We start from the raw sequence: 269,872 nt of genomic DNA on the forward strand, positions 1-269,872 counted from the left end.
TTTGGGAGTTCCCGTTGTGGCTCAGTGGTTAACAAACCTGACTAGGATCCATGAGGACGTGGGTTTGATCCCTGGCCTCACTCCGTGGGTTAAGAATCCGGCATTGCCATGAGCTGTGGTGTAGGTCGCAGACTCAGTTTGGATCCCAAGTTGCTGTGGCTGTGGCGTAGGCTGGCAGCTATAGCTCCGATTCAGCCCCTACCCTGGGAACTTCCATATGCTGCTGGTGCGGCCCTAAAAAGACAAAAAAAAAAACAAAAAACAAAAAAAACAATCAAGCAAAGGCTGACTTCCCAAAAAAAAAAAAGTTTTGATGTTCAACTAGATGGTTTGTTTTTGTAAAACTCCTATATATTCTGGCTCCTTCTTTTTACTTTTTTTTTTTTTTTTGTCTTTTTGCCATTTCTTGGGCCACTCTTGCGGCATATGGAGGATCCCGGGCTAGGGGTCTAATCGGAGCCGTAGCCACCAGCCTACGCCAGAGCCACAGCAACGTGGGATCCGAGCTGCGTCTTCGACCTACACCACAGCTCACGACCTACACCACAGCTCACGGCAACGCCGGATCGTTAACCCACTGAGCAAGGGCAGGGATCGAACCCGCAACCTCATGGTTCCTAGTCGGATTCGTTAACCACTGTGCCACGACGGGAACTCCCTTTTTACTTCTTTAGAATAGTCCCTCAGAGCTTTCTGAGAGCCTGTCTCCCAGGCTTAAGTCCTCAATATGTCTGCTGAATAAAAACATAATTCTCAATTTTTAGCTTGTGCTTTTTTTTTTTTCAGTCGACAGTTTAATATCAGTTTAGAGCAATCATCTTATGGGGCCTCTAGTCATGAAATGGCGAGCATACACCTAGACACTAAGAGATCACCAAAATTCAACACTAGTGGATCTCTGGTTACACATGGTGGATTGAACCCACATGTTAACCCTTCCCTAAATCCCACTAATCATGAGAAAAGCACATACAAAAGTCTAATCACACAAAGACCAAGAGACAACCGTAGATGAGGACGGCCAACAACCTTTTAGAAAGCTGAAATCAACGAGATTAACATCAGAGTAAAATCCAAGTGCCCACAAGAGAGGAAGTGAAGAGATGGCAGCTGAACTGCCCTTTAAAACCCTGGGTGGGCTCAAGAATTGGAGGAAGCAGATTCCATGGAAGGTACAAGTCCAGTGTGTGGATGGGATATAAGGGACTGTTAAGGCTCCCAGATTCCTATCCCCATCTGTGCACAAAATGACTGTCCCATCTCCAGCTTCACTGACTATAGGGAGTTTATCCTTTGGGGAAATGCAGTCAGGATGCAAACACAGTGGTGAGAGGTACTGGCTAAAGACCAGGGCATAAGAGAATGTCTGCATATGGAGAACCCCCTTCCTGAGGCAATTCCCAGAAATTGGGCATCCAGGCATATATTCCCAGCTAGAAACATGGAGGCTCCTCCTCTGGAGACCGAATGTCCTCAGAGAAAACTCCGTAAATACTGACATTTGAGAGTCCCCGGTGGCAAAGCAGCTTCCTCCCAGCCATCTCCATGGAAGTCCTCTACTTGACAGACCCACCTAAGCACACTGAGCTTCTAACCCACTTCAAAGCAATTTGGTCAAATCTAAAGACTAGCTGAGGCCCTTAGCATATATAGGAGAGAAAAAGTGAGACAGGGCCCTCCCTGTGGGACTATGGATGGGCTGTGTCCTTTTAACTCCTGTCAGGGTCTCTTCTCTCCTGGTGACCCCTTCTTTCCATGCCTCAGCAGGCCTTGGCCTGATAACTAGGAGAGTCCATTTTAAGTACATGGTTTCTCTATACTCTACCCATGTCCTGGTAAATTATCCCTTTATTAATCTCCCCAAATTACCCAATTTTAAGGTGCCATTTATTTCCTATCAGGACCCTGACTGAAGCACTAAATAACATTTAATTATCAGAATGTGACAAAAAAAAAAAAAAAAAAAAAAAAAGGAGTTCCTGTCATGGTGCAGCAAAAATGAATCCAACTAGGAACCATAAGGTTGCGGGTTCAATCCCCGGCCTCGCTAAGTGGGTTGAGGATCCACCATTGCCGTGAGCTGTGGTGTAGGTCACAGATGCAGCTCGGATCCCACATTGCTGTGGCTGTGGTGTAGGGTGGCAGCTGTGGCTCCAATTAGACCCCTAGCCCGGGAACCTCCATATGCTGTGGGTTCAGCCCTAAAAAGACAAAAGAGAAAATAAAAAAAACCCAGAATGTGAACACTGCTGATTAAAAAAACCTGTGAAATAACTATATTGGGAGGTTGCAGAGAGGGAAATGGGGATAATGATATAAGAACACTAAATAACATAATAGTAGAGAAAAACAAAATTGGAGTTTCCATCATGGCTCAGCAGAAACGACTCTGACTAGTATCCATGAGGACACAGGTTCACTTCCTGGCCTCACTCAAGGGGGTTAGATATCTAGTGTTGCCGTGAGCTGTGGTGTAGGTCACAGACACAACTTGGATCTAGCGTGGCTGTGGCTGTTGTGTAGGCCAACAGCTACAGCTCTGATTCGACCCCTAGCCTGGGAACCTCCATATGCCACAAGTGCAGCCCTAAAAAGACAAAAAAAACCCCAACAAAATTGATAAAGAAAGAATGGTATAAACTAAAAAAGTTGAAGGTGTGCTTTTTAGGGCCACACCTGTGGCATATGGAGGTTCCCAAGTTAGGGGTCCAATCGGAGCTACAGCTGCCGGCTGCACCACAGCCACAGCAATGTGGGATCTAAGCCATGTGTTCGGCCTGCACCACAGTCCACGGCAACACTGGATCACCGATCCATTGAGTAGAGGCCAGGGGAACGAAACACGTCCTCATGGATACTAGTTGGATTGTTTCTGCTGAGCCATGAAGGGAATTCCGATAATTACTTTTGTAGAGGGAAGGAGTTGGGAGCAGTGGATTGGAGGATATGATATTTTGGTATGCACATTTTAGTCCTTTTTTCTTTTTACAACTGCGTCTGCATTAGTTCTTGGGCCAGAGGTCAAATCAGAGCTGTAGCTGAGGCCTACACCACACTTTGCAGCAACATAGGATCCTTAACCAACTCAGCGAGGCCAGGGATGGAACCTGCATTCTCATGAACACTATGCTGGGTTCTTAACCTGCTGAGCCAAATGGGAACTCCTTGATTAAAAAAAAAGTTTATTTGTTTATGCTCATGCCTGTGTCATATGGAAGTTCCTGGGCCAGGGACTGAACCCGTACCACAGCAGCGATTGGAGCTACCACAGTGACAACGCTGGATCTTTAACACATTGTGCCACAAGGGAACTACCCCAAATTAATTTTACAAAATAAAAAATCTGGAGAAAACAGGACAGCGAAAGTTCTTTTAATTCTTCTGAGGACCTAGCACATAATGAATGCTTAGGTACCAACAGCAGAGCTGGAGTCTGGCTGGTCCTCCTTTGGGACTTGAGATCTGAGACTATGTCTCTGTCACTGCACTTGAGAATGAGGCTGTCTCCCAGCCTTCGAGCTATCTGTGCTTGTCAGTGTGTGGCCTGATAGCATAGCTCTCCCTCTCTGCATACTCACGTAGAAGAGAAATTCCAGCCTGCCTGAGTAGGGTGGGGAAGTAGGAAGGCAATTAGGGAGAAAGAGTTCAATAGTTCATAGCTGCACAGACTTGCTTTGAAGAGCTGAGTTTGATTGTTGGCTCTCTACTGCCAAGATGGAGTCAGGGTCTTCAGGAAAGTTATTTCACCCCTCTAAGCCACAGTTTATTAAGTACCATGAGGGCACAATCTATTCTACCATCATCTAGGACAGTGCCTTTTCCTGCCCAGAGACTTTATACAGGGTAGGCTGTAGACTGATGCATAGTAGAAGCTTGATAAATAGTGGTTGAGTGAATTCTAAGGATTAAAAAAGAATGTACATATAGCAAAGAATGGCAATTTGATCTAATAAGTTCTAGTTTTTCCCCCTTATTTCCTGCCTCAGTTCCCTATCAATCTTGATATTTTATGCCAGCCAGTAAGCTTTGAGCTGAAGTCTGGTAATGTTAAGTAATAAATGGTAGGAGGAAACACTATTGAGTGCTTAATTTGTGGAATGAACTATTCTAAGGACTTACATTAGCTTATTTAACCTTCACAGTATATCTGTAAATACAATTATTATGCCCATTTTACCAGTGAGGAAATTGAGGCACAGAACAATGATATAATCCCACAACTAATAAGTGGTAGGGGCTGGGATCTGAACCCAGGCAGCTCAGCTGTAGAGTACTTACATACTAATTTTTACTAACCTATTCATGTGACAGAAAATGGACTACTATCATGTTTTTAAAGAAATTCCTCTAACTAAGCTATCCTTGTATATGCAACTGTTGAGATGACAAATTACCATATTTCAGTCAGAAAGTGCTCACTGAAGCCTGTTAGTAAACCATGTTTTGAAGAGAAACCCTTTCACCTATTTTATCAAGTTTCAGGGTTGCTCTCCTGCTAACTCAGCATATTTTCAATGACTTTTTTTTTTATCCTAACCTCTATTTCTAAGAAAAAAATTTAGCAAGTATTTAAAAGATAATAGGATGTACCTCCCTTCCCACTTCCACCAAAACAAAACAAAACAAAAGAGCTTTTTCAGAGTTCCCATTGTGGTGCAGTGGAAAAGAATCCGACTAGTAACAATGAGGTTGCGGGTGTGATCCCTGGCCTCACTCAGTGGGTTAAGGATCCGTCACTGCCATGAGCTGTGGTGTAGGTCCTAGACGAGGCTCAGATCCCATGCTGCTGTGGCTGTGGCATAGGCCGGCAGCTACAGCTCTGATTCGACCACTAGCCTGGAAATCTCGATATGCCGCAGGTGCAGCCCTAAAAAGTTAAAAAAAAGGCAGCTTTTCCCCCCTAAATATGAATATGAAATGAAACATTACTTTCAAATGGATTTTGATTTTTAATTTATAGTGTCTTTTCATGGAGTTCCTGTCATGGCTCAGTGGTTCTCGAATCTGATTAGGAACCATGGAGTTGTCGGTTCGATCCCTGGCCTTGCTCAGTGGGTTAAGGATCCGGTGTTGCCGTGAGCTGTGGTGTGGGTTGCAGACATGGCTCTGGACTAGGCCGGCAGCAACAGCTCCAATTAGACCCCTAGCCTGGGAACCTCCATATGCTGCAGGTACGGCCCCAGAAAAGACAAAAACAAACAAACAAACATATATATATACACACATGTACATATACACACACATATATATACACACACACATATATATAGTGTCTTTTCACAAAGTTGTCCTTTGATCTGTATATTACATTTTACATCCCAAGAAAGAACAGAGAAACATCCTCTTCACATTCTCAAAGGAGTGAAGAGAATTTATTTTATAAATACTGCAACTAAAGTGTGAAATCAGTTATAAGCAATTATATAAATATATACATATAAAGTAACTGATTTGGAGAATGCAGGGCACCACAAAAAAGTGACTATTAATAAATCTATTAAAGATAAGCCATGAAAATTGGATTTGGGCATTTTTTGGGGGGGGTGTAAAAGTACAGAAACAAGCACCTTTACTGCTGAGGGAATTTCCTTCTGTTTAGGTTTCTAAACAATGAAATCAAGAACATGCTACCATCCCATTTCACTGCATTGAAAAGAATAAAATACCAAAGAATAGACTGACCTAAGGTGGAAAAAGACCTGTACTCTGAAAACAAGATGCTAATGAAAGAAATTGAAGATAGCACAGATAGTTATACCATGTTCTCGGATTGGAAGAATCAATATTGTTAAAATGCAAGGCAATCTACAGATTCAATGCAATCCCTATCAAATTACCAATGGCACTTTTCACAGAATTAGAACAAAAAATTATAAAATTTATATGGGAACACAAAAGATCCTGAATAGTCAAAACATTCTTGAGAAGGAAGAATGAAGCTGGAAAAATCGGGTTCCCTGACTTGACAGCATAGTACAAAGCTATGGTAATAAAAACAGTATATTACTGGCACACACACAAAAAAAATACAGCTCAATGGAACAGCAAAGAAAGCCCAGAAATAAACCCACACATTTATGTTCAATTAATCTACAACAAAGGAGGCAAGAATATACAGTGGAGAAAAGACAGTCTCTTCAATAAGTGGTGCTGGGAAAATTAAAACATTGTCTAATACTATATATAAAAATAAACTCAAAATAGACTAGAGACCTAAATATAAGACTAAATACTATAAAACTTCTAGAAGAAAACATAGGCAGAACACTATGACATAAATCACAGCAATCTTTTTTGGGATCTGTCTCTTAGAATAAAGGAAATAAAAATAAACAAATAGGACCTCATTAAAGTTAAGCTTCTGCACAGCAGAGGAAACCATAAACCAAATGAAAAGACAACCTAAGAACTAGGAGAAAATATTTGCAAATAATGTGACCAACAAGGGATTAATTTCCAAAACATACAAACAGCTCATACAGTTCAATAAAACTGGGCAGAAGACCTAAACAGACATTTCTTCAAAGAAGACATACAGATGGCCAATAAACACATTTGAAAAGATGGTCAATATTGCTAACTATTAGAGAAATGCAAATCAAAACTACAATGAGGTACCACCTTACACTGCCAGAACGGCCATCATTAAAAAGTCTATGAATAATAAACACAAGAGGGTGTGGAGAAAGAGAATCCTTGTACATTGTTAGTGGGAATGTAAACTGGTATAGCCACTACGGAAAACAGTATGTATGGAGGTTCCTCAAAAAATTAAAAAAAGAACTACCATATGATCCAGAAATCCCACTTCTGGCCATGTATCTGGAGAAAATGCCAATTCAAAAAGATACATGCACCCCAAAATTCACAGCAGCAAAATTTACAAGAGCCAAGACATGAGAGCAACCTAAATGTTCATCAACAGAGGAATGGATAAAGATGATGATGTGGTGTGTACATACACAATGGAGTATTACTCAGCCATAAAAAAGAAAAGGCATATATCATATAATACCATTTATATGTGGAATCTAAAAAAAAAAATGATACAACTGAACTTATTTACAAAATAGAAAGAGACTCACATAGACTACAAACTTATGGTTACCAAAGGAGATATTGGGGCTGGTGTGGGGTGGGGGATAAATTAAAGAGTTTGAGGCTAAAATATACACATTACTACACATATATAAAACAAGTGAACAACAAGGATCTACTCTATAGCACAGGAAACTATACTCAATCTTGTAATAACCTATAATAGAACCTGAAAAAAATACATTTTATATATGTATAACTGAATCACTTTGCTGTACACTTGAAACGAACACCTATCGTAAATTAACTATACCTCGATTTAAAAAAAAAAAAAGAAGGAGTTCCCGTCGTGGTGCAGTGGTTAACGAATCCGACTAGGAACCATGAGGTTGCGGGTTCGGTCCCTGCCCTTGCTCAGTGGGTTAACGATCCGGCGTTGCCGTGAGCTGTGGTGTAGGTCGCAGATGCGGCTCGGATCCCGCGTTGCTGTGGCTCTGGCGTAGACCGGTGGCTACAGCTCCAATTCAACCCCTAGCCTGGGAACCTCCATATGCCGCAGGAGCGGCCCAAGAAATAGCAACAACAACAACAACAACAAAAAGACAAAAAAAAAAAAAAAAAAAAAAAAAAAAAGAAGATGCTGCCTTTCACTGCCTGGCTCAGTGAAAACCTGTATCAGCATTATGACAGCAAACACTCACACTGCACTCATCAGGTGCTGGACTCTGCTCCAAGTGCCTTATCTATTTGGCTATCCTCAAATAACCCTACCAGTTAAGGTATTACTATTAAACACTCACTTTATAGATGAAGAAGAAACCAAGGCACAGATTAATTGTTCCATTGCAAAGCTCACCAGCTATGCAGCTGGGATTTGAACCCACCCAGTGTAGGTCCAGTCTGTTTGGCTATATACCATGCCTCTACCATGGCTGAGGCTGCAATCAATCCTGGGAGGGTCTGTTATAACACTGCTTTTTCTCTACTTCTTATGTCTGTGGGTCTAAATGTTCTTAGGTGATAAGAATCTGCTTGTACATGTAAAATTTCAGGGAATTTTTGTATTAAGGCCATGCACAGCCTGTTCTTATGGACAACTGGGTGAAAGAAGTAGTACACTAATAGACAAGGGCAAAATACACAAAAAATTAGCTTACAGAAATGATACCATGATGGATTCTCTAAGGAGATTAGCTCCATCGTCAACATTTATCTTAAAAGGGCATAAATGTGTGCACAGGTGTTTCTTTGCTAGAAAGATCTCAGGTTGTAGGTTAGAAAAGTAATTTTAAGTGTATAGAAAAACATCCAGGAAAAAATGTACTAAGCACTACTTTGAGAATGAGATTTAGGCGTAAGGATACAAAAATATTTTCTACTTTATGTGTCAGCACTATTTAAATCTTAAAAATTATCTTTTTTTTTTTTTTGTCTTTTTCGTCTTGTTGTTGTTGTTGCTATTTCTTGGGCCGCTCCTGCGGCATATGGAGGTTCCCAGGCTAGGGGTCGAATCAGAGCTATAGCCACCGGCCTACGCCAGAGCCACAGCAACGCGGGATCCGAGCCGCGTCTGCAACCTACACCACAGCTCACAGCAACGCCAGATTGTTAACCCACTGAGCAAGGGCAGGGACCGAACCCGCAACCTCATGATTCCTAGTCGGATTCGTTAACCACTGCACCATGACGGGAACTCCAAAATTATCTTTTTTATAATAATTTTAAGTGGACATTAATGGTCAGCGATCTTGTATCTGTCATTCCTTTTTCATTGCTAAATGTTCACCAGACATTTAGCTACTAGAACCAGAGAGATGTAAATTTGTGCAATAAAGGACTTTTAATTCTAACATGGAGTGAATCTGAATTTGACATCTGATAGGAGGGCAAGTTCCATGAGGTAAGTACAGTCATTTCTGTGATTTTGACTGGCACATAGTTTGAGTTTTATTTTATTTTCCTTTTTTGGCTGCACCTGTGGGATATGGAAGTTCCTAGGCCAGGGATCAAGTCTAAGCTGCATCTATGACCTACACCACAGCTGTGACAACACTGGATCCTTAATCCACTGTGCTAGGCCGGGGATTGAAACAGCAATGCCACAGAGACGAGCTGGGTCATTAACCCACTGTACCACAGCAGGAACTCTAAATACTGCGTGCCATTTTTATTTTTTTTTTGGGCCGCACCTGCGGCATGTGAAATTCCTGGGCCAGGGATTGAACCAGCAATGCAGCTGTGGCAACACTGGATCCCTAACCTGTTGTGCTACAAGGGAACTTCCAAGTTTTCTTCATTTTTTCATTTTTAGGGCCATACCCGTGGCACATGAAGTTCCCAGGCTAGGGGTCGAATTGGAACTAAAGAAGTCGGACTATGTCACAGCCACAGCAGCAATAGATCTGAGCCATGTTTGAGACGTATATGTACCACAGCTCACAGCAATGCTGGATCCCCGACCCATTCAGTGAGGCCAGGGATCAAACCTGCATCCTCGTGGATACCAGTCAGATTTGTTTCTGCTGCACCACAACAGGAACTCCACCAAGTTTTATTTTTCAATCTGACCTGACAATCTTTATCTTTTAGAGTGTTCAGTCTATTTTAATTGCTAGTAAATTGCGTTTAAGACTACCATCTTGCTATTTATTTCTAAGACTACAGGTGAGTAGTCTATAGTTTAAACCAGAGTTTTATCTTATGCTTCAACTTCAGCCTACTTCTGTTATCATCCATCCCAACAAACACAGCAGGTTGCCAGGTGGTCAAAGAGGATATTGGTTTTTCATGCTGTGTTATTTGGGAAAGTGGGAAGAACTGGATCTCTGGCTCCACCTCAACAGGCACAATTCCTTGCCGTCATAAATATTTGGGATTCTCTCAAAGACTATGAAAACAGGGTTCTGTGCTTCTAAAATTTGAATCCCAAAGTATTTTCTGTGACATTAATACACACCCAATCGAGGATACAGATTACAAACTAAGGCTGATCATTCCCTAATCAGGTTCTAGGCAATGCTCCAGAGCTCTGGACAATTTAAGAGCTGAAAATAACTAAGACTCCCCTGGCCTTAAGAACTGGGAGAACAGCTGAGTCTTGAAGAAGCTAAACTGGGAAAGGGCAAAGGTAATGCACTGAGGAATCTCATGCAAGTCCTGACACTGGAAACAGCAAATCTAAGTTTAAAACAGGCAGCTTTCCATCTCAGGGCCACTGATGGCTTCAGATGATATATGCACCAATAAGAAATCACTTTCTGGATTTAAACCCTCAGCTTGCATAAGCATGTTACCTTTCTCAGTAGAGATGTTTAGGCAAAGCAGGTATCACAAGGTATCCCCCTGCTTCTGCAGTATAAGTCCAGAGTACTGGACTTTGTTTTTCTAGGAGAATCTTACTCTCCTTAAGGCAGGACATGCTTTTAATAAACTATTATATTTTGTAGCCCTTTAGGCTAGGAGGACCCATTAAGCAGATTAATGCCATAATGTGATCTGACATAAAAGCAGCACAGAATAGAAGGTAAGAATGACTGACAGGGCAGTCAAAGGAAAAATGCCAACAGCAGCCTGGGCTGGGGAATAAAAGCTTCCAACTTCATAAGCATCTGATCTAAGTGACTGCAGAAGCTTAGCAGGTGAGGGTAAACTATCACTTACTAGGGTAAATTACTTAATGTCAAAAACCATTTTGAGAATTCCCGTTATAGCTCAGTGGTAACGAATCCAACTAGTATCCATGAAGACGCTGGTTTGATCCCTGGCCTTGCTCAGTGGATTAAAGATCCTGTGTTGATGTGAGCTTGCAGACTTGGTTTGGATTTGGTGTGGCTGTGGTGTACGCTGGCAGCTACAGCTCTGATTCAACCCCTAGCCTGGGTACTTCCACATGCTGCAGGTATGGCACTTAAAAAAAAAAAAAAAAAAAAAAAGACCAGAAACTCCCTTCCCATAACAACAAAAAAACATATTGAAAGGTGTTTGGCATCATGCTAGTTTATCCCAGCTCTCAATCACCAGCAGCTATCATTTTCCACAATGGGAAGGTGGGGCCATAAGCTGCCAAAGGTCATTTTGAAAGGACTCCAAGGATCAAATATTTCAAATGCAAGCTAGACTTGAAATTGATAGCTATCTCTGGTGAAACCTCCCGTAAGTCCTTCATTCCCAATGAGACTCAAATACCTTACAAAAGTCTTAAATTCAGTCCCCTCCTTTCTATTTACCAAATTTCCACTTTAATTTGGACCTAGTTTCCGTTCTAGGCTTTGGCATCTGTAACCACTAGACTTTTAAAAAATTTTTTGCTTCTTTAGGGTTACACCTGCGGCCTATGGAATTTCCCCTGCTAGGGGTACGCCACAGCCACAGCAACTCAGGATCCGAGTGTCATCTGTGATCTACACCCCAGCTTATGGCAATGCCGGATCCTTAACCCACTGAGCGAGGCCAGGGATTGAACCCACATCCTCATGGACACCAGATGGGTTTGTAACCTGCTGAGCCACAATGGCAACGCCATAACCACTGGACTTCTTACCTAACAAACCAAACCAAACAACCAACCTCACAGAAACAACTTATTTGATTAAAATTTCTACACGATCCTCCATGGATAAGGTCTGAATTTCTTACCTTGGAAAATAAAGCCATTCACAACCTGAACTTAAACGGATTTATTTTCTCAGCCTCTTGTTACTTCCAATCCTTCAATCCAACAAACACTGTCCCCCACAACACTGTGGTCTTTCAGAGCCTTCTTATCCTCCTCATACCCTTTCCTATCAACATTTGCGGCTAGCTGAGACCTCTTTATTTTTTATTTTCTATTTTTTTTGCTATTTCTTGGGCCGTGCCCTTGGCATATGGAGGTTCCCAGGCTAGGGGTCGAATCGGAGCTGTAGCCACCGGCCTATGCCAGAGCCACAGCAACGCGGGATCCGAGCCGTGTCTGCAACCTACACCACAGCTCAGGACAACGCCGGATCGTTAACCCACTGAGCAAGGCCAGGGATCGAACCCGCCACCTCATGGTTCCTAGTCGGATTCGTTAACCACTGCGCCACGACAGGAACTCCTGAGACCTCTTTAAAGTGAAGCCTACCCCATTCGTCCAAGAGTTTCTTCCTTGAGGTTCCATGACATTGACCACTTAATCTTTAAACAAGCACTCAACAGAGCATTTTATTTATGTCTGCCTTTCCCAACAGACATACTCTTCTGTTTCAAACATTTTCCTATCTGCTCCATTGATACTACTTAGAGAGTAGTTGGGGCAATGATATATTTGAAAAGCACTTTGTAAAACTGTGAAGTGTAATATATCATTACTATACTGATCTAAAGGAGAAATGGGAGGACTAAAGCAGAAGAACGATGTTGCCTCTTTACTTTTACTGGTTCAAGGTCTGAACAGGTTTTTGACCTGCTGTAGCCATTTTATAAAAGATAATCAGCTAGTCTAATAGCTTTAAAAAATGAATAGCCTTCAAGCAGCCCACCCAAGTAAGCACTACACACAAGGACAATCACAAAATATGTTACAGTTAAAGGAGTATCTATAAAAAATTTTACTTTTTCTGTAATTTTTAATACATCTAAAGTCTTAAACAGTGAGTTGATCCTATTAGAAACAAAATATGGCACGGATTTCAGAAATAAGAACATAACTTCTTTTTCCCCTTTGCATTTTGGCTTTTCCGTCACTATGCAATGATTATCGATTTGCCAAGGACAGTAACAGATACTGGAAAAAAGGAGGTATGAGAAACATCTTTTATTTTTTCCTAAAGAGGTGAAAATAAGTAAGATTTCTTGTATTTCTCACTCATAAGATTTTTAAACTCTTAAAAATGCAATTTCCTCATTTCAAAGCACATGCCATCTTAAAAAAAATCTTAGCAATGTACATTTGCACTCAAAGAAAAACATGCAGCGCCATTGTCTTCTGACAAAATTCTGCATTAAAACCTCACACAATTTGCTGCAAATATATTGCCCCTTTATCATGTAGGGACTCCAAACCACAAACATTCAGTGCAATATTTATTGTTTCTTATTTCCGTAGGAAACACAGGACCAATGATGTCTTCTGACTACAACTGTTTCCTGATGGTTGAGCAACAGTCTCCCTCTGCTTTACTTTAAAGTACTGTCTTTAACGTGCTGATATAAGGTACAACTAGAATTCAGCAAAACTTGAGGATCCAAGTGGAAGATGGAGAAATACTTAAGGTGTACCCTGTGCCATAAACTTAGGAAAAAAAATTTACACAGAAAACAAAACAAAACAAAACAAAGCCAAAAACCAAAATCAAAAACCTCAGATTTTATCAATGCACCCTTTTAAAAAGTGTTGTTTTCTTTTTTTAATTTCTGAAAGCAGCTTAATGTGAATCAAAAGCAGTTCCTGAGTAACTGCAGTAAACAGTGTCTTTTTTAAAATATATATATATATATATGTATATATATATGCAACTTAGCTCATTTTGGTTCTGCCTTAATTTACCTCTCCAGCTTTTAGTTTAATCACAATTCCTTCCTTTCAGTTCTCAATGTGCAAGTACAATAGCATCAGCTCTGAGGGTCGGCATCGTGCAGATGTTTCTTGTCACTTCTGTGTGATCACCTGCATGGTCTGTCAGGCCAGGCTTCCAGAGTCATTGTAGGTCACAGTTCACTCAATCTCACAAAACCTGTGAGAGCCATAGACACTTCACGTTTTCTTCATTAGACGCCGTGACTGCCATGTATGGAGCTTGTTGTAGGCTGTCTGGAGCATCTCTTCTATATGACTTACCAACTGAAAAACACAGCAAGACACTTAAGCAACAACAGGGTAAAGGTTGGGGAAGTTAATGCTTCTGATCCAGATCTAATATATACTTTTATAGAGTGTAGTTTCCAAGCTCTTTTTTATTTCCTTAAAAAAGCAATTTCAAGCCCTCTGTGAAGGTGCTATATACACATTTTGTACAAAGGTAAGAGAGATTGTGGGGGGCGGGTACAATAGAATCTGAAAATTTACTTGCTGTGCCTGGGTTGTATGTCTGCCCTGTCATTACCCAGTCATAGGATGACATGAAAGCCTGTGTCCCAGATCTCAGTTTCTTCTGTCAAATGAGAGAGGTGAACTAAACTGGTGATTTCTAGATTTAAACATTAGTTTCTTAACTAAGGTCAAGAGGGTGGCATCAACATTATCTTAGAAAAAATTTGAAAAATGTCTTACTCCCCTGAAAATTCTAAGATGGCAGGTCTGGGATGAGATTCAGGAATCTGCCAATTTTGAAAAGCTCCTGCACTTAATTCTGCTGCCCAGTCTATCTTCTGAAGCAGCTTTCTGTGTTCTCCAGGGTCTTTTTCAGCTCTAACATTTCAGGATTTCAATATAACTCAGTAGCTTATGGAAGAATCCAAATGATTTCAAAGCTTCACATAAGCACTGTCACACCTTAGATCAGGACTATATATTCTCATTTGATAATTTTTCTCTCAGAAGGACCACAGTGATCTAAACTGATAAAGATTCCTGAGGTAGAATGTCTCTGGATTATTTCTCCTTGGAAGTGGACAGTGTAATTTACATGGCTGGAAGACTGGTGAAGTCAATTCTGGCACCATGGGGACAGAGACCAGAAGTCCTAAGTTCTTTTAGAATGCCAGTAACTTAAGAGTCAGAGTTCAAAAGCAAAATAAAACAACCCTGTATTTACCATATCTGTTATCATTCTGTGTGTGTGTTTGTGTCTGGGGGGAGAGGGGGCAGGTTCTGTCTGGAAACTGTATAAAAATCACTTATTCTGCTTGCTAAGTAGCAGTGGTTCCACAGTACCACACAGAAGGGATGAACACCGTATTATCCTGTAATTTTGTATATGACCTCAGAATCCTTTTTACCACTTGCTCTAGACAGTTAAAATCAACTGAGAAGGCACAAGCTGAAACCTGTCATTCAAGTGCTGTGGGAAGACACTCAAGCTTCTTTTCTGACTATAATATTGTAATATTTTGAGAAAAACCACTTAGAACATTTAGGGAATAAAAATTTACTAAAAATAATACTGATGAAAGTTTTTTCAGCTTTCAATGTAAAATTCCCTGTTTTGATTATCCTAATTGTTGTAATATTGAACTCTAAGTTTGGATATACTTTTTCCCCCCAAGTCATCACTAAGAAGACTTGCATTATATACACACAATCCTGTGTCACTGTTCAAGCCTAGCATTTAAAAACAATGCTAAAAACCGTGGGCACAAGGTGACATTTCTCACTTGCTACCTTGCCCACTGTCCTGCCCTGCTGTTAACAACCAGGCAAGCTGAAGGCAGGACATAACCCAGGAACTGTTAGTTTACTTTCATAAATAAATTCATGAATTTTTGTAAATTCTGCCTTTCTTTGCATTTCTAGATTTGTACTTGCTACTCACATTTTCAAAATAAATATTTTTATCTATTTTATTTTCCCTTTTTTTGGCTGCCCTGTGGCATATGGAGTTCCTGGGCCAGGGATCGGATCTGAGCTGCAACTGCGACCTAGGCTGCAGCTGTGCAACACCAGATCCTTAACCCACCATGCTGGGCCGGAGACTGAATCTTGTGTCCCAGCATTCCTAAGATGCCACCAATCTCATCGTGCCACAGTGGAAACTCCCCAAACAATTATTTTTAGGAACATACATGTAGGCTGTAAAGCTATAAAGAAAAGCATGGAGGAGTTCCCATTGTGGCTCAGTGGAAATGAACCCAACTAGTATCCATGAAGACTTGGGTTTGATCCCTGGACTCGCTCAGTGGTTAAGGATCTGGTGTTACCATGAACTGTGGTGTAGGTCACAGACGCAGCTCAGATCTCAAGTTGCCATGGCTGTAGTTGTGGCTGGCAGCTGCAGTTCCAATTCGATCGCTAACCTAGGAATCTCCATATGCCGCAGATGCGGCCCTAAGACAGTTTTAAAAAAAGAAAGAAAAGCATAGAGATGATTATTACATGTGTTTGGTTAGTCTCAGCCTTGGGAGAATGTGAAGGAGGTTAGGAACAGGGGCACTCAGGGAACACCTCTGAGTACTGGTAATATTCCATTTCTTACCATGATTGGTAGGTACACAGATACTTATTTAAAAAAACATGACATATTTTATACACCTCAGAATGTATGACACATTTTACAATTAAAACAGTACTCCCTGGAGTACCTGCTGCAACACATTGGGATTGGCAGTGTCTCTGCAGTATCAGGATGCCGGTTTGATCCTCAGTCCAGCACAGTAAGGATCTGGTGTTGCCACAGCTGCTGCTTAAGTCGAAACTGTAGCTCAGATCTGATCTTTGGGCCTAGGAACTCCATATGTCATGGGGTGGCCAAAAAAGAAAACAAAAACAACAAAATAGCCCAACCAGAAACAGTACTCCCTTGGAGTTTTCTGGTAGCTCAGAGAATTGGGGGTTTGGCACTGTCACTGCTGTGGTGTGGGTTTGATCCCTGGCCTGGAAACTTTTGCATGCTGAGGGCATGGCCAAAACTAAAAATCAGTACTCTCAGCAACAGAAAAAACAATACATACTCTCAATTATTATAAGAAAACAAAGTCAATTTCAATATTTTAATACATAGGAAAAAAAAAAATCAAGCTAGAATTAGATCGTTGCCTTACATTTGTGCTTAAATACTGTCTCCGGATTTTTTCTTGGAATGGGCAGAGCTTTGTAACTTGGAATCGTTCCAAATTACTTTTCATTTTCACTACCTAAAAAAGATGAGAGGAATAATGAATTACAGAGAACTCTCAAAGAACCTACAGGGAAGCTAAGAGAAAAACACACATAAGGTTACTTCTTTTTTTTTTAAAGATTGGCTCCACCAGGCACAGAAGCAATTTCTAATATATTTAATTTTTTTGATTCATAACTCATCCTTCCTGATATTTTTCACGCATGTATACAAATGTAAATGTAGAAAATGTGTATTATTTACTGTTTTAAAATTCCACTTGAGATGATCCCACCGTGGTTCAGTGGAAACGAATCTGACTAGTATCCATGAGGACGCAGGTTCGATCCCTGGTCTCACTCAGTGGGTTAAAGATCCAGTGTTGCTGCAAGCTGTGGTACAGGTCCAAGACTCGGCTCAGATCCCACGTTGCTGTGGCTATGGTGTAGGCCAGCAGCTGTAGCTCCGATGTGACCCCCTAGCCTGGAAACTTCTATATGCTGCAGGTGCGGCCCTAAAAATACAAAAAAACCCCCCAAAAACCAAAAAACAAATCCACTTGGTTTAATGTGAACATCTCTAAATAGTAAGTCTCTAAGTTATCATTTAAAATAGATGTATAGTATTTCAATGTCTGAGCATACTGACACTGCTTCTTTAACCAATCCCCTTCTGGTAGATATTCAGACCATTTCTACATAGACAGTGGTAGAGAAATATCTCCATGGCTAGATATTTACACACATTCATTCTTATTTATTTCTTTATGTTAAATTTCTAAATGTTGAATTTCTGCATCAAAGAATTTTTAAAAAATGTAGTACCTGTAGCGGAGGAAAGGACTCTTTTCTTAGCAACCTGGCCAACAATGATCATTTTAAGTTTTTCTATTCTTTTGCAAATTGTAGATGAAAAATGTTCCTTCACTGTAGCTTTAAAGATAATTTATTTGAATACTAGTATGAAAATTTCTTTAGGTTTATTGGGCTACTTGCATTCTTTAGAGTGTTGCTTGTTAAAAAATATTTAGCTTATTATTTTTAATGGGGTATTTTTCTTTCTCTTAAAGAATGTTTACAAGAGCAATCTATATACAAGCTATTACATTTCCTTAAAGTATAGTTGATTTACAGTGTTGTGTTAGTTTCTGGTATACAGCAAAATGACTCAAATATATCTATTCTTTTTTTTTTTTTTTTTTTTTGGTCTTTTTGGGGCTGTACCTGAGGCATATGGAGGTTCCCAGGCTAGAGGTCATATCAGAGCTACAGCTAGGGGCCACAGCCACAGCCACTTAGGATCCAAGCTAAGTCTGCGACCTGCACCACACACAGCTCAAGGTAACGGTGGATCCTTAATCCACTGAGTGAGGCCAGGGATCAAACCCGCATCCTCATGGATACTAGTCAGACTGGTTAACTGCTGAGCCACAACCGGAGCTCCTATGTATGTATTCTTTTACCTATTCTTTTCCATTATGGTTTATCACAGGATATTGAATAGTAGGATCTTGCTATTTATATATTTTATACATAGTAGTTTGTATATGCTTATCCCAAACTCCTAATTTATCCCTCCATATCCCTTCCCCTTTGGTAACCGTAAGTGTGTTCTCTGTGAGTCTGTTTCTGTTTTGTAATTAAGTTCATTTTTGCCATATTCTGGATTCCACAGATAAGTGATATCACATGATATTTGTCTTTTTCTTTCTGACTGACTTCACTTAGTATGATAATCTCTAGGTCCATCCATGTTGCTGCAAGTGGCATTATTATTATTATTTTTTTTTTTTTTGTCTTTTTGCTATTTCTTTGGGCCGCTTCCGCGGCATATGGAGGTTCCCAGGCTAGGGGTCGAATCGGAGCTGTAGCCACCGGCCTACGCCACAGCCACAGCAACTCTGGATCCAAGCCGCATCTGCAACCTACACCACAGCTCACGGCAACACCGGATCCTTAACCCACTGAGCAAGGGCAGGGACCGAACCCGCAACCTCATGGTTCCTAGTCAGATTCGTTAACCACTGCGCCACAACGGGAACTCCGGCATTATTATTTTTTTTTATGGCCAAGCCGTATTCCATTGTGTATATACAAATTTTATTTATCCATTCATCTGTCCATGGACATTTAGGTTGCTTCCATGTCTTGGCTATTGTAAATAATGCTAAAAAGCTACTACTATTAACACCGAAAACATTTTTCTACTTGTCAACTGTTCTTTAATTGGTTAAAAGGATTTTAGTGTTAAATAGCTAGTGCTACATTTGTTGTAAATCTTTGAATTCCATTACCCTAAAAATGTACCAAATAAATAATTTCAGTGATGTGACTTGTTTGGGTCTCTGTTCTTCACTCTCAGTGGCTTGTATCTAACCAGAAGTAGATAAAAGTTTTAAGATGTATGGTTATAATGGTTCTTGTCTGGATCTCAAGTGCCTTAATTTACAAAAATGGGCACCAATACTCATTCCATCAGGATGTGTGAAGCTTAAATGAAACAATGTAAGCAGAAAGTTTTTGGCACATGGTAAACATTCAACACAATCTTCCAATTTCAAAATAACACCTCACTAAATCACAGTACCACAATAGCTGGCTGTGTCTGGAACTGGTTCTGACCTTTTCTTCTAGGAATGGCGTATTAACAGGAAAGCAGGACCAGAAGTGCCGGAGAAGCTCTCCAACAGCCACATACAGGTGTTTCAATTCGGACTGAATATCATTCGGCACCATCTCTGGGAAAAAAAAAGTCCATGGGGTAAAAGCTATTTTCCCATTTGTATAGTCTCTCAAAGAATGACTATTCAGAGAATAAACATGAATGTGTGCTCTTTGTCAATGCCAAACCAGGAGGTGCTCTTCTGAGATAAGTTGCTGATTTTGTGGTTGACAGATCATAGAATTTAAATTCTCTTGGGGTTTTGGAGGAGTTCTTAGGTTTTGCTTTATTTCAACAGGTGTGGGAGGAAAAAAAACCTTTTAGTATGACACAGAAATATGAGCTGTTTACAGTATATTTTTTAAAATTTTATTTATTACTATTTTTTTCTCTCTAGTCTTTTGAGGGCCGCACCCTCGGCATGTGGAGTTTCCCAGGCTAGGGGTCTAATCGGAGCTGCAGCTGCCAGCCTACACCACAGCTCATGGCAACGCTAGATCCTTAACCCACTGAGTGAAGCCAAGGATCGAACCCACAACCTCATGGTTCCTAGTAGGATTCGTTTCCAGTGCACCACGATGAGAACTCCCAGCTATCTGTAATTAAAACTATTCTGAAACGTAAATGCTTCAGAATCTGGATGCGTAAAACAGAAAATCCCAGAAATGTTTCAAAGAAAAACCAACAAAATTTTAGCACTCTTCTCAACTAGCTCTTTAGAGCTCATTTAAGTAAAGGGACAGCAGCAGGAGGTCCAGTACATACGGTTTATGGCTTGCTGTGTCCCCCCCTGCATAAGTGCTCCTCCAGGTGACAGTGCTGTGATGGTACTACTGGCAGCGCTACTTGAGAGAACCTGAAAGAAATTAACACAAAAAGTGGTTTTCTTTTTTTTCGGGGGGGGGGGGGGCATCTTTCTCTTACCATTTCAGTTCTATAGCAAAATGCCCAATAAATATTTATTCCTGCATAAACACATAATTTTATAGTAATGAGATGTAAACTACTTCCCATGAGGCTAAAAACACAGTATGTGTAAAAACAGAATACTGAACAATCTTACGGGAATATCAGGCAAGTCTACGTACCAGGTATCTCAAAATACACATGCTTTTGTCTAGTTAGGGCCTGCTCCTGCCCTTATAGGTGATTTACAAAATTGTGTTAATTTCAGGCACACAGCAAAGTAATTCAGTTAAACATACATATGTATCTTTTTTTCCCCTGATTCTTTTCCAATATAGTTTATTACAAGACACTGAATATGGTTCCCTGGGCTATATAGTAAATCCTTGTTGTTGGTCTACCGGTAGTATGCATCTGTTGATCCCATGCTCTGTATTTATCCAACGCTGCCATCCCCTTTGGTAACCGTTAAGTTTGTTTTCTATGTCTAAGAATCTGTTTCTGTTTTATAAGCAAGTTCATCTGTACTATCTTTTAGATCCCACATAACTGGGATCATAAAATATTTGTCTTTCTCTTAGTCAAGCCCACTTTTAAGTACTAATTTATGAACTCTTAGCACTCAAGGTGAAACTGAGTTTACGGAAAACCAGGTCAATAAAATAAATGTTAACATGTATCCTCAAATAAGAAAACCCTGCAGAGCAGAAACATATTATTTGTCATTTTTCAAGGAAGTAAATATACCTAGCTAAAAGGGGAAAAAAACCAGGATTCCTTTGAGTGGCTCAGTGATTAATGAACCCGACTAGGATCCATGAGGATACAGGTTTGATCCCTGGCCTTGCTCAGTGGGTTAAGGATCTGATGTTGCCGTGAGCTGTGTGGTAGGTCGCAGACACAGCTCAGATCCCTTGTTGCTATGGCTGTGGCATAGGCTGGCAGCTGTAGCTCTCATTCGACCCCTACCCTGGGAACCTCCATATGCCTTGGGTATGGCCCTAAAAAGCAAAACAATAAACATAAAAAGATGAATAAATACAGCCATTACTAAAATGTATATAAACTTATATCTAAATTCTCTTTAAAAAATAAAATAAAGGGGAAAAATACAAAACACACTCCCCAATGTTATCGGTATCAACATTTAGGAACATAATTGAATTATTTCTTCAATGACTGCCTAACCAGTACCGGGCACTGTCTATAGAGGGAAACATATCATCTGCTGAACAGCTCAAGTGCAGGGTTAGTCTGTCTAAGGGTTTTCAAGGGAGTTTTTAATAAGCAGAAATCCATGTGTATGTGGGCTGGATGAAAACAAATTTAATTGGTGTTAAGAGTACACTACATGCCAACCATGAGTGGAGGGATAATGAAAGTTCACTTTATTCCTATTTCCTTCTGTCAGAAATGTTAGGAAGTTTCCATTGTGGTACAGGAGAAATGAATCCGACTAGTATCCATGAGGATGCTGGTTCGATCCCTGGCCTTGCTCAGTGGGTTAAAGGATCTGGTGTTGCCGTGAGCTGCGGTGTAGGTCACAGATGTGCCTTGGATCCCACGTTGCTGTGGCTGTGGCTGGCAGCTGTAGCCCTGTTTTGACCACTAGCCTGGGAACTTCCATATGCCACAAGCAAGGCCCTAAAAAGCAAAAAAAAAAAAAAAAAAAAAGAAGAAGAAGAAGAAAAAATGTCACAGTACATTGTAACCACAAGTTTCAGTGACTCCTGAGCTTATCAACTAGCCACTGGCTACACTCATGTATACATACCTGAGAGCAGGTAATCTCTGCATGTGTCTCAGACAATTAAATCACTTTTTGGGGGTGTGGACAGGAATCTAATTATTTAAGAATAAGCACAGCTTGAAAGTCAGGTAGACCTACTTTGCTCCAAGGGCCGGATGTTGGACAATTACAGTCTAGAAAGGAAGATGTAGTCAAATAACCCCAAATTTGATATGTGTACATACATATGTACAACATATATTTCCTTGCCCTGTCTCCTGAAAGGACAAGAAGACCAGCAGCAAATGACATCCCAAGCAATGAGTGCATCTTGTACTCAGATCTTGGTTTCTAAATCTACTCAGCACTTAAAGGAAGATTCTGTGGCTTGGCAGGGAAAGGGTAAGATGGATATGGAACATCTATCTCATTGTGCCATAAAGTAGAGAGGAGCTCAAAAACTACTGTCAGAAAGAAAAAGGACTCAGTGTAAAGGGAATAGAAAGGATCTGACCACAAAGGCATAAGAGCACATTTTTGGGGATGACTTTTTCATCTTGTGTTTGTGACTACACAACTGTATATGCAACTTGCAGCATAGACTGAAAAAGGTAAATTTTACTATATGCAAGTTATACCTTAGTTTAAAAAAAGAAAAAAATTGTAGCAACAATTTATAACCCACAGAACCATATAAGAATCCATGCTGATATAAATAAAAAAATACAGAGGATAGGAAGTGAAGGTCTTTCCTTTAGTAGTAGGTCAATTGATTGGATGACAGAACTAGAAAATTATCCGTTTAATCACCGCCATGGTAATAATGATTTTCAGCAAGAATCAGCAATAGATTCTAAAATACTAGTGGGTAAAAGTTTGAGGGTAAACAATATTTACATAGCATCTCCTCACAAGATATTTATTAATGACAAAGGGAAAACCTGTTAACTTTTTGGTGGAGAAACCAAGGTAGACAGTGCCTTAACCAAGGTATCAAAGTTTATTGCAAGTTAGGGGAAATAATTATGTGTTTCCTGATATGATGCATGAAGGATGACACATCACTGAGACATCTGTCGGATGGTATTCTTGTTAAAAATGCATAACATGAAATCCAATCATGAAGAAGTATTAGAGAAAAGGAAAACTGGGGGCATTCTACAAAAATTGGCCTTTACCCTTTAAACATTAAAGTCATAAAACACTAAGATTAAAAAACTATTCCATTTTAAAGGAGACTAAAGAGACACGAGAAATGCATGCAATTCATGAACCTAATTTGGATGCTGAAACAAGAAAAAAAGTTTTCTTTTGCTATGAGGACATTAGTAAAATTGGTGAAATTTTTGTTAAGACCTATAGGCTATTTATTTATTTATTTATTTTTGGTCTTTTTACCTTTTCTAGGGCCACTCCCGTGGCATATGGAGGTTTCCAGGCTAGGGGTCTAATCGCAGCTGTAGCCACCAGCCTACACCAGAGCCACAGCAACACGGGATCCGACCCTGAGTCTGCAACCTACACCACAGCTCACGGCAACACCAGATCCTTAACCCACAGAGCAAGGCCAGGGATCGAACCTGTAACCTAGTCAGATTCGTTAACCACTGCGCCACGACGGGAACTCCAAGACCTATAGGTTAAATAATAACACTTTATCAATGTTAACTTACAGTTTCTACAATTGTACTGTTATTTTATGAGAATGTCTTGTTTTAGGAAACATGGGCTGAAATATTTAGGGGTAAAGGTATCTACACTCAAAATGGGCCAGAAAACTTTTTTTTTGCAACTTTCTGTAAATCCCAGATTTCTTCAAAATAAGAAGTTAAAAAACAAGTCCCAATATGTAGTAAACATAACAATATAGATATGACTTCAGCATCTCAGTGCTTATGAAAACAGAGAAAAGGGGAAAAAAAAACCTCATTACTGGGCATGCTGAGGATTGCTTTACAGAGGCAATGGAATCTGAGCTGTCTTGAATAATTATCATTAGTTCCCTGGAGATAAAAATAGGCTAAGGGCATTCTAAGAGAGAAAGTATGAGCAAATGTACAGGAAGCATGTAGATAATAATTTACAGTGTGCTGGCTGGAGTACAAGACTCTTGGTTATGGGGGAAGGGGAATGGAGGAGACATAGCTGGAGCAAGGACTGGAGATGTAGGGTTAGGGCCAGATTTTAAAGAGGATGGTATGTCAAAGGCATTCAGACAATTACTGTGGAATCAAAGAGGGGGGGCAGTGTAGAAAACTGGCCAGGTTTGCCTAAATCAAGGTAATCGAATCAGGAAATACTCAACTGACAGAACTTGCTGATCAACTCAAGTATGAATAAAGGCAGGGAAGAGTAAAGACTATCTAGAGTGATGAACAGAAATTTTATGGAAATTTGGGAGATCTTTCTCTCCTTCTCTCTTTCTTGTCTTTTTAGGGTCACACCTGTGGCATATGGAGGTTCCAAAGCTAGGAGTCTAATTGAAACTGCAGCTGCTGGCCTACACCACAGTCACAGCAATACCAGATCCGAGCTGCGTCTTTGCCCTATACCACAGCTCATGGCAATGCTGGGTCCTTAAACCACTGAGTGAGGCCACAGACTGAACCTGAGTCCTCATGAATAGTCAGGTTTGTTACGGCTGAGCCACCAGAGGAACTCCTCTGGAAAATTTTTCTAGTAAAACTAGTGTAAGGAAGAAAAAAATCAGCAATCACAAAACTCACCTTCTTTTTCATTATCACCTTCAGATGCTTCTTAAATATACCAAATACCTCTCCTCTCTCTTCACTTTTTTTTTGTCTTTTCCCCCTTTTTAGGGCCACTACCTCAGCAAATGGAGGTTCCCAGGCTAGGGGTCTAATTGGAGCTGTAGCCACCGGCCTATGCCAGAGCCACAGCAACTCGGGCTCCAAGCCAGGTCTGCAACCTACACCACAGCTCATGGCAAAGCTGGATCGTTAACCCATTGAGCAAGGTCAGGGATCGAACCTGCAACCTCATGGTTCCTAGTCAGATTCGTTAACCACTGCGCCACAACGAGAACTCCCATCTCTTCACTTTTTGATTTATTAAGCAGAAATATGACTTTAAACTCAATTAAAATATTAGTTTTATGGTTCAATCTGAATATGCCCCTAAGCTGATAAGTATGGGAATTCTGGTTTTCGAAGAGTATAAGTCACTTACCTGAGTTAATCTGGGTGTATATGCTTCCATTTCTTGTCTAATACTTTGAAAAGAATTAATAATATCCTGACTTGTTGCATACTGTAGCGACTGGATTGGAGTTGGACCATGATAATACCTGAAGGTTAGCAAAAAAGAAATTACCAATCATATAGAATAAAGGTGTTCAACATTGTCTTTCAAATATCTTAGAGGTCTCAATACGACATTATACCCAAAGTAAAGAGTTAGAGTTTAATAAAATAATTTAATTCCTATAAGGGCAGTAAGAAGTAAACAGCACAGATAGCCAAAATTTATTTCCTTGATTTTAATCATTTAGGATCTTTTCCTGAGATATGCAAAGTAAATTTTTAAGGAAATAAGATATTGTATTTTATGGTACAAATTGATCTTTTTTTTTTTTTGTCTTTTTGCTATTTCTTGGGCCGCTCCCACGGCATATGGAGATTCCCAGGCTAGGGGTCCAATCAGAGCTGTAGCCACCAGCCTACACCAGAGCCACAGCAACACGGGATCCGAGCCGTGTCTGCAACCTACACCACAGCTCACGGCAACACCGGATCGTTAACCCACTAAGCAAGGGCAGGGACCGAACCCGCAACCTCATGGTTCCTAGTCAGATTCGTTAACCACTGCGCCACGACGGGAACTCCCAAATTGATCAAATCTTAATCGCTAAACTTGAAGAATATTTTCTGCAATGACTTGTGATATAAAATCATTTGGCTTCAAGTTAATTTAATATTCACCAAACTTACCTATCTGACTTCTTGAGGTTTAGTGCAATTGTTTTCATGGAATTATTTTTCCCCAAGTCTTCGTATTCAATAGACTCCTGTAACTTCGCCTATAATTAACACAGCACTTTTTATTGTAAAGTACAATGACTGAAAACATAAAACTGTACGAGGGTAAAATATGAAGTCTTCCCACCATGAGCCTTACTTCTGAGATATGTCTCCTCTAAAAACGGCTGAACCCATTTTCTCACCAAGACCTTCCACAGACCACCTGTCTTCCTACAATATGATCATACTAAGCATGACTGAACCATTAATATTTGAAAATCTGGCAAGTGAAAATGTGATTTTACTATTTCACCCTAAGGTAAAACATTAATTACATGTGTTGCAAATACTTTTATTCCCATTTGGTGTTTTTCAGTTTTAAATATGCCCTTTATGCGTATTTTCTGTGGATTAATTTGTGCTTAAATCTTTGATTCACTTAGAATTTATTTTGAAGTAAGGAAGCAAATCTGAGTTTTTTAAAATACTAAATTATTAATAGTCCCCCTAACACCATTTGTAGAATAGTGTTGTTTCTTACTGATTCTTGAAGTACTATGTTTATCACGTATGTATTTGGATTTACTTCTGGATTCTTTACTTTGGGTTTTACTAATCTGTTTTTTCTGGAATTAGTAACAAACTGCTATATTTCTACAGCCCTATAATAAAAACACATTAAACGACACAAAGACAATCACACAAACATTTGTGAAAACAATTTTACAATTCATCTAGTCAGCTCTCACTGGTAGCTTCCAAAACTAGGATCAAAATGTTTAGGATATTAAATGTATCTAAAGAATATGAATTTGAAAACTTAATATTTTAAATTACCCTCATTTAATTAATTAATTATTTATTTATTTATTTATTTTTTGTCTTTTTGCTATTTCTTTGGGCCACTCCCACGGCATATGGAGGTTCCCAGGCTAGGGGTCGAATCGGAGCTGTAGCCACTGGCCCACGCCAGAGCCACGGCAACGCGGGGTCCGAGCCGCGTCTGTAACCTACACCACAGCTCACTGCAACGCTGGATCGTTAACCCACTGAGCAAGGGCAGGGACCGAACCCGCAACCTCATGGTTTAGTTGGATTCGTTAACCACTGTGCCACGACGGGAACTCCCCCTCATTTTTAGAGTCTGATTACTCCCCTTGTAGTATAGGAACAAATCTGACCTCAGCACGATATTGAGAGTAATACATCAATTAGTCCCACCTCAGCTAGACTCAGCCTAAGCTTTTACTACTTTCTCAGCTCTACACCTTTCAGCCAACTTCAAAGCACAATGATGTCTTCATTACCTTCTCCACATGTCAAACTCCTTTCTACCCCTGTTATTGCCTTACCTAAGTCATGTCTCTATCCAGTGTCTCATATAAATCCAAAACTAAACCTCTGCTAAGGCCTAGTTATGTAACCTGGCTTTCATATTTAACTGAAAGCTCCATGAATATAAGAATTCTATATTACTTCTGGAGCTCTCATTCTATAAAAACCCTTGTAGAACACACAGCGGACAACCATTGACTTGAAAGAATATTTGGATTCAGTTTATTTCTGAATATCGTAAAAATTTACACAATAATTTCTGACAACTTTTCCACTACCAAGAATCAAGGGTACCCAATGTTATTGTAAAGAGAAGCATCACTTCCCAGCACCTCTAACCTAGTGGCAATTTTCTTAGTTCAGAAAAGAAATACCTTACTAGCTTTGAGAATTTTAAAGGTGTATATCCCTACAGAAACATGTTAAGTGACAGAAACACAAAAGACTCACCCACAATGCCTTTTTTGGGGGGCTGTGGTGAGTAGCAGCTTAATGTGAGATCTTAGTTCCCAGACCAGACATTGAACCCGGGAAGCAGCAGTTGAAAAAATAAGTCCTAACTACTAGCCCACCAGGGAACCCGTCATCACACCTTTTTAAAGTTCATAAACTTAATTGTACCGTACAATCTGTTCTGTGAACTAACTTACTCATTGGTTTCTATAAATCACACTATTACTACACTTTAAATTTGGTTTTGTAATTATTCTTTTGGTTTGCTCTTACCTATAGAACACTAAATTCTTTGAGGACAAGAATAAGTCTTATTCATTTTTGTTTCCCACGACCTAATATGGTATGTCACGCAACTCAAAAATGGTTTCTTGATTTAGTTTTAATGAATTGAACTACTGTTATGGTTACATGTGAACTTTTTAACATATTAATTCTTTTAAGGTCATTAACTGCTGCATGCATCAATCTCCACTGTATGGATGTACCAGTGATATTAGGATGCCTGTTATTTTCTTAATTATAATACTGTAATGAGTGTTTGTATCTAAATCTTTGTCAGGAGTTCTGGTCCTGGCTCAGTGGTGAGGAACCTGACTAGGATTCATGAGGATGTGGGTTTGAGCCCTGGTCTCACTCAGTGGGTTAAGGATCCAGCGTTGCCGTGAGCTGTGGTGTGGGTCACAGATGTGACTCGGAGCCCAATTTGCTGTGGTTGTGGTGTAGGACAGCAGCTGCAGCTGTGATTCGACCCCTACCCTGGGAACTTCCATATGCTGCAGGCACGGCCCTAAAAAGACAAAAAAAAAAAAAAAAAAAAAAAAAAAAAGACAAAAGTATGTCCAAAGTGAAATACTGTCCAGAAGTGGAATTAAGGGCATAAATCTTTAAAATTTTAATATATTGTCTGACTGCCCTCTAAGAAAGCGTACCATAATTTATTTATTTATTTATTTACAATTAGAGAGAGAGGAACTTAAAAAAACTGAGGGATTGAGAAGCTTGGCAAAGTTGCAGGGAGAGAAGAAATACACACGTAGGTAACTATTCATACTCCCCCACAACCCAAAGTGATTTCTTCAGTATTTAATGAAAGATGCTTCCAGTTCTGAAATGCTATGTTTACATAATGGCCAAATCTTATCTTTTAAGATTACACAAACCTTCAGTTCTTTCCTTCGGTCATACTGCCTTTGTTGAATACTCTTTCCCATTAAATAAAATATATGTCAATATGTGTGTATGTCTGTGTGTGAAGGAAAAAAAAACCAAAACAGTAAAAACAGTTAATACACCTGAACCCATGGAAAGTAGGCTGGCAAGTCAAAACCGAGGAAGTACCCTTTAAAATATTCTACAGGAATTCCTGTTGTGGCTCAGCAGAAACAAATCTGAATAGGATCCACGAGGATGCAGGTTCCATCTCTGGCCTCGCTCAGTGGGTCAAGGATCCGGCATTGCCGTGAGCTGTGGTGTAGGTCACAGGCAAGGCTCAGATCACACACTGCTTTGACTGTGGCGTAGGCCAGCGGCTATAGCTCCGATTCGACTCCTGGGAACCTCCACATGTTGCGAGTGTGGCCCTAAAAAAGCAATAAATAAATAAATAAATATTCTATAATTTAAGCCAAATGCTTCTGGTCAGAAGAACAGAGTCATCTGAACTGATCAAGGATCAACATAAGGTTATATAAGGTATCTGGAGGAATCTGTGCCACAAATGTTTCAGGCTTTTTACCCATACCCTTTTGACTGCTGGCTGAAAGCAGTCTACATCTCCAGAATTTCCATCAATGCTGCTGGGCTCACCATTGTGTTCATTTTGTGCTTCTCTGAAAACAAAGGAAAAAAAATTAATGTTAAAAACCACAGGCAGAACAACAACAAACTCCATTTGGTGATTATGGGAAGCCAGATACTGTACCTCTGCATGTATACTTAACTGTTTCCTGAGACCTGCTGCCAGGACCATGGCACTGTGATGGTTAAATCTCTTGATGATCGCAGCATTGCTATTTTCCCTTATGGATTTAGAATTAGAGGTAGATGGCACAGAGGAAATGCCATAGCCCTGTGAGAAACAATTTAGTAGGTTAAAATTTTTTTAAATGTTCTAGATGACAGGACTTTATTAAATATTACAAAATATTACCAAATATTTACAGGTAAACACTTAAAAATAAATGACATTGTACACACACACACACACACATACAAAAGAAATCACTAACTGTAAGCGCTGCATTTTTTTTCCCTCAAGAGCAACTCTGGATCTAGTTATTAGCAGAATATTAAATGAAGGAATATAGTGGAAAAAAGCATGGATGTAGGAGTCAGGTAAAGATCCAAACTGAAGCTTTACCACTTTTCTAATATTAGTCTAGGCAAGTCAGGCAACTTTTCCAAGCTCTAAAAAAAGGATATTGGAGAATTAATTGAGATAGTATTTTGAAACATGTATTGAGTGTATGCCATGTGTTAGGCCCTGTAGATAGAAAGCGCCTCTGTGCCAAAGTAGCCAAAATACTAGTCAGTGAGATGCTGGGCTATAAGCCAATACATATAGTTAAAACTTCTAAGTGCTACAAGAGACAATGGTCAATCCCACTGGTGGGGAGAAGGTTCAAAACAGCTTCATGGAACACCATAAGGTGAACAGATGCTTGCATGGCAGACATGGAGACATTTCAGGAAGAGAATGCTTAAACAAAGGTATAGAAGTAATACACTGTGTCACGGGTTTATGTAGTTCAGTATACCTGGAATGAGGGTGGGCTGTGGAATGGTGAGGTTAAAGAGGCAAAATAATAAGGTTAAAGAGGTAAAAGAAAGATCAGAGAAAGACTCATATGCCATTCATTCATTTATCAAATAATTACTGAGTGACAAATACATGCCATATGACGGGGACAGGCCAGTAAATAAGAACAATCCACCTTATGGAATTTATGGTCTACTGAGAGGTGACTGACAACTGACAAGTCAAACAAGGTAAAAATAAGATACTTTTGTTTTTGGGCCACACCTGTGGCATATGGAAGTTTCCAGGCCAGGGACTGAACCTGCATTGCAGCAGGGACTGGCAACATTGGATCTTTAACTCACTGCACCACAAGGGAACTTCCTAAGATCACTTTTGAAAGTGACAGGTGCCATGAAGAAAATAAAGAGAAGAAATGGAGAAAATAAAGACATAGGGTAGCAAATGGAATGGGAGGAGATACTTTAGATAGGGAGATTAGGAAAGGTCTTTCCGAAGAAGTGACATTAGAACAGATGTCTAAAAAAATGGGGAGAAACTAGTTAGCCAGAAGCATGAATTGAATGGAATAGCCCCCAACTGAGAAGTAGGCAGAGACCAAATCAAGAAAAGCATGACAATGGAATTCCCATTGTGGTGCAATGGAAATGAATCCAACTAGTACCCATGAGGATGTGCAGGTTTGATCCCCAGCCTTGCTCAGCGGGTTAAGGACCTGGCGTTGCCATGAACTGCGGTGTAGGTCGAAGATGAGGCTTGGATCCTTTGTTGCCATAGTTCCAATTTGACCCCCTAGTCTGGGAACATCCATATACTGCGGGTGTGGCCCAAGAAGCAAAAGCAAAAAAAAAAAAGGGGAGGGGGGAGCATGGATGACAGGAGTTATATTCTAAGGAGTTTTAGTCTAAGTTCAACAAAATGCCACCAAAGAGTTTTGTTTTACATGGGAGGCATTATGATATAATTTGATTTATAACTCTTAATGCCAGGGAAAAATAAACTATAGGAAATAAGTAGAAATAAGAAGATTAGAAGGTTAATGCAAGCAACTAAACCAAAGATGGTGGTAGCCTAAAAACAAGAGGGTGTTAAGTGTACACGAATGTAGAGATGTAGACAGACCAGAGATATACTACAGAGCACTTGTTGCTGATGAAATGAATGGTGGAGGTAAAGAAAGGGGAGAAATCAAGGAGACTCCTAGGTTTTGAGCAACTGACTCCATGGCATTTTTTTTTTTTTTCTTTAACTGACATAGGGACAACCCAGGAAGAACAGGTCTTTGAGGACGGGAATTAAAAGTTCCATTTAGGTATGTTATGTTGAGGGGTGTCCATGTACTACTTAAGTGAAGATATAAAGTAGGGAGTTGGATATATGATTTTGGAGTTCTGGGGTTAGACAGACCAGGACCAAATGGGAGTCATCATCACACAATTAATATTTATAGAATGGAAAGAATATATTTACAAGGAGGCCTAAGCCCACATCCTGGGATAGTTATAACAACTAGAGGATGATAGTGGAAGAGGCAACAAAGGACAAAATCAACTAACATTCTTTTTTTTTTTTTTTTTTTGTCTTTTTTGCCATTTCTTGGGCCGCTCCCGTGGCATATGGGAGGTTCCCAGGCTAGGGGTCTAATTGGAACTGTAGCTGCCAGCCTACGCCAGAGCCATAGCAACGCGGGATCCGAGCTGCGTCTGCGACCTACACCACTGCTCACGGCAACGCCAGATCATTAACCCACTGAGCAAGGGCAGGGATCGAACCCGCAACCTCATGGTTCCTAGTCAGATTCGTTAACCACTGCGCCACGACGGGAACTCCCTAACATTCTTATTAAAAGGACTGGTTATATAAATTTTTATACATCCACACAATGGAATACTATACAAGTATTAAAAATGTAAATAGCAACATTTACTATATATCGGTCTTTTTTAACTCTTGCAGCACTTATTTATTTTCATTTTAAAGCTGAGATATAACTGACATGTAACAAACACTGTATAAAGTGTACAATGGGTTGATATGAGGCTGCAACATGATTACCACTATAGCTAACAGCCAATTACTTACAGATACACAATTATCATCCCCCCCCCGGAACAATTAAGATCTAATCTCTTAGTAACTTTGAGATTTTATAATATGGTACTGCTGACCATGCTGTGCATTAGAATTCCAGAAGTTATTTATCTACTAGTTATGAGTTTGTATTCTTAAACAACTCCCCAATTTTTTTACCCCCTCTCTAAGATCAGAACTATTAACCTCATTTTACAAGAAAACTGAGCTTAAAAATGTTAAAGAACTACAGCTTAAGCCAGGTAGTTTGGTTTTAAAGTTTATGTATTTAACATTTGTCTGGTTTATTTAGCTTGCATTGATATTGATAATACATTAAGAAACGGAAGAAACCCCCCCCACCCCCCAAAAAAACCTCCTAAAACCAAAACAAAAAAACCCACCCAGAGTTCCCAATGTGGTGTTAACAGGATCTGGAGTGTCTTGGGAGTGCTGGACTCAGGTTCAATCCCTGGCCCAGCACAGTGTGTTAAGGATCTGATGTTGTCACAGCTGTGCTCAGATCTCATCCCTGGCCTGGGAACTTCGTACTGTGGGGCAGCCAAAAATGAAAACACCTCAAAAAAACCCAAAACTAAGCCAACCAACCAAAGAAACAGGAACTTCTGGTGTGGGGGTAGTGGGTTAAGAATCCAGTGTTGTGGCAGCTGAGGTGCAGGTTGCAACTGCAGCGTGGGTTTGATCCCTGCCCCAGGAATTTCCACACGCTGCAGATGCTGCCAAAAAACCCCACACAAACAAGAAAAAAATTAAAACCCCTAAATTTTCCCCTCCATCATATTAAGCTGTATCTTTAAGCTTCGTTTCCTCACAGTGATTAAAGAGAGTGATGTTTGTAATGTGTTGAGATTCATCGAGGGCTAAGGATTATCGAAAAAAGCCTTGAATTTCATCAGGGAAACAATTCACTTGGGCATTAAACATTATTTTCCATTAGTTTAGTTACTTAAGACTATAGGACAAAATTTTAACATTGTTTTTCTCATCTGGTGCATACATACACTACAATTAAAAGGAAAAAAAGGGGAAAAAAAAAAAAACCAGAAAGCAAGGTATGAGCACATGTATATGGCCAGCAGAAAAGGAGCCAAAGGGCTGGCAAGAAAATTAAAATGCAAGAATGTCAAGAGAACAACTGAGGAAGGCAGTTTCCTTGCTAGCCTAGAAGAATAAAGGCAGGGATAGAATTAGCCTTGATCAGAAGGGATCACTTATTTCTCTGTGATCAGATCAATTTTTAAGTTTGCTATCAGGATGCTGAGGTAGATAGCTTATACCTGACAGTCTAGCTGGTGAAGTATATTAGGGCTACTGTGGGATAAGGGTGATGACTGTGCTGAGGATCTGGCAAAAAGTGGGCAATCAACATTATCTTTTCCTTGTCTACTATACATTTATCTAGAGTAATGTTAGGTACAGCATAAAACATCAACATGTTAAACCTTCATTAATATCTAGACAACTGCTGATAGGGGAGCTAGAAAATTATTTTAAAAAATGTTTTACCAACTCATACAGGAATTTCAGTTCTCCAAAGAATTTTTTTTTTTTTTTTTTTTTTTTTGCTTTTTAGGGCCGAACTTGCAGCATATGGAGGTTCCTAGGCTAGGGGGCTGAATGGGAGCTGCAGCCTACACCACAGCCACAGTAATGCAGGATCCAACCCTTGTCTGTGACCTACACTGCAGCTCACGGCAATGCTGGATCCTTGACCCACTGAGCAAGGCCAGGGACCCGATACCTCATGGTTCCTAGTCGGATTCGTTTCCGCTGTGCCACGACAGGAACTCCAGTTCTCCAAAGAAATTTTAGTAACAATGCTACTGAAAAGCACTTCTGATAAACCACGCCAAATAACAGTATTTTGTTTGTTTTACTTTCTCACAAGCATCTACACTTACAGCAATTTTATTTTATTATTTTTTTTTCCAATTTAGGGCTGCACCCAAAGCATATGGAAGTTCCCAGGCTAGGGGTCAAACTGGAGCCACAGTCGCTAGCCAATGCCACAGCCACAGCAATGCCAGATCCTTAACCCACTGAGGGATGCCAGGGATTAAACCCATATCCTCATGGATACTAATCAGGTTCTTAATCCGCTGAGCCACAATGGGAACTCCTAAGGTAATTTTAAAACTATACAAACATTAAATACTAGAAAAAGACTGTTTTCTCTCATAAATCCTTTCACTGCTACTTACCTCATCTAATGGTTTATCTTCCAAAGCTGTCAAATCAAGAAGTGGGTTTTTCACGCCTAAAGAAACCATTGTTTTTAACCCTAGAAAATCAAGGAAATAAAAAGCCTTAACTTTCTCAGAAATAAAAAAAATTTACTATTAACACTAGTAACGAGAACGACAAATTAAATGCTAGGTTGTGTCAGGGATAAAGGGTTACCTTTTTCATCTATTTTGGCACATTCTGCAAAGAGGTCCTTTGATCCTGTATTCAGCCGGTCCCTATGAAAATAATGGGACTGAAAAAAACGCGTCCAGAATTCCTTTTCTGTCATGTTGTGGGGAACATTTTCTGCATATTTCATTTTCACTGTGGAAAAAACACATAATAGTTACACATTGAATTTTCAATTCTTAAAATCTCTCAAATTAGTTTAAATACAGACTAACAGCAAAACTAGATTAACTATTCAACTTCACAAATAATAATAAATACAAAACATAACAAGATTAGGTGAGACACCATTTTTATGAATCTTAAATTCCAAATGAAACCTTATTTATTTATTTTTTTTGTCTTTTTGTTGTTGTTGTTGTTGTTGTTGTTGCTACTTCTTGGGCCGCTCCCTCCTACGCCAGAGCCACAGCAACGCGGGATCCGAGCCGCGTCTGCAACCTACACCACAGCTCACGGCAACGCCAGATCGTTAACCCACCGAGCAAGGGCAGGGACTGAACCCGCAACCTCATGGTTCCTAGTTGGATTCGTTACCCACTGCGCCACGACAGGAACTCCTGAAACCTTATTTTGAACCAAGAAAATTAACAAGTTTCAGAGTTTCAGTGCAAACACCAAGATTCTTAGAGTGGGACCCGCATTTGCTTGATCATTTATACATATACATTTTTTTTTTTTTTTTTTTTGATCTTTTTAGGGCTACACCTGTGGTATAGGTATATGGAAGTTCCTAGGCTGGGGTCAAATTGGAGCTGCAGCTGCCAGCCACAGCCACAGGATCCAAGCTGTGTCTTTAACCTATACCACAGCTCACAGCAATACCAGATCCTTAACCTGCTGAGTGAGGCCAGGGATTGAACCCATATCCTCATGGATACCAGTCAGGTTCGTTACTGATGAGCCATGATAAGAACTTCTACATGTACACCTTCAATCAACGCACCATGTTAGATGCTAGGGAAATAAAGATCCCCATGATCCACTGGACTAGCAGTGCAGCAGCCCAGAAGCTTACACTGTCCAATAAACAAAGAGGTTAGGAGGTTAAGGTCTCTTAAGTCAGAAAGCCTGAGTTTAAAATTCTAGGTCTGCCACTTACTATCTGTGTGGTGTTGGACCAACTATTTAAAATCTTTGTCTTGGTATCCTCATCTGTAATATGGGGATAATGACAATACCTAATTCACAGGTACTACTTATGATGAATAAATGAGTTTATATATGGCCTTCGAATGGTATCTGGCACATAGTAAACACTATATAACTATGATACTATCAGAAAGATAAAAAATAATTAATTGTAATGTGATAAGACACAAGCCTTATGGAAAGACAGGGGAGGGGGCTTATATTTGCCTAAGTAACTCAGAATTTTACAGAACTGGCAAAGAAATGATGCTTGAGCTGAGCCCTGAGGGAAAGAGAGATTTTCCAAGGATTAAAGAGGCAAAAGTAAGGAAGTAGGAACAGAGAACAGTGCATGGTTTGAAAACTTTCTTTAGTCAGAAGACTGAAGCAGTGGCTTTCAAATCTTGGCTGCACATCAAAAATCACTAGAGCTGAGATCAAGACATATGTACTTTCAGGATGATTTGTGGTTTAGAAAGGTCATTCTGGAGGCAGTATGAAGGATGACCTGAATTAGTGCTATAAAGACTCATATATTGCTGCCTCTGGAGCACGTCATTTTTCTTTTTTTTTTTTTTAATAGCCACATCCGCAGTATATGGAAGTTCCTGGGCCAGGGACTGAATCTGAGATGTATCCTTTAACCCACTACACTGGGCCAGAGGTGCTACAGTCAGATTCCTAACCTACTGTGCCACAGCGGGAACTCCAAGGAGCATGTCATCTTACTCAGGTATGTTAAAGGGTAAATAAAGTTTAAGAATTACTGATGGAAAGAATGGGAAAGTCATCATACCAATGGGTTGATGATGGCACATTATATGCTAAGTTCTTAACATCTACCATATGTCAGGCACTGGATAAAGTCCTTTACATATTTTATTGCTCTTGATCAGAAGTAAAGATAAAATTTTTTTTGTTTTGTTTTTTTTTTGGCTGTGCCCATGGCATGAAGAAGTTCCCAGGCCAGGGATCAAACCTGCACCATAGCAGTGACCACAGCCACAGATCCTTAAGTGCTAAGCCACAAGCAAACTCCATGTTTGCTTTTCATTGATACATAATTGAATTCATCCAAACAAATATTTTGACCATCTGGAAGAAATGATTCTCCTTACCTGCTGGATAGGTCCTAAATATGGACTCAATGATATCAGATGTTAAATTGTACCTCAGACCATTACATCCATCTGTTTGGGGCCGGACATCAGCCTAAAATAAAGACCACACATATAAATATCTGTATTTGTTAGACTACTGGGAGAAGATGTCCAAACACCCAATGGACACCTCCCAATACTCCACAAAGTTGGAAAAACAGACTTTCTGAATGAAACAGAGAGACAGAGATAAGTCCCTCATCTTTACTTTTGTTACAAAGACAGGGGTAACAGAAGCCTAATCTGGTTTCATGTAATTTTAGTGACCTGTAAAATTTGCTTTTTAAAAATCCAACATGGGAGTTCCTGTTGTGGCGCAGTGGTTAACAAATCTGACTAGGAACCATGAGGTTGTGGGTTTGATCCCTGGCCTTGCTCAGTGGGTCAACAATCCGGCATTGCCGCGAGCTGTGGTGTAGGTTGCAGACGCGGCTCGGATCCCGCGTTGCTGTGGCTCTGGCATAGGCCGGTGGCTACAGCAGCCCAAGAAATAGCAACAACAACAACAAAATCCAACATGGTCAAAGAGGCACATTTAAGTGTAGCCAAAAGCAGTTAGTATCTAGTGAAGTTTTTTTTTTTTTTTTCTTTTTAGGCCGTACCTGCAACACATGGAAATTCCCAGGCTAGGGGTCAAACTGGAACCACAGCAACTGGCTACGCCACAGCTGCAAGCCACGTTGGATCTGAGCCATGTCTGTGACCTACACCACAGCTCACAGAAATCCCAGATTCCCGACCCACTGAGAAGGCCAGGAATTGAACCTGCATCCTTATGGATACTAGTTGGATTTGCTTCTACCGTGCCACAACACGAACTTCTCTAGTGGAGTTTTAACATAAAACTTACAGTTACCAAAACCACTATAAACATTGGTTACTAAATAGTTAAATATTATCTGACTGATTTAAGGAAGACCTTATTAATTCAATTCACTGCTAAGCATCCAGAAAGATGCCAAACATATAACTAATATTCACATTTTTGGTAAATAAATAGCTTTGGTTTTACCAGAGTACAGGCTGAATCTCACCTTCTAATTCCGCACATAAGGTATTTCAATTACCCTCTTAAGATACATTTTACAAATCTTACTTTTTTATAATATGATAGTCATTATACATCCAACTTTGTATCATAAGTAAAATACTGCAATAATTAAAAAAGACATCAGAAAGCTCTAAATTTAAAAGTATTTGAGGAAAAAAGCATTAGCCAAATTGCTAAAAGATTCTCTTTCAAAAGTCCATTTGATTTCCAGCATGCTAGGGTAAAGTTCAAATAAGAAAACATAACTGGTATGTGGAAGTTCCCTGGCCAGGGATCGAACCTATGCTACAGCAACAACAGGAGCCGCTGCAATGAAAAAGGCAGATACTTAACCCACTGCACCACAAGCAAACTCTTATTGTATGTATTAAAAAAAAAATTTTAGAATACCATGGGAGTTCCTGTTGTGGTGCAGCGGAAATGAATCTGACTAGTAACCATGAGGTTTTGGGTTCACATTCCTAGCCTCCCTCAGCAGGTTAAGGATCTGGCATTGCTGTGAGCTGTGGTGTAGGTCGAAGAGGCAGCTCGGATCCTGTGTTGCTGTGGCTGAGGCATAGGCTGGCAGCTGTAGCTCTGATTTGACCCCTAACCTGGGAACTTTCATATGCTTTGGTTGCGGCCTTAAAAAGACCAAAAAATAAAATAAAATAAAATAAAATACAGAAGATTAAGAATACCATGGATACTGAAGTATCCATTAATTTGCCTTAAGGAAATGCTAAATTTCATAAAAGAAATGGTGTCATTAACATATATACTAAGGATTTTTGTTTTTTTTTTTTTTTCTCTTTTGAAATCTGGAAGGGTCACATACCAGAAATGCTGCAGAAATGCCAACATCCTGCTTATGATTAGATGTAGAAGAACTCTCTGTTGCATTCACATTTAAACGATTGGCCCAGAATTCCTCAGCACTGATCACTTGACTCACAACAAGGTCTTTATAAAGCTGAAACAAAACAGGATCTTCTTGCAGCATTCTGGTGATAGAATATATTGAATACATTGAACTTTTAGAATAAAATACTATTTAAGTAACATTGAAAAAAGTCTTTAGCAACACGAAATATCCAACTTTCACTCTGTGAGGACTGGGTGGCAGGTCAATTAGTTCATCTGTTAGTAATTAAAAGCAAAAAACCATTTTTAGAGGACAAATGTAAGTGCAGATAAATGGTGATCAGACTGAAGAAACAAAGGCTAAACTCTTTGAGGGCATGAATTTGCTCTTATGCATCCCTATATCCCAGTGACACAAGGGTTACTTAATTTGTACTGTATTCTTTCACAAAAAAGGTGAATGGATAAGAGGTATGCTTGAGATTTTCTAGCAACTAGTTTTTCACAGTGATAAGCACCTGGGAGCCATAAACACAGAAATAAAATTCATCTTATCAGAAATTCTATATTTTACGTACTTTCCCAACTTTTTTACAGTATGATTTTTTTCTCAGGTTTCTTACTCATAAATACACTTCTAATGGTTTAGTATCTTCTCTGTAACAGAGAACTGACAGAAATTAAGGAGATTAGGGACCTTAACATCTGCGAAATCTCAGTTCTGTTCCTAATCAGACACTTGGCTTGTGATAAACTTCTGAGTTTACACATCTCATCCACCCAAAGCCAAAGCCAGAAAGATGCTGAAGTTAAGAACCAACCACAGAGGTAAAGATTCCAAAGCCCATATTTCCTATACTACACTATGAAAGCGCAAGGGGTGAAGGGGGGTGGGGGATGCACTGGGGTTTGGGATGGAAATGCTATAAACTGGGTGATGATGATCGTTGTACCACTATAAATGTAATAAAATTGAGTGATTGAAAAAAAAGCACAAGGGGTAAGAAATAAACTATTGACTAGAGAGAACCCAGTGTCTCTTTAAAAGGCTGTTCTTTTCCTCTTTCACCTGTTTTTCTCTTCTAGTTCTTTATTTGCTTTCCTCTTGAATTTCGGCAGCAACTGCTGAAGAAGGTCTTTCACTGCATCTCGCTCTTTCACTGCTGTGCTTTCATTGGAAAAATGGAAGTTAGTTGTGTCCCCTGCATGCAGGACCAGCTGAAGCTGAATTTTGGCTTTTCCTTCTGGACTGATTTTCTGGCCTAAAAAGAAGCATGAGGCTAATTAGATGAGGACACTCACTGTGGAAACAGCCATACAGTGGGTTACTTCTTTTCCCAAGGAAGACTCAGGATTCCTTTGGGCTTTGGCTGCCCTATTCCAATCTTAATGCTGTTGCAGAAATGCACTCTTCTCAAATAATCCCATATAACCAGAGCATGGTTCAACAAATTTACTGCTAACACTCTGCTTCCTTCTTCAGTACCCTTTTTGTGTGGCATATCTCACCCACTACTTCTTCTCTAGATACTAAAGGGCTTTTGTTTTCTTTCAACTGGGGCAGATTTTTTTTTCTTTTTTTTTTTGGTCTTTTTTGTCATTTCAGGGCCACACCCATGGCATATGGAGGTTCCCAGGTCAGGGGTCCAATCAGAGCTACGGTTGCCCACCTGCACCAGAGCCACAGCAACACAAGATCTGAGCCACGTCTGCGACCTACACCACAGCTCAGGGCAACGCCGGGTCCTTAACCCACTGATTGAGGCCAGGGGTTGAACCCGCAACTTCATGGTTCCCAGTCAGATTTGTTTCCGCTGCACCATGACGGGAACTCCTGGGGCAGACTTCTTTAAAGCTCTCTAAACAGCCAACTCAAGAGTCCTGAACCACCCTGAACGGCTGCTCCCAACTGACATTATCATTAAGAAAAATTATTTGTAATGATTCAAAGAACTCCAAAACACAGCCCATGGCTTATTTACTAACTGCAAAGGAAAATATGTAATCCTACGTTTTGAGAGATCAGGTGTTAGTACTTTAATCAAGTGATCAAACTCAACCTCATTAAAGTGGAAAAACCTGATACTATGGGCACTCTGAGGTGACAGAATAAGAAGTAAGCACCACCACCTATGTTGTTCTTGCTAAAAATATTTTAACTCGAGCATTTAATAAATCTGCAGACCTGACTTTTAGTTGACTATAAATATAAGTATACAGGAACAAATTAAACAAAACCTGGAGGAGACAATCAGACATAATCAGAATATGGGATATTTTATAAGCCTATACTCAAAGACAAGACTAAAGAAACTACAACTACATACATGAACCTAGATTGGATGTTGATTAAAAAAAAAAATTACAAATGCAACAATGGTCTGGATATTAAAATTTTCTTGGTGTGATGTAAATGTACACACACATATAAAGCAAGTATGGCAAGATAATAATATTTAGATGAGTTATATAGGTATACACTGTACCATTCTTTAAATTTTTCTATAACTGTAAAGATTTTTGTAAGTTGGGGCTGCAAACATCTAAATATACCTACATAATGGACAACTCGTATTCTTAAAAAGTGGGTTTTATGGCTTGTCTTCCTCATAAGGGAAACTGATTGAGAGGCTTTGTCTCATGAAATGGGTGACTCATGGTGGCATGAACAGAATACCTAGAGCTCTCTGTTTCAACCAACCTACTTATATATTTAAATAAACAGAAACTTTTTCAATGAAGAAGCTGCTTCCAAACCAACAGTTTAGATGAAATACCTTACTGCCAAAAACAGCAATATGAAGCAATTTACATTGTCATCCAGTCTGTTCCATTATTCCATTCCTCCAAAACTATCACTCCTTTCTAGGTGTCTTTTCTCAGTCATTGCTTTATTCTTGCCCTATCTTAACTCTTGCCTCCGAGAGGCCTACTTTTGAAGTCCCCCTACCCCCACCCCCAGTCTGAGGCATGTGGAAGATTCCAGGCCAGGGATCAAACCTGAGCCACAGCAATGACAATGCTGGATCTGTTTTCCTTTTTTATGGCCGCACTTGTGGCATATGAAAGTTCCCTGACCAGGGGTCGAAAAGTAGCTGCAGCTGGGGCCTATGCCACAGCCATGACAACATCAGATCCAAGTTACATCTGTGACCTTCGCCACAGTTTGCAGCAACATCGGATCCTTACCCCATTGAGCCACAATGGGAACTCACAATGCTGGATCTTCAATTCACTGAATCATCAAGGAACTCCTGAGGTTTTTTAACTACCTAACCTAATTGCTAATTTTCACTTTAGTAACTTATTATTGATAACATTCAATGGCTTTTTCTCCAGAAATAGAGTATTCTTTTAAAACATTCAATTTAAAATGAAAACTGATGTGGTGCAGATCTAGACTTGGGGTATATGCTCTCGTCCCCAATAACTGGGAAGAGCTCTTGAGATATAGGAGACAAGCACATTCTTTATTGTATCCTGTGGGTACCACAGTTTTTCAAAGCCATAGGACTAGCTTCCTGTTTAAGAGAAATGCTAATACAGATAGTTCCTAGTTTATGAGTCTATTGTAGTACAAATGTTAGTTTGTAAGACTATTATTAGAAATATGGTGAGGCACTTTGCCACAGAAACAAAGTTTAAAAAAGGAAGTGGTATCACTAAGAGAGTCGACAAAAGACGAGATAGCTAGGAAGTACTGAATTACAATGCATTTTAAACAGTATTTCCTTTTGAAAATTAAGATTCTAAGTTATTTCAGTGGAGAAAGCTGAGGATCTTGGTCATTTCCAGCAGTAAAGTAGAGGTAAGTCCTTAGGGCAACTGTTCACAAAGGACATTTGTACACTGACCACTTGCAAGTTGAGAGTTGTCTATTTTTTGAGGTGTCATGTTCCTTGAAACCCATATAGGATTTTAGCTAGGAAAAGAATCACATCCAAGAAAATAAATGAATCTGTATTAATGGTCAGTTACCATAATTTGGAGCTCCTGATGTGGCACAGTAGGTTACGGATCTGGGACTGCCCCAGCTGTGGTACAGGTCGCAACTGCAGCTCAAATTTGATCCCTGGTCCTAGAGCTGCCATATGTCATGAGTGTGGCAAAACAAAACAAACCAAACCAAAAAACCCCACCACCATTTGTCAAGAGCTTTGTTGCCCAGACTTCCCTGGGGTCTCTCCTATTCAAGATCTTTTGCTGAGGTAAAATGCAGAAATCTCAGAAATCTCTTTTAGAAAGCAAAGATTCTAAATCTCAGGATTCACTTGGTGCCTTTACACCTAAATATTATTGAACCAAAAGATACTATACCCTTTGGGTAATAAATTCAGAGTTAATCTTGCAAATCTGAAAAGAGAAGAGGTTTTATATGATATCACTTATATGTAGAATCTAAAATATGGCACAAATGAGTCTATTTACAAAACAGAAACAGACTCACAGACATGGAGAACAGACTTGTGGCTGCCAAATGGGAAGGGGGAGGAAGTGGAATGGATGAGGAATTTGGGGTTGGTAAATGCAAACTATTACATTTAGAATCAATAAGCAATGAGACCCTACTGTACAGCACAGGGAACTATATCCAATCTCTTGGGGCAGAATATGCTGGAAGACAGTATGAAAAAGTAAATGTATATATAGGAGTTCCTGTTGTGGCTCTGTGGTTAATGAATCCAACTAGGAACCATGAGGTTGTGGGTTTAATTCCTGGCCTCGCTCAGTGGGTTAAGGATCCGGTGTTGCCATGAGCTGTGGTGTAGGTTGCAGAGGTAGCTCGGATCTGACACTGCTGTGGCTGTGGTGAATGCCGGCAGCTACAGCTCCAATTAGACCCCTAGCCTGGGAACCTCCATATGCTGTGAGTGCAGCCCTAGAAAAGGCAAAAAAAAAAAAAGAAAAGAAAAAAAAAGAAAAAAAAAAGAAAGAAATGTATATATACTTATGTGACTTGGTCACTATGCTGAACAGCAGAAATTGACACAACACTGTAAATCAACTATACTCTAATAAAAATAAAATTAAAAAAAAGAAGGGGTTTGATTTCTAGCCTTTATACTTAAAAATCATAAAGGATAATAAAAACATTATGCTCTGTATTTCTCTCATCTACATTTCTTATAAAATTGAATCTTAATATTTGATGGCCACATAACCAAAGATTAGACAATTTACTTAAATGATACAATTTAATTAAGGGCAATCTGGCATCATCTATCAAGATTTTATTTTTTTTATTTTTATCTATTTTTTAATTTTTAAAAAATTTTTGTCTTTTTGCCTTTTCTGGGGCCACTTCTGCGGCATATGGAGGTTCCCAGGCTAGGGGTCTAATTGGAGCTGTAGCTGCCGGCCTACACCAGGGCCACAGCAACTCGGGATCCTTAACCCACTGAGCAAGGTCAGGGATCGAACCCACAACCTCATGGTTCCTAGTCGGATTCGTTAACCACTGAGCCACGACAGGAACTCCTATCAAGATTTTAAATGCATGGGGGAGTTCCCGTTGTGGTGCAGTGGTTAACAAATCTGACTAGGAACCATGAGGCTGTGGGTCTGATCCCTGGCCTTGCTCAAGTGGGTTAAGGATCCGGTATTGCCGTGAGCTGTGGTGTAGGTCGCAGGTGCAGCTCGGATCTCACATTGCTGTGGCTCTGGTGTAGGTCGGCAGCAACAGCTCCAATTCGACCCCTAGCCTGGGAACATCCATATGCCATGGGAGTGGCCCCAGAAAAGACAAAAAAAAAAAAAAAAGATTTTAAATGCACCAATCGTTTGAACCAGTGTAAGTTCACTGTAGGGATACAGCCCACATAAACAACTTCACAAAGATATTAGTGCATAGATTTATATTGCAACTTTGTTTTCAGTAACAAAATTCTGGAAACTTCCTCAATGTCTTTCACAGAGGATTGGTTAAATACATGATTGTGCATCCATTCAGTGGACCATATACAACTCTCAAAACAAAGTCTGCATGGAGATCTTTACATGAAGGAGATTTACACATGTAAAGCATATATGCTTTATTAGTGCAAAAAAGGCAGGATATAGAATAATATATTTAGTGATCCCACTTTGTAATTATTTCTATACAGTTGATTTTTTTGGATATTCTAATAAAAAACCCACAAAGATCTTACAAGACCTTAGTATAGCTGACTTACATTTAATGTCCGCATACATATGGCTGATGGTAAATCTATCTTTGCCTTCAGGTGCCCAAGCAATTCTTTCTGCCATGAGGTATAGAGCTCCATCTTGCTTCTTTTGTCGCACCTTCTTTACAATCAGCAAAACTTCTTCAGATGAAGTTGCCATGATGGCTAGAAGACGCTAAAAAAGACAAAAAGATTTCATATCTCAATTAGGATTTGTTGACATCTAGAGTCCCTTCCAAATCTAAAGTGAGTAATGAGGAGTAAAAAGTCTTCCCCTCATTCAAAGTTGAAGATATAGCTGTATGGCATTATTCCTTTAAAATTTCACTTTGCTCATACCACAGGTGTGAATTTATGTAACACAGTTTATAACATTTGGCAATTTTCAAGCCCTTTCCAAATATGCTAATCAGAGTATATTCAATTCATTTTCCCCAGTTATATTCTTAAATCTTACATGTATCATTTGACCATAAATATGTGGTCTTTGATATTTAGAATCATAGAACTTTAGAATCACACAGCTTTCTCTCTCGCTACACACACACACACACAGAGGCCATGGCGTGCAGTAGCCGAATCCTCATTCCGTTTCCAGAGGGAATGAGCCTGGGATGCAGCAGTGAAAGTGCAGAGTCCTAACCACTGGATCACCAGAGAATTCCTTTGATATTAGTTCAAATTTCTTTTAACTGCAAAAACTAAAGGTGACAAGGTTTATGTGACCTTCCTAAAACTACTCCAGAGATGAAACCTGATCTAAGTTTCCTCCTGTATACTTAAAAATAAAATTGAAAGAATTTAAGGCTTAACACTTCAGATACTATGTCCCTCATCTTTTAACAATCAAATGTTTCTCCATATGTTGGCTGAAGATTCAGTTGTATATGGCTAATTTTTTACCTAGGAAACAGCCTGGAGCTCTCCTCAACTTCTCCCCAATCCTGGGAATCTTACTGCCCAATCCAAGTCCTAGAGTTTTGTGTGTGGCTATCTGGAATATGAGGCTGAAACGGACCTGGAGACTGTCCAGGCTCAAAAGGAAAGATGCCATGATTGATAAAGTTGGCATTGGGCTGACGGGGGGAAGTGATAGCACAGATGCCATACATCTCCCATTTCTGATAAAGTTATAACTTGAGTTTTCATTCCCAAAGGAATGATTTAAAATATAATTTAAGGAAGGAAGTTCTCTTATGGTGCAGTGGGTTAAGGGTCTGACATAGCTGCAGCACAGGCCTCAGCTGTGCCTTGGGTTTGATCCCTGGCCCAGGAACTTCTACATGCCTGGGAAAAAAAAAAAAAAAAAAAAAAAGCCTGGCAATAAAATGTAATTTAAAAATATTTTCTTTAGGTATGAAATATAATTTCAGAGAAGTTATAGGTGACCTAAGAATTAAATATGACCAAAAAAGTGAAGCTTACTGTAATACTCCTCCTTTTTATGGCTGCACCTGTGCCACATGGAAGTTCCTGAGGCAGATTATACCTGAGCTGCAGCTTCGGTAACACCTGATCCTTTAACCCAGTGTGCCACAGTAGGAACTCATGTTGTAGTATTTCTTTTTTCTTTTTCTCTCTCTCTCTCTTTTTTTTTTTTTTTTTTGTCTTTTTGCCTTTTCTTGAGCCGCTCCTGCGGCATATGGAGGTTCCCAGGCTAGGTCCAATTGGAGCTGTAGCCACCGGCCTCCACCAGAGCCACAGCAACGCAGGGTCCGAGCTGCGTCTGGGACCTACACCACAGCTCATGGCATCGCCGGATCTTTAACCCACTGAGCAAGGGCAGGGATTGAACCCGCCACCTCATGGTTCCCAGTCGGATTCATTAACCATTGCGCCATGACGGGAACTCCACTGTTGTAGTATTTCTTACTCACTGAGGCAGTGATTTAGAAATCAAAAGTACAAGTTAAAAAAAAAAAAAAAAGGTGGGGCATTCCTATTGCGGCTCAGTGGTTAACAAATCAGACTAGTCTCCACGAGGATGCAGATTAGATCCCTGGCCCCACTCAATGGGTTAAGGATCCAGCATTCCCTGAGCTATGTTGTAGGTTGCAGATGTGGTTCAGATCTAGTGTTGCTGTGGATGTGGTATAGGCTGGCAGCTATAGCTCCGATTAGACCCCTAGCCTGGGAACTTCCATATGCTGCGGGTGAGGCCCTAAAAAGCAAAACCAAAACCCAAAACAAAACAAAACCAAAAAAAACTTTTTTTAAGCACTGTACATGTGGCATATGGAAGTTCCCAGGTTGGGGTCGAACTGGAGATAGAGCCTTGCCAGATCCAAGCCACATCGGGATCCAGATCCTTAACTCACTGAATGGGGCCAGAGATCAAACCCACATCCTCATGGATACTAGCTGGGTTAATTATCACTGAACTACAATGGGAACTCCAAATTTTTAATTTCCCTAGAGTTGATTACTTGAATTTCAAGTAGCCAGATCTTCCCTTTTGTAAGTTTCCTTACAAGCTACTCCATCTCAAGAATGGACAGGAAATGGATCAGTGTGAACACATTTATTCAATAATTCTGTACCGAGCCAAGGAGTCCAGTGTTTATTCGAAAACAAATGTGTGCTAGCAGTGATTCGCACTTTCAGAAAGCTTCCAGTCTAGAGAGCAAGATGTGTGTATATACAAATTAGAACGTGCTAAGTCCCAAAAAGGTGACAAAAAATTGTTCTGAATTAGGGGCAATAATCTCTTCACATGAAAGGCTTTGACAAAGGTTTGTCAGATATACTTTAGAGGAATTTTTAAAAGTGCAGTTATAATTAACAAACCAACAACACACAGGTGTCTCAGACGTTCTGTTTGATCCATTTTGACAACCGCATACACCCATGTACCACCACCCCAAAATAAGACAGAACATTTCCATCACCCCTCTAAATTCTCTCATGTCCCTTTCTTTTTAGGAGCACAACCCCTGCACATGGAGGTTCCCAGGCTAGGGGTCGAATCAGAGCTACAGTTGCCGGCCTACACTACAGCCACAGCAACACCAGATCCTTAACCTACAGAGCAAGGCCAGGGAGGTCAGGGATTGAACCCACATCCTCATGGATACTAGTTGGGTTTGTTAACTGCTGAGGCACGACAGGAACTCATGTCCCTTTCTAGTCAATCCTCTTCCTCTTGCCCTCCAGCACCTGTTTTCTGATTTTTATCACCAAGGATTAGTTTCTGCCTGTTCTAGGATTCCATATACATATACATGGAATCATGCAGTATGTATTCTTCTGTCTCCGGCTTTTTGTTCAACATATTTTTTGAAATTCATTATATTACTGCATTTATCAGTAGCTTATTCTTTTTTTCCCATAATTTATGAACTAGATATGGAATGAAGGTTTTGATAAAGAAAAGGAAATAGGCATTAAGGCAAAGGGAATGGCTTGGGGCAAAGGCTCAAGACGATTGAAAAGGTAGTTGTCTGCTCTGGATGTAACACAAAGTTCATGATGGGGATTAGTGGGATATGAAGTTGCATGATGGTTAAGACGGAGGTAGATAGTGGGGAATATCCTTCCATGGTAGACAAGAGAAGACTTATAAAGACTTTTGAACCGGGGAGTGATTTGTATTGTAAGAAACTAATCTGCAGCAATATGACAGAGACTGAAGAAAGGGACCAGGAAGGGTGTGAAGCAGGCTGGTGGCAGTGAGAATGCAAAGCAAGGGACAAGGAAGAGTACTGAGGAAGCAGGATGAATAGACATTTGTTAAGTGCTGAAGGAGATGTCATAGCTGCTTGCTCACACCCCACTTCAAAGTCTTACTGACATGAGTACAGTGATGTTACAGAAACAGTAAGAAAGAAAAAGATTTGACAGCAAATACAAGGAATTCAGTTCTGAATATGATGAATGTGAGGTGCTGTTGAGTCATGCAGGAAGAGAGAGTCTATATTGTGTGGGCATTTATAAATGTTGGGGCAGAGCTTAGAAAGTTCAATAAAAAAAGAAACCCAGAAGATCCATAATTCCACAACCATTTAACATCAACTTTCTTAATTTTAAATTGTGCTTATTTTATCTGTACCCACCTTACAAATGTAATCATGAAGTACAACCAAGCTGTATATATCTTATTTTTCACTTGCCATTGAAAACATTTTCCCACGTTATTTTACAATCTCCATAGTATTGATAGTCATATATCGTATATGACAAAGGCTCAAAATCCTTAATATATAATACCATCTTTTAACTGATTTACTTGCTCTTCCTCCCAAGATTTTGATTAGAGGATTACTGCCGCCTAAAAAGTCTGAAAACCACTGGTTTTTTTGTTTTTCCGTATGCACCTGTGGCATATGGAATTTCCTAGGCCAGTGATCCAATGGAAGCTGCAGCTGCCAGCCTCAGCGATGCCAGATCTGAGCCACACTCGCAGCTTGCAGCAACACCAGATCCTTAACCCAGTGAGAGAGGCCAGGGATTGAACATGCATCCTCAGGGACACCATACTGGGTTCTTAACCCACTGAGCCACAATGGGAACTTCTGAAAACCACTGTTTTAAAAGACTATTTAATGACATAAAAAGATATACTGTTACGTGATCAAAGCAAGCAAAAAAAGCATGTAGTCTGATTCCATTTTCTTAAATTGAAAAAAAACACAAAAAACAAAACCTATCCAAAATTTACTGAATGCTTGTAATACGTGCCAAGCTTTGGGCTAAGTTCTTTACAAGCATTATCTCATTCAGTCCCCAGTTAACATTCCTGAAGTAGGTTCTATTATTAGCCTCATTTTCATTTTGCAGATAAAGGAATCTGGGTCTGAGTTATCAAGATGCTTTCCCAAAGTATCAAGAAGTAGAACTGGTTTGAATCTGGGTCAGTCTGACCCTGGAGTTCCTTTATGCTATTTTACAAATATACATGACAACAGAGACATATACCCAATTTAATAGTGGTTACCTATGGTGATAGGACTACAGTTGATTTGAATATTCTTTTTCTGGACTATCTGCAATAAACATGTATTTTGCAATAAGAAAAGTAGTTATTAAAAACATTTTCCCAAGAGTTTACTCTCTTTCAAATCGTGTTTATAAAAATGGGAAAGTGGGGAGTTACCGTCGTGGCTCAGTGGTTAACGAATCTGACTAGGAACCATGAGGTTGTGGGTTTGATCCCAGGCCTTACTCAGTGGGTTAAGGATCCAATATTGCCGTGAGCTGTGGTATAGGTTGCAGGCTCGGCTCGGATCCCGTGTTGCTGTGGCTCTGGCGTAGGCTGGTGGCTACAGCTCTGATCCAACCCCTAGCCTGGGAAGCTCCATATGCCGTGGGAGCGGCCCAAGAAATGGCGAAAAGACAAAAAAAAAAAAAAAAAAAAAAAAAAAAAAAAAAAAGGAAAGTGTTAGTATGAGTAAGAATTTAAAGAATGATTTATTTTAAATTTCTGTAATATGTGTATTTTTTAATTTAGTACTAAGGTTTTAATTTATAAAAAATTTAATCTATGGAACCATTAAATACTTCAAATTTTTTGTTCTTTAGGGCCGCACCAGCGACACACGGAAATTCCCAGGCTAGGAGTTGAGTTAGGCCTGTGCCACAGCCAGGGCGTGGGACCCAAGCTACATCTTCAATCTACACCATGGTCCACCGCAACACCGGATCCTTAAGCCGAGCGAGGCCAGGGATCAAACCCACATCTTCACGAATACTAGTCGGGTTCCTAACCCATTGAGCCACAATGGGAACTCCAATATTAATTTTTAAATATTCATTATAGTAAGTACATAACCATTAATTTTTAAAAACTTGTCTATACAATGGAAATTAAACTGCATAACATACAAACCGTATTTTAGGAAACATGAATTAAAATTTGAGAGAAGAGTGAGTGGAGGGGGATAAACAGATAATTGCAGGATAATTTTCAGTATGTCACATATGGAGACAAAGCAGTGAGCAAAGACAGCTAACAGAGCAAGTTCCCAACTAATTGGGCTTATAGGCACAAACAGGTGTTTGTTTTGGAAAGAGCAGGAAAACATTTCTGAGCTGGGAAGGTAAGGAAGAAAGATGAATGAAGAAAGAGAAACTGTTAAGTGAAGAATAAATTAGAACTATGAGAGTTGGCTACTTTAAAGCAAATGGGAAAAACATTTTCTAAAAATGTAAAACCACTCATATTAAAATCCCCTTAAGAGGAGCTTTAAAAATAAATCAGAGAAGTTATTGAATTCTAGGAATAACTTGTCAATTGTCTCACAGCTAACTTGCTTGGCAAATTTCACCGGTTATCTGTAGCACCTCCGTAATTATACAAGTAACAGCTTTAGGAAATTTAATAGAACCAGTGGGGCTATCCTACATTGGCTCCCGTGATTTCTAGATTTTTCTTCATGGTGGCTCCTTAGATGGCAAAAACTTCTTTCTAGTTGAACTCTGTAGAAGCCACAAAATGTTTTGTTTATAAAAAATATTGGTGCAGTTGCATTTAAACAAAGTGGCTTGAAGATCTAGCTTTACTTAAAAGATTATTTACTTTATGAAATAATCTGCTGCAAGACCTCTTTAAATAGCAAGATCCTCCAGTAAAGGCATTAATTCATTCTCAGTTAAATATTTACTTGCCCAAAGCTAAATGTATATGCCTTGCTCTGACTCCTTGCAAATTCTCCTCCCTTCCAATCAACTGGCTTTTACTCATTTTTTCAGTCTACTTTAAGCTTCGAAGTTACTAGTACAGGTCTGCTTCCATTCTTCTCTTTACAGCACTTATCACTGTGGTAATTAATTTTTTTATTACTCAGTGAATTTATTACATTTACAGTTGTACAATGACCATCACAATCCAATTTCATAGGATTTCCATCCCACAATCCCAGCGCATCCCCCCATCCCTGGATGTGGTAATTAATTTTTAAAGTAATTCTATTTAAGTCTGTCTCCCCCTCAAAACTATAAGCTTCAGGAAGAAGAGCAGAGGCTTCATGTGTTGTATTCACTGCAATACAGCACCCAGCAGCATATTTTAGCCCATAAGAATTCAAGAAATACCATGACATCCATTTAAAAATCTCTGTCATTAAAAGAACAATCTTAATCTTGCTAAGACACAACAAGAAACTGTTGTACACCGTCTTCAGCTAAACTCCAGGAAGCACTATAGTGCTCTCTACTCACAGATCAGAATACCATTCCTCACAGATTCCCAAAACTGGCTTATCAGTAAACAGAGAGGAAAAAATTGAGAAAGAAATCAGAAATCTTTAAATTTCCATTTCCACCATTCTGTATCTCTACATTTCCATTACTTACACCCTCCTTTCTATGTGCAGAGATAAATGGGGCAGGGGGGGGAAAAAAAAGGCAACAAGTGAACGATAAACTCCTTATCACACTCTAAAAGGAGGATTATTGTTAGACAGAGAGTGGCTTCTGTGTCTGCCAGCATACAAAATGGAGATTTGGAATGCTGCTTGCCATCAAACAATCCTAAAAAATTTTAACAATTCAGCACTACAGGGAACAAGACGTTGGAAGTATGTAAAGAGTGACCAAAATGTACTGTTTTAAGGATAGTTACATACACGAGGAAGATATTAAAGGAAATAACTGAGGTAGCAATTTCAAGACCAAGCACTTTTTCATTTTACAGCAGTGCAGGGAGAGGCAATGGGAAAAATGCGACACAGATGCAACGTGAAGGGAAGTGTATGCTCATATTCAATAAGTACAGCATGCTGACAAGAGTACAATACCAAACTGAGAGAGAAGCAATCAGCTGGTAATCAAAGTGGAGAGAGGAGGAATTATTAAATGGATGCCTGACACCGCCACACTGAAGGCAGGAACGAGAGGAAGGGACAAAGACACCTCTAGCAGCATTGTCCATGAAGTGGAAAGAGTCATCAAAAACGCTAGGAAAGCTCAATGTTCTGACAGTTAAGGGAAAAAATCTGCAGCACATAAAAACGGGGCCAAAAGGTGTAAAGATAGACTAGGAGGGAGAAGACATAAGCCTCGAGGGCAGTACATGCAGGGAATGCAGTCACAACTGAACTGGAGCTGATTGCTGGATTCATTATTTTTAACTGATTTCTCTCTTTGCACCAAGCTTCCTAGTATTTTTAAAGAGCTCTCTCTGTATTTGCATGGATTTTTTTTTTTTTTTAACATTAGCACTACCATATGTGTTTAATATCATCTAGGGGAGACTCAAACCTATCAATCTGCTGCCCTGCTAATGTTGGCTAAGAGTAGCAGAACAGGTTTAATGGCTCCAAATCATCTCTCCCTCCTTTCCAAAGGAGAGATTTAAGTCTGCTACACCAGGTACAAAGTTCTTTCCAGAGCCTAGTCCTTTTGTAAGCCATTACCCGGATACTAGAGGTTACCTTCACCTCTGCTATGCCCTTCCCTTTTCATTTATCCTAGTTTTGACTTTTAAAAATCCACCTTAGGGTTGGCAACTTTGGCTTAGTGATTAAAGCCTAGTTCTGTGGCTTTCAAACTGTGTTTGTTCCACGAGGGGAGGCTGAGTGGGGTATGCTGCTTTCCATACTGGGGTTTCTGGTAAGAATCAACGTAAAGAAATTGTTCCAATCCTTCATGGAGTGAATACTTACTGCAAGGTATACTTGAAAGCACTTGGTTTCTGTACGTTTTCAAACTTGGGTCTTCTAGTGGGCAAAAGGTTAAGTTTCTATCTCTCTCACTCCGCCCTTCATTTTACAGATCCTAAAATGGACGTTTGAGAGTCAACCGAATACACTTCCTTAGCCGATTTTGCCTCTGAGAACACTGGGGAAATTGTAAAATAAGCATATTTTTCCACGAGTTGGTGGTCTATCTTAAAGATGACCAAACTGAACATAAGCCAAAACTTGGTGTTTGTGGGGAGTGGACTAGTACACCTGTTAACGGTTTAAGAATGGCAAGACTGACAGGTGTGCAAACACTCTATTAAAAGCTTCTCCCTTACAGAAACCGAAAGACTCAACAACACATTTTCTAACGGGAATGGCTCCTCAGAGAGAGGCTTCCACTCTCTCTCTTCCTTCATTCGCATGAGCCAAGTCTGATCCCGGCTTTGCGTTAAATCTTCGTGTCCCTCTTCTCGGAGAAGTAGGCTTCCTACAGACAAGCAGATTAAGGGTCGCCTCTTCCCTGCTTCAGAATAATATACGGCTACTGAAACCATGGGCTTGGAAGTTGCGGCGACGGCGGAGGTACACAGGTAAAAGGGGCAGATTCCCAACCGTCCCGCGGCCCCCAGGCCTGTCAGCTCCTCAACCACCCACCCACCCCCATTCTTCGGTCTAAACTTACCAGGTGGGAGCTGCGGCCCTGGGCAGAGAGTAAGCTACTGGACTGGGTCGGGTCGTGTTCCGCTGCGCTTCTTACAGACACTGCCGGGAAGAGGTTGAAACCCAGTAGCCGCCGCCGTCGCCACCGCCTCTGTTACTGGGGGGTCTCGCCTCCATCGCTGGCTGCGAGAACTCTGAGGGCACGTGACCGGAAGTACAAAGGCGGGCCGGCGGGCCACGTGACCCCCCAAACGCGGCCGCCATGATACCTTGCGCCAGTTCCCTCCCTCCCCCGCCGGTGCCCGCCCGTTTCATTTCCTCTCGCTGGCTTTAAGCAGCGAAGGGTCCTGGGATCCTGGCTGGCTCACCCCTCTGGCCTAGAGCTCCTCTGGTCTCAGTCGGCGCTGCATCTTCGGCCAGCAAGAACCACCTCACTGCAGGCCGCAGAGCGCGTAATTGCGGCCGCGGCCTTGAGGGGGAGGGACCCCGCGCAAGCGGGGCGTAACTTGTCACGTGACAAGGAAGTACCGTTAATAGCATGGTCCCAGGATTCCCGGCGCTCCGGGATGACGTAGGCCAGGGAGGGGAGGAGCGGGAGAGGATAGTGAAGCTCAGGTGTGGCTCTGAGTGCGCGGTGAGTGTTGTAAGTGCCTAGCGGGGAGAGAAGGTGTGATCCACTGGAAATTGGGGGCTGCTGTCTTGGAGATGGTGTAGCGGAGCTGAGACCTACAGGCTACTGGTCTGTAATCCTGGCTTTGAAAATTTGATTACCGAGGCTCCTTTCAAGAGATCTGAACAAAGTATTAGAATTATTGCTGTTGAGAAGTTAGGAGTTCCACTTGCACTGTTTCCAGTGGTGTGTACAAGACATGTTCAATGCATGAATGAGTGAGTCGCCATTTCCTGGTCTGAGGTGGAGAGTTGTTTATTACTTGGGTAGAAAGAGCTCATTATGGAAGTGGGGGAATCTCTTACTTCCCCTCCGCATTATCTTTTGTTTTTGCTTCCTTCCTTTTCCCTACTCTTCCTTCCACGCACCTAGTGGGGAAAAGAGAACGCTGTGATTTGCATCGGGTGTTCGCAAACACTGGTCTTTTAAAATGAATGAATACTAAGGCGATGAGAAAGGCCTTGATCCTCTGTTCTATGTTACTATCAGGCAATGCGGAGAAATGGAAAGGTAATTAGACTTGGACTCAGAATTAATGGATTTTAGTCATAATTCTACTTATATGAGTTCTGTAATCTTGGGCAAGCCAACCCTTCAGAAAGTCTTTTACTTGACTTTGGTAAGCATTTGTGTCCGCCTTCAAATTTCTTAATTTTTTTGCTACTCTAGAGTGTGACAGTCTTAACAGAAGAAATAGTTAAACCGAGTTTCGCAGGAAGATACGGTTTTGTTAGATGAAGGAAGGTTCAAGAAACAGCATATATTAAACCATGGATGCACAGAAAGTTTATACAATGAAACATTTGTGCAGAGGTTTTTTTTGTTTTTGTTTTTTTTTTGTCTTTTTGCTATTTCTTTGGGCCGCTCCTGCGGCATATGGAGATTCCCAGGCTAGGGGTCCAATCAGAGCTGTAGCCACTGGCCTATGCCAGAGCCCAGCAACGCGGGATCAGGGCTGCGTCTGCAATCTACACCACAGCTCACTGGCAACGCTGGATCGTTAACCCACTGAGCAAGGGCAGGGACCGAACCCGCAACCTCATGGTTCCTAGTCAGATTCGTTAACCACTGCGCCACGACGGGAACTCCCTGTGCAGAGGTTTTTGTTGTTCAGTACATACTTCAAAAAAAATCGTGTTCAGGAAAATTTCAAACATAGACAAAAGTAGACAGGATAATATAATGAACCCTCATGTACACCTAACCCAACTTTAACAATGATCCACATTCTGCTCTTCTTATTTGAACAGAGTTTTAACATTTCTAGGCACTTTTTATTATCACTTGACATTTGGTTAATAGCAGCTTTCTATTTGAACTCCATTCTACTGTATCTAGCTACTGGCTAGGAAGATTATATTCTTTTTATGTGAAAATTTCTTTGGGTTTTAGTTAACAGTTTGCTCTGTTCAATCAAAAGTGTGACATGGCTATTTTAATAACATCTGTTACTATTTTCGTATATAATATGGAAACTTACTGTCCAGATCAAGGAACTTTCTATTCCATTCTTGTGGATCCAACTACTTAAAGAGTTTTTGTTGTTGTTGTTTTATTGGTTTTTTTTTTAAAAAATCTTTATGGCCAGACCTGAGGTATATGGAAGTTCCTCTGATCGAATCAGACTCGCAGCTCTCAGTCCATGCCACAGCATTTCCAGATCCAGACCGCATTGGTGACCTGTGCTTCAGCTTGCGACCTCACCGGATCCTTAACCCACATCCTCATGGACACTATTTTGAGCTCTTAAACGGATGAGCCACAATAGGAGTTCCAAAGATTTTTATGTTTAGTTCTATACTTCACATTTTTCAGGCAAACAGAAACACCTGTGTAAAAGACTAGTCAGAACAGAGAGGAATTTGGAAATTGTCTTGGCAGGAATGACTGAAGAACTGGGGATATTAAAATTTCAAAAGACTTCACAACACTTCAAATGCTGAAGGGGTGTTAAACTATAGGAGTCTCCAAGTCATCAGGTTTCAGCCCAGTAGTAAAAAAAGGACCTTATAACAGTGAAAACTCTGGAGGAATGGAATGGGCAGCTTCATGAGTGGGAGAACATCTTTTCTCTTTGCTGAAAATGTTTAGGGATCCAGGGCAAAACTACCGTCTGAATTACGTGGGTATGCCCATTGAATTCCTATGAGCCTTCTATCTTGAGGACTCTGAAAGTGGGATTTATACTTGGCCTGAAAGGCTGGGCATATTTCAGATAAGTAGATCTGGAGGGAAAGAAGTTGTTTCAGAGAGAATAAGGACAAAGAGAAGTATAAATTTGGAGATGGCTTATACTACCACACAGTGTTTTCTCTTGAGAACTGACACTGTTTATCTTGTTCTTTTTTTCATTCTCATCTCCATTAGGTCTTTTTCAGAAAAATAGAAACTTGCTGGATTTGTTTACCCTGTTAACATAGGTCATAATTTCCAGGGCACTCTCTCTTCACTGAGATCAAGGCCAAATGGCCTGTCTATCTAGAGTTTGTTCTGAGATCACAGGTGGAAGAGATAGCCTCTGTGGTTTTGATGTCATTCCTTTCTATCTTCTTTAGGATCTTGCATGGTGATTTTTATCCTCTTTTTCTTGTATCTTCAGTCCTTTTTATTCTAAAGACTTTTCCTTTAGTTTCTACCTACAAATCTGTTTGTCTCCCCTGCTCACAAGGTCAAGAAAGATTTTCTCCTCCACTACATTTCTTAAGTAGTAGAAAGGCCTTTTCTTTAATTCCTCATAACCCACCCCTTTCCTCAAATCTTTGTTTTCTAGTGTCTCCCCACAGCACTTCACAGAAATTACATGATCAACCAATATTGAATCCTTCAATGCCTTTCTCTTGCCTATCAAGTTAATATTTGTTCAGGTTTCTTGGTTTGAGATTCATAGTACTTGTAACTTGGACCTGAATTACTGTTCGAGCTTTTATCTTTCATTGTTCCATTGCTTGTATCCTGTGCTTCAATCAAAGACTAAACTTATGTACTTCAAATGTATTCTCTATATCTTTGTTTATTGCTTCCCTACCCACTACCCTTTCCCTTTTTCTTTTGATGAAAGATCACTCAGCTCCAGTGCTACTTTCCTTTGGAAGTTTTCTGTGGTTCCTTTTAACTCAGTGATCCCTCTGCCCTTTAAGTTCCAATATAGAACTTTGCTTATGTTTCTCTTAGGTGTGTGTGAGAGAGAGAGAGAGAGGAGAGAGATGTTTCTTTTTCTCCTTAGTTGATTATAAAGTGACTGATTTCTGAAATTATTATTATTTTCTTTTTTGGCTGTCTGGAGGTATCTGGAGTTCCCTAGCCAGGGATCAGATCCTTTACCCATTGTGCCGGCTGGAAATTGAAGCTGCATCCCAGCACTCCAGAGTTGCTGCTGGTCCCGTTGTGCCACAGTGGGTACTCATTTCTGGAATTATTTTGTCTTGTTCATATCACTGTGCCTCATATTTTACTCGAAATTGTTGACTTAGAGAAAGACACACAAGATAAGAAGTTGTGAATTTTAAGTTTTATTTAGGGTCTTGTTGAGGCCTGTAGCCTAGAGACAACCAAATCAGTTAGCTGTAAAGAAACTGCTTTGAAGAGGTAGGGGAGAAGCCCCTTTATATATGAGTTTTGGCTAGGAAATAAGTGTAGGCACACCTACATCTTGGTAAAAGATTAGTGCTAATCACAAACAAGTTATGATATTGCAAGTTAATGGTTTTAGTGCCTTTCTATGTATAGGAAGGTAAAAGAATCTGGGGTGATTAAAATTCCTCCTGAGGAGTTCCCACTGTGGTGTAATGGGTGAATGATCCCGCTTGTCTCTGTGACAGTGCTGGTTCCATCCCTGACCTGGTGTAGTGGGTTAAGGATCTGGCATTGCTGCAGCTGTGGTGTAGTTCACAGCTGTGGTTCACATTTGATCCCTGGCCCAGGAACTTCCATATGTTGTGGGTGCAGCTGAAAAAGAAAGAAATTCTTCCTGAGACATACATCTAACTATCTCAGGGGTCTCCTTGTCCAAAGCAGAGTACCTAGTGCTGTGGTCTTAATCCCCGCCTCCTTTTTTTGTCTTTTTTTTTTTTTTTTTTGCCATTTCTTGGGCCGCTCCCACGGCATATGGAGGTTCCCAGGCTAGGGGTCGAATCGGAGCTGTAGCCACTGGCCTACGCCAGAGCCCCAGCAACTTGGGATCCAAGCCACACCTCGGCAACCTACACCACAGCTCACGGTAACGCCCAGCAACTTGGGATCCGAGCCACACTTGGCAACCTACACCACAGCTCACGGTAACGCCGAATCTTTAACCCACTGAGTAAGGCCAGGGATCGAACCCGCAACCTCATGGTTCCTAGTCAGATTCGTTAACCACTGAGCCATGACGGGAACTCCTTAATTTCCCCTTTTTTTAATGGCTGTAGCCATGGCATGTGGAATTCCCTGGGCTAGGGATCAAACACGTGCCACAGCAGCAACCCACGCTGCTGCAGTGACAATGATCCTTAACCTGCTGTACCACAAGCAAACCCCTTCACTTCCTCTTAAAGGGCTCTGTGGGTCAGCAGCTACAGTGAGTTACGACTTAACCGTAACCCTTGTAAGACTGGATGGTGAGCAATGCTGTTTGTTTTAGCGATCCTGATTTTTCCCCATTCACAGTACTTAGTAAAATACTGAAGTTTTTTTTTTTTTTTTTTCAGATCCTTGCAGAGCTTAAGCTATTTTAAGAACAGTATTACCAAAACAAAACAAAACAAAAACAAACAGCGTTACTAGCAGAAAATGAGACTGTATTATCTGTGGGTAATACAAAATATTGTAAGCTTGTATGTATTTTGCCCCTTGAAGGTGTGCTCCATGAACGTTAGGACTTTTTGTCCTCTGTTCTATCTCTGTGACCTAGAATAATACTTGGGACTAGTTGGTGCTAAGTACATATTTGTTGAATAAATGAGTGAGTGAACACATATGTTTCTGAGAAAAGTTAAAAACAAGGTATAAATTGTTAAAAACGAGTATAAACAATTGTTTCTGAGTTTTTCTGTAGTATTTTCTTTTTATTCTCAATTTGGTAGGTAAGAAAGGATTCAGGAAACGTTAAAATTAATGAGTAGAATTTTCTTCAATGCTACTTGTTTTTTCTGAGAACTGGTATCATTTGACCAAAAAAAAAAAAAAAAAAAAAAGTATACTTGAGAGTTGTACTCTTGTGTTTACAAAGTCGCTATTGGCATTTGCTACCATGTATTATTCCTATTCTTTCCTATCAGATCTCTCTCTCTTTTTTTTTTTTTTTTTAAAAAAAAGCTTTTTAGGGCTGCACTCGCAGCATATGGAAGTTCCCAGGCTATGAGTCAAATTGGAGCTGTAGCTGCCAGCCTACAGCAACTCAGGATTTGAGCCACGTCTGCGACCTACACCACAGCTCAAGGCAACACCGGATCCTTAACCCACTGAACCATGCCAGGGATCAAACCCACATCCTCTTAGATACTAGTTGGATTTGTCACTGTTGAGCCACAACCAGAACTCCTCAGGTCTCTCATTGAAGCTGTTAGGCCTCTTTGTGCACTAATTCCCTGCACCTGACTTCTCACTCACAGGCTGGAGAAGGAGATCCAGAGGCTCTTTCCTATTAAACACTGTTAAACTGTGGGCTGATGACCATTGAATTTAATGAGAGACTTAAAGTCAGAAGATTTACGGCTCAAAGAAATGTCGCTGGGGTTGCTATTTTACTGCAGAGGGGCCCAAACACATTTTCCTCTTATATCCTGCAGTGTCCATTCTCTCTATTCATACTGTTAGATAAATAGAGTGGGGGAGGGTTGTGGAGGGCCTTGGGAATCAGTTTTATTCTCTGGGAGTCAGGGACTGATGCCGTACAAGCTGATGGTCACATATAATGTCACCTATGCGTGTTTTCTTTCCACCAAGACGCTCAGCACCTGCAGAGCGAGGACCCTTGTTCCCTTCTCATGTTTCTTTGTTTTCTCCACATGTTCATTTAATGCTTGCTAAGTGAGTGGTGAGCTTCCTAAATTATATTTTTGCAGGTTTTATTCAGGAATCCTGTGCCTGTCACTCAACGTAGTTTCATCTTTCTGGATAAATGACTTTCGTGCCAGTGATACCGGAGTCCTACAGCCATGTTCTTGCAGAATTTGAGTCTCTGGATCCATTACTTTCAGCCCTGAGGCTGGATTCCGCTCGCCTAAAGGTGATTTTCTTATCCTGATATCAGTTTTATTTTCATATTCATACTTTGGTGTGCTCTCTGTTACAAGTCCCCCTTGTTCTTTATGTTTTATGGAATTTTGAGTGTTCTTACCTGTGCTAGTAATACCTCACATAAAACTAGTCTGTTTGTAAGTCTTTTTATTGTGGCCATACCTGTGGAATATGGAAGTTCCCAGGCAAGGGGTTCAATCAGAGCTGCAGCTGAGGCCTACACCACAGCCATGGCAACATGGGATCTGAGCCACATCCACCACCTACACCACAGCTGGGACAATGCCAGATCCTTAACCCACTGCGTGAGGCCCGGGGTCAGACCCACATCCTCACAGAGACAACATTGGGTCCTTAGCCCACTAAACCTCAGTGGGAACTCCTTGTATCTCTTTCTTGAATTATTTATTTGATTGTCTTTTTAGGGCTGCACCCATGGTATATAGCAGTTCCCAAGCTAGGGGTCGAATTGCAGCTAGATGCTGGCCTTTACCACGGCCATAGCAATGCAGGATCCGAGCCATGTCTGTGACCTACACTGCAGCTCATAGCAGCACTGGATACTTAACCCACTGAACCATGCCAGGGATCAAACCCGAAGCCTCAGGGATACTAGTTGAGTTCGTTACCACTGAGCCACGTCGGGAACGTCTCCTGATTTATTTTTTAAGCAATCATTTGTTTTTTTTTTTTTCTTTCTTTTTTTTTTTTTTGTCTTTTGTCTGTTCCCAGGCTAGGGTCTAATTGGAGCTATAGCTGCCTGCCTATACCACAGCCACAGAAACGCCAGATCCGAGCTGCATCTGTGACCTATACCACAGCTGACGGCAATGCCGGATCCTTAACCCACTGAGCAAGGCCAGGGATTGAACCCACAACTTCATGGTTCTTAGTTGGATTTGTTTCCACTGCACCACAACAGAAAGTCCTTTAAGCAATCATTTGAATTCTTCTTTCCTATCCTTGGAAACCAGGATATTATTGCTAAATTTTTTCCTCTCTAATCTTGCTGTCTTCCCTCAGAAAATAATGTATTTGATTGAAAATAAAATAGTATAAATGAGTACACCCCATTGCATTTTGAGCAAAATGAACCAGTAGTTATGCTAAGTTCATTCTAAAACAAGGAGTTTTATCCTCTGCTTTAGGGAACAGACCTAAAAATTAGCTTTAAAAAATTAGCTCTATCAGAAGAAATAGGTGTTTCCTTTTAACCCTGAGTTCATTTGGTAAACTCAGGAATGACATGTAAAGAATAGTCTCATAACCAATTCCGAAATAATTTCATTCTAATGCTTTTGCTCCCATCTCAAAGCACCTTTCTAGCCTCTGAGCAGAGGGAGAATAGGCAGTAGTAGGCAAAATAATATGAGCAACAATTATGACGTTTGACATCAGATATTTTTTTAGCTGCAAGTTACAGAAAACCTTCTCAACCATGTCTTAAACAGTAAAGGTGTTTATAACCTTGTTGGGAGTTACTGTTTTCTGGATTTGGTGTAATGGCCAGTGATATCCCTGAGGACCCAGGCTCCATCTTTCCCATTCTGCCATCATCTGTATATTAACTGTTAGTCGCAGTTGCAAGATAAGTGTCCTGCCTTCAGTCTTGATATCCCTCTTAGCATCTCAAGCAAGAAAGAGGGGGCCAAGGACAAAGGCCTTCTTTTCTTCAGATTCTGCCATTTTTTCCAAGAGGATAAAGTTTTTGAGGAAGCCCCAGTAGGGCTGTCTTAATAGCTGAATTTGAGTTGGAGAGCTCCCCCTAGCTGCAAAAGGAACTGGCTAAGTAAAAATTAGGTTCTCCAAGCCTCTGTGATGGAAAACAACAGGGTGGATGGAGGAGGATTGGTAATGTCTCTTTGTTTGCCAGCCAGTAATTTTTGCTTTGGGTATTGGGCACAGCATGGCCCCTGCTTTCTCTGGTGGGCAAGGAAAAGAATCAGCAGGTGGAAGGTGTGGGGAGACATAATAGTACAGGGACCTGCATCTGTGTCCTCTGCAGTCTCACTTTCTCTCAAAGCTGTGGGTGTTTCCTGCTGATTATACAGACTAGAAATGACTTACGTGCGCAGATGATTAAAGTGCTTGCTTTATTCCCTGGAGACTTACTTGGTCTTCATCATTGTGGTTAGCATTGAAATGCTCTAGCCAAATTACACAAAGGATGAATGGACTAGTAACTGGCTTTCACCAAGGGAAAATTACTCATTTTATACAGTTGAGTCTGTTCACCCATTTTGAGAGTCATTTAAAAAATTTAAAACCAATTCTTCCTTCTGTATCTTTCCCTATTCTAGAATAAGAGCACGAATGTGATTATGTGATGGCTAACTGAACAGTAGGTGGGGTAAGGGGAAAAGCCAGACACAGATCCACAGTATTTATTTCCAGCAGATAGTTTATGTGGTTAAGTGACTGTGACAGTCTCACACTTGTCTGTTTCCGTGTTTTTAGTGCACGAGCATAGCTGTGTCTCGAAAATGGTTGGCTTTGGGCAGTTCAGGAGGAGGACTCAATCTCATTCAAAAAGAAGGCTGGAAGCACAGGCTTTTTCTTTCACACAAGGTAGGAGTAAGGGTAGCCCTGTCATATACCATCTGGAGTATCTTTCATAAATGTGAATTTCTACATTGTAAATAATCATTTGGGATAAAAGAAGAATGTAAACCTTGAGAAGTAAAAAATTACCCATTTTTGAGGAGCTGCCTAATACTTTCCCTTTTGTGCTCTAGGAAGGTGCAATTTCTCAGGTTGCCTGTTGTTTGCATGATGATGATTATGTTGCTGTAGCTACCAGGTAAGAAATTATTTTAAAACTCTCTGATCTTGGAGTTCCCTTTGTGGCTCAGCAGTTAACGAACCCGATGAGGATCCACGAGGATGCGGTTTCTTTCCCTGGCCTCACTCAGTGGGTTAAGGATCTGGTATTGCAGTGAACTGTGGTGTAGGTTGCAGACATGGCTCGGATCTGGCATTGCTGTGGCCATGGTGCAGGCTGGCAGCTGCAGCTCTGATTCAACCCCTACCCTGAGAATGTCCATACGCTGCAAGTGCAGCCCTGAAAAGCAGCAACAGCAGCAACAACAACAAAAACCCTCTCTGATTTTTTCCAAATGCATTTTAAATTGGCAGATTGTTAGGGTGACCAGTCATCCTGGTTTGCCTGACTATATTTTAGCACTGAAAGTTCCATGTCCTGGGAAACCTCTTAGACCCAAGCAAACTAGGACAGACAGTTAGTCACCCTAGGGTTCGTAGAGAGTGCTAATATAAGACAACAATATTTTGGTGATCTTAAAAGAGAAAGCTAACAAATAATTAGAACATCTAAGTTCTCTTTATATAGTGGATTGATGGATTAAAGCAAGGAAATTAGTACTTTGACTTTCTAGTTCCTCTTTTCTGAAGAGTAAGGATTTGCTTATATATTTAATATAATTGATACTGTGATGCAGTTAAATTGTACTGTTTTCACCATTGCCAGAAATTTGCTTCTGTGATTCAATTCTTGCAGTCAAGGTTTTGTAGTTGTTTGGGAATTAAATCAAGAGCGTCGTGGGAAACCAGAACGAATTTATGTGTCTTCAGATCACAAAGGCCGAAAAGTTACAGCTCTCTGTTGGGATACAGCTATTCTTAGAGTTTTTGTAGGTGATCACATGGGGAAAGTTTCTGCCATCAAACTCAACACTTCTAAACAAGCAAAGGTGAGAACCATTCTAGTTCTTTGTGTATGTGGGTGAGATAGAAAGTGTCGTCTTACAAAATTTTAATCAAGGGACACAATTTGATCTATTGTATTTCTTGGAGGATTGATCTGGAGGCCAGACTATTTTCGAAAGACTTGTTTGCATGTAATACTTTGCGGTAGCCTGGTTTAACTCATTACTGTTGTAGAATGGCTTCTGTGAGCTAACTTTCATAATTTACATGTTGCACTACTGCAACACCCCATAATAGACTTGCATGGCTCACTTAAGTAAAGTGTTCTTTAATGCTAGGCTGTTAAGAAAGAAAAGATGCCCACTTACTGGTTGTGTGAATAAAATGATGAACATAGAAATGGTCCCAGTTGCCCAGGTTCTTATTCTCCCAGTTCCCATGTGAAAAAACTTATGAGTCTACATGTATTTTCTCTCAGGATGGATGTAACTTGTTGTGAATGGAATCTTAAAGGCACCTCTTGGGTTGTGCTCAGTAGTATGGGTCCCCAGGCTTCCTGCCACAGTTGGAGAAGAAGAGATGTCTCAGGTTATCCTAACAGAATGCTCCAGTTGATCAATACGGCAGAACTGACCCACTTCTCACCGTCCCTTTCCTCTAAAGCTGTTATATCAGAAGTGGGGAACTTGGCTCTCACTGGCTTGTTTCCATGTAGGATCCTGACAAAAGAGAAGAGATCTGTCAGTGGCTAAATTATTTTAACTAACACAGCAGAATATTCTTTTTTTATGATTTTTATTTTTTCTATTATAGTTGATTTACAATGTTCTGTCAATTTGACAGCAGAATATTTTTGAAGTGTTGATTAAATATTTATGATAATCCATCAAAGTTGCAACTTGAATCCTAATGTATTTTTGATCCAAACTCTAGTTGGAATTCTACACATAGTATTTCCCTAATTTGTCTTTTTTTTTTTAAGGGAGAAGTAATGTCTATAGGTGAAAAATTCTCTCACGTATTCTAAAACTTGCTTCATTTTTTCATTCCAGCTTCTAAGAATAGAGCCTCACGAATTCTCTTTTGCAGTTACACAGCAGATTGTTTCACACAACTTTCAATTAAGTGCAACTTGGATATTCCAACAGGCAAATTAAAGTTGGCCTATTTAAAAATTTTATTTTGCTAATTTATTTTCATATAAAAGGTAAAGAGAAGGAGATTATGTGTATACGTAAAGATAAACTTTATTTCTTTATCACATCCCTTTTAGGCGTCTGCTGCCTTTGTGATGTTTCCTGTTCAGACAATAACAACTGTTGACTCCTGTGTTGTCCAGTTAGATTATTTGGATGGAAGACTACTTATATCTTCACTTACCCGATCCTTCTTGTGTGACACTGAGAGGTAAATTGACCAACCATGAATCATTGGAAATACAGAATTTTAGAACTAAAAGAGACTTTGAAGACATCCAGCCCAAGCCATTCAATTCAGTTATACAGATATTAATAAGGAGCCAGCTGTGTGCAAGCTGACATTGGCGAGTAGAGAGGAGATGGACACAGTTCAGTGGGTGTCTAAGACCCTCAATTCACTCTACCTAGAAGCCTGGTCTATGTGCCATGAGAAAAGGCCAAAAACAAAGGCCTGTTTTAATAATGGGGATTCAGGAAATCTTCCTTGATTTAGTTTGTTACTGTTACTGGAATTTGTGCACTAATAGGATTTTACTAGAGGCTAAAACTGGATGAAGACTACTTAAGAAATTTGTAAAGCCGACACATATTTTACTGAAATCTCAAGGGTCCAGTGGATGGCACAGGAGTGTATTGGAAGTAGCTGCGAAATGCCAGAACAGAGTAGGAAATGACTTGAAATGTTTTGTATCACTGTGCTTGAGTTCCTCGGCCAGTCTCACTGGCCGTTTGCTTTTTCCTCCATTGGCCCTGGCCAGCTACCATATTCCCCAGGGCTCATCCTCTCTTTTAAAAATTTAATTATGTGGAGTTCCTGTCAAGGCTCAGGGGTAATGAACCTGACTAGTATCCGTGAGGACATGGGTTCGATCCTTGGCCTTACTCAGTGGATTAAGGATCTGGCATTGCTGTGAGCTGTGGTATAGGTCACAGACGTGGTTTGCATCTGGTGTTGCTGTGGCCGTGGTATAGGCCAGCAGCTGTGGCTCTGATTTGACCCTTAGCCTTCCATAAGCTTCAGGTGTGGCCCCAAAAAGACCAAAAAAATAAGTAAAAAAAATTATTATGGAGAATTTTAAGCACACGTAAAAGAAGAGAGAATTACATAATAAACTCCCTTGAACATACTAGCCAGCCTCAGTAATTTTGATGAGAATATTTGATAGGTGAAGTTTGAAGGAGGAGAGGTGAAAGGGGGTAGGATATTCTAGTAGAAAGAACCGCTTCTTAGGGGAGAGTTGAGGAAGAATTAGACATACTCTAAAACGTGCCAGTTTGGCTTGAATAGGGAAGTTGCAGGAGGTGAAGTTGGTGGATTAGCACCACACTAAGAGTGACAACCTTAAATGTCACCCTAATTAAGTGGGTGGGTTCTCAGATCATTTTAAGAAAGTGTACATGTGTTCCCCTCATGGCTCAGTGGTTAGCGAACCCCACTGGCATCCATGAGGACGAGAGTTCAATCCCTGGCCTCACTTGGCGGGTTAAGGATCTGGTGTTGCCGTGAGCTGTGGTGTGGGTCGCAGACGTGGCCGGATCCAGTGTTGCTGTGGCTGTTGTGTAGGCCAGCAGCTGTAACTCTGATTGGACCCCTAGCCTGGGAACCTCCATATGCCTCGGGTGCAGCCCTAAAAAGACCAAAAAAAAAAAAGAAAGTGTACATGTGGAAAATCAAGGTTTGGTTTGGAAATTGATTTCCTTAGAACTATCCAGGATTGGAAAGTTTTTGTTTCTTCAGGGCATCTTGTATCTCACTTAGAAGATGCTATTCTGAAAAGCAGGAGACTATTTATTTTCAAAGTTTTGAAGGGATGTTAGCGGGAAGGATGAGGAGAGGCTGCAGTTTGTTTTTATTTTCTTCGGATGAGAAAGGTGTATGGGAAGGAGGCCCATGACAGCAGGTGGCAAGTGGCATGTATCAGAGAACCTAGCTGTACAGCAGTGAGGCGAGGCTTTGATATACAAAGGATCAGTTTACATGGAGTTAGTAGGAAGTATGATATACTTGGTTCTTATTTCAGACTATAGATCAGTGATGAAGTTAGACTCACAAAACTGGAGATCAGCTAGTGTCACTCTTTGATTTTTGCAGATCTAAAAGCCGAGGCCTAGTGAGTGGTAGAGCTTGTTTGACATTACGCAGCTGGAAAGAGGCACTAGAATCATCTGTCTCTGTGCCTTTCCTGTTAACCTCAGTTACATTTGGTACATCCTTTGACATTGGTCCTTTGGCCTTTAAATCCACCCTTAAGATTTTGGTAAAATATTTGTTAGCTTCACAGAATTCTTAAATATTCTTCATTTGTAGGTTTTCAAGTTTACCAAAGAGCCCAACCCAGAAATGTGACTAAACTGAGAAGTGGTCGGAACACTGAACTGAATTAACACCTTACTGGGATTGTTTTAAGAATTTAGTGAAATGGTAGAAAGAGCTAAATAAGTGGAGGTTTATTTTTCCCCCCTGTGCAATAGAGCTGCTAATCATTTATATTCCCATTTTTCAAGGTTGTGGCTGGAGTTGGTTATACCAACTGCAAAAATAATGTGTTTTAGAAATGCCTAATTTCTGTTAGCTAGAATTCTGTTTTGGGGAACATGGATATTACCAAAGTTTAAAAACTTTATGTTTAAAATTTTTTTCATTTCAAGCTATATTTCCTTCCAAATATGCATAGCAAAAAAAATCCCAAGTCTCCTAATAACTAACCGAGTGATAGATACTAATTTGTTTTTCCTGCTGCTTTCTGTCAGTATTGTTAATGAACAAGGTGGTTGCCAGGAGGGAATAGAACCAATAGAAGCAAAGAATTATGTTATAGTAGAGAGAACTTTGGATAATGAAGCCTGATGATATGGTTTCAAGTTGTAGTTCTGTTACTTTTAAAACCTTGCCAAATGTCAGTTTCCCTGTCCAGATTGTAGAGGTATTCTCAAGGATGAACTAAGATAGTGTATATGGCATAGTTAGCCTTTTTGTCTGACGCATGTCATTTGAAAATATGGAAAGCAGGATTAATGAGCATACACATAACAATGAGTTAAATTTACTTACTCAGCAAATATTTTTTGCATTCCTTTGGATAGGTAGCATTATGTTAAGCACCAGAGGATGTAAAATAAGCAAGAAATGTATTTTATTTCCTGAATAAGGAACATACATAGTAAAACCATAACTTCTTGTATTGCTCTGTATGCATTTCAAAGCACTTCACATCTGGGAGTTTCCTGGTGGCTCAGTAGGTTAAGGACTCAGCATTTTCATTGCTGTGGCTCTGATTATTGCTGTGGCACAGGTTTGATCCCTAGCCTGAGAACTTCCACATGCTGCTGAGACTGCCCCCCCCCAAAAAAAAAGCATTTCACATCTAAGGTCACATAGTAAATTTATGCCAGAGAATGTATCAGGTCTTTTTTCAATAAAAGAGTTTGAGTATATGGAGTACTAAGTATACTGAATGCTGTCTGTGGGCCAGATGCTATGCTGTGTACTGGGAATTCAACTAAAGAATAAGAAATCGCCTTTGTCCTGAAGAAGGCCATAATCTCCTGTTCAGGTAGACACAGCTGCCATATATAATATGGTACATGCTTTGAAAACATCATGGGAAGCATGTAATTCAGCTTATAGGGGTCAGGGAAGTCTGTTAGAAGAGGAATGATGGAGTTAAGTCATGAAAAGGAGTATTTAGGAAGAGACAACCTCATCATTCTCCCCTTCCATGTTCTCAGGCAGTTTTATACCTGTAGTTCTTTTATATACCTAGTCATGCCATCATAAGGGAACAGAATATTCCAAGGTAAAGAGTTTCAGAAGGAAATGAGGTGTTTATTGGGTTTTAGTGGCAGAGGAGTAGCCTGGAGACAGGGCTGGGGAGGAGATTAATAGCCTCCATGGAGTAGCTGAAGAAGAAGGTGATTTGGAAAGAAGTCAGTAGGATTTAAGGATGTAGGAAATGGTTTGGCAGCTCATTTTTTAGTTTTGAAAAGAGCCTTCATGTTAATTCTGATCCCTCGTTCTGCGGATGATACCCTTGTGTACTAATGTGAAGTGGTTTGCTTCATGCACATGAGAGCCTGAACCCTATTTTGACCTTTCCATTCTGTTGTTCTTTCCAGTATATTTTAATACGAAGAGAGAGAAGACCTTGTGGGTGGGGTTACTATAGCCATGCCGACTTGTAGGGTCATAGTTTTTGACTTTTTTTTTTTGGTGAGTAAACATTCTTTCTTCTTTTGGGGGGTTATTAGAGAAAAATTTTGGAAAATTGGAAACAAAGAAAGAGATGGAGAATATGGAGCTTGTTTCTTCCCTGGAAGATGTTCTGCAGGCCAGCAGCCCCTAATATACTGTGCTCGCCCTGGCTCCAGGATGTGGGAAGTAAACTTTGATGGAGAAGTTATAAGTACCCATCAGTTTAAGAAACTCCTCTCGTCACCACCACTCCCTGTGATTACTCAAAGGTAATGATTTGTGTGGCCAGTAGGGAGGGTTTGAGGAACTTACATGGAAAGGTTGGGTTGAAATCACTGATAATCTATATGTGTTAAAGATTTTATCATACCTTTTATTATTAACTAGTTAACTAATTAATTGGCTGTGCCCAGGGCATGTGGAAGTTCCTGGCCCAGGCACTGGACCCATCCATAACAGTGACCCAAGTTGCTGCAGTGACAATGCCGGATCCTTAACCTGCTGTGTCACAAGAGAACTCATTATGCCTTTTAAGAGTGAAGTAGAATTTTTATTAAAAGATTTAGGGAAACCAGAAAGTCTTTAATCAATTATCTTTCTTATGATTGAAGCAAATTGAATAAAGGCAAATGCACTAAGGAGACAGAAATTTTCCTATAGAGGGAAAATTATACCTTTATATTGTGATTAAATCATTAATAGGCTGGTTTATTTCCTAGATCAGAACCTCAGTATGATCATACACTTGGATCCTCCCAGTCTTTGTCTTTCTCCAAACTTTTGCATCTTAGGTAAGTTTCTCCCTTTGATTCTTTGAAAAAAAAAAAAAGAATGGGGAGTTCCTGTTATGGCAAAGCGGTAACAAATCCAACTGGTATCCATGAAGATGCAGGTTCGATCCCTGGCCTTACTCAGTGGGTTAATCATTTGGTGTTGCCGTGAGCTGGGGTGTCCGTCACAGACGCAGCTTGGATTCTGAGTTGCTGTGGCTGTGGTGTAGGCTGGCAGCTGTAGCTCTAATCGACTCTTAGCCTGGGAACTTCCATGTGCCAACTTCCATATTCCATTGGTGTGGCTAAAAGCAAAAACAAAATAGTATAAAAGTAAATTGTAAACAGTGTAACACTTTTATAAATACATAATTCATCCTAAAAGTTACTGGAGAAAGACAGCTATTTATTTGCCCCTAATTAGATAAAGCATATTAAAAACTCTTTCTTTTTGGTGCTTATCACAGTTTATAATCATAGATTCAAACAGTATTTATGCCTGTCTTACTCTTAGGTAGTAAGGTCATGAGGGCTTCATGTCTGTTTTGTTCGCTGTGCTAGTCTCCGTGTTTGGCAGAGTACCTGGCACATCATAGACACTTAAACATTTGTTGACTGTGGTGTGATATGTGGGGTGTGGGGAAGTCCCTTACCCAAGAGGATATTTCCCCCCCTTTTTTTTTGTCTTTTTAGGGCTGCACCTGTGTCATATGTAGGTTCCCAGGCTAGTGGTCAAATCAGAGCAGCAGCTGCTGGCCTTTGTCACAGACATGGCAACATGGGATCTGAGCTGTGTCTGCGACCTACATCGCAGCTCATGGCAATGTTGGATCCTTAACCCACTGAGCGAGGTCGGGGATCAAACCTGCATCCTCACGGATGCTAGTTAGATTCATTTCTGCTGAGCCACGATGGTAACTCTGAGGACATTTTCTAATGGCAAGACCAGTCTGCTTGGTTCTCCTGGTAGTGTCATTCCTTTGAGGTAAGCTAATTAAAGCCCCCATAAAAGAGTTCCTGCCGTAGCAAACAAAGCCCTTCTTGATCTGGCTCTGCCTACTCCTCAGCTTAAGCACTAATTAATGCCACTTTGAAGCCTTTACTGACTCCTCCAGTGGCTTAGATTAGATGCTTATTCCCTTGCTCTATTGTTACATCTTGTTCATTCCTTCACTACCCTGTTTCACTGTGCTATGAATATCCATCCCAGCACCAGATTGTCAATTCCTTCACCATGGGTACAGTGCTAGGCACAAGAAGTTTCCCAAATAATGGCCAAATTAAAGAGTTGCTACAAGATTAGATAATATAGGTAGTTGGAGTTCCCGTCGTGGCGCAGTGGTTAACGAATCCAACTAGGAACCACGGGGTTGCGGGTTTGGTCCCTGCCCTTGCTTAGTGGGTTAATGATCCGGCGTTGCTGTGAGCTGTGGTGTAGGTTGCAGACGCAGCTCGGATCCCGCGTTGCTGTGACTCTGGCGTAGGCCAGTGGCTACAGCTCCGATTGAACCCCTAGCCTGGGAACCTCCATATGCCGCGGGAGCGGCCCAAGAAATAGCTAAAAAAACAAATAAAATAAAATAAAATAAAATAAACTGTTAAAAAAAAAGTAATTTTTAAAACTACCTTTAAAAAACTAAAACTCCCATTCTTGACTGGGAGTTTTCAGCCTTTTATTGCCCACATACAACTAAGGACCTCAAAATAACCCTCCCTAAAATGGGCTTATTAGATCAATGACTGGTGGTAAAATGTTTTGCTTGGTCATTGTTTTAAATGGGCCCTGTCATATCAGATATGGGAAGTTTAGTTACTTTAACAAACAGCATGTAAGATACCAGCCTTTTCTTTTTTTAAAAGATTTTTTGTGAATTTTTCCCACTTTGGCGTCACATTATGCTATCCTTCAGTGGGCTGTAGTTATAGATAGAAAAGAAGTGATACGACTTGGTTAGCTGGATTACCGCTGTGTTTTCTTTGTACAGGCTGAGTTTGGGCTAATGTGAAGTTCTAAGAATTGTAAACTTATGATTCCGAGCAAACTAGAATTCTCTTGACTTCTCTTGCAGTGAACATTGTGTGCTGACTTGGACAGAGAGAGGAATTTATATTTTCCTTCCTCAGAATGTTCAAGTTCTTCTTTGGAGTGAAGTGAAAGGTAATTATGTTTTTCTTCCTTATGTAATTTTAAATCTCATGCTTGTGAAATATGTAATTATTATAAGAGGATTCTCTAGCAGGTAAGAAGTGGAAAATAGAACTGGTGACAGTTCTTTTAAGGAGTAACAACATAGATGCATCCCATTATAAGGTACTTCCGAAGTATACATTTGTGAATTTATGTATAGCTACTTAGTTATTTTAAATATAATTTACATTTATTCTTAAGTATTAGCAATCACTGCTAAGGATTGAATAGGTTAATTTTTTCCTTCTACTTACCCTGAAACTTAATCCCTGTTAGAAGTCTTGCTCTAACTCCTGTTTTATGTCTTAATAATTTGGAGTTGAAAAGTCCTTGTGGGAACAGTAGCCACTGTATATGGCTGAGACAGAGAAAATCAACCTTTGTATTCTTCAAGTTTAAACCAGAAGTGGAGGAAACAAATCTAGCATTTTTAGCATGGAAATAAATCTAGCATTTTCATATATACTCAGTGTATCTTGACTTTTGAGATATTTTCTACTTTGCAAATACATTAAAAAGATAATGAAACATTACTTATTGATCTGATCAACACTGATTTCTTAAGAATTAAGTTTCCTGGAGTTCCCGTCGTGGCGCAGCGGTTAACGAATCCGACTAGGAACCGTGAGGTTGCGGGTTCGGTCCCTGCCCCTGCTCAGTGGGTTAACGATCCGGCGTTGCCGTGAGCTGTGGTGTAGGCCGGTGGCTACAGCTCCGATTCAACCCCTAGCCTGGGAACCTCCATATGCCTCGGGAGCGGCCCAAAGAAATAGCAAAAAGACAAAAAAAAAAGAATTAAGTTTCCTAATGAAAAGTAGTTTTTTAGGTCTTTTCATGATGTTCTGCCAAGACAGATTTTTTTTCACGAACTGTTTGTTGGTTTATATACTGTGTTTGAAATCCATTCATTGACATCAGATTATAACTCTTAGAAATGTTATTCTATTGGCATCTAATGTAAAGTGCCCTCTTTTATTTATTTATTTATTTACTTATTTATTTAGTGGCTGCACTGCAGCATATGGAAGTTCCCAGGCTGGGAATCAAACCAGAACCACTGTAGAGACAACACTGGTTTAGGGGAAGTCCTAAAATGCCCTCTTTTAAAGTCCCAATTTTTTTTCACATAAACTAGCATTTTTAAATACAGGGTTTTAGATCAGAGAGATATGTTTCTTTCTCTGATATCTTTCATCCTTAATCTTTTTAGAATACTGTCTAAAATATGATTTCTTCATTGAAATGCAAGTGTAAAGTAGAGGTGAGGAATTCCCTGGAGGCTGAGCAGGTTAAGGATCTGGTGTCACTGCTACGGCTCTGGTTGCAGCTGTGGTACGGATTCAATTCCTGGCCTGAGACTTTTGCATGCTGCAGGTGAACCAAAAAAAACCCAAAAAACAAAACAAAACAAAAAAACAGGGGTAAAATTTAATCAAGCCAAACCCTATGTAAAAAATGAATTTATTAGAATAATATCAACCGTTGCAAAAATGGAAAAGGAGTATTTGGTTACCATCCTGCATGTTCACCCCTGTGGTTTTTGTAGATATTCAGGATGTGGCTGTCTGCAAGAATGAGCTGTTCTGTTTGCACCTAAACGGGAAGGTTTCCCATCTTTCCCTATTATCTGTGGAACGCTGTGTGGAACGCCTGCTGAGGAGAGGCCTGTGGAACCTGGCTGCTCGAACTTGCTGTCTTTTCCAAAATTCTATCATTGCCAGCAGGGTGAGTCAGAGAGCTTGCAAATTTATCTGGATTGTTAAAACCATTCTACTTTGCAGGATTATGCTACAGAATTGCTTGTCTTTATTATCCTATAGATTAAGCAGCAATAAATCCCCAAAGAAAGCATGACAGATAAATCTGAAGTGGGGAATAAGGGTGAGAAGAGGGTGTACTTTGCATTTAAAAAAAAAAATTCAAATTTATGTACAAATGTATTTGAATTTCAATAAATTTAAATGAAATTATTGTGTACAGTAACTCTTAATTCTTAATTCCTAAGAAAATTCTTATTTTTTTTGGCTGTACCCATGGCATATGGACGTTCCTAAGCCAGGGATAGAATCTAGGCTGCAGCTGCATCCTGCGCCACAGCTGCAGCAGCACCGGATCCTTAACCCACTGTGCTGTGCCTGGGACTGAACCTGCACTTCGGCAGTGACCTGAGCTGCTGCAGTCGGATCCTTAAACCACTCCCACAGTGGAAACTCATCATTTACTAGCTTGTTAATAAACCTTTTTTTTTTTTTTTTTTTGGCTGTATCTGTGGCATGTGGAAGTTTCTGGGCCAGGAATCGAACCCACACCATATCAGTGACCCGAGCCACCCCACATGCTGCATTGACAACACAAGATCCTTAACCTACTGCACCACTGAGGACTCCTTGTTAAGCCTTGTTAAGCTCTTCCATTGGGTTTCTACTTGTCCTTTTATTAGGGAAGAAAAAGTTTGACTATAGATAAACTGGAACATTTGAAATCTCAGCTGGACTCAGCAACCTATGGTGATCTGATTTCTCAACTGGAAGATCTGATCTTAAAATTTGAACCTTTGGATTCAGCTTGTAGCAGTAGAAGAAGCTCCATTTCATCACATGTAGGTATTTTCACTTTTAAAAGGGATTTACTTTACAGTATGATTTTTTCTTATTAGGTTGTGTTCACTTACCTCTAAGATCCCAAAACTTAGCTTCCTTTCCATGTTGTATATTGGTGGAGTTGGGGAATGTCAAGAGGGCCTTTCTTTCAGCTTTTGGGCAGCCCTGTGAAGCCTTCATTTAGGTGTGTCTTAGAACGGCATTATATTCTGTTCAAAAATGTACCTCACAAAGCCTCCAGCACAACTTAAGTTGCTCCTAATACGTGGTTTCAGATGCATCATGCTAGCTTCTGTCTCAGTGCAACTCAAGATTGTCTCATTTAATCCCCATTCTCACTGCCAGACTTTATGGAGACCAGCCACGAACATATGACTGGGACCCAGCTGCCGGGCACCTAGTCTTTGCTCACCAGTTTGTTTTAATAAGCCATAATTACTGTTTTTGACTTACTACTGTTCGTGTTGGCTTTTCCCTTAAAAAACTATACCGTATTACAAAAGTTTTACTTGGAGTTTTAATTCTTTTTCTTTTTAGGAAAGTTTCAGCATCTTGGACTCTGGTATTTATCGTATCATTAGCAGTAGAAGAGGCAGTCAGTCTGATGAAGACTCCTGTTCCCTTCACAGCCAAACTCTCTCAGAAGATGAGAGACTTAAAGAATTCACCACACATCAAGAAGAGGACCAACCAGATCAGTGTTTCGGCTCACATGCAAATGAAGGTGATGAATGTGTCTTTCATTGGTTGCGGATGTGAAACAGTTATTTGCTGTGACTTCCTTTTGCTAAGATTATCTCATGCATGGAGTTTTCTGTCAGGTGTTAATCATTTCTCCTAAGTTGATAGTCTTTCCATCCAGCCCTGTTGATCTATTCACCACTGGAAGAATGGGCTTATGTTTAGTTGGGTCTCCCCCCACCCCATGTTTAGGCTGACATTGGTAAAGTACCTAATTTTGATCAAGCATCAGAGTGCTGGAAAGGTTAAGAAGGGAAATCATTAACCAAAAGAGTGGGCCGATTTTATCCTGACTAACCAAATTATTTTCCGTTAGGAGTGAAAAATTACGACAGTTTTGGGTGTCATCGCCCTCACTTTTCAATGTTCAGGTATTCCTGTGACCGAACTATTGAGAAGAGAGTAATAGAGACTCTAAACTTCTTTTGTGACTTATGGGGATTCAGAGTTAGTAGGAGGAATGAAGGTACCTGTCGCAGTGTTTTATAATGTGGACCATCCCATGCATCTTGTAAGCCTGTGCTCCACTCATTTGGGTTTGGTTCCCTTGTGATTTTAGTATTGAATGCTTCATTTCCTTTGCTTTATTCATTTCGGGATTTCTTTAAAGATTAAAAAACTCTTCATGTGAGGAGATTTTATTTCTCTTCCCTGTTCCATTCATCAGATAATGTTTCTCATGGTCCAGTGACGTCTGAGACAGAAAAGAATGAAACTTTTCTCCCCTTCGGCATTCCATTATCATTTCGTTCTCCATCTCCTCTTGTGTCTCTTCAGGCTGTCAAGGAAAGGTAAACGAATTAGTTCTGTCATTTAATCCCATTTCTCATTTTACCTCAGATGTCATATTAGGTGGTTTTGCACTGAGGATGGAAAGCTATTTTGAATGAGGAAAAAGAAAGCCTCTAGATTATTCCTCATAGAGCTTGTTATGAAGCTGTTAGTTTCTTATTTCAATCTTGGGAAGTTTAGTTTTCCTCTTTGTTTGAGTACGTGAATATTTGAGTTGTTAAAAATGTGTTCCCCACCCCCAGACTAAGCAAAAGTTTAAAAGTCTGTTTTTTCTTCATCTCTGATAAGACCAGTTAACACATACCGGCCATTATTTAATCATTTCTCAATTTGGGCTGAGAATTGGAGACTCTTCAGAAGTCCTTCCATTGATTTTTCCATGGGCTCAGGATGGACATTTGACTTTGAAAGAGAAGACTTTGTGCAGCTATTTAACTGTTAAATTTGAGTCTTTCTGGATATAAAATTTGTTTTTTAAGAAGTTTATATTGGAGTTTCTGTCGTGGCGCAGTGGCTAACGAATCCAACTAGGAACCATGAGGTTGTGGGTTCCATCCCTGGCCTCACTCAGTGGTTTAAGGATCCAGTGTTGCTATGAGCTGTGGTGTAGGTTGCAGATGCGGCTTGGATCCTGAGTTGCTATGGCTCTGGCTTAGGCTGGTGGCTACAGCCCCGATTCGACCCCTAGCCTGGGACCCTCCATATGCCATGGGAGCCGCACTAGAAAAGGCAAAAAAAGACAAAAAAAAAAAAAAAAGAAAAAGAAAAAGGTTATATTGTGACAACTTGAGGAAATTCTTTGGCTAGGGTGGGGCAGGTAATTATGTGACTTCCTTAGCCTAAGTGGACAGAAACATTGCAAGCTCAGCTGGAGTTAAGGACCTTTTCTTTAGGACTGATTAAAGTAGGTTAGTAAATGAAGTGAATCCTCATTGTATTACAGATTTTACACAGGCCTGATGTGAAATATGTACCTGATTAGGAAGTTGCTATAGGGTCTTTCATTTTTAGTAAGTCCAAGCTACCTTCAGGGACTAACAGGAATATAGAGAACTTAGGTACTGAGATTTTCATTCTTGGCAGTAATGAGGTTTTTTTTTTTTCTTATTTGTTTGTTGGTATTTGACTTCCAGTGTTTCTAGCTTTGTGCGTAAAACTACTGAAAAGATTGGCACCCTTCATACAAGTCCTGATCTGAAAGTGAGACCAGAAGCCAGGGGTGATGAGCAGTCATGTGAAGAGGACATGAGTTCAGTCACTTGCCCAGAGGAGGAAGTCACTGAGTAAGCATAGAGATTTGTGTGAATTCTAGAGGAGTCAGCTGTCATTTGAAGAGAGCCATAAACCATGTCTTTTGGAAAAAGGCACATATATGACCCTGTTCATTGTAGATTATTTGTGTAGCTTATGAAAATTGTAAACACCACAAAGTAAGTGATGGAAAATTATATCAATTCACAGTAAGTCTATGGAGACAGAATTTTAATTTACATCTCTTCCATCTTTCCTCTGAACAACCTCCCTCACCTCCAGATCTCTTCAAACTTTTGGGATGTTAGAGGAGTATGGGAGTAAGAGTAGGATGACCATGGATCTAGGCCTTGTTCCTGGATCTACTTCTGACTAGCAGGTGACTTTGTGACTAATGCTCTCTGGCCTGTAAAATGAGAGCGTTAGCATTGATGTCGTCATGTACCTTCCTGTGATATGCTGGTGGCATAGTCCTTATGTAGTGGAGTTGTATAGCAGAGCCCTTGGTCTGGCACAGTGAGAAGGCTATCACTCTGGTCTCTGCCTTTTCTCATAGTTCTGGGGATCTGGGCATTGGAGGCAAGCAAGCTCAGCACTCACCCAGGCATTGAGATAGACCCACCCAGGGCCAGATGAAAGAAAAGTGTGTTATCCTTTGAGTAACTTAGTGAATCTGTGTGTGTGTGTGTGTGTGTGTGTGTGTGTGTGTGAGAGAGAGAGAGAGAGAGAGAGAGAGAGAGAGTATGTGAGCGAGAGAGAGAGAAGTACTGATAGTGCTGTGGCGTTTAAGGCAGCCTTCAGTCTGACTTGACCACACCCTTCCCGCCTCATTTCCGACCACATCCTTGTAAGTGCTCTAAATTCCAGTCCTGTCTGAGAACTGGGTGTGTACACCCCACTACTTTCCTTCATGCTTTTCCTTTTCCCCACTTGCTGTATTTCCTCCCACCCCAATTTTTCCTAATGCAAATCCCACTTCCTCAGGAAAGCTTCTCTTGATTGCCTAGTCAGAGTCATTATTCCTTTGTTCTGTGCTTTTAGAGCACAGTGCTTGTGCTGTTCGTTAACATTCGTTTTATTCCCTTTTATGTTACAATTGTTTTCTTGCCTTTCTTTCTGACTCTGACTTGAATTTATCTTGAGGTCATGAACCTTTTTTTGTACTCATCTGTTTGCCTCATGTTACATTAAGTACAATACCTACCATTTAGTGGACACTTAGGGATATTGGCCTAAGGAAGCTCTAATCCCCTCTAACTCTTTTCACAATTTTCTAGGGGAAAAGAAGAAGTAGTCAGTCAGCCTCCAGAGGAAGACAAATTCCAAGAGCTCAAAATAGCAACAGCAGAAGCAATGTGAGTATTTATGAATGAGAAAGTTTTACAGTGAATGGGAATGACTTTATGAGATTTCCAAAAGTGGTCCTGAGATAGTATGGGGCAGAGGTAGTTTCATTTGGAATTGAAATTTGAGAATTAGTACAAAATTAATGTTCTCTGTGTTGTCTTGCTTGGTAAAGAATTGAAAATAGGGGAGTTCCCGTCGTGGCTCAGTGGGTAACGAACCCGACTAGTACCATGAAGGTGTGGGTTAGATCTCTGGCCCTTGCTCAGTGGGTTAAAGATCCGGTATTACCGTGAGCTGTGGTGTAGGTCACAGATGCAACTCGGATCCATCGTTGCTGTGGTGTAGACCAGCAGCTGTAGCTCTGATTTGACCCCTAGCCTGGGAACCTCCATATGCCATGGATGCCACCCTGAAAAGACAAAAAAATTTTTTTGCAAAAAAAACCACACATGATATGTAAATTTCATTCTTGTCTCTCTTGTGTAGGACAAAGCTACAGGACCCACTGGTTTTGTTTGAACCAAAGTCCCTGAGAATGGTTTTACAGGAGTGGCTTTCACAGTTAGAAAAAACATTTGCCATGAAGGACTTTTCAGGTGTTTCCGATACTGACAACTCCTCTGTGAACTCAAACCAGGATATGCTGTTGCTTGATGAGTCAAAAAAGGGAATATTAGATGAAGAATATGAAGAAGAAAAAAGGGACTCCTTAGGCCATGAAGAAAGTGTTGATCAAACAGCATGTGAATCTGCAAATAGTCTGAGGGAGCCCTTGGTTGATGACCTTTTTCAAGTATGTTCTCCATGCCTTATACCAGATGGTCTTCAGAAGGAGCTGGCTGAATTGATAACGTTGTGTTTGGAATTGAGTGTATTGAATTCTGAGATCAAAAGTGCAAGTGAACATGTGGACCACACTTTACAACAGAGCTCTTCTGAAATTCTGGCTTGTCAGTTCCTAAAGAAGTACTTTTTTCTCCTGGATTTGAAAAGAGCAAAGGAGAGCATCAAGCTGAGTTATGCTAACAGTCCTTGTGTTTGGGATACTTTTATTGAAGGATTGAAAGGTATTATCAGATTGCCTTACCAAAGATTGAAATTAGTATAGAGGACAGTAAGAACTTGGCTTGCTTGCTTTCTTCCTTTCTTCCTTTCTTTCTTTCTTTTGCTGTGGCTGCCGCATGTGGAAGTTTCCAGGCCCAGGATTGAACCCATGCCACAGCAGCAGCCTGGGTTGGTGCAGTGACACTGATGCATCCTTAATCTGAGGCACCACAAGGAAACATCAACATCTTGGTTTTTAAAAAAAAAATGTATTTATTTATTTATTTTTTGCTTTTTAGGGTCGCACCTGTAGCATATGGAAGTTCCCAGGCTAGGGGTCTAATTGGAGCTACAGCTGCCAACCTCCACTACGGCCACAGCAACATGGGATCTGAGCCACATATGCAACCTCCACAGCAAGGCAGGATCCTGGCCAGGGATCAACCTCGCATCGTCATGGATCCTAGTCAGATTCGTTACTGCTGAGCTAGGACAGAAACTCCATCCTTCCATTTTTTGAACTCCATCCTCCCTTAGGGGAAATGATTGAGATTGTGTTGCTATGTCTGGGGAGACATGTGGAAGAGGTAAACAGCCTCTTATAGGCGTAGCCTGGCAGTGGCTTACTCCTCTTCTGTTGTTGAGAATTCAGTCACATGGCCCTATCTAAGGAGTCTAGGAGATGACCCATGTAGGTGTCTAGAGGAAGAGGGTGGCTATGAGTGAAGAGCTTGCATGTCTACCTCAGGGATTTTAGTGCTCAGTCAGCAGTCTCCATGTCACACTTGATTTAAGGTCACACTATTAGTCATCCTCAAGTGGAAATCAGCTGTCACACCCTAGACACCATGCATGCCCTGTTTACTGAATAGGCTCTTTCTTTGAAGAGGTGAACTTAACTCAAAGCTCTGAATAACAGATGTCGTGTTTCTAATAATGATGTAGGCTCTAAGCACACTTTGATTCATTACCAAAAGTGAATACTCACAAGTAGAGATGCATTTTTATAATATTATCTGACTTACAGATCTTCAGTGTTTCTAGAAACAAGGATCTGTGGGTACAGTTCTGCTTCAATTCACAGGTAGCAGTTAAAAGCATAAGAAGTAATTTCAGCAATTCTCTTGTGGCTCAGTGGGTTAAAAATCCAGCATTGTCACCGCAGTGACGCTGGTCGCTGCTGTGGTGTGGGTTGGATCCCTGGCCCAGGAATTTCCACAGGCCAAGGGTGTGGCCAAAACAAAACAAAACCAAAAAAGAGATGATTTCAGTTTCTTTTTCTGAATTGAGATAGACCGTCTTTTATGTTGAAGTTAAGAAAAGTTAATATCTTTTGAAATAGGTTCAAATATTTGACATTATTACTTCCTGGGAATTTGCTATATCTGTCTCTGTTATGTGATTATACCCAACCTTCATTAGAGGAAAGTAGCAAAAAAGGGCCTCCATCAACCTGAGTGGTTAACTTATTGCTAGAGCTGCCTAGAGCAAGTGTGGATGTTTGAAGTGATGTTTTTGCTTCCTTGAATTTAAGGGGATTAGTTTGGCTTAAGACCCACCCAATCATAAAGCTTTCCCTCACTTCTCATGTTCCAAATGATGGCGTTCTATTCTGAACTCCTTGAAGTAGTTATACTTACTTTTTTGACCCAATCAAATTGGAGGTAGTAAAACTGACCTACTGAACAGGCTCTACTCTTGTAATGAGGCTGTAATTATGAAGACAGCTTTGGAACTGTTCTTTTGGATTGTCTTCAGAGCCAGTTGAAAACTATTTGAAAAAACTCATTTTACTTTAGGTTCACATATACATGTGTATATATTTTAAACTATGAATGGTTTTAACCAAATCTTCATTCACCTTATTTATATACTTTGGTTCTAAATGACTTGGCTGTTCCCCAAGTCAGATCTTCCTTTGGAGGAAGATTTGCTGTAACTAATGTTTTTCAAACATAGGTCAAATATTTTAAAAGTTGGGAGTTCCTGCTGTGGCTCAGCAGGTTAAGAACCCAACTATATGAGGATGTGGGTTCCATCCATCCTTCTGCTTGGATCTGGCCACTGCTGTGGCTATGGCCTAGGCCAGCAGCTGCAGGTAGAGATTTGACCACTAGCCTGGGAACTTCCATATGCCTCAGGTGTGGCCCTAAAAAAAAAGAAAAATATTTTAAAAGTTAATTTAATTAAATTTGATTATTTTGTTTAAAAAGACTGATTGGGGTACTCATTTTAGAAAAAAACTGAGGTACTCATTTTAGAATTTGACATTGATGGTAGATACATAAATTACACTTATATATTAGCTTGTATATATAGTACCTTATATATGTACTATATAACATGTATATTATATATACACTATATGTTGTACATATAATATTACTGTAATATGCTTATGTATTATATAATATGTATATCATATACATAATATATGTATATTACATATATAAAGGACACATTTTCAATGGTAATAGTCACTTATATATTGGTTATCTGTTTCTTCATCTTGTCCAATATGCTTTTTCTCCCGATTTGACTTTAAGGTCCTTAAAAGTAGAGGTTGTCTCTTAGTCTCTTTTTGTCTCTTCTACAATGCTTCACAAATGTTAGGCCTTGCACACAGTAGTTGCATGATCAGTGATTGTTGAATAATGTGTGCATGAATTAAATATTTACAGCTCTGAGATGAAGGGAGAAGGGTGTGCTTTGTCTTTTAGAAATGGCAAGTTCCGATCCTACATATATAAAGATGGAAGAAGGAGACCTCCCAACAAGATTAAAGTTATTGGAAGACTCAGTCCCTTTTGACAGTCCTTTGCTGATTGCTTATGCTACTCGGTGAGTTGTCCTATATGTTGTTCATATGAACTAAAGCACAGACATTTTCTTAGTCTCTAAGGTTTTACTCAATTACATGTTTAATGGCTTCTCATTAGTATATTTATTTTTATTTCTGATATGTACATAGATAATCTAACCAATTATATTTTCTCACTGAAGTTGGAGACTAACATGTTTTATTTTTTGAATGCAGATTGTATGAGAAATTTGGAGAATCTGCCCTTCGATCCTTCATCAGATTTTACCCATCCATTTTGCCTTCGGATGTCATGCAACTTTGTCATCATCATCCTGCTCAGTTTTTGGCCTATTTAGACAGTCTGGTGAAATCAAGGCCTGAAGATCAACGGTGAGAAGAATTTTTGTAGACTCTTCTTTCCTTTTTTTTTTAAAGACTCCTTTCTTTTGATAGGGCATTGTTTCTCTTATATAAGCAGTTGGATTAAGGCACCTGCTATGGAAGAGAAGGATTTTCACGATCATGTACCACTCTCTCATAGTTCACAGCACACACCACAAGTGTGTACATAACCACACTTCTCTTTTGTCCCTCTCTTACTCTCAGAGATTCTCCAATCAATCGACACTGTAAAATTAAACTCCTGCTTCGGGGCCTAGGATAAGACAGATAAGCTTCTTTGTTGTCTCTGCCATGGGGGATTTTCTGCCACCTTATTGCTAATGATATCCCAGCTTTTTGTGGGTGGATCTCAGTTCTAGCTCTTAGCCTCTTTAGGCTGAGGCCTCGTTTCCTATCACCACATGGCAGTAAACACACATGTCCCTTTGTTATTGAGAATGGCAACTTCCCCACTCCCTCTTCCGGTTGGTTAGTGTACTGGTGTTTATTTCTCTTTTTCTTTGGCCCTTTGGTAGTCTCCTTATTATCTTGAGGGTCAACTGTTCATTTAAAAAGCTTTTAGAATTTCACCCGTATTTCCATACATTTTATAGCAGAAGGGTTTTTCAAGTAATTTCACCCACTGTATTGATCCCTTAACATTTTCTGCACAGCTGTACAGTTTGTCTTTCCCTTCTCTCCCCAACTTTCTCTTAGGCCATCCTTCCTTGAGTCCCTTCTGCAACCAGAGTCTTTAAGATTGGATTGGCTGCTGTTGGCCGTGTCCCACCATGCTCCCCCCAGCACCAGCACTATGGACGATGAAGGAGACCCCAGGTATAGAAGGAGTCCTGTCTCTAAGCTCTGCTGCTCCTTGGAGTGAAACCAGTTTATTCACATACAGCATTCTGGGCTTCAGGAACAGCTGTGGAAGAGATTGCAGGCACTGCTTAGTGGTTCTGAACACTCTTTGAATCACAGACCCTCTTAAGAATCTGATTTCATAAAGAATCAAAATTCATAAAAAATACACCCTGATACTTGTAATGTTTTGGAAATGTTCCTTGTGTTTTCCTCCAGGAGAAGTTTTTTAAAAGCTCCCAAAGCTTTAAGCTTTTAAGCTTAAAAACCTTTTTAAAAGCTTTTTTTCTAGATGCCTAGAAAAAAAGGTCTGGAGAGATATGAAATAGGTATCTGGGAGTGAGGGAATTATGGGCTTCTTTCTTTTGCTTTTGATTACTAAAATATATAATTTTAAAAACTGAACAGGTATCCGTCCTAGAAAAAAATAGCTAAATGTTTAAAAAATATAATAATGGGAAAAATGTAATTAAATTCTGTTCTTACCTATTAGCTGACAAATAAACATTTTGTAATTTGTTTCCTATCTAATTTACTGGTATTTTTTCATTTTCCAGGCCTCATTCTCACTTGTTTTCCTGGGGTTACAGTCAATTAATCCTCCTTCTAATTAAACTTCCTGCAGATTTTACAACAAAAGAGAAAATGACTGACATTTGTAAGTCTCATGGGTAAGTGAGAATTCTCCTAGAAGCTCAGGTTAAGATTAGAGTCATTTTAGTTAATAACTTTGTAGTTAAGAGCCAGAATTGATATGATCTATCATTTGGGATTTTTTTTTTTCCTCTGCATAAAAGTGTCTTTTTATTTTTATCGTTTATTTATTTATTTATTTTTGTCTTTTGTCTTTTTAGGGCCGTACCTGTGGCATATGGAGGTTTCCAGGCTAGGGGTCAAATCAGAGCTGCAGCTGCCAGCTTACGCCACAACCACAGCAATGCAGGATCCGAGCCACGTCTGCGACCTGCACCACAGCTCACAGGAATGCAGGATCCTTAACCCACTGAGCAAGGCCAGGTATCGAACCCTCAACCTCATGGTTCCTAGTCAGAGTTGTTAACCACTGCGCCATGATGGGAACTCCCCTGTTAGAACTTTCTGAGGCAGTGGAAATGTTCTATTGCACTGCCCAATGTGGAAGCCACTAGCCACATATGGCCATTGAGTGCTTGAAATATGGATTGGCCAAGTAAAAAACTGACTTTTAAATTTTATTTACTTTTAATTAATTTAAATGCAAATGGCCACATCAGACTAATATCTATTGTATCAGATAGAACAACTCTAGATAAACTTACTGCCTTTTATTCCTCTCTTCATATTTGGTCTCTTTAAAGTTTCTGGCCTGGATATCTTATTCTCTGTTTGGAGCTGGGGAGAAGAAGAGAGGCCTTCACCAACATTGTATATCTGAATGATATGAGCCTGATGGAAGGGGACAGTGGTATGTAAATCCCAGTCATTTACTCTTGGTTACAGTATTTTAGAAGTCACTACAGACTTTTCAATAAAGAAATTTGATAAACATTTCAGTCATCCAGTCTAGCTAGCTATCAAATTTGTGGAGGTTTGCTTTGGGTTGCTTTTTTTTTTTTTTTTTTTTTTTTTTTGTCTTTTTGCTATTTCTTGGGCCGCTCCCGCGGCATATGGAGGTTCCCAGGCTAGGGGTCGAATTGGAGCTGCAGCCTCCAGCCTACGCCAGAGCCACAGCAACACGGAATCCAAGACACATCTGCAACCTACACCACAGCTCACGGCAACACCAGATCATTAACCCACAAGGGCAGGGACCGAACCCGCAACCTCATGGTTCCTAGTCCGATTCATTAACCACTGCGCCACGATGGGAACTCCTGGGTTGCTTTTTAATTATTTGTTTGATTTGTACTACTTGGTATATCATGAAACTACAGGCAACATTTCTGTTTAATAAGTGCCTACTGTCTAAGCCATTATGCTAGCTAGATGCTTTGCCATATGCTATTTAAATGAGATAACAAACCTGTGGGATAGTTGCTATTATTTCTCTTTTACAGAAGTTATAATTGAAGCCCAGAAAAAAGGACAGTTAGTTTTCCCACAGTCATACAACTTGTTAATTCTAGAGTTGTTGTTCAGACCAGGTCTGATTGTCTCTAAAGCTTGTACTCAGGGTTTTTTTTCTGCATTGTGTTGCTTAACACAGCCCAAAGTTAGAGATCATTACGATGAACTTGAAGTAGCAGTCAGATTTTCCTAAGCCTTTTTGGCAGGTACTTAGGTCTTTTTTTTTTTTTTTTTTTAATAACTTTCCTCAATTCCATGCAGATAAAGTGGCAATCTGATGACTCGGACTTTGACATACTGATAGCTGAAGTCTGAGAGTTCATTCTGTACTCAGAGAGGTAGTCTTGCTCTGTTTTGTAGTGGTGCTATATTCATCTCAGTGCAGAGATGCCAACCAGCATGACAAAGGAATCCTTCATCTAGCAGTGTGACCTCTGCCTTTTTCAGCCCTGTAGTTGTGGGAGAAGGAAAGTTAGAACAGAGTAAAGCAGCAAGTTGACTGGCAAAGGTTAGTAGCTTCAGATGTCACAGTTATAGCAATAATAACTGAATAATCTTTGTTTCAGAAATGAAACAAGGTCAGTTTTATAGGACTAGAGCTACAGGCATGTATACATTTCTGAAAAATAAATACATTATTTTTACAATTTCAAAAAAGATATGTGATTTATGCTCTTAGAGTAACAGCATGATGCTTGTTATAGAAAAAACTGAAAATCTAGAAAGAATGAAGAAAATATCACCTAAAATTCTTCCCATCCAAATAAAAATGCTCTTGGAGTTCCCGTCATGGCTCAGCAGCTAACGGACCTGACTGGCGTCCATGAGGATGCAGGTTCGATCCCTGGCCTCACTCAGTGGGTTAAGGATCCAGCGTTGCCATGAGCTGTGGTGTAGTTTGCAGACATGGCTCGGATCCCACATTGCTATGGCCCTAGCATAGGCTGGTGGCTACAGCTCCAATTAGACCCCTAGCCTGGGAACCTCCATATAGTGCGGATGCGGGCCTAAAAAAAAAGACAAAAAAAAAAAAAAAAAAAAAAACCCAAAAAACAAGTAAAAGTGCTCTTAATATTTTGTTAATATAATAATAATAGCTATTCTTATCCTTGGTATATTAAATGAGGGTCTCTTGACATTTCTCTCTCCTCGTAACTCATATTTATCACTCTTCAAGGTGTGGTGATCTTACTTGGGAGGGTCTTTTTAGGGCCCTACCTGTAGCATATAGAGGTTACCAGGCTAGGGATCAAAGCGGAGCTAGAGCTGCCAGCCTGCACCACAGCAATGTAGGAGCCAAGTCACACCTGCAGCCTACACCACAGCTCATGGCAACTAGTGAGACCAGGGATTGAACCCGCAACCTCATGGTTTCTAGTCAGATTCATTTCCATTGAGCCACAACTGGAACTCCTCTTTTTTAGAATTTTAATCTTTTTGGTGGTGAAGTATTCCTCTGTCCATTAATTTTGTCCCTGAGTTACTGAATTGCCTTTCTGAGTTTTCTTGTAACTCTTTGACTTTCTTAGATAGATATTTTGAATCCTCTATCAGTTATATTGCAGTATTCTGTGGCTTTAAGTTTGGTTTCTGGAGCATTGTTGTTTTCCTTTTGTGGTAAAGTGTTACTGTGGTTCTTCATGGTGCTTTGTGAGTTGCTCCTTGCACATTTAAAGCAGTAAACACCTTTCTGCTTGATTCTAACAATTCAACAGGTTAGAAATTAGAGGCCTTTCTCTTATTTTACACTAGGTGGTGCTATAGCAAAAATTTGGGGCTTCTTTTATCTCAGCTGCCTCTGGTTCGATTTGAGAGTCTGCACTCTCCACTTTCTGCCATCTCTGTCTGCCAGGATTGTATAGGCACCTCTGCCATGTTCAGTGTTGTAAGATTCATGCGCTCTGCTACTTCGAGTGGGGAGTTGGAGGCCTGGAGTCATGGGCTCCTTGGTGGCTGGAGGGACAGGGTCCTAGGTCCCACTGCCACTGTTGCCCAGTTCTTGTAGCCACAGGTACCCCTGTGACTGGGAGCCTAGAGTCATCTCCACCACTGCCCCTGCTACTGTCAGGCTCGGGCTGAAGGCTGGGACCGCAGGTACTGCCTTCACTATTCCCTTGGTTCTTTGTTTCCTTTCTACCACCTTTAGATGTACTGATGTGTGGAAAACTCTCCAGTGTCCTGGTGTGTTGGACACAGGCACCTTGGTTGCATTGTGGATGTTTTACTACTTGTAGGATGAAGGAGAGAAACAAAGGTAGCTTTCCACTCCATCATGTTGCTGACTCCCAGAATGGTTCTTTTTAAAAAAAAAAAAAAATTGGATTGTGTGGCTCTCCTCCTTGAAAGTGCTTACGTTGGACTCAAACGTAAAATCCAGATTCTTAAGCTGTTTGTTACCTTATGGTTTGGCCTTATCATCTCATACTCACTCTTCTCTACTGCCTTTGGGTATTGTAGGCCTTGAGTTCCTTGAACTCACCAAGTTCCTTCCTGTGTCAGGTCATCTTCCACGTTTCCCTTGTCAGAAATTCAGGCTCTGGGAGTTCCTGCTGTGGCACAGTGGGTTAATGATCTGGCTTGTCTTTGTGGAGGCACCATTTCTATCCCCAGCCTAGTGCAGTGATGCAGTGGGTTAAGGATCTAGTGCTGCTGCAGCTATGAGGTAGGTCACAGCTCAGGCTCAGATTTGATCGTTGGTCTGGGAACTTCCATATGCCAAGGGAGGTGGCCAAAAAGAAAAAAGTTTAAAAAAAAAGAAATGCAGGCTCCTTCCTGACACCTTCCCCCCAAGTTTTTGCTCATGAGAACCATATGCACATCACATGCTCACTAAGCTTGTCTCATCTTTTTTTTTTTTTTTTTGGCCTTTTTTTTTAGGGCCACACCCACAGCATATGGAGGTTCCCAGGCTAGGGGTCGAATTGGAGCTACAGCCACCAGCCTAAACCACAGCCACTGCAACATCAGATCCGAGCCACGTCTTCGACCTACACCACAGCTCACGGCAACGCCAGATCCTTAACCCACTGAGCAAAGCCAGGGATTGAACCCGCAACCTCATGGTTCCTAGTTGGATTTTTTTCCTCTGCGCCATGACGGGAACTCTAAGCTTGTCTCATCTTTTAGCTCTCTGCTTACATGTCACTTCCTTGTAGAGCCCTTCTGTGACCTCAAAAGAAAGAAGAAAGGAAGGGAGGGAGGAAGGGAAGAAGGAAAAACCCAAACCTGTCACTGCCAATCTCTTAATGGCTCCTTGATCTTTTCCTGCATAGCAAGCACTTAGCACAGTTTATAAGCATAGATTTATTTATGCATTTGTCTATGGTCTGTCTCCTTTGCTAGTCTGTGAGCGCCATGAGAGTGCAGGGGGTCATCTGGTCTGTTTTGTTCCTCATTCATGTTCAGTGCCTAGAATGGAGTGTGCCCTGTGGGTAATTACTTACCGCGTGAGCAAACGAAAGAATGTTGAAGCTCATTTTATGGCTGCTTCTTCTTATCATGAACTTATGTATTCAACACATATTCAGAAAACAACTTTGTGTTAGGGTGGTGCGATTATGTTCTTTAATATTTTTATATTTTGGTATTGAACATTTTCATAGATGGCTTTGACCGTCTTCTGTATGCAGGCAAAGTGTTAAGGACAGTCAGACCCAACACTGTTTCTGTGTGTTCGGGTAGGTTGGATCCCGGAGACGGTGGAGGAATGGAAGCTTCTCCTGCACCTGGTACAGAACAAGAGCACCAAGCCAGCCCCACAGAAGCCACCCAATGGGAACTTCAGCGATGGGCCTTCTCCTATCAATGTGGAGAATGTGGCACTCCTGTTAGCTAAGGCCATGGGCCCCGATCGAGCCTGGTCATTGCTAGAGGAATGTGGTTTGACCCTCGAGCTATCAGAGAGGTTTACCAGAACCTGTGATATCCTGAGGATTGCCGAGAAAAGGCAGAGGTAATGTCTGTCTGTCATGTCTTTGTCATGCCCTGTCCATAGGCCCTTGAGGAATGAAGAATCCCATAGATTTTCAGAGGTGGATGGGACTGTGGACATCGTGTAGTTCCAGTCCCCTCCTAACAGGTGTGGGGACGGAGACTCATCTGTTGACCAAGTTTAGAGACTAAAGTATTTTGCTCACAGTCATGACCAAGACACTGCTTAGGTTAATGTGAGTACCCAGGTCTGATGTGTACTCAGATCTTTAAGAATAGGAGTTCCTCGAGTTTCCATTGTGGCTCAGTGGGTTAAGAACACAACTAGTATCCACGAGGATAGGGGTTCGATCCCTGGCCTCCCTCAGTGTGTTAAGGATCTGGCATTGCTGTAAGCTGCTGCATACCTTGCAAATGCAGCTTGGATCCTGCGTTGCTGTGGCTGTGGTGTAGGCTGGCAGCTGTAGCTCTGATTCAACTCCTGGCCTGGGAACTTACATATGCCACAGGTACAGGCCTAAAAAGAAAAAAAAAAAGTGTGTGTGTGTGTGTGTGTGTGTGTGTGTATAATATGTATGTGTGGGTGTGTGTATATCTATTAATGCACATATATATAATTGCTACCATGTACATAGTCATCTAGGTTTTTTTTTTAATTGTGGTAAAATACAGATAACATAAAATTTACTGTCAGTAAATTTAAGTGCTTGGTTCAGTAGGGTTAAGAATAGCCATATCATTGTGCAGTCAATTTCCAGAACTTTTTCCTCTTACAAAACTGAAACTCTGTCCTCACTAAACAATATCTCTTCCTTTCTCCCTCTACCCAACCCTTGGCAACCACCATTCTACTTTCTGTGTCTGATTTTGACTGCTCTCGGTACCTCATATAAGTTGGCTCATACAGTATTGTCTTTTTGTGACTGGCTTATTTCACTTAGCATAATGTCCTTAAGATTCATCCATGTTACAGCACATGTCAGAGTTTCCTTCCTTTTTAAGGCTGAATAATATTCCATTATATGTATGTATAACCAGAGTCCCCTGGTGGCTCAGTGGTTAAGGATCTGACATTGTCACTACTGTGGCATGGGTTTGAGTCCCTGGTCTGAGAACTTCCAAATACCACGGGTAGAGAAAAAAAAAAAAAAATTCCACTATATGTATAACCACATTTTGTTTATCCACTCATCTGTCCATAGACACTTGGGTTGCTTCTACCTCTTGGCTCCTGTGAGTAATGCTGCTATGAACATGAGTGTTCAAAGATCTCTTTTGAGACCCCGTTTTCCGTTCTCTGGGGTATATGCCCAGGAGTGGAATTGCTGGATCAGGGGTAGTTCTATTTTTAATTTTTTGAGGCACCTAGAACCTGTCCCATTTTACATTCCCATCACCAGGGCACAAAGGTTCCAGTTATTCCACATCCTCACCAACACTAGTTGTTTTCTGTTTTGTTTGTTTATGGTAACTATCCTAATGGGCATGAGGTGCTACCTCATTGTGGTTTTTATTTGCATTTCCCTAATAATTAGTGATGTTGAACATCTTTTCATGTGCTAGTTGGCCATTTGAATGTCATGTTTGGAGAAATACCTGTTCAAGTCTTTTGCCCATTTTAAAACTATTTTTGTTGTTGTTGTTGCTATATGAATTCTTTATATATTCTGGATATTAACCTCTCAGATATACAATTTGCATATATCTTCTCTTATTTGATAGGACAAGATGCTGTTTCCATAAAATGCCTTTTCACTCTGTTGTTGTTTTTTTTTTCCTTTTTTGGCTGTCCCACGGCATATGGAATTCCCAGGTCAGGGATCAGATCTGAGCGGCAGTTTTCACCTACACCATAGCTGCAGCAGTGCCAGCTCCTTTAACCCACTCTGCCAGGCCAGGGATTGACCCTGCATCCTTCATCCTGGCGCTGCAGAGATGTTGCCGATCCCGTTGCACCACAGTGGGAACTCTTCACTCTGTTGATTGTGTCTTTTGATGCACAGAGTCAGTCAGCTTTTTGAATCCTCTGCTTCTTTGTGGGTTTATCAGTTTTGTGAAAAGAGTGAATAGTAACAACTAAATGTGCTTTTCTTCTTTGGTATTCCAGAGCCTTGATACAAAGCATGCTTGAAAAATGTGATCGGTTTCTCTGGTCTCAGCAGGCATAGTTGAAGAAGATTCAGCAGGGTGTCAGGACATTTTCAGGAAAATGGAATCATGCTCCTGAACCTTCTGAATGCATTTGTTATTGAAGAAAAGGCCCCACCTGAGATCCCTGCCGCCTTATTGGAGCACTTTTGTCCATGTCTTATAATGTCTGCATTTGTGGCTTTATCTGTGACTTCAGTGATTTTTGACTAAAGTTGAATTTTGAAAGGAATTGGTCCTGTTTGCTGAAATGAAGTGCTCTGGAAGGAGAAAGAATGTGAATGTTCCCAGCTATCCAGCTGTCCAGTCCTTATTCTTTTTTTTTTTTTTGGCCATGCCTGAAGCATGTGGAAGTTCCTGGGCCAGGGATTAAACCCATGCCAAAGCAGTGATGACACTGGATCCTTAACCCATTGAGCCACCAGGGAACTCCCTCCAGTCCTTATTCTGAATGACAGTGTTACTTGTTCCTCACTGGTGGACTGGGAGAATTCTTTTCCTCTTGGGACTGCTGTGTAGGGAGCAGAAATTTCTCATCCTGGTCACGTGAAGACACACAATGTAATTGACAGAAATTGAATTCCTTTTTTGTCTTGTTTGGAACAGTTGAGAAATTACCAAAATAAGACCTGGTATAATGGAATTAACATGTAAAATAAGTGAAATACTGAAGATTGAAATTAGATACTTAAATGGCCCCATGTTTAAATTGAGCTACGTTAAAATTATTTTTTCCACCATTTGACATTTTCTAATCTCAACCTGTATACATCTTATTCATTACTGGAAATGTTTTACTCCAGTCTTCACTCAACAGAGTAGCCCAAAGTTATCATGCACTTTAAAAAAATGTTTTTTAAAAGCCATTAAAAGGAGTTCCCCCTGTAGCATAATGTGATCCGTGGCATCGTTGCATCACCAGGACGCAGGTTCAATCCCTGGCCTGGCACAGTGAGTTAAAGGATCCAGTGTTGCCACAGTTGTGATGTAGGTCACAACTGTACCTTGGATCTGATCCCTGGCCTAGTAATGCCATAGGCTTCGGGGCAGCCAAAAAAGAAAAAAAAAAAAAAAAGCCGTAATAAAGGAGGGCTGAGTACTGATAAAGACGATAGCAAGTGCCTATATTATTTAAGTTCTAGATTGCTATTTTCAGGCTCCTGTATATTTATAGAGCATGGTATATTAGCAATAAATGTAAAGCCTGGAATAATAAATACCTACCTGGAGATAGGAGATCAGATTCCCCAGGTTAAAAGCTCAGTCTCACAAGGCGGCCCTCACTTCAGACTCCCATCACAGGTCCAGGTGGTTAACTGTAATACCTGTTTTTATTGCACTTTGATTTATTGTATTTCACAGATACTCCCTTATTTACAAATTGAAGGTTTGTGGCAACCCTGCATTGAGTAATTCTATGGGCACAATTTTTCCAACAGCATTTCCTCACTTGGTGTCTCTGTCACATTTTCATAGTTCTTCGAATTTTTTCAGTATTATTATATTACGGTGATATGTGATCAGTGATATGTGGTTACTATTGTAATTCCTCAGTGGCATCCCTGCACCCATATAAGACGGTGAACCAAATAGATGTTGTGTGTGTGCTGACTGCTCCACCCACTGGTCCTTCCCCATCCCTCTCCCTCTCCTCAGGGCTCCCCATTCCCTGAGACGTAACAGTGTTGCAGTTAGGCTAATTAGTAGCCCTGTAATGGCCCATAAGTGTTCAAGTGAAAGGAAGAGTTACACATCTCTCATGTGAAAGCTGAGGTAGGCCAGAAGCTAGGCCTCTTGCATCAGACGGTTGGCCAGGTGGTTAATGTAAAGGAAGACTACCTGAAGGAAATCAAAAGTGCTGTCCCACTAAACACCCAAATGTCAAGGAAGTGAAAGAGTCTTATCACCGATGTGGAGAAAGTTTTGGTGGTCTGGGTAGAAGATCAAGCCAGCCACAAGGTTCCCTTAAACCAAAGCCTAATCCAGAGCAAAGCCTTCAATTCTCTGGAGGCTGAGAGAGATGAGGAAGCTGTGGGAGAGAAGTTTGAAGCTCGCAGAGGCTGGTTCATGAGGACTAAGGAAAGAAGCCATTTCCATAACATGAAAGTACAAGGTGAAGCAGCAGGTGCTGATGTAAAAGCTGCAGCAAGTTATCCAGAAGGTCTCGCTCAGGTAGTGAATGAAGGTGGCTACAGTTGATATATTTTCAGTGTAGACAGAACAGCTTTCTATTGGAAAAGGATGCCATCTAGTGCTTTCATAGTTAAAACGAGAAGTCAATGCCTGGTTTCAAAGCTTCAAAGACAGGTTACCTCTCTTCTTAGGGGCTACTGCAGATGGTGACTTTTAAGTTGAAGCCAGTCCTTAAAAGATTTTACCATTGTGAAAATCCTGGGGCCCTTAAGAATTATGCTAAGTCAGCTCCACCTGTGCTCTGTAAATAGAACAACAAACCTGGACGACAGCACAGGTGTTTTTACAGCATGGTTTCCTGAATATTTTAAGCTCACTGTTGAGACCCATTGCTCAGAAAAAAAGATTCTTTTCAAATCATTACTGCTCATTGACAACGCACCTGGTCACCCAGGAGCTCTGATGGAGATGTATGAGGTTCCTGTTGTTTTCATGCTGCTAACGCTACATCCATTCTGTAGCCCATGGGTCAAGGAGTAATTTCAGCTTTCAAGTATTATTAGGAAATACATATTAATACTTAGGAAATAATACTTTCAAGTATTATTACTTAGGAAATGCATTTTGTTTACATTATATTAACAAAATAATTACAGCTGCCTTAGATAATGATTCCTCTAATGTATTTGAGCAAAGTAAATTCAAAACACTTTGAAAAGATTCACCATTCTAGATACCATTAAGAATATTCAGGAGTTCCCACTGTGGCTCAGTGGAACTGAGTCTAACCAGGAACCATGAGGATGCAGGTTTGATCTCTGGCCTCACTCAGTGGATTAAGGATCCAGCGTTGCCGTAAGCTGTGGTGTAGGTCACAGATGTGGCTTAGATCTGGCATTGTTGTGGCTGTGGTGTAGGCCAGCAGCTGCAGCTCCAGTTGACTCCTAGCCTGGGAACCTCCATATGCTGCAGATGCGGACCTAAAAAGACCAAAAAAAAAAAAAAAAAAATTCATGATTCATGGAAAGAGGGCAATATTAACATAATTAATAGGGGTTTGGAAGAAGTTGATTCCAAATTCATGGATGACTTTGAGGAGTTCAAAACTTTAGTGGAGGAAGTAACTGCAGATAAGGTAGAAGTAGAATAGCAGGAGGACTAGAATTAGAAAGGGAGCCTGAAGATGTGACTGAATTGCTGCAATCTCATGATACAACCTTATTGGATGAGAAGTTGGTTTTTATGGATGAGCAAAGAAAAGTGGTTTCTTGAGATGGAATCTACTCCTGTTGAAGATGCTGTGAAGATTGTTGAAATAACAAAGGATTTAGAATATTACATAAACTTAGTTGATAAAACAGCAGCAGGAGTTCCCCTTGTGGCTCAGCGGTTAACGAACCCGACTAGTATCCATGAGGATGTGGATTCAATCCCCGATCTTCCTCAGTGGGTTAAGGAACCAGCATTGCTGTGAGCTGTGGTGTAGGTTGCAGACGAGGCTTGGGATCCAGCATTGCTGTGGCTCTGGTGTAGGCCAGCAGCTATAGCTCCGATTGGACCCCTAGCCTAGGAACCCTCATATTCCGCAAATGCGGCCCTAAAAGAAAAAAAAAACCCCAGCAGCAGGGCTGAGAGAAAATTGACTCCAATTTTGAAAGAAGTTCTATTATAGATAAAATGCTATCCAACAGTATTGCCTCCTACAGAGAAACCATTTGTAAAAATTAAAGTCAATCAATGTGGCAAACTTCTTTGTTGTCTTCTTTTAAGAAATCACCACAGTCACTGTATCTTCAGCAAACACCACCCTGAGCAGTGAGCAGCCATTAACATGGAGGCAAAACCCTCCACCAGCAAAAAGATGACATCTCCCTGAAGACTTGACTTTAGAGAAACAGGAGTGAGTGAAGGCTTGAAGCAAGATCTTAACTCCCTGCTCAGGAATTGAGCCGGGCAGCCTGGGTGAAAACTGGAATCCTAGCCACTAGACCATTAGGGGCTAGAGGCTAAAAGCAGAATTGCCCTGATTGTTGCCCCTGTTGAAAGCAAGAATGTTTCAAAGAGGCAAGGACTGTAAAAACAGGTACAAAGTTTATTATTAGTGATACGGTTGGCATGTGGGAGAGCACACAGGGAAGCAGTTTAGAAGCAAAATGGCACATTCAGGAGTGGATACCCTTGCTGGTGGGCATCATGCCAAAGGGGTGATTTAAGTTACTTACATAGGGGCAGTTCTTCCGGGTCTTTGTTTTCCTTTGACCATTTATTTTGCTTTGTTTCTTAACACCTGATTGAACCCAGGGCCCTTCCCAATGTGCGTGCACATCTTTTGGCCAAGACGGATTCCAGAGCAAGGCCTCCCATAGTTGATTCCCATAGGTTACCAGGACTTATTATGACCTGGCTTCCCCTCCCTTTCTGATCCTGAGGGGTCTTTCTGTGCATGTGTAGTTGGGATCTTTCTGACCCCAAGGATGGGAGGCTCATGACCTCTTGATCTTTTGCCAAGGCCAGGCTTAGCACCTCTCTGCCCCTGCCATTACTATTGTTTAAAGTGTCCTCAGAAGGTGAAGTCCAGATATTTACCTTGTTCCTGTTATTTCCATCTTAAAGTATAAACTGGTGGCTGGTTGTAAATGTCTGTCCTGGAACCCACCTATCTCCTGCCTCAGGCTCAGATGATTTCTTTTAGCATTATTTTTTAATTAAGGTATATGCATTTTTAAAGATATAATGCTATACACATTAATAGACTACAATATAGTGTAAATATAACATTTGCATGCACTAGGAAAAAAAAAATTCATGTGACTCGCTTTATTGCTGTGGTCTAGGGACCAAACCCACAGTATCTGAAGTATGCCTTCTCTCTCTCTCTCTCTTTTTTTTTTTTTTTTTTTTTTTTTTGGCTTTTTAGGGCCACACCCACAGCACATGGAACTTGCCAGCCTAGGGGCCAAATCTGAGCTGTAGCTGCCAGCCTACACCACACCCACAGCAATGCCAGATCAGAGCCACGTCTGTGACCTCCACCACAGCTCATGGCAACGCTGGATCCTTAACCCACTGAGCGAGGCCAGGGATCAAACCCACATCCTCATGGATACTAGTTGGATTCATTACTGCCAAGCCACAGTGGAAACTCCTATTTCTGACTGTTTATCTATAAATCAGAGATTCTTGTGACCCACCCCCCCCCGCCCCCCACCCCCCGCCGCCACCTTGGCTCCAACTGATTTGCTGGAGCGGCTCACAGAACTCAGAGAAACATTTTACTTAATTAGATTATCAGTTTACTGTAAAAGGATGTAACTCAGGAACAGCTGGATGGAAGGGTAGGTATAGGGAAAGGGCAAGGAGATTCCAGGCTCTCTCCCAGTGCCGCTCTGAACCTCTGCAGGTTCATCAATCTGGAAGCTGTAGGTAACGCAGCAGTGAGACTGAGACGGGAGATGGGCTGGAGGTTTAATTCAGTCACCAATGGCCAATGTCAGGGATTGGCAACTAGCCCTTATCCTTAGGTGGAGTCCCAAACTCACCTCATCACCCTAGCAAAAGATACCTTTCTTGCTCTCATCACTTTGAAACATTTTAGGAACCTTGTGCCAGGTAAGGGGATGTGGACCAAATATAAATTTCTTAGAAGTCACAATATCCCACCTTCCCACTAGTATCAGCTGGATTGTGGCTGTATTGGATTATGTTGAATGTGAGTCTGTACTAAGGTAGAGAGCCCTCCCTTCACTGTCAGCTTTTGTTATTACACAAGTGACTTTCTGAAAGACAGCAGGAGGAAATCTCAGGAAGAGGAAACAGCCTAAACTGGCACAGTTGTGCAATTTTCCCGACAGATCTTTCTGGGGCACATTACAGCAATCCTCATTTACCAAAAGAGTACAGAGAATTTTCTAGCATTAAAAACAACAGGAGTTCCAGCTGTGGCATAGGTTGCAGCTGTGGCTTGGATTCGATCCCTGACCCGGAAACTGCTATACGATGCAGGTGTGGCTGAAAAAGAAGAAGAAAAAACAAACCCACGACATCTGAGAAAAAGAAACTATTGACTTAAAAAAAAGGTGTACAACTTGTGAGTTCCGAGTTAAGTATTATCTGGGGCAAAATGAGGACCCAGGAGGCAGCATTTTAGATAGCTCTGAGAAACTGCTCCTAAGAGCCCAGGAGGGAGCTAAGTGTATATAGGAGTTTTGCAAAGAAGGGCAGGTAGTAGGAACAAAAGATTATTGTTAATAAAGGAAAACGATATTTCAAGGAATTTAGCGCTTTTCTTTGTAAAGGAAGATGCAAGGGTCTGAGCTCATTGAAATCATTACTTTGATATGCACCTCAGGTATCTGAGGCCTGTATTTTGTTTCTTTTTTCTTTCTAGGGCCAAACCCATGGCATATGGAAGTTCCCAGGCTAGGGGTCAAATCAGAGCTTTAGTCACCAGCCTATGCCACAGCCACAACACCACCAGATCTGAGCAGTGTCTGCGACCTCCACCACTGCTCATGGCAACGCCGGATCCTTAACCCACTGAGCGAGGCCAGGGATTGAACCTGTGTCCTTGTGGATACTAGTCAGGTTTGTTTCCGCTGAACCATGATAAGAACTCTGGTATTTTGGGGTTTTTTTTTGCATTCCTCTGGGCTCACCTTTGGAGTGGCTGCAGTGTAATGACTGCTAGGTGGCAGGTATTTGTTTCCTTCCTGAGTTCCCTCAGGGCTTACCTGCTCACCCTAGCAGGTGGCTACAGTTGCTGATTTGGCAGGCAGTATTTTATCTCTCAAAACAAATAAACAAAAGTCATATTTAGTTAAGCATTTAAATTTGAACAGCCTACTTGGATATTAGGCAATGTTTTCAAATACAATTTGTAAACTTTCACTTGCCTAAAAATGCTAAGCAGACTGATTCATGGTTGCCACACTTATGTTTTATTTTGTATTGTAATTGTTTTACACTGTTGTGTCAATTTCTGCTGTACAGCAAAGTGAGTCAGTCATACATATATATAATACACACATTCTTTTTCTCACATTATCCTCCATCATGTTCCATTACAAGTGACTAGATATAGTTCTCTATGCTATATACAGCAGGATCTCATTTTTTATCCACTCCAAATGTAATACTTTGCTTCTACTAACCCCAAACTCCCAGTCCATCCCACTCCCTCCCCTACCCGCTTTGGCAATCGTCTGTCCTCCATGTGCATGAGTTTGTTTCTTTTCTGTAGATAGATTCATTTGTGCTGTTTATTAGATTCCAAATATAAGTGATATCATACGGTATTTGTCTTTCTCTGACTTACTTCACTTAGTATGAGAGTCTCCATTTCCATCCACGTTGTTGCAAATGGCATTATTTTGTTCTTTTTTATGGCTGAGTAGAATTCCTTTGTGTATACATATATGCCACATCTTAATCCATTCATCTGTTGATGGACATTTAGGTTGTTTCCATGTGTTGGCTGTTGTGAATAGTGCTGCTATGAACATAGGGGTGCATGTATCTTTTTCAGTGAAAGTTTTATATGGATATATGCCCAGGAGTGGGATTGCTGGATCATATGGTAGTTCTATTTTTAGTTTTCTGAGGAACCTCCATATTTATTTTCCATAGTAGTTGTACCAATTTACATTCCCACCAACAATAAAGGAGGGTACCCTTTTCTCCATACCCCCTCTAGCATTAGTTATTTGTTCGCTTGTTAATGATGGCCATTTTGACCGGTGTAAGCTGGTACCTCACTGTAGTTTTGATTTGCATTTCTCTAATAATTAGTGATGTCGAGCATTTTTTCATGTGCCTGTTGGCCATCTGTATATCTTCTTTGGAGAAATGTCTATTCAGGTCTTCTGCCCATTTTTCAGTTGGGTTGTTGGTTTTTTTGCTGGTGAGTTGTGTAAGTTGTTTGTATATTTCAGAGATTAAGCCTTTGTCAGTTGCATCATTTGAAACCATTTTCTCCCATTCTGTAAGGTTTTTTTTTGTTGCTGTTGTTGTTTTTAATGGTTTCCTTTACTGTGCAAAAGCTTTTGAGTTTGATTAGGTCCCACTGGTTTATTTTTGTTTTTATTTCTGTTGCCTTGGGAGACTGATCTAAGAAAACATTTGTACAGTTGATGTTTGAGTATGTTTTGCCTATGTTCTTAGGTGTTTTATTGTGCCTTATATTTAAGTCTTTGAGCCCTTTTGAGTTTAGCCATCTGAATCCAACAACATATAAAAAAGATCATATACCACGACCAAGTATGATTCATCCCAAGTTCACAAAGATGGTTCAACATATGCAAATCAATGTCATACACCACATTAACAAAAGAAAAGTCAAAAACCACATGATCATCTCAATAGATGCGGAAAAAGCATTTGACAAAATCCCATATCCATTCATGATAAAAACTCTCACCAGGAGTTCCCTTCGTGGTTCAGTGTTTAACGAACCGGGCAAGGATCTGTGAGGATGCAGGTTCAATCCCAGGCGTCGCTCAGTGGATTAAGGATCTGGTGTTGCTGTGAGCTGTGGTGTAGGTCGCAAACGTGGCTCAGATTCTGAGTTGCTGTGGCTGTGGTGCGGGCTGGCAGCTGTAGCTCCAATTTGACCCCTAGTCTGGGAACTTCCATATACTGAGGGTGTGGGCCTAGAAAGACAAAAATAAACAAAAAAAAACTCTTACCAAAGTGGATGTAGAGGGAACATACCTTAACATGATAAAAACCATGTATGATAAACCTACAGCCTATATAATACTCAATAGAGAAAAGCTGAAAGCCTTCCTACTAAAATCTGGAACAAGACAAGGATGCCCACTCTTACCTCTTTTATTCAATATAATATTGGAAGTCCTAGCCACAGCAATCAGACAAACTAAATAAATAAAAGGTATCCAAATTGGAAGAGAAGAGGTAAAATTGTTACTCTATGCAGATGATGTGATACCATTTATAGAAAACCCTAAGGACTCCACCAAAAACTACTGGAACAGAGAAATGAATTTGGCAAAGCAGCAGGATACAAGATTAACATTCAGAAATTGGTTGCATTTCCGTATAGTAACAGTGAAATATTAGGAAAGAAATATAAAAATATAATACCTTTAAAAACATATCCAAGAAAATTAAATACCTAGGAATACAGCTGACCAAGGAGGTGAAAGACTTATATGCTAAGAACTATAAAACAATCAAGGAAATTAAAGAGGATTCAAAGAAATGGAAAGATATTCCATGTGCCTGGATTGGAAAAATTAATATCGTTACAACAGCCATACTATGCAAAGCAATCTACAGATTCAGTGCAATCCTTATCAAATTACCCATGGCATTTTTCAGGACTAGAACAAACAATCCAAAAATTTATATGGAACCATAAAAGACCCAGAATTGCCAAAGCAATCCTGAGGAAAATAAAACAAGCAGGAGGCATAACTCTCCCAAATGTCAGACAATATTACAAAGCCACAATATAATCAAGACAGTGTGGTACTGGGTACCAAAACAGACCAATGGAACAGAATAGAGAGCCCAGAAATAAACCCAGACATCTATGGTCAATTAATCTTTAACAAAGAAGGCACAAATATAAAATGGGAAAAAGACAGTCTCTTTAGCAAGTGGTGCTGGGAAAACTGGACAGCTGCATGCAAATCAATGAAACCAGAACATATTCTCACACCATGCACAAAAATAAGCCTCACTTACTTTTGCTTCCAGGCCTGACTGGTTAACAGGGCTGCGCAGGAGATTAGTGGCTGAGAGCTTGGATTCTTGAGGCAGACTGCCTGGCTTTGAATATCTGCTCTTTGTCCAAATGACCTTCGGGAAATTACTTTGTTTCTCCAAGTTTAAGGTTCTCATCTGTAAAATGGGGATTACAGTAGAACTCCCTTGAGGTATTGTTGCCTCTGTCCACCAGTGCCAAATAGAAACATGGAGACAGAGTTTTGGGCGGAAGAGAAAAAAAAAAAACAGCTTTTATTGCTTTGCCAGAGAAAGGAGTCCATAGCATGATAATGCCTTAAAGACTGTGTCCTCCATGTGGAAGAATTATGGGGAGTTTTATAGTAAAAAAGAAAAACAGTCTTTCAGATCGCAATCAGGACTGGGGAAGACATGCATTCTTCTTTCTTTGGGGAAATCTTAGTCGTCAAAGCTGGTGTCAGGTCTCGGCATGATCATGGTGGTGTGGTCTTTTGGATTATTGCCTAAAATAACAGTACTCTCAAAGAGGGCATATTGATCAGAGCTCAGGGCAAACTAGGAAAGTTCCTAAAAAATTTCATGTGTTAATAATAATCTTTAACCCACAGGCAATTGTGCTCAGGGTGCATAATCTTTAGCTTATAGGATATTGTGTTTAGGGTGCAATTAAGGCAGGGAGAAGCCCAAGGAAGGGCTCTAAGCTGTTCAATTTTAAAGTATTCATTTCTAAAAGAAGCATAAGGAGGAGGTCCCCTTGTGGCTCAGTGGTAATGAACCTGACTAGTATCCATAAGGATGCAGGTTCGATCATTGGCCTTGCCCGGTGGGTTAAGGATCCAGCATTGCCGTGATCTGTGGTGTAGGTCACAGATGCAGCTCAGATCCTGAGTTGCTGTGGTTGTTGTGTAGGCTGGCAGCCGCAGCTCTGATCTGGCCCTTAGCCTGGGAACTTCCATATGCCTAAGGTGTGGCCTTAAAAAAAGAAAAGAATAGAAAAGAAGGTTAAGGAATATAACTTTTCTCTTAGGTGCATAAGATGCCTATGTCATTATGTGTATCCCTTAAGAGAGAACCAGAATCCCTAAGGCCATAGTATTGTTGCTTGACTCTTCCTCCCTTGTCTGCATCCACTTTCTTCCCTGATGAGCTACTGCCTGAACCTGCCTCTTGGAACTCAGGGAAGGCCATGGAGGCTGGATGAGGCCCATTTTCTAAAAACAAGAAATGGCAGGTCAGGAGGTTGGGGGACACACACACACAGAAAAGCTTTTGTGCCCAGGAGCTCCAGGGGGCCCTGCTCAGTTACATGATCAGGGCTCAAAACCTTGTCACACTTGCTTCTTCCCTCTTCCTCAATCCTCACTTCCAATTTCTAGGTAAATTTCCTCAATGCTACATTGGCAGTATTTTCCGTTAGTCACTTATTTTTTCATTCGCTATTGCCACCAACCCACATTCTCATTACTTCTTGCTGAGGCAACTGGAGCAGTCTTAAGGGAACTTTCTTTACTTCTGTTAAAAAGCAAAATTCAGAAGTTCTCTTGTGGCACAGTAGGTTAAAAATCCGGCATTGTCCCTGCAGGGGGCTCGGGTTGCTGCTGTGGCAAGGGTTCAGCGGGAGTTACACATGCTGTGTGCTTGGCCAACCACCCCCCCCCCAAAAAAAAACAAAACCCACAATAAACCAACAACCACAAAATTCAACAGTAAACTAGGAGGTCTAATTGGCTTTGTTCAGTGACTCATGAACCAGGCAGCATCCCTTCTAGCAGCTAGAATCCAAAACCAAATGCTTTTTTATAGGAAGAAGGGTGGGACAAGGGAGTTATTAACAAAAGAAAAGAAAATTATTTTTAGGAGTTCCCGTCGTGGTGCAGTGGTTAACGAATCCGACTAGGAACCATGAGGTTGCGGGTTCGGTCCCTGCCCTTGCTCAGTGGGTTAACGATCCGGCATTGCCGTGAGCTGTGGTGTAGGTTGCAGACACAGCTCGGATCCTGCGTTGCTGTGGCTCTGGCGTAGGCCAGTGGCTACAGCTCCGATTCGACCCCTAGCCTGGGAACCTCCATATGCCGCGGGAGCGGCCCAAAGAAATAGCAAAAAAAAAAAAAAAAGAAAGAAAAAAAAAAAGAAAATTATTTTTAGCTCAGGACATCTTTTTTGGGGAAAGGGATCATCAAAACTTTTATCATGCATATTATCTCTTCTTCCTGGGGAGCGGGGTGGGGAATGGAGAGGGTACACATGACAGATTACCTCTTTGGTGCTGACCAGAAAATTTCACTTGTTAAGATTACATTTCTGGGGAAGGTTGAAATTGCAACTAAGTCAAGTATTAAGACTAGGTTTGGTATCATGGGCTTTAGCACAAGTGACACCATTTTGGGCCTGTGGTTTTCTCTTTAACACTTCTGAACCCTGCCTTCCCCACTGGGGATGGCCTTCCCCACCACCACTCAGTGTTAGCACATCACAATGGAGCCAGCTTTATGTATCGCCCAATCAGATGATTCACAAACTTGCCAGCCATCTGAATCAACACAGGAGCTTGTTAAAAATATAGATGCAGGAGTTCCCATTGTGGCTCAGTGGGGTAAGGACCCATGGTTGTCTCTGCTAGGATGCAGGTTTGATTCCTGGGCTCACTCAATGAGTTAAAGATCCTGTGTTGCCCCAAGTTGCGGGATAGGCCCCAGTTGCAGCTCTGATTCGACCCCTGGCCTGGGAACTAATACATGCTTCAAGTATGGCCATAAAAATAAAACTTTTTTTTTTTTTTTTTTTTTTTTTTTTTTTTTTGTCTTTTTGCCATTTCTTGGGCCGTTCCCGCGGCATATGGAGGTTCCCAAGCTAGGGGTCAAATCGGAGCTGTAGCCACTGGCCTACGCCAGAGCCACAGCAACGCAGGATCCGAGCCGCGTCTGCAACCTACACCACAGCTCACGGCAACGCCGGATTGTCAACCCACTGAGCAAGGGCAGGGATCGAACCCGCAACCTCATGGTTCCTAGTCGGATTCGTTAACCACTGCACCATGATGGGAACTCCTAAAAATAAAACTTTAAAAAAAAAAAAAAAAAAGATAGGTAGATAGATGCTGCAGTCCTGCCCCAGAACTGAAATTTGTGGATCTAAGGGCTAATTTAACCTCCAACTTGTTTCCTACCCTGACATTGTTCCTAGATTTACATGTAGAGTTATCCTCGTTTATGGATAAACCTAGGCACCTGAGAAAGAATGATTGCCTGGGTCTCATGGGAGGTTAACTGGGGCTCTATTGTCAGAATCCTGGTCCTCTTGGGGCACAGCCTTAATCAAGCCACTTCCCAATAGAAACTTTCTGTGGCTCCCTTCTGCTTTCAAAATAAAGCCCAAATCCTTGAGCTTGGCATTTAAGGCTCATGAAATGAAATTATTTTAAGGCAAGTCAAGAAAAAAAAATTTAACATATAATGTTCTCTGCCTTTTGAACCATTATCCCCTCCTTTTTCATGTACATTGTACATCTGTATTATACATTCACTAGGTTCCCTTAAAAGACACAGGAATACCTACTTGCCAAAAAGAAAAAAGAGAAAGCAACTCCTTCCTGGCATCACTCCTTAGGACTGCAATGACCCACTTCCTGCCTTGTTGGACTATGTAAACTGTCAGTATGTCAATTTGATGTATAACCCTTTGTTTCAAAAATCTGTATAACTGCTTTGACCTCTAATAGGTGGAACAGTTCTCAGAGCTTTCTGAAATACGTCTCCTGAGTTATAATAATCATTTTGGCTCATATATAATTCTTTTTTTCTCTTTTTTTGGCCACACTCATACCATACAGAAGTTCCTGGGCCACGGATCAAACCTGCACAACAGTGTGACAACATCAGGTCCTTAACTCATAGTGCTACCAGGGAACTCCTCTATTTCTCTTTAAGACTGACTGTTGCTTAAGTTTTTTTCATTGACAAGGCCCTCTATGACTTGTTCCCAGTTTCAGCCCAAGTTTGTCTTTCATCCTGAGCTCTGTTTTTTATTTTTTGTTGTTGTTCGTTGTTACTGTTTTTTTATTATTTAATTAAATAATTAATTTTTTTTTTTTTTTGCTTTTTAGGGCCCCACCCACAGCATATGGAGGTTCCCAGGCTAGGGGTCAAATCAGAGCTACAGCTGTGGGCCTATGTCACAGCCACAGCAATGCCAGATCTGGGCCATGTCTTCGACCTACACCACAGCTCATGGCAACATCAGATCCTTTACCCACTGAGCAAAGCCAGGGATCGAACCCACATCCTCATGGATCTTAGTCGGATTCGTTAACCACTAAGCCACAACGGGAACTCCTACTGCTTTTTTTTAAATAGAAGTATAATTGATTTTTTAATTGAAGTATAATTGATTTACAATGTTGTTTGTTTCTGCTGTACAGCAAAGTGATTCAGTTATAATTATATAAAATTATTAAAATATAAAAATCAGTTATAATTTTTCATATTCTTTTCCATTCTGGCTTATTATAGGATATTGAATATAGTTCCCTATGCTCTACATCATGTCTGCCAACCCCCAACTCCTAATTTATCCCTTCCCTACCTCCTTTTCCCTTTGGTAACTATAAGTTTGTTTTCTTTGTGAGTCTGTCTGTGTTTTACAAATAAGATCATTTTATCATATTTTAGATTCCTCGATTAAGTGTTATTTGGTGTTTGTCCTCTTTCTGACTTCATTTTGTATGACAATCTTTAGGTCCAACCATGTTGCTGCAAATGCCATTATTTCATTCTTTCTTATGGAAGGGTAGTATTCCATTGCTCATATGTACCACATCTTCTTTCTTTTTTCCTCCCCCTAGGGCCGCATCTGCGGCACATGGAGGTTCCCAGGCTAGGGGTCTAATCGGAGCTGTAGCTGCCAGCCTATGCCAGAGCAACGCCAAATCTGAGCCTCATTTGCAGCCTACACCACAGCTATGGCAATGCCAGATCCCCAACCCACTGAGCAAGGCCAGGGATCGAACCTGCAACCCTGTGGTTCCTAGTTGGATTCATTAATCACTGAGCCATGATGGGAACTCCAATACCATATCTTCTTAATACTTTCACTTGCTGATGGACATTTAGGTTGCTTCCATGTCTTAGCTATTGTAAACAGTGCTGTTATGGACGCTGGGGTGCACGTACCTTTTTGAATTAGACTTCTCTCCAGATATATGCCAGGAGTGGGATTGCTGGATTGCATGGTAACTCTATTTTTAGGTTGTTGTTTTTTTTTTAAATTTTTATTTAAATTTTTTCCTGCTATACAGCATGGGGACCAAGTTACACTTACATGTATACTATTTTTAGTTTTTAAAGGAACCTCCATACTGTTTTCCATAGTGGCTGCACCAATTTACATTCTCTCTAGCAGTGTGAGAGGGTTCCTTTCCCCCCACATCCTCTCCAGCATTTGTTATTTGTAGGCTTTTTAATGATGGGCATTCTGACTGGTATGAGGTGATACCTCATTGTAGTTCTGATTTGTATTTCTCTAATAATTAGCAACGTCAAGCATCTTTTTCATGTGCCTATTGACCATCTTCTTTGGAAAAATGTCTATTTAGGTCTTCTGCCCATTTTTTGATTGGGTTCTTTTTCTTTTTTTAATATTGAGCTGCATGAGCTGTTTGTGTAGTTTGGAAATTAAGCCCTTGGTTGCATATTTTGCAAATATTTTCTCCCATTCTGTAGGTTGTCTTTTTGTTTTGTTTATGGTTTCCTTTCTGTGCAAAAGCTGAGAAGTTTGATTAGGTCCCATTTGTTTTATTTTATTTTTTACTTTTATTTCTGTTGCCTTGGGAGACTGACCTAAGAAAACATTGCCACAGTTTACTTCCAAGAATGTCCTGTCAGTGTTCTCTTCTAGGCCTGAGTTCTCTGCTCTTGGACATGCTCTGCCTTGCACTCTGGTTATGCCCCTGCTCCACTCTGACCTGCCCTGCCCTTTGCCCCAGCCAGGGCCCAGCTGCTGAGGTTCCGCCAGAGTTCTGTCCCTTCAGGTTCCATGTCACCTTGTTTTGTTTCATTTTTATTGTAAAATACAGATAACATAAAATTTGCCATCTTAACCATCTTGTTGCACAACAAGGGGCTGAAATCACCTGTCATGTCAAGAACAGGAGGAACTTTAGAGCAAGGTCAGAGCAAACGCAGCTTTTCCCACCCCTTCAGTTAGAAGAAATCTGGATCCTGTGAAACTTCCCGAGTAAAATTACAGAATTACGACACGGTGCTGCTGTGTGGAGGTGATGAGCCTGGAGTTTCCAGTCAACTCGGGTCTAGTGGATCAAACACAAACCACAAGAAGGGCCTGGAAAATTCCTGCTTGGCATTTCTTCCCAGAGGGTTCAGAAAAATGCTAAGTGTGGACACCATGTCCTCAATACAGAGGTTGTTTTCTCAGATGGTATTTTCCCCTCTTGCCCAGGTAATATGTTATCCCAGAAGAGGCGACTCTGAGTCAGTCTGCATATTCAAGTTGATAGATTCTTCTAGTGATCTAGGCTTTATTTGAACTTGATATTTGTAGGTAGAGCCTGGGTTTATGACATTATGTCAGTGTCCTTAATCCCTTGGCTATGTAGCTTTTCCTAGTAAACTGCCTGTCTCCCTGGCGTGAGGCCCTGTGCCATCATGCAGAGCCCTGTGTTTGGTTAAATCTCGGAATTTTTAATAATTCCTGAACAAGGTCCCCACATTTTATTTGGCACTGGGACCCACACGTTATATAACTGATCCTGGTAGATCTGAGGTGGAGCTTGAGATTTTTGCATTTCTGACAGAATTCCAGGTGACAGTCTCTCAGCCTGGTCTGTTCTCAGTTTATTTAGGCTTAAGTAAACTTTCTTTGGAGAAAGAGCTTTCCCTGAGAGGTGCCTGGGAACTTGACTCCAACAGGGTCAAACATGAGCTCAGGCTATCTGGTTCACCTCATCTAGTGTTACTGGGTGCTGATTGGAGTAGCCTTTATTATTATTATTTTAATTGATGGATAACACTATATTAGTTTCAGGTATATAACATAATGATTTGATGCCTGTATGTATTGTGAAATGATCACCACAATATGTCGAATTAACATTCATTACAATCCATTTTTTTCTTGTGATGAAAACTTTGACATACTTACATGTGGAATCTAAAATAATACAAACTTGGGAGTTCCCATCATGGCTCAGCAAAAATGAACCCAACTAGTATCCATGAGAATGTAGGTTTGATCCCTGGCCTCGCTCAGTGGGTTAAGGATCTGATGTTGCCATGAGCTGTGGTGTAGGTTGCAGACATGGCTCGGATCCTGCGATGCTGTGGCTGTGGCGTAGACCAGCAGCTGCAGCTCCGATTTGACCCCTGGCCTGAGAGCTTCCATATGCTGTGGGTGCAGCCCTAAAAAGCAAAAAATAAAATAAAGTAAAACAAACTTGAATATGACAAAAAAGAAACAGAGTCACAGACATGGAGAACCAGTTAGTGGTTATCAGTGGGAGAGGGAAGGGGGAAAGGGCACAATAGGGATAGGGGATTGAGAAGTATAAACTACTATATATGAAATAAACAAGCTACAAGGATGCACAGGGATATAGCCAATATTTTGTAATAACTATAAATGCAGTATAACCTTTAAAAACTGAATCACTGGAGTGCCCGTTGTGGCGCAGTGGTTAACGAATCCAACTAGGAACCATGAGGTTGCGGGTTCGGTCCCTGCCCTTGCTCAGTGGGTTGACAATCCGGCGTTGCCGTGAGCTGTGGTGTAGGTTGCAGACGCGGCTTGGATCCAGAGTTGCTGTGGCTGTGGCGTAGGCCGGTGGCTACAGCTCCAATTCGAGCCCTAGCCTGGGAACCTCCATATGCCGCGGGAGCAGCCCAAGAAATAGCAAAAAAGACAAAAACAAAACAAAACAAAACTGAATCGCTGTGTTGTACATCTGAAACTGATACAATATTGTGCATCAACTATGTCTCAATTTAAAAAATTTTAGAAAGGGATTCAGGGTGGCTCAGTGGGTTAAGGACCCGCCGTTGTCACTGCTGTGCTTCGGGTTGGATCCCTGGCCTAGGAACGTTGGTATGCAGAGGGTGCAACCAAAAAATAAATAATAACAAATTCTCTAGATTATTTACATGTTCAATAAGTGTTTGTTAAAATCCTATTATGTGTTGGATACTTTGCTTGGTACTAGATATTTATTTATTTTTTTTTTTGTTTGTTTGTTATTTAGTTGTCTTTTTAGGACCGCATCCATGGCATACGGAGGTTCCCAGGCTAGGGGTGTAATTGGAGCTGTTGCTGCCGGCCTACACCACAGCTCACGGCAACACCGGATCCTTAACCCACTGAGAAAGGCCAGGGATCAAATCTGCAACCTCATGGATACTAGTCAGATTCCTTTCTGCTGCTCCAGGACAGGAACTCCCAGTACCAGATATTTAAAGTTAAATAAGACAGACGTTGTTACAGTTTAGGATAGAAGACAGATCAAGAAAACAATTAAAACAGGAACCACAAAAAAACCCCAAATAACAGAAAAAACAAACTGAGAAATGAATAAAATCATCTCACATATTGATAATTGCTAAGAAAGAAAGAAGAGTCATGGTAGGCCACTCAGTAGTCAGAGAAGGACTTTCCGAAGAGGGATTTCGAGTGAGAGGCACAGGATAAGAAGGAAGCATTCATGTGAAGGGCAGACGGGAAGAGTGTTCTGGGCCAAGGCAACATCATGAGCAGATACTCTGGTAAGTTAGGGCTCAACTCAGTGGTGGGACTGGGGGAAGAGCGGTGTGGCTGGAGAGCAGTGAGCTGGGAGGGTATGGCATGAGATGGTGCTGGGGGCCCAGGCACCAGTCCTGTGGAAGATTTTTAGGCAGAGGTGAAAGATGATCAGATTACAGCTTGCAAAGACAGATAGACAGGTAGGGTGACCCATGGCTTGTTTTGTCTGTGATGGTCCCAGGTTATTCCTGTCATCCTCGCATAATCATTACTAATGCCCCTTTTTATAATGGAAAGTGACTCGGTTTGGATGATGAATTATACAGTCAACTGAAGCTGAGGGGGGAGCCATGGAAATGGGGAGACGAGTTAGACAGCTGCTGCAGGAGCCCAGGTGAGGCAGGGCATGGCCAGGAGACCAGGCTGCCAGACTAGAGGTGAATTTTGGGAGTAGAATCACAGGACTTGCTAGTGGGTGGGATGTGGGATAAAGGGAAGGGAAGCCCAAGCGTGCCCCTCGGTGGGTGGGGTGAGCGGCCGAGAGAACCGTCGTGTCATTTACTGCAATGGAGGAGCCTGGGTTGAAGGGTTCTGGAGGGAACTGGGAGTTCACCTTGGGACACACTAAGTTTGGGATCTCCGGAAGCCATCCAGTCAGAGATGTTGAAGGGCCAACTGGATACAGAAGCAGGAACTCGGAAACCAGGTTCTGAGGTGGAGGTGTCATTTTCAGGGGCCTTAGCATATGGGTACTATTTGCTGTACTTGTTGGAGAGAATATGGAGAAATAAAAAGGGAAAGCCAGCTGAGGAGATAAAGGAAAATTGAAGGAAAACAAGGGAAGAGTGTGGTATGATGCAGCTGAGAGAGAGCGTTCAGGAAAAGGAGGGGAGGACAGCTGTCCTGAGTGTGGCTTAGAGGCCTGGAACAAGCAGAGAAACATGTCATTTCGTTTGCTTTTTGTTTTTTGGTTTTCATTTTTGGCCACCCCAAGGCACATGGAGTTCCCCAGGCCAGGGATCAGGTCTGAGTTGCAGACCCAACCTAAGCCTCAGCTGCGGCAACGCTGGATCCTTAACCCACTGTGCCGGGCTGGAGATCGAACCTGCAACCCAGCACTCCCAATTCACACACCAGGAGTGGTGTGAATTGAAGTCAGTGTTTTCAAGGTGGTAATTTATTGGAGAAGCGTTTGCTAATTGTCCGGACTCTTCGAGGTGTTGCTCATACAATGAAGGACAAGCACATTTTCCTCCCTGGGAGGAGTGTCACTGGGTGTCCTGCTCAAGAGGAGAACATTGCAGGAGCTGGAGGGGAGGAAAGCGCAAACCAGGAGGTGTCTATCCCCTGCACTGTCCCTCCAGTGCCCTGAACTGACAGAGGTGAACATGGTGCCCAGCCGATGAGGGAGAAATGCTTACAGGGTCAAGTTCCTATATAACGAGCAGCATGAAGAAGGGTGGATGTGGAGCTCAGGGAAAATAAACCGATGGCTGGCGTACACTTCTACTCTGAAAGAGGGATTGAGGAGCCCTCCTAAGGGAGAGGATTAATGACAAAATATCTACAGGGGAAAGACAAGTTTAATTCCTTTGTCAGGGAAGATGAAAGAGTGTGAATATAAGGTAGTTTGTCACAAGGGATCTTTCTCACACAGTTCCCATCAGAAGACACTGTTAGAGGTATAGGGAGAAGAGGTTTAAGGAGGATTAGGCCGTGTATCAGAAAAGTGAGACTCTGACACAATAAGGCTGGAGCTGGATAACTGGGATTAGGGAGAGAGTGTTGGCAGATTGGCCTGTAAGAGCAGACTCAAAGCACTGCTGAGCTCAGGAATTTTTTTTTTTTTTTTTTTTTTTTTTTTTTTTTTGCTTTTTAGGGCTGCACCCAAGGCATATGGAAGTTCCCAGGCTAGAGGTTGAATCAGAGCTACAGCTGCTGGCCTACACTGCAGCCACAGCAACACGAGATCCAAGCCGTGTCTGCGATCTACACCACAGCTCATGGCAACATTGGATTCTTAACCCACTGAGCAAGGCCAGAGATCGAACCCGCATCCTCCTATATCCTAGTCGGGTTTGTTAACTGCTGAGCCATGAAGGGAACTCCCTGAGCTCAGGGTTCTAATGGTAAAGTTTGAATTGATGCTGAGTTGTGAACTAAGCTTTGTCATGAGGAGATTAACTATTAGATTTCTATCCCAAGTGCTGTAGGTGGAGATTTTTGCAAAATGGGGGCGGGGGGGGGGAAATAAGGAAAGTTAGAGAAAGGAGGATGCACAAGGTTGGATAAAGCAAGCATTCAAAAGGTTTGTCAAGAGGGAAATTTTAATAATCAGCGTATTATTACTTGAAATAAAAGTTGGATCCAGAAGTCTAGTCACAAGCCTCTCAAGGGTTAGATCATTTCACTGCTTAGAATCTGTACTCTGAAAAAACCAAACACCAGAACCAACGTTTTTTATTTAAGGTGTAGGTTCTTGGTTTACCTAAGATTTTGTGATTCATAGAGTCACTCATGATTCCTGTGCTCTAACAGACCCTAACCCCTTTGATTAATGACACAGTTTCCTCAATGAGAAGCAATGTGTTGTTGCCTCCCTGTTAGGCAGGGCCCAGGAAGGGTAAATGACTTCTCGTGAATACAACATAACCAATGTGATATAAAGCCTCCTGAAACTTATTATTGATATTATCCTTATGCTTCTGTTTCTTTTTTGCTTTTTTTTGCTTTTTAGGGCAGCACCCATGGCATATGGAGGTTCCCAGGCTAGGGGTCGAATGAGATATTTAAGCCACCAGCCTACACCACAGCCACAGCAACACCAGATCCAAGCCGAGTCTGCATCCTGCACCACAGCTCAGGGCAACCCCGAATCCTTAACCCACTGAACAAGGCCAGGGATTGAACCTGAGACCTCATGGATGCTAGCCAGATTCGTTAACCGCTGAGCCACAATGGGAACTCCCCACGCCTCTGTTTCTTGACATGTTTGTCCCTGGGAATTTGTGTAAGTCAAGGACAATAGAGAGGAGGGAATCAGCGATGGAGGCGCTTCTGGATGGTGCTCGCAGAAATCGGTTAATAGATGGATTTGTAGGAGTTGCTGAGAAAGGAGCAGGACATCAAGGTGGTCATGCTGGAGTGGGATTCCACACTCCAGTCCTGCCCCCACACAGACACCACTGAGGACAAGCTAAGGGGACCAGACCCCGGGGCAGAGAAGGCGACAGGACACAACTGACAGGGAGTGAGGGGGCCTGCACACACAGGGGCCTGGGAAGAGCAGCAGTGCAACCAGAGGGGCCTGGAGAGGAGCGGGTCTCACCAGGGGAAGGCTCGGGGCAGGGAGTCTGCCGTGTGGGACGCTGAGATGGTGTCCCTGACACCAAACACAGGGGCACGGGCTCAGCCTTCACCTGGCTGTCCAGCCATCACCCTTGGCACCAAACACGCTGTCCTTATACCAAAGAATAACACACAGTCTTCAGCAGTCCATCTCCTAAGCATTTATTAGATCTGCTGGCTTCTGTGCACAGAGAACCCACTAGCTGGGTGTCCCCGCCCTCAGGGGGCTCACAGCCCATCTCCTGAGCAGAGGCAGAGGCAGCTCAGTACTTGTCAGGCAGGCCAGGAGGTCTGAAGTGGTTGGGGTCCTTGCCACTCCGGCCCCATTCATTGGCAGCCTGGTCAGCCCTCGAGTCCTCCACTCCGTGGCCACTGTCTCCATGCTTCAACCAGTCTGTGACTCTCTGGACATTCTCTCTGGCATCGCTGCAATGGAGGAGGGCAGCAGGGAGGTTAATCCAGGGCTGAGGAGCAGCAGCCCCACCTGACCCATGGCTCCTCGTCCAAGGAGTTGATGACTCTGAGAGGAGCCAAGGAAAGAGGGGCTAAAGCCCTGAGGCCGCCCGGGCACAGCCCGCCTCTGCCCTGCGGGTTCCCCTTATGCTGGGTAAACAGCACCCAGAGAGGGAGGCCGGGGAATGGCCTGTTGCACCAGCCTTGCTCGGCTCTGCAGCTGCTCAGACCCCACACAGGGCACAGAGGGGAGGGTGGAGAAGAGGAGGAGGGGCCCCAGCCCTTCAGGAAAGTTCTGCAGGGCATGGCCCCTCCAGGCTGCCCTCTGCAGGGAAGCTCTGCTCACCCACCCCTGCATCCCCAGGGCCCCTGCTACCTGATCACTTTAGCAGCCCAGGCACCCCCAGGTCCCCTTTGGGCAGCATCATAGTTGCCCCGGGCATGGAAGTACTTGTCCGAATTTTTGTAATTGGCTTCTCTCATGTCCGAGTAGGCTCTCCACATGTCTTTGGCCCCTGGAAAGGAAAGCACACGGAAAAAGGATATCAGGTGAACAGAAAACTGTGACATAACCTTAGAGAAGAATCAAGGAGTGAAAAAGCTTCCACTGACACAGTTTCAGTTTGTGGTCGTAGCACCATGGATGCCAGAGGGTGAGAAGAGCATTGCTTCCACCCAGGTGGCTTCTCCCGGCGACTCGAAGGAGACTCGTGCAGGGCGGCGGGGCAGGGGGAGGGCAGCTGTGTTGGACCTGGTCGTCTGACCCTGTGATGCTGGCTCGGGGCCCCATCTCACTCAGGGCTCCACATGATGTGTTCATAGGGGACAATGGGACTCTTCAACTTCATGGCATTGAAATTTGGGGCCAGATCCTTTTTGTTGCTCAGGGCTGTCCTGGGTATTGAGACATGTTTAGTGGCATCCCTGACCTCTACCTGCCAGATGTGGTAACCTGTTTCCCAGTGTGACATCCAAACATGTTTCCAGACATCCCCAGGACACAAAATTGCCTTGCTCAGTGGGTTACGTATCCGGCGTTGCCGTGAGCTGTGGTGTAGGTCGCAGACATGGCTAGGATCCTGCGTTGCTGTGGCTCTGGTGTGGGCTGGCAGCTACAGATCTGATTAGACCCCTAGCCTGGGAACATCTGTGTGCTGTGGGCATGGCCCTAGAATAGGCAAAAAGACAAAACAAACAAACAAACAAACAAGACAGCTGGGTTCAAACCTCTATCCTGCCATCTGCTGACTGACACCCAGACCCCTGGCAATGGACTCAGCTGCTCTAAGCCTTGTTCCCCCTTCAGGTGCAGGCGGATGCCTCCCTCAGGGACATGTTTTGCAGGTAGGCAGGTGGCCAACTGTCCCTGTGCACCTAGAACTGCCCCAGTGAGCACTGAGAGTGTCATGGGAACCTCCTCAGACCTGGGCACAGCGAGGGAGCTGGTCCCCTAAACTGCATGGAAGTGCGGAGTTGCTAGTGGAGGCTTGATGTGTGCTGTTGGGTCCCCCACCACACACTGCTTCTGTTGTTCGTTAAAAGGGCTGCACCTGCGGGATGTGGAAGTTCCCAGGCTAGGGGGTCTAATTGGAGCCACAGCTCCCGGCCTTCACCACAACCACAGCAATGGGGGATCTGAGCCGCATCTGCAACCTACACCACCCCCCGAGCTAGGGGTCTAATCAGAGCTGCAGCCACCGGCCTACGCCAGAGCCACAGCAACGGGAGATCGGAGTTGCATCTGCGACCCACACCACAACTCATGGCAACGCCAGATCCCCGACCCACTGAGCGAGGCCAGAGATGGAACCCGAAACCTCATGGTTCCTAGTTGGATTCGTTAACCACTGAGCCATGACAGGAACTCCAGAAAGATGTGTTTTGAGACAGAGATCTGAGGGAACACTTGACCTTTGCCTGTCAAGGACTCATCACTCTCTACCTGTTTGCATTTCTGAGTTTGGCACCACAAGGCACAAAACCCAGGGGGAAGAACCATGTCTGGCTCATTGACAGTCTGCCGTATGTCTAACACCTTGCACAGCACCCCATCTATAACAGTTTCTTTTATTTATTGAATCAGTGAGTGAATGAAGGAGACTTATAGAGGTTGTGTGAAGGTGGAATTTGGAAGTTAAGAAGCATGGAAGAGCTTTGAAACAATGACGTGCACTGTGTAGTCTTAGTCTTTAGAGATGAATGTGGGCATTGTTTATATGCAGTGAAATCCAGCCTACTTGGAAGGGCTGAATTTAGTGTCCGAAAATCTGTCCAGAAAGCAAACACTTATCATCATCACCTCTACAACTTCCATCCTTGCCATCATGCCTCATGGTCTGGATTATTGTGATGAACCCCTAACTGGCTTCCGTATTTGCACTGTTGCCCCCAACTAGTCTCTTTTCAATACAGCAACCAGACTGTTAAAACACAAGACAAATCATGTCACTCTTTACTCAAAGCCTCCAGAGGATCTCAGTTTTACCCATACTTGAAGCCAAAGCCCTTGCAGTGGCTCTCAAGATTCTGTCTGCTCTGTCTCACCCACTCCTCATTGCCCACATTTCTCCTCTCACTCATTTTGCCCCAACCACCACACAGGTCTCCTCCCTGTTCCTAAAGCCCCTAGGCACATCTCCCCCACCCCCATCTCCGGGGGCTTGATTACCTATTCCTTTCATCTGGAACATGCTCTTCCCAAATATTTGCATACTGAGGCTTTGGAAAGAGCAAAATCTTAGATTTCAGGATGCTGGACAGTTCTGCAATATAACTAATGTCACGTATACCCATCACATATCATGTATATGTATACATATACATACTATATCTATCTGTCTATCCATCCATCTATCTATCTGTCTATCACATCTTGCAGGTTCTGATTCAGCAAGTTTGGAAGGGACTTCAGGATGCCTGTGTTTTAAAATCTCTCTGTTTTGGAAATCACATGTGCAGATGACCTTGGTAAAGCTCCAGAGAGAGCAGTAAAAAATTTGACAGGACTTAGAAGACACTCCCAAGAACATCAGGGATGAAGTCTGTGGAAATGGCAGTGGAGAAAAGAGAGGATAGAGACCCTTCTTTCCCATTCTGTTGTTCAGGAACTGCAGGAGGTATATCCCATGGGAGAGGGTGACACTAAAGTGGAATCAACATGGGGAAGACAAGTTTCAGGTTTTTGGAACAGGGAAAGGAATTAGGCAAAGATAAGAAGAGTACTCATCACAGAGCCTTCTCACCCAGGGCTCAGGTAGAGTGTGTGGAAGCTTGAGGCTGATGCCTAGAGAAATTCATTTATGTGAAGTAAAACCAGGAACTGGGAGTTCCCATCGTGGCTCAGGGGAAACGAATCTGACTAGCATCCATGAGGACGCAGGTTTGATCCCTGGCCTCACTCAGTGGGTTAAGGATCTGGCATTGCCATGATCTGTGGTGTGGGTTGCAGACGCGCCTAGGATCTGGTGGCTACAGCTCCAGTTAGACCTCTGGGGACCTCCATATGCTGCTGTTGCAGCCCTAAAAAGACCAAAGACGTAAAAAAATAAAATAAAGGCAGGAACAGGAGAACAGGTAAGGGAAACTGTGGTTTAGCATATTGTGTGGTGACAGCAGCTGGGATCTTTTACTGCTTTGGGCTGAGTGTGCGGTGCTGTGCTGTGAAAGCCTGATACTTATGAGCCAGTAAAACCACCCCACCTTCCCAAGGTCCAAAAGGACTGTAAAATGAAACCGTGTGGATGCCTTTCTGATCTCCTCCCAAAGGTTCTGAAGTCTGGAGAGACAGGAGTGACAAAAGAGGAGGGTGGGAAAGGTATACTCCCAACACGTGTTTACTATGAAAAGTGTATGAATAAAACATCAATTTTAGGAGTTCCTGCTGTGGTGGAACGGAATCAGCGGCATCTAAACAGCGCCAGAACATAGGTTCGATCCCTGGCCCAGCACAGTGGGTTAAAGGATCTGGCATTGCAGCAGCTGCATTGTAGGTTGCAGCTGCAACTCAGATCTGATCTCTGGCCCGGGAACTCCATGTGCCTGTGGGGTGGCAAAAAAAAAAAAAAGTCAAGTTTTCAAGCTGACACACAGCATACAAACTTAGTGTCACTAGGCCCAATAGGACAGGTCTTTCTACCTTTTGAGACCTCTTGTTACTGGAAAGGGGATCCAGATTTTCTCCCTAGGACAGAGGTGCTTTGTTTATCTATGAATTCATCCTTTATAGAGTCACAGCCAGTTCCTTCTTTCTCACACATGCACCATAGCTCCTAGGAATGCCACTCTTTTCCTCACTAAGAAACAGCCCACTTGCAAACCCTCTTCTGGTGGAGAAGCTGTGGAGTGTAAATGACTCACTCAAAGCCCAGAACCAAGGGTGCACACAGTACCTCTGCCGGAGCCCTTTCTACTCCAGCTCCTTGCCTCCGTAACTTCTCAGATGCCCTCTTCTGAGAACTTATATACCTCTTAAAAGTAGGAAGTGTGGTTTATGGTAATTCCAGGTTGGATGATTTGGTTTGGGAAATGACATTGGATAAAGCAATCTCAGCTTCTGGTAATAGAAACCAGACTTTGCCCCTACTCCACTTTTCCATGCTTATCTCTGACAGAAAGTCTCATTACAAAACACCAGGATGTCTTCCCAGTAGAGATTGTGATACTGGGTTCCCATCTCAGACCCTAAAATCCTGGGCTTGGAGGCAGCATTAAGAGCCACGCCCTGGATTCGGGCAGACCTAGTATGACTTCTGCTCTTCCATATATCATATTGTGAAAGAACATTTAATGACCTGGAGAAGCACAGATAATGTCTTGGGGGGGAAAGAGTGCAATAGAATATGTTCTTATGTTCATAACTTGAAAAGTTGCACATCGAACAGTATCTGTGTTTCTGGGCAGTGGGGAGTGTTGATCTTATTCTGAGTTTTTAAGATTTCCTACAATGTCATGTTCATTAATTTATTCATTCATCAACTGTTCATTGAGAGCCTTCAATGCAGCAGCCACTACACGAGATGTTAGGCACACACTGGGGGAGAGGGGCCAAGAAATAACCAGATCCAGGCTATGCTTTGATGAAAATGAGACTTATAATTAGGGAGAAAAATGATTCCACATGCATGGAGAGAAAGCTCATACTTATTTGATGATAAGATCAGTAAGTTGCCAATAAATAAAATTCTATATACAAAAAGTATAGTGAAAGGAAAGAGGGATTTTCTATTGTGGTTGAGCAGGTTAAGAATTGGACATAGTTTCCGTGAGGATGTGGGCTGGATCCCTGGCCTCAATCAGTGGATTAAGAATCCAGCGTTGCTGCAAGCTGCAGTGTAGGTCGCAGATGCGGCTTGGATCCGGTGTTGCCATGGCTGTGGCGTAGGCTTCAGCTGCACCTTCACTTCATCCTCTTGCCCTGGAAATTCCATAGGCTGCAAGTGTGGCTGTAAAAAGGAAAAAAAGAAAACGAAAAGAGCAGCTTGGAATTTCCAATCTGCATTTTCCAGGCACCAGGAAACCCTGATTTGAACCTGTCTGTACTTAGTTCTGCATCTTTTCCCCCAAAGACTGTTAGCTGAAGCTTACTGCTCCTCTGAAGCCTTTGGGACTCAAGTTGATGGATAGGATCAAGATAAAGAACATGCAGGGGAAGAGAGGGATTATATCACCAGCCCATGTGTAGCAACATCTTGGCCACCCTCAGAGTCTGCACCTGGTGTGGTCAATGTCCAAAAAAGCTCTGCATTTTATTTTATTTGCCTTTTTTTTTAAGAACCGCACCTGTGGCGTATGGAAGTTCTCAGGCTAGGGGTCAAATTGAAGCTGTAGCTGCCAGCCTAGGCCACAGCCACAGCAACTGGGTATCCAAGCTGAGTCTGAGACCTATACCACAGCTCACAGAAATGCCAGATCCTTAACCCGCTGAGCAAGGCCAGGGATCAAACCCGCATCCTCATGAATCCTAGTTGGATTTGTTTCCACTGTGCCACAACGGGAACGCCTCTGCATTGTGTTTTAAAATATTTTATTATTTTTCTTTTTAAACTCTTGCAAAAGGGAGTATTGAATTATATAGACAATTCAAAGCCTCAAATCTCTTATGGAATTATGTAATATTGGTGAAACTAAGAATTCATTTGGGGAGGGCAAATTTTGTTGTTTTTATTGAGGTATAGTTGATTTATAATGTATTAGTTTCTGGTGTACAGCAAAGTGATTCCGTTGTACATATATTTGTGTATATATATGTATATTCTTTTGCATGTTCTTTCCATTATGATTTATTACAGAATATTGAATACAGTTATCTGTGCTACACAGTAGCTTGTTGGTTATCTACTCTATATATAGTAGTTTGTATCTTTTTTTTTTTTTTTTTTTTTTTTGCTTTTTAGGGCCATACCCATGGCATGTGGAGATTCCCAAGCTAGGGGTCCAATTGGAACTACAGCTCCTTGCCTATACCACAGCCACAGCAACATTAGATCCGAATCGCATCTTTGACCTATACCACAGCTCACAGCAATGCTGGATCCTTAACCCACTGAGCAAGGCCAGGGATTGAACCTGCAACCTCATGGTTCCTAATCAAATTTACTTCCGCTGCACCACAATGGGAACTCCTAGTTTATATCTGTTAATCTAAAATCCTGATTTATCCACCCCACCCCCAGTTCCTCTTTGGTAATCATAAGTTAGTTTCCTAAGCCTGTGAATCAGTTTCTGTTTGGTAAGTAAGTTCATTTGTATCGTATTTTAGATTTCACATACAATTGAAAGGGGAAGGGAAATAAGTGGGAGACGAAAACTTTGAAGTCCCAATAATTCTTCTTAAGTTTAGTGTCAATTTCAAGTGATTAATAAGTACATCTTATGAATCATTCTTAAGCCTGTATTTGCTAAGCTTTTCAAATATCTAGATCGTTCAGCATGCTTTTCAATTCTATAAAGTTAAAAAGGTTTTCATTCTAGATGGACAGTAAAATGTTATGTCAAGAAGAGACTCTTTTCCCATGCACTGACAGGAAAATCCAGCATGGGGAATTGATTGCTTATTGATTGAGCAAAGCTAAACTTCTAGATTTACTAAAGAGTCTGTCTCAATCTGATTAATTTGGAAAACAAGGACTGCTTGTTTAGCGCTGTGTGTCCTAACCATCCTGGAACTCCTGGTTCCTCTTACCTTCAGAGAAATATGGTTTACAACACAATGGTTCAATAAACAAAAGTGTGTCCAGGTCCAAGTGATTTGCCTTCCAGTTTTCTTTGAACTAAGTTGATTCTCTGCCTAAATAGGGACACACAACTCTCTACACATTATCTCTTTCTATATTCCCAGTAGTGTGTCCTCTGGTCGGATTTGCTGGATGGGCAAATCTGCCCAAAAGCAGAGCCTCCATCACTCCAAAGCCCCCATCCTGATTCAGGGGCTCCAGACTCATCACGTGTACTTCCAGGGATGGGGAATCAGATCAAGGAGACCTGACCCAGGTCAGCAGGAAAGCTGGGGCAGGTGCCACTTATAAAAAGTCTGGGGCTGATGATGATGACAGAGCCCTGGCTTGGCATACCTGTCCTTCTCGGCACATAGATGTGCCCACCTCCAGGTCTGGCATGTTTGAGAAAGTCTTAGAATTATTGGCATTTGGACCAGTGAGAAGGTCCATTCAGTGGGGAAAGGTCCATTTCCTTTCAGTGAGAGGAAAACCTGAGCCCATGGCTTCCTGTGGTCCAGCCGGCTATAACATGTCCCAAATCTGCTTCCTAGGTTCCACCAACTCTAATCCTGTGGGCTCTCTCAGATAGATGGGGAGTCATTGATCAGGGAAAGAAATACTTTGTGCTTCCTCAGACCTTCACCCCAATTCCATCCCATCTTCAGTAAGATTCTAAATCTTGACTTTCTATAATATGGCTAACACCTCAACCTGCTAGCATTCCTTCTTGGCTGACTCGAGATGCCTTCCCTCCTAATGAACATATGTGTATGGTTTTTTGTTGTTTCTTTTCCCCCCCTATTTTCAACATTTTGGCTCTCTTTTCTCATTGAAATACTCACAACAATATTTCTGTTTTGAAATATAGATTTTTATTGTGATTCAGGTATGGTAAGGCCAATAGATCAGGAGACAACTGCCATTAAAAAGATAGCTTGGGAGTTCCCTGGCGGCTTAGCAGGTTAAGGATCTAGTGTCACTGCTGTGGCTCTGGTTCCTGCTGTGGCCTGAGTTCATTCCCTGGCCCAGGAACTCTCACATGCCATGGACATAGCTGAAAAAAAGATAGCTTGTTACTCACAGATCCCAAAAGAAGGGGAAACTCCAGGCTAGTGAGGGGAGGGATTGATCATATGAGGTTGATCTTACCCAGGGTAGATCAGGGGACAGAGGAAGTAGGAGAAAACATGTCTTTATTGTGGTTTCCATGGGAAGAAGAGTGAGGTGGGTAAGCAGGTTTAGGACTGGCTAGTTTGAATACTTCCAGCTGGCTCTGGGCATAAGGGCTGGTCCCTCGTTGTCTGGTACCTGGTCCTGGAGTAATTAGGGCAGGTGGATGGTGGCCCAGAGTGTGAGAGCCTGATAAAGGAGGTGGTTGAGGTGGGCTCTGGGGTGGTTGGTTGGTTTGCACATGAAAGTCTCATTCATAGGTTGGTTTACTAATCTCTAGGAATTGGCTACCTCTGGGAGAGGTGGCCCCTTCGGGGGCAGCGAGATCCCGGGATGTGAAAGCATCAAAAACAGATAGAAAACGGAAAGACGAGATTAACACATCTTCTGACGTGCCCTTGGGGTGGCTCGAGCATCCTGTGGTTGTCAGGTGAGCCGGACTGTATGAGGCTCTTTCCAGCGGATGTAGTTTCCTTGCCTGGCTTGCTTTATCTTGTTGTACATCCCTGTAACCTCTACTCTGCTACCTCAGTGCCTCCAGTCTCAATCCACACCCAGTGGTCCTCTCTTGCTCCGCTGCACACTGGTCAAGAACCTGGTGACCTCCTCCATGGAAGACTCCACTGTGTTCTAGAGTTCTTGTCAGTCAAGTGCAAGTGCCTCCTCTTTTACACACATTTGCCTCCAGCCTGCCACACAGAAAGTGGACTCCCTAAATCTTCCATCACCTGCCTGCGTCCATCCCAGGGACCTACCATACCTACATCCCCAATGGGTTCTATGCACTGTTCACATTCCTCTTGCCCTGGCCTGCGCCACAGTCCTGTCCCCTTGGTGCCACAGAGCACAGGCTATACTGCTCGTGCCGGGGCGGGAGGATGCGATGCGATGCCCACTGAATCATCACCATGTCTTCCACGTCTCTCATGCACTGGCCCCAGGTGCAGCCCAACAGCATCTTAACAAGTCCTGAAGGATGGTGAGGCAAAGGGTGGGACACACACTTCCCCATGGGCCCCCACTGCTTGATGTGAAATTGTTTCATCCAGGCCTGGCATAAGGAGAACCTTCAAAGCTGTGTGGCTCTACTTCTCTGATGCCTATTTGGGACACAACTGGTTCTGTAAACAACCCTCATTTCTCTTGGCCCCCAGGGACACCCTCTGGGCCAAAGACGCACACAGTGGTCACTGTAGCCTCCCCACTTGGGTTAAATCCCAAGCTCATGCACCTCAGAGGCCCTTATTTTTTTTTAAATTGACTTTATTATTCAGGGAATTTTATTCATCTGTAAGGAATAAATCTGTTGCATTCCTTTTAAAATCCCCTAGGAATTTTTTAATTAGGATTGCACTGAATTTATAAATTAACCCGAGGAGAATTGATGCCTTTAATAAGTTAAACATGAACACAACATACATCCCCACTTTTTATCCCCTAACAAACTTAAGTTTTCTCTGTAAATATCTGTGTATTTTTTAAGGTTGTTTCCTAGATAGTTGTTGGTTTAGGTGCTATTTTGTACTGTGTCTTTTTTCTTCATTTATAATGATTTTTATTTTTTCTATTGTAGCTGGTTTACAGTGTTCTGTCAATTTTCTACTATACAGCAAGGTGACCCAGTCACACATGCATATATACATTCTTTTTTCTCATATTATCATGCTCCATCATAAGTGAACTAGATATAGTTCCCAGTGCTATACAGCAGGATCCCATTGCTTATCTATTCCAAAGGCAATAGTTTGCATCTGTTAACCCCAAATTCCCTATCCATCCCACTCCCCCCTACTTGTCCCCAAGTCTGTTCTCCAAGTACAGGATTTTCTTTTCTGTAGAAAGGTTCATTTCTTTTCTGTGGAAAGGGCCTACGCCACAGCCACAGCCACAGCCACAACCACGCAGGATCCGAACCACAGCTGTGACCTACAGCAGAGTGCATGGCAACGCCAGATCCCTAACTCACTGAGCGAGGCCAGGGATCAAACCCGCATCTGGATTCATTACCACTAAGCCACAATGGGAACCCCCAGAAAAAAACATTTTAAAAAGGCGTATATATACATATGTATGTATAACTGAATCACTTTACTATACGGCAGAAATCAACAGACCATTGTAAAGCAACTATTTGAATAACAAAATTTTTAAAAGAGGGAAAAAAACTTCTCTTCTTATTTCATTATGCCTTTTTGTCATTAATAGGTGTTGACCATTATGAAGTGCGTAGCTGAGTGGCCAAGGGGGCTTTTCTGCACCTGGAACTGAGAACTCAGCATCGGCATACAAGCGGTGAGGAAGGAACTCAGGGCAACCATGAAATTCAGAGGGGCCGGTCTATCAGCTTTGATGGTCAAGCGCTTTAGACATGAGCTCAAAAGATTTAATTTCTGTCACACCTGCTGTCTGCCCAGCAGGGACCATCCTGAGGAAAGGACCAGAAAAGGAAGGGCCAGGCTGGAGCCGTCATCACTAATCTCATATCTGCCAGCAGCCCCAAGGCCTCCATCCCAGAGCTCCAGGCCCTTCATCTCTGCAGCTCTGGTGGCCCCTGCCTCAGCCCCTCCACCCCCGACAGTGGCTGCCAGGCCGCAAGACCTACCTTGTTTCTCAGGGTTGCACAACTGGGAAATGACCTGTGTGTGAGGACAAACATGGTTGTCCAGTAATTTCCCCTTGCAGTTTTGTAGGAGAAATGACCTGGCACCAGCCCAGCTCTTCTTCTCACCCATGATCCCAGCAGGAGGGCTCAGTATAAATACCAGCCACCTCTCCCCAGCAGGCAGCCACCAGCAGCTCTGCTCCACCAGAATTCAGGTGGGGGACTGCTCCAAGGAGTCCGTTCTTTACAAAAATATCCTTTAAAAAAGAATTCTTTTGTTGCGTGTTAGTTCTGTATGAGGTCGCTGCAGGGAGAGTGGCACATGGGAAATGCCTTTTGATTAATTACAGGCTGCTTCAGGAAGGGACAACTTGGTTCCAACTGCCCTCGTCCTCCACCGGTGCCACCTTGGTGACCCCTTAGACAGTCTTGGGTTCAGGGCTGGAGGGTTCAGAGAGGAGGGCTTGGGGCTCTGAGTGAGGTCCTGCTGCAGTGTTTCCTAGATGGACCACTGAGCATCCCATGAGAACAGATGGAAATGAGGAGCCAGGCGCTCCTTGACCTACAAATCCCAAAGCAGATGTGTGTGCAGGGCTTGCCCGTGTCTCCCTGACCTTCTGCTGTCATTTCAGCACAATGAAGCTTTTCACAGGCCTCATTTTCTGCTCCTTGGTGCTGGGAGTCCACAGTCAGTGGCTTTCCTTCCTTGGTGAGGCTTATGAAGGTAAGACCCATGGAGGGGACATGGCACCTGTGGGCCTCGAGGACTCACCCTGAGCACCCTTAAGGGTTGGAGCTACTGTCCTAGGTGGTGTTGCCCTGTGGGTAGAATGTGCCAGGTGTCTGGGGAGCTTCTTGTCAAAGAGATTGAAAAGCACAGGATTCATGTCAATCAGTTACTAGAGAGAGAAAAGTCATCACTCCCAGCTGAAAGGTAAGTTTGAGTGAAAGACACAGAACAGGTCTTGAAATGGAGTTCCCTTTGTGGCTCAGCGGTTGGCGAATCCGACTAGGATCCATGAGGATTCAGGTTCGATCTCTGGCCTCACTCAGTGGCTTAAGGATCTGCTGTTGCTGTGACCAGTGGTGTAGGTTGCAGATGTGGCTCAGATCCCCTGTTGCTGTGGCTGTGGTGTAGGCCAGCAGCTGTGGCTCTGATTAGACCCCCTAGCCTGGGAACTTCCATATCCTGCAGGTGCAGCCCTAAAAAGACCACAAATAAAGATAAAAAAATTTTTTTAAATAAAGAACAAGTCCTGAAATAATACAAAATTTCCCTTAGGGCCATTGTGCAAAGTAGGATTAAGCTTCCTGCCTGTTCTCCTCCCCTCCCTTCATCCTTCCTTCCTTCTTTCCTTCCATGTCCTAATTGGGAAATGCAGAGACCTTCAGCTGAGCTCTTGCGGATGCTTCCTACCCCGAGTGACGCTGTCCCCGGGCCACTGTTTCCCCTTTCCTAACCTTTTAACGAACAACAACAGAAGCAGTGTATGGTGGGGGACCCAACAGCGCACATCAAGCCTCCACTAGCAACTCCGCACTTCCATGCAGTTTAGGGGACCAGCTCCCCCGCTGTGCCCAGGTCTGAGGAGGTTCCCATGACACTCTCAGTGCTCACTGGGGCAGTTCTAGGTGCACAGGGACAGTTGGCCACCTGCCTACCTGCAAAACATGTCCCTGAGGGAGGCATCCGCCTGCCCCTGAAGGGGGAACAAGGCTTAGAGCAGCTGAGTCCATTGCCAGGGGCCTGGGTGTCAGTCAGCAGATGGCAGGATAGAGGTTTGAACCCAGCTGCCTTGAGGCCAGAGCTCTTCCCAGCGTGACCTGTCCCAGTGCCACACCATCAAGCTGGGCACTGATCAGTATGGGCTGCGTGTTGGAGTCACCGGGGAACTACTGATGCCTGAGACCCCACCCCCCAGAGAGTGAGGTAATTGGCCTGGGCTGTGAGGTCTCATTGGACTTTCAGCATCTTCCCAGCTGACTGGAAAGTGCAGCCAGGGATGAAAATGAACCACTGCTCTAGGGCTTGCTTCCTTAGGCAACCCACGTCATCAGTACTGTCCACTTTGAAAGCTCTCAGGATGCCAACTGTATGCCTACCAGCCTGAGAACTCAGGTCACAGTCAGCGCCGTCATGCGTCAGGAATACATTCCCTTGGTGTCAAGGCAGAGGTACTATGTCTGCCCCTTTCTCAGAATCTGTCTCACCACCCAAGCCCCATGGGTCTTCTCCTGTGAAGCTTTGTGCTATAACTGTGCTTCTGCACTCAGGGCAATTTTGTGTCCTGGGGATATCTGGCAATGTCTGGAAACATGTTTGGATGTCACACTGGGAAACAGATTACCACATCTGGCAGGCAGAGGTCAGGAATGCCACTAAACATGTCTCAATACCCAGGACAGCCCTGAGCAACAAAAAGGATCTGGCCCCAAATTTCAATGCCATGAAGTTGAAGAGTCCCATTGTCCCCTATGAACACATCATGTGGAGCCCTGAGTGAGATGGGGCCCTGAGCCAGCATCACAGGGTCAGACGACCAGGTCCAACACAGCTGCCCTCCCCCTGCCCCGCCACCCTGCACGAGTCTCCTTCGAGTCGCCGGGAGAAGCCACCTGGGTGGAAGCAATGCTCTTCTCACCCTCTGGCATCCATGGTGCTACGACCACAAACTGAAACTGTGTCAGTGGAAGCTTTTTCACTCCTTGATTCTTCTCTAAGGTTATGTCACAGTTTTCTGTTCACCTGATATCCTTTTTCCGTGTGCTTTCCTTTCCAGGGGCCAAAGACATGTGGAGAGCCTACTCGGACATGAGAGAAGCCAATTACAAAAATTCAGACAAGTACTTCCATGCCCGGGGCAACTATGATGCTGCCCAAAGGGGACCTGGGGGCGCCTGGGCTGCTAAAGTGATCAGGTAGCAGGGGCCCTGGGAATGCAGGGGTGGGTGAGCAGAGCTTCCCTGCAGAGGGCAGCCTGGAGGGGCCACCCCCTGCAGAACTTTCCTGAAGGGCTGGGGCCCCTCCTCCTCTTCTCCACCCTCCCCTCTGTGCCCTGTGTGGGGTCTGAGCAGCTGCAGAGCCGAGCAAGGCTGGTGCAACAGGCCATTCCCTGGCCTCCCTCTCTGGGTGCTGTTTACCCAGCATAAGGGGGACCCGCAGGGCGGAGGCGGGCTGTGCCCGGGTGGCCTCAGGGCTTTAGCCCCTCTTTCCTTGGCTCCTCTCAGAGTCATCAACTCCTTGGACGAGGAGCCATGGGTCAGGTGGGGCTGCTGCTCCTCAGCCCTGGATTAACCTCCCTGCTGCCCTCCCCCATTGCAGCGATGCCAGAGAGAATGTCCAGAGAGTCACAGACTGGTTGAAGCATGGAGACAGTGGCCACGGAGTGGAGGACTCGAGGGCTGACCAGGCTGCCAATGAATGGGGCCGGAGTGGCAAGGACCCCAACCACTTCAGACCTCCTGGCCTGCCTGACAAGTACTGAGCTGCCTCTGCCTCTGCTCAGGAGATGGGCTGTGAGCCCCCTGAGGGCGGGGACACCCAGCTAGTGGGTTCTCTGTGCACAGAAGCCAGCAGATCTAATAAATGCTTAGGAGATGGACTGCTGAAGACTGTGTGTTATTCTTTGGTATAAGGACAGTGTGTTTGGTGCCAAGGGTGATGGCTGGACAGCCAGGTGAAGGCTGAGCCCGTGCCCCTGTGTTTGGTGTCAGGGACACCATCTCAGCGTCCCACACGGCAGACTCCCTGCCCCGAGCCTTCCCCTGGTGAGACCCGCTCCTCTCCAGGCCCCTCTGGTTGCACTGCTGCTCTTCCCAGGCCCCTGTGTGTGCAGGCCCCCTCACTCCCTGTCAGTTGTGTCCTGTCGCCTTCTCTGCCCCGGGGTCTGGTCCCCTTAGCTTGTCCTCAGTGGTGTCTGTGTGGGGGCAGGACTGGAGTGTGGAATCCCACTCCAGCATGACCACCTTGATGTCCCGTTCCTTTCTCAGCAACTCCTACAAATCCATCTATTAACCGATTTCTGTGAGCACCATCCAGAAGCGCCTCCATCGCTGATTCCCTCCTCTCTATTGTCCTTGACTTATTTCAGGCCAAATGAAGCTGTAAAGCCACCTCAGCTTTGTAAGTCAGGGTCTAGAAACCAGTTAGTGATTTGCAAAGGGAAATTTTCATACAAAAAATTATTAACTGGTGACACCATTAACTACTAAGGGGTTAAAGAATACAGAAGGCTGGGAGTTCCCATTTTGGCTCATCAAGTTAGGAACCCCACTAGTATCCATGAGGATGTGGGTTTGATCCCTGGCCTTGTACAGTTGGTTAGGATGTGGCATTGCTGCAAGCTGCAGCATAGGTCGAAGATGTGTCTAGTATCTGTGGCGTAGGCCGGCAGCTGCAGCTCTGATTTTTCCCCAGCCTGGGAACTTCTGTATGCCACAAGTGCAGCCCTAAAAACAAAACAAAAACAAAATCAAACAAAAAAAACCTGTTCTAAACCTGTTGAGTAGAGATGTATCATCACAAGCTTGAACTTTAGTTCTAGAACTTTAGTTCTTGAACTTTAGTTCTGTTTCCTAAGTCATTTATTCAATAGATATTTAACAAATGCTTGCTATGTTTACCCTATGACAGGTCCTGGGTGAAGCTAGGAAAATGTTATGGGGCTTGCCAAATTAGGGATTACTCTTTTGGGAGTAGACTGAGCTTTGATTCTTTTAATTATTTTGGGAAGAAAATTGTAAGACACCTGTGGAGAGGGTTGTCAAAATAGTTGACGTGTCTTTTTGACCCCCGTGAAGGGCAGAGACCAAACAAATTTACACTGTTCTTGCATGGCTTACAGACTTCTTCTCGAACTGGGTTTCTTCAAAAGCAGAGACCATCCTGGACCCCAGAATTGGGAAATCTCCCATGGGGATGGGTGAAGGCCCCATGGGTAAGGTAATCCTTGAGACTCTGCGCTCAGTGTATGTTTAACAGGTCTTGTTCTCAATCATTACAGGAGGATTGTTGTCTTAAGAAAATTGCCCATACTGATGGGGCAAAGTTGGTACTCAAGGTCACATCTCTATGACCCCAAAGCGAAGGCTAACCTCTGCCCTGTGATTAAATCACCAACATGCCCTGTGAGCAAAGGGCATGGAAGGGGACAACACCCATGTCAGAGGGCTGTGATGGCTCAGACTGTTCAGGAATAAAGATTTGGGTCACCCCTGAGTTCCCGTCGTGGCGCAGTGGTTAATGAATCTGACTAGGAACCATGAGGTTGCGGGTTCGACCCCTGGCCTTGCTCAGTGGGTCAAGGATCTGGCGTTGCCATGAGCTGTGGTGTGGGTTGCAGATTCAGCTCGGATCCCGTGTTGCTGTGGCTCTGGTGTAGGCCAGCAGTAACAGCTCCGATTAGACTCCTAGCCTGGGAACCTCCATATGCTGTGGGAGCAGCCCTAGAAAAGGCAAAAGGACAAAAAAAAAACAAAAAAACAAAAAAAAACCGATTTGGGTCACCCCTAAAGGCAAGGAACCATGACCAGCTGAGGTGCACAGGTGAGATAGACTAGGTGGTGGGAGAAGGTAGTTGTTCATACCAGCCATGGCTATGTGATCGGTTGCAAAGTCTTATACACTATAGATGTTTCTGTGATGTAAATGTTTGTACATTTGTCACCCAAATATCTTTGCTTTTCCTCTCCCTTTCCCTACCCACCATACAGAATACCTATTAATAGCAGTGAACTGTATGACTCAGTGTTTAAGTTACAGGATTTCAGAAAGGGAGTGTGATTCACAGGAAGAAGAATAAGCACCACAGGAGTTCCCGTCGTGGCTCAGCAGTTAACGAACCCAGCTAGGATCCATTAGGATGCAGGTTCGATCCCTGGCCTCGTTCTGTGGGTTAAGGATCCCATGTTGCCGTGAGCTGTGGTGTAGGTTGCAGATGTGGCTTGGATCTGGCGTTGCTGTGGCTGTGTTGTAAGCTGGCAGCTGTAGCTCCCATTCGACCCCTGGTCTGGGCACTTCCATATGCTGCAGATGCGGCCCTAAAAAGCAAAAAACAAAAACCCCAAAAACAATAAGCATCACAGAAAAGGAAAAGGGGTCGTCGGGCTCTTTGGGGGATAAGATTGGTATGTTTCAGTTGTTTGTGGAATAGGTGCATCATGTTAGGGAGAAGCTTGACTTTGCGATTGTCTTTATTTGGAATTAGCTATTGTTTAGGGAAGTGATTATGGATGTCAGCTGACAAGAAGTGGACTGTAATGGGTGTGCAAGTGTCGACGTGGCTAGGCTGAACTACATTTCCCAGAACTCCCTTCCATGTATGTTTCCTGCTAGGGTGTGCATCAAGAGGATTTTTTGCACAAGATGTGGTGGTTAGAAATGAAGTGGCCCTGCCTGATTGTAGATGTAAATGGAGAAGGCGTTCCTATGCGTGCAGAAGCCCAGAAGCCAGGGCTCAGAGGGCGGCAGCGTTTCCTGCCAGCGCTCCCGGGGCAGAGAGGAGGGCAGCAAGGCCAGGATCAGGATCTGCATGTCCAGAGTTTGAGGAAGGGCCCAGTCCCTTCCATTCATTGGTGTAAGTTCCACCCCCCAGGCTGGGGTAGTTGGATCCAAGCTCAGAAACCCTGCATTGGTGCCCTTGGGAACACAGACAAAATGTGAGCCCCTGCTATGTGATTACAGATGCTCACAGCCACCTTGCTACGTGGGAATTACTATCCCTATGTGATATAGGAGGGAACTGGGGGCTTGCAGAGATTAAGATACTTACTGAAGTCTACACAGCCCTGGATTCAAATCCAGTTCTCTCTGACTCAAATGCCTGGTCTCTCTTTAGTGCAGCTTGGACCCTTTGCTGACATGGGGGTGGTCTGTAGTCCACCCCTCCTCCACCAGAACTCACTGTCCAGAGGTTGTGTCCTGTCCCTAGAATTTCCTGGAGAAGGAAGGTACATGTCTGGGATGGGATCTGAGAGTCAGGAGAGAGCTATGGGTCAGAGCATTACTTCTGTCCTGGGCCAGCAATTTCCTGTCAGGTGCATGAAGTCAGGGAGACACAGAGATGACCCCGGGCCACCCTCATGACTAAGTGTGGTCCACCCACTGAGGGGAGAGAAGACGAGGCCTTAGGGACATGAGAGGAATGTGATCTCTTGCTAGGACAGGTGTGAGGGCGGCCAGGCCAGGTGGGCTAGACATGGCTCAGTGCATCAGCTCTGTGAAGATGCGCACTTTTGCATCCCCGGTGCTGAGCTCCATGTGTGACACACAGTGTGTTCTCGATATTCACCCAGTGTATGAATGAATGAACGAATAGGAGCCAAAGTGGAAGATACGGATGAAAAGGTAGAACACAATTAACGACATTAGGACACACTTGTGTGTGTAAGAAGGTGAAGGAAATCTCATTCATTGTGATTCTTTTTGTGGAGAGCTGTGTGTGTGTTTGGAAAATGACATATTTGAGGCCTAATAACTTACAGTGACCACTGAGGTGCCTCTGAAGTGAGGATGCCACATGGCTTTGCTGAGCTCCTAGAATCATTTTGATGCACTCTCTGGGGTTAGGATTTGGGACTGAGCTGCAGGCAGGGAGGAAGAGTAAGTGAGGGTGAGGTCCGAGTGCCACTGGAAAGAGGAATTTGAAGTTGGAGAATGTCTAGGGGGGAGGATTGTAAAGTGGGGGGCTGGGTGTGTGCAGCATAAACCTACAGCTTTCTCTCCTGGAGGATCGTTCGGAGAGTTTGCTTTGCTGAGTGGCTTTCTGCGTGGGATGAGCCTGAGTCTATGGGGGGACATGGACAAAGCTCAGGGCTTGGAATGTAGAGATACCCCTGCAGAATTCACCTGGCTCACCTCTGGAGGAGGGGCAGCCCATGGAGAATTTATCAGGTGTCATCTCCTTTAAGGTTCTGAAGAGCCCCATGAGGTAAGAACTGGCATTCTTCCCATTTTATAGAGGATGGACTTGGAACGCAAAAAGTGAGTGGTTTGCTCCTGGTCTCACCCAGTGTGGATCTGAACCTGGCAGGGCTCCTTCAGGGTCTACCCCACCCCCTGATTTTTAGGGCCACACCCACAGGATATGGAGGTTCCTGGCTAGGGGTCCAATCGGAGCTATAGCTGCTGGCCTAGCCACAGCCACAGCAACATCAGATCCGAGCCACGTCTGCAATCTACACTGCAGCTCCCGGCAATGCCAGATCCTTAACCCACTGAATGAGGCCAGGGATCGTACCTGTAACCTCATGGTTCCTAGTTGGATTCGTTTCTGCTGCACCACGACAGGAACCCCACTACACTTTTCATCAGCCTTCCAGATCCCCCATGACTGTAGTGTCGATTGCACGTGGACTAGGTGGCGGTAGGGGGGAACGCAGAGAGGTAATCCCCAAGGTGAATCCAAAATAGCAGTCAATATCGTGGCTAAAAGCAAAAGCAAAACCAACTAACATAAGCAAACTCCAGAAACAGAGGAGGAGAAGCCAATCAAGTAAGAACCAAGGAAAGATGGGTGGAAGTCAATTAAGAGCAGATAGCAGAATCCAGGAGCCCTTTCTTGCTTCACAAAGACTCCGGAATCCAGAAGACGCACAGGGGCAGGAGGCCTCCAAGCGGAAGGAGGCTACGTCCTCTGCTGTGATGCAGAGAGGAGTCAAGGGCAGCATCCATCTTTTGCTCTGTTAGAGAGATGAGATCCCACAGCCCCGACTGACCATGGAAGGATGTGGGGGGGAAAACCAGGACCTCTGCTCTCCCTGCTTAGAGTGCTTAACGGTTTGTAAATCTATTTTCTTTCGTACGATATATGTATTTTTTCCCCACCAAGCTCCTTAAGGACTAAGTCTTGCCTGTTGTTGTTCACTGTTGTATCCCTAGCATCCATCATGTTCCTTAAAGACCATCCATTGTTATATCCTCATTTAACAGAGGAAGAAGCTGAGGCCTGAGGAGTCAAAGAAATTTCCTGAGCTGTCCCCATGAGGGACATGAGGAGCAGACCCAACACCATCCCTGAGTCTCCTGAAGTCCTGTCCCAGGCTTCCCCACTGTTCTCTGCTCCATTGTTCACTGTCTGTGAGGAGCTCCTGAAAAATCTTCATGTGAGCACAGAATGTGAGAAACGACCAGGGGGTGCAGAGACTTCCCCCAGTATCCATTCTCCTCTTCTGTCACCCACTCTCTGGGTACCTGCTCCTTCCCTGGTCCCTTTAAGCCGTGGCATGGAAACACCTCATTACTTCTGTCTTAGGGTGCTCCTCCACGCATTGGCACGTTCCCTTGACCCTGCCTGTCTTTGCATTTAGCCCCCTCATGAAATAGTCTTCAATCACACCAGTCTGGGCTGTTTCCTCCTGGGACTCTGCCAGATCCACAAGAGAAGAGAACTTTGAAAAGCCAGTAAACAATTAAACCTGGGTTACAAGCATCCAGCCCCAGGAAGCAATGCCTGCATGTTACCTTGCTCCCTAAATTTAATGTAAGAGGCAACGTTCTCTCCCAGACAGCAGGTTTGAATGGTTGGATTGAAGGGGAGAATGTGGGGAGATGGAACAGAAGGGAGAAAACTTCTGGTTGAGCCCATTCGGATCTCCCACCATCGCAGCTGCCAGCACCCAGAGATGCTAGAAGAGAGCTCCAGGTCTCCTGCCTTTTTCCTGAAGGAATCACCAAGATCCCCTGCATGTAGCATCCCAAAGTGGAAGCGCAGGCATGGAAACAGAGCAAAACCCATAACTGGCTTCAGAAATAAGCCAGTTATAGGTCTCTATCCCTACCTTTCTTCCATTCCTCTGGCCAGAGATGGAGAACTGACCTGTGCTGAGCAAGAAGAGCCTTTCAGGGATTGAGCGATGCCAGAGGACATGTCTTTGTCCCCTAAACTGCAAGATGTATACAGGAGATGAACTGAAGTCTGGTGACCAAGCAAGGCTGATTGAGCTGCTAGACAGACCCTGTGATTTTCTGTGCGGGGCTTGTGAGCACTTTAGAGACCAGAGCTATTTGAGATGTGACCCCTCGCCAAGATGTTTCTCAGTACGTGCTCCACTTCCACTCACATATCAGCCTCTCCCATCCTACCCCGTCTGATCCACCTCCCGCTGAATCCTTGCTGTTCTGGAGCCCGTAGTTGACAATTGTGAGCCTGGGTAGCAAAGTCAAGCAACGTGAGCTTGCACTGTGAGGCTTTATGACTAGAGAATAAAGCCTATGGTAGGGTGATTGAAAGTTCACCATGGTCTGACCCACTTTTTGGGTTTGTTTTCTTTATCATAGCAGTAATGCATTCATAGGTGTCATTTCTTTCCAAATGATAGAAAAGTATATGCAAGGGGAAGTTTTCCCAAATCCCACTCTTCAGAGGTCACCATTTGTTAGTTTCCATTCTTACTACTTCTTTCAAGTATTATCAACTTTGAATAGGAAAGTTAGATATATACATATATATTTTATGCATATATATGTATATGTACATTATACATTTTACACACACACACACACACACACAATTTTTTTTGCTGCCCCATGGCATATGGAGTTCCTGGGTCAGGGATCAGATCTGAGCCACAGGGTTGTGACCTATGCCACAGCTGCATTCACGCTGGGCTGGGGATCAAACCTGCATCCCAGAATTCCAGAGATGCTGCTAATCCCATCGCACCACAACAGAAATGCCTATATATATATATAGCATTAATTTATCAGCATTAACAACTGGATAATTGGGCTCCCCTTATAAAATGTGAAGAATGCAGCATATATATAACACTTTCTCCTTCCCTCCACTTCATCATACTTGCTATTTTTCTTTAAGATAAGATGGTCTGTATATCTAATCTTTTCAGTCTTACGTCCTATGACTTCAAGTGCCTCAGACTACAGCCATGTTGAACTACTTATTTTTAAACATGTCATTTGAATTAGGAACTATTTTAAACATTCAAAAACATTCTTCCATGTGTTCATTCAACAAATATTCAATAAGTGCCTGTTGTGTTCTAGGTGTTGTTTCAGGTAATGGAGCTTTGTTGTGAATAGACAAAACCATGGCCTTTGGGAGCTTCCACTCAAAGGCCTGGCTCAGCTCCATCTGAATGGGACTAGAGGCCGAAAAGAGGGGGTAAAGGGCAGCATAGGGTCTCCATCTTTCAAAGTCTGGCGGAGGAGCTGGATCCAACAAAAACAGACTGAGTGGGAACAGCTGTTCTGGAAGTAGGGAAACTAGGACAGTGCAGCGTTCCCGACTCCTAACTGACAGATTTATTGATCGAGTGTCAGACGCTGCCAGGTAGTTGAGAAACTGGCCTTTGGTTCAGCAGCCAGGAGTCCTTGCCATTCTCATCAAGGGGGTTGCAATGGAGGAGTGGCCTGTAGGACTAAGTGGAGCAGGTGCAAGAGAGAATGGCGGGTGTGGGATAGGAGTCCTGCACACCCAGCCACCAGCTGAAATTCCACACAGACAAGGAGAGCACTGGGACAGGTGGATGAGCCACATGTTATCATGTGAACAATCAGCTGTGTTTCTGGATGCAAAAATAAGCAGAGTTCTTGTTGTGGCTCAGTGGTTAGTGAACCTGACTAGCATCCCTGAGTACGTGGGTTTGATCCCTGGCCTCGCTCAGTGGGTTAAGGATCCAGCGTTGCCATGAGCTGTGGTGTAGATTGCAGACTTGGCTCAGATTTTGCATTGCTGTGGCTCTGGCATAGGCCAGCAGCTACAGCTCTGATTGGACCCCTACCCTGGAAAGCTCCATATGCCACAAGTGTGGCCCTAAAAAGACAAAAGACCAAAAAAAAAAAAAAAAAAGGGCAGTTAGAAGAAATAATAGAAAATAAACTCCGACTGCTTCTTCTGCAAAGGAAGAGTAATGAAGGCATTGAGTACATTGAACAAAGCCTCAATAAGTACAACAGTGTAATACTGACCTATCCATGAAAGAGTGATCCCTGTGTCTCAGAATTAGACACAAATATATATGGTTAGTATATGGTACAGTTTGCCTGTCAAACTAGTGGGTAAAGCAAACTAGTCAATGAATGGGATTGGGACAACTGGGTGACCATTTTACAAAAATAAAATTGAAAATATACTTTACAAATGATGTTAGTATAAGTTCCAAATATACTAAATATTTTTAAATAATGAAAATTAATAATATTTGGAGAAATCATGGAAAAATGATAAATCAAAGCGGAGAAAGACTTTCTAACTCATAAAAAATTCAGAGGACACTAAAAAAAAGATTAATTTATTTTTTTTTTTTGTCTTTTCTAGGGTCGCTCCCTTGGCATATGGAGGTTCCCAGGCTAGGGGTCTAATTGGAACTGTAGCTGCCCACCTACACCAGAGCCACAGCAACGCATGATCCGAGCCACGTCTGCGACCTACACCACATTTCACGGCAGCGCTGGATCCTCAACCCACTGAGCAAGGCCAGGGATCGAACCTGCAACCTCATGGTTCCTAGTCAGATTCGTTAACCACTTAGCCACAATGGGAACTCCAGAAAAGATTAATTTAAAAAAAAAAGAACATAAAATTTGGGCACAACATGAGCAACCATAATCAAAAGATAACAAGAGGCAAAAATATTTGTAACTCCTTGTAAATCAACTACACTTTAATACAAAAATATTTGTAACTCATACATAAAGTTCTAATTTTTCCTACATAAAAAGTTCTTACAAAGTGACAAACGAAAAATCCGGAGTTCCCACTGTGGCTCAGCGCATTAAGAACCCAACTAGTATCCATGGGGATGTGGGCTTGATGCCTGGCCTCACTCAGTGGGTTAAGGATCCGGCAGCCTTAGCACAAGCTGTAATGTAGGTTGAGTATGCCACTCGGATCCCGAGTTGCTGTGGCTGTGGCGTAGGCCAGCAGCTGCAGTTCCAATTCGACCCCTAGCCCGGGAACTTCCATATGTCAAGAAAATAAAAAAATAAAAAGCTAAATAAAAATCCAACAAACCAATATAAATATTACATTAAAATACAATATACAAATTCACATTTGCTGAAAAATACAAATGACTTTTAATCTTATGGAAAACTGTGAAACTAAATTCATAATAAAAGAAATGCAATTATCCTGAGATATATTTTACTTACAAAAATTTCAAAGATCAAAAAATTTGATTAATATTTGGAAGATTCTGTTTTGGTTGATGCTGTGGGACATTTCTGGTGGGAGTGAAGACTGATAGAGCCCCAGACAGAAGACAATTTGTAATATGTATAAATATATAGAAAGTCATAATTTTTTCCTTGTAATTCCTTATTTATCTTTAAAGTATATTTGTATACATATGTACAAAGTTAATAAATTCAGAATTATTTTGTATTAACAAAGACTAGAAAGAAAGAGCAAAATTGGCCATTAGTATTGTGTAATTTTTTTTTTTTTTTGCTTTTTAGGGCCGCGCCTGCGGCACATGGAGGTTCCCAGGCTAGGGGTCAAATTAGAGCTACAGCTGCTGGCCTACGCCACAGCCACAGCAACGCCAGATTCAAGCTGCATCTGCACCCTACACCACAGCTCACGGCAACGCTGGATCCTTAACCCACTGAGCGAGGCCAGGGATTGAACCCAGGGATCAAACCCGAAACCTCATGGTTCCTAGTCGGATTCATTTTCACTACGCCATGACGGGAATGCCAGTATTGTGTAGTTTATATAGTCCATCGGTACAATGGGAACCTGCGTAGCTACTTAAAAAAAGAGAAAAAAAAAAAGCAGGAGTTCCTATTGTGGCGCAATCAAAATGAACCTGACTAGTATCCATGAAGAAGTGGGTTTGATCCCTGGCCTCACTCAGTGGGTCAAAAATCCCACATTGCCTTGGGTTGTGGTATAGGTAGCAGACATGGCTCAGATCCTGCATTGCTGTGGCTGTGGTGTAGGTTGGCTGTTGTAGCTCTGATTTGACCTCTAGCTGGAAACTTCCATGTGCCGGGTGTTCGGCCCTAAAAAGCAAAAAAAAAAAAAAAAAAAAAAAAAAAAAAAAAAAAAAAAAAAGAAAAGAAAGAAAAAAGCAACAAACCTTTGCTTTTGGATATGGAAGAACCTCCAAGATATATTGTTTAAAACAATGTGTATCTGTGTGAAAAGGATATACATGCAATATACACATTTTTTTAAAATTAGTATCAAGGGCACTGCCTGGAAACCCTGCTTTATTCCCTTCCTTCTTCTGTTCTCCAGAATCATTAATTATTGACTCATTTCATGGTTGGTGGAGGCAAGTCTTGCTGGTCCTGTGCCCTCATGTGGCTTAGAGAGAAGCCCCAAGAGAGAAGCAAACATCTCCTTGGCTAATCACATTGATCACCTCTTAGAGCATAAGAGCTATGTGTCCTTCAGGGGGAGGGGAAAAGTCCTTTTCCAAACAGGTGAGAATGGAAAGACACAAAGGGGAGAAAGTGGAGAAAGACCCCCCCATCCTCCCACACTCGACTTTGCAGATACAACTCTTCTATGGTGTAGGAAACTACAAAGAGAACAGACATATCAATTAGGAAAAACGGCCAGAACACAAATGCCTTGGGTGACTCACTTGAAAAAAAAAAACAAACTGTTTGAGGATAAGTAAAATACTATCATTCAATATGCTAATTTTTATTTATACAGAGGAATTGAGCAAGAAGGACTTTGCCAATGCACCTTGGATTTAAGACCTCTCTTTCCACTAACACCCAAGTCAGGAGCGATACCAGCAACTGAATTTCAGCTGGAGAAAGGGCCACAGGTAAGAGTCTCTTCTGGGGAGTAATTCTATTGTTTTTCTCTTTTGAGATCCTTTTCTCATGTAATTGGCAAATTCCAGTTGGGGAAAAGTTGTATTTTCTACTCATTATGGGGTCTGCACTGGGCAGAGTAGGACCTTAGGAAATGCTTATTGATTGACTTTAGCCTGCTTTATTGGGTGACAAATCGGCCACAAACTAATAAAACTTTGGAACCCTCTCATAGAGATCTGGACTGAGAATTAAGGGTCATGCTTCTTCCTAAAACCCATTTCAATCTTTCCTACAATAATCATTCTAATAAGAGCAAATGGGAAACAGGAACTGGGCTGTCTTTGAAATTCTAAATTGTGAAACATATGTCTATCCTAATTGTGATTCTCTGACTCTTTTACTTCAGCACAATGAAGCTTTTCATAGGCCTTATTTTCTGTTCCTTGGTGATGGGAGTCAGCAGTGATGGCTGGTTTTCATTCTTCAAGGAGGCTGTGCAAGGTAAGAGTCCTGGAGGGTGGAGGGTGTGCCCACCTGTCCCCAGAATTCACTCAGACCAGAGGGCACACACCCATCAGATGTGGGTGCTCCTGGGAGAAGCCACCAGTGGGTCAGAGCCTTTTGTTTCTCCTTCCAGACTGGTCTGACTCAGCACCCTCCATGGGCATCTCTGGACCACAGGTCTAAGGTGCTTTGGAGCCAGCCTGTCCTTTCTGTTGGTGGGCAGAGGGCTTAGGACTTTCTGGGGGTGAGCGCCTCATGGGGATTCACAAATGGCAAATTTCTCAATCTTGAAGTTAACCTTTGAAATTGGTACATCCCCAGAGTAAGAATGAGCTAAATAAACCTCATGCTCTACTCCAGGGAGAGAGCAGAGGAGCTATGCTTACAAGGAGGATCCCATCCATTATCCAAGCAAATGCCAGTGGTTGCCTCATGGAAATAAAGCCCTCACTCCTATCCGTGTGATGAAAAGAGCAAATTCTCACTGATGAGCCACACTAGGACTGAGATAAAACCACTCCTGGTGGGAAATGAAGCTTATTGGTCACTTATTAATATAGGAAAATTGTGTTGTCAACTTTTGCAATAGTTGAACTTTGCATGTAGTTACTAATTTTATTTTACCTTCATTATTCCTTCTTCAATGTTCTTCCTTTATATAGATCTGTTTCTCTTTCTTTTTTTTTTCTTTTTAATTTTTTTAGGGCTGCACCCAAAGCATATGGAAGTTCCCAGGCTAGGGATCAAATTGGAGCTGTAGCTGCTGTAGCTGCTGTAGCTGCTGGCCTACATCGGGTTCATTTCTGCTTAGCTACAATGGGAATTCTTGTATCTGAGTTTCTGACCTATACTATTTTCGTTCTCTCTCCAAAACTTCTTTCAGCATTTCTTGCAAGGTAGGTCTACTGTAACAAATTCCCTCGATTTTTGTAGGAGAAAGTCTTTCTCTCTCCTTCACTCTCCCCCACCCCTGGCTATGTCCCTGGCTTGCGGGAGTTCTGGGCCAGGAACCAAACCCTCACCACAGCGCTGACAACACTGGATCCTTAACCCACTGAGCCACTAGGGAATTCTTCCTTCACTTTTGAAGGATAATTTCACAGGGTACAGAGTGCTGGGTTGGTAGGTTTTTTTCTCTCAACACTAAATACTTCATTCTCTTTTGTTTGCATGGGCTCTACAGAGAAGTCAGATTTAATTCTTACCTTTGTTCCCCTAGATATAAGGTTTTTTTTTTTTTTCTGGTTTCTTTCAGATTTTTTTTTCTGGTCTTTGATTTTCTGACATGCCTGTGTAGGGTTTTGTTTTTTGTTTTTCTGTTTATCCTGCTTGGCATTCTCTGAGTTTCCCAGGTCTATGGTTCAGTATCTGACATTAACTTGGGGGAATTCTCAGTCATTATTGTTTCAACTATTTCTTCTGTTCCTTTCTCTGTTTCTTCTCCTTCTGGTTATCCCACACACGTATATTGCACCTTTTGTAAGTGTCCCACAGTGTTTGTATATTCTGTTCTGATTTTCTCAGATTTGTTCTCTGCTTTTCAATTTTTGAGGATTCTATTAATATATCTTGATACTGCAGAGCTGCTTTTCTCAGCTGTGTCTATTCTACCAATAGGCCCATTTCTGCTACAGCATTTTTTTATTTCTATAATTTTTTTCTTTCTTAGTATTTTCATCTCTGCTTACATTAGTCATCTCTTCTTTCATGTTGTCTACTCTATCCATTGAGCCCTTAGAATATTAATCATTGTTGTTTTAAGTTCTCAACTTGATAATTCCCTCTATCTCTTTTAATTATATATTTTGCCTTTCGATGTACCTTGTAACTTTTTCTTGATAGCCAGACTTGATGGGCCTGTTAGAAAGAATTGCTCTAAATAGTCCATTAGGAATGCGCTGATAGAATAGGGAAGCATTCTGTAGTCCTATGTCTAGGTCTGTTTTTTGATGAACCCATGGTGCTGGACTGTGAACTTCACAGGTGTTTCTATTTTTTTTTCCCCCTCAACTGGGGCAGGATGGCTAGACTGGGCAGGAGTTGGTTATTTCCCTCCCCCAGATCAGTTATACCTCAATAATACAGAGCTTTCTGAGAGAGGCGTTGTTAAGAAAAACCGAGAACCCTGGCTTGTTTCACAATGTTTCCTTTTCCTCCCTTCTTGCTGGAGGTTCAAGGGGATTTTTATTTTTATTTTTTATGTTTTTTGCTTTTTAGGGTTGCACCATGGCATTATGGAAGTTCCCAGGCTACGGGTTGAATCAGAGCTGTAGTTGCTGGCCTACGCCACAGCCAGAGCAACACGGGATCCGAGCCACGTCTAAGACCTATACCATAGCTCACGGCAACGCCGGATCCCTAAACCACTGAATGAGCCTGGGGATGGAACCCACATCCCCATAGGTACTAGTCAGATTCATTTCTGCTGCACTACAATGGGAACTCCTCAAGGGGATTTTTTTCTTAAATAATATTTTCTGTGAGTACCTGGTTGAGCTCCTGAAGGTAACTCTTACAATATTATGGGGGCCCAGTAATGGCTGGGTCTCCCTGGAATTCTCACTCTCAGAGCTGTCTCCACTGAGCCTCTAGCAGTTTGTCAACTCCAGTTCTGGTCCCCTAGCCCCAGCACTGGTTCCTGCAGCAGTTTCTACTCCTGAGTCTCTGTTCCAGGAGGCCATTTTTTAAAATTTATTTTTTATTGTTATTTCCTCCAACACACCTTTTTCTTCCCCACTCTACAGCATGGGGACCCAGTTACACATACATGTATACATAATTTTTTCTCCCATTGTCGTGCTGCCTTGTAAGTATCTAGATGTAGTTCTCAGTGCTATATAGCAGGATCTCATTGTAAATCCATTCCAAGAGCAATAGTTTGCATCTGTTAACCCCAAGCTCCCAATTCCTTCTACTCCCTCCCCCTCCCCCCAAGCAACCACAAGTCTATTCTTCAAGTCCATGATTTTCTTTTCTGTGGAAAGGTTCATTTGTGCTGTATATTAGGTAACAGATATGAATGATATCATATGGTATTTGTTTTTCTCTTTCTGACTTATTTCACCCTGCATGAGAGTCTCTAGTTCCATCCATGTTGCTGCAAATGGCATTATATCATTCTTTTTTATGGCTGAGTAGTATTCCATTGTTTATATATACATCACATCTTCCTAATCCAGTCATCTGTTAATGGACATTTGGGTTGTTTCCATGTCTTGGCTACTGTGAATAGAGCTGCAATGAACATGCAGGTGCATGTGCATGTGTCTTTTTTAAGGAATGTTTTGTCCAGATATATACCGAAGAGTGGGATTGCTGGGTCGTATGGTAGTTCTATGTATAGATTTCTTTTTTTTTTTGTTGTTTTTTTTGTTTTTTTTTTGTTTTGAAATCTGTGAGTTTATTTCTTTTTTTTTTTTTTTCCCACTGTACAGAAAGGGGGTCAGGTCATCCTTAGATGTATACATTGCAGTTACAGTTTTTTTCCCCCACCCTTTCTTCTGTTGCGACATGAGTATCTAGACATAGTTCTCAATGCTATTCAGCAGGATCTCCTTATAAATCTATTCTAGGTTGTGTCTGATAAGCCCAAGCTCCCGATCCCTCCCACTCCCTCCCCCTCCCATCAGGCAGCCACAAGTCTCTTCTCCAAGTCCATGATTTTCTTTTCTGAGGAGATGTTCATTTGTGCTGGATATTAGATTCCAGTTATAAGTGATATCATATGGTATTTGTCTTTGTCTTTCTGGCTCATTTCACTCAGTATGAGATTCTCTAGTACCATCCATGTTGCTGCAAATGGCATTATGTCATCCTTTTTTATGGCTGAGTAGTATTCCATTGTGTATATATACCAAATCTTCCGAATCCAATCATCTGTTGATGGACATTTGGCTTGTTTCCATGTCCTGGCTATTGTGAATAGGGCTGCAATGAACATGCGGGTGCATGTGTCTCTTTTAAGTAGAGCTTTGTCCGGATAGATGCCCAAGAGTGGGATTGCAGGGTCATATGGAAGTTCTCTGGATAGATTTCTAAGGTATCTCCAAACTGTTCTCCATAGTGGCTGTACCAGTTTACATTCCCACCAGCAGTGCAGGAGGGTTCCCTTTTCTCCACAGCCCCTCCAGCACTTGTTATTTGTGGATTTATTAATGATGGCCATTCTGACTGGTGTGAGGTGGTATCTCATGGTAGTTTTGATTTGCATTTCTCTTATAACCAGCGATGTTGAGCATTTTTTCATGTGTTTGTTGGCCATCTGTATATCTTCTTTGGAGAAATGTCTATTCAGGTCTTTTGCCCATTTTTCCATTGTTTGATTGGTTTTTTTGCTGTTGAGTTGTATAAGTTGCTTGTATATTCTAGAGATTAAGCCCTTGTCAGTTGCATCATTTGAAACTATTTTCTCCCATTCTGTAAGTTGTCTTTTTGTTTTCTTTTTGGTTTCCTTTGCTGTGCAAAAGCTTTTCAGTTTGATGAGGTCCCATGGGTTTATTTTTGCTCTAATTTCTATTGCTTTGGGAGACTGACCTGAGAAAATATTCATGATGTTGATGTCAGAGAGTGTTTTGCCTATGTTTTCTTCTAGGAGTTTGATGGTGTCCTGTCGTATATTTAAGTCTTTCAGCCATTTGGAGTTTATTTTTGTGCATGGTGTGAGGGTGTGTTCTAGTTTCATTGCTTTGCCTGCAGCTGTCCAGGTTTCCCAGCAATGCTTGCTGAATAGACTTTCCTTTTCCCATTTGATGTTCTTGCCTCCCTTGTCAAAGATTAATTGACCATAGGTGTCAGGGTTTATTTCCGGATTCTCTATTCTGTTCCATTGGTCTGTCTGTCTGTTTTGATACCAGTACCACACTGTTTTGATGACTGTGGCTTTGTAGTATTTCTTGAAGTCTGGGAGAGTTATGCCTCCTGCTTGGTTTTTGTTTCTCAGGATTGCTTTGGCGATTCTGGGTCTTTTGTGGTTCCATATAAATGTTTGGATTGTTTGTTCTAGTTCTGTGAACAATGTCATGGGTAATTTGATAGGGATTGCATTGAATCTGTAGATTGCTTTGGGTAGGATGGCCATTTTCACAATATTGATTTTTCCAATCCAGGAACATGGAATATCTTTCCATTTCTTTACGTCTTCTTTGATTTCTTTGATTAAAGTTTTATAGTTCTCGGCATATAGGTCCTTTACCTCTTTGGTCAGGTGTATTCCGAGGTATTTGATTTTGTGAGGTACAATTTTAAAAGGTATAATTTTTTTGTATTCCTTTTCTAATGTTTCATTGCTGGTATACAGAAATGCAACTGACTTCTGAATGTTAATCTTATATCCTGCCACTTTGCTGAATTTATTAATCAGTTCAAGGAGTTTTGGGGTTGAGTCCTTAGGGTTTTCTAGGTATAGTATCATATCATCTGCATACAGTGACAGTTTGATCTCTTCTCTTCCTATATGGATGCCTTTTATTTCTTTTGTTTGTCTAATTGCTGTGGCTAAGACTTCCAAAACTATGTTGAAGAGCAGTGGTGAGAGTGGGCATCCCTGTCTTGTTCCAGATTTGAGTGAGAAGGCTTTCAGTTTTTCCCCATTGAGGATTATATTTGCTGTGGGTTTCTCATAAATGGCTTTGATTATATTCAGGAATGTTCCCTCTATACCCACTTTGGCGAGGGTCTTGATCATGAATGGATGTTGAACTTTGTCAAATGCTTTTTCTGCGTCTATTGAGATGATCATATGATTTTTGACCTTTTTTTTGTTAATGTGGTGTATGATGCTGATTGATTTGCGTATGTTGAACCATCCTTGTGAACCTGGGATGAACCCAACCTGGTCATGGTGTATAATTTTTTTGATATGTTGTTGGATTTGGTTGGCTAAGATTTTGTTGAGAATTTTTGCATCTATATTCATCAATGATATTGGCCGATAGTTTTCTTTTTTGGTGGTATCTCTGTCTGGTTTTGGAATGAAGGTGATGGTGGCCTCATAGAATGTCTTTGGGAGTAATCCTTCTTCTTCAACCTTTTGAAAGAGTTTAAGGAGGATGGGCACCAATTCCTCTTTATATGTTTGGTAAAATTCACCTGTGAAGCCATCTGGTCCTGGACTTTTATTTGTAGGGAGTGATTTTATGACCTCTTCAATTTCATTTCTAGTGATCGGTCTGTTCAGTTGGTCTGTTTCTGCTTGATTCAGTTTTGGCAAGCTGTAAGATTCTAGAAAATTGTCCATTTCTTCCAGATTGTCAAACTTGTTGCCATACAGTTGTTCATAGTATTCTCTTATGGTTTTTTGTATTTCTGCTGTATCCGTTGTGATTTCTCCTTTTTCATTTATAATTTTGGTGATTTGGGTTCTTTCTCTCCTCTTTTTAGTGAGTCTGGCCAGGGGTTTGTCAATTTTGTTCACCTTTTCAAAGAACCAGCTCTTGGTTTTATTAATTTTCTCTATTGTTTTTTGAGTCTCTATTTGATTGATTTCTTCTTTGATCTTTATAATTTCCTTCCTTCTGCTGACTTTAGGACTTTTTTGTTCTTCTTTTTCGAATTCGTTTAGGTGGAGGGTTAAGTTGTCCATTTGGGATCTTTCTTCTTTTTTGAGAAAGGCCTGGATTGCTATAAATTTCCCTCTGAGCACTGCTTTCGCAGCATCCCATAGATTTTGAGAGGTTGTGTCTTCATTATCATTTGTTTCAAGGTAGTTTTTAATTTCCTTCTTGATTTCCTCATTGTCCCATTGGTTTTTTAGTAGCATGTTGTTTAGTCTCCATGGAGTAGGTTTTTTCTCTTTGCTTTTCCCATGGTTGATTTCTAATTTCATGGCATTGTGGTCAGAGAAGATACTTGAGATAATTTCTACGCTCCTAAATTTATTGAGATTAGCTTTGTGTCCCAATATGGGGTCGATTCTTGAGAATGTTCCATGAGCATTTGAGAAGAATGTGTATTCTGCTTTTTTTGGATGTAGTGTCCTGAAGATATCAATTAAGTCTAACTTTTCTATTGTTTCCTTTAGGATCTCTGTTGCTTTATTGGTTTTCTGTCTAGAGGATCTGTCCATTGATGTGAGGGGGGTATTTAGGTCTCCTACTATGATTGTATTCTCATCAATATCTCCCTTTATGTCTGTTAATATTTGTTGTATGTATCTGGGTGCTCCTGTATTTGGGGCATATATGTTGACAATAGTAACATCCTCTCCTTGGATGGATCCCTTAATCATTAAATAGTGTCCTTCTTTGTCTTTCTTTATGTCTTTTGTTTTAAAGTCTATTTTGTCTGATATGAGCGTTGCGACTCCTGCTTTTCTGTCATGTCTATTGGCGTGAAATATTTTTCCCCACCCTTTCACTTTCAATCTATATGTATCTTTTGTCCTAAGGTGAGTTTCTTGTAGGCAGCATATTGAAGGTTTTTGCCTTTTTATCCACTCAGCCACTCTGTGTCTTTTGATTGGGGCATTCAGTCCATTGACATTTAAGGTGATAATTGATAGATGATTATTTATTGCCATTTGAATCTCGTGTTCCAGTTGATTCTATGGTTCTCCATTTTTTTTTTTTTTTTTTTTGGTTGGATGGTCTCCTGTTATTATCTGCTTGAGTGGTTTTTTTTTTTTTTCATTTTTTGCAAATGCAGTATTTGGTTTTGGCTTGTGGTTGCCCTGTTTTTTAAGTATGCTAACCCCTTCCCATAATTGTGTGTTTTAGCCTGATGGTCCTGTAAGTTCAAACACTTCATTACTATATTAAAATTAAGAAGAGAGACATACATATAAACAAAAAGGGTTATTTACCTCCTGACATCCCTTGCCCACATTTTATGGTTTTGATGACTCTTTTTTATTTTTTTCTTTTTAATTTTATTTTGTTTGAAGCATGTTCATGATTAAATCTGTATGCTGGCTTATTTGAGTGACTGCTCTCTGATTGCAGTTTCCTCAGTCCTAGTTCTTCCTCTTCTTCTTCTTTTTTTTTTTTTCTTTTCTTTTTTCTTCCCTTTCCTTCCTTTCTTTTTGGTTTAGAGAAGCCCTTTCAATATTTCCTTTAACCTGGGTTTTGTGTTGCTGTATTCTTTAAGTTTTTGTTTGTTGGGAAAAATTTTTATTTCCCCTTCTATTTTAAATGATATTCTTGCTGGATAGAGTATTCTAGGTTGCATATTTTTTCCTTTGAGCACTTTAAATATCTCTTGCCATTCCCTCCTGGCCTGTAGTGTTTCTGTAGAGAAATCAGCTTATATTCTTATGGGGGTTCCCTTGTAGGTAACATTCTGTTTTTCTCTTGCTGCCTTTAGGATCCTCTCTTTATCACTAACTTTTGCCATTTTTATTATGATGTGTCTTGGTGTGGGTCTGTTTGGGTTCAGTTTGTTTGGGGCCCTCTGTGCTTCTTGTATCTTGAATCCAGTATCCTTTAGATTTGGGAAGTTTCCAGCAATAATTTCTTCAAATATATTTTCCATTCCCTTATCTTTTTCTACTCCTTCTGGAATTCCTATTATGCGTAGATTGGCCCGCTTTATATTATCCCATAGGTCTCTTATATTGCTTTCCATTTTTTTGATTCGGTTTTCTGTCTGTTGACCAGATTGAGTGATTTCCATTATTCTATCTTCCATATCACTGATTCGTTCTTCTGCATTATTCATTCTGGTTTTTACTGCCCCTAGTTCAGTTTGCATCTCTGCAAATGAATGTTCTAGTTTTTCTTGGCTCCTCCTTATATTTTCTAGTTCCTTTCTGAGGGTATCTGCATTACTGTTCATATCTTCTCTTAATTCCTTCAGTATTTTCACTATTTCTCTTTTGAACTCCAGGTCTGTCAGACTGCCGAGATCTGTTTCATTGTTGACTGTTTTAGGTGAGTTCTCCTGTTGGTTTGACTGGGGGTGGTTTCTCAGCTTCTTCATCTTGCTTGTTGTTTTCTTTCTCCTGAGGGAGTTGTACTCTCCGTGATCGGGCAGTGTTTGCCTTGTCACTGCTGTGGAATATTTCCTGAGGGCTGGTGTTGTTGGTCAATCTTTTTTGAGGCAGTGTGGCTTTTCTGGAGTGTTGATGGGGCTAACAGTGTTTCTTTGAAGCAAAGGAGGACTTCCTGAGGGCAGACAGGACTGAGAGGTCCACACCGCGATGGTAGCAGATTTCACTTGGTCATGCAGAGCTTGCTCTGGTGTTTTTAGGCTGTGGGGTTCTTGCAGGGGGTTGGCGGTGTTGGGCAGCTGCTCTTCAGGGGTGCATCACCCCCTGGGGGCTGAAGCAGCTATCTGGGTCACTGAGAACCTAAGAGGCTCTTCCCTAGGGCAGCCCAACTCAGAAGGACAGCCTGAGAATGTAGGTGGATCTTTTCACAGTCTGGCTGAGCTTGTTGCAGCTTTTCTGGGCTGCAGGGGGTCCTGCCTGGAGCTGGCAGTCCTATGCAGCTGGTCCACTAGAGCATCCCCTGGGGGCTTGGGTGGGTAGCAGGGCCGTTGGAAACCGAAGAGGCTCCTCCCCGGGGCAACCCGACTCAGAAAAACCGTCTGAGAATTAGGCCGATCTATTCACAGCCTGGCTAAGCTTGTTCTAGCTTTTCTAGGCTGCAGGCCTTTTCTCGGGGGCTGGTGCTGTTTGGTGCTGCTCTGCGGAAGTGTAGCCCCTCCAAAGGGCAAGCAGGCCTGTGCAGGGACAGCCCCTGCGGTGGTAGGCTTCAGGCAATTGTTGAGGCCAGCCCTCCCGGATGGCAGGCAGCCCCAGGTCCGTGAGAGCTAGCTAGCGGGCCTGTAAGCTTGCTGTGGCGTGGGGGGTATTCTATAGGGACCCACCCCTTCTTCTCTCCCCTCCCCAGCACGGGCGCAGACCAGGCTCTTCTCCCAGGTTCCCTCTGATGTGGCTTTCCCCTTCCCCACCCCTGGAGTATTGCTCCCTTCCTCTGCGACAGCTTTGTTTTCTAGTCTCCCAGGCAGTCTCTGTCCCGTCAACTGGTTTCTAGACCTCCCAAGCAGTTTCCGCTCTGCCCCGCCCCCCTAGCCCGGGGACTAACCTTCTGCAGCGAGGTCTCGGTGCCCAGCCCCCACCCGGCGTCCCCCAGCCCCCTCTCGGGGACTAACCTTCGGCGGCGAGGTCTCGGTGCCCAGCCCCCCCCAGGCGTCCCCCGGCCCTTTCTCAGGGATTAACCTTCTGAGGCGAGGTCTCAGTGTTCAGCCCCCACCCCGGCGTCCCCCGGCCCTTTCCCGGGGACTAACCTTCGGAGGCGAGGACTCGTGCCCAGCCCCCACCCAGGCGTCTCAATTTTTGGTGACTGTGCCCGTAGTTCAGATGGTCCGTTGGGTTCTTGATCGGCTTTTCCGTACTCCAACTTACTGCTACACTCTTCTCTGCATCTGGAGATTCCTCCGGTTCGTTTGATCTTTTGCCCGGTAGGTGACTTTCCAGGGTGCGGGATCCCTTTCTCCTCCGCAGTTCCCTTTCGGGAGCCCCCGTCCCGCTCGGATTCACCTTCTCTCACTCTCCTCTTTTCTCCTGTTCTGCCCAATAATGTCACGAATTTCTTGCCGTTATTGGAGTTTAGGTTCCTCTGCCAGCAATTGGTTGCTGTTATGTGCGAGTCATTTATTCTGTAGATGTGCTTTTTTTGTTGTGTTTGTGGGAGAGGGCGAGCGTGTCTTCCTACTCCTCCGCCATCTTGTCCTCTCTCTCTCTGTAGATTTCTAAGACACCTCCATACTGTTTTCTTTTTTTTCTTTTCTTTTTTTTTTTTTTTTGTCTTTTGTCTTTTTTTTGTTGTTGTTGTTGTTGTTGCTATTTCTTGGGCCGCTCCCGCGGCATATGGAGGTTCCCAGGCCAGGGGTTGAATTGGAGCTGTAGCCACCGGCCTACGCCAGAGCCACAGCAACGCGGGATCCGAGCCACGTCTGCAACCTACACCACAGCTCACGGCAACGCCGGATCCTTAACCCACTGAGCAAGAGCAGGGACCGAACCCACAACCTCATGGTTCCTAGTCGGATTCGTTAACCACTGTGCCACGACGGGAACTCCCATACTGTTTTCCATAGTGGCTGTACCAGCTTACATTCCCAGCAAAAGTGCAGGAGGGTTCCCTTTTCTCCACAACCCCTCCAGCACTTGTTATTTGTGGATTTATTAATGATGGCCATTCTTACTGGTGTGAGGTGGTATCTCATGGTAGTTTTGATTTGCATTTCTCTAATAATTAGGGATGTTAAGCATTTTTTCATGTGCTTGTTGGCCATCTGTATATCTTCCTTGGAAAATTGTTTATTCAGGTCTTTTGCCCATTTTTCCACTGGGTTGTTGGCTTTTTTGCTGTTGAGTTGTATAAGTTGCTTGTATATTCTAGAGATTAAGCCCTTGTCAGTTGCATCATTTGAAACTATTTTCTCCCATTTTGTAAGTTGTCTCTTTGTTTTCTTTTTGGTTTCTTTTGCTGTGCAAAAGCTTGTCAGTTTGATTAGGTCCCATTGGTTTATTTTTGCTTTTATTTCTGTGGCTTTGGGAGACTGACCTGAGGAAATATTCATAAGGTCGATGTCAGAGGATGTTTTGCCTCTTTCTTTTCCAGGAGTTTGATGGTGTCTTGTTTTATATTAAAGTCTTTAAGCCATTTTGAGTTTATTTTCATGCATGGCGTGAGGGTATGTTCTAGTTTCATTGATTTGCATGCAGCTGTCCAGGTTTCCCAGCAATTCTTGCTGAATAAACCTTCTTTTTCCCTTTTTATGTTCTTGCATCCTTTGTCAAAGATTAATTGGCCATAGGTGTCAGGGTTTATTTCAGGGTTCTCTATTCTGTTCCATTGGTCTGTATGTCTGTTTTGGTACCAGTATCACACTGTCTTGATGACTGTGGCTTTGTAATATTGCTTGAAGTCTGGAAGAGTTATGCCTCAGGAGGCCATTTGTCTGTCTCCCCAGTCTTGGGGGCAGTGGTGTGCCCCACGTCCTTCCCGCTCTTATGGATCCAAGAAGAGTTGTTTATTTTTCAATCTGTTTAGCTTCTTAATTGTTAGGATGGAGTGGTGATGTTTAAACTCCTTCCATGAGGAACTGAAGCTGATGTTATTAATTTTGCAATTTGTTGTAGTTTTTGTGCTGAAATTTGACAAATTCATTTTTTCTGATTTTGAACCTCATGTTCTATTCTCTTTTTTATTGTATCCTCCGATTATCAGGGTTTGTGAAGATTTCAATTTTTAAAATATTTAGTTATATGGAAGCATAGTTGATTTAGTGGTTGTACAGCAAAGTGATTCAGTTATATATAATATATAATTTTCAGATTATTTTCCATTACAGTTTATTACAAGTTATTGAATGTAATTTCCTGTGCTATGCTATACAGTGCATCCTTATTGTTTATTTTAGCTGAATATCAGTTTTTGTTTTTACTAAAAATTTTACTTTATTGAAGCATAGTTGATTTACAATGTTCTGTTAGTTTCAGGTGTATAGCACAGTAATCCAGTTATACATTCTTTTCCCTTAAAAGTTATTATAAAATGTTGAGTATAGTTCCCAGTGCTCTATAGTAGGTCCTTGAATATCAATTTTTAAAAAGAATTTTGGAGGCCATTGCTAAGTTTTTCTGCTCATAGTAAAGAATATTTCCTCCCATAAGTCAGTTTATTTCAGAATTTGTCATGTGACCCACCCCCATTTAAAGCCAGGAGTGCTTGTAGGAAAAGTACATTTCTGAGCCTCTTTTTATAGCTTGCTGAGTCAGGAATCTTGGAGATGGGGCGAGGGTAGGAATCAGTTTTTGGAACCAACACATTGGGTTATTTTAAGTACAATCCCAATGAGAACAGCTGTCTCAGATTCTACTACCACCGAGTGATAGAATGTGTCAGGTGCTTGGAGAACTCTTACTAATCAACCTAGAAAACGTGAAGTGAATATCAAGCAGGCATCAGAGAAAGAACAGTCATGGTGCCCTGCCAGAGGTAAACTGTTTGATAGAATCACAGACACAAAATAATAGATACATAAAATTGGTGATAAATATCCCACCGAGCAAAACACATAGAAAATAATTAAGGAGTTCTTGTTGTGGCTTGGTGGGTTAAGGACCTGATGTTGTCTCTGTGAGGATGCATGCGGGTTTGATCCCTGGTTTCTCTCAGTGGGTTAAGGATCCAGTGTTTGCCTCAAGCTGCAGTGTAGATTGCAGATGCAGCTTGGATCTGATGTTGCTGTGGTTGTGGCATAGGCTGGCAGCTGCAACTCCGATTTGACCCCTGGTCTGGGAACTTCCATATACTGCAAGTGTGGCCATAAAAACAAAAACAATAACAATGCAATGAGTTCTAGTTACACCACAGTCTCACCACAATTGATATCATTAGTTTTTAAAATGTTTGTCATTTTGGTGGGGATATGGTGGGGATATCTCATTTTTACCGCTACCTTCAGGAAGAGAAAAAGGAAACCAACTTGCATCAAGTATGCGAGTATGCTACTACCTCCTTTTACCTTCTCATTTATCTACCATGGATGTATGCATGATTCTCCCAACTGAAAGGTGAGCAAGCCAAAGCTCAGTTGGCAAGGCAGAAAGTTAAACCCTCATGTTTCTGCCTTACAGGTAAGTCTGATTAGGCAGGTCCTAGGAGCTCGCTTAGGCAATTCCACGTCATCACTACTGCCTGTTTCAACATTTTTTTCTGTGTCATTTATGCCTGGAACCATCAGATTTATTCAAGCCAGAGCTGCCTTATGGACCATGGCAGCTATAAAAAAGGTAGAACCCCCTTCTCTCACTGTCTGCCTCACATAGTCCCTGGGTCATACATCTGAAGCATCATTCTCCATTGTCACATCCCTTACATGACTGTCACCTCCCTTACATGACTGTCACCTCTTCTTTGCACACAGCACACAGCACACACAGCCCCATATCAAACACAGCCCAGAGCATTATAGCCCAATCCAATCCAATCCAATCCAACTCACTGAAAATTACCCTCCTTAGAATCATATGGGGATCCCATCCACAGTAAGGAATATTTATCTCATTCTATGATTTCAAAGGACCACTTTCTCAAGAGTCAAAATCTGAAAAGTAGGGGAAATTTTTCATTCCCCCATTTCTCCAGTATGTCACTGTGTTCATTTTTGTTATTGGGTCTCTTTACCAGGGGCTTCGGACTTGTGGAGAGCCTACTGGGACATGAAAGAAGCCAATTACCAAAATTCAGGCAGATACTTTCGTGCTCGAGGGAACTACGAGGCTGCCCAAAGGGGCCCCGGGGGCATCTGGGCAGCAAAAATCATCAGGTAACAGAGGCTCCTGGGGAGGCCAATGAGGCTGAGCAGCACTTGTCTGTTTCCAGAGGGTCAGGAGGCCCTGCGGCTGTTGTCCTCCTGCCCCTAACCCCTGTGTCATGTGGCTAGAAGAGCCAGAGCAGAACTGGTGTGGCACTGTCTCCCCTCACAGCCAAGGAGAAAGTGAGGGATCTCTAAAGAAGTCTTTTTCGGGGCCCTTGAAGAACCAACTGTGGGGGAGTCCCCTTGTGGCTCAGCGGGTTAAGAATCCATCTAGTATCCATGAGAAGGAGGGTTCAATCCCTGGCCCTGCTCAGAGGGTTAAGGATCCTACGTTGCCGTGAGCTGTGGTGTAGGTCACAGACGCAGCTCAGATTTGGTATTGCTGTGGCTGTGGTGTAGGCCAGTAGCTGCAGCTCTGATTCGACCACTAGCCCGGGAACTTCCATGGGCCACGGGTCTGGCCCTAAAAAGACAAAAAAAGAACCAACTGACTAGGGCTTTGCCCAAGAGGGTGCATATTTTAGCCCCTCCTTCCTTCCTGAGAATGGACTCTTCCAGCCTCCTCTCCATGGTATTCCTTGTCTGGAAGAGGAGAAAACCATTGGGCAATTGGGTGGATGAAACTGTCTTAAGTGACCCAGCTAAAACTCTCCTGTCTCCCTTCCTTCCAGCAATGTCGGGGAATACTTTCAAGGACTCTTACAGTACCTTGGAAGCAGCTCTGAGAGGGAGGAGGACCAGGTGTCCAACCGGAGAGCGGAGGAATGGGGCCGGAGTGGACAAGACCCAGATCACTTCAGACCTGCTGGCCTGCCTAAGAAATACTGAGCCCCCGGCTCCCTCTGCTCCATGGGACTAGGCTATGAGCCACACATCACTCCCCTCACCGCCCCCAACAGGACACAGTGCACTGAGCTTTGTCTCCCCAAGATTTGAGACAGGGCATCCTAAGGTCACCAATAAATGTTGGTCACACTGAGTTTGTTGATGGAATCTGGAATCTTTGAGATGGACTCTCTGGGAAGAATGGCCACCTGGTGTCACATGGAGGAGAAAGGCACTGTGGCTGATGAGGCTTGCAGGAGCTCCCAGGTGACCTGTACTCATGTCCTGTCTTCACATGACCCCACTGAGCCTCTCTTGTTGTAGGGGCCCCAGTTTCTCCTCCTGAGTAATCCCGAGCTGGCAAAGCATTGGCCATCATGCTGGGCTCTCCTATCGCTGGAGGCTTGGCTCTGGCACAAGCCCTGGACAACCCTGCCCCCACTTCTTCCTCTGGTCATGTTGACACCTCCTCAGTTATTTGGCTGCTGTTTCAGGCCTCTCTGTGTCCAGACTGTCCACTGCCCAGTCTGTTGCATCCTGAATCCATCTGGCTCCAGGCCTTGTTCAGGGGGACCTTGAGAAGATACATTGCTTTAGGAATCTTAATCCCTGGATACTTGTTCTGGAAACTGGCAAAATGGACAGAATAGGCAGTGAAACAACCGAGTCCAGTTATTTCTCATCAACACCAACCCCCAATTCAACTGTTAACCAGTCTTGGCTCATTTTACCTATGTTATAGTTCTCATGGTAGTTTTCCTTATCTTTATTCTCACTATAACGTATTCCATTCTAGAGGAGAAGTCAGATATATAGATAGACACAATAAGGTTTAGGAGGTCCCACCATGGCTCAGCGGTAAAGAACCTGACTAGTATCCATGAGGACGAAGGTTCAATCCCTGGTCTCGCTCAGTGGGTTAAGGATCCAGCGTTGCCGTTGTTGTGAGCTGTGATGTAGCTCGAAGACGTGGCTCATATCCTGTGGCAGTAGCCGACGGCTATAGCTCTCTGATTCAACCCCTAGCCTGTAACTTCCATATGCCATGAGTGTGGCCCTAAACACACACACACACACACACACACACACACACACACACGCACAAATTTAATAAGAGCCTCCACAGAAGCACACACTGCTGGCAATCCAAACTCTGCGGGAGTGCAGGAGGCTGAAGAGCAGTGATTATAGTAGCTGCTGTGGGAGTTTCCTAGTAGTCTAATTATTATGACTCGGTGTTTTCAGTGTCCTCTTGACATCTCTGATTGGATGGCTTCCATAGAACACAAACTTAGTGTGTCCCAAGGTGAACTCCCAGTTCCCTCCAGAACCCTTCAACCCAGGCTCCTCCATTGCAGTAAATGACACGACGGTTCTCTCAGCCGCTCACCCCACCAACCGAGGGGCGCGCTTGGGCTTCCCTTCCCTTTATCCCACATCCCACCCACTAGCAAGTCCTGTGATTCTACTCCCAAAATTCACCTCTAGTCCGGCAGCCTGGTCTCACGGGCACCTCCATGCTCCTGGCCATGCCCTGCCTCACCTGGGCTCCTGCAGCAGCTGTCTAACTCGTCTCCCCATTTTCATGGCTCCCCCTCAGCTTCAGTTGACTATATAATTCATCATCCAAACCAAGTCACTGTCCCTTGTGAAAAGGCAAATTATTAATTATACCTGGGTGACAGGAGTAAACGGACTGTTCTGGACAAAACAGAGCATATAGTTACCCTCCCTCTCAGTCTAGCACATAAACTATACTTAAATCATGTGTCCCCCACTTCAGATCCTTCAGTGGATTCCCATTTTCCCCTAGAATATAATCCAGGTTCTTGTCTTGGCCTACAAAGTTCAATACAGCTGTTCCTGGCTGTCCTTTACATCATCTCATGCCACAGCCTGCCAAGCTCCCCATTGTCCAGTCTTGCCAACAAGCCAAATTCTTTTCTTTCCTTTTTTTAATATTGTAGGGCCACACCCGTGGCCTATGGAGGTTCCCAGGCTGGGGTTGAATCGGAGTTGTAGCTGCCGCCCTATGCCACAGCCACAGCAATGTGGGATCCGAGCCTCGTCTGGGACCTACACCACAGCTCACGGCAACGCCAGATCCCTAACTCACTGATGGAGGCCAGAGATCAAACCCGCATCCTTATGGATCTGAGTCAAGTTCGTTAACCACTGAGCCATGAAGGGAACTCCCAACAAGCCAAATTCTTTATTATTATTATTATTTTTATAGCATTTTTAAAATTACTCAATTACATGTATAGTTGTGCAATGATCACCACAACCCAATTTTATAGCATTTCTATCCCAAACCCCAGCACATCCCCCAACCCCCAAGCCATCTCATTCAGAAACTGTAAATTTTTGAAAGTCTGAGTCAGTATCTGTTCTGCACAGAAGTTCATTGTGTCCTTTTTTTTAGATTACACATGTCAGTGATAGCATTTGATGTTGGTGTCTCACTGTCTGACTAACTTCCTTAGCATGATAATTTCTAGGTCCGTCCATGTTGCTGCAAATGCCATTATTTCTTTCCTTTTAATGGCTGAGTAATATTCCATTGTGTATATGTACCACATCTTCTTTATCCACTTCTCTGTCAATGGACATTTAGGTTGTTCCATGTCTTGGCTACTGTATATGGTGCTGCAATGAACATTGGAGTACGTGTTTCTTTTCGAGTCATGGTTTTCTCTGGATAGATGCCCACCAACAAGCCAAATTCTTATTTGTCACAGGTCCTTTGCACATGACATTTTCTCTACCCAGAACACTAATCTGCCTACTCTTCATGTGGCTGGGCATCTCTTACCTGTGGGGCTCTTCTGAAATCACTCTATTGATAGATGCCTTCCTGATCATCCTGACTGGCCCATGTGGTTATTCTTTCCTTTTTTTTTTAACCAAGTTTCTTTCTTTCCCCCTTTTTTTTTTTTTTTTTTATCTTTTTGCCTTTTCTAGGGCCATACCCACAGCAAATGGAGGTTCCCAGGCTAGGGGTCTAATTGGAGCTGTAGCGACCAGCCTACACCAGAGCCACAGCAACGTGGGATTCGAGCCGCATCTGCCACCTACAGCACAGCTCACAGCAACGCCAGATCCTTAACCCCCTGAGCAAGGCCAGGGATCAAACCTGTGTCCTCATGGACGCTAATCGGGTTCGTTAATCACTGAGCCATGACGGGAACTCCCTTAACCAGGTTTCAATATGTGGGATTCTTTTACTAATTTTCTGGTTTATTCTTATTTTTGTTTGGAATTTATTTTGGACCATCTTCTGCTCCGTATTATAAAATTGGTAAGAGAGGTGAGCTTCTCTCTCTTGTTTATACCTGAATATCCCGTACCTGGCGTATTATGGGATGTCAAGAATGTTTATTGAAAATGAATAATTGCATTAATTTGTTATTTTACTAATAAAAAGGTTTTTTTCTCCCCACAGAAGATCTGTCTAGTTAGAAGGACAGGAAGGAGCTAATGAAGAGGGAGACACTAACAATAAAGAAGAAGGAATAATACGGGAATCAAAGGGAAGCAAGAAGCAGGGGATCAAAGCTATAAAGGATGCTTAACCTCAAGGGAAGCAGAAAAGTAAAATATGAAGGAAATGGGTTCAGGGGACACAGCACCTTTGAGGTGGAGGCCCTAGAACCTGCAAGAACTCAGTTGTACCTGCTATTGTGCATGACTGTCCCTATGTCTCATCACACGCCTCTGTGTTTGCCCATTTTCTTGTCTGGCTTTAGAGCAAGTAGGTAGGAAACTCAAGGCCAAAGGCACGTCTCTTTTATTGTATGCTATCTTTGTATGTCAGCCACAGTGCCTCACAAATAGTTGCTTTAGACATATTTGTTGAGATGGATGAATGAAATCTGAGAAGAGGTATTGGGGAGAAGTGGACAGAACCTGGAGGAGGGTTTGGGAGTTGTAGAAAGTACAGATGTGGCTTGGATCTGCAGAATGTACTGATGAGTCACTTTGAGGTAACTGCTTTATCTACACCTATGTCACCCTAAGGGACCAACCAAAATGAAATAATTTTACTTTCTCGTAGAAAACGTTTAGTTTTCTGTACCAATGCTTTGTGCACTCTCTCATAGAAATGAAAATTAAGATGGAACTGGCCCTTTATTGTGTCAAATTTAACTTCAAATTTTATGAGTTTTCCTTTGTTTTATATAGTGAAATATTATTGTTCTATTCTCCTGCTCTGACCGTTTTTGGCTGTGTGACCTTGAATATATTACTAAACCTCTCTGAAAAAAAAAAAGAAATGAAAATTAGGAACCCCATGTGTAAATAAACTATTAGTTATTATGGTATCTAATGAGAAACCTTGGGAGAAAGGAATAAATATTTTGAATTTCCAAAATACTGTGCCAGCTCTCAGAAGGGCAAGTTAGCAGGGAACACTCTGTGAGACTAGAGGAGGAGGCAATTCCCTGAGCCTAAGACCCCTGAACTGAAAGATACGTTATTATGTATACACCACCAAGAAAAATGCTACCATTTAAATTTAGACAATGTTTTCTAATCATTCTGAATTTTTATTTTACACTTTTTTTTTTTTTTCTTGCTGCTTTGATCAGGTCCTTATTTAAAATTAGCTGTTCGGGAGTTCCCGTCATGGCTCAGCGGTTAACAAACCTGACTAGCATCCATGAGGTTACGGGTTTGATCCCTGGGCTCACTCAGTGGGTTAAGGGTCCAGCGTTGCCGTGAACTGTGAACTCTGACTGTAGGTCAAAGACGAGGCTCGGATCCTGCCTTGCTATGGCCGTGGTGTAGGCTGGTGGCTACAGCTCTGATTCAACTCCTAGCCTGGGAACCTCCATGTGCCACGGGTGTGGCCCTTAAAAGAGAAGAAGGCAAAAAATAAAGTAAAATAATAACATAAAATAAGCTGTCCAAAATGATCTGACCTTTACGGAATACACCAATTTAAGTTTCGCGTCAGCCTTCTTTTTTTTCTGTGTTGGGTTTCTTTTCAGATGCTGGTTTCTTGGTCACTGCAACCTTTCTTTTTTCCCCCACCAAAGGCTTCTTACGGCCGACGGGCTTCAATCCTTTCTTTCCTACCAGAGGCTTCTTGCCTGGAACCCCCTTCTCATCTGATTTGGCCTCCAGTGCTGTGGCTGCCTTATCCATCAGGATTTTGTGGATCTTGGCATGGTGCAGAATGGTGTTCTGGCATGTGGGCTTTGCATACAGGTTTAGCTTCCAAATAATTCTCAGGGTTTTCAGTGGCTTCTTCCTCAGGACGCTGTGATGAATCTTCTTGCTTGGTGCTCAGGGGAGGGGGGGTGTCAGGGGGCAGGGCTCTTTGACTCTCTGGGCTTTTCATGATTCTGCTAAGGTCTGTGTTGAGCATCTTGTGTGAGGAGCTTGTAGTTACTCTTGAGGGAGGCAACGTTACACTAAGTGCCACAGAGCTTGTCTAACATGCGGAAAGCACTTTCAGTCCAAAGGCAGAAATGTCCCACGTACCCACCAGGAGCAAGTTTCAAAATGTTCAGTTTGCTTACATTAAGTCAGGCAATTCCAGGGATGTTTCTGAAGGCCTTGATGATACCATTGTCCTCATTATAGACGATGCAGGGGCCCCTGTGCTCCATACGGCATCAGTTTCTCATCTGGTCTCTGCCAGCTCTCATTCACTGAGAGGTGTAAAACTTTTTGATATCATTCCTGGCCTCCAGTTTCTTCAGACGCAAAACAGCCTCCTTGGTCTTCTTGTAGTCTTCAACTTTATCTTCCACCACCAAAGGAAGTTCAAGAATTTCCTCAATACGATGAACTTCAGATATCGTAAGGCCAAGGCAGCCAAGGTAGAGCAGACGGCATATCTCTTCTGCATTGTGTTCACTCTGAGGTGCCAGTGTCGCCAGGTCTTGGTTGGCACAAACATGCGGCCCGCATGATACCTATTTCCAAAAGCACTCTGGCCAGCATGGTAAGTCCTGCCACCTCAAACCCTGGGAGTTTGAACCCCAGCTCTGCCAGTAGCCTAAGACTCAGCGCTGGTTTGATGACCTGCTAATTCACTGACAGTCTAGGGCTGTCTGTTGTTTTTGCACAAGTTGGTGGGAACAAAGTTCACCATAGCTGGTCAAAAGGGAGCCTTGAACACGGAAGGCACAGTGCCATTTTTACGCAATGATCCCTCCTCTTCAGGGTACACTGATATCAGTGGGCAGGCCCACACTATGGCGAGGAGAGGAGAAGGCCACACTCCTCGAAACCCAGCTCCCACAGGAAAAGCTATTTTACACTTTTGGAAAGAGTTCATTTAGACTTAGACATCGATCTTAATCTTACATCACTCTTGTGCATAAACAAAAAGGAAAGCATGCACAGAGTCAATCCTAAAGCAATGATAACCATTTCATGAGTGCTGCTTGGTCATCTGTGAATGCAAAACACATCCTAATTGTATAAATTTATAATCAAGAAATCTATGCCTTTGGAGTTCCCGTTGCGATGCAGTGAAAATGAATCTGACTAGGAACCATGAGGTCGAGGATTTGATCCCTGGCCTTGCTCAGTGGGTTAAGGGTGTTGCCATGAGCTGTGGTGTAGGTCGCAGACGAGGCTCGAATCCTGCGTTGCTGTGGTTGTGGCTGTGGCTGTGGTGTAGGCCAGCAGATGTAGCTCTGATTTGACCCTTAGCCTGGGAGCCTCCTTATGCTGTGGGTGCGGCCCTAAAAAGAAAAAAAAAAATCTATGCCTTAGAAGAGATGAAATAGGATATTTCTATTTATTTATTTATTTATGGATATTTCAATTTAAACCTACATAGTTTTTCTCTCTCACACTATGTTTACGGAGAAGAAATAACAAGCTTTGAGCTATCATTAATCATAAAATCTAAAAAAATCTCAGAATATAAGCTTTGTCCTTGAAGTATGTGATAACCCTAAACTTGAGAAACACTGTAGGGTTTTCCTGCTCTATGAAAACATTGATTGTGAGACGTGGAATTTGTTCACGTACTATGATAAGCCTCGGGCAGTTGACTCGTGGCTGTATCCATCTAGACTTCTTTGTGTGTGTGTGTGTGAGTGTGTGTGTGTGTCTTTTTAGGGCCACACCCATGGCATAAGGAAGTTCCCAGGCTAGGGGTCGAATCACTGCTGCCCCTCCTCAGCTTGGGAGCTTATGGGACCCGGCCCTTCTTCCTGGATACCCTCTCTAGGATGTGGGGTACTTAGAAACACATTGTCCTCAGCTGTGGGTGACGGGAAAGAAGCATCACTCAACTGCCTGGTTTTCACACTTGGGTGCAAAGGGAGCTCTTTCACAATTCTCTAATTTCCCAGGTTCAATTTTTGAAATCTGTAATTACGAGAAAGATGATCCAGGTCCTCTCTGAGAACAGTGGGCTTAGTGTACACACACATTTATCATCCACGGAGCCCTGTCAAACCACATTGTTTAAAACAAGTTTGCAAAATCTCCCATCAATGACCCGCTTATATGTTCCTGACAGATCCGGGCAAATGCACATGAGGTCCAGGCTGGGCCAGCCTGCCTCGTGCCTGAACACGCTGGCCTGGAAGGGAGCCACGGTACACAGAGCCCTTCCTTTCTCTCTGCAGAAGGACTTAGGACTGCTCAAAACAGAGTCTAATGCAGAACCTCTAAAAGCCTCAATTCTCCATTCTGCTATAGATGCCTATGGAACTGGTTCATCCTTCTAGTCACTATTTGACACCTATTTAATCATCCCCCCAGTAGGTGGCAGGTAATTTCCTGGGCCCTGGGAATACAAGTTAGACAAGGTCAGTGCTCTCTTGTGGGTAACATTCCACTGGGAGAGGTATTATTAAGCTAATTAGTATTTAAATTGAATTAAAATATACTATACACGTATTTGTTTATGTGCCATATGGCTGCCAAGTGCAGGTGGCAGCTCTATAACTTATGGCTAAGAATCCAAACCCTTAATCCACAGATTAAGGGTTTGAATTTCAGCTTTGCCACAAACTTTGTAGTAGATAAGGGTAGTAACATGCGAAAATGATTATGATAAACTGTAAAGTGAAAAAGCAGAACATAAAACAATAGGCATTATTCCTCCTGTCTTTGTATACATATTCATATGTACATATTCTTTTTTTTTTTTTTTTTTATCTTTTTGCTTTTTCTAGGGCCGCTCCTGTGGCATATGGAGGTTCCGAGGCTAGGGGTCTAATCGGACCTATAGCCGCCGGCCTACGCCAGAGCCACAGCAACGTGGGATCCAAGCCGAGTCTGCAACCTACACCACAGCTCATGGCAACGCCGGATTGTTAACCCACTGAGCAAGGCCAGGGACCGAATCCGCAACCTTATGGTTCCTAGTCAGATTCGTTAACCACTGAACCACGACGGGAACTCCCATATGTAGGTGTTCTCTTTCAAGGTTAACAATGTGTTTCTAGTACTTGGTCTTGAAAATGACAGGCTCTACTAATCTCTGGGGAAAGAAGTTTCTTTAAAATAAGCAATAGGGAGTTCCCATGATGGATCATCCGAAACAAATCTGACTAGCATTCATGAGGACACAGGTTCTATCCTTGGCCTTACACAGAGGATTAAAGGATCCGGCGTTGCTGTGAGCTGTGGTGTAGGTTGCAGACCCAGCTCGGATCTGGCGTTGCTATTGCTGTGGCTGTGGCATAGGCCGGTGACTACAGCTCCTATTTGACCCCTAGCCTGGGAACCTCCATATGCTGTGGGTGCAGCCCTAAAAAGACAAAAAAAAAGGAACAGGAATTGTCCCTCTCCTGTAGCTGCAAGAATAACAGATAGAATAATAAGAACTGTATCTACAAAAACTATTTCTAACAAAGGAGTTTTTTTAAAAAACAAGAGAGAGCAGAGGTTATCATTATGTCCTATGAACAAAACCCTGTGTGTTTTATTTATTATGTACACATTAATTTCTGTATTTGAAGCAAAATTATTTTTTTGTTTTGTTTTGTTTTGTTTTGTTTTTGGTTGCACCCGTGGCATATGGACGTTCTTAGCCCAGGGACTGAATCTAAGCCAGAGCTGTGACCTAGGCCACAGCAGTGGCAATGCCAGATCCTTAACCCTCTGTGCTGGGCCAGGAATCAAACCAGCGCCTCAAAAGAGACTAGCCAGATCATTAACCCAATACACTACAGAGGGAACTCCAGATGAAAAATTCTTTTTTTTTTTTTCTTTTTTAGGGCTGCACCCATGGCATATGAAATTTTCCAGGCTAGGGGTTGAATCAGAGCTACAGCTGCCAGCCACAGCCACAGGCAAAATTCTTTTTGTTTGAGTTAATAGACTGGAAAAGTGGATAGCTGAATCATGCCAAGGCAAGGTGGTGGAGCTGTTGAAATCCTTAGTACTGCTGGAGGACTGGGCTGCCGTCCTGGACAGCAGTGTGACACTTCACGGTGAAAATAAAGATACACCCAGCAATATCACTCCTTTGATACATGTGGCTCCATGTAGATATAACTTTCTTCTGGTCTAGTACATATAACATGACAGCTTTTTTTTTTTTCATTTTTCTTTGTCTATTTAGGGCCACATCTGTGGCATGTGGAATTTCCCAGGCTAGGGGTTGAATTGGAACTACGCTACAGCCATAGCAACGCAGATCCAAGTCGCATCTGTGACCTACACTATAGCTCATGGCACCACCAGATCCTTAACCCACTGATTGAGGCCAGAGATTGAACCTGCATCTTCATGGATGCTAGTCGGTTTTGGGTTTCTTACCGCTGAGCCACAATGGGAACTCCCTTTGCCATATTTTAGACATTTCTTTTCCCATTCTTTATCTGAAAATTCTTAATTTTCATGTCATGAAATTCACCATCTTAATGCCTAATGTTTTGTGCTTTTGAAGTTTTATTTAAGAATTTTTCTCCATTTCTAGATCACAAACCTCTTTGATATTCTTTTCTATTAACTTTATAGTTTTACCTTCAATTTAGGTATTTAATACTTCTGAAGTTGGCAGTTGTATATGTGTTAGGTAAGAATCCAGTTTTATTTTTCTCTTTCCAAAATTATCAAGTAATCCGTCTTTTCTTCAATGATTTGTGATATCTCTGTGATCATATACTAATGTCCTATACATGTAGCCCTAGTTCTGTGCTCTCTATTCTGTCCCATCCTTGGTCAATGTGTCTTTTTTTTTTTTTTTTTTTTTTGTCTTTTTTGTCTTTTTTGTTGTTGTTGTTGCTATTTCTTGGGCCGCTCCCGCGGCATATGGAGGTTCCCAGGCTAGGGGTCGAATCGGAGCTGTAGCCACCAGCCTACGCCAGAGCCACAGCAACGCAGGATCCGAGCCACGTCTGCAACCTACACCACAGCTCACGGCAACGCCGGATCGTTAACCCACTGAACAAGGGCAGGGACCGAACCCGCAACCTCATGGTTCCTAGTCGGATTCGTTAACCACTGCGCCACGACGGGAACTCCTCAATGTGTCTTTTCTTGAGCAAATACTCCTGTTTTATTACTGTGCTTTTCTGTATGTCTTAATACCTGGTGTGGTAAGTGCCTCTTCTTAATAGTCTTTTTTAAGATTGACTTTTGTAAGCATGGATCTTTATTTCCTGATGTGAATTTTAGAGTAATTTTCTTCAGATCCTGGAAAATTCAGTGAGCCGAGAACTTATCTCCATTTATTTAAATCACCTTTTAAGGTTTTTATTAGAGGTTTGAAGTCTTCTCCATTGTGGTGCTGTGTATTCCTGGTGAAATTAATTCTTAGGAATTTTATAGTTATGTTACCATGAATGGTTTATTATTATTATTATTATTATTATTTTGGCCACCCCAAGAGCATATGGAAGTTTCTGGGCCAGGAACTGAACCTGTGCCACAGCAGGGACTCTGGGCATCACAGTGACAATGCCAGATCCTTAACCCAATGCACCACAGTGGAAACTCCATTGTTTGTTCATTTATTTATTTATTTATTTATTTATTTATTTTCAGTCTGCACCCATGGCATACGGAATTTCCCAGGATAGGGGTCAAATCAGAGCTACAGCTGCCAGCCTACACCACAGCCACAGCTATGCCAGATCCGAGTTGCATCTATGACCTATACCATAGCTCACAGCCAAGCCGGATCCCTAACCCACTGAGTGAGGCCAGGGATTGAACCTGCCTTCTCATGGACACTAATCAGATTATTTCTGCTGAGCCATGATGGGAACTCCTGTTGTTTATTATTTTAATTATATTTTCCATTTGGTTATTTCTGCTGTGGAGAAGTGCTGTTGGTTTTTGTATCGAGTATTGGCCAACCTTGTTAAATTTCCTTATTAATTCTAGTAGTTTACTGATATTGTGGTTTTTTGAGGTTAAAGATTATACTAACTGCAAATTATGACAGTTTTATCTCTGCCTTTCCAATCCTTGTATGTCTTACTTCCAAAATTTTTTTCTGGCATGGGCAGGGCTTCCAAGACTGTGTTACACAACAGTTGTTATAGCAGCCTTCCTTTTTTCACCCCAGAACCACAAAGGCAATGAATTAAAGGTTTTTCCATTAAACAAATTATGTGCTGCAGCTTTTTGGCAAATGATGTTGTAAAATTAAGAAATTTCAATTTGATACGTAGTTTTCTAAATGATTTTTAAAAGAAACCATAAATATGCCTTCCGCTTTATCAAATGCTTTTTTAAATCAATTGAGATAATATTGTTTTTCTCTTTTAGGCTATCATTGTGGTAAATTACACTGATTCTGTAATGTAGACCCATTTTTGCATTCCAAGAATAAATCATGCTCAACCGTGAGACATGTTTAATGCTCCTATTTGATTTGGTAACATGCTGTGTTTTGAATTTTTGCGTCTTTGAGAGTGAAATAGGACTATTGTTTTCTTGTATTGCCTATCGTTTATTTTATTTTATTTTATTTTATTTTATTTTATTTTATTTTATTTTTGTCTTTTTAGGACTGCACCCACAGCATATGGAGGTTCCCAGGCTTGGGGTCAAATTGGAACTGTAGCTGCCAGCCTACACTATAGCCACAGCAAGGCAGGATCCAAGCTGGGTCTGCAACCTACACCACAGCTCACGGCAATGCCGGATCCTTAACCCACTGAGTGAGGCCAGGGATCGAACCCAGGTCCTCATGGATATTAGTTGGGTTTGTTAACCGATGAGCCACGATGGAAACTCTGCCCATCTCTTATTTTATTTTTTATTTTTATTTTTATTTTTATTTTGTTTTGTATCTTTTTGCCATTTCTTGGGCCGCTCCCTCAGCATATGGAGGTTCCCAGGCTAGGGGTCTAATTGGAGCTGTAGCCACCGGCCTACGCCAGAGCCACAGCAATGCAGGATCCAAGCCGAGTCTGTGACCTACACCACAGCTCATGGCAACGCCGGATCCTTAACCCACTGAGCAAGGCCAGGGATCGAACCTGCAACCTCCTGGTTCCTAGTCGGATTCGTTAACCACTGAGCCATGACGGGAACTCGTCTCTTATTTTAGAATCAAGTTATTCTACCTTCTTTTCTTTTCTTTTTTTTTTTTGATCATACCTGCAGCATGCTGGAGTTCCTGAGCCAAGGATCTAACCTGCACCATAGCAGTGACAAAGCTGGATCCTTAACCATAGCCACCAGGGCACTCCCATTTTAGCTTCTTTAAAATGAGCTCTCCAATTTCATTTTTTATGTTTTGTAAAACAATCTGTATAACACAGAATTAACTGTCCCCTGAAATTTTAGCAGACTTCCTTTGAAAAATCATCTGGCCTCAGTGGGAGAGACTGGAGAGGAGAGAGTTTTGACAGTCCCTTCAACTTATCTAATACTTATTTGGCTTCCTAAAGATGTGTCTCTTCGTATCAAAAAGATGACTTTGAGGGTATTAGTTCATCTAAATTAACAAATGGTTTGTCATCATGAGTTGATTATATTGAGTTCTGAGAACAGTGACCCTGTGTTAAGCCTAAATTTGAACCAGGAAAGGGGAACTCAGATTAATCTTCTTTGAGTCTATATAAAGGAATCCATCTGTCTCTGTGAATGGGTTCTAACCAACTCCGAATGCTCCTGTGAAAAGCTTTCATGCTGAAAAAGTGCTGTAGTCATTGACAATAATTATTGTGTTGTGTTGTGTTATAGTCTTGTTGTTGATTGCTATCTTGTGGCTTCTGGCAGAAGACTCCAAGTGTAGTCTTAAACTGTGAGCCACCAGACAGCTGGGCTGAGAGGAGAAACGTGGTAAATCTGTTCTATTAGTTGGTTGTTTCTAGGTTTGAAAGTGAGTGGTGTTAGACTGGCGTGTTATTCTAGGATTCAGTCCAGTATAGGCCGTTTCCCCACACTTACCGAGCCAGGAGCCGAGTGAGGACACCCCACCCCCGCCCCCCGCCCCCAGCAGAAACCACCCACCTCTTAGTCGGTTCAGGGAGCTGCTGCCCTCTACTGGAGAAAAATACAGGTGAAGGTTCTGGTCACAGGAACCTAGAGCTGCTGTGTAAAAAAATGTTTCCTTTTCTTGGTGTGCATTTGCCCCTCATGTTTGTTTTCTTGGGGAGAAAATGAAGCCAAATAACCAAGAGTGCACAGAAGAATTTAACATTTCTTCAGTTGTTTGAATGTAATATTCTCTTTTAATCTCCCTGAGTGAATTAGAGGATCAGGAGGGGAGAATCTAGCCTTTCTGGTGCTGAAGCTCTGCATTTGCAGAAGCTACCCTTGCCTCAGGACTGGCTTGTCAGTGCCTAGAAGGACGAAAGAAAGGATTTGTAGAACCTGGAATTAGGAGTAGTCCCAGGCATACGCTGCGAGTTAATAGCGGGCTCTCTCAAATAAAAAAATAAAGTCCTGACCTAGGTGTGTGTCAATTTCCATGGTGTAAATATTCCCATCACCTCTAACTTCAAATGACCAAGACTTAACAATTGGCTTGAAAAATCCCTGAAAATTTAACAGTCAGGTCTCCTGAACTAATATGAGCTAATTCCAGCACAACACAGAGTAATCCACTTCCAAAGGGTAGAGACTACCAGCTATACTTTTGAATCTAAGTTGAAAGATTCCCTAGGTGAAAAAAGACAGCAAAACAAAACTAACTCTTTTAAAAAGTTTTAGATTTTAAAGAACTCTCTATCTTGAGAGAAAAAAGTGGAAATTTTGCTCCAACAGTGCTTGTAAACATAACTATATCATAAGTTATATGTATTCTGTAACTTGAGTAAAATCCTTAAGTTAAAGGATTGCTTGTCTGAGGAATAAATAAGATAGTTTTCCATGAGTTCCCACTGTGGTGGAGTGGAAACAAACATGACTAGTATCTATGAGGACACAGGTTCGATCCCTGGCCTCGATCAGTGGGTTAAGGATCCAGCATTGCTGTGAGCTGTGGTGTAGGTCATGGATGTGGTTTGGATCTGGCATTGCTGTGGCTGTGGTGTAGGCTGGCAGCTATAGCTCCAATTTGATCCCTAGCCTGGGAACTTCCATATGCTACAGGTGCGGCCCTAAAAAGCAAAGCAAAAAAAAAAAAAAAAAAAGATGGTTTTCCACTTTAAAAGATGGTTCCTAATTGAGAAAAAGAAAAAAAAAACCTACAACAAAGGTAAGCTTTAATGTTCATCAAAATGCCATTCATAGGCATGATAACCTGTGAAGCTTTGTTGGTTGGTTTTTCTTTTTTCTGATTCTTCATAGCCTTAGTGTTCTTCTCTTCCACTTAAATTAATTATAGCAGAAAATGCATCTTGGGGTAGACCATGATGGAAGATAACATAAGAAAGAGAATGGAGTTCCCGTGGTGGCTCAGAGGTAAAAAATTCGACTAGTATCCATGAGGACTCGGGTTTGATCCCTGGCCTCGTTCAGTGGATTGAGGATCCCATGTGGCTGTGGTGTAGACTGGCAGCTCCAGCCCCAGCTCTGATGTGACCCCTAGCTTGGGAACTTTCATATGCTATGGGTGTGGCACTAAGAAAGACCAAAAAAAGAAAAAAAGAAAGAAAGAAAGAAAGAAAGGGAATGTATATATGTATGATGGGTCACTTTGCTGTACAGCAGAAATTGGCATAATATTGTAAATGAACGATAGTTTAATAAAGAAAATTAGAAATAAGAGTTCCCATTGTGGCTCAGCGGATTAAGAACCCAACATAATTTCTGTGAGGATGTGGGTTCGATCCCAGGCCTTACTCAGTGGGTTAAGGATCCAGCCTTGCCACAAGCTGTGGCATACGTCGAAGATGTAGCCTCATTGCCATGGCTGTAGCTGTGGCCGGCAACTGCAGTTCTGATTTGACCCCTATCCTGGGAACTTCCATATGCCACAGGTGTGGCCCTAAGGAAAAAAAAAGAAATTAAAAGTATAAAATACAAAAAATAAGAGAAAATGCAGGTCCCCTAAGCTTCTCAATACCCTTGTCACACATGGCTGTTAGAGGTAGGGTTCCATCTAATTTATTACGTAAACCAATTATTTTCAAGAGCAAAACTACTGATTGTTGCTATTAAAAATTAAGCTGGGACAATAAGCCTAACAGAGACAATCTCTGCAAACCAGGAGACTCATGGGAGACTCCTAGGAAATCTCTTTAAGGCCTGAAGACTCTGACATTGCCATCACAGGACAGCTTTCTTTTGCAGGAGAAACAAGTGAAAATAGCTGACTGCTGCTGTTGTCCACTGTTCTAAGTGAAGTCCTGCAAGAAAATGTGTGTCTGTTCCAGGAAGACAGAGCACATTACGTAACAAAGGAAGGGAATTTGCAATGCTTGACTTGGTGTCTAGAAACTGTACGTGCTTTTTCTCTCTGAAGATTCTATCAAAGAAGACAGTGACTGGCCTGACCTGAGGTGGGGAGGGATTTCCAGCATTGAATGGCTGAGTGCAAACAAACCGTAACAGGATGTGGTGGGCGCTGGCCCAGGATTCTGCCCCAGGAAAGTAGGAGGAGGGGTGTGGACATCACAGCCTCCTCTGTGAAGCAGCCACCGTGCATGCCCAGGGCCCCTGGTTGTGGGTGGTTGACAACGCATCCTTCCACCCACCATGACTACTCCTGGGACCAAGTGAGCCAGGCTGGCTCAGGGACCTGGGATACCCCCACCACAGGGAACCCCACCTTTCCCAAGGATGTAAGTTGTCTTGGGAATACATGAAGGTTGCTTAGCTTAGCCCTGGATAAGAATCAAAGGGACCGAGAAATCCTTTAGACAGTTAACTGTCCCCCATGTTCATGTCATTATACCTACAAGGAATGAAATGGGACCCAAACCCAGAAAGAGGCATCATCCTAATCTTTTTTTTTTTTTTTAATCCTTTCTAGGGCTGCTCCCTCAGCATATGGAGGTTCTCAGGCTAAGGGTCTAATCAGAGCTGTAGCCAATGGCCTATGCCAGAGCCACAGCAACTCGGGATCCGAGTTGCGTCTGTGACCTACACCACAGCTCACGGCAATGCCAGATCCTTAACCCACTGAGCGAGGGGAGGGATCGAACCCACAACCTCATGGTTCCTAGTCGGATTCGTTAACCACTGAGCCACAATGGGAACTCCAGCATTATCCTAATCTTGACGGGCCCTGATCTAAGGGACTCCCAGACACCAGTGTATCCTTCACCTGATCTGCTCCCTCCTGGGCCAGTGCTCTTCGTTCTAACATCCTACTCATATTTCCCAGAGTCTTATCACAAACTGGAAGTTCTTCATCCTTGTTTTTCTTGGCATAATTAGTTGAGCACAGGTTCCTGACTGTTATTTACCACCTTCCAACCGGTCAGCTGTCAAGTCTCCATGATTTGCTTGTATTAGTCAGTCTTGTAGGTCACTTGCCTGTGTCTCCAATGCTTGGCTCACATTCCTTTTCTCCTGTAAATACTCCAGGAGAAAGTCCTGAGGTGGTGTCCCTGGGCTGGGCCTTACCTGCCCTGCTGCTGTCCACAGGCCCCAGCCAGGGTTCTGTTATTAGAAGGGACAGTGCTGATGTCCTCTGCATCCCCCACTGTCTCTGCCATGTACACACGCATCACCCTTTCTTCTCTGGTGAAATCCAGTGGTCTTTAAAATGTCACTTTTGGGAGCTTATGTCGTGGTTCAGCAGAAAGGAATCTGACTAGCATCCATGAGGACCCAGGTTCAATCTCTGGCCTCACTCAGTGGGTTAAGGATCTGGCATTACTGTGAGCTCTGGTGTAGTTTGCAGATTTGGCTCAGATCCAGCGTTGCTGTGGCTGTGGTGTAGGCTGGAAGCTGTAGCTCTGATTTGACCCCCTAGCCTGGGAACTTCCATATGCCGTGGGTATGGCTCAAAAAAAGCAAAAAAAAAAAAATCCCTTTTGGATGAAAGGACAAGACTGGGGAAGGTAAGTGGGCCTGGCAATGGCCATTTCCTGATTTTCTTTTCTTTTTTTCCTTTTAGGGCCATAACTGTGGCATATGGACGTTCCTAGGTTAGGGAGGAAAATGGGAGCAGCAGCTGCAGGCCTACACCACAACCACAGCAAGGTGGAATCTGGGCCGCGCTTGCGACCTACACTGCAGCTCATGGCAATGCTGGGTCCTTAACCCACTGAGTGGGGCCAGGGATTGAACCCACATCCTCATGGATACCAGTCAGGTTTGTTACTGCTGAGCCATAGGGAAACTCCTCTAATGATTTTTATGATGTGTCATTTCTAAATAGCATTGTAACAAATTCTGCACTATAGTTCCACATTCCTGGGCTGCAGTGATCTCCAAATAAACCTGCCATCATGACCTTAAATGGCATCTGCTCATAAATACACTTGAGTGGAGGCCTCCCTTAGTCAGCGCTGAGACCCCCCTGTGTGGCTGCTGGAAGTTTGGTTTTCCTCCGTTTCTATTTCCTTCCTTTCCTACTCCTGTACCTTGGGGTCCCAGCTGCATCCTGAGCTGTGTCTCACAGTTGCCCCGTCCTGCTCTTCCATTTGCCCTGTACTCTCACTTTTTTTTTTTTTTTTTTTTTTTTTTTGCTTTTTATGGTCATACCCATGGCATATGGAGGTTCCCAGGCTAGGGGCTGAATCGGCACTACAGCTGCTGGCCCACACCACAGCCACAGCAATGCGGGATCTGAGCCACATCTGCGACCTACACCACAGATCACCAACACTGGATCCTTAACCCACTGAGCAAGGCCAGGGATCGAACTTGTAACCTCATGGTTCCTAGTTGGATTCATTTCCACTGTGCCACAATGGTTCTTTACATTCTTACATTCTTTAGACTGTCAGCCCTTTTTTTCTAACATTGGTTCCTCTTACATTCTTTAGACTGTCTTACATTCTTTAGACTGTCAGCCCTTTTTTCCTAACATTGGTTCCTCTTCACAGCAAATGTCAGTCCATTAGTGTGGAGGGAAAAGCATCTTTCCCCACCAGGAGTGAGACTGGAAATGGGCAGAAAAATCCCAACTTGCTACACTCCTGAAAGCGGCCTGATTGCACAACCCAGGAAAATTAGAGTGTGAAGAATAAACTCTGCTGTTTTGGATGCTGTGTTCTGGCCAAGAGGGATTTCCCAAATTTCTTTGTTTTTCTTTCTTTTTTTTTTTTTTTCTTCCTTCAAACCTGCCTTCTCAGTTGCTCCACCTGCCAAGTGTTGGTATATAAAGCACCAGCTGCTCCTCACAGGAAGGCGGCACTGGCAGCTCAGCTTCACCAGGAGCCTTGGCAGGAAGGCACAGCCAAAGGTGAGGGGCTAGAACTTTCCAATGCTTCTCCTCCTTGGAGACCTTCTCTCTTCACCAGCGTTTCCGCGCTGCATCCCAGCTCTCTGCTTCCTTCCTGAGTCTACTATCCTGATGATCCGAATTTACAAGATGTGAATACTTTTGGGTCGGGGTTTCATCAGGTGCTTCTCTGTGTGAAGTCAGTGATGAGCAGAGCAGGTGTTTTATAAATACTCGTGCACTGGTTACCTCATTTCACATTAGAGAGGTGCAGTGTACAAAACCCCCTAATGCCTCCTGGAAACTTGCTGTACAGTTGGGTTTCAGGGCTGATAAGGCATGATTGGAGTGGAAAGTGGTTTAAACTAAAAGCTCACTGAAATCCCTCCTATAGTAAATTACTGGTATTCCAGTGAGACACGTGGAAGTGAGAACTGGATCCTCTGAAATACAATCTATCTATCCATCCATCTGTATCTGTATCTATATCTATATATATAGAGATAAAATGTGTGGGATTTATTTTGGGAATGCAAGGATGGGTCAACATTCCCCAAAACACCCCATACCTTTCATCCTTGGTTGTGTCTGCTCATCTCTCTGCAGCAGGATGAAGCTTTCCACGGGCATCATTTTCTGCTTCCTGATCCTGGGTGTCAGCAGCCAGAGATGGGCATCATTCCTCAAGGAAGCTGGTCAAGGTCAGGACTGAAGGATGGGCTGGGGTTTGGGGTAGGGGGAAGTAGGCTGCAAAAGACTGATCCTATGGAGTTCCCGTCGTGGCTCAGTGGTTAATGAATCTGACTAGGAACCATGAGGTTGCGGGTTCGATCCCTGGCCTTGCTCAGTGGGTTAAGGATCTGGCGTTGCCATGAGTTGTGGTGTAGGTTGCAGATGCGGCTTGGATCTGGCGTAGGCCAGCGGCTACAGTTCCCACTCGACCCCTAGGCTGGGAATCTCCATATGCTGCAGGAGCGGCCCTAGAAAAGGCAAAAAGAAAAAAAAAGGACTGCTCCTATGATTCATCTGAGCAGAGGCCACATCCCCTCAGGGCAAAAAGCCATAAGTTAGCAGAAAAGGAGCTTAGTTTTTATGGTAGCACTACCCCAGGCTCTTGGGGCCGGCTTTGAAATCTTTTGTATGGATCCCCAAGCCTGAGATCACATAAAATGTGGGCCCCAAGTTTCAGCTGGAGTGAGAAACAGATCTGGGTCAGGGGGGTGCATGGTCCCTAAATACAAGTGTGGCTCTGCTGCCCCCTCGTGGGAACCAGGGACAGCACATTTCCACGTCTCAGGTAGTCAGGAATTGGGGGGCATCAGATGGGGAGTGAGTGTTCACACTCCCCATCCATCTAGTAATTATGACCCAAATCACTGAGCTGTTAATACCTGCTAGGCACTGCTCTGAGAGCTTAACATGTACAAATGAACTTGTTTTCATTCTCGGGTTTTAATCCTTTAGTCCTGCAACGTAGGGACCATTATGCCTTAATAGAAACAGGGGCACCAAGAGGCTAAGACACCTAAGAAAGTCCTTAGGCAGAGAAGGATTTAACTCAGGTCGTTGAGCTCCCCAGACCGTGCCAGTAACGGTGGTACTTGACTGCCTCCCAGATGAAAGTACAGGTGGGAGAGTGAGGGATGTGCGAACACATGTCCTGCTCTTTATCTGAGCAAATAAATGGCAAATAGTGGGGGACATGGTGCCTTTGGAAGGCAACTCTACAGAGCTCTCCCCACAATAAAAACGTAATGAATAACACTGATGATGGTTGTACTGGGGCTGGGACCTGGCCAGAAACCTATAGTGAGAGATAGGTCTACCTCACTAGCCTGAGTCAAGTGGCAAAAATTTGCTTGTTTCACAAAATTATTTTATGTTATTATTTCACCGTGACAGTTTTTGAATTGTTTTAATAGGGTGCTGTGAATTCTAGCTAAATTCTCACAGACCCAGCTAAAAATATCTTTTCATCGCTTGGGTCAATATTTTTCAAAGGGTTGTTCTAGGGCCACCGTGGTCTGGGGTGCTTTGTGGAAGGCAGGCGCCTAGGTCCACACTCACCTCTTACACTGAATCACAATCACTGGGGCTGACACTGAAAATATGACCTTTTTCAAGAACCCTCAGCTGATTTTTGTGCACACTGAAGTGTGCGCTGTATCCCTGGATTCGCTACCCTTATGTGACAAGATATGCCAGGCATTTTGGAAATACTATTTTGTTTTGGCTGTGCCTGTAGCATGAGGAAATTCCCAGGCCAGAGACTGAACCTGAGCGACAGCAGCGACAACACCAGATCCCTAACCTCTAGGCCACTACGGAACTCTTTGAAAATAGTTCTTAGGGCAGTCTAGACTCAAAGGATCTATTTAAGTGAGTAACTCAGTGGGAATAAGTATGGTAGGAATATCATACCTCTCAACAAAACTATCTTTCCAAATGCCAGAAACAACAAATATATAAAATGAAGATGTTATCTTATGGAGCCTTTATATAAGCCGTGGTTATAACTCTACATTAGATTTTCCCCTTTTCCCTGATAAGTTTCTTCTTTAACTGCCATTTAATTATTCTAGCTGATCATATTCTAGCTCTCTGCTCCTCATCTTAGTTCATTCTGTTTCCTTTTTTTTTTGTCTTTTTAGGGGTACACCCCAGCATATGAAGGTTCCCAGGCTAGGGGTCGAATCAAGGCTGTAACTGCTGGCCTCCACCACAGGCACAGCAATGCCAGATCCAAGCCGCATCTGTGACCTACATTGCAACTCATAGCAACGCTGGATCTTTAACCCACTAAGCGGTGAGGCCAGGGATGGAACCCTCATTCTCATGGATGCTCGTCAAATTCATTTCTCCTGAGCCATGACGGGAACTCCCAGTTCTTTCTGTTCCTTTTTCTTTTGTTTCACTCATTCCTAAGGACCAGAGAAGTGACATATACAGTGTTCTAGAAGTTGACCTGTATTTCCTTGGTTCTTCCGGATAACCACTCTGAGGGAGGCAATACGCCTCTATTTTATTGGAGGGGACACTGAACTTTGGAGCTGGTGGGGCAGTTGCCCTTTCTCTGCATCTGATTCCCTTGTTCTCTTAAGGAACTCACCTTCATCTCCTGCTGACTGAGTTCTGACAGGCGCCCAGGTGCCAAGTATGCCCCAGACAGTCAGATGTATTCAGACCCAGTTGTCCTCACTTTGTCCACAGGGGTGACTTTCTCCCCTTGACTAGGTTGCAGGCATCCTGAGTCTGCAGCCTTCCTCAGAGTCACCTTTGTTCTCAAGCCCTGGGCAGAGGGTTTCCTGTCTTTTTCCAGGTAGAGGTTCATTGCACAATCAAACATCCCTTAAAGACCTTCTCAGCTCTTCTTCACACAAAACCCAAAACAAAATACCAACAGACTTAGAATGGAAGCAAACAGATGAAAACCTGCACCAAGTGTGGATCTCACAACTGTAAAGCAGGGAGGTGAAAAGTAAAGGAATATTCATCTCAAGCCAATGTAATATTCTCCAAAGGCTTAGTCAAAGGCTGAAATCTGTAATGGGGTAGGGGAGGAAATGTTTTATTTCTCTTTTTTGTCCAGATGTAATCACATTCATCTCAGCATTTTCTTTTCCTCCCAGGGGCTAAAGACATGTGGAGAGCCTACTCGGACATGAGAGAAGCCAATTACAAAAATTCGGACAAGTACTTCCATGCCCGGGGCAACTATGATGCTGCCCGAAGGGGACCTGGGGGCGCCTGGGCTGCTAAAGTGATCAGGTAGCAGGGGCCCTGGGGATGCAGGGGTGGGTGAGCAGAGCTTCCCTGCAGAGGGCAGCCTGGAGGGGCCACCCCCTGCAGAACTTTCCTGAAGGGCTGGGGCCCCTCCTCCTCTTCTCCACCCTCCCCTCTGTGCCCTGTGTGAGGTCTGAGCGGCTGCAGAGCCGAGCAAGGCTGGTGCAACAGGTCATTCCCCAGCCTCCCCCTCTGGGTGTTATTCACCCAGCATAAGGGGGACCCGCAGGGCTGAGGCGGGCTGTGCCCAGGTGGCCTCAGGGCTTTAGCCCCTCTTTCCTTGGCTCCTCTCAGAGTCATCAACACCTTGGAAGAGGAGCCATGGGTCAGGTGGGGCTGCTGCTCCTCAGCCCTGGATTAACCTCCCTGCTGCCCTCCTCCATTGCAGCGATGCCAGAGAGAATGTCCAGAGAGTCACAGACTTGTTTAAGCATGGAGACAGTGGCCACGGAGTGGAGGACTCAAGGGCTGACCAGGCTGCCAATGCATGGGGCCGGAGTGGCAAGGACCCCAACCACTTCAGACCTCGTGGCCTGCCTGACAAGTACTGAGCTGCCTCTGCCTCTGCTCAGGAGATGGGCTGTGAGCCTCCTGTGAGCAGGCTTCGTGCTGAGCTAGGTTATAGTATTGTGCATCTGTAGTACTTGATAGTTGGTAAAAAGCATATAAAAATGTGTAATAAATGCTTGTGAATTCCAATTTGTCCTTGGCGTTTTGAAATAGTATATGACATTCTTCTTGGGAACCTGAGCCTATTTAATACCATGGGGATGATCACCGTTTTTAAAAAGGAGATAAAAGCACTAATTAACACTAGTAACAATTTGGGGTAAAACTGTACACACTCATCCATTAGTATCTGCTGGGGATTCGTTCCTGGACCCTATGCGGATACCAAAATCCACAAACACTAAGTGCCTCATATACATGGATTTAGTTGGCTCTCTACATCTCCACATCGGAACGCACCATACAGCTGACTGGAAGGCTGCAACACAGACCATACTATGTAGAACATACATGGTCCATTATATGGACCAACTATCAGTCCGTAACTCCATTTATAAATCATGGAACAGATAATAAGAATACCATGAACAATTGTAGCAATGAAGCTTAAAATTTGATAAAAATCAACAAATTCTTAGAAAGATACAACTTACAAAAACATACTCAAAAAGCAATAAATGAAAACTTGGATTGTTCTATAATTACTGTAAAAGATTAACTCTTCCCCCAAAGAAAACAGCAGTCCCAGATGATTCTGCTTACAAATTTAACCCTTCAAAAAAGCAAAATTTTTTTTTGTAGAAACAATTCTGCAAAGTAAAAGAGAAAATACTCCTCCATCCTTTCTAGGAAGATAGGAATATTTGACACTATGAAAATCAAAGGAAAATATAAGCAGCCAAAACTTTACATAATATTACCAATAACAAGTTGTGAAAGAAACTTTCAGCTAACAATAATAATTTCAAAAAATTTAAACAACTATGCTAAAGACAAATTACCTATTTTTTGTTATAGAAAATCATCTTACAAGGTCCTTGTCATAGAAAAAGATGGTTAAAGCAATCTCAGCAAAAATTATATTTAAAAAAGATTGTAAATAGGCAGAGCACAGTGGATTTTTACATCAGTGAAACTAACTATTCTCTGTGATACTATACGGTGGATATATGCCACTATGAATTTGCTAGATCATAGAATGTACAACACTGAGCGAACCCTAATGTAAACTACGGACTCTGGTGAAAATGATGCACCAATGTAGGTTCATGCATTGTATCAACTGTTGCCTTTTTTTTTTTTTTGTCTTTTTAGGGACACACCCACAGCATTTGTAGGTTCCCAGGCTAGGGGTTGAATCAGAGCTACAGCTGCCGCCCTACACCACAGCCACAACAACGTGGGATTTGAGCCGCGTCTGCAACCTACACCACAGATCACAGCAACATCAGATCCTTAACCCACTGAGTGAGGTCAGGGATCGAATCCATGTCCTCATGGATCCTAGTCCGGTTCATTAATGCTGAGCCCTGAAAGGAACTCCTCATTGTATCAAATGTTGTTTATTATATCTGATGGGGAGTACTGGTAACGGTGGAGGCTAAGCATGAGTGGTGACAAGGGTTCTATGGAAAAATCTCTGTACCTTCTGCTTATGATTGCTGTGAACCTAAAACTGCTCCAAAAATAAAGTCCATTAAAAAAAGAAAAAGGATTGTGGAAGTCTGCCAGGCCACTTATTAATAAAAACAGTTGGATATTTTTCTGAATTTCATTTTAAGGTATTTTTTGGCTACTTAAAATTGGTAATTTGCTGTGATTTCTTTTTTCTCATTCTTTTTTTTTTTTTTTTTTTTTTTTTTTTTAAATTAAATTTTATTTTCCCACTGTACAGCAAGGGGGTCAGGTTATCCTTACATGTATAAATTACAATTACAGTTTTTCCCCCACCATTTCTTCTGTTGCAACATGAGTATCTAGACATAGTTCTCAATGCTATTCAGCGGGATCTCCTTGTAAATCTATTCTACGTTGTGACTGATAAGCCCAAGCTCCCGATCCCTCCCACTCCCTCCCCCTCCCATCAGGCAACCACAAGTCTCTTCTCCAAGTCCATGATTGATTTTCTTTTCTGAGGAGATGTTCATTTGTGCTGGATATTAGATTCCAGTTATAAGTGATGTCATATGGTATTTGTCTTTGTCTTTCTGGCTCATTTCACTCAGTATGAGATTCTCTAGTTCCATCCATGTTGCTGCAAATGGCATGATGTCATCCTTTTTTATGGCTGAGTAGTATTCCATCGTGTATATATACCACATCTTCCGAATCCAATCCTCTGTCGATGGACATTTGGATTGTTTCCATGTCCTGGCTATTGTGAATAGTGCTGCAATGAACATGCGGGTGCATGTGTCTCTTTTAAGTAGAGCTTTGTCCGGATAGATGCCCAAGAGTGGGATTGCAGGGTCATATGGAAGTTCTATGTATAGATTTCTAAGGTATCTCCAAACTGTTCTCCATAGTGGCTGTACCAGTTTACATTCCCACCAACAGTGCAGGAGGGTTCCCTTTTCTCCACAGCCCCTCCAGCACTTGTTATTTGTGGATTTATTAATGATGGCCATTCTGACTGGTGTGAGGTGGTATCTCATGGTAGTTTTGATTTGCATTTCTCTTATAATCAGCGATGTTGAGCATTTTTTCATGTGTTTGTTGGCCATCTGTATATCTTCCTTGGAGAAATGTCTATTCAGGTCTTTTGCCCATTTTTCCATTGATTGATTGGTTTTTTTGCTGTTGAGTTGTATAAGTTGCTTGTATATTCTAGAGATTAAGCCCTTGTCAGTTGCATCATTTGAAACTATTTTCTCCCATTCTGTAAGTTGTCTTTTTGTTTTCTTTTTGGTTTCCTTTGCTGTGCAAAAGCTTTTCAGTTTGATGAGGTCCCATGGGTTTATTTTTGCTCTAGTTTCTATTGCTTTGGGAGACTGACCTGAGAAAATATTCATGATGTTGATGTCAGAGAGTGTTTTGCCTATGTTTTCTTCTAGGAGTTTGATGGTGTCCTGTCGTATATTTAAGTCTTTCAGCCATTTGGAGTTTATTTTTGTGCATGGTGTGAGGGTGTGTTCTAGTTTCATTGCTTTGCATACAGCTGTCCAGGTTTCCCAGCAATGCTTGCTGAATAGACTTTCCTTTTCCCATTTGATGTTCTTGCCTCCCTTGTCAAAGATTAATTGACCATAGGTGTCAGGGTTAATTTCCAGATTCTCTATTCTGTTCCATTGGTCTGTCTGTCTGTTTTGATACCAGTACCACACTGTTTTGATGACTGTGGCTTTGTAGTATTTCTTGAAGTCTGGGAGAGTGATGCCTCCTGCTTGGTTTTTGTTTCTCAGGATTGCTTTGGCGATTCTGGGTCTTTTGTTGTTCCATATAAATGTTTGGATTGTTTGTTCTAGTTCTGTGAAAAATGTCATGGGTAATTTGATAGGGATTGCATTGAATCTGTAGATTGCTTTGGGTAGGATGGCCATTTTCACAATATTGATTTTTCCAATCCATGAACATGGAATATCTTTCCATTTTTTTACATCTTCTTTGATTTCTTTGATTAAGGTTTTATAGTTCTCGGCATATAGGTCCTTTACCTCTTTGGTTAGGTGTATTCCGAGGTATTTGATTTTGTGAGGTACAATTTTAAAAGGTATCGTATTTTTGTATTCCTTTTCTAATGCTTCATTGCTGGTATACAGAAATGCAACTGACTTCTGAATGTTAATCTTATATCCTGCCACTTTGCTGAATTTATTAATCAGTTCAAGGAGTTTTGGGGTTGAGTCCTTAGGGTTTTCTAGGTATAGAATCATGTCATCTGCATACAGTGACAGTTTGATCTCTTCTCTTCCTATATGGATGCCTCTTTTTTCTCATTCTAAATAAATATTTCCTATTGTAACTAATTTAATATTTGTACGTTTGTACTGTTCTCCCTAAAAGGGGCTTGTGAAATTGCATAATTCAGGCCCCACAAAACTCGGGTCTGCCCCTGCACATAAGATGAAAAAACGTTTATAATTATTTGAGCCAAGGATCCAATTGTATTTTATGTACTAACAGAGTGTTTTTTGTCCAGTTTTAATATACTTTAGAACTTCTACAAGTGCTATTGCTGTGTAAACTGGAACTTAAATTCAGTAGAAATTTTACCATCATCTGTTCATGATTTTGAGAAGCAGGGTCCTGATGGAACCACAACTCTGTCATTCGGCATTTACAAATGTTGGGCTCACAGTGCTTTAATGTATATGGAACAAAATTGGAGATTTTTATTGTGCCTTCTAGCACAGTTGTGCCTGAACATTTAAAACATTAACATACATATTATTTAAATTAATTTTATTTTTGGTTTTTGTAAGGAAACCGTATTGAAATTATTGAAATTACGTGTTGAGGTAGGTTAATGATCTGTAAACTTCATTTCGTTAAAGTTAAGTGGTATCGTTAAATATTTGCTGTGGGGTGCAGGGGAGCACTGGGTTTGAGGTTGAGTACCATCCGACGAAATAGAAGCAGGAACTGAATGTACAGGGAATTGTCATACTGACGTTCTTACTGCTGACTTTCGTCTTTCCCAGGGTTCCGATCACACCTGGGGGAAGAATGAAACCGATGAGAATGGTAATATTGCCCAGAGATCAGAGGGCGGATAGCTTCGCATCTGTACCGGTCATTGTCCTGTTTCCTGCCTTCCACTCTCGTCCCTTCCAATCAAGCTAAGAGCTCCTGGAGACATGGAGTAGCTGGTTCAGTTAGGGTGACAAACAACAATTATGAAAATAACTGCACTGAGGTCCTGGATAGAGCGTTGAGGACCATCAAGTCTTTCCCAGCCTGATGGGCATATTGGGCAGACCCTTAGCCTGATGGGCGTACTGGGCCGCACTTAGGGTGCCGGGCAACAGGGGGCGCTGTGACAGGAGCCGCGCCGGGCCCTCTGGCACGTCGAGGCCTCTCGCCTCCTCCCGCGGCTTCCGGAGCGGCTCCCGCGCGCCAGAGGCGTCATGGACAGAAACCCTTCGCCGCCGCCGCTCAGTGGGGACGAGGACAAAGAGGAGGCGGCCGGGGGTGACTGCATTGGCAGCACCGTGTACAGTAAGCACTGGCTCTTCGGCGTCCTCAGCAGGCTCATCCAGGTGCGGAAACTCGCGCCTCTCATGGGCTCATCGTACGTTCCCCTAGACTCTCGCCCCGCCTCTGGCGGCCCCCTCCAGCCTTGGGAGCCGCGGTCCCCACGGCGACCCCTTCCCAGGCCCCAGAGGCTGGGTCTCACCCCTTGCGTCCTGGCGGTCTCCGCGGACCCCAAAGCTGCCGGGATCCACTCCCTGTTACGCCCAACACAAAAGGAATTGTAATTGCAGGGATGCTGAATGCTTGCAGTTAAAATATTTTACTTTTGCAAATTTTCCAAAAAACATGACCATGTAAACACATTGCTAGGTTTTTGCTCGCCATTCCACTGTAATTCTGGAATCCCAGGTCCTAACTGAGAAATCTCTTGGACTTAAAGTTGTAGAATAAATGCCGATTTTGAAGTCGTACAACCCAGATACCAAAAGCGAGGCTTGCCCTGTGTGACTTTGAGCAAGTCGCCTAGCCGATTTCTTTCTCGGTTTCTATAAAGTGGGATGATAACATATATGTTATTTTATATAGGGTTAATGTGTAGATGAACTAATATTATAGTGGTCATAGAGTGCTTACCATAGTGTTTGCCTTACAGGAGCCTCTCAGTAAATGTGAACGTTCTTATGTTTCCCTTACTTTTTCCCCTACTTCCAATCACTGTCCTCTCTAGCGCATCTTCTACACAGCTGCCAGAATTAAAAAAAAAAAAAAAAAAAGTTGTCCTTGGGAACTCATCATACTTTCCTTTGCCTTCAGGAGAAAAATGCAGATTTCTTTGCTTGGGCTCTTTGCAACATTTTCAGATTCACCTGCCCATGACACACTAAACTGTTCAACATTCCCCACACATGCTAGGCCCTTTCTTGATTCTGAACTCTTGTATTTTCTTCTTACGCTCTTCTCTCTTCTTCACATGAAAACTCCACTTCCTCCTCAGAGATTTAGCTTCATTATCACCTCCTAAGAGAAGCTGGGAAGACTTCTTCCAGACTTAGGTCATTGGTCCATCATTTTTATTCTTACAGTTCTTTGTCCATAATTCATTTGAATCACTTTGCCTTTTCTGTTGTATCAGTTTGTGTGTCTTTTCCCCACTAGATCCTAAACTATTTGAAAGCAGGGGATTAAATCTTATTCATCTTTGCATTTCTACCCCAGTGCCTAACAACAGTATTTACCCAAGGTACCCAGGGTATTATTATTATTATTTTTGCTTTTTAGGGCCACACCTGCGGCATATGGATGTTCTCAGGCTAGGGGGCAAATCGGAGCTGTAGCTGCTGGCCTACACCACAGCCACAGCAATGCAGGATCCGAGCTGTGTCTGTGACCTACACCACAGCTCACTGCAACGTCAGATCCTTAACCACTGAGCGAGGCCAGGGATTGAACCTGTGTCCTCGTGGATGCTAGTCAAATTCGTTAACCACCTCGCCATGATGGGAACTCCCTAATTTTTTTTTAAATAAGCTTTTTACAAGAGAAGATATTTTGAAGATGCTGTCTTTGTGACTTCTAAATGATTTGAGGATATCATTACTTGAAAAGTACTGTGGACAGCCTTTATTCATCTCCATTTGTGTTTCTGAAGATTGTTAGCCCTGAAAACACCAAATCCAGCTCAGATGATGAGGAGCAGCAGATGGAGCTTGATGAAGAAATGGAGAATGAAATTTGCAGAGTATGGGATATGTCAATGGATGAGGTACGGTTTGGAAATGAAACTGAAAAGACTGTTGGGTAAAGAGGTAGTGAATGGATTTTTTTTTTCAAAGGTTCAGTCCCAAAGTCTCTGGGAAAAAAACTTTAATACCTGTAGTTATTCCTATATATGGTACAGGAAATGAGGTCCCAGGAGCTATAAATGCTAAACCTTTGTCTTTGAAGGTAGAGAATCTGAGTGACCTTACATTTGGGCCGCTTAGATAGTTCTCATGAATGCTGCAATACTTGTAGCCCAGGGAAGGTCTCATACTTACTTGCCTAAAAAGAACACTGCACTTATATTTGAGAGCAGGTTCAGAGTTAGGAGACCACTGATGCACCACAATTAAATTAGAAGAAAGAGACAAGAAAGAATTACATGTATATAATTGCAGTTATATTTTAATGTTTGTATCGTATTCTATAGCTTGAAGGCATTTTCATGTATATTCCATTTGCTCTTCACAGTAAGCCTGTAATATTGGTAGTAACCTTAATTTACAGATAAGAAAAGGGGTGTTCCCCTTGTGACTCAGCTGGTTAAGAACCTGACAGTGTCTGTGAGATGAAGGTTCATCCCTGCCCTTGCTCAGTGGGTTAAGGATCCTACATTGCTGCAAGCTGCTGTGCCGGTTGCCGCTGTGACTTAGATCTGGCGTGGCTGTGGCGTAGGCTGGCAGCTACATCTCTGATTCAGCCTCTAGCCTGGGAACGTCCATGTACCACAGGTGCAGCCCTATAAAGAAGGGGAAAAAAGAGAGACAAAGAAATTAATTGATATACTCTCTCATTTTTATAACCTGGGCTTTTGCTGTAGGTTCCCAATTAAAATCCTGTGTCTCTTTCATCTCCCTTCTGTCCACATTGCCACTCAAGTTTTCTTTTTCCTAAAACACAGATTTAATTGTATTCTTCTGTCTTAAAATTCGTCAGTGGCTACTTATTGTCTTCAACTTTTTTTTTCTTTTTATAGCCGCATCTGTGACATATGGAAGTTCTCTGGGCTAGGGTTTGAGTTGGAGCTGTAGCTGGGGCCTACACTACAGCCCTGGCAACACTTGATCTGACCAGCATCTGTGAGTTATACTGCAGCTTGTGGCAGCACTGGATCCTTAACCCACTGAGTGAGGTCATTTTTAAGAGCAACTTTATTGAGATATAATTGACACACAAAAAACTGCATATATTTTGAAGTATAATTGAAGTATTAAACTCTGTATTTAAAGTATATGATTAGGGAAAAAAAAATTTTTTTTTGGCCACACCTGCAGCATGTGGAAGTTCCTGGGCCAGGGACCAAACCTGCATTACAGCAGTGACAATGCTGGATCCTTATCCCACTAGGCCACCAGGGAACTCCAAGAAGAATTTTTTGTAGGTGTCTGGCTCTTTCACTCAACATCAGTATCATCCAAGTTCTTGTTTACCTATAGTTTATCTATAAAAAACAATACTTTGTGGAGTTCCCGTCGTGGCACAGTGGTTAACGAATCCGACTAGGAACATGAGGTTGTGGGTTCGGTCCCTGCCCTTGCTCAGTGGGTTAACGATCCAGCGTTGCCAGTGAGCTGTGGTGTAGATTGCAGATGCGGCTCGGATCCCGCGTTGCTGTGGCTCTGGCATAGGCCGGTGGCTACAGCTCCGATTCGACCCCTAGCCCAGGAAATTCCATATGCCGTGGGAGCGGCCCAAAGAAATAGCAAAAAAAGACAAATAAATAAATAAATAAATAAATAAAAACAATACTTTGTATTGCTGAGTGGTAGTCCATTATATGTTTATATCATATTGATTCATCTGTTCACCTGTTGATGGATGTTTGAGTTTGTCACAAGATAAAGCTGCTGTGAACTTTGTATAAGTATGTATGGACATTACGTTGTTTGATTTTTAAAGAAAAGATCAAATTGTTTTCAAAGCGTTTTTGTTTTTTTTCTTTTTAGGACCACATCTGCAACATGTGGAGGTTCCTGGGCTAGGGGTCGAATTGGAGCTGCAGCTGCTGGCCTCTACCAGCCTTTTTGTTTGTAGACTTTTTGATGATGGCCATTCTGGCTGGTGTAAGGTGGTACGTGGTAGTGGTTTTGATTTGCATTTCTCTAATAATTAGTGATGTTGAACATCTTTTCATGTGTTTTTTGGCCATCTGTATGTCTTCTTTATGTCTTTTTTAGAGAATTGTCTATTTAGATCTTCTGCCCATTTTTTGACAGGTTTTTTTTTTTTTTTTTTCCCGGTATTGAGCTGCAGAAGATGTTTATAAATTTTGGAGATTAATCCCTTGTCAGTGTCTTCATTTGCAAATATTTTCTCCCATTCTGTGGGTTGTCTTTTTGTTTTGTTTAGGGTTTCCTTTGCTGTGCAGAAACTTTGAAGTTTAATGAAGTCCCATTTGTTTATTTTTGTTTTTGTTGTCATTACTCTAGGAGGTGGATCTGAGAAGATATTGCTGTGGTTTATGTCAGAGAGTGTTTGGCCTATGTTTTCCTCTAAGAGTTTTATAGTGTCTGGTCTTATATCTAGGTCTTTAATCCATTTTGAGTTTATTTTTGTGTATGGTGTTAGGAAGTGTTCTAATTTCATTCTTTTGCTTGTAGCTGTCCAGTTTTCCCAGCACCACTTATTGAAGGGGCTGTCTTTTCTCCATTGTATATTCTTGCCTCCCTTGTCACAGATTAGTTGACTGTAGGTGCATGGGTTTAATTCTAGGCTTTCAGAATTCCCATCATGGCGCAGCAGCAATGAATCCAACTAGGAACCATGAGGTTTCGGGTTTAATCCCTGGCCTTGCTCAGTGGGTTAAGGATCTATTGTTGCCATGAGCTGTGGTATAAGTCATAGATGTGGCTTGGAACTGGTGTTGCTGTCGCTGTGGCCAGCAGCTATAGTTCCGATTGGACCCCTATCCTGGGAACCTCCATATGCTGCGTGTGCAGCCCTAAAAAGCAAAAAAAAAAAAAAATTCTGGGCTTTCTATCCTATTCCACTGGTCTACATTTCCATCTTTGTGCCAGTACCATACTCTTGATGACTGTAGCTTTGTAGTATGGTCGAAAGTCAGGGAACTTGATTCCTCCAACTCCATTTTTCTTTCTTAGGATGGCGTTGGCTATTCTGGGTCTTTTGTGCTTCTAAACAAACTTTAAAATATTTTGTTCTAGTTCTTGGTAATTTGATGGGGATTGCACTGAATCTGTAGATTGCCTTGGGTAGTATAGGCATTTTGGTAATATTGATTCTTCCAATCCAAGAGCATGGTATGCTTTTCCATCTGTTTGTGTCCTCTTTGATTTCTTTCATCAGCATCTTATAGTTTTCAGAGTACAGGTCTTTTGTCTCTTTAGGTAGGTTTATTCCTAAGTATTTTATTCTTTTTGATGTGATGGTAAATGGGATTGTTTCCCTAATTTCTCTTTTTGATCTTTTGTTGTTAGTATATAGAAATGCAGTCGACTTCTGTGTATTAATTTTGTGTCCTGCGACTTTGCCAAATTCTTTGATGAGCTCTAACAGTTTTTTGATAGTGTCTTTAGGATTTTCAAGGTATAGTATCATGTCATCTGCAAATTCCAAATTAATTTTAGAATCAACCTGTCACTTTCTACAAAAAACCTTCTAGGATTTTGGGATTGAGTTGAAGTGATTGATCATTTAGGAGAAGAACTTTATAGATTAACAATGAGTCTTTTGATCTATGAACAAGAGATAGCTTTCCATTTGTTAGGTCTTCTCTAATTTCTTTTAGCACAGTTTTGTAGTTTTCAGTGTTTAAGGCTTTCACATATTTTATCAGTTTTTTATTTTTATTTTTATTTTTTTTTCTTTGCTTTTTAGGGCCACACCTGGGGCATATGGAGGTTCCCAGGCAAGGGGTCGAATTGGAGCTGTAGCCACCAACCTACGCCACAGCCACAGCAACAGCAACTAGGGATCCGAGACGTGTCTGCGACCTACGCCACAGCTTACAGCAATGCTGGATCCTTAACCCACTGAGCGAGGCCAGGGATTGAACCCACGTCCTCATGGATCCTAGTTGATTTCGTTAGCTGCTGAGACACGATAGGAACTCCAACTCCAGGAATTATTAATTGTCATTAAATAAATAAATCCCTGCATGCTGCAGAGAGTTATCCTCATGACAGACAGCTTGATCACTTAGGGTGGAGAGCATCTGCTGCTTTCATTTTGGAGTATGTCTTTGAAAATATTGTTCTCTCTGGCCATGATCTCTTAATAAGTACAGTATGTCTCTCCTAGTCAACAACCATGCAGGTTACCCCAGTTTCAGCTGCTTTGAAGGAATATTGCCTCTCTCTTAGCTGTTCTACCAGGGCCCTTTGAAGTGCATTTCACATAAGCTACATAGCATGTGTTCTAAAGCTATCGCAAATACATGTCTCAAGTTTGGTGAAAATCTGAGGCAATAGACAGCCAGAAACTTAATTTTATTTGAAGATTTTACAATGCAGATTTCCACAGCTAATTGATTAGGTTTGGGGACCCACATTCCTTGTGAGATTAGGCCACATGCCCTCTCCAGGTTCATTGCCCTGTGTGGTGTCTCTTCAGAGGCACTGGGGACTGGGCAAACTCTCCGAAGGAGATGTGAAGCTGTTACATTGTGATCAGCATTTTATTCTGCTGAGGATTTTGAAAGCAAAAGTTCTGATTTTGGGCATGACCCAGTCGGAGTTTTTATGTTTTCTCTTTCGAGTTTTAAGCTCTTAGGAGACAGGAATTATGACTTTTACTTCTTTTTTTTTTTTTTTTTTTTCTTTTTAGGGCCGTACCCTCGGCATAGGCATATGGAAGTTCCCAGGCTAGGGGTTGAATTGGAGCTGTTGCCGCTGGTCTACACCACAGCCACAGCAATGCCAGATCCAAGCCGTGTCTGCAGCCTACACCACAGCTCACAGCAATGCCGGGTCCTTAACCCAATGCGTGAGGCCAGGGATTGACCCTGCGTCCTCATGGATCCTAGTCAGATTAGTTTCTTCTGAGCCATGACAGAAACTCCTACTTATTTTCCTTACTCCCTTTTCTAGCGTTAATACCTGCCAATCAGCAGATGTGCTTGAATGAGTTAATGAGAGTTCCTGGTGGGTAGAAAGATCATTAAGGTAAAGACATACAACACAGAAGGAGGAGAACAGTTCTCTGGAATATCACATTTAGCTTAGATTTGTTTATGGAATTGTTCCAGTGCCAGGGAACCACATACCCCAGAGTCGCTCAAACATTACTTTTGTCTGTTGAAACGATTCCTGACCTTAGGTTTTTTTGCCCTTGTGCCTGAAAGGAGGTATATATGGAATTAAATTTCTTTCTGGTTGACTAAGCTATGGGGTTTAAGGAGGAATATTTAGGATCTGTGTTAACACTCATCTTTATTTTCAGGATGTGGCTTTGTTTCTCCAAGAATTTAATGCTCCTGACATATTTATGGGCGTATTGGCCAAATCCAGATGTCCTCGATTAAGAGTAAGTATGTGCGTTTCTAACGCTGCCTCTTTGGAGCAATAACAGTGGGTAGTGCTGGGTAGTCTCTTTCTTTTTTCTCACTTAATGTTCTTACTGGCTACAGATCAGTCTGCAGATGTTTATTGATGATTACCAGGTACTAAGTAATGTGCTATGTAAAATTATTGGTCATACAATTTTAGATTTAGGCCGGACCAGGGAGATCAATACTTTCATTTAACAGCTCTGGACACCAGATGGGCATGACCGTAATTATGCTACTAATATGTGGCAGAACAGGGAACAGTGCCCAGACTGCCCATTTGTCAGTTTATTGCTCATTTTTATTCATAAAGTCCTCCACTGCTTAAACCCCTTCACTCTGGAGTTCCTGTCATGGCTCAGTGTCATGTGTCTGACTAGTATCCATGAGGACTCAGGTCTGATCCCTGGCCTTACTCAGTGGGTTAAGGATCCAGCATTACCGTGAGCTGTGGTGTAGGTCACAGACGTGACTGGGATCTGGCATTGCTGTAGCTGTGGCATAGGCCAGCAGCTTCAGCTACAATTCCACCCCTAGCCTGGGAACTTCCATGTGCCACGGGTGTGGCTGTAAAAAAAACCCAAAAACCAAAACCTCCATTCTGACCTCAGCCTGTTGCTCACACCTTTCCACAATCTGAATTGAAATCATTTTTCTGGCAAAAAATCTACACTCTAGATAGTCCTTCTAATTTATCACAGCCTGTCTGCTCATCTCAGGAGCTTCCTCTGATCATCACCATCTCCTTGTCTCCCTTTGTATACCCTCCATCCCATCTCAATATTCACATCTATTATCCAGGGTGGTACTTTTCTTCCAAGCCTTCTCAAATAAGTAAGCTCTCAGTGGCCAGTGATGATAGTAAATGCACCAAAACAGTTCTCTTACTTTTCTTTAGCGCCATTTAGGTTGCCGTGTGCATTGTATATCATGGATGATTAAGTAATTATAATTACGAACTGCTCTTTCCTGAGTATTTCATTTTACAACTCTGTGAGGTAGGCATTTGTCTCCACTTTGTAAATAAAAGAACTAAGTTTCAGGTTAAGAAACTTGTCCAGGGTCCTACAACTAGGAAAGAATGGAGCTGGGATTGGGGCCTAGCCTGCTTGACTTCACTGTAACCACTGTACTATATTATCTCTCTTTCTTTGAAATTATGAATTACAGAATTATGAATTCTGTAGGATATTTTTACACATTGAATGTTGAATCTAAATTTTATTTACTACAGTGCTCCACCTGAGTTGGGGTCTGATGAACTAATGAACTTCTTTTTCCTTGTGTTGTTATATTAATATAAAGGTTTGATAGTTATGCGATTTTCTCCTGGATATTTCTTACTTAAGTACATTAACTCACAATTAGTACTTAAAGAAAATAAGCTTATGTTAAGAATGGCCCCTTTCAGGAGTTAGTCATATTATTATATTTGTCTGCAGTTCGTAGCCTATTTGTGGCAGCAGTTCTCAGCCTTGGCCACACGTTGGAACCACCTAGGACACGGGCTTTCAAACTTAAGTGTGTTCCAGAATCACTGATTACTGGGTCTGCCCCCAGGGTTTCTGATCCAGTAGTTTTGGGGTAGGATCGAGGAGTTCTAACAAGTTTCCAGGGGATGCTAGTCACATTGGCCCGAATTTTGGGAAGCTTGGCCCTAGGGAGCTTTTAAAAAAATCCCAAGTTAGGCCGTTCCCAGATCAGTTAAAATTGTCTCTCCAAGTGTGAGGCTCCAGCCTTTAAAGTCCCCCAGGTGATTTCAAGACTTTGAAGTTCAGTTAGTCCCTCTTTACTTTTTAAGGGAAATGTGTTAATTTCTTTTCTGCCTCTACTCTATTTTAATCTTTCCCCAACATTTTTTTTTTTTTTTTTGTCTTTTTAGGACTGAATCTGCAGCATATGGAAATTCCTAGGCGAGGGGTCGAATTGGAGCTTCAGCTGCCAGCCTATGTACACCACAGGCACAGGGATGCAAGATCCAAGCCACATCTGTGACCTTCATCACAGCTTGCAGCAATGCCGGATCCTTTAACCCCCTGAGCGAGGCCAGGGATTGAACCCGCATCCTCATGAATACTGGTCGGATTCTTAACCCACTGAGCCAAATGAGAACTGCAATCTTTTCCCAACATTTGGCCGCCTACATTTTATTGAAACTCACCTCACTTTCCTGATCTCTGACCTCTTTAGTCACTTCTTTGTTAGTTTTTTTTTTTTTGGATTTTTACTTTCTTCCTACACGCTGAGTGTGGATTCCTTTTAAGGTGTAGACTCAGATTCCTTATTCTCTCTGTAGGCGCTTCCTTAGTGAGGTCATCCACTGTTTACACCATGAAGTTGCAAATCTATGCCTATGGAATCAAAGTGGTGACCTCCCTTCTAATTTCTGGTGCTCTATCTCCATCTTTCTTCAAGCGTTTTCTATGTGCATGCTGCATTTTCCAATCCAAAATTCCGTATGCCCTAACTCAGTGATTGTACACTTAGTCTGAAAAATCACATGATAGGCTCGGTAAACAATAGCTTCCTAGACTCTAACCTAGAGATTTCGATTCAGTAGCTCTGAGATAGGACTGGGAAATTGGTATTTTTAACATGCTCCCTGAGTCCGTTTTATGTTCTAGCAAGTTTGGAAGCACTCTCTTAAATTGAACTCATTGTGTCCTGCTTCTGCTTTCTTTCTCTTTCTTTCTTTCTTTTTTTTTTTTTTTTTTGTCTTTTTAGGGCCACATCCACGGCATATGGAGGCTTCCAGGCTACTGGTCCAGTTGGAGCTACAGCTGCCAGCCTACACCACAGCCACAGCAATGTGGGATCTGAGCCACATCTGCGACCTACACCACAGCCCATGGCAACACCGGATCCTTAACCCACTGATTGAGGCCAGGGATCGAACCTGTGTCCTCATGGATACTAATCAGATTTCGTTTCTGCTGCGTCACGACAGGAACTCCACCTCTGCTTTCTTTTCCAATATTTATATATATATATTTTTTTTGGTCAAGGGGATCAATCTTACTGGAGAAATGAAACAACTTAAAACCTCAGAGTTATTTTCAACTGCTTTCTCCCTTTCCTCCCATTAAATTATTCCCCTCTCACCTTGAGTCTTTCTCACCTTCATCCCTTCCCACACCTGTCATCACCACCCTCATCCTCTTGCACCTTGATTTCAGAGATGCAGTAAGGTGTAGTGGTTAAATGCTCAGGCTTTGGGACTCTGCTGTTTCCTAGTTGGTGATCTTGGGCAAGTTGTTTAACTTCTCTGTGGTTTGTTTTCCTCCTCTGAAAAATGGGGACAATAATAGTATGTATCTCATAAATTATTATATGAAGTGATACATGTAAAGTACTTAGAGTAGTGCCTGGGTGTAGTAAGTGCTAAGTAAATATTAGCTGTTAGTACTGAGATTATTAACTTCTTTTCTGGTTTTCTCACTATCATGCATTATGCATTTTGTTGCCATAAATAATCATGCTAAAATATTGCAGCATGTTGATCCCTTCCTCAAGGACCTTCATGACTCCAAATAACCGCCTAGATTAAGTCTAAACCCTTCAACATGGCATTTAGGGCTCTTAATTTTGATCCGTTTTCCCTGCCGTATTGGTATCACACTCCTTTCCCACTATAATGCTACAGCCAGGCAGCTTTCTGTAGTGGCCGGTTCCCACCATATTAGTCATGTCCACTCTATTACATTATTCCCTTCCTGCCTTTGCTGATACTTTTCCCCTTGTTTGCCTTCTTGTTTACATATTTGAGTCCTGCCAGTCATTTATGACTCAGTTCATCCATAAGATTTCTTCTTCCATAACTCCTGCCTGCCTTTAATCTTTCTTGATCTTATATCTTTCTTCTCCTCTCAAGTACTCCTGGAAACTTGTCCGGTTAGGATGCAGGCAGTCTACTTCTGTCTACCACTGCCCCCTCTTTTTCTTCCCTCAAACTTGGCTCAGTGAAAGGGTTTTTTCCCAAGTTATTATTTTTATATATGTGTCTTTCACCTCAGAGCCATTGTGACCTCTGAAATTTGATTTGGCAGGAAATCTGTGTGGGAATTTTAGGTAATATGGCCTGTTTCCAGGAGATATGTCTGTCCATCAGCAGTGATAAAAATCTTGGGTAAGTTTTTATTATATGATACATATTTTTTAAAAAAATAGATTCATACTTCATATCCCCAAGGAAATCCCACACATAGGAGAGGCAGGAAAATATGAAGTGTTGTGCTTCCTCTCTCCCAGTAAGCATTCACCAGGAACTTGACTGTGTGTTGATGGTAGCTGAGGGCTTCCACATGATTCAGGGTTTAGTCCTTTTGTATGTATTAGAAGGAAAATTGTCAGCAAGTGGTAAGCCACTTAGGATAAGAACCAGTGGGGCAAAGCTTGAAGATAGAGGCACCTGACCAGAGTTCAAAACAGTTTAGGCTCAGGGAATCCAAGGACCCAGAGCTAGAAACCAGAAAAACTAGACTTGCTGACCAGTGTCACCCTGAGAATTCTGATTTAGCTCAGGGTGTGGGACTTGCCAACAGACTAGAGGATGCAGGGTTGCCCCGTGATTCAAAGGCTCATGTTGCTGCTTGGAGGCTAGTTCTCTTCCACATGCAGGAAAGTTTTGGGCCGAGGGTTTCTAATTGTGGGAACCCTGGTGGTTATTTTAAGAGGTCTGAGAACACCCTCAAATTGTGTGCGACATTTTATGAGTATATTCATTTTCTAGGCAGATGCTGTAGGCTGTTAATCAGAATCTCAAAGAAATTTGTGCCATGATAGGTTAAGAAAACTGGTCTAAGCAGTTATTTTCAGCTAGGGCTGTAGGATTTAATCACAGGATTCAGGTATCTGGGAGCTCTAAATAGAGGTAGTTACCTCTTCTAAGTGTGGAAAGACTTTAAGATCTTAGTTTAAGGTATTTATTCCCTCAGTAATTTACAGTCACTCATGGAGTAAATGACTCAGGATTATGTTTTGATCTTTGGTGATCCCTGTTAAAAATCTGAAAATGAGTAATATTGACAAGTTTCATAAATAACAATTAAGTGCTGATCTTAAAATTATGTGGAACACTTTACATTTCTGATGAGGTATAAATTCGTTTGATGACTTTGGAACAGTTGGGCATCATCTAGTCAAATTAGAAGATACACATATGCTATGACCCATTGATGCTACTTGCAGGTATATGGTAAGAGAACGGTGCACACGTACATTGCGATACTCATACAGAAAGTATTATAGAACCATTGCTTGAAATAGCCCCACAGTGGAATCAACTCAAATGTTCATCAGTAGTGGGCTGGAAAAATTGTGTTGTAGTCATACAATGAAATGTACTGCAGCAATGAATCTGCAGCTACAGGGGCAAGATGAGTAGATCTTAAAGACATGATGTTGGGCAAAAGAACTCACACTCAAAAGAATATAGGCAGTACAGTTTCTTTCATACAAAGTTCACAACCATAACCCAAAATATATAAAATAATTAAACTGTAGAGTAGAGCTCAGAAATAATGGCTGGATAAGTCAGGAGGGTAGTCGGATCTCTAGTTAGGAAAGGGAATTGTGATTTCTAAGGGACACACAAAGGCTGTGATGATGCAGCTCTGTTCTGTCTCTTGCTTTATAATTATTCACTCAGTATGGATTTGCATCTCACAGGTTTCTATGTATATATGCTCTATTTCACAGTTAAAATGTTTAAAAAGTTAAATGGAAACAATGCTTTGGTATTTGAAATGAGAAAAGTGAGGTGTATTGGGTTATTAACGTTGTTGTTTTTGTAGCCAGGTACTATTGCACTGTTTGTATGATTCAGACCCTCCTACTCTGCTGGAAACAAGCAGGTATGCTTTGTTTTTTATGGCTTCTACCTACTTATCCATAAGGGAATCAAGGAAAATAGAGTTGCTCTTTCACTCTTGAATTTCCTTTACTGTTTTTGAAAGATACATATTAAGCTCACATTTATCACGTAGGTTGTTGCTTACTTGCCTTTCCCAGTCAGAAGTGGCCAGTATCTGGGTTGAAAGAATCCGGGAACATCCAGCTATTTATGATAGCATGTGCTTCATCATGTCAAGTTCAACAAACGGTAAGTCTACTGTGTAAACTAGAAAACAAATTTGAAAATTATGTTTAGTTGTTAGGAAACCAGGTAACTGTTTCTGAAGGTCACTTAGCAACTAAGTGTAAGATGAGAAAGTATTTCAGTTCAAGATGTAAAGTTTCTCCTTAAACTCCCAGGATACAGATTTATCAGATCCCCCACCTGAAAATAAAGGAAGACAAGCAAATTTAAATAAAGGTGGTAAAGAAATTGGAGTTCCCGTCGTGGCGCAGTGGTTAAGGAATCCGACTAGGAACCATGAGGTTGCTGGTTTGGTCCCTGCCCTTGCTCAGTGGGTTAACGATCCGGCGTTGCCGTGAGCTGTGGTGTAGGTTGCAGACGCGGCTCGGATCCCGCGTTGCTGTGGCTCTGGCGTAGGCTGGTGGCTACAGCTCCGATTCAACCCCTAGCCTGGGAACCTCCATATGCCTCGGAAGCGGCCCAAGAAATAGCAACAACAAAAATGACAAAAAGGCAAAAAAAAAAAAGACAAAAAAAAAAAACAAAAAGAAATTGCTTTTGGAATCAGTGATGCTTTGGCAAGATTTGACTTCCTTGGACTAGCTGTAGGAGTTTTGATTAGACTTGCTGCTTAAAAAATTTTATTTCTAATTTCAGTGTCTGTTTTATTCTCTGCAGTTGACTTGCTGGTGAAGGTGGGGGAGGTTGTGGACAAGCTCTTTGATTTGGATGAGAAGCTAATGTTGGAATGGATTCGCAATGGGGCTCTTCAGCCTCTGGACCAACCCCAGGAAGATTCTGAAGAGCAACCCGTGTTCAGAATTGTGCCCTGTGTACTTGAAGCTGCCAAACAAGTACGGTAGGTGAGCTCTTTTGTGCAAAATATTCTGGGAAAATCCAGTTGCTAGAAGTATCCTTAGATACATCTTCTTAGTTTCCTTACAGCACATAGCTAATCTTTGTCAGGTTTGATTCACTACTAGTATTTGTGGTGACAATATATTTGCTTTTTGCAAGAATCATAATGGTTGCAAAGTACCTGTTCTCATATTACTTGGCTTGTTCAGCAGTAATTATGATTATTATCTCAAAATCTTCTGCAGTTTATGTAATTTATATCAAAAAGGTTTTCTTTGTGCTTTAATTTCCATCGGACATTTGACAGCTTCTTCAGTTAGTCAGACATTACTTGTTTTCTTTCTCCTTGTGTGTATGAACTAGTCTTAGGTGACCAGCTCTGGGGCTCTGGTGTCTTCCCAAGAGTAGTTACAGTCTTGTAGGTTATTGAACCTGTTTATTGCTAGTCACTAGAAAATTAATTTATGAATTGATCTGCTTATTGGTCAGCTGCACATTCTTGGTACTTTATAGCCCATGTTAATGCTTTTTTTTTTTTTTTATGAGAGTTTTTTTAAAAAAATATTTATTTATTTATTTTGTCTTTTTGCTATTTCTTGGGCTGCTCCCGCGGCATATGGAGGTTCCCAGGCTAGGGGTCCAATCGGAGCTGTAGTCTCTGGCCTACGCCAGAGCCACAGCAACGCGGGGTCCGAGCCTCCGAGCCCCGTCTGTGACCTACACCACAGCTCACGGCCACACCGGATCGTTAACCCACTGAGCAAGGGCAGGGACCGAACCTGCAACCTCATGGTTCCTAGTCGGATTTGTTAACCACTGCGCCACGACGGGAACTCCGTTAATGCTTTTTAATTTTATATCCTTTGTCCATTTTCCCCCCAAACTTGCTTCTTCAGTATTCTGTCTCAGTAAATGGTGTAATCGTTATTCCATTTGGATAACATGGAAGCTGTTACTGACACACTTTTCCTCAGCCCACTCTTTTCCCATGGCCAGTTAACCTCCAAATCTCGTTCCTGACTTTTTCTGAAGCCCATCTGTGCCACCATCAGGCAACTCTCTCTTCCCTGGAGAGCTGCAACATTTTCTTACCTGAGTTCCCAGCCTTGAGGCTAGGGCATTTTAAATCTAGGCTGTAGAACCATCTTTCCAAAACATACACTGATCATCTCACTTTCATGCCTCAAACTCTTCAGTTGCCTTCCTTAGGATGAAGTCCAGATTTTTGAAAAATATGACCTATCAGGCCCTATATAGTACTTCTCCATCCTTATTCCTTATCCTCTGTTTCAACGATATGAAATTTCCTTCATTTCTTCAACTGAACCCAACTCTTTTGACTCCAAGCCATTGCACACCACTTTCTCTCTGCCTCCAACATTTCTTTGCTCCTTCGGGTTTCTGCGTAACCATTTCTCTTAAGATACCTTCCCTGACTCTCCAGACTATATTAAGTCTACTTGCTATGTGGTCCTCTAGCACTTTGGACTTCCTGTAGTGTTAAGTTCATAGTACTTTGTTGTTATTACCCCTTTAATTATCGTCTTTTCTTTTAGACTATAAATTTCATGAAGGTAGGGACAACATCTTCTACATCTGTTTTCCCAGCCTCTGACATAGTGCCTGAAAACAGTAGGCACATGACTGTTTCCTGAACCATCTTATAATTGTTCACTGTCTTTTCATGTAATTGTGTGGTTGAAGAACTAGGATTGTGAGTTTCTAGGAATCCAAAATTGATCATAAAAATGTTAGCTAAGTGGTTTTAGTATTCTCAGCTAGAGAGCTAAGATGATACTGTGAAGTTTTAAGAACATCATTATTGTCAGTGTTTGGTGCCCTGGGCCTTATATTCATTCTGTAAAAGTCTCAGTCATTTTTTGTCCTGATTATTCAAGTAAACCAGAATGATGAAGTATCACCTAGTAGGTTTCTATATTGTTGCTTTCGTGGGGCAGGTCCTTCTTGTCCCGTGTCTGTTGATTGTATTGTGTAATATTTGTTTGTTTTTTGACTGATTCCCCCATTAGAATGCAAGCTCTGGTGAACACAGAGACTTTGTCCTGTCCCCTGTTTTGTCCTTAGCCCTTATGGCAGTCACTGATATGTATTGAATATTTATTGAATAAATGAATGATTGCAATCCCATAGACAGTAAAGTTGATTCAGTGCTTTTGCTTTTTGTATCTAGTTCTGAAAACCCAGAAGGGCTCGATGTTTACATGCATATCTTACAACTGCTTACCACAGTGGATGATGGAATTCAAGCAATTGGTAAGATGTCATATGGGGAATCACAGTAGTTACTCATACAATTGTTTTCTGTTTTAAATTACCGTTTTCTTTGGTCATCTTTATTAAGTACAGAGTCCTGATACTGGGAAGGACACTTGGAATTTACTTTTTGACCTGGTCTGCCATGAATTTTGCCAGTCTGACGACCCACCCATCATACTTCAAGAACAGAAAACAGTGCTAGCCTCTGTTTTTTCAGTGTTGTCTGCCATCTATGCTTCACAGGCTGAACAGGAGTATCTAAAAATAGAAAAAGGCAAGTATAACTTTAGTTCACTAAATTAAATCCTAGTCTATCAGATGCGTTTATTGTTCATTTTATTTCTTTCTCCCATTTTTTAGTGCTTTTATGCCCTTGAATATAATCATACTACAAGCTCAATAAAAAAAATTTATAAAATTTGTGAAGGAGAACCTAGTGCTTGTAATCCGACCATTCAGAAGTAACTACTATACACTCACATCCACATTTTTTTTTTTTTTTTTTGGTCTTTTTGCCTTTTCTTGAGCTGCTCCTGCAGCACATGGAGGTTCCCAGGCTAGGGGTCTATTCGAAGCTGTAGCCACTGGCCTCCGCCAGAGACACAGCAACTCGGGGATCCGAGCCGAGCTCATGGCAATGCTGGATCCTCAACCCACTGAGCAAGGCCAGGGATTGACGCTGCAACCTCATGGTTCCTAGTCGAATTTGTTAACCACTGTGCCATGATGGGAACTCCACATCCACATATTTTTTTGCCTGTTTTTTTTTTTTTTTTTTTTTTTTTAAGTCTTTTTAGGGTCAAACTCATGGCATGTAGATGTTCCCAGGCTAGGGGTTGAATTAGAGCTGCAGCTGCTAACCTACGCCACAGCCACAGCAATGCCAGATCCGAGGTGCATCTGTGACCCTTATCACAGCTCATGGCAACACTGGATTCTTAATTCAGTAAGGCCAGGGATTGACCCTACGTCCTCATGGACACTATTCGGGTTCGTAACCTGCTGAGCCACAACAGGAATTCTGTTCAAGTCTTATTTGTGTCTCTCAGTAATGTTTTTTTTTTTTTTTTTTTTTTTTGTCTTTTTGCTATTTCTTGGGCCGCTCCCGCGGCATATGGAGGTTCCCAGGCTAGGGGTCCAATCGGAGCTGTAGCCACCGGCCTATGCCAGAGCCACAGCAACGCAGGATCCGAGCCGCGTCTGCAACCTACACCACAGCTCATGGCAACGCCGGATCGTCAACAACTGAGCAAGGGCAGGGACCGAACCCGCAACCTCATGGTTCCTAGTCGGATTCGTTAACCACTGCGCCACGACAGGAACTCCTCAGTAATGTTTTGTGATTTCTTCATGCAGATCTTGAATATTTCTTATTACGTTTGTTCCTAGCTATTTTACTCTTAAGATACTATTGTCTGTGATGTCTTCTGTTGATTATTGTTGTTGGAATATATGAAGTCTATTGACTTCTGTATATTTTGTGTCTAGTAACTTTATTGAATTCTCTTAATGTTTTTAATAGCACCTGGGGCCAGAGAAGTAACAGTGGCCAGAGTGCAGAGGGCCTGATTTTGCCTTTTATTCTGAATGAATTAAGGAGCTGTAAAGGGTTTTAAGCAGAGAATGGATAGTCATGAGCTGACTTTAATAGAGTCTTTCTGGCAGGTATGCTGTTAAGAAATGTAGAGGGGCAAGGGTACCAAAGTGGGACTAGTTAGAAGGCTGCTCTGAACTTGAGGCAAGAGATGGAATAACTTGGATGAAGGTGGTGACGGGTGGGGGGTGCAGAAATAGTCAGATTCTGGAGTTCCCATCGTGGTGCAGTGGTTAACGAATCCGACTAGGAACCATGAGGTTGCGGGTTCAATCCCTGCCCTTGCTCAGTGGGTTAACGATCCGGCATTGCCATGAGCTGTGGTGTAGGTTGCAGACAAGGCTCAGATCCTGATTTGCTGTGGCTCTGGCGTAGGCTGGCAGCTACAGCTCTGATTCAACCCCTAGCCTGGGAACCTCCATATGCCGCGGGAGCAGCCCAAGAAATGGCAAAAAGACAAAAAAAAAAAAAGAAATAGTCAGATTCTGACCATTTTTTGGTAATGCCAATGGGATTTGCTGACTGTAGGATGAGGAGGGTAAGGAGAAAAGTCAAGCTCTGTCTGGCATTTTTGTTCAAAAGAGTTGCTATTTACTGAGATAGGAAAGACTGGTCTAACACATGTTAAGTTTGAGATGACTACTCAAGTGTCCAAGTGGAGCTGTTGAGCTGACAGTCTGAGTCTGGACCTGAGGGGAGAGGCTTGAGCTAGAATAGATCTTCTAGAACCGTAGTTACTTCTTTCAGCTTGATTCAATGTGGAATGAGAGGAAAGTTAAGATCTTTTACTACCAAAATGTTCTTTTCTTTTTACCATTTGTAGTTTGCTTAATGAATGTCAGTGCATATTATTTGGTACATAGACGTTCATTATAAATTGCCTGTCTTTGTCCCTCATAATACTGTTTTTTTGTTTTTTTTGGGTTTTTTTTGCTTAAGTCCTTTTATATCAGATAGAAAGATCACATCCTCTGTTTTCCTTTTGTTTACATTTGCCCCAGTACCTTTGTCTGTCTTATTCTTTCAGCTTTTCTAAATACTTTATGTGTGTTGATTTCTTTCTTTTTTTTTGTCTCGTTAGGGCCACACCCGCGGCACATGGAGGTTCCCAGGCTAGGAGCTACAGCTGCTGGCCTACGCCACTGCCACAGCCACGCCAGATCCGAGCCACATCTGCGACCTACACCACAGCTCATGGCAACGCCGGATCCTTAACCTCAGCGAGGTGAGGGATCAAACCCACAACCTCATGTTTCCTAGTCGGATTTGTTTCCGCTGTGCCATGATGGGAACTCCTGATTTCTTTTTCATAAATGAGTTAAACTTGTTTAAATGTATTGATAGGTATATTTGATCTGAATGCGGTCATATTTTTCCATTGTACATTTATATCAAAATACCTCAGTATATGATTTATTTGCTTTGTTTTTGTGTGTATTTCTGACATTTAGGAAAGTTTGTATTTTTGTCCTAGTGGTTATAAACTGTTTCAAAATATACTTATATCTGTCCCCCATTTCTTTTAATCCTTAAAATCTAATAACTTAAAAGGTATCTCTCAGTGTTGACCATTCATTGTCAATTTTTCCTGGTACTTTCAAACTACAAATTTTAGTCTTGGGGGTGGAGGGTTTTCCTGAATTATATTTTCAGATATCCTTTTTCATCTTTTTGGGTTTCTTCTTTTACCTGTTGTATTCATTTACTTATTAGAGAGGATAAAAATGTAAGCCTCTTGAAGGCTGAGGCCTAATGCTCTGGTTTGCCACTAATATCTCCAGTACCTCAAAGACAGTGTCTAGCAATAGCAGGTCCTCAGTACATGTGCAGGAATGAATGATTGAGCGGTAACCAAATTTAACTGGGTGATTCCGTGTCTCTTGATTTGTTTGTACAGTAGATCTTCCTCTCATTGACAGCCTGATTCGTGTCTTGCAAAATATGGAACATTGTCAGAAGAAACCAGAGAACTCAGCAGAATCTAACACAGAAGAAACGAAAAAGTCTGATTTAACCCAAGATGATTTCCACTTGAAAATCTTGAAGGATATTTCATGTGAATTTCTCTCTAATATTTTCCAAGTATTAACAAAGGTAGGAAAGATGTGTTAATACTTTCTTCAGCAAAAGAAAGTTTGAGTTGTTTACTGCTCCAAATTTTATTATTAGTGTTATTATTTTTTATTTTATATAAATTTGGAAAAATAGAGAAAGAAAAAACTTATCACCATGAGTTTATTCTCTTAAACTCAGCAGCTCATGTAGTTTGGTATATTTATTTGTGTTTTCCATGTACTTATCACCAGTTTATACAATTTTTAGATGTTCCTCTTTTCACTTAACATACTGTAAGCACTTTTCCTGACTCTAGATCAATTCACTTTGAAAGACTTTTCTCTGAGAGCCAGTTTAATACCCAATTTGCCAAAAAATTAATTTTCAAAATTTATTGTAATCTTGTAAGGTATATTCTTCCTGAATATGTTCAGGATTATTAGCATGTCCTTTCTTTGAGCATATTCTTTCTATGCATATGTTTTAGAAAAAATATGTTTATAAATATAACTATGAAGAATATATTTGTATTCATGAGCTTTTTAAAGAATATTCCTTAAAACGTGTCAGTTATTCTGGTGATTTTTTTTTTCCCTGGTTATATTATCCTGCTTTCCTTTTCCAGATTTAGGATTATTACCTTAGCCTAGTTTTTAAGAAGCTAGGTCGCTGGATTTAGCATGATAATGTGAAGATGACTGAGACATAAATGGCGACTACATATTCCAAAATGTTTTTGATATGTGTAAATGTTGGTTTTACTTGGTCCTTATTAATGTGTGTTATAATTTTTATATCATGTAAAGTTCAATGGTAGATAAATTGTGCCTTATTTTGATTTGCATTTTTGTTATTATGTCAGATATCTTTCCATATATTTGTATATTATTTGTGTTACCCGCTTTATAAATTTATCTATTTTGATTACTTATATAAACTTATGGGTAATTCTATATCTTTTGCATATTCATTGCAAGTATTTTCCCCATTTTTTGTTGTTGCCATTGTTTTTTTAGAGGGAGGGACATAGATGTTTCTTAATTTTCATGTGAGTATAGGAGAAAAGTGGACTGAGAATAAACCATGATATGACAGTTCGGATATGCCGTACTTAATGGAATTTGGACTTAATCTTGAGGAAATTGAGGGGCTACTATAGATTTTTTATTTTAAGCATCAAAATGATGTAGTCTGTTTAGAAAGATTATTCCAAAAGTAATAGAGAGGATTAGAGAGAGCTGAGGCTGGAGACCAGGCGACTACCCAGCAGGCTTTTGTGGCCAGTAATTTTCAAGAATAATCTGAAAGGAGTTCTTGTCATGGCTCAACGAACCCGACTGGTATCCATGATGACTCGGGTTCAATCCCTGGCCTCGCTCAATGGGTTAAGGATCCGGTGTTGCTGTGGCTGTGGTATAGGCCAGCAGCTACAGCTCCAGTTCAGCCCCTAGGCTGGGAACCTGCATATGCCCTCCTGCATATGCCCCCCTAAATAGACAAAAGACCAAAATAAATACATAAATAAATATCATCTGAAAAATAATGAGAGCTTAAATAGTGGAAGTGTGGGTGGAAGGAGATTCAGTAGAGTAGAATTAAACACTTAGGGGGAATGGCTAGCAGCAGAGGAGGAAGAAGTATTGGCTCTACCCCACATTTTTGGTTTGTGCAGGAGGCTGGGTGGGTGGTGGTGCCTTCACTAAAATAAGGACTGAACTGGAGCACACGTTTGGATTACACAAGCAGGAATGATGGTGGGTTCAGTTTGGGACATTTGAAATGCCTGTAGGATCAGTAGGGAATCAGATCTATTGATTTGTATTCATTCACCAGATGTAGCTTTAGAAATTTTCCTTTTTTGACGTCAGATCTTTTTTTGTTTTGTTTTTGTTTTAGGAGACTGTAGCTCAGGGACTGAAGGAGGGTCAGTTAAGCAAACAGAAGTGTTCCTGTGCCTTTGAAAACCTTCTTCCTTTCTATAGCCCTGTGGTGAGTAGGAGTAAGTGTGTAGGTGGCTGAGTTTCAGAGGATTAATAAATGAAAGGTTTTAAGTAAGCACTTGATGTTTGAGGCTGTTGTCAAGAGAGTACCTATAATGCATATAGTTTAATGGCTTTGTCAGATAAATGACTGCTGGATAGTTTGCGGAACTAACCTGAATAGGACCATTCAAATTTTAAGAGAAAGAAATCAACACTGAATTTATAGTACCCCTTTCTGGTATAGCATATATATTAATAAAAAGTAGGATTCTTAGGTACAGTCAGTAGGTTTTTATGGTTTTTCAAATTGCATTTCACATTTGCTATTATTAGAGGCAATTTCAAAATAACATTTTTTAGGAAAATGAAGTATGGAATGTGGGAGTATGAGAATGTGTCAGCAAGGAAGATGATAATAAAACTCTGGTAAATACCAGTTTAAAAGTAAATGAAATGGAGTTCCCTGGTGGCCTGTTAGGGATTCAGCGGATTGTCACAGCTGTGGCTTGGGTTCGATCCCTGGCCTAGGAACTTCTGCATACTGTGGACACAGCCAAAAAAAAAAACCACATCACTTCTTGATGTTTCAAAGGACTCTCCAGAAAGTACCAATACTTTGATCTGAGGATCTGTCAACATTTCTTTTCCATTGGACTGTTTAGAAAACATAGGTTAAAGCATTTTTATAGTAACAGTCAGTATCTTAAAACACTTTTTACTCTACTTATGTTTATTTGGTTCTTTTGTTCACCTCACAGGTGGAAGACTTTCTCAAAATCCTACATGAAGTTGATAAGACCCTTGCTGGTAATCTGGAGGAAAGCTTTCCAAGTTTGAAGGTTCAGACTTAAAAACTCTTGGAATCCTTCTACCCAAGAAATAAACTTTATTTTCCTTGGTGACAGTTGAATTTGACAAGTGGGAAATATTAGACCATAATTGTCTGGTATTATAGGCATACGCTTCTCCTCTACCCTTAGCTCATTTTGTTTGGCATTGGAATCTAGTCTCACTTCTAGAAACTGTCCTCCCCATCTCCCCCTTTTTGTGTTGGTTATGCAATATTTGTCTTCTTGAGGTAAAGAAAGCAAAATATAAGCTTATCATTGAGGTTCTTTTTAGAACATCCGTAGGGTCGGCGAGGATTATCTTCATGCCTCAGCTTCGGCAATGCCAGATCCTTAATCCACTGCGCCAGGCCGGGGATCACACCCATGCCACCACAGAGACAACACCGGATCATTAACCCACTGTGTCACAGCAGGAACTACAATAATTCTTAATTTGATTTTTACACAAGAGTTTTGTATTTGTATCCACTGTAAGTATTCAACTGCACTAATAGAAGACCCTACTATAATAGCTTAATCTGCTAACTTTTATGTATCTCATGCAATAAGAAGTCCAGAGATGGGCAGTCCAGCCCTGATAAGGTGGCTCAGGGACCCTGACTCCTTTCACCTCCATGTGGTCTGCCAGGCAGACCTTTGTGTTCATTTTTATTGTCTCGTGGTTAAGGGAACTATAATATCTCTGGTCCTTTCGTCTACGTTCAGGAAAGAAAAAGGAGAGAGAGGCAAAGGGGGCTTCTCTTAGCAAGTCTTTACCTTTTTATTTGGAAAGGACAGCCTTCCCTGGCCAGAACCATGTGGCATGGCCATCCCTAACTGCAAGTATTTGAAAACAAGTACTTTTTTTCTTTCTAGCCTCTACAGGAGAGAAAGGCAAGAGAGGAGGGAGATGTGAATGGCTTTTGAGTAACCAGCCCGTGGTGTTTGCTGCAATATGTAGACACATCTGTCCATTTTAATTGTATTGAGTCTGTGCTAGATTTATAGTAACAGTCAAAAGCAGTTACTAGTTTAGCTTTGTTACAGTTCAGTGTATTTTTTAGTGTTTTATATATGAATAGAGAAATGCTAACATGGTGATGAAAGCACATTAGCAAAATTCTCTCTCTTCAGAGAAGATAGAATTCCAGTGGTTTAATGTCAGAAGATGATTTGCTTGAGTGACTTTAGATTTTTAAAATTAAGATTGAGGGAGTTTCATAACTTCTGATTATATACAAACTGTGCTAGGTATGATTTCTCTCTCATACTTTATCATTCTTTATAGTGCTTCCTAATGAAACATATTCAGAGAATCAACCAGGTATATGTATAGGAAGCACCCAGTTTGCATTATTTCAGTTACTGAAAGTGGGCTTTTAATGGATTTTAAGAAAATATTAGTTATGAATTAAAAAGCCATCTTTTTATTTTATTTTTTTAATTGTATTCAATTGTTATTTTCCTAATACATTTTTTTTCCTACTGTACAGCATAGTGACCCAGTTACACATACATGTATACATTCTTTTTTCTTGAGTTGTCATGCTCCATCATAAGTGAATAGACATAGTTCCCAGCAAAAAGCCAGCTTTTTAAACCTCTTTTCTGGTACATCCTCTTCCCAGTTTATTGCAGAATCTTTTGGGCTTTAAAGCATTGGTCTGGCCTCATTCCTTGCATTCTTTCATTGAATGACTCTTAGTGATAGAACATAGGGGTACCCTGTGTTTTTTATAAGAGATGCATAATTTCTAGTCTGGAAGTAGTTTTTTATTTTTTTTGTTTTTTGTCTTTTTAGGACCTCACCCATGGCATATGGAGGTTCCCAGGCTAGGAGTCAAGTTGGAGCTGTAGCTGCTGGCCTACACCACAGCCGCAACCATGTGGAATCTGAGCCATGTCTGCAACCTACGCCACAGCTCATGGCAATGCCAGATCCTTAATCCACTGAGTGGGGCCAGGGATCGAACCTTCGTCCTCATGGATGCTAGTCATATTCGTTTCTGCTGAGCCATGACGGGAACTCCTGGAAGTCGTTTTAATGTTGAAAGTGTCCCTGCTGAAAAAAATTGAACTATGAAAGTAAAATCATACTGATTAAACTCTTAATTGGTAGGTTACTTTATGTATGTGTCTTTAATGACGACCTTATCCACAGGTTGAACATGACTTTAACATGAGCTTTTAAAGGCATCAATGAAATCACTCCTACCTGCAGCCAGTACTCAAATTCCACTTTTGTTATCTTTTGATGTTTAAGGTTAAAATGCAGGTAAAGCCCTTAAGAGTAATACTCCCAAGTTATTGTCGTCTTTACCTTGGTGCATAAATTCACATTCTGTTTTCCTGCCTTGGCTTGTAATTAGTTACCCTGAATGACTTTGGCATTTAAGTGGAAAAAAGTTTGAAAGCCACCTCTCTATATACTTTTTTTGGATGAAGCATATGTAGAAATCAAACATAGATATTAAGAAGCAACCTCTGTTTAGGGTTCAGAGAATCATTAGTGCCTGAACTTTTTAACAACGTTTTATATTCTGCTGGACTGGGCTATAGTGATGCTGATCTGAATGTTAACTGTGAATTTGAGTAAATGGAAGAAAAGGAATATTGGGATTATAGATTATCTTGCCTGTTTTAACTGGTATTTTTAAAAAACTCATCAATAGCCTTAAAAAAAAAAAAAAGATCCATTTTAATTTAGAACTGAGCTTTGTATTCTCCTTGAACACATGTTCTCGTTTTACCACTTGGTGACTCTAGTTTCCCCTTTGCTCCTGGGAGAAGTTTGAAGAAGGAGAAAATAAGGTAAACAGCCCTCTTGACTCAGTCCATATCAACATTTTTCTTTTTATTATTGGCAAGAGATTTAATCTAAGAACACTTATTAAAAGTTATGTATTTATAATGAAGTTATATGATGTCTTGAATTTCCTTCAAAATAGTCTGGGGCGAGGGGAAAGAAGTGGGTTAAGGAAGTAGATGAAACAAGATTGGCCATGAATTGGAATTGCTGAAGCTGGGTGGTGGTAGCTGGAGATCTGTTATACTCTTGTCCCTTTTTTTGTATATATTTGAGGCTTCCTGTTAATGTTCTTTAAAAGCAGGTAAATCATACACATGATTTTAAACCTGAATTTAACTATGAATGATACTATTTCTTTTATGTCTAAATAAAACTCAAGCTATTGTATTAGCATTAAATACTCTTGAATTCAGCACAGTGAAAACCAACACAAATTCTTGATAGGAAAGATTATCATCAGTACATGACCAATTATGTAAAAATTATTTTCTTCACTGTTTTGTTTTGTTTTGTTTTTTTCTTTTGTTTTTTTAGCCTTAGCATGTGGAGGCTCCCAGGCTAGGGGTCCAATCAGAGCTGGACAGGCACAGCAACACGGGGTCTGAGCCTCATATTCAACCTACACCGCAGTTCATGGCAGCACCAGATCCTTAACCCACTGAGTGAGGCCAGGGATAGAACCTGTGTCCTCATGGATACTAGTCAGGTTTGTTAACCACTGAGCCACAATGGGAACTCCCTTTCTTTGCTGTTTTAGCCAACTTGACAATGAGACTCGTCATGAGGAATATGGATGACTACCAACCAGTTAGGAACTGATACATGTTTTAGCGCCATAGTGGGGTACTTTTACTAACAAAAATTCTATTGGTGATCTTTAATATGTATTTTGTGGGTAGAGGAGACTAAGAGAAGCAGAATCATGGTATTTTAGAGGTGGGTAGATTATCTGACATTACCTGTGTCCCAGTGCTTATTCATTGGGCTAGTCAAGCCTACAAGAGTCTGGGCTGGTGTCCTGAGGGCCAAGGCCAGACCTAAAGCAGCAATGGAAGGAAATGAGATGAAACTGGAAGCAAGAGGAGATCTTGTGGATGCTTCGAGCCTTCCACTCTCACCTCATGGTTTTTGCTTGTCACCCTGATTGCTCTATATCTCTGTGTATAATTCAGAGTCTGTGTTGCAGAGATACTATGATGTACCTTAGGTTAATATATAAAAAGTCAAATTTGCATAAATCCAATCTTCTGCAACTCAGGGAACATTCTGTAATATAACAACTGAAGAGCCTCCATAGGTTTCTACTTGATTTTCAAGCCAAAGATTTTGGAATATTAAGCTACTCCTTATACCATGACTGTTGTGCCCATGTGACTTCCCCCTCCCTTTTTTTCCTTTTATAGCATCACCTGTGGCATATGAAAGTTCCTGGACTAGGAGTGGGATCAGAACTGCAGCTGCTGGCCTATGCCACAGCCACAGCAACATCAGATCCAAACCACATCTGTGACCTACTCTGCAGTTTGTGACAACTCCAGGTCCTTAACCCACTGAGCGAGACCAGGGATTGAATCTGCATCCTTACTGACACTATGTTGAGTTCTTAACCTGCTGAGCCACAATGGGAATTCCCAATGGCTGCCCTTTTTTAACAGATGTATTTTCCTTGGAACTCTCTGCTACCAAGACTTACTACAAGTAGCAGCATCATGGAGTACCATTCTCATCGTACTCTAATTTTCCATGCCTCCGGGCCCTGGAAAGAAGTGAAATTCTGGGGAGGAGCCATGCCACACTGAAAGCAGACCTGAAAGAGAGAGATTCTGTACATTAGGTAGTTGTGAGTCACTGACCAACCTGTGGGTTTTCTACTCTGTGCTAAGTGTGCACCCCTAATGTAATCAACTAAAGTTGAAATTAAAATGAATGTGATACAGAATTTATATGAGGATACAGAATGTTGTAGTACACACGAGACTGATATGCCTTGTAGAAATGGCCACAATTTAGTGAGGGTTTACTGTGTACCAGGCACTCTATATAAAGATTGTTACATATATTTTCTTATTTAACTCTGAAATTATCTCAAAAGGTACTTGCTACCATTTTACAGATAGGGAATGAAGATTCAAAGTGGTTAAATAACTTGGCCAAAGTTTCGTAGAAAGTAAGTAGCTGACCCAGGGTTTGAATCCAGGCTGCCTGACCCTAAAGCATGTTCTTTTAATCCCTATATTATACTCGCATCCTGTAGGTGCATGTGGGCCAGATGGTGAAGGGCCATATATATCCTGTTGGATAGATACCTGGGATATCTGCTTATCTCTGCCCCCTTCTCTGAGAATTGTCCCTGAGCTACCTGCATTCTTCCTCCAGTTATAGTATATGGTTGATTCCTGATCCAGGCTGGGCAAATCCCACTCATCCAGGAGCATTGGACTCTAAAGATCATGTCACTTGCAAGGCTGAGGACCCTATTATGGGGCAGACAATCATGTTTATTGTCTGCTATGTGCCAGGTATTGTTCTACATACTAGGAAGACAGCAGTGAACTAAACAGACAATCTGTATACCAGAAGTATTGTAGTAAACAAAGACAAGACTCTTGCCAAAGGGAGCTTGTATTGTAGAGTCTTGTGTAGAGTAACAGAGGAGGAAGCTGGTCTGCATAGAGGGACACAGGGGGTCATGCATCCTGTAGCAGATTAGATCAGTGTTCTCAGTTCTTCACTCCTGTGTATCTGTTCTTTTGCCATGGGTTCTTTTTTTTTTTTTTTTGTCTTTTTGCTATTTCTTGGGCTGCTCCCTAGGCATATAGAGGTTCCCAGGCTAGGGGTCAAATCGGAGCTGTAGCCGCCGGCCTGTGCCAGAGCCACAGCAAGGCGGGATCCGAGCAACCTACACCACAGGTCACGGCAACACCAGATCCCCAACCCACTGAGCAAGGGCAGAGATCGAACCCGCAACCTCATGGTTCCTAGTCGGATTCGTTAACCACTGTGCCACGATGGGAACTCCTGCCATGGGTTCTTGATAGGTGGATTAGACTTCCTGGTCCTTTGATTTTGAGCTTGACCGAGTCATTTTGCTCTGTCCAGTGGAATGTTAATGAAGCGGATGTCTCAAAATACCATTCTTTTTAAATGCTGAATAGTATTCTGTTATATGTATATGCCACATTTTCTTCACCTGTCAGTGGGTATTTAGGTTGCTTCCGTGTCTTGGCTTCGTGAATAAAGCTGCGCTGAACATAACAGTACAGCTATCTCTTCCAGATCCTGATTTCATTTCCTTTGGTTAAATACCCAGGTAGGAGATTGCTGGAGCATTAAGTAACTTAGCTAAGAGAATGGTTAATTCATTCCCCCCACTCTTTTCTCCTGAGATAATGATTTTTTTCTGTCTCTGTCAGCATAAGGCTAATCTGGAACACACTAATCCAGATCGACTTGTCCCAGTATTATTGAGATGTCGCTTTCTATTTGCAAAGAGCGTAAACTCTCCATTTGTTGCATTTTGACTAGGTGTGACTAGGTTTTATTTTTAATTTTTTTTTGTGGACCCTCTACCATTTCTGCAGTAACAGCACTAATTTATACCCCCAGCAACAGTATACAGGGGTTCCCTTTCCGCCACTTCTTCGCCAAAAACTTACCTTTAGTTACCGATGCTTTGCTTTTGTGTGTGTGTGTGTGTGTGTGTGTGTGTGCGCGCGCGCGTGTGCGTGTGTGTAAAATAGCTGGGCTAACTAGTGTGAAGTGGTATCTCATTTTGATTTTGATTTGCATTTCCCCGATTAGTGATGTTTAGTACTTTTTCATACATTTCAACAGTAACCTGTTGGCCATTTGTATGTCTTTTTTTGAGAAATGTCAGTTCAATTCCTTTGCCAATTTTTAATCAGGTTTCTATTGGAGCTTTTTTTTGCCTTTGAGTCCCAGGAGTTCCCTATATATTTGGCTACTAATACTTTATCAGATAGATGGTTTGGAAATATTTTTTCTCATTCTATAGGTTGCCTTTTCATTATGTTGATTATTTCTTTTGATGTGTAGAAGATTTTTAGTCCGATTTAGTCCCACTGGTCTATTTTTGCCTGTGTTTTTGGTGTCATATTCAAGAAATGATTGCCAAAACTACTGTCAGGAAGCTTTCCTCTATGTTTTATTCTCAGAGTTTTTACAGTCTAGGTTTTATATTTATGTTTTTATCCATTTTGAGTTGATTTTTGTGTATGGTGAAAATAAAGGTTCATTTTCATTCTTCTACATGTAGATAGCCAGTTTTCCCCAACACCCCTCATTGAAGAGACTATCCTTCCAACCCCACAATGTATTCTTGGCACCTCTGTCTTTTTTTTTTTTTTTTTTTTTTTTTTTAGGGCTGTACCCACGGCATATGGGAGTTCCCAGGCTAGGGTCAAGGTGGAGCTGCAGCTGCCAGCCTACACCACAGCCACAGCAATGCGGGATCCAAGCCGCATCTGCAGCTTGTAGCAATGCTGGCACCTTAACCCACTGAGTGAGGCCAGGAATTGAACCCACATCCTCATAGATACTAATAAGGTTCTTAACCTACTGAGCCACAACAGGAACTCCTTGACACCTGTCAAAGATCAGTCGTATGTGCGTGGATTTCTTTCTGGGCGCTCTCGTCTCTTCTATTGGTCTGTAAGTCTGTTTTAAAATAATCCCACTTATAATAACATCAAAGAGAATAAAACACTTAGGAATGAGTTTAACCAAGGAGGTAAAAGACTTGTACACTAAAAACCTGTAAAACACTGACAAAAAGAATTTAAGGGAGATACAGATGGGAAGACATGAATTGATCATGAATTGTAAGAATTGATATTGCTAAATTGGCCATTCTATGCAAATAATCTACAGATTCAGTGCAATTCCTATCAAAATCTCAATGATATTTTTATGGAGGTAGAAAAAAAAATCTTAAAATACGTATGAAATCATAAAAGACTCCAAATAGCTGAAGCAGTTTTGAGCAAAAAGGCACAATTGCATGGCATGATTTCATGATTTCAAAATATATTATGAAGCTTTTTAGGTGTTCTTGAATGAGATTTGGAAAGTCTCAAAAATCTGAAAATTCTGCAACCACATTTATTTTTCCCTAGGGTTTAGCTGCAGTCTTTACTGTATGCCTCTTGTTGCCTCTAAATACCTTTCCTTGTGAAATGGTTTTAAATTAACTTTTAAACACCAGCTTTCTCTGTTCCACTGGTAAGGCTACAGTATATATTTATAAAAACATTTCTGCTCCCCAGGACACCCAGTTAATTACATACTGAGCTTGTATCAATATTGGGCTTGTTGACCTGCAGACTGTTTAGAAGTTGAAGCCTTACGAGACCATCTGCCAATCCCTGCCTTTGGAAATGCTTTTCTCTGTTACTGTAATGAAATCACTAAAATCATTTCCTGTTTCCAGTCCTTGTTCAGATCTTCTATCTATTGTCAATAAGAGGATATTAAAATACTCAGCAAAGTCCACATATCCTTTTCATCCCAGTCCACGATGTAGCAAGTGGCTTTGTGTTTCAGTGTTGGAAATAATAAATAATGACGTCAAGTCTATTGTAATAAAAGAAGGCTGCTTATTAAACTCTTTCTTTAGCTGCTTTTCCTTTGACATCATGGGATCTGTTTGTAATTACTTTTATGGGTTTTTCTCCTTACCATTCAGGGTTTATATGATTACATGAGAAATTGAAACGTTTTTGGGAATAGCCCCTTCATGGAACTGATAATTTCCTGCTCGGGCAAGCCCATCGTGCATACAGACTCCAATGATGAGACAGTGGGAGGAAAGGACAAGAAGGTTTCTGTATTCTGGAGGAGTTTGACTTCTTGAAGTATGGGCTTGTTTCTGGAAAGGAGTGTATGTGGAAAGCATGGTGGGTGGGTTAATGGGGACTGTAGTTTTATCATAATCCACAGTTCTAGAGAATGCATGTATATGGCCCTGTTGTCAGTCACTCAGTATAGGATCATGTGGTTTCTACTGACCCCATACCATTTAAGGAGTTTGGCATCTCTGGAAATGAACCCTTTCTATATTTGGGAAGGCCGGCGGCATTTGTAAATCTATGAGTGTGTTTTCTTTAAAATGCAACTGGTGTTGGACTTTTCCTCCCTGTACGCAGGAACAAGCATTCACTTAGTCAGTCAGCACGCACTTCTGGAGCCAACTTGTGTGCCTTAACTTCCGCATCCCAGGGAAGCCTGTACTCTGTTACCATTGGTAGGGGGAGAAAATGTGTTGTTGTGGACCTTGGAACAAAGACCCTAAGTTGAATTCTCTAATTTCTTTTTATGTTTGGACCATGTAATTGTGCTGTTTGTCCTAAATAACTTATAGAAGTTATTTTAATGTTTATGATTATGGTATTCGATGTTTCGTGCATTTGGAGACCTCTTCCTCCCAATGCACCCCTTTGTTTCTTGCTCATGTCAAATGATGTCTTTAAAGATCCAGATTCGCATTTTCACATGTCTTGAGTGATCTGAAAATCTTAGTAAATTTTTCTCTTTCCTTTCATTTGTGTATGTTTTAATGTGGGTTGGCTATTTCTTTAGAGTAATTGCAGGAAAAATCAGTTTTCCAGAACAACACACAAAGCACTCAAAGATTATTTTATCTTTTAGGAAGTTGCCACAGGTTGTGCCCTGAGCACTTACGGCCCCAAAGGAAACCAAGAGGATTAGGCTGCAGAAGCCCTTTGGAGGAACGTGCCAACTGCTCCGTAACCATGAGTTGGTTCTTCTTTAATGGAGAGATTAATAGTTTCCATAATCAAATCATCCTGGTTGCTCTGTGCCCAGAGTTTACTCAGACTTGAAAGAAATGGAAATTAATTGAAAAGGGGAAAAAAAGATTCTTCCTCCCTTGCCTCCCCTCCAAACCTCTCATCCCAATAAGTGATACAAAAAGAGATTCAGGGTTTGTTGGCAGCAGGAGCTGGGATATTTATTTTCTTTTGCAATTCTGGATGTAAAGAACCAGTGCAAAGCACTTGGACGATGGGGAGGAGGTAGGTGCTGGAAAAGGGTTGTGCCTAAATGCCTAAATAATTCTAAACAACAGAAACACTGGGCATTGGACCCAAGAAACACATGGAGGGTTGTCTGCGAAGCTGTGAGCATTTGCTCTTGGAAGTAAGTGCAGAGGGAGCAGAAAGGGGTTGTATAGCTGCTGTGGTTGTTAGCCAATGAATTGGGTTGGTTTAGTGATTTTTATCTGTGTCCACTTCTACCACAGTGGAGTTTATTTGCCACATCCTGGCATTTAGGAAATATTTATCTTTGGTTAAAATCTATTCATTCTTTTCTGGCTCTGAAATTTGAGCTCAGTTCTTTTTAGCACCTGCCATCACTCTTGACCAGTTCCCTCACCCTATGCACTAGTGTTGGTTGCTGTAATGATGCTGCTGAGCCTCGGAGGATTTCAGCGGGCAGAAGATTTAGTTCTCTGGGGAAGAAAATGGATGTTCAAAGAACACGGGTCTCCCGTCACATCTTCAGTCAGGGAAAAACTTCTAATATGTGATCAGTAAGTGCTTTGTTGGCGTTTCCCGAACCAGTAAGAGAGGAACTGAATTGCGGATGAACTCTTCCCTCCATTCAGCCACAGTAAGTTGTAATATGTTCAACTTGCCATATATGTTAAGTCCTATGCTCAGTGGGATTAAGAAGTTGTCCATCTGAGACAGGAGGAAAATAGTTAATTAATAGCCATTTATTCCATTAGTTTCCAAAAGTCAGAGTTCATGTCACTTTCCTGGAAATGATATACTTTTACTTCTCCAAGTTACATGCTAGTCAGAGATTGAGGGCTTTCTTGAGATTTACATAAGTGTAAGATTTATAGGTCTGTTGTGGGTGGATAGTTCCCTGCAGTTAAATGCAGGCCCAACAGCAAGCTCCCCTCCACCATTGCCCATCCTCCATGGAAATTAAGAACATCAGATAACTGCTCACCCCCACTCTTTTGTGGGACCTTACATGGAAAGCACGTCCAGCGGCGGAGAGCTGGGTCACATCCCATCTGCAGAGGGAGGCTCTCAGATCTAGTAGACATGCTAACAGGCCTGCCATAGCTGGACATGGTGATGGCACAGCAGAGGCTGGAGGAATGATGTGTACGTAGGGCACTCAAGGGTTTGTTGCCAGTGGGAACTGAGATGAGGCCTAGGCACTCAGGGAGCACTGTGGAGCCTGACCCATTCCCAAAGAGACAGAATTCTGAATTTGCAGAAGCTTTAGGACATAACCTCAAGGGACAGTGAAGCAGCAAACATTCTTGCTGTGCTGTTTGTCCTGAATAACTTATAGAAGCATTCTGGAAGCTAAGGGGTAAGAGTTGCAAAGAGCATGATCCTCTTCACACCCACCATGAGGTCTCAGCTACACCCCTCTACACCTGGACACCATCTCAGGAGGCAGCTATATAAGAGTCCAACCATTTTTATTTTTTTAAATTAAAGATTGCACTGTCTTTTTTTTTTTTTTTTTAGGGCTACACCTACGGCATGTGGAAGTTCCCAGGCTAGGGTCAAATCAGAGTTGCAGCTCCTGGCCTACACCACAGCCACAGCTACGCTGGATCTGAGCCATGTCTCCGACCTACACCACAGCTCAGCAACACCAGCAAGGCCAGAGGTCAGACCTGAGTCCTCATGGATACTAGTCGGGTTTGTTACCACTGAGCAACAGTGGGAACTCCCAAGCTTGTACTGTCTTAAAGGGCTTATTTAAATTATTGGACTAGAGTGATTTAAATGGAATTGGACCTATGGGTTTTTTGTTTGTTTGTTTGTTTTTTGTTTTTAATTTTCCTGCTATTACAGCTGGGGGCTCCAGAGAAATACCAGATTTGTTATGGTAACAAAATGAAGCTGTTACTTTTCCTCTCCACATCTGAGTAACAGTGTAAGTTGGATTTTGAGAGCCTGTAGCATGAGGAAAGAGGGGAGATGGAGGTGCCAGAGTTTTGGCACTGAGAATCCTTACACACTTGTTTTGGAATTTTTACAGTCAGATATACTCAGTAAAGATTCACTTCCAGGAAAACAAAAAGGAGAACAATGGATGAAAAAGACATTTCGTTACATTTCAGGAGGCTTGCTGACTGACATCTTTTGTATTTAGAATCCATAGGGATCACCTCATGCGTATGGTGGAGCCACGGAGGGGCTAGATCTGGGGGTTAAAGCCATTGTTCCTTTAAAAGCTGACACATCTAAAATAAAAAAAAAAAACAGGAGAATTCCAAATCTAGTGTATAACCAGTCTCGGTGAAAAAGAAGAGTGCCTAAGCAGTGTTCATTTATACATTCAACAAGCATTTAGTGACTGCCAGCTATGTGTCAGGTCCAGGGCTGACTGCTGTGGTCACAGTGGCTGGAATGCAGCATTTGTTCCACAAATATCAAGTAAGTGAACAAGAACTATGCTCCATATCTAGAGGCAGACTTACCTGAAGCTAATAAAGCTTAAAGTGGTTCCCAAACTGTGATACACATAGGAATCACCTAGGGATCTTTATAAAAAACCACTGATGTCAGCTCTCACCTCCAGACATTCAGGATTAATTGGTGTGGGGTGCAAACTGGGCATCAGGATTTTCAAGGCTCCCCAAGTGGTTCTCATGTACAGCAAAGTTTGGGGACCACTGGCTTAGGGCCCTCGCTTGCTTGGGCTTCTTCCAAGACCATTGTGTTGATTGAATTTCATGATCGGCACCAAAGTTTGATTTCATAGTGTTTCCAGTACAAGGCCATTTTAAGTGACACCCTGATCTTTTTTACTGTATCCCTGGAGTTCTGTACCTCCCCATCCCCCCTTACCTTTCCTAGAGGAGTTGCCTGGTAACCCTTATGAGGCTGATTTAAAGCTCTACAACATTTATTCAATGATTTTATTACAGAGGCAAACAATAACCATGTCTGCTGCAGATGTGGGCCAGTTGGCAGACAGGATGGCCACGTGTGGAACTTCTTCTTCTTTGCCTTTGGCCAGGTGCATGCCTGGAAGTGTGTCTCCATGACTCTCAATGGGGTGAGCACGACCACAGTCTGAAGAGGAAGGACTGGAGCCACTCGCTGTGCAGGAGGCGATGAGAGGCTCTCAGTGGTGTTTTGAAGTGGTTCTGAACTTGCTAAGTGGCCGTGTGATCTGTATTTACCCATGTGATCCACAGAGTACAAAGGCTGCTCAGGGTTCTCTGAGGCTCCCTTTTCCCAGCCATGCTTTGTTTCGAGTTCTCTTGGGCCCTTCTGTGTATCAAACACCCATTTAGCAGATCGCATCCAAGTATTTCTGCATCTGATTATCAGTGGCTTTGTTGCCCTCTCAGGAAAATATTATGTAACATGTAAGCCAGAGCCCCTAGTGATGACTAATGGCAGATTAAGGACATGACTGCTTCTCTGTAGGGAAAGACTGGGCTTTTGGGATTAACTTCTGCCCCAATAGAGTCTATAAAGTCACCTAATATCTGGCACCTAAGAAAACTGTGTCCCCAACTAATTTCTACTGGGGTGGGGCCCAAGGTCAGAATGCCAGGTAGATAGGATTTTCCAGTCTCCCCTTTCTGGCCTCGTGGACCCCCAGAAATGCCATTCCTCATCTGTCTGAATGGTATACCTTCCTCTCTTGACTCTTCCAATTGGGCACATACAGTCTTTGAGAATCTTCCTAATGACTGTGAAAGCTCCACCACACTTGAGCTCAGTTGGAGAACAAAGAAAGGATGTTAATTGTCAAATTTGCTCATTTTCCCTGGTATACATTCAGTGATGGATACCCTTTCATAAACGCTTCAGAGATCATTAATTAGACAAATGATACTGGTTTTGCTTTCTGTAGCCCCAACACATGCTATTTGACTTGTAGGAGGAATGACCTGTTGCTTTGAATAAGAGGGGTAATAATGTCTCTTTAAACAGTACAAAGCAAATATTAAGACATCAGACACTGGGGGGAAAACCATGTGTGCCCTGACTGGGCCCTATTTCTCCAAGTGCAGTTGCTTCTCAGGCTGTAAGATATTCTTTGTCATCCTAAAAATCTGAATAGCCACCACTTCCAAACAGTGGCATTTTCTCACTGTGTGCTTTATGAAATAAACTTGAGCAGGAAAGCTGTATTGTGCAACTCCAGGGAGCACCCTTCTCTTTGTCTTTTATGTAAATCATGCTCCATGGATGTCTTGGCTTTTCCAGATGGTATTGGGTGCCTTCATAGTTATCTTAAGTGGTTCAGTGGGTTACAAACCCAACTAGTATACATGAGGATGCAGGTTCAATCCCTGGCTTCGCTAAGTGGGTTAAGGATCTGGTGTTGCCGTGAGCTGTGGTGTAGGTCGCAGACATGGCTCAGGTCTGGTGTTGCTGTGGCTGTTGTGTAGGCCAGCAAATGTAGCTCCAATTCAAAAGACAAAAATATTATCTCTTAATAACAGTCTAGGGAGTTTATATATGACTTTGATGAAAAAGTCAAAGAAATCTAGAAACTTGAAGAAACTGAAAAAGGAAATACGAGTTCCCGTCACAGTGCAGCAGAAACAAATCCGACTAGGAACCATGAGGTTGTGAGTTTGATCCCTGGCCTCTCTCAGTGGGTTAAAGATCCGGCATTATCATGAGCTGTGGTGTAGGTCACAGAGGCGGCTCAGATCCAGCGTTGCTGTGGCTCTGGCATAGGCCGGCGGCTATGGCTCTGATTCAACCCCTAGCCTGGGAACCTCCATATGCCATGGGTGCGGCCCTAAAAAGACAAACAGACAAACAAATAAGGAAATAAATCTTTTGATTTCCTTTGTCCTTTTTTTTACATTTTTTTAAATTTTGTGGTTCATTGAGGTGGAAAATTCTCTGGGTTAAGTGAGTTCTTGGATTCTGGCCTCTCTCTGTCACCCTCGGTGTGACTTCAGGCAAGCTACAATGTACAGCAAGTAAAAGGCTTTGTCATGACTGATAGTAACTGGGCTCTTTTGCTCAATGTGTTTGAAATGACCACAAGCCACCATCTCTTGGAGTAATGTGTTGAAGCAAAGATACTCAAGTGAAAAACAGGGTTTCCATTTGTAATTTTTAAAGTGTAATTGAGAATCGAAGCAGATTTGGAGTGAATCTTGCATAAAGCTGTGTATAAACAGACTTGTACCAGCCCTTCCCATAAAGCCATTCGGGTGTTACCAGAGATGAGAGATCCTTGATGGCACCATGTTGTGAAGATTACTGTGCTTTTTGGAGGGAGATTTAGTAGCTTTAGATCTTGAGGACTCAAAAGAGATTATGTCTGACCTGATCTCTCTTCTCATCCCTTTGCCTCATCAAACTAATTTCCATTTGAAAATGTAGAATCCCATATGGCTTCTAACATGTGAGGTGTAACTGCACAAAAAAGAAAGTTCTCCATATGTTTCATACAGTACACACCCCCGTTTGATGTATATTTAATCAAAACCAAAAATTCAACATGCCTTTGGCTATCTTAGAAGTATGACATGTTGGGACTACAACTTTTAAACAGTTATTCAGATCACCAATGCTGTTGTTAATTTTCAAACTTTTATAAGATATTTGTATTAAGATTTCAAGGTTGGAGTTTCTGCTGTGATGCAGTGGGTTAAAGATCTGGTGTTGCCACATCTGTAGCACAGGTTACAGATGCAGCTCAGATTTGATTCCCGAGCTGGGAACTTGCATATGGTGTGGTGTGGCTGAAAAAGGAGAAAAAAATTTATGCTTAAGACATGTATTAAAATAAATGTTCTTGTCTGTGGTGATAATCTACTTTATATTGAGCTGTAAGAAAATTATGGAGTACTTAGTGTATACTAGGACCTGATCTGGAGGATTTACATATATAGTAGTATTAATACAACAGTCTCACAAGGGAGGTAATATTGTCTGTTTTCTGGATGAAGAAAGTTTCTCTACCTCAAGTCAACAGAAAATGGTGGGAAATTTCTGAATTATTTCTGTGGAGATAACCCTGTTAACAAAACTAGATGAGAACAGTCACACACACAAAAAGGAAACTACAGGCCAATCTTATTTTTAGTATGGATGCAAAAATTCTAAACAAAATAACTAGCAAATAATATTCAGCACCATATTTTTAAAATTTTTATTTATTATAGTTGATTTACAATGTTATGCCCATTTCTGCAAAGTGACTCTGTCATACATATATATACATTCCCTTTCTTTTGTTATTTTCCATCATGGTCTATCCCTAGAGACTGGATGTAGTTGCCTGTGCTATACAGTAGGACCTCATTGCTTATCCAGTCTAAATGTAATAGTTTGCATTTACTAACCCCAAACTCCCAGTCCATTCCAATCCCTCCCCTCTACCCCTTGGCAGCTACAAGTCTGTTCTCTATGTCTGTGAGTCTGTTTCTGTTTTGCCATGTTTTAGATTCCACATGTATATGGTATTTGTCTTTCTCTTTCTGACCTCACTTAGAATAGAATCTCTAGTTGCATACATGTTGCTGCAAATGGCATTATTTCATTCTTTTTATGACTGAGTAGTATTCCATTGTACCATATATGCTTAATCCTTTCATCTGTAGATGGACATTTAGTTAGTTTCCATGTCGTAGCTATTGTGAATAGTGCTGCTATGAACATAGGGGTGCATGCATTTTTTTGAATTGTAGTTTTGTCTGGATTTATGCCCAGGAGTGGGATTGCTGGATCATATGGTAGTTCTATATTTAGTTTTCTGAGGAACCTCCATACTCTTTTCCATAGTGGTTGTACCAGCACCATATTTTTTAAAAATATAAAAATATACATTTAAAAAGACCATCAGGAGTTCCCGTTGTGGTGCAGTGGAAACTAATCCAATTAGTATCTGTGAGGATGTGGGTTTGATCCCTGGCCTTGCTCAGTGGGTTATGGGTCCGGTGTTGCCATGAGCTGTGGTATAGGTTGCAGCTATGGCTCAGATCCCACGTGGCTGTGGCTGTGGCTGTGGTGTAGGTTGGTAGCTGTAGCTCTGATTAGAACTCTAGTCTGGTAACTTCCATATGCCACAGGTGCAGCCCTAAAAAAAAAAAAATGCAAAAAACCCTCCAAAAAACCATCGTTATCAAGATGAGTTTGTCCCATGAATGCAAGGATAATATAACATTAGAAAATATTTTTGTGTATGGACCAAAAAAAGAAGGGCCATGTGATCATTTTAGGAAATGCCAACAATTCTTTTGGCAAAGTTTAACAGAAAAACTTTATTTTTTTTATAAAAGTTTTTTTATAAAAAGTTTAAACTTTTTATAAAAGTTTTTTATAAAAACTTTTATTTTTATTTCAGACAAAGGGTCTGAAATAAAATAATATTTCATTAACATAATACCAATAGCAGATATGATTCTTAATTGAAACATTAGAAACATTCCCATTAAAGTCTGGAACAAAACAGGATGTTGTTATTGAAAATTGTTCTGACAGCCCTTCTTAATACAATAGGATGAAAAACAAATAGGTATAAGGTTTAAATATTAAAAAGAAAGGGTCAAAAATATTCTTTTTTCATAACTTCTTTTTCATCAATCTTTTTCTAATCAAATAAAACAGAAGCAGAAAACTATATCTTATTGAATAATTAAAAATCAAATACTCCTGTTTCCATCAGAAATAGAACTTTGTCAGTCAACCGGACACCCCTCTATGGGCCCTTTCTCAGTCATAACTCCTGCTTTCCCCCCAAACAAACCATTACACTGACTTTTACAATGACCACTTATTTGAAAAGTGCTATAATTTTTTCCAAGTGCCCCTTCAGAAGATATGATTATATACCCAGGAAGTCAAGAATCTCACCTGACTATCCGATCAGAACTAATGAGGTCAATGGGATGGACTTTGCTTCTACAGTTATCTTCTCACTTTCCTAAATCATCCATTTCTTCTGCCCTACTTGATCATTCTTTCTCTAGTATCTCCTATTTAGAAAAAAGATCCCTCTCTTTGCCTCACGTTCCCCTCCAGATGCTACATTTTTCTGTTTCTCTTTACAACCAAACTGAAAGAGCTGACATCATCTCTGTCCTAAACTCACCTCTGCTCAAGTTAACTGGTTCTCGTCTGTCCCAGCTCACTGACCTTGCTCTTATCAAGGATCCCAGGGATCCCTGTTGCTGAATCCAGTGGTTATACTTCTGTCAACTTGGACTAGCATTAAAGGCAATCGAAGGAATCTTCTTAAAACACATTCTCCTCTTGGCTCTGTGACATTACATTCATACACACACACACACACACACATGTAGGTATGATTGTATATATGTGTGTGTGTGTGTATATAATCTTTATATAGTGACTTCTGAATTTATATCTCTGCCTGTGATCTTTCTAAATTTTGGAGTCCTATTTCCTTTCCTTTCCTTTCTTTCTTTTTTCTTTTTTGGCCATGCTCATGGCATGTGGAAGTTCCCATGCCAGGAACTGAACCTGAGCCACATCAGGGACCCAAGTTGCTACAGTGACAATGCTGGATCCTTAACCCCCTGTGTCACAAGAAAACTCCTGGAGTCCCATTTCTTTCTTTCTTTCTGCCTGCCTTCCCTTCCCTCCCTCCCTCTCTCTCTTTCTTTCTTTCCTGCCTTTCTTTCCTTCCTTCCTTCCTTCCTTCCCTCCCTCCCTCCCTCCTTTCTTTCTCTTTCTGTTTCTTTCTTTCTTTCTTTCTTTCTTTCTTTCTTTCTTTCTTTCTTTCTTTCTTTCTTTCTTTCTTTCTTTTCTTTTCTTTTCTTTTCTTTTCTTTTCTTTTCTTTTCTTTCTTTTCTTTCTTTCTTTCTTGTGTGTTTTTAGGGCTGTACCTGTGGCATATAGAGGTTCCCAGGCTAGGGATGGAAGAGGAGCTGCAGCTGCTGGCCTACTCCACAGCCACAGTCACGCCAGACCCTTAACCCACTGAGCAGGGCTAAGGATCGAACCTTTGGATACTAGTTGGGGGTATTACCCCTGAGCCACAATGCGAACTCCATGGAGTCCCATTTCTTAATGCCTACATGACATCTTCATTTGGATAACTAGGAGACATTTCAAGCCTAACAAGTCTAAAATAAGACTTAATATTTTCCTCCTTGAGACACCTTCTCTCCCTTCTCCCATCTGCATTTCAATAAATGGAACCACAGTCTACCCAATTGTTAAGTAAAAAGCCTAAGAATTATTTTTGAAACCCTCTTTCCTGTACTACTCCCCTCTCCCAGCCCCTGCTATCAACTGACCTACTGCTCCATCTCCAAGGCATATCCTCAGTTGGTCCTCTATTCTCTTCACCTTCACTCTGCCCATAGCCACTCTCATATTTCAGCTGTGATGCTTCAATAGCCTTTCTTTCTTTTTTGCTTTTTAGGGCTGCACCCTCAGCATATGGAGGTTCACAGGCTACTGGTCTAATCGGAGATGCAGCTGCCGGCCTGTACCACAGTCACATCAATGCCAGATCCGAGCCACATCTGCCACCTACACTACAGCTCATGGCAATGACGGATCCTTAACCCACTGAGCAAGGCCAGGGATTGAACCCGAAACCTCATGGTTCCTAGTCAGATTCGTTTCTGCTGCACCACAACGAGAACTCCCTTCAACAGCCTTTCTATCAGTCTCCCTGCTACCACTCCTAGTCCTCAACCCCCACACCTGTCCACATTAGAACTGAGAGGAGGGAAAACAAATGTGATTTTTGGAGGCCCTTTAAACTCCAGCATGAAAGAAAACATCCACTGTTGGTTAGGATGAGGATGTTGTTTCATATTCTTGAGAGTAGGAATGTGAGTTGGTGTCATCTTTTTGGAAGGCAATCTGGCAGTATTCCACATCTGAGAATCTGTTCTACAGAAATGCTAGCCTCATTGCATATATGCATGGATAATCAAACATAAGTTTTATCATTCAGTTGTCATTATTTGAATGATTGCTTATTGAGAAACTACCATGTGCCAGGCACGGGGGTAGCCAATGGAGATATGACTAGCTTATATCTCAGCTAGTTAAGGACTTGATGTGTGAGGATGCAGGTTCAATCTCTGGCCTCCCTCAGTGGGTTAAGGATCTGGCATTGCTGCAGGCTGTGGTATAGGTCACAGAGGTGGCTCAGATCCGGTGTTGCCATGGCTGTGGCTTAAGCTTCAGCTGCAGCTCCAATTTGACCCCTAGCCTGGGAACTTCCATATGCTGTGGGTGTGGCCATAAAAAGAAAAAAACAACACAATTCTTCTCCTGTGGCAGGCTGTAAATAAACAGTAGTCACACTAATAACTAATAAGTTGTTTGCAAGTGCTCTAAAGTGAAAGGGCTGATATGAGAAAGGGACAAATGGGGAATCTAATTTAGACTGAGGGCAGCTTTGTAGTTTGTGTGTGTGTGTGTGTGTGTGTGTGTGTGTCTGTCTGTCTGTTTGCTTTTTGTGGGGTAGGGGGTAACACCTGTGGCATATAGAAGTTCCTGCCCTAGGGGTTGAATGAGAGCTGCAGCTGCTGTCCTATGCCACAGCCACAGCAATGCCAGATCCGAGCCAGGTCTTCGACCTACACCACAGATCATGGCAACACCCGATCCTTAACCCACTGAGCAAGGTCAGGGATCACACCTGCATCTTCATGTGTATACTAGTTGGGTTCATTTCTGCTGAGCCACAATGGCAACTCCATAGACTGAGGATAGTTTTAATTCCAGCATTCGGAAGTTCCTGGGCCTGGATCAAACCCACGCTTCAGTTGCAACCTGCATCACAGCTGTGGCAGCACCAGATCCTTTACCCACTGAGCCACATGGAAACTTCCAAATTTGTGTTGTTTTAAACCGTTAAGTTTGTGGCAGTTTGTTACAGCAACAGTGGAAAATGAATATGCTCACTAATGCTGCTGCTTTTCTTCAAGTGTCGATTTGTTTACATCTTCCATAACTTCCATGGAAATGTCATTTTTTCACTTTGTGATTATCAATTGGGTATTAAGAAGTAATTAAACACTTCTAATATGGAAACATAATTTCTGCAGCTGATAGATCTTTTTCTGTGTCACAGTATGTGAATTTAAATTGCATCATTGAGTCTAATGAAAATTCTTAATTAGTGGCACAATGCTGGAGATGTTTTTGGGAAGGGTCAAGGTCATCTTAGAATTCTGTCAGAGAAGTGGGAAAGCCTGGATGCCTGGAGTCTCCCAGGGTTGTAGGATCTAAGTATGTTCAGAGAGGCTCAGAGAAGATTCCTGCTTTGCTCAATCCTTCGAGGTAACATTAGGCGTCTTTATATCAGCTTCTCAAGTTTCTCCACCTAGGGCCAGTGCCCAACCTGCTATCCTGATCTCTTTGGCAATGGACTCACTGAATGATGTGGCCCCTGTCTCTCTTCTTTACTAGAGATGGTCCAAGCCCTTCTATAGACCCAACTTTAGGAAAGCCATCTTTGACTTCAGCTTGGTTCTGAAAAGTCTCTACCTGGCCAGTGTTTTTCATGGTATTATAGTAAGAACACTAGATTTAAAGTCAGAATGCCTTTGCTTGATTCTTGATTCTGTTTACCAGCCTGTGCCAGAAAAGGGTCATAAGAGCCTCCCTGTGCTTGAGTTTATTTCTCTCTCTCTTTTTTGTTTTTTTGTTTTGTTTTGCTTTAGGGCCACACTTGCGGCATATGGAGGTTCCCAGGCTAGGGGTCGAATTGGAGTTGTAACTGCTGGCTTACACCACAGCCATAGCAACAACAGATCAGAGCCACGTCTGCTACCTACACCGCAGCTCATGGCAACACTGGATCCTTAACCCACTGAGCAAGGCCAGGGATTGAACCTGTGTCCTTATGGTTGCTGGTCAGATTAATTTTTGCTGAGACATGATGGGAACTCCTGTGCTTAAGGTTCTTTACCTGAAAAATGAGGATAATATTTACCTCATAGAATTATCATGCAGAGGAGTTCTTGTTGTGGCTTAGCAGGTTAAGAACATGGCATTGTGTCTGTGAGAATGAGAGTTTGATCCCTGGCATCTCTCAGTGGGTTAAAGATCTGGCATTGCCACGAGCTGTGGTATAGGTTGCAGAGGTGCCTTGGATCTTGCATTGCTGTGGCTGTGGTGTAAGCTGGCAACTTCCGTATGCCACAGGTGAGGCCTTAAAAAGAAGAGGAAAAAAAAAAAGAACTATCATGCACATAAAAGAAAAAATGCATTTGAAAGCCGTAGATGTCCTGCATTTTAAAGTATACCTATACTCAGCAATGGAAAGGAACAAATTATTGTTACATGCAACAAAATGCACGAAATTAAAAAGCATCATGTTAAGTGCCAAGGGCCAAAAACCTATACATACCAATGTTAAGTGACATTCCAGGAAAGGAAAAACTAGAGGGACATAAATAACAGTGGTTACCAGAGCTTGGATGTGGGTGGAGAGAATTGAAACAAGGGAGCTCTTTTGAGGTGATGGAAATGTTCTTTATTCTAAATATTAGTGGTTACGCAACTGAATATGTTTGTCAAAACTCACAGAAATGTACATCTAAAAAGTGTTAATTTTTTATTTGTTTGTTTTTTAGGGCCACAGGTGCAGCATGTGTAAAGTCCCAAGCTAGGGGTTGAATCAGAGCTACAGCTGCCGGCCTACACCGCAGCCACAGCAACATGGGATCTGAGCCGCATCTGTGACCTACACCACAGCTCATGGCAATAGAGGATCCTTAACCCGCCGAACGAGGCTAGGGATTGAACCTGCATCCTCATGGGTACTAGTTGGGTTCATTTCCACTGAGCCACAATGGGAACGCCTTCAAAAGTGTTAATTTTACTGTGTAAATTATACATCAACAAACTTGACTTAAAGAATTGAAAGAGGGAGTTCCCGTCGTGGCGCAGTGGTTAACGAATCCGACTAGTAACCATGAGGTTGCGGGTTCGGTCCCTGCCCTTGCTCAGTGGGTTAACGATCCGGCGTTGCCGTGAGCTGTGGTGTAGGTTGCAGACGCGGCTCGGATCCCGCGTTGCTGTGGCTCTGGCATAGGCCGGTGGCTACAGCTCCGATTCGACCCCTAGCCTGGGAACCTCCATATGCCGCGGGAGCGGCCCAAGAAATAGCAAAAAAAAAAAAAAAAAAAAAAAAAAGAATTGAAAGAGGAGTTCCCATCGTGGCTCAGTGGTTAACGAACCATGAGGTTGTGGGTTCGATCCCTGGCCTTGCTCAGTGGGTTAAGGATCTGGCGTTGCCATCAGCTGTGGTGTAGGTTGCAGACGCGGCTCGGATCCTGTGTTGCTGTGACTCTGGCGTAGGCCAGCGGCTACAGCTCCGATTCGACCCCTAGCCTGGGAACCTCCATGTGCTGTGGGAGCAGCCCAAGAAATGGCAAAAAGACAGAAAAAAAAAAAAATTGAAGCAGCCAGCTATAATGAAAAAAATAAACGTGAAAAAATTGAAGCAAAAAAATGTCTTACAATATAATGAGTTACATACATGGCCCTTTAGGGCAAGATCTTATGGGCTGTGCATTCAGTCAATAAATAACCTAGTCTAAATTTTTTGCTTCAGTGCCATGTTGTTTACATAAGATTTTCTGCTAATACAGCATGCTCATCTGTTTGCAGCTTTGAAGTTTTTTTAGTTGGAAACGTACTGAGCACTTCCCTTCCAAAAAGGTCAATGATTGCTCTGCTTTAAGTAACGAGAGAAGTCACTAAGAGAATGATGAGGCAGGACTGGACTATCACTTAACCTAGAAACAGAGCTATCTGGGCGGTAGAGGCGTTCCTGCCTTGGTTGCAAAGCAGGAGAAGCAGTACAAGCCAACGGAGATGTCATGTTAATAGGAGACGTTATCTTTTGATTTGGAGGGAATTTCCAACTCGATTGTTTAATATTAGTCACTGCTGTAGTTAAGGATGGCCTAACATTAGCTTAATTAAAACACCAGTAAGATACATGTGAAGGCTAAGGCGTGCGAGTCCCTGCGCTGGCTGGAGGAGACCGTCAGCACCCAGAGGAGGTCAGCTCTCTGGACAACCCCCTCCTCCCCCGCCCAGGCGAACCCCTTTCTCATTGGCCACTGCCTGGCTGCCTCGGGCGCCTATTGGCCCGCCCCGACGCCCGCTTCTATAAGTGGCAAGCAGCGCGAGGGCGCGGGCTGACCCAGCTCACCGCTAGCGGCGTGGGAGGTGAATATAGTGGCCTTTCCGCCCGGACTAGCACTGCCGTCCTGGATTTGAGTGCGCTGGGCAGCTCAGGGAAGAAGCAGGGTCACTCTCTGGGAGGTAAATGACTGTGGGGAGCTGGGCCCGGGAAGTCGAAGTTTTACCCCTGTGGTCACTCTTCTCCTTTTCTCCTACCCTCTTTGGGGAGAATAGAAACTATTTTTGAGGGCCTCCGTATGCCAAAAACAGGCTTCTTTATGCATCATCTGATTTCACCTTCCTAACAAACCCTATGAGGTAGAGATTTCTAGAATTTTACAGATGAGGAAACAGGTTCAGAGTTGAACAAACGTCTGTGTGATTCCTCTTTGCTAGCAGAAACAGGTTCTTCTTCCTTTTCTCCAACGTCAGGTGGTGACATCTCTTTCTTCCTTCTCCTCTTATAAAGGGAACCTTCCCAAAGAAAAGCGAGTCTGATGCAAAGCCTTTCAGCATCACCTCTGATCACCTCCACCTCAACATAGGACTAAGAGCTCCAGTATAAAGTTACAACTGACAGAGTCGTAGGACATAGTAGTTCAGATCCTGTTAAGGGTCCAGGTAAGCCTAACTGTGCCTCTGACCGTTTGGTTTTCAGAGTTTTTTCCCCACTGATGTGCTACAGTAGTTGACTTGGAGGGGGAAAAAAAAAGGACTAGAGTTGGACTTTCCAATACAGTAAAAGTTTGTGCCTGTCAATTCTCAAAAGAAGGGTGGAATTCACTTATTTGGTTTAAAAGTAGAAGTGAGCATAGCTTCAAGTAACTAGAAATGCCTCTGTTATAATCTGTAAAGCTGTAATCTGTGGCCTGTGAATCTTATCCACTGGCATTCACTTGTATCTGTATTATTGTCACATTAGATTATCTTGAGGCAGGGATGTGTCTTCTATTTCCATTTTTTTTTGCCTGTGCCTTTATTTCATGGATTAACGTTTTTCATGAGCAGTGTTTTCTCTTGCATGTCCTCTTTAATTTTATCCTCATTCCCTTCCCCCATTCAGAAAAGAAAATCAAGATTCTCTGGAGGACTCTCTCCTTCCACACCAGTCCTCCCTGAGGCTTTTAGTTCTGTCTTCAGACAACATCCATGGCTTCAAAATACTTTAATTTGATAGTGCTTTGTGCTTCCTAGATCATAGACATTTAAATTACACTGTTACTGATGAAACTGAGGGGAGAAAAGAGTTAGTCAATGCAAACACCTTGACTTCTACTGCATCTCTACTGTACTCTTGATCTTCTGACCTCCTTCTTGGTGTGTCTTCCTTATTTCCAATGATACATCCTGCACAGCAGTGCTGCCTCAGTCAGATCAGGAAATGCAATAGGAGAATGATTCCCTGCCTTTCACAGGAAAGGGGGAAGTACCAGTTGACATTGGCCTATTAGAGTGTTGCTTTAAAAATAAAACATATACTTCAATGTGAAACACAGATTCAAGCAAGTGTGATCCTTTGGACATTGCATAGCCTTTTATCTTACCAGTCTAGTACTGTGGGCTTTGTTCATGAAGGAGTAGGTAGAAGGGGGTAGGTAGGTTGAAGGAGGAATGGAAAAAAAGTGATGAGGGAAAATGTTGAGGTTCTGAAAGGAGTTTGGGGGTAATTTAATGAAGACAGAATAATGATGTTTCGTAAGTTTTGTCAGGCAAAGCTGTGGCCAAATTTTAGTAAAGATCAAGCCTTGTGCTCTTAAGCTTATTTTGGGGATGAATGTGGGGGAGGAGGAGGTGAGAGTTTTAGTTTCTTAGCTGAAGTTTCTTTGGAGAAACTTCATTCTCATATTGACTTGAGAGGGATAGGAATGTTTCCAAATCTCGATATAAAATGCCTTTATTAGCATTCCCTTGTGACTTGGGGGGTTAAGGATCTGGGCTGTCACTGCTGCCACTTGGGTTGCAGCTGTGGCGCAGGTTCAGTCCCTGGCCCAGGAACTTCCATATGTTGTGGGAGTAGCCAAAAAGAAAGAAGCTTACTCATCATAAATATTCAGTTAATGTATCCTTCACCTTCCTCTGCTCCCACCTATTAGGGAGCCATTGGTGGCAAAACTAGATCCATTCTAGAACTGGGAAAAGAATTATGAACTCCAAGGGGATGGAGTTAGATTAGCCATGACTGTTAGTACCTTCTTACAGTGGCTCCTGCCAGGAGAGCTTAAGGGTAAGTTTTGTATTTTTTAATTTTTTTTGTCTTTTTGTCTTATTAGGGCCACACCTGCAGCATATGGAGGTTCCCAGGCTAGGGGTCCAATCAGAGCTGTAGCCGCAGGCCTACACCAGAGCCACAGCAACTCGGGATCCGAGCCGCATCTGCAACCTACACCACAACCTATGGCAATGCCCGATCCTTAACCCGCTGAGTGAGGCCAGGGATCGAACCTGCATCCTCATGGATGCTAATCAGGTTCTTTAATCGATGAGCCATGACGGAAACTCCTAAGGGTCAGTTTTGTAATGTGAAAGGAAATCTTAATATAGTTTTATATGAAGAGTTGCATTCTAAGTTCTGAGAGATTGTTGAAGGATGAACTGTCAGGAGAGCTGAAATACTGTCATTGTTACCACTGACTGACAAAAATCACTTTTCTTTCCTGTTCTCTGATCCTTGCTCCCATTGTTAAAGTTTGATTACATTATAAAAATAGTGGTGGGCCAGAAAATTGCTTATATTTTCAGAATCCTCTTTAGCCTGTTATGGTGACAATATCAGGGAGAATGGGGACTCAGTAAATATAGGCTGACTCAGTAAATTGTACTTTGGAGTCTTCATCTGTTTGTTTGCAAACAATTGCTAAATTATTCACTTGAGATTTGGAACTTAATAGCCTTTAGAGGTTTCATAATAAATAAACTAGTGGAGCTGAAAATTAACTTAAAATAAAAGAATACTTAAGTTTTATGTCATAAAACAACCTTTCATTTGCTTGCTACCTTAAGAAATAAATGTTTAACTATCTTATAAAATGCTTAATTCCCAGGATAAGAAAAATTTTTATCCAGAGAAGTTTAGAATGTCAGTTTTATTACATTTAACATTTTCCTTTTTAGAAGACTGGGAAATTTGGAAAGCACTTCCTGTTGTTAGAGTTAATATATATTAAGTACTTAGTGTAGGTCAGCAGGTGTTCTAAGGGTTTCATATATTAATCCTTGTAGCCACAAAACTGGTGCTAATTATCCTCCCTCCAATTTTCCAAACAAGGAAATTGATACACATAGAAATTAAAGCTTGCTTACATGGATTTGTAGTTGGATTTATTACTAGCAATTTACTATATTATTTTACACCTCTCTTGTTGCTCTCTTGTTGCTCTCTTATTGCTGGCATTTGCATACTGTAGAGCAAAGTCACCCATACTCTGTGAGGAAAAAAAAAAAGTTCATGACCTTTGAGTGACAGATGCATAAGAAATGTTTCCAAAAATTTTCACATCTCTAAATCATTTTAAGAATACATAACTGTATTAAGAATATATACTGTGGCTCAGTAGGTTAAGGGTCTGCAGTTGTCACAGCGAACAACTGCAGTGGCTCAGGTCACTGCTGTGGTGTGGGCTCAATCCCTGGCCCAGGAACTTCCACATGCAATGGGACAACAACAACAACAACAAGAATGCATGACTGAGACCATTCTTGAATTTTTAAAACCCCGGAACAACCAATTCAGAATTTCCTGTGTATAGCTACATTTACCTTAAGAAACAGTCAATTCCTCTGAAGCTGAAAATCTCTTAGGATCATTTGCTTCCCATCCACAAATCCTTTCTGTTCAGAGACATAGAAATGGGCCAAAACCCATCTCTAATCATCTTTAGAACCTCATGGGATGTTGGTCATGGGGTTGGGAAGTAGTGGGGTTGGGTGTGCTCCTCAGATATCGTAGCCGGAATCTCAGGATCCCCTTCTCTTCTGCTTATTTGTACTTAAAAAGTCTGTTTCTCCTCTCCCCTCCGCCTCATAATAAATCTGTGAATTCCTTGGAGGCAAATTTTCTACTTTGTTTTTTTAATCTTAACTGCTCTAACACTGACTATGATACTTTATACGTGTAAATGTGGTTGGGTTGAAATGTCATTTATTTTACCACTGGTGATCATTTGAATCACAGAAAAATTCACATTATTAAGTTTAACTGGCCATTTGGTTTTGAAGCATTTGACATAGAGATTGTTTTATTCATAGAGAATCAATTGACACAATTAGGAATATTTAAGCAGTTTTGATTTTAAACTCAGTGAATCAGTAAGTATTTGTTAAATTTTGAATTATAAACCTCAGTCTTTTCTTGGTACCTGAAATAGACTAGTTTCTTCTGTGGGAAAAATATCAGCATACCAAGTCACATTATGTGTATTAAAATGTGTAAGGGGGTTTTGGATGTTGTGCATTCCAGTTAACTGTTTGGTGATTTTGCGATATAGGAAAAGTTAAGAAAAAACCCTGGGTCATACACTGACAAATGTTAGACCAATGATTAGCTATTTCCTTACACTCTTTTTTTAATTTTTTTTTTATTTTTCCCCCCTGTACAGCATGGGGATCAAGTTATTCTTACATGTATACATTTTCCCCCCACCCTTTGTTCTGTTGCAATATGAGTATCTAGACATAGTTCTTAATGCCACTCAGCAGGATCTCCTTGTAAATCTATTCTAAGTTGTATCTGATAACCCCAAGCTCCCGATCCCTCCCACTCCCTCCCTCTCCCGTTGGGTAGCCACAAGTCTATTCTCCAAGTCCATGATTTACTTTTCTGTGCAGATGTTCATTTGTGTTGCATATTAGATTCCAGTTACTCCTTACACTCTTTTGCAGTGTAAATAAGCAGTTGAAAAGGTAGTGGATATCTAGTTCCTTTGAGAAGTCAACTTTCAACTAGATTGCCAGGAATTTTGTTCTACTTTCTGTGTTTCCGAACATTTTTAGGGTAACTCTTTTGAAATCAGATCCATATGTTAACATTCACATTTTCAAGGACAGTTTTAAATCTGTATTTCTCACGTTCTCTAGCTGTGTGGCTATGGACAGGTTAGTTTCTCTAAGCTTCAGTTTTCTCATTTATAAAATGGATATAATTCCTATCCCCTCGCACCAAGATTTTATGAGAATTATATGGGATAATATTAGTGCATGATATTTATAGACATTTGACCAATGTCAGTTTCCTTAGCCACCTCTTGGGTTGCTAAGAGTGGGTGAAATTTTGCCACCAGAGAATGAGAATTACTTACTTTCTTATCTCCATACTCTCTGAACTTATATGTAGAAGTCCTTCAACTTAGTATGTGCCTGATACACATTTGTTTAACTAAATTCCAAAAATATCATAAGGACTGAATTTTGAAACAGAAAACTGTATTCCATTGGCAAACTTAGTAGCAGACTATTGTTTATGATCACACAGTTGAAAATAACTGAGCATATTTGGTCCTTTATACCCTCTATGAAGCCAATGGGTCTCCTGAAGCTGCCTCCTACAAGCTGCACCGCCCCCCCCCAAATATTACATGGTATGGGTTAAAAAAGAGGCTTTATAGCAGAAAGAGAAAGTTCACAAGTCTTCTCTGGTCAGAAGGACAAAAATTCATGAAGCCCCTCATTTTGCATCATCCTCTAGAAGAGCATTTCAAAGCCAAGAATTTAGCTGGAAAACTACCTTGTACTAACTTTTCTCATTTAGCTTTTGATCAGACTGGCCGTGGTCCTTAGGTGTGTATTTTGATGAGCATAGAAGATCAAGTCCGCACTCATCTGCACTAACTGCAAAGAGCCTTTTGAGGGATCTGGCCCCACTTTCCTTGCCTGCATGATCTCTCATTGCTCTGTAATGGTGAATCACCTCCTCATCCTTTGTCTTTTCAACGTCCTCATGGACTCTTTCTTTTCTTTTTCTTTAAGATCTAATTCAGACACATATTCAATGAAGCACCTGTGAACATGTACCAGAATAATTAATCTAGCCACCTAAGTGATCTACACCATCTGTGTTCCCTGTTTCAGTGCTTGTCCTTTGCATTGTCACTCTCTCTTTAGGAGACTTTTAGTTCCCTGAGGGTGGGGACCATGTCTGTAATCAGTCTTTCATTCATTTATTCATTCAGTGATATCTGTCCTGTGCCTGTTATATGCAGGGACTGTGCTATGTTCTCACAGTTGTGAATAAAAGCACATGTAATCTCTGCCCCCTTGGAGCTCATAGGCTAGTTGGAGAGATGGACACAACCATATACAGAGCTACAGCTGAACCTGTGGCTGTTATGAATGGGAGGTATCTGGTGCAATGAGAACCACCACTATGGGAGTTGACTGGGGGAGGTCAGGGAAAGCTTAAGTTTGAACTATGGGGGACTGAAACACAGATTGTCTGACTTTAAGCCCTGGCCTCTATACCTGCTCTAGAGGCTTAGGTCAATGAGTGAGGGCAGGTAAAAGGTAGTGAGATTGGTTCTATTAATTTAAGTTGCTAAAGGTTGATTCCACTAGAACTACAACGTGAAACTGGGCAATTAGGGAGAATTCATAAGAAAGAAAACCAGTAACCATAAATCCTCAATGTGCTGTTTTCATTTACTAATCCAAATCTTATTGCTCAAGTGTGTATTTCTCAATTTCAAGCCACCAGTACAAAGATATTGTACCTGACATCTATCTCCCACAATATCCTCACTTCCGCCACACACACACACACACACACACACACACACACACACACACACAGAGTTGGATTTATAATCATATGGCACTTGCAGGCCAATACTAAAAAGGTGTCAGGGGAGTTCCCTGGTGGTCTGGTGGTTATTAGGACCTGGTGCTGTCACTGCTACAGCCTGGGTTCAATCCCTGGTTTGAGAACTGAGATCCCACATTAAGCCAATGCATGCTGCAACAAAACAAACAAACAAACAAAACAAAAAAAGGGGCTTCCATGGCCTAGGAGATTCCACAGTCAGAGAGAAAGCAGATACTTGCATGGAATCAGAATTCTCTGTGCCAGCAGTTATCCTTCTAGTCCATCTGTGTCAGAGCTGTGCAGGCTCTAGAATTTACAAAAGAAGTAGAAGGCCTGGTCCAGTTCTGAAGGAGTTGCTACCTTGTTAGAAGATAAGATATGTAAAAGCAACACATTTGGGGAAGCCATTCAAGACCCAGTACCACCACAAATAACAAATGTTGTTGAGGATGTGGAAAAAAGGCAAACCTACTGCATTGTTGGTGGGAATATAAATTGATGCAGCCACTATGCAAGAGGTTCCTCAAAAAGTAAAAACAGAACTACGAAATTCCTCCTGGGTTTATATCTGAAGAAAACAAAAACACTAATTTAAAATGATAGATGCGGTGTTCCCTCATGGCTTAAAAGGTTGAGGATCTGATGTTGTCACTGCTGTGGCTCTGGTTGCAGCTGTGGAATGGGTTCAATCCCTGGCCTGGGAACTTTTGCATGCCACGGATGCAGCCAACAAACAACCAAAGAAGATAGATGTACCCCAATGTTTACAGCAGCATTATTTACAGTAGCCAAGACATGGGAGGAACCTAAGTGTTCATCAAGAGATGAATGGATAAAGAAAATGCGTGTGTACACACACACACACACACACACACTGGAATATTGCTTAGCCATAAAATAGAATAAAATTCTGCCATTTGCAATAACATGGATACACCTGGAGGGTATTATGCTTAGTGAAATAAGCCAGACAGAGAAAGGCAAATACTATATGTTATCACTTATATGTGGAATATAAAAAAAGGAAACAAATGCATGAATATAACAAAACCGAAATAGACTTACAGATATAGAGAACTTGTGGATATTGATGTGGAGAGGGACAAGTTAGGGTTAGGAGACTGAGGTACAAACTACTAAGTATAAGATAAATAAGCTACAAGGACATATTCAACACAGGGAATATGGATGATATTTTATCATAACTTTAAGTGGAGTACAATTTATTAATATACTATGAATATTGTACAGTGATACACTATTTATTCATACACTGTGAATCACTACATTGTACACCTGAAGCTAAAAAAAAAGTGCTGAAGTTGTAGGGGGAAAGGAGGTAGGCTTTCATGGAGGAAGAGTGCCCAGTTTAGGCCACAGTAGCTAGGAAGACTGCAAGAAGCCCATGGACTTGAGTCACGCACTGAAAATAATGGATTAGAGAAAAAAAGAAAAGGAAACTACTAACATGAACTTTATGCCTATTATATTTTAGGTACTATGCTGGGCCATGTTTTAGCATAGTTTGGTTTCATTAGAGTCTTACAAAGCATATCTGCATATCCATGTTTTATAGGTAAGGAAACAAAAACTTGGTTAATGTTATTAGTTATTATCTTAGTTTCAAATATTATCAAATAGAATCTACGTTATCAAATATTGTCTACATTGCACGACTTCTTTATTAGAACTTTCTATTTTTTATACTTCAGAGAAGTTTTAGAGAAGTGCACCCAATTCATCATGATTGAAGACAACAAGGAAAACAAAGAGCATTCCTTAGAAAGGGGAAGAGCAACTGTCATTTTTTCCTTGAAGAATGAAGTTGGAGGACTTATAAAAGCACTGAAAATTTTCCAGGTAAGCATTCTCCATACTTGTAGAAAACTCATATAAAATGAGTCTACAAAACTATTTGTAAATGCTTCTGAGGTGAACTACAGAAATTTTTTAAGCACTTAAGTTTCTAAAATATTGCTCAATTCTGTCGAGTGGGCAAGGAATACACACAATTTACAAAAGAGCAGATGCAAATAACTAATAAAGAAATGGGGGAGGAGGAGTTCCCATTGTGGTGCACTGGTTAACAAACCCAGCTAGTATCCATGAAAATGTGGGTTCGATCCCTGGCCTCGCTCAGTGGGTTATGGATCTGGCATTGCGGTGCGCAGTGGTACAGGTCACAGATGCAGATCGGATCCTGTGTTGCTGTGGCTGTGGCATAGGCTGGCAGCTGTAGCTCCTATTCAACCCCTAGCCTCGGAACCTCCATATGCTGCAGGTTCGGCCCTAAAAGGCAAAAAAAAAAAAGGGGGGGGGGAAGGGAGGAGGAGAGGAAAGATTCACTTTATAGATTTTGGAGGAGCAAATTTTAATTATTTAATTATTTTTTATTTTATTTTGAAAATTTATTTTTATTATAGTTGATTTACAATGTTCTGTCAATAATTATTTAACAATTTTATTTTAATTCAATAAAGTACAAACATTTTAATGATATTTAATGGCACATTAATAATATATTAAATGGTATGTTTTATATAGCAAAATAATGAAGCTTCTACAATTATATTGCTCCCTACTGTCAAAGCTTCAGTGCATTTGGCACTTAAATACACCTTTGGTGTGAGGGAAAAATTGGTATGATGAGAAGGGAAACAATCTGGTCATATGTATTGTGAGTTTTAAAATGTTCATATATTTCAATCCAGTAATTCCACTTCCATAGACCCATCTTAAGGAAATCAGGATAAGTCAGTCAGAACATGAATATTTACTGAGCACTTACTAAGTGTAAGGTGCCCTGCTAGTTACAAAGAATGTGGACCTGGACAAAGTAGACAGTGCTGGCCCTCCTAGTTTGTAAAAATCTAGTGGAGAAGACAGACACTAAACAAATGATTTTTTTTTTTGTCTTTTGTCTTTTTAGGGCCTCACCCACAGCACATGGAGGTTCCCAGGCTAGGGGTCTAAGCAGAGATATAGCTGCCGGCCTACGCCAGAGCCACAGCCAAGCCTGATGTGAGCCACATCTGCCACCTACACCACAGCTCACAGCAACACCGGATCCTTAACCCACTAAGCAAGGGCAGGAATTGAACCCACAACTTCATGGTTCCTAGTCGGATTCGTTAACCACTGTGCCATGATGGGAACTCCTAAACAAATAATTTTAGTACGTAAATAATTACATGTGTGTACAGTGACCTGAAAGAGAGGTACCAGGTACTATGATAGCATTGAACTGGGCGACCTGACCTAGTTTAAGAGCTTAGAAACACAAAGATTTATTTATAGGAACTAAAAATTAAACACGACTTGTCCTGAGATGCAGGACAGGTTAAATTATGCTACTAGAACATCATTGGGGTTAAGCTTGTAGGCTCTGGAGGCTGACCACCTGAGTTCAAATCCTTGCTCTTTCACTTATTGGCTGTGTGATCATGGGCAAATTAATTAGTCTCTCTGTGCTTCATCTTTGCATTTATGAAATGAGAACCCTACCTACCTCATATAGTCATTCTGAGAACTAATAGAATTAATGTGTGTAAAGTGACATGCTGGAGGATAATGTAAGAAAAAGTACACACACACACGCACATATATGTCTGGGTCACTTTGCTGTACAGTAGAAATTGTCAGAACATTGTAAATCAACTGTAATAGAAAAAATAAAAATCTTAAAACATAAAACACATACATGCAGGATAGTTCAAAGTAAATTGTCAATAAATGTTAGCTATTTAGACATCAAGGTTCTATCCATATGGCATGCTATTAAATAGGTGTTTGAAAATAATATTTCAAAGAATTAAAAATCCTTAATATAAACAAATGGTCTAGAGGAGTTTGTGATGAAGAACATCAGTTTTTTAACCAATACCTCAGTCCCACTCCCTGGAGGCAACTTCTTTTAACTATTTCTGTTCTTTAGTTTTTTTGGTGGTGAATTTATAATATCCAAATATTGTTCTGATCTCTCTCTTTGAATTAACAACTTATGATATTTCTTTGCTCTCAATTGTGAATGAAACTGATACCTCCTCTGTCCCTTCTCCCTCCTACTCCTCCCCAAATTTTATAACCACAAGATTATTTTAAACTCTTTTAGTGATTACCTTTGAGTCTCTAAATACTATACTTATATTCCTTCCATCAACTTTCTTTTTTATTTTTAATCAAAGAATCGTGTGCATGGTTTAAAAAGTCAATCCCGGAGTTCCCGTCGTGGCGCAGTGGTTAACAAATCCAACTAGGAACCATGAGGTTGTGGGTTCGGTCCCTGGCCTTGCTCAGTGGGTTAAGGATCCGGTGTTGCCATGAGCTGTGGTGTAGGTTGCAGACTCGGCTCGGACCCCACGTTGCTGTGGCTCTGGCGTAGGCCTGCAGCTACAGCTCCAATTAGACCCCTAGCCTAGGAACCTCCATATGCCACAGAAGTGGCCCAAGAAATGGCAAAAAGACAAAAATAAAAATAAAATAAAAAATAAAAAAATTAAAAAAAGTCAATCCCACACTATAAAATTTACAAAGGAAACAGTAGTCTTCTGCTTCATCTCTCTTTGCTCCTAAATTCCACTGAATATTTTTTGTTGATCTTGACGTGGAGTGTTGAGCTAATCACAGTCCTTAAATCACGTGGACACTGTCACCACTGATGCATACAACCTCCTCCTGTTTTATTCTATTCCCATTTCTCTCTTCTGATAGACAACTGCTCTGATATGTTTGATCTGTACACTTGAATTATTTTGTATGTTACTTATGTTAGCTTTGTGCACGTCGGTGGATTGGTAATTTATATAAAGGTTATCGACAGTACATGTTTTCTTTTACTCAGCACTTTTTAAGACCTACCCGTGCTCCTAGCATTTCCATCTCCTTCGTATCTCTGACTGCTGCATAGTGTTGTGGGCGTGAGTCCATCTATTTTACTTATCCTCAGCCAGTAGGGACAACCAGTTTCAGCTCTTTTAACTATATCTTCTGGTATTTACTTTCATATTTATAAACAATATGCTTATGTTGCTGCTATTTTGTGATTGTTTTCATTTGTGCATATTGCCTATTGATTTTCTCCAGTGGAAGTGAAGATTTAGCTTGCTTTCTTTTTTTTTTTTTTTTTTAAGATTTAGCTTTCTTGGTAGAACTCCCTTCCTCGTGGCCCCCTCAACTTCCCTTCCCCTACCTTTCCAATGTAGTTATGTTCCATTTTTTGGCTATGTCAGTCTTTAGTGTTTTCATTATTAAGATTATGTAAATCTTGGAGTTCCCATGGTGGCTTAGTGGTAACATGGATTAGTATCCATGAAGATGCAGGTTTGATCCCTAGCCTAGCTCCGTGGGTTAAGGATCCAGCATTGCTGCAAGCAGTGGTATAAGTTGTAGTCGAGGCTCGGATCCTGCGTTGCTGTGGCTGTGGCTGTGGCTGTGGCTGTGGCCAGCAGCTGCAGCTCCGATTCGACCCCTAGCCTGGGAATTTCCATATGCTGCAAATTTGGCCCTAAAAGGACAAAAAAAAAAAAAGTTTATGTAAATCTTGTTCAACGAAGAGCCATATTGTTCATTATTCTGACTCTTTATTTCCTGTACATACATAGTGCAGGATTACAACATGGTGGTTAAGGGCATGAACTATGGAGCTGGACAACCTGAGTATGAATTCAGTTCTGACACTTATTAGCTGTGTGCCTTTGGGCAAACTGCTTAACCTCTCTGTGCCTTTGTTTCTGTAATTGACCTATCTGATAGGGAATGTCTCACTTGTTACTTTATCTGAATTTACCTGGATTTTCTTGACTAAGTTTTTCTTCTGAAAAAACTTTTAAATTATTTAGTTACATTTCCTCACCAATTTCCATAAAGATTTTGACTTTAATAGCGTTCAATTTTAGATTGATTGAGACAGAATTACCATTTTTGTCTTTTTCTATAAAAACATAATTTATAGCTTTATATTTTAAAGTTATAATTCAGAAAATATTTATAAATACATTCTATTGTAAAAATTCATGAGAAATAGATTTAGTGAAACTCTCCTTGATCCCTGATCAATTCCAGTGTATTTTGTAACTGGCATTCTTTTATTGATTCTATGATAGATTCAATGTTCCAGGACAAACCCTGCCTATTCCAATTTTCCAACATCCCTGAGACTGACTCTTCTTTCTTATTTATCAAGTTCACGTTCCCTGCTAATTCTTAGCTCATCCCTACCTCTTTGCTTGTACGGTTCCTCCTGTTTTGAATCACACTTTTCCCCTCTGTCTCCCATTCTATCTGTTTGTTTGTTTGTTTGTTTATTTATTTATTTTATTTTTCTGTCTTTTTAGGGCCGCACCCGTGGCATATGGAGGTTCCCAGGCTAAGGATCTAATTGGAGCGGTAGCCGCTGGCCTATGCCACAGTCACAGGAACACCAGATCCAAGCCATGTCTGTGACCTACACTACAGCTCACGGTAATTCCGGATCCTTAACCCGTTGAGCAAGGCCGGGGCTCAAACCTGCGTCCTCATGGATACCAGTCAGATTCGTTTCCACTGAGCCATGACGGGAACTCCATCTATCTATTTTTTTAAAGACTCATCTCAGTTTCTGTCTGCTCTGTAGAACCTTCTACTTCCTCTAACTCATGATGCTTTTCCCCTTTGCTGTACATCTTCTGTACTACATGCTATACATCTTTTCACGATTTGTATTTTCTCTTAGTTTCTTGTGTATTAGCCAAATACATTACAGACTCCTTGTATGTCTTGCCCTTCTTTGTATGCTTTACAGCACTTACCTGGCTACATAGGTGTTCACTACATTAATTAGATTGAACTGGTTAGAACTGGAGATCATCTACTCTAACTTTCTCATTTTTTGGATGAGGAAAAGTGTTGGGTGATTGGTTCTTATGTTTCATGATAATGTCACCAGGACTTTTCCTCAGCCCCCAGATTGGTAAGAGAGGATACCCTCCCCTGCTAGTTTATGCATATGGCACCCACAGCTCAGGCTGGCATGGGAAGAGATCAGAAGAAGCAGTCTCTGGAAGTTCCCTTTGTGGCTCAGTGGGTGACAAACCCAACTAGTATTCATGAGGATTCGGGTTTGATCCCTGGCATTGCTCAGTGGGTCAGGGATCCAGAGTTGCCATGAGCTGTGGTGTAGGTTGCCAACGCAGTTTGGATCCTGCGTTGCTGTGGCTGTGGTGTAGGCCAGTGCCTACAGCTCCAATTTGACCCCTAGCTTAGGAACTTCCATATGCCCTGGGTGCGCCCCTAAAAAAAAAAAAAAGGCAGCAGCATTCTGGTTCAGCTGGTTACTAAGTTTGTAGCTTAAGAGATTGGCAGCATTAAATATTCTGTATTCAAGCTGTTCATCTAATTTTATTAAATGCATTTTTGCAAAGGAAACTCTTCTTTGTAAAGGACTAACATTAACATCACTTAAAAAAGAAGTCAAGCCTTTATTTGTGAGAATTTTCAAAGGGTTCTTTTTTATCCTGGAGACTTGGTCTTTTGATTTGAAGGCCAGTTAAATCTGGCAAGCTGAGGGACTTTCTGGTGGGCATTAATTTAATTATTACTTTCCAGAGTGTATGGTGAATTTTTCAAACATTTTTGGGATATACCTAATATTTAGGGGTAATTATTTTGCTGTTGGCAACACCAAAAACAGCTTTTTTCCCCCTTTGGCTATTATGACCATTGTTGAGATTGAGTTTTAGTGGTAATGAAAATAATCTCCTCAGAGACAACTACCATTTGAGGTGGTTACATGTAATCTCTGCCCTCTGCTTTCCGTAGGAGAAGCATGTGAACTTGTTACATATTGAGTCTCGAAAATCAAAGAGAAGAAACTCAGAATTTGAGATTTTTGTTGACTGCGATATCAATAGAGAACAAATGAATGATATTTTTCATCTGTTGAAGAATCATACTAATGTTTTGTCTGTCAACCTACCAGACAATTGCACCATGAAGGAAGATGGTAAGTTTGAAAAGTGAAAATACTCAGAAGATTAAGGATTTCCCGTTGTGGCTCAGCAAGTGTGTTAAGAACCTGACTAGTATTCATGAGGATGTGGGTTCAATCCCTGGCCTCGATCAATGGGTTAAGGATGCAGGGTAGCTGCAAGCTGTGGCATAGGTCGCAGATGGGGCTCATATCTGGTGTTGCTGTGGCTGTGGTGTAGGCTGGCAGCTGCAGCTCCGAATTGGCCCCTAGCCTGGGAACCTCCATATGCCACGAGTGTGGCCCTAAAAGAAAAGAAGATTAATTGCATGATGTGTGTCCAATTTTTTTTTTTAATGCTTTTTAGGGCTGCACCTGCTGCATATGGAGGTTCCCGGGCTAGGAGTTGAATGGGAGCTATAGCTGCCAGCCTACACCACAGGCACAGCAACGTAGGATCCAAGCCCCGTCTGCCACCTACACCACAGCTCACAGCAACACCAGATCCTAAACCACTGAGCAAGGCCAGGGATCGAACCCACAACCTCTTGGTTACTATTCGGATTTGTTTCTGCTGTGCCGCAGTGGGAACTCCCACTCTTTTGTTTATGTTGAAAGCATGAAAGTAAAGGTAAGATACTATCTCTTCAAATTACTTATAGTCTGGTAGTGAATAAGATACAAAATGTAATTGCTCAAAATGCTAAAGAAAAATTACAAAGCAGCATTTTCTCAAGGGTGAGAGAAGCAAAAAGGAAAGCTTGAGTGTAAGGAAAATTTCAGCATAACTAGAAATCCAATAAATTATCTCAGATCCCAAGTCAGCACACCTTTTTTGATTTTACGAACCTTTAGTTCACAATCCCTGAGCACTTAGTGACTCTCATAGGGCAGATACTTAGCAGATATTAGATGAACATTTGAATTTGTTGAGGATGTTGACAACAGCTAACAGTTATAATGTGAAATATTCTATATTTGACTACAATGTTCTTCCTTGTCCTTGGTTCTACCACAACCAAATTAAAAAAATCAATAAAGCCCTTTGAAGGTTTCAGATACTCAAATAGCAAAGATAGGCTACAATCTTCTGTTGTGAAAAAAAATCCTTGTAGTTAATTTGAGGCAGAAGACAAATGGATAATTTAGTCACATTTTATCTGTGGTACTCAATTGAAAACCATCTCTTCTTATTTCACAAATTTGGGGTGTCATCAGGGCTGATATTCATCTGGTATGTATTCATATGCCTGTATAAAGTATTTAAATATCAATATACCGCTTCCATTTCTGGCTCGCAGACAGCCTCTTCCCTGAGTCCTTTTTTTTTTTGGCCAGGCCCACAGCTTGAGGAAGTTCCCAGGCCAGTGATGAAACCCGCTCCACAGCAGCAGTGACGTGAGCCAGAACAGTGATAACTCGGGATCCTTAACCTGCTGCACAACACAGGAACTCTGTCCCTGAGTCCCTTGAGTGGTCCCCACCATGCCTGAACCCGTTGTGCCCCAATCCTCCACTTGGAATCCCAGGCTCACCACAAACAACTAAAGGGTTAACACTTGGCAGAGCAGGAGCCTGTGACCCTGACTCTGTCTGTTTTGAGTGATTGGTGCCCTGTTGTTTTGTTGCTAAATCTTTTGAGTATCACTTCTGGATTTGTTAGGAAGAGCATTAAACTGGAATGAGAAGAATTGAGTTCTAGTCCTCTCTCTTCCATTAGAGATGAGTGATCTTGGATAAATTACTCCACCTCCCTGGATTTTGGTTACTCCACCTATAAAATGAAGAGTTTTAAAGAGGCTAAATGGTTCAGTTGATATTTAGGGAACACAAACTTGTCAGATATTTCTACTAAGAAATGGGGGCACAAAATAAATACCCTAGAATAACTGCCCTTTTTTTTTTTTTTTGTCTTTTTAGGGCTGTACCTGCAGCATATGTAAGTTCCCAGAATAGGGGTCAAATTGGAGCTGTAGCTGCTGGCCTACACCACAGCCACAGCAACACCAGATCAGAGTTGTGTTTGTGACCTACACCACAGCTCACAGCAGTGCCGGATCCTTTAGCCCACTGAGCAGGGCCAGGGATCAAACCTACGTCCTCATGGATACTAGTTGCATTCATTAACTTTTGAGCCACTACAGGAAATCCCCCATTCTTTTGTTTTGTTTTGTTTTTGCTTTTTAGGGCTGCACTAGTGGCACGTGGAAGTTCCCAGGGTAGGAGTCAAATTGGAGCTGCAGCTGCTGGCCTACACCATAGCCACAGCAATTCTAGATTTGAGCCACGTCTGCTGACCTACACCACAGCTCACGGCAACGCCTGATCCCTAACCCGACCTCGTTCTCATGGATACTAGTCAGGTTCATTACTGCTGAGCCATGACTGCTGAGCCTCTACTCCTTAGTGTAGTTCCCATTCTTTTTTATAAGACAGCCATATACAGATACGTTGTAGCAAAACAGTAAAGGCTTTTAGAGAATTAGAATCGTAGTGTCACAAGAACCCAGAAGACAGAGAATTAGCTTCATCTACAGGGTCAGGGAAGGCTCCCTTGAAGTGGGTTTTGAAGGATGAGAAAGATATTCCCAGGAAAATGGAAGGATGAGGTGGAGCAGACTGTGGGAGTGGGACAGTTATTCTTGCGGAAGAACAGCATACACAAAACCCCAGAGTTTTATGAGGCCTGTATGTTCGAGGGATGGTGAGATCAAAGTGGCAAAGACATAAATGATCTCTCAGATCCTGCTCATCAGCAAAAATAAACATTCAGAGTTTTTATTAAATTTGCACCTTGGTCTATAAAATTTTACATCCTTTTATGGATAGCTAAATATGTAGCTTAATTTTTTTTAAAACTTTTGGTCTATTACTAAAGTACGTCATTTCTGCAACACTTAGAAAATTGAGGCTCAAAATATTTTTAAACTCAAAACTTTTGAATAAGATTTACTTATTAGAACTAGAGTAATTTGCTTGTATAAATTTTGCCCCAGCCTACAAGCTAAAATTAAAAATCTCATCCAAATGCAGTCATGACTTTCTTAATTTATTCTTCTGTATTGCCTTGTTTAAGGTGGTCTCTTCAACTGTGACTGGTTTTTATGTTTTCCAGGTATGGAAACTGTTCCTTGGTTTCCAAAGAAGATTTCTGACCTAGACCACTGTGCCAACAGAGTTCTGATGTATGGATCTGAACTGGATGCTGACCATCCTGTAAATATTTTTAATAGATATCTTCATGAAAATAATTTAAAGCAAACTGAAAATTAGGGGCATTTTTAATTTTTTTTCTTTTTTTTGAGAAAGTACTTATTCTAGACTAAAGAGGATCTTGATTAATCGGGGTTTCAGGAAGTGTCCTGAAATGTGGTGGACTTGAGACCAAGTGACTGAAAAACCTCCAATTTCATGGTCTCCAAAACATCTGCCTCGTGCCTGGCATTCCTATCATTAACAGCTATTCAAAGAGTTATGCTACAATGAAGACAGTATCTGCAGCCAGGTTCTGTTAAAACGGGCATGCATTATTGGAGCAGGAAGTAAAGATAGAAAGGAGAAAGACTTGGTACCCATACTGGCCAACATAATTGATGAATCGGGAAGCTGTTTCCGTGGAAAATTATATGGGTACAGTACAGGCTTGAGTTGGAGAATTAGTCAAGTCTGGAACATCAGGATTTCTTATGAATCCTAGGAGGGGAGGAGAGAGGAGAGTCAATGGAATTGCACAGAGCAGGAATTTAATCTGCTACCACTTATTAGCTGTGTGAATGTGACCATATACTGCCTTAGACAGGTCCTGGCCAATTAATCCATTTATTCTGTATCTTTGTTTGAAAGTATTGTTGATTTACAATGTTGTACCAATTTCTCCTGTACAGCAAAGTAACCCAGTCATATATACATATATATGTATATATATATACACACACACACATTCTTTTTCTCGTATTATCTCCCATCACGTTGTATCACAAGAGATTGGATATAGTTTCCTGGGCTATGCATTATATTCTATAATATCTTATTGAGTAAGTATTGTAATTAATAAATTGCTTTACCTGACCTTGGGGAGCTTGCCGTCTGATTGGGAAAGTAAAGCACACATATGTAAATAAACATGTAAGAGATTAACATATGAAAAGTGTGCTAAGTGGCATGAACAGAATGCTTTGAAATGAACACAAGAGAGCAGCACTTCTAGCTGAAGAGATAAGAGAAGGGCAGCCCTTTAACTTGGCCTTGAAGAATTTTGGCAGGAGAGAGATAGAGAGGAAGGACAGTTTATTGCAAAATGAGCAAAGGTTCAGAGGCAAGAAAGTCTGGGCATGTGTATGGAAAGGTGTGTAGATCAGTTTTACTGACCTGCTACCAAGCCCGGCTGATTTTTAACCTCCCAACTACTTCTTAAATTTGTTCCTTATTTATTCTTATTACCACAACCTTCAACTGATCTTCCTGCCTCCAGCCTTGCTATCAAACCCATCCTCCTCATAGTCACTAGAATGATCTAAGGCCTCAGTGTGACCATTATCCCTCTTCTGTGTAAAATATCACCAATGGTACCTAGGTATAGATCTAAGAAAATTGAAAACATGTCTACACAAAACCTTGGACACAAACCTTCATAGAAGCATTACTCATAACAGCAAAAAAAGTGGAAACAACCCAAATATCCATCCACCGATGAATGGATAAGTAAAGCAGGGTCTATCCTTAACATGGAGTATTAGTAAGAAAGTATTAATAAGAAAGCATGAAATACTGATACAGGCTATAACATGGGTGAACTTTGAAAGCACTGACAGTGAAAGAAACCAGTCACAAAAGACCATATATTCTGTGATTCCTTTTATATGACATGTCGAGAATAGGCACATTCATAGCAACAGGAAATAGATTACTGATTGTGAGGAGCTGGGGGAGAGGAAAAATGGGGAGAGACTATAAGTGAGTAGGGTGTTTGTTTTTGGGGTGATGAAAATGTTCTGAAATTACAGTGAGATGGTTGCACAACACTGAATATACTAAAAACTGCAAGTTTTACGCCTTAAAATGTCAGTTTTGAGGTATGTGAATTATATGTTGATAAAGCTGTTGTTTTTTGTTTTTTGTTTTTTTTTAAATCCAATGGCTTCCTATTACCCAAAGACTAAAATCCAAGCTTGTCAACAGACCTTGGATCTTCACATGCCCCACCTCACTCTCTAGGCTCCAGCAACATTGGATTGCCTGTGTTTTCTTAGGCACAACATGGTTTTGCATTTCTGCTGTTGGTGGTGCTGCACTTTTCCACCAGGCTCCCTCCACTCCTCTTTTGAGACTTAGGTTAGGCGTCATTGCTGGGAACTCGTTCCTGACTCCCACTGCCTTCATCCACATACTCTGGATTATGAGTTTCTCTTTGGAGTTGGAATGGTATTTTGTGCCTATCTCCAATGAGGCACTTATCATATTGTTTCATAATAACTGGTTAGTAAACTCCTTGACGACCCTAATCGCACTGTGCTTCCCTGGGTTTCAGCCCAGCGCCAGGTGCATAGCAGGGCTTGTAAATTTGTGTTAAACACAGGAGTCTCATTCTCTCCTTTCACGTGTCCTCTCCTTTCCTATTTTGTGTTATTGGCTATTTCCTCCTGTGATTTGCTTTTTTGTTGTTGTTGTTGTTGTTGCTATTTCTTGGGCCGCTCCCGCGGCATATGGAGGTTCCCAGGCTAGGGGTTGAATCAGAGCTGTAGCCACCGGCCTATGCCAGAGCCACAGCAATGCAGGATCTGAGCTGGGTCTGCAACCTACACCACAGCTCATGGCAACGCCGGATCGTCAACCCACTGAGCAAGGGCAGGGACCGAACCCACAACCTCATGGTTCCTAGTCAGATTCGTTAACCACTGTGCCACGACGGGAACTCCTGTGATTTGCTTTTTGATGCCTTAGTCTATTTTTTTCTCAAACACTTTTCATAGGTATAAATCTAATGTTACTATTTTGTCTGTTTTTATTGTCCTTATTTGCTTCTACAAATGGTTAATATGGCTTCATTTTGCAATGAGATCTGAGGCTAGATTCAGTTGTCATGATTTCTAGTATTATTAATTACTATTTTGTTATTAATTATAGGAAAATATAACTGAAGATGTAGTCAAAGGATCAAGGAAAAAAAAAAACTCACCCTTAGAAAAGAGCCATGTATTCAACAAGGGTGGTGCTTTTCTTTTTCCTCAAACTATTTTATAGCTACTATAGTATTTTTGTATCGATAGTATCTTTTATCTTTGTAGCCACTATCATATAGAGCTGTTTAAAATAAAAATGACCTTGAATTTATAAACACTGCTTATTCAAAATAACAATTATATAGCTCTCCAGTGTAGTCCCTTGATTAAAAATAAAAGATTTTCTAAATCATTTGTCAAGTTTTTTTTTTTGTATGGATATTTAAAAACTTTTCTTTAATTATCAGGGCTTCAAAGACAATGTCTACCGTAAAAGACGGAAGTATTTTGCAGACTTGGCTATGAACTATAAACAGTAAGTGTATTATAAAAATAACATCTAACTTTGAAATAATGAAATAAATGAATAAATTATGCTGCTCATTTAGTAAATAGAAAACAAGTTAAATTCTACTGTTTCTTGGATGCTAATTCAAAATAACTTCTCTTTATTTCATCAGTGGAGACCCCATTCCTAAGGTTGAATTCACTGAAGAGGAGATTAAGACCTGGGGAACCGTGTTCCGAGAACTCAACAAACTGTACCCAACCCACGCCTGCAGAGAGTATCTCAAAAACTTACCCTTGCTTTCTAAATACTGTGGATACCGGGAAGATAATATCCCACAATTGGAAGATGTCTCCAACTTTTTGAAAGGTAATGAGCTAATTAATTTTTTGTAAGGGGAATAGTAAGCTCTGTTTCAGTCATAATAGAACTCTTATAGTGGAATAAAGTTGTTATGTGAGAAGTCAGAATTTTTCTGTACTCTGTCCAGGAGAATTTGGTATCGCATTTGAAGAGGGACCTTTATAACTTGAAACAAGTGTAGAAGAAAGTGAGCAGAATTGTAAGGGGACTAGAAAATGTATCAAACAAATAAAATTTGAAGGATTCTTAGGGTGTTAAACCTGGAAATTTAGAAGACTTTATAGCTTTATTTAAATATTTGAAGGTCATCTTATGTAATAGAGGGATGACTATGTTGCCCTAAAGTAGAGGACAGTCAAAATAGAGAAGCTCTTACTGAAAGAACTATTTGAGGAGTTCCCGTCATGGCGCAGCGGAAACGAATCCAACTAGGAACCATGAGGTTTCAGGTTTGATCCCTGGCCTCGCTCAGTGGGTTAAAGATTCAGTGTTGTCATGAACTGTGGTGTAGGTCCCAGATGTGGCTCAGATCCTGTGTTGCTGTGGCTGTGGTGTAGGCCAGCAGCAACAGCTCCGATTAGACCCCTAGCCTGGGAACCTCCATGTGCCTTGGGTATGGTCCTAAAAAGCAAAAAAAAAAAAAAGAGAGAGAGAACCATTTGAAAAATGGAACAGAAAAGAAAGAAAGAAATAAAAAAGAAAGAAAAAAAAAAAAGAAAAATGGAACAGGCTCATAAGCTGGTTAGTTCCATGTTCATGGAGATGTTCATGCAACAGTTCCACACCCCTAGAGGGTGTGACAGAGGAGATTCATGCACCTTTGGGAAAGCTGGAGTAAATGATCTCTGAAGCCCTTTCCACATCAAGATTCTGTCACTTTCCCAAGGGAAAAGATGTGTTTGTAGAAGCATAAACAAAGAGTAACGAAAATTTTGTTTCTTTTAGTTCATCATGTTTATTTGGTCCAAGTTTCCTTATTTTTTTAGCTAGTATAGGCAATAAAATGATCGATGTTCTCCGGTGTCTACAGTAAGGAAAATAAATATCCCCTGTGATCTCAGCAGATTAGAACCTTAGGGAGAAAAAAAAAAATAGAAGTTATCTTTTTGATTCAAAGGGAGATTATCTTATTTCCATCACGATGTGATGTTATAATCCTTGAATTTATTACATAAACTGTTATAAAATCTGCATATCTATTCAACTTCATAATTCTTATTACTCAACCATTGTACACTAAGAGCTAAACAAGAGTTGAGCAATAATTCTTATTACTTAACCATTGTACACTAAGAGCTAAACAAGAGAGGGAAGAACCCATGTAAGTGGTTCCTACAAAAACTAGATTAAAAAAAAAAAGTAGTGATTGGAGTTCCTGTTGTGGCTCAGTGATTAATGAACCCAACTAGTATCCATGAGGACATGGGTTCGATCCCTGGCCTTACTCAGTGGGTTAAGGATCCAGTGTTGCCATGAGCTGTGGTATTGGTCGAAGACACGGCTTGGATACTAAGTTGCTGTGGCTGTGGTGTAGGCCAGCAGCTGCAACTCCGATTCGACCCCTAACCTGGGAACCTGCAGATGCTGTGGGTGCAGCCCTAAAAAAGACAAAAAAAAAAAAAAAAAAAAAAGTAGTGATTAAGGTGGCAGAGAACCAAAGTATATGACCTTGTGGAACTTAAAGATGGACAAGCCGGAGTTCCTGTCATGGCACAATGGTTAACGAATCCGACTAGGAACCATGAGGCTGCGGGTTCGGTCCCTGCCCTTGCTCAGTGGGATCCGGTGTTGCCGTGAGCTGTGGTGTAGGTTGCAGACCCGGCTCAGACCCCACGTTGCTGTGGCTCTGGCGTAGGCCGGCAGGCTACAGCTCCGATTGGACCCCTAGCCTGGGAACCTCCATATGCCGCAGGAGTGGCCCAAGAAATGGCAAAAAGACAAAAAAAAAAAAAAAAAAGATGGACAAACCATGTGCTACATGCTATAGAAGTTATCAAGTCACATTTGCTTGAGATTTGGAGGAAACATTTTGTTATGGATACAGAACTTAAAGTTGATCACTAGGGGTTAGGAGCTTGAGCAGGCTACAGAGCTTGTTGCTGAAGGTGTTTCAAGGGAAAATGTCAAAGAGAGAAGCCAAGATTAAAAGGCAGTTCAAACGAAGCATGAGTTGGAAGGGGTTACCTGCGCCATCAAATATGGGGACCACCAGATGCCTGTGGTTGTTTAAATAATTAAAATTAATGTCAATCAAAATGTTAGTTCCCTAGCTGCATTAGCCCCATTTCAAGTGCTCAACAGCCACATGTGGCTGGTGGCTGCCCTATTGGGTGGCCTAAGTGTTGAACATTTCCTTCTCTGTGGAATATTTTATTGCCCATCAGAGTGGGAGAATCCAAGTCCAAAGCAATGGGGTAGAACTGGAATTACCGGAGTGTGAGAGTTTGAAATGAAGGGCAAGATTAGAGCTTACAAAGGTCCCCAGAGCCACTGCAGCATAGTAGCAGGTGACTTTTACAGAGGGCATGCAGCTCAACTGTTGGGGAATGAAAGGGCACCATCCAGGAGTTCCCTCTGTGGCTCAGTGGCTTAAGAACCCAACTAGTATCCATGAGGAGGTGGGTTTGATCCCTGGCCTCACTCAGCGGCATAAGGATCCAGTGTTGCCACAAGCTGTGGTGTAGGTCACAGATGTGGCTTAGATCTCGCCTCGATGTGGCTGTGGCGAAGCCTCCAGCTGCAGCTCCAATTCAACCCCTCTGACAAGAACTTTCATATGCCCCAGGTATGGCCCAAAAAGGAAAAAAGAAAAGAAAAAAAAAGTATCATCCGGTTTAGATAAAAGAAACTATGGGAGGTAGCACTGACTAAAATGACACAGATTCAAAAATGGTTCTGATCCATATTAATAGATCTTGTTCGTAAGTGTCTTTAAAAAACAAAAGTAAGATTGTCTAGGGGATATTCTAAACCTGTTAGGGAGAGAGCAAGGTGTAGCATAAGACCTGGGTTCTTACCCTACCTTTATCATCCACTGTGTGACCTTAAGCATGTTATTGAGTCTCTGAGCCTGGATTTTACAGCTGTCACGATGAGAAGAGTAAACTTTAGCTCATAAACATGGAAGGAGATATGATGTGTAAAAGGTCTAACCCATTGCCTGGCCATGGGAAGTGCTTCATAATTATGACTTCCCGGTAGCACACATATGATAACATTTTAGTTTCCATGCCCTCCCTCAAAATGTCACCTGGTGCCACTGGCAGTTTTAAATGTTGCAGTACATAGTCTGTTCTGGTGAAGATTTTCTGTTTTCTCTTTTGCTTTGCAGAACGCACAGGTTTTTCCATCCGTCCTGTGGCTGGTTACTTATCACCAAGAGATTTCTTATCAGGTTTAGCCTTTCGAGTTTTTCACTGCACACAGTATGTGAGACACGGTTCGGACCCCCTCTACACCCCAGAGCCGTAAGTACTTCTACCGCAGCATCCATCCATCAATATAGCACCTACAGCATGAGTTTTCTGTGAAGATCAAGTGAATTAGCACATGTAAAGCATTTTGAATGGTGCCTAGCAAGTAATACATGTTCTGGGCTGTATATGTTAATCATTATTATTACCATTAGTAATTGACAACCTGTTAGGTGGCAAATGCTGTTCTGAGCATAGGGATAGAACACACAAAAAGTCAGACAAAATTTTCTGCCTTCATAAAGCTTATATTCCAATGGGGGAATCTAGGTAATAACAAATAAGCAAATATATATATTTGGTTATAAGTGCCATATTGAAAAAAATAAAGCGAGAGAAGGGGATAGTTGTGTGTGTGTGTGTGTTTCTTTTTTGAAAAAGGGTGATTAGAGAAGGACTCACTGAGAAGGTGACGTATGACAGAGACCTGATTTGGGGGTGTGGGATGAGGGGTGGATGTCTGTGGGTATTTGAATGAACTTAGGTATGTGTGTTTGTGAGTGGCCAAGGTTTTGAACCAAAATAGTTTCTTTACTGTAATAGTAACCTTTGTGGTCCATTTCCAAAGTAAAACTACCTAATCAGTTTGAATAAAAGTAAGATCAGGTTTTGATTTGATTGAATGGCTGATTATACATTTATGTAAAGTGTCGCAGTGTGACAAATCTGTACTTCTTTTTCAGAGATACCTGCCATGAACTCTTAGGTCATGTCCCCCTTTTGGCTGAACCTAGTTTTGCTCAGTTCTCCCAAGAAATTGGCCTGGCTTCTCTTGGAGCTTCAGAAGAGGCTGTTCAAAAACTGGCAACGGTATAAATCTGGATAGCTGTATAGATCAGTAATTCTTAACTGGGAAGGGAGGGGAATGTGGTTATTTGCGTAGTTTAAAAAGTACATGTTCAAGGAGTTCCCTGGTGGCCTAGCAGTTAAAGATCCAGCATTGTTGCCACTGTGGCCCAGGTTCAGTCTCTGGTCTGGGAACTTATGCATGCCCAATATTGTCTCTGTGAGGATGTGGGTTTGATCCCTGGCCTCACTCAGTGAGTTAAGGATTTGGTGTTGCTGCAGGCTGCAGTGTACGTTGCAGATGCAGCTCGGATCTGGTGTTGCTGGGGCTGTGGCATAGGCCAACAGCTGCAGTTCTGATTCAACTCCTGCAATTTCCATATGCTGCAGGTGAGGCTGTAAAAAGAAAAAAAAAGAGGAAGTACATATTCAAGATGAGCATTAGAAAATTTATCTTTGTTCATGTTTAATTTAAATAAATAACATTAAAGGAGGATGTAACACTTTAGGTTTATCAAAAGAAGACATGAGCTTAAAAATAAGGTAGAGAACAGAGATTACTAGAGTACAAGAATGAATAGTTTGGATACCCTTCTTTTTTCAGTAAAAATGATCGGTTCCCTAAAAATGATGCTAAAAATATTTTTGAGCACTAGGTGCAAGACATTATGCTGGAAATACAAAGATGAGTAAGGTCTGGTTCCCACCTTCAAGGAACTCATACAGAGACAGTTACGTTAGACTGAGAGCAAGCCTGTTAGAGAAGCTTAGGCAGAGGGCTCTGGGAGTGCAGAGATCTTCTTGGGGAAGGTTTCAGGAAGATGAACATCTGGACCAGCCCAGGGAAGATGAGTAATGTTTTCACATGCCAGGAAAATAAGGAAGAGCAGCTCAGGAGGAGGGCACACAAGAAAAGACAGGAGGTGCTTGATGTGTCTGGGGCAATGACAGAAGCTGGAGCAGAGTGTATGAGGGTGGGGAGGTCGTGTGAAATAGGCTAGATGGTTAGAACAGTGCTGCTCAGATTGCGATTTGGGGATACCTGGGGGGTCCCTGAAGCCCCTACACAGGGCTCTTGATGAAAGGTCTGTTCAAAATGCAAAGCGGATTTTAATGTAAGAGACAAAAGTCTTTGAGATGGTTTCAGATTCCACATTGCAGCAGCAGCACTTTAAGAAACTACCACTTGTTGAGCTTGATATTGCGTCAAAGAAGAGTATCCACCAGTGTCTGAGAAGGCTATTACCATATTCAACCTTTTCCCAGCTACTTATCTGTGTGAGGCTGCCTTTTTTCATATACTAGAATCAAAACAACCTGTTGCAGCAGGTTTAATACAGAAGCAGATATCTGTTTTCTAGCCCGACATTAAATAGTATCTGGTCAGACATTAAAAAGATTTGTGACAATGTAAAACAGTGCTACTTTTCTCAACTTCTTTTTTTGGTTTTGTACAATATAATGTTATGTGTATATATATATATATATATATATTTTTTTTTTTCCTCTTTATAGCTGCACCTGCAGCATACGACAGTTCCTGGGGCTAGGGGCTCAATCAGAGCTGCAGCTGCCGGCCTACGCCACAGCTAAGGCAACACTGGATCTGAGCTGCATCTGCAACCTCTACCACAGCTTGCAACAATGTGGGATCCTTAATTCCCTGAGCGAGGTCAGGAATCGAAGTCACATCCTTACAGAGACATTATGGGGCCCTTAACTTGCTGGGCCACAAGAGGACCTCCGCTTTCTTATATTTTAACATTAATGAGTAAATATTTAAACTTTTCTCAGTTGACATTTTTAATATGGTAAATATAGCTAGCCATAACCCATATAAACATTCAAGACCACATAAATGAGGTCTTGGGGTCCTCAGCAATTTTTAAGACTGTATAAGAGTTCTCGGAACAAAAGTTTGAGAAGTCCAGTTTGGAGTGAGACTTGATTGTAGAAATGTTTATAGGTTAATCTGGGGGTCTTGGACTTTATTTCAGGGTACTTTGGGTTAGTGACTAAGAGTCATAATTTGTTTTACTTATTTATTTACTTACATTTTACTTATTTAATCTTTTTAGTTGTTTTGTTTTTTTGGTTTTTAAATTAAATACAGTTGATTTACAATGTACTTTGTTTTAAATTGAGCCATTCAGGATATGAAAGTAATACTGATGTCTATTTTCAGTGCTACTTCTTCACTGTGGAGTTTGGTCTATGTAAAGAAGAGGGGCAGCTAAGAGTCTTTGGTGCTGGTTTACTTTCTTCCATCAGTGAACTCAAGGTAAAGGTTGTAAGTCTTTTCCCATAACCATATTTACGTAACATAATGGACACGACCTGAAATAGTTTCTGAATTTGAATAAGAGCTTACTGTGGAAAATGCTTGGGGGTGGCAGTAAACATTACCCAACGGGCATTTTTATCTATTGCCTAAGTTTTCTGAATAGATATATCTTTTATTTATTTATTTATTTATTTATTGTTTTGGGAGCCACACCCATGGCATACAGAAATTCCCAGGCTAGGGGTTGAATCAGAGCTATAGCTGCCAGCCTACACCACAGCCACAGCAACTGGGGATCCGAGCTGCATCTGCGACCTACACCACAGCTCAGGGCAATGCCAGATGCCTGACCCACTGAGTGAGCCCAGGATCAAACCTGCATCCTCATGGATACTAGTTGGGTTTGTTTCCACTGTGCTACAAGGGGAACTCCTGAAGAGATATTTATTTATTTATTTATTTATTTATTTATTTATTTATTTATTTATTTTTTACCGGTTGTATACTTTCTTTCTTTTTTTAAAACCACATCTGTAGTTGTATAATGATCATCACAATCCAGTTTCACAGGATTTCCATCCCACAACCCAAGCACAACTCCCCACCCCCCAAAGAGATATATCTTTTAAATTTAAAAAGTATTTTAAAGCTTTTGCTTACAAAATCTTCCTGTTTCTTCACCATTTTTGGTGTGATAACAATAACTTCAGTAATTTGTAGGGAATTCTTTGAGATTAATTATTTATCCATCAAAAGAACTGACCTGTGTTTGTTGAGTGGTGGATATATGTGAAATATTATCCAAGGTACAGTTTTTCTCTCAAGGAGCCTGCCCCTAGTGGTGGTACAAGTCATGTGTAGGAGTAACTAGTGCAGGGAGCAAATTTGATGCTGTAACATAAGAGTAAATAAATAAAGATCCTTGGGTGCCTGATATATGGAGAAGAGTGTTCGGGCAACAGAGATGATCTTGGAGCATTTATAGGGAACATAAAGCTATTTATTTTATTGGAGTATAGTGTGGAATAAATAGAGCTCTAGGAAATCAGTTTGGAATTATAGGTTGGGGCCATTGCATTAGTGATACATTCTGAAGTGTGCTGATTCTGGCAGTTGTGTATAGAATGTGGTCTATGAAAACAGTATTCTTTGATTCACTGACTCTTTGTCCTCTAGCATGCACTTTCTGGACATGCCAAAGTAAAGCCCTTTGATCCCAAGATTACCTGTAAACAGGAGTGTCTCATCACAACTTTTCAGGATGTCTACTTTGTATCTGAAAGCTTTGAAGATGCAAAAGAGAAGATGAGGTAAAGTGTATCTTCCTCATGCCTTAATTTTCCTCTGCAAAAGATAGGTCCAATAATGGTGACAAGTCACAGAAGTAGCAGCTGGATAATTAGAAGCCCACTAGGCACCTTCTGCCTGTGACTTAATGCCCTTTAACAGTAAATATGTAAGGTATGTTGTTTTTAATGATGTTCAGTATTGCAAATATGAATCAAGATATACTGAGAAATTGGTTTCTTCCCATTAGACCATTTATAATCTAATAGGAAAAATGAATACAAATTACTATATAGCAACTAGGAAGCCTTATTCAGGAGCAATTCATTCCAGCCAGGGGAACAGAGAAAGCTTAATGTCACTTGAGGAAGAACATGAAGTATATATAAGATTTAGATATGTTCATTTTTAGACTAAAGGACAGTATTTAGTTTTCATCATTTGCCCCCTAGAAATTGACTGCCTCTTATTTGTTTTCTTAAATAGAGAATTTACCAAAACAATCAGGCGTCCATTTGGAGTGAAGTATAATCCATATACACGGAGTATTCAGATCTTGAAAGACACCAGGAGCATAACCAGTGCCATGAACGAGCTGCAGCACGATCTCGATGTTGTCAGTGATGCCCTGGCTAAGGTTAGCAGGCAGCCGAGCATCTGACAGTGGCATTCCTTATCCTGAAAGCATCTGAGCGTCAATTCAGAGGCCTGTGGGTCAACGGTTGCTTTTCCTGAAGACCTGGTTGTGGAGGGACAGCAGCCGAATGATATTCTCTACTCCTATTCCCTAATGGACTATTAGTCTTTGCAAATGTGTACCTGGATCTTTGAGCCACTAATTTTTTTCCTTTTGATAATAGCTTTAGTGAGGCGTAATTCACATACCATGCAATTCACTACCACCCCGGTTTTTATAGAGAATTTGCTTGACCCAATGGATCTAGTCCTAGCCTGATTCCATTTTCTTCAGTCCTTCTTGAGTAAAATGACTGATGATTACTTAAAATACTTTGATGGTATTAACTTTGATGATTACTTAAAATGCTTTGATGGTTATTATGGAATTGATCCATATTGTTACCTAAGATTTTCTAAGGGAGCTCCCTTGTGGCACAGTGAGTTGGGGGTCCGGCATTGTCACTGCAGCAGTTTGAGCAGCTGCTGTGGCATGGTTTTGATCCCTGGCCCGGAAACTTACACATGCCGTGGGGATGGCCAAAAAATTTTGTTAAGTATCTTACTTATCACTGAGTTTATGCCAAGCTCAGTCACATTCACATTCTTAAATTTATCAGGAGACTAGCTGTCTCTGCTGCTAGATGGAGGAAAAGCAGGGAGGCCTTTGCACACAAAACATACCTAGTAAAGGGCAAGTAGTCTAGGTTCAGGTGTAGTGTCTTATAGGGAAATGGGAGTAGCTAAGTCTAGAAAGATTGATTGGGCATAAACTTTAAGTCCAGGTGAAGGATTCGGAACTTTTTTTTTGTAGGCACCAGAGAGCCCCTGCCCAAGTGACCATCCTCCTTTAAACTCTTCTTTCTATAGCATTGCATGATGCTGGTTTTGTTTTAGGTTAGTCCTACTCATGGGGCCAAGGGGAATTTTGTGGGGGTGCTATTTGCAAGGATGTGGCATGCAGACATGCAACCCCAGGGATGGCCCTCAGGTTAGCAGGAGACAGTGTCGTCTGGGACAGAGGAGAGATACACTAAGTTAAAGTTGGAAAAGCAATGCCGAGCACTTTATTGCCAAGATAGAAGGTACCATAAACAGGAAGGCGGAGGGTCAAGGGTGGGCAAATGGGGAGGAGATGGTGTAGGAAAAGTCAAGAAGAGCATTTCAGGACTGACACTGTAATAACAAAGGTTGCAGCATTGGCTTTTATGTGGGGTCAGTGGTGTCATGCAGGGAGCAGGCCTGGTATACACAAACCAAACTCCCAAGTATAGGCTCCTGTCTTTTCAGTTTGCTTCTCTCCTCCCCCTACCCACCAGAGGAAGACTCTCCTCCAGTTTCTGTCTTTGGCCCTCTTCTCTCTCTGCTATATGTCTTCTACATCCATGACTTCAATTCTTATTTCATGTGATTCCCATACTTGCAATTCTAACCCTGACATCTGTCGCGAATTTTTGCCTCTTAAGTCCAGGTGCCTGCTGAATATTTCCGTTTAGATGCCCCATAAATTAGGCCAATGTGGTATCACTTCTTGTGGCACCATTCATGTAGAATGAAATGGGGTTGTGGGAGTTCCCGTCATGGCTCAGCGGTTAATGAATCTGAGCAGCATCCATAAGGACACAGGTTCGATCCCTGGCCTAGCTCAGTGGGTTAAGGATCCTGCGTTGCTGTGACCATGGTGTAGGCCAGTTGCTACAGCTCCAATTTGACCCCTAGCCTGGGAACCTCCATATGCTGTGAGTGTGGCCCTAAAAACAAAAAAGCAAAAAGAAATAAATGTGGGTTGTGCAATGTAGCAGCCCTGCCCAATATCTCAAACTCTAAAGGTCCAAAAGGAACTCAGAATCCCTTGAATATTATGCCCCATCAGCTTCCTCTCCCAGTGATCTCATTTCTATTAATGGTATATTAAAGGTCTTTCAGAACTCTTAAAAAATTTATTTTATGTTATTCAAAGAAATAGAATTAGAAAGAGTAATTAATCCTACTTCAAATTTTTACATTACTTATAAATTTTAATAGCTGATCAATTGTTAAGTATACCTTTGATAGTAATAGATCTAAGTCAGCCAATCTGAAGCCATCTGAAATATTGGTTAGGTAGTGTATAGTTAGTGTATTTGATTGCAAGGAAATCTATTAAGCAAACCATAATAGATAGCAAATAACAAACTGTGCATACTGTATCTAGTTATTTTCATACAACTTTATCATGGTATGGTAAAGAATGGTAGTTATTAAATTTTTTGATAGTTATTAAATTTTTAAATGATGGTATTTCAAATCATTCTATGACAAAAGCCTACTAAAGTAAATGTTGAAGACATGACCGTTATAATTCACATCTTCAGAGTAATGCAAACATTTCATGATTGATTTCAGTTTGTTCTTCTAACCTCTGAATTTAAAATATTTGATAAATGAGGAGTCCTGAGAACCTTAGAGTTTTCATGCATTTTAAATATATGCCTTCAGAGCATCAAGGAATATGTTAATAGTTATTCAAATATGAGAACAGAATTGAACCAAAAGTGTGGTTCATAATTCTTAATTAGTGAGTTATTACTTGGAGACATAGATGGTGTTTTCCTAACTTTTGGAAGAATGCTCCAAAAGCTAGCTGTCAGAATGCCTGCATTTCGTAATCTGCCTAGTTTATCATTTGGAGTTATATGGTAGTAATGACCCACCAAAGTGTATAGGATTATAGTTCATTTTTAAGTTGCCTTCCAAAAGGAAAAAATAAAAAACTCCTGGAATTGTCTAAAGGAGCACATACTAGAATTCATACATTACTTTTTTTGAAATGTATATACTGTCATCTATTTCAGTCTAGTCTTTATTTTACTAAAATAATATACATTTATGATCTGCAAGTTTGTTATTCAACTGGATAATAAAAGGACACAAAAATTCCTGTTCTCAACCAGCGTTTATTTTTGTCAAATATGTTAAAAACTAACTTAATAAACAATAAGTTCTTACTGTATAGCACAGGGAATTGTATCCACTCTTCTGGGATAGACTGTGATGGAAAATAACATAAAAAGAAGAATGTGTGTATGTGTGTGTGTGTGTGTGAGAGAGAGAGAGAGAGAGAGAGAGAGAGAGAGAGTCACTTTCCTGTACAACAGAAATAGGCACAACACTATAAATAAACTCTAATTAAAAAAAAAAAAGAAGGAGTTCCTGTCATGGCGCAGTGGAAATGAATCTGATTAGGAATCATAAGTTTTCAGGTTCAATCCCTGGCTTCGCTCAGTGGGTTAAGGATCTGGTGTTGCATGTGCTGTGGTGTAGGTCAAAAATGCAGCTCAGATCCTGTGTTGCTGTGGCTGTGGTGTAGGCCAGAGGCTACAGCTCCAATTAGACCCCCAGTCTGAGAACCTCCATATGCTGCAGGTATGGCTCTAAAAATAAAAAAATAAAAAATAAAGAAAGAAAGAACTGATGTAAATATATACTAACAATTTTAGTAGTTTCAGAAATCTGTAACATGCTTCTTTTTTTATTTTTTCCATTATAGCTGGTTTACAGTGTTCTGTCAATTTTCTACTATATAGCAAAGTCACTCACTTATACTTCTTAAAAAGCCTATGAATATGAGATGTAAGGGAAGCTAAACATACCTGGAACCTAGTAACCACTTTCTGGAATTCTTGATAAAGTCTCAGCCTCATGTTCCTCATCTGTAAAATGACTAACTTTACCTTACTGGGTTATTGTAAGAAATACATTTTGAGAGGATTTTGTAAAAGGAAACTTAGTAATATGTAAAGAATCATTACTTTCCTAATCAGACATTCCCTCATTGCTTCTGGATGATTTTACCTTCCTCCAGAAAAAAATTAACTTTTTTTTTTTTTTTTTAGGGCTGTACCTGTGGCATATGGAGGTTCCCTCCAAGAGAGGGGTCAAATCAGAGCTGCAGCTGCTGGCCTACACCATAGCCACAGCAACACCAGAGCTGAGCAGCATCTGCAATCTACACCACAGCTCATGGCAACACTGGATCCTTAACCCACTGAGTGAGACCAGGGATCGAACCTGAGTCCTCATGGTTACCAGTCAGATTCGTTTCTGCTGAGCCATGATGGGAACTTCCTAACTTTTTTTTTTTTTTTTTTTTTTTTTTAATTTTTGAGCAGACAGTATATAATGGCAGAGGAAACTTGTCTTAGTCCAATTAGGAATTAAGCCAGCTTGAAGCTGCGTTTCAGTCTTTGTAAAGGGTGGTCCATTTCCAGTTCCCCTTTACTCTCAAGGTGCAGCCCTTTAGGGATCCCAGAGGAAAGCTATGGGTGAGTACCAGGCCTTCTTGGGGACCCTGGACTCCTAACATTCTCTCTTCCTTTACTCTCATTCCCACCAGCCCCATAAAATCGCTAAAAGAACGGTTCAGTTTCTCAGCTTCTCAGTTGCTGATTTCAGCCCAGTTTCTTGGCCTCCAAGTCACTGCTTGCTAATTAGCAAATTCTTCAAGCAGAAAAGTAGTGCCAAATATAATCTCTCAGCTTTTAGATCTTGGCCCTCCAAGTTCTGGCTGTTTTGATAGCTCTCCAATGACTTGAAACAGATTTTTAAAATATTTCCCCCCAGCTTTTAAAACTATTTTTGATGAGAGAACTGGTCTGTAGCTAGCTAACCTGCCTACATTAGAGCAGAAAACTGACCTTGGAATAAATCATTTTAACTTCTTTGAGCCTCAGTTTTCTCATCTATAAAATAATGATTTCAACAATGCGTAGCATATAAGTAATATTGAGAGGATCAAATGAAATAATCTAATAGAAAAAATGTCCTGACTTGTATGGTATATTTATGATATAGAGCTATAATAATCTGTATGGCTTAAAATACTTTCTATTTTCCTCTTATGGGGAGATAAGTCACCTAAAAGTGATATAGCATCAAGTCATTTAAATCTAGCTCCATTCAAGAATTGCAACTCAACCAAGCTAAGGGAAGAGCTGGTAAAAGGCATGTACATGGTTGAAACAGTTGTAACATCTCAACAGTTCCAAGAAATTGTATTAAAGGATATAACACAATAATATAACTGAAGTTAGCAAAAGTATTGATGCATGTGTATTCAAGAGATGAAATCAGAAAATAACTGTATTCTCCCAGACCCCCCCACCCCCAATAGTAAAACTGACTCTGGGTAGTTCCTTCTTGCTCCTTTGGATAAAATTTCAGGTCCCTGTCTTGAGTTTTCTGCTCATTCTAAATCCTAAGCTTCTAATCGCTCTCTCATTTCAGTATTAAAAATTCCAGTCCGGTGTAAAAGTTCAAAATATCACTCTTTTTTTTTTCTTTTTAGGGCCGCACCCACGGCATATGGAAGTTCCCAGGCTAGGGGTTGAATTGGAGCTGCAGCTTCCGGCCTACACTAGCTGCCAGCCTACACCACAGCCATAGCAACGTGGAATCTGTCCTCATGGATACTAGTTGGGTTTGTAACTGCTGAGCCACAACAGGAACTCCCAAAATATTACATTTTAAGGTTAAAGTTTTTCTTCTCCTCTAAAACTGAGGAAGGAAGAGGTGTGCTTTGTGTTTCTTTTCTTGCTCTTCCTTCCCCTCACCAGGATGTCTCTGGCTTCTCCAGGGTTTGGGAATGGTAGTGGGGCAGAGAGGTAAGGAATAGGAAGTTCTTTTTGGTCTGATACCACCGTGAGCTGGCGTATGTGTTTTCTGTACTTGGTAAGTATTTAATGCTGACTCATTCACTGTGGGTGTTTTGAAAGATCTGCTCACTTATTTTTGGGGATCTCTTGATGTGGGTAAATGTCCCTCTCTGACTGGGCTATTGAATTCATCTCCTTCAGATTCTAGGAACCTAGTAGTCAATTCTCCTGTGAGTGTCACTTCACCCCTCTGGAAATTCCCATCGGCTGGGTCTAAGACCATCCCCTGGCCAATATGCTCATGCATAGGAAACATTCACATGGGAGATACTCAGATAATCTTTGTTTTGAAGAACTCAATGAAAGACATCTCCAAAGCATCAGTCTCTCTTTGCTCAGAGCAGTTATCTGGCTAAAAGCCATTGGACATTTCTCAGCATAAATTGGACAGCAACCTACCTGCCTCTGGTCTGGAGGGATACATACCAAGCTCTCTTAGTGGCTTTGCTGACAAACGCCTTTCCTTAGAAACGAGATGGGCAGGGCTCATAGCATATTCACAACTAACCCACGGATCCTCTTCTTGCTCAGTCTCTCTAATCTCTTTCATGGCCAGGAAGTTGTACACTGGTTTCTAGACACCTCCTTTACAAGTTCTGCTTTGGTGGTCTTGTACCTCTCTTTTTATGTAGGAGTAATTGGCATTTAATACCTTACGGTCTTAGGCAAAGTGGAGACGGGAAGGGTCCTATTTTAATCCTATTAAACATGCTTAACAGGAATGGTCAGAATAAAAAAGGCCACTGTTATAAAACACTTAGAAAACACAGTATAGCTTTTGCACATTGCGTTTTCTTGAGAATGAAGAGCTGCTTTGGCTTTCTATGAAGTTTGTGGGTTTTTTTTTTTTTTTTTTTTTTTTTTAAGCGTGGTTGGCTAGGCTCTCAAGATGCCACAGGCTGGAAGGGCAAAGGTGAGATGCTGCCCTCAAGCGGTCATAGACAGAAACACCAAACAATGAGTGGAGTCAGAGACACTTCCCAAGGCTTCCCAGGCTAAGGGGTGAATATAGATTATCGTCTTTAATGTGACCTCATTTGTTCCCACAAGACAGTGTGTGTCTTGGAATATGTGGGTTATGTACAAAAAAGTAAATAAAAATCACCTCTAATCCACCACCCAGTGTGTGTGTGTGTGTGTGTGTGTGTGTGTGTGTGTGTGTGTAAAATTGGTATAATATTTACTTTAATCATGAACATTTCCCTTATTTGCTCTCTTCCAGAACATTTTTTTTAATGGTAGTCTATTATTCAATTGCATGGCTATACAATTTAATCAACTTGTTTTTTGACTTTCAGGTGGTTTCTAAATTCTTTACTATTATATGTAACCCCATAATGAATAAAGTGCAGTCTAAGAGTTTGCGCATAGTTCCAATTTTTTTTCTTGTGGTAAATGAACAGAAGTGGAATCACTAGCTAAATATCTATCCAAATATCTATCCTGGTATTGTCACATTTTCCTTCAGGAAAATTGTACTTATTTGCCACCAGCAGTGTATGAGGGTGTATGATAAAAGCCATTTTATATGAAAATCTTTGTTGGGTGAAAATTATCCAGTTATTATCTACGTTATCACCTTTATTATCAGAATTCGGGCCAGGACCATGCTGGGAGCTCTGAGGGTTAGAAGGCTGCTCTGGCAGGAATCGAACCAGCCTTCTTTTTGGGTGTCTGGGGTGTGAGTTCTTGCTCAGGGCCAGGCGCTGAGGGCGACACCAACGATTTGACCCTACACTCGCCCATCAGGAAGCTCCGTCTGATTTTGCAAACTGCACACCAAAGCAAGCCTAAGACACTGGGTCAGGACACTTTCCACCCCCTCCCA

At 41.7% G+C, this 269,872-nt stretch overlaps 7 protein-coding genes, 1 long non-coding RNA gene and 2 pseudogenes across 77 annotated transcripts; 6 read left to right on the forward strand and 4 right to left on the reverse strand.

Moving 5' to 3' along the window:
- Window positions 1–12,799: 12,799 nt before the first annotated feature.
- Window positions 12,800–54,911, reverse strand: GTF2H1 (general transcription factor IIH subunit 1). Of its 6 annotated transcripts, none has more exons than XR_014837210.1 (15): window positions 54,738–54,911; window positions 45,441–45,609; window positions 40,337–40,529; window positions 39,242–39,407; window positions 37,332–37,425; window positions 35,068–35,217; window positions 34,869–34,948; window positions 29,759–29,886; window positions 29,398–29,647; window positions 25,998–26,959; window positions 25,237–25,354; window positions 20,178–20,268; window positions 19,373–19,488; window positions 16,696–16,788; window positions 12,800–13,840 (listed from the first exon to the last, which is right to left on the reverse strand). XR_014837210.1 is itself a non-coding variant. In XM_013994506.3 (15 exons), exons 2-15 carry the CDS (start codon window positions 45,592–45,594, stop codon window positions 13,754–13,756), a joined length of 1,647 nt encoding a protein of 548 aa, XP_013849960.3. In that variant the 5' UTR covers window positions 45,595–45,609; window positions 54,738–54,911; the 3' UTR covers window positions 12,800–13,753. The 6 variants fall into 6 exon arrangements, 1 of the variants encoding a protein (XP_013849960.3); XR_014837209.1 differs by having other exon boundaries at window positions 25,998–26,986; window positions 29,366–29,647; XM_013994506.3 differs by having other exon boundaries at window positions 25,998–26,086; window positions 29,560–29,647.
- Window positions 54,912–55,300: 389 nt separating this feature from the next.
- HPS5 (HPS5 biogenesis of lysosomal organelles complex 2 subunit 2) lies at window positions 55,301–127,144 on the forward strand. Of its 51 annotated transcripts, XM_085006907.1 has the most exons (26): window positions 55,301–55,349; window positions 55,758–55,895; window positions 58,669–58,777; window positions 61,427–61,590; window positions 64,059–64,169; window positions 64,337–64,401; window positions 65,119–65,311; window positions 66,541–66,674; window positions 70,715–70,927; window positions 71,378–71,449; window positions 73,498–73,586; window positions 75,163–75,341; window positions 76,057–76,215; window positions 76,754–76,940; window positions 77,625–77,748; window positions 78,883–79,032; window positions 80,278–80,355; window positions 80,834–81,414; window positions 84,112–84,232; window positions 84,429–84,584; window positions 85,293–85,412; window positions 85,994–86,107; window positions 86,774–86,880; window positions 91,164–91,434; window positions 124,608–124,757; window positions 126,533–127,144. In XM_085006907.1, the coding sequence occupies exons 4-26, from the start codon at window positions 61,483–61,485 to the stop codon at window positions 126,537–126,539; spliced, it is 3,489 nt and encodes a 1,162-aa protein (XP_084863033.1). In that variant the 5' UTR covers window positions 55,301–55,349; window positions 55,758–55,895; window positions 58,669–58,777; window positions 61,427–61,482; the 3' UTR covers window positions 126,540–127,144.
- LOC146405349 (uncharacterized) lies at window positions 56,256–60,556 on the reverse strand. Its single transcript, XR_014837231.1, has 2 exons — window positions 59,760–60,556; window positions 56,256–59,146 (listed from the first exon to the last, which is right to left on the reverse strand). It is a non-coding gene; the product is annotated as an uncharacterized LOC146405349 (long non-coding RNA).
- SAA1P (serum serum amyloid A-1 pseudogene) lies at window positions 115,631–116,460 on the reverse strand (annotated as a pseudogene).
- Window positions 127,112–130,539, forward strand: SAA2 (serum amyloid A-2 protein). Its single transcript, NM_001444888.1, is given in 4 exon segments — window positions 127,112–127,144; window positions 127,562–127,653; window positions 129,710–129,848; window positions 130,252–130,539. Coding segments are annotated over 3 exon segments (390 nt in total). The 5' UTR covers window positions 127,112–127,144; window positions 127,562–127,565; the 3' UTR covers window positions 130,415–130,539.
- Window positions 130,540–141,615: 11,076 nt separating this feature from the next.
- Window positions 141,616–157,420, forward strand: SAA4 (serum amyloid A-4 protein). 2 transcript variants are annotated; one of them, XM_085011817.1, is made up of 5 exons: window positions 141,616–141,677; window positions 142,076–142,170; window positions 150,994–151,037; window positions 156,312–156,450; window positions 157,113–157,420. In XM_085011817.1, exons 2-5 carry the CDS (start codon window positions 142,135–142,137, stop codon window positions 157,164–157,166), a joined length of 273 nt encoding a protein of 90 aa, XP_084867943.1. In that variant the 5' UTR covers window positions 141,616–141,677; window positions 142,076–142,134; the 3' UTR covers window positions 157,167–157,420. The 2 variants fall into 2 exon arrangements, with proteins under 2 accessions (XP_084867943.1, XP_020938924.2); XM_021083265.2 differs by lacking the exon at window positions 150,994–151,037.
- A 4,650-nt stretch (window positions 157,421–162,070) lies between these two features.
- On the reverse strand, window positions 162,071–174,272 carry LOC102165880 (large ribosomal subunit protein uL4 pseudogene; annotated as a pseudogene).
- A 1,556-nt stretch (window positions 174,273–175,828) lies between these two features.
- On the forward strand, window positions 175,829–180,418 carry SAA3 (serum amyloid A-3 protein). Of its 3 annotated transcripts, none has more exons than XM_013994502.3 (4): window positions 175,829–175,957; window positions 176,543–176,637; window positions 179,566–179,704; window positions 180,108–180,418. In XM_013994502.3, exons 2-4 carry the CDS (start codon window positions 176,547–176,549, stop codon window positions 180,268–180,270), a joined length of 393 nt encoding a protein of 130 aa, XP_013849956.2. In that variant the 5' UTR covers window positions 175,829–175,957; window positions 176,543–176,546; the 3' UTR covers window positions 180,271–180,418.
- Window positions 180,419–185,260: 4,842 nt separating this feature from the next.
- On the forward strand, window positions 185,261–211,213 carry SAAL1 (serum amyloid A like 1). 11 transcript variants are annotated; one of them, XR_014837213.1, is made up of 13 exons: window positions 185,261–185,427; window positions 187,011–187,124; window positions 192,521–192,604; window positions 196,673–196,752; window positions 198,419–198,478; window positions 198,611–198,726; window positions 199,381–199,561; window positions 201,752–201,834; window positions 201,923–202,111; window positions 205,329–205,525; window positions 207,383–207,475; window positions 208,227–209,870; window positions 210,123–211,213. XR_014837213.1 is itself a non-coding variant. In XM_003122940.5 (12 exons), the coding sequence occupies exons 1-12, from the start codon at window positions 185,296–185,298 to the stop codon at window positions 208,317–208,319; spliced, it is 1,422 nt and encodes a 473-aa protein (XP_003122988.2). In that variant the 5' UTR covers window positions 185,261–185,295; the 3' UTR covers window positions 208,320–211,213. The 11 variants fall into 11 exon arrangements, 4 of the variants coding, with proteins under 4 accessions (XP_003122988.2, XP_005661153.2, XP_013849962.2 ...); XR_014837214.1 differs by having other exon boundaries at window positions 205,332–205,525; XR_014837217.1 differs by having other exon boundaries at window positions 201,928–202,111; window positions 208,227–211,213.
- Window positions 211,214–232,226: 21,013 nt separating this feature from the next.
- TPH1 (tryptophan hydroxylase 1) lies at window positions 232,227–265,280 on the forward strand. 2 transcript variants are annotated; one of them, XM_005661097.3, is made up of 12 exons: window positions 232,236–232,382; window positions 232,711–232,862; window positions 240,747–240,894; window positions 246,829–247,012; window positions 250,092–250,192; window positions 253,443–253,510; window positions 253,656–253,852; window positions 257,178–257,313; window positions 258,003–258,129; window positions 260,291–260,386; window positions 261,566–261,699; window positions 262,163–265,280. In XM_005661097.3, exons 3-12 carry the CDS (start codon window positions 240,778–240,780, stop codon window positions 262,335–262,337), a joined length of 1,335 nt encoding a protein of 444 aa, XP_005661154.1. In that variant the 5' UTR covers window positions 232,236–232,382; window positions 232,711–232,862; window positions 240,747–240,777; the 3' UTR covers window positions 262,338–265,280. The 2 variants fall into 2 exon arrangements, with proteins under 2 accessions (XP_003122989.1, XP_005661154.1); XM_003122941.4 differs by lacking the exon at window positions 232,711–232,862 and having other exon boundaries at window positions 232,227–232,382.
- Window positions 265,281–269,872: the final 4,592 nt, after the last annotated feature.

The sequence above is a fragment of the Sus scrofa genome, chromosome 2 (genome assembly GCF_054392235.1).
Source record: "Sus scrofa isolate SSC_HxYL_T2T_F1_AM1 chromosome 2, Sscrofa_HxYL_maternal_Yorkshire_Landrace_v2.0, whole genome shotgun sequence".
NCBI classification, from domain to species: Eukaryota; Metazoa; Chordata; class Mammalia; order Artiodactyla; family Suidae; genus Sus; species Sus scrofa.

Excerpts from the sequence above, each read along its gene's own strand:
- GTF2H1 (XM_013994506.3), bottom strand. The coding sequence starts at position 45,594 with ATGGCAACTTCATCTGAAGAAGTTTTGCTGATTGTAAAGAAGGTGCGA. Across the intron at positions 29,648-29,758 it reads GCAGCAGGTCTCAGGAAACA|AGAAGCACAAAATGAACACA; the intron begins GTTAAGTATACA and ends CTTTGTTTTCAG. Across the intron at positions 19,489-20,177 it reads GACACAGCAAGCCATAAACC|AGATGGTGCCGAATGATATT; the intron begins GTATGTACTGGA and ends TTTTTTTCCCAG.
- HPS5 (XM_085006911.1), top strand. The coding sequence starts at position 61,483 with ATGACTTTCGTGCCAGTGATACCGGAGTCCTACAGCCATGTTCTTGCA. Across the intron at positions 80,356-80,833 it reads ATAGCAACAGCAGAAGCAAT|GACAAAGCTACAGGACCCAC; the intron begins GTGAGTATTTAT and ends TCTCTTGTGTAG. Across the intron at positions 84,585-85,292 it reads TCAAGGCCTGAAGATCAACG|GCCATCCTTCCTTGAGTCCC; the intron begins GTGAGAAGAATT and ends ACTTTCTCTTAG.
- SAA4 (XM_021083265.2), top strand. The coding sequence starts at position 142,080 with ATGAAGCTTTTCATAGGCCTTATTTTCTGTTCCTTGGTGATGGGAGTC. Across the intron at positions 142,171-156,311 it reads CTTCAAGGAGGCTGTGCAAG|GGGCTTCGGACTTGTGGAGA; the intron begins GTAAGAGTCCTG and ends TCTCTTTACCAG. Across the intron at positions 156,451-157,112 it reads TGGGCAGCAAAAATCATCAG|CAATGTCGGGGAATACTTTC; the intron begins GTAACAGAGGCT and ends CCTTCCTTCCAG.
- SAA3 (XM_013994502.3), top strand. The coding sequence starts at position 176,547 with ATGAAGCTTTCCACGGGCATCATTTTCTGCTTCCTGATCCTGGGTGTC. Across the intron at positions 176,638-179,565 it reads CCTCAAGGAAGCTGGTCAAG|GGGCTAAAGACATGTGGAGA; the intron begins GTCAGGACTGAA and ends TTTTCCTCCCAG. Across the intron at positions 179,705-180,107 it reads TGGGCTGCTAAAGTGATCAG|CGATGCCAGAGAGAATGTCC; the intron begins GTAGCAGGGGCC and ends CCTCCATTGCAG.
- SAAL1 (XM_003122940.5), top strand. The coding sequence starts at position 185,296 with ATGGACAGAAACCCTTCGCCGCCGCCGCTCAGTGGGGACGAGGACAAA. Across the intron at positions 199,562-201,751 it reads GAAGCTGCCAAACAAGTACG|TTCTGAAAACCCAGAAGGGC; the intron begins GTAGGTGAGCTC and ends TTTTGTATCTAG. Across the intron at positions 202,112-205,328 it reads GTATCTAAAAATAGAAAAAG|TAGATCTTCCTCTCATTGAC; the intron begins GCAAGTATAACT and ends TTGTTTGTACAG.
- TPH1 (XM_003122941.4), top strand. The coding sequence starts at position 240,778 with ATGATTGAAGACAACAAGGAAAACAAAGAGCATTCCTTAGAAAGGGGA. Across the intron at positions 260,387-261,565 it reads CTTCCATCAGTGAACTCAAG|CATGCACTTTCTGGACATGC; the intron begins GTAAAGGTTGTA and ends TTTGTCCTCTAG. Across the intron at positions 261,700-262,162 it reads GATGCAAAAGAGAAGATGAG|AGAATTTACCAAAACAATCA; the intron begins GTAAAGTGTATC and ends TTTCTTAAATAG.